This window comes from Phyllostomus hastatus, unplaced genomic scaffold, assembly GCF_019186645.2.
Source record: "Phyllostomus hastatus isolate PE091 unplaced genomic scaffold, TTU_PhHast_1.1 phas_contig_312, whole genome shotgun sequence".
Taxonomy (NCBI): Eukaryota; Metazoa; Chordata; class Mammalia; order Chiroptera; family Phyllostomidae; genus Phyllostomus; species Phyllostomus hastatus.
In genome coordinates, this window is record NW_025333849.1 from 472,015 (window position 1) to 760,372 (window position 288,358).

At 41.3% G+C, this 288,358-nt stretch overlaps 5 protein-coding genes, 1 non-coding gene and 2 pseudogenes across 8 annotated transcripts; 5 read left to right on the forward strand and 3 right to left on the reverse strand.

Annotated features, from left to right (window-relative positions):
- Positions 1 to 5,424: 5,424 nt before the first annotated feature.
- On the reverse strand, positions 5,425 to 46,584 carry HABP4 (hyaluronan binding protein 4). Of its 2 annotated transcripts, XM_045839845.1 has the most exons (8): positions 46,070 to 46,584; positions 40,626 to 40,788; positions 31,208 to 31,369; positions 30,929 to 30,997; positions 25,413 to 25,496; positions 11,558 to 11,729; positions 8,381 to 8,566; positions 5,425 to 6,716 (listed from the first exon to the last, which is right to left on the reverse strand). In XM_045839845.1, the coding sequence occupies exons 1-8, from the start codon at positions 46,434 to 46,436 to the stop codon at positions 6,660 to 6,662; spliced, it is 1,260 nt and encodes a 419-aa protein (XP_045695801.1). In that variant the 5' UTR covers positions 46,437 to 46,584; the 3' UTR covers positions 5,425 to 6,659. The 2 variants fall into 2 exon arrangements, with proteins under 2 accessions (XP_045695801.1, XP_045695802.1); XM_045839846.1 differs by lacking the exons at positions 30,929 to 30,997; positions 31,208 to 31,369.
- Positions 46,585 to 57,696: 11,112 nt separating this feature from the next.
- On the forward strand, positions 57,697 to 57,910 carry LOC123819483. The gene has a single exon (XR_006785813.1). It is a non-coding gene; the product is annotated as a small nucleolar RNA U3 (small nucleolar RNA).
- Positions 57,911 to 86,835: 28,925 nt separating this feature from the next.
- ZNF367 (zinc finger protein 367) lies at positions 86,836 to 105,761 on the forward strand. The gene is made up of 5 exons (XM_045839818.1): positions 86,836 to 87,604; positions 96,817 to 96,967; positions 99,196 to 99,315; positions 100,594 to 100,732; positions 103,257 to 105,761. The coding sequence occupies exons 1-5, from the start codon at positions 87,200 to 87,202 to the stop codon at positions 103,477 to 103,479; spliced, it is 1,038 nt and encodes a 345-aa protein (XP_045695774.1). The 5' UTR covers positions 86,836 to 87,199; the 3' UTR covers positions 103,480 to 105,761.
- Positions 92,398 to 92,873, forward strand: LOC123819429 (annotated as a pseudogene).
- Positions 105,762 to 108,042: 2,281 nt separating the features above from the next.
- On the forward strand, positions 108,043 to 174,539 carry SLC35D2 (solute carrier family 35 member D2). 2 transcript variants are annotated; one of them, XM_045839840.1, is made up of 12 exons: positions 108,043 to 108,317; positions 121,498 to 121,531; positions 124,163 to 124,249; positions 131,755 to 131,822; positions 139,689 to 139,760; positions 140,662 to 140,730; positions 144,876 to 144,978; positions 146,200 to 146,292; positions 153,055 to 153,122; positions 163,362 to 163,440; positions 164,427 to 164,509; positions 173,409 to 174,539. In XM_045839840.1, the coding sequence occupies exons 1-12, from the start codon at positions 108,166 to 108,168 to the stop codon at positions 173,413 to 173,415; spliced, it is 915 nt and encodes a 304-aa protein (XP_045695796.1). In that variant the 5' UTR covers positions 108,043 to 108,165; the 3' UTR covers positions 173,416 to 174,539. The 2 variants fall into 2 exon arrangements, with proteins under 2 accessions (XP_045695796.1, XP_045695794.1); XM_045839838.1 differs by lacking the exon at positions 173,409 to 174,539 and adding an exon at positions 165,153 to 165,803 and having other exon boundaries at positions 108,048 to 108,317.
- On the reverse strand, positions 134,579 to 135,853 carry LOC123819472 (heterogeneous nuclear ribonucleoprotein A1-like). The gene is given in 2 exon segments (XM_045839841.1): positions 134,579 to 135,364; positions 135,367 to 135,853. Coding segments are annotated over 2 exon segments (897 nt in total). The 5' UTR covers positions 135,809 to 135,853; the 3' UTR covers positions 134,579 to 134,909.
- Positions 136,037 to 136,362, reverse strand: LOC123819473 (annotated as a pseudogene).
- Positions 174,540 to 184,954: 10,415 nt separating the features above from the next.
- HSD17B3 (hydroxysteroid 17-beta dehydrogenase 3) lies at positions 184,955 to 268,633 on the forward strand. The gene is made up of 12 exons (XM_045839809.1): positions 184,955 to 185,114; positions 188,245 to 188,291; positions 211,659 to 211,734; positions 213,456 to 213,563; positions 214,891 to 214,958; positions 216,225 to 216,260; positions 219,984 to 220,018; positions 221,114 to 221,195; positions 221,840 to 221,905; positions 223,728 to 223,877; positions 227,860 to 227,974; positions 268,431 to 268,633. The coding sequence occupies exons 1-12, from the start codon at positions 184,961 to 184,963 to the stop codon at positions 268,631 to 268,633; spliced, it is 1,140 nt and encodes a 379-aa protein (XP_045695765.1). The 5' UTR covers positions 184,955 to 184,960.
- Positions 268,634 to 288,358: the final 19,725 nt, after the last annotated feature.

Genomic DNA, 288,358 nt, shown 5'->3' on the forward strand with positions numbered 1-288,358 from the left:
GGGATCATTGTTCAGAGCGTGGATTCTGGTCTGAGACAGTGGGTACAAAGCTTTGCCTCTTAATAGCTGTGTTCTTGGAGCCTGGATGACAATATATAATATGGTTGTGTGAGGATTAAATGAATTAATATTTTGTTAATTACTTAGAACAAGTGCCTGGCACATTATTAAGAGCCATATATATTGTTTAATTAAAAAATTAAAATATCACCATAATGCTCTCCAAAAAGACTTTTGACAGTGTACACTCTCCTGCACACCCCCCAGCAACAGCTGTCGTTGCTGAGCTGGTCAGGTAATAGCAGGACCTTGGCCCCAGTGTCACTCCCTGCTCTGTACAGTCCTATGTTTTTAGCTGCCCCATTGTCCAGCTTTGGGACCTTTTGCCTTTTAAGTGGTTGGCACACTATGTCCCTGTTACAGTTGCACCATTTTCCCCAGCACCCTGACAGGGGATGCTGGCCCAGCCCGTGTGGGAAGAGGTCCTTCTCACTGCCTCTCTCTAACTGTGTCTCATCTCTGCTAGCAAGTCTGCACGGCTTTGACATGTTTCTGGATGACAGGGGCACCATCTACACAGAAATGTCCAGGTAAGGAGGCCTCCTGCCCAGCAGGGCCAGACCTGCACGGGCTGGTGATCACCAGGGCACTGGCCTGGACCCCTCGGATTCTTATAATGGCTATGTGTATCTGTAGGGAGGAAGAGGCCTTGTTTGGGGAAAGAAAGACTGAAGTGGGTGGTATGGTTTGTGCTTTGTTTTACTTGGAGAAAGACAATGCAATGGTTTCTTCTCAGCATGGATATGCTCCTCTAAGGAAAACAAGATGACTTTTCAGGCAGGACAATTCTTCCTTGAATGGGGCTATCTGGAGAATGTAGCCATTTGCCACCCCCCCAGCCCTGCCCCACACATGAATGCCAGTCATGTTTCCAGCCATTGGACAATCCCAACGCCCCCACACATTTGCAACCACCTTCATGTCAGGAACAGCTGATGTGCTTCCAGTATAGCTTACTGGGCAGCATTATGAAAAGAGCAAAAGATGCTTGTGGGACCCCACTGAAGGAATATTGTTCTCCTGTCTTGTGCTGTGGCCCAAGCCCCAGTGGGTAGAGGAGGGCGCAGGGGAAAGGTTTCACTTACAGAGGAGGCAGCAGTGGAGCTAAGCCCTGCAGCAGTGCACCTGACTTGCATGAAACGGGGTCCTCCGAGACTTCAGGTCCGGTCTTGGGTGGGTGAGCAAACTGCCTTCTTGCCTGGCCCTGGCTTATTCCCTGGCAGGGGTGTCCAAACTTGTGGCGTCTCTGGGCCACACTGGAAGAAGAAGAGTTGTCTTGGGCCACACATTAAATACAGAAACACTAATGAAAACAAAAAAATCTCAATGTTGTAAGTTTACAATATTGTGTTGGGCTGAGTGTTGGATAACCCCTTCAGGGCAGAGACACAGGGAGGTCACCAGGCTTTTGTCTCGGCCCCTGAGAGTACAGAGCTGGGTGATACACAGGACAACCGTGGGCAGGGTAGGACAGAGGGTGGGCGGGAGGTGGCCATCCTGGACCACTCTTATTTAGAGTCATTCCACTGTGGCCAACCCCAAATTTGCCTTGCAGTTAACCAAGGAGTTTAGAGCATGCTCTTGGGGATTTTTTCTCCAGCTTGACAAGTTAAACTAGTCCTTGCCATCCCCAGTAACTTCCTAACACCGGTCCAGTGTTGTAAATACAACTTGGTCTACCTCCTCCCTTTTCCAGCGATGGTTGGCTGTCACGGGCTATAAACTTTTTTGACCGTCTGTTAACCTGGCTCGGGCTCCACATGGACTAGACCCTCCAGGGGAGGTCTCTCCCAGGCAGCACAGCGTTCACCAACGGACATTCAAGGTGCAATTTAAACCTGTTTCCTGGGGCCTGTGCCTCAGACTCTTCCACTTGGTATGGAGATTGCAGCCCAGGGCCAGAGTTCTGGTGGGTGACCCAGGGGATTGACTGGGTCAGGGAAGGAACCAGGCAGGTACCTCTCTGGGAGCAATTCAGTCCCAAGTCAGTAGACAGTGTTTCTTGAACTTTCTTACTTTAGGAGCCCCAGTGATTACCTGATGGAAGCTGAAGGCCCTCTATCTCCCCACAAAAGTTTGGGCAAAATCTTTGAGGAGTTCATAAACTGCTTGTGCACTAGCCAAGTCCACGGGTGCTGTACCTACAGATGCAGTGTGATGGGCACCCCCTGGGGGTGTGCTGTAAAGGAACCTATTCACCAGTCTTCCCAAGGAGGCCCCTGGCCTCTGCATTTCTGTGCTTCCTTCCTACCCACCTTACCCTCTCACTGAAAACCTCTCCAGCATCCCTGCTCAGTCTTCCTCTCTCTTGCCTTCACTGCCAAGTTCTGACCATTTTGCATTGCTGAATATTTTAGGTACTACCTCAGATTCTTTAAAACTGTTCCTCCCTGTTGCCCTAATGGTGCCACTAACTTCTGGGAGGGTAGGGAAGTGCAGAGCAGGGCCACCAGTGCTATGTGCCAGTGGTTGGTTGATCGTTATCCATCCTGTGCTGAGGCCCTCTGGGGATGGACAGAGTATCCCTAATCAGGTGGCCTCCCACCCTGGATGTTTTCAGAATGTAGAATGCCTGGAGGAGCTTATGTGTAAATTGATGTCACTCCTTCCCAGCTTACATGATTTTGTGCCCCTAAGCCCTCTGAAACCGAGCCACTTTTTTTTTTTAATTTTACAAAAACTGATTAGAAGGCAGTTGGTTCTCTGCTGCACTGGCTCGAACTGCTCTCCCCACACATGGGACCTGCTTTGCCCATAGTAGAGCAGTGACAGCCACTGTGGTTTGGTTGGGGCGAGTCCTACTTATTGCCTTGAGTCAAGGGAAACTTTGTGGCCAAGAAAAAGGGCCTGGGGAGGTGTCGGAAGCTGCTAGGCCTTTTGGCTGCATGAGGCCCCAGGAGAGCCATGCTTCTGTTCCTGTCTCCACCTTGCTGGTGACTTTGAACTTAATCTCCCAGTCTGTGGCCTCTGAAGTCTTGCCATCTCCACCTGTGCAGACCTAATGAAGCTTTCTAAGAACCCCTGCTAAACCCACCATGCTATGGGGCAAACTCACTGCGGTTGTGGCAGGGCTGCCATGGCTCACCCAGCAGCACACAGCACATAATAGTGGCTCCATGGGTGCCTGCAGTACATGTGCCCTCTGGCCTTTCCCTGTCCCTCTACTAGCAGGTTTGCCCAAGGTACTCGTCTTTTAACTGGAAATTCTAGGAGTCTGTAAAAGACCACTGGGCAGGGGAATTGAATTTTCTCTCTACCTCATCCCATCTCATCCCTGCCCAAGTGTTTGCAAGAAAAATGGATGTCCTCCCCATCCCCTGACTGTAAAGTGGTGAGACAATCACAATACAGTGCCCAGCAGTCCCTTCAAGAAATGCCAGTTTCCTCGTTACCCAGGTTCTGCAGTAAGTGCAGAAGGGGATCATTCCGACTAAAAAGGCATCCAGGTGGAGCACAAAGCAAGACTCACAGTAGCTCCCGTCAGTGGGGATAGTGGCTCCCTTCTGAGGGTAGGTAGGCTTTGGGGGAAATTGGTTTCTCACCTTAGGTGGTGATTACAAAGAAGTTTTGCATTTTGATCTGTATTGTATTTTACAATAAAGAGTTGTTTTAAGAACCTGTTTCTTTCCTTCCTCATTCTTTTTACCACGTAAACACAGGCTCCTCCTCTGGGACAGAGAGCTAGTGCTAAGCCTCACACATGTGGCACGCAGGGAACAGTGGTGCCAGCTGCCAATGGGCCCACCTTCCAGCCACTATCTGGGGAGGAGGGCCAGGCCCAGGTGGCTGTTCATGCAGCATGATCTGAGGGGACAGCAGCTGCAGCTGCAGCAGCAGCAGCAAAAGGAAAATGGGAAAATGGGCCCTGGCCGGTGTGGTTCAGTCAGTTGGAATGTCATCTCATAAACCAAGAGATTGTGGGTTCAATTCCCAGCCAGTACATATGCCTAGGTTCCAACCTGGTAATGCTGTCTTGAGAGGGAGGGCAGGCAGGCCCACAACTAGCAGCACGGCTCTCCATAGAATAGCTTGGAAGAGTGCAGTTCCTGCTTTTATTGAGAGCTGACCTTTCCCAGCTCGGAGTCCAGCTGCTCCACAGGACTTGCCACCATATGGTGTGATTTCAAAGAAAATGCTTTCACCCCTGAAATACCTATGCATTGGGATGGCATAGACGAGCTAGTGAACTGAGGAGGACTTGAACCATTGGAGAACATTAGGGAAGGGGGTGCCTATCACTGCCTCTCCTCACACAAGATGAAAACATTAAGTGCTTATCACCATTGGACTAAAGATGCCCTGGGTTTAGCCTTCCCAAGGCTGAGCCCCTCCCAGCTGGCAGCAGCTTCTGGAGCAAGCCCGCCTCTTCCCAGACCTTATCACATGCAGGGGTGACAGCTGTCAGGTCTTCAGCTGCTGCCCAGGCAGCCTGAGGTCCAGTGCTGAGATCCTGGCTGAGAAGGGACCTGGGTCATGCTGGAGTTGGCACACCTACCCTGGGATTCAAACATGCTTGACCTCAACTGTCCAGGAGCGTGTCACGCTGTTTTTTCTTTTGTGAGGTTAATTGGCCTGGTATAAATAAAGTTACCAGACAGAAACATGCCCTGCCCCATGGTAGCGCATCTACACACAAGCCCCCAAGGAGTAGCCAGGGAACTTTGACCTGGAAGGCCTTGCCTTGTGTTTAGGTCTCAATACAGTGTCCTGCAGTCTTCATGTGCCATTGGACTGCCAGCAGCCTGGTGACAGAAACTCCACGCCCTCTGCCTCACCACATCCATGAGAGGTAGTGCTGGTGCTCAGACAAGGCCTCTGCAGGCTCGGAACTAGCCTGGTCCCCAAGACTGCTCCGGGGCACAGGAATCTTTGGTGTGTCAGGGAAGACCGCAGTGTTTGCCAACATTAAACTTAGCGTTGTGGGCTTTGCATGGGTTATCACAAGACTAAGGGGAATTTCCTTGAAAGGGATCTCCATTTTACTAATTGTCAAAGCCAAGGGAAAAGGACAACATGAGCTTCACGTCTGCTCAGTGATGACGCAGCCTCACATTGCACCAGCAGATTACGATGACTGAACCTGTCAGGCACCCTCACAAGGTTTCTTAACTTAGATAGAGGTGCCCAATTCACTGTGTCTTTTGTAGGGAGGGAATAAAAGGGTCAGCTAAGACACCTCAGCACTTGGGTATCAATGACAAGAGACCAAAAATAGGTTGTTACCCACAGTGAAGGTCCTCAACTGCCTGTCACATGGCTGGGGGTTCAGCTTCGATTTCTCAACAAAATGACTCTACTGGGGCTTTTTCTAACATTCTCTCTTGACCTTGGTGTGACCAAACAATTTAGTTTTCTATACACAAGTTCGGAAGGAATACCAACCTTTATTTACACTTCAGTTCAGTTTAGAGCCATCTTAGACAGTATAGCAGAGGAGGAAAAAGACCTGATTCTAGAACCAAGGCTCAAATTCTAACACCAGCACATGAACTGTGTGACAACAGGCAAATGTTACCCATGGCTGTGCAGTCAGGCGGGGAGAGCATCACCCGAGCTCCCAGCAGCCCTGACAGCTGCCTCTGCCCCAGCCGCCATGCCTGGCACTAAACCTCACAGGGACCCGGGGAGTTACTGAACCTCTGCGGTTGCCCCTAGCCCCAGACATTCACCAAAGGAAAGAAACAGGAACCCGAATTGGCACAAGGACTGAGAAAAACTGTAGGTGTTCAATAAATAATAGTCATTTACAAGTCTTGCCTGGGATAAGGACAGAGGGCCTTTGTACAGAGGTGCTGAATTTGGACTCCAGTTTCGAGGGAGAAAAGCAGCTGGTATGAAGGTGCAACACTCCCACCTGGAACCCTTTTCATTTGGTGGGTCAAATAACGCGATTTTAAAAATCAAATACTTAATACTCATCTAAAATCCGCCCAAACACTAAATATGCACACTTACACCAGACATGTGCTGTGTATGCACACAGAAACTATGAGGCAGTTGAAACTATTAGACCAAAACGTGCCGTAATTGTCTGTCCCAGAGTGGTGACCAGTGGCTGCACAATAGCTGTTTAAAATTGGTGGTTAAATGAAAACCAGAACTCAACAAATCCTGGGAGAGCGTAACATTTACAAGTAAATAGTAAATACAATTGTATTTTAATTTCTTGGTCTCTGAAAACTAAGCTGTGACTGCTTTAAGTTAACGATCCAAGTTATATGTATTTCCTCTAGTACTGAGGGGCACAGCCTTCCAGTGTCTACACAACTTACTGAGTAGACTCAATAGATTCTATTTTACAGTCTCTATGTACAGAGTTCAAACATTATTTTTAAACTTCATTTGGGAGTCCTTCAATAAAAAAATAATCCCCATTCTCCACCTTCTTGGGAAGTGCCAGACTAACCCCTGACTGAAGCTGTAGCTCTGAGTATGTGGAAAAATCCGTCTCCCCCACCCCAGACCACAAAGTGCAACGAATTCACACTGAAGGGGGAGAAGCAGCATCTATTGTGTTAGAGTCTGAGTCTCTTCCCTGTAGCAAGAAAAGTCTCTTCCCAGGTGTGCCAGTGTTCTGAGTTGCCAGGGAAATAGGACTCTCAAGCCAGAGCAGGAAAGTCTTCAGGGTCGTCCGGGTTTGGAGCAACTTCTTGCATCTAAAAAAGAAAAGTTTCGAAACCAATTGTCATTTCTCCCATTCCTTTTTGGGCAGAACACTGTGACACATGGCGCCGTCTGCCACCTAGGGGACAGACAGGGCCCCACTGAAAGAGGAGAGCTTCAGGGTGGCAGGTGAGGTGCTGCCTCTGAGCTGCGGCGTCCAAGGGCACCTCCCCCTTCTCACTCCTTTCCCCTCTGCAACGTGCCAGGCAGTGCCCCCCACCTTCCCCGCTTTTGTATCTGGCACTTCCTTCAATCAGTACACAAGACAGAATGTTCACTATGTGGAACTATAAGGATGGCTCCAGACAACTCCTGCCCTGGAGGGGCTCATGGGGTGAAGGGAGAAACAGACTGGGAAAGTCAGTGGTAACTCCAGAAACAGATGCCCTGTGAAGTAGCCCCATGCTAGGGGTGTCCAAAGCAATTTGGTGGCAAAGTACACATTGCAATCAGGGGAAGTTTTTCAGGAAGAGCAGGTTCTCCTAGAGGTAAGCCACAGTGAATGAGCAAGAGATCATGGATTCTGGAACAGTGCAACTTGACTGTGATGGGGGTGGGGGCCTGATGGCAGTTCTGAGCTAGAAGAGCACAGGTGGGCAGCAGGGGGACAGGAGGAGGGACAGACACATCATCACACTCCACACTAGTGCTGAGGGTGGCTACAGCTCAGCTATTGCAAAGGAGTGAATATATATTTTCTATTCTCAGAACAGAACCCTTTTTCATCTTGCTCAAGTACAACAAACTAGGCACTCCTCCCTGGGGCTGCTTCCGGAAGCCAGGGAATTGGGCAGCAAAAGGAACATTTCCCAGACCAGCCATAGAAAGGGGGCTGCTCCTGTTGGACTCCATAGGGCCACACTGGCCACAGGGCCTTCTGCCCTACTCCCCTGAATAGGTATTTATATGTTCATAAATGTTTACAAAGCAGCTACTACATGTGCACTGTGCTAGGCCCGGGGAAACCGATGATGAGCACGGAAACCGAGGTGGTTGCTCCTGTCCACTGACACAATCGATAATCCAACCAGTGAGAGAACACAGTCACAAATGGAGATGTTGCTTCAAAGAGAAGAAACAAAATTCCCTGCTTAAGGGCTCTGAGCTGGTCTGCAAGGAGATGCAATCAAAGAAGCCTTCTCTGAGTAGACATGGTTACAGGAGCTGTTCAGGTGAGCAGGCAAGGGTCCTGTGGGGTAATGAGCAACTAGTCTACGAACTAGAGGCAGAGCATACTTGCTGAGGAGTGTGGAAGAGTGGGCTGAGCCGTCAAGCATTCTGTCTGTGCCATAAGGGTACAGGGCACACAATTAGGCCATCGTGAGTAGGCAACTGTCACTCGATCTGATTCAGTGAGGCCTGGGGATCTTGTCTGAGGCAGATTACTTTTTCTCTGGTTCGTGGGGAACCTTCAGGGCAGACAGTGGGCCTCCTGGAGACCCTGGAGGCCAGGACTGCAGAGGGGTTGTACCCAACAGATTCCCATGATGTTGACATCCCCATTCCAAACACCCCCACATCAGACCCACACTAGGCAGAGGAAGAGTACATGACAGAAATGGATGGCCCTCTGAAATTAGACTAGGCAGGGCCAGGACATCCTTATCCTCTGAGGTTCTTCAGAAAACCACCCAGGATTTAAAATACAAATACCTACCACCACTTCTGCTCTGGGTCCATAGTTCTCTGCCCTCCTGATCCTTCCCCGGCTGCCCCGTGTGCCACCTCTGGCTCCACGCCCAGGACGAGGGAGGTTACCAAAATTAATCTCCAGCTGGGATGTGATGTCATTGGCTGCTTTCCGGAAAACGTGGGTGTCATCCTCACAGTCATTCTTTACCATCTGAAACACAGTTACAGCATCAAGCACATACACACAGCTATTTCCATGAACACACATTGGGCTCAGGGTCCTAGCGATGGGCCACAAGGAAGCCAGGACAGCCTCATGGCCAGAAGCGGCCCTCCCTGATGTGCCATGGGCACTGGGCTGCAGGGCGGGCAGAGGAAGATGACAGTGCTGCTCTGGATCCAGCACGGTGGGGGTCACATTTCACAGCCACACATTCTTATATTCACAGTCTTAATCCAAACATCTTTGAAATTACTATTACTTCCACTGAGACCAAATTTCTACCAGTTTAGCAGGTTAAGATATAAGATTTGACATGACTAACAACTGAGATAAATGTTTTATATCCAAGTGTTATTTTAATAAGATTAAAACATTTTAATTTTTGCCTTTTATTTGTTCACAGACACCACCTTGATAAATAAGGAAATATTCTCCTTCCTTGAAGAGAACTTGCTGAAGAAACTCCTTTCAGTGTAGGTGCTGACTGTACAAAGACCGTATGTTAAAAACTGCATGATTTGCAGTGAACAATTCTTAGTGAAACTCTATGAAAATAGTAAAACAACAGAGTATGGGTATGTGAGGACTGCTACCAATGCTGCATAAAGAATGCCAACTGCTTTTTAAGAACTGCTCTATAAAATACTTTAAGAAAGTATATTTTATTGTAAGAGGTCAAATAAGTTCTGTCTCTTCTCAAAAGAAAACCATATTAAATAAATCTTCAATTTTGATTTGGCTTCAACTCTTAATAATGGATTTTAAAAACCCTCACATTTAAGTAAAATATAAACCTAAGGAAATAGGCCAATGATCTTGAATGAGAATCCCCATAGTGCTATAAGGTTAAATGTTCCTACAACTTGTCAAGGAAATAAAATCAAATTTCCCTGCCCTTGTCTGATAGCTCAATTGGTTAGAGCATTATCCCTATACGTCAAGGTTGTAGGTTCTATCCCCAGTCAAGGGCACATACAGGAAGCAACTAATGAATGCATAAATAAGTGGAACAACAAATCAATGTTTCTCTTTCTCTCCCTTCCTCTCTCTAAAATCAATCTATCAATACATGTTTTTAAAAAACAATCACATTTCCCTGAGCATATCAACCCCTTTTGACTATATGCTCATTATAGGTTTCAAGTTTGACATTTATGTCCCTTGAACATCCCAGATTAAAGTAAAGCAGAAACCTTAAGTAGATGGACTCTGGAAGCTAAAAAAGGTGAAGGAAAGAACGATTCAGAAGAACTGGCATTCTGGTAAAAAGATACACACCAAACAAATAGTAGACAGCAAAATAGTAAACTAATGCCTCCTGGTTTAGAAAACCACAGGGACCAGGCAGCACCTCCCCAGTAAGAAGGGACAATGTGCAACGGCTGCTGAATGAGCTAACAGAGGCCAAGTGCTTGGAGGGCCCAGCTCTATCTGCAGGCTAGTGTTAGTCTGACCTTTGCAAACAACAGAGCTCCAAGAAATGAGACGCATTATTCAAGTGTTTTTGTCTCTTAGGGTGCCCAGAACAAAGTAAACTGGTGACACCAAGATTTTTGGCTTATGCTACTTTAAGAACAATTCCCAGCTAAAATCTCCAATGTTGTAATATTACCAAGGACCCAAATTGTGTGTATGCTTCTCGCAGACCAAGCTTGATGACTCAGCTAACCCAGTTGCTTCAAATATTCCAGGGGCCCTCTCTCTGGAGCCAGGGAGGATGAATCTGGTATGGATTAAGGAAGAGCAGCTTCTATTTTTACCTAACATGTCAGTTGCACATTTGTTTTAGGCCAGGCTTTATTTACAATTCCCCAGAACAGAAAAGAACAAAGAAAGTGAAGAAGAGAAGAACTAACCCAGCTAACTGATGTACTTGTAAAAAAAAAAAATCCTTCCAGAGATTTCCATGTGTACAAAAAGTCACTGCCAGTGGGACAGCTCAAAACCTACTCGTAAGGCCTCTGAGGGCTTGCACTGACCCCAACAGGAGGATGGGAGAGGAATCTGTATCATAAATGACCCTTTAATGAAGGTATTCGTACAAAGAACACAGCTAACCTATGTGTAAATGGGAACACAGAAATCTACCTAATGCAACATTCCTGAGTGCCATTTCTGTTTGAGTTTCAAACAGAAAATAAATGAATAGCATCCAGCAGAGGAGGAGTCTGCTCATCACCATCGCTGACACAGAGATTGGAATCAAGATAAACAGCTGTGGCTGAATGGTGCAAATTATAAATTTTAAAATTAAAATAATTAACTTCAAAAACTTAAACAGAACACAATTAAATGACTCACTGACCATACTTATCAATATGTACTGATAGATATTTTCAAAGCTGAAGCCTCTGCTAAAGAGCTGAACACAAACCATGAGCACTAAGGCCCTCACAGGAGAGAGGCGTTGGGAGCAATCCCGGCTGGACAACAGGCTGCTGCTGGGCATGTCTAGGCACATCCAGGCGCCTGGTCTGAGTGTCAGCTGTTATGCAAAGGGAGCAAAGCTGCTGCAGGAACACAAGAAAGGCCTTAGAGGGCAAAGCACCCCGATCAGTTTAAAATGGTCAGCTCCTAGTGAAATGCTCCAAGGATTGGAGGTGAGGGTAATTAAATCATGGAATGCAGAATAGTCAGTCACCCTTTGAAATAGCATCATTCATGAAACATGCTGTATATCTCTTTTAAGACAAAAATGAGGTTCAGTTAATATAAAGTATTTGCATAGTCTCAGCACAGTTCTGGGTCCAGAGGAAAATCTACTGTCCTTCTACTGCTTTAAGTGTCAACAGGTCAAGAGTCAATTATTTGACAATAAAGATTCAGTAAATTAGGCACACGTCATCTCAATTACTCTTAGGTAGCAACTAGAATGCCAGCTACTAATGATACATTTTCAAAACATAAGTGCAAAGGCCCCTGTCCTTTCCAGTAAGGTAACAGTGAAAATTACCTCCACATATAAAACATCATGCTTACATCATCTCTATATTTAGACTTGTGGATCACCACTGCTTTGGAAGGGACAGAGGTCTCAGGTTTCCGGATGTTAAATTCAGGCTTTGGTCTGGTCTGTTCTTGAAGAGTTTTCCACTCATCTAGGGTCATCTCTTGAACTTGAGTTTCTTCTTCTACCTCCAATTCAGGAACTCTAGAAAGTACATAATCATAAAGAATAATTTTTGATGGGTCTGAAATGTCTACTTTATCAAAGAAAAAGTCCTAACCATTTGTTGAACATACTTTCACAGTACTACACCTCAAATCTAAATAAGGTAAGAAAATCTTTGAGCCATAAGCTTCCTTATTTTAATGCCATCATTGCCAACTGAAGATACTTCCTGTTTGTGTTCAAAACAGTCTTTGAAAAACAGAAACATTACCACCCCAGTTACATTAACATTGCACTTGACTACCAGGCTCTCCCTTCCAATACCAGGTGGCATTCTGCATAATGAGATAATTGTAGAAGAAAATGGGAGAAGATATTGAGATAAAAAAATAAAGGAAACCATGAACAAATTATAAAATAATGGGCCACAAATGCCTACTTTCATAAATATCCACTTTGAATTTGTAAGTTTTTAAAAGAAAACAAAATAAACATGTAAGTTAATGAAGTCCAGAAATAAACCCTCACATTTATGACCAACTGATTTTTTTTTGACCAGGATGCCAAAGACAGAAGGAGAACAGTCTCTTCAAGAAATGGTGCTGGGAAAACAAGATATCCACAAGCAAAAGAATAAAGTTGGGCCCTTACCTCACACCATAAATACAAGAGCTAGAAGTAAAAAAACTCTAGAAAACATAGGGGTAAACCTTCACAACTTTGGATTAAGCAATGGTTTCTTATATATGACACCATAAACACAAGCAACAAAAGAAAAAGCAAACAAACTGAACATCACCAAAACTGAAAACCTTTGTGCTGCAAAGGATACCATCAAGAAAGTAAAAAGACAACCCACAGAATAGTAGAAAATATTTGATAATCATATATCTGATAATGGACTTACATCTAAGAATATATAAAGGACTCTTACAACAGAAAATAAACAGAAAAGACCCAACTGAAAAATAGGTAAGGCTCTGAACAGATATGATTCCAAAAACAGGTCTATAAATAGCCAATAAGATGCTGCACATCATTAGCCATTGGGAAAATGCAAATCAAAACCACCACAACTTACACTACTCCAAACTCACTGGGGTGTTTAAACCCAAAAGGACATTTAACAAATTGTTGGTGAGGATGTGGAGAAAGTGGAACCTCACACATTGCTGTTGGGAATATGAAATAGTGTGGCCATTTTGGAAAACAGTCTGACAGTTCCTCAAAAACTTAAACACAGAACTGCCATCTGACTTGGCAATGCCACTCCTAGGTATATACCCAAGAGAAACAAAAATGCATGTCCATGTGAAAACTTAAACAAGAATCGTGCAAAAGTTCAATAATGCTGTTTAGAGTAGCTTCATCTATAATAGCCAAATACTAGAAACAGTCTAAATGTCCATCAGCTGATAAATGAATGAACAACATATGGTATACCTATATTATAAAAATTACTTGGCTATAAGAAGAAATGAAGAAGTAACATGTTACAACATGAATAAATCTTGAAAACATTGTTATATAAGATAAATCAGGCAAAAAAGTTTACATACGATTCATTTATATGAGATAATAATATAATGTGATCCATTTATATGAAATATCCAGAAAAGGCAACTTCACAGAGACAGAAAGCAGAGTAGTGGTAGCCAGGGGCTGGGCGGGGGGTGGGGGGTGGGGGTGGGGTGGATAGGAACCGACTGCTTATGGGTATGGGGTAGTGAAAATGTTTTAGAACTAGATAATTAGATAATGGCAATGGTGGCATAACGTTGTGCAATGTACTATATATCACTTAATTATACACTTAAAATGATTAAAATTATAAATTTTATTTTATACTTATTTTACCACCAAAAGAAAAAATATACAAAAAAGAAATGAAATATTAATATATCTTATGATATGGATAAACCCAACAACATATGCTGACTGATGCAAGTGAGACACAAAAGAACAAATACTATATATTCTACTTCTAAGCAGTATCTAAAACAGGCAAATTCACAGAGACAAAGTAGAAGCAGGTGATCAGAGACTGAGGGGCAGGGGGAATGGGAGTTACTATTTCATGGGTACAGATTTCTGTTTACAACAATGAAAAGTTCTGAAGGTAGATGGTGGAAATGGCTACACACAATGTGAATATAATTAATACCACTAAACTGTATACTTGAAAGTGGTTAAAATGGTTATGTTATATATACTTGATCACAATTTTAAAAAACTGATACCAAAAACCACTGAATTGTACAGATTAAACTGATGAAGTATATAATATAGGAATTATATAAGGTCTAAAAGAAAAAATCATTAAGGGTGGGAACAGAAAGGGAATCAAATCTATAACACCATCAGAGTTAAAAAGCAAATGTAATTTAAAGTTCTAGATTACAGGTTAATGATATTAAAAATATAAGTAAAATCAGAAGAGAAACCTAATCACAGAGGAAGCAAAAAGACATAGGAAGTAAAGTGATTTTAAATACCAAGCTGATACTAAACCACCCAAGCGGCAGATGTCTCTGAAGAAGCATGAAGGACCTTTCTGGGATGTTGTGTTACATTCTCTATCTGGATAAGAGTTTGGGTCACCCAAGTATATGCATTTATCAAAACAATGAATGTAAACTTATTTTTTTACATTTCATGTTAAGTTTTGATTCAGTTTAGCTGATGGGTAGAGGTGTTTATTGTAAAAACTTTAAACTTTGCTGTGTTTGAAATTATGAATAACAAGTGTTGGAAAATACTAATATTAAAATATATCCCAAACTAATATTGGAAAAAATATGAAAAGACATTAAAACTTGCAATATTAAAATGCTGGAAAGAACCCAAACTCATCCTGAGAGAAATTTGGTGGAAAAAATTAGATATTAAACAGCAAAATATTAAGCAGTTTAAAATGTAATGAGCCCAGGACTTCTGGCCAAGATGGAGGCATAGGTATAGACACATTGTGCTTCCTCACACAACCAAAAGAACCACCACCAAATTTAAAACCAAAAAACAACCAGAACTGACAGAAAACTGAACTGTATGGAAGTCCACCAGGAGTTAAAGAAGAAACATTCATCCAGACCAGTAGGAGCAGGGGAGACGGGCAGGAGGGCACAGAGGACTAGCAGCAAGGCAGCTGCTGGAGGACTGGGGCAGGCAAGGTGGCGGCTGGTGGGCCCAGGCAGTGTCTTGCAAACTAGGTGGTCCCACATTTGCATGCAGATAAACCAGGAGGAACAACTGGGGAGTGAGACAGACCAAGCAACCCTGGATTCCAGCGCCGGGAAATAAAGCCTCAAACGCCTGATAGATAACACCTGTGGGAATTGAGGCGCCAGGAGAAACTCCCAGCCTCATAGGAGAGTTCGTTGGAGAGACCCACAAGGTCCTAGAACATACACAAACCCACCCACCTGGGAATCAGCACCAGAAGGGCCCAGTTTGCTTGTGTGTAGTGGAGGAAGTGACTGAAAACCGGCAGAGAGAAGAGCAAGTGCCACTGTTCCCTCTTGGACCCCTCCCCCACCTACAGCATCCAACACAGCAACCAGGGTTGCCCCGCCCTGGTGAACACCTAAGGCTCCACCCCTCACTACATAATAGGCATGCTGAGACAAAATAAAACAAACAAAAAAAAAGACCCAAGTGAAAGAACAGATCAAAGCTCCAGAAAAAATACAACTAAGTGACCAAGAGATAGCCAACCTATCAGATGCACAGTTCAAAACACTGGTTATCAGGATGCTCCAGGAACTCACTGGGTACTTCAACAGCATAAAAAAGACCCAGGCAGCAATGAAGGTTGCATTATGTGAAATAAAGAAAAATCTACAGGGAACCAACAATGACAGGAAGGAAACCAGTACTCAAATCAACAGTTTGGAGCAGAAGGAAGAAAGAAACATTCAACCAGAACAGAATGAAGAAACAAGAATTCAAAAAAATGAGGAGAGGCCTAGGAACCTCCAGAACATCTTTAAACATTCCAACATTCAAATCATAGGTGTTCCAGAAGGAGAAGAAGAAGAGCAAGAAACCGAAAACTTATTTGAACAAATAATAAAGGAGAATGTCACTAGTCTGGCAAAGGAAGTAGACTTTTAATAAGTCCAGGAAGCTCAGAGTCCCAAAGAAGTTGGATCCAAGGAGGAACACACCTTGGTGTGTTCACATCATAATTATATTAGCCAAGATGAAGGATAAGCAGAGAATCTTAAAAGCAGAAAGAGAAAAGGAGACAGTTACCTACAAAGGAGTTCCCATTAGACTATCAGCTGATTTCTCAAAAAAAAAAAACTTTGCAGGCAAGAAGGGGCTAAAAACAAGTATTCAAAGTCATGAAAGGCAAAGATCTACATCCAAGATGACTCTACCAGCATTCTATCATTTATAATAGAAAGGCAGATAAAGTGCTTCCCAGATAAGGTCAAGTTAAAGGACTTCATCATCACCAAGCCCTTATTTTATGAAATGTTAAAGGGACTTATCTATGAAAAAGAAGATAAAAAATATGAGCAGTAAAATGACAACAAACTCACAGCTATTAACAACAGAACCTAAAAAAAAAAAAAGCAAAACTAAGCAAACTAGAACGGAACAGAATCACAGAAATGGAGATCACATGGAGGGTTATCAGTGGGGGAGTGGGTGGGGAAGAGAGGGGGAAAAGGTACAGAGAATAAGTAGCATAAATGGTAGGTAGATAATAGACAGAGGGAGGTTAAGAATAGTATAGGAAATGTAGAAGCCAAAGAACTCATATGTATGACCTGTGGACATGAACTAAAGGGAGGGAATGCGGGTGGGAGAGGGTGTGCAGGGTGGAGGGGAATAAAGGGGGGGAACAGGACGACAACTGTAATAGCATAATCAATAAAATATATTTTAAAAAATAAATAATAAAAATTTTAAAAAAGGAAAGGTATCAAAAATAAAAATAATCCCCTAAAAATAAACACACACATCAATAAATAAATAAATAAATAAATAAATAAAATGTAATGAGCCCAGAATAACCCCATGTCTCTGTGGTCAATTAATATTCAACAAATGGGACAGGAGCACAAAATGGAGTAAAAATAACCTCTTCAGCCCTGGCTGGCATAGCTTAGTGGATTGAGCGCGGGCTGCGAACCAAAGCATCGCAGGTTTGATTCCCAGTCAGGGCACATGCCTGGGTTGCAGGCCATGGCCCCCAGCAACTGCACATTGATGTTTCCCTCTCTCTCTTTCTCCCTCCCTTCCCTCTCTAAAAATAAATAAATAAAATCTTTTAAAAAAAATAACCTCTTCAACAAATGGTGTTGGGAGATCTGGACAGCTACATATAAAAAAAATGAAACTCAACCACCAACTTGCACCATACACAAAAATAAACTCAAGATGGATAAAAGACTTAAATATAAGGCATGACACCATAAAAATCCTAGAGAACACAGACAGGAAAATTTGTGTCCCCTAGAGCAAGGGACCTAAAAGAAAGAATAAACAAATGGGACTCCATCATATTAAAAAGCCACTGCATGGCTAAAGAAAACATTAGGAAAATGAAAAAAGAACCAACCATACGGGTAAATATATTTGCCAGTGATACCTTGAACAAAATATATAAAGAACTCACATGACTCCACACTAGGAAGACTCCACACAAACAACACAATTTTGTGACTCCACACAAACAACACAATTAAAAAATGGGCAAAGGGCCTTGGCTGCTGTGGCTCAGTGGATTGAGTGCCAGCCTATAAACCAAAGGGTCACTGGTTCAATTCCCAGTCAGGGAATATGCCTGAATTGTGGGCCAGATCCCCAGTGGGAGGTGCATGAAAGGCAGCCACACAGTGGTATTTCTATCCCTCTCTTTCTCCTTCCTTCCCCTCTCTCTGAAAATAAATAAGTAAAATAAAAATTTTTTTTAATGGGCAAAGGACCTGAACACTTCTCCAAAGAGGACATACAGAGGGCCCAGAGACATATGAAAAGATGTTCAGCATCACTAGCCATCAGAGAGATGCAAATTAAAACCACAATGAGATACCACTTTCACATGGGTCAAAATGGCCATCATAAACAAATCAACAAACAACAAGTGCTAGTGAGGTTGTGGAGAAAAGGGAACCCTAGTGCACTGTTGGTGGGAATGCAGACTGGTATAGCCACTGTGGAAAACAGTATGGAATTTCCTCAGAAAACTAAAAATGAAACTGCCTTTCAACCTGGCAATTCCATTGCTGAGATTATACCCTAAGAATCCTGAAACACCAATTCAAAAGAACCTATGCACCCCAATGTTCATAGCAGCACAATTTACAATAGCCAAGTGCTGGAAGCAACCTAAGTGCCCATCAGTAAATGAATGCATCAAAAAAACTATGGTACATTTACACAGTGGAATTCTACGCAGAAGAAAGAAAGAAGGAGTTCCTACCCTTTTCGACAGCATGGATAGAACTGCAGAGCATTATGCTAAGTGAAATAAGCCAGGCGGTGGAAGACAAGTACCATATAATCACACTTATAAGTGGAACCTAATCAATAAAACAAACAAGGGAGCAAAATAGAACCAGAGACATGGAAATAAAGAACAAACTGACAGTAAGCAGAGGGGAGGGGACAAGAAGATAACAGGGGAAAGAAGGAGAACAGTCATCAAGGAACATGTATAAAGGACACGAGTACAAAGACAATGGGGTGGGGAGGACTGAATGTGGGAGGTGGGAAGAATAGGGCAGGGGAGAGTAATGGGTGGAAAATGGGGACAACTGTAACTGAACAATAAAAAAAAATAAAAATAAGTTTAATAAGTTCCCTAAAAAATAAAAAAAAATAATAAAATAAAATAAAAGTAATAAGAAATACCTCTCTGTATATTGCTATGATGCACCACCTGGATGTATTGATGAAAAAGCAAGGTGGAATGCAATGTATGTTAGTATTCACCTGGAGAGAGATACCAATATATACACATATAGTTTTTTTAAATTGTAGTATAAACCAGGGAAAGACCAGAGATAGAAGTTATATCAGACTGTACTTTTGAAAACAGGTAAATGTTTCATATAGTTATAAAACAGGCTTAAATGAAAATTCAATCTCTAAAATAAAAAAAAAGAAAAAAAAATTAAGCCCTGACAGGTGTGGTTCAGTTGGTCAGGTGTTGTCCTGCAGAGCAAAGGATCACTGGTTTAAAAAAGAAAATTAATGACATTGTTTATGAAGTTGGTTTTTAGAGAGAGGAGAGGGAGAAAGAGAGAAGAGAAGCACTGATGTGTGAGAGAAATATCAATCAGCTGCCTCCCCCATGTGCCCCAACCTGGGACAGGGCAAATGCAGGCCAGTGTTCTGACCAGTCATCCAACTGGCACCTCTTCACTCTACAGGATGATGCCCAACCAACTAAACCACGCCAGTCAGGGCAGAAGAAACTCTTAAAAGTGCCTTTAAAATAGGAATTTACTTATTTCTCTCTATAGCAATCTCTATAACTGTGTAGCAATCATATTATTGGAGGTGGTGTGGGTAATACTACTTGTGACTGCAGTTTGTGTTACAAATGAGTAATAGTATAATGTTACTGACAACTGGGATTTTCAGCATGGAGGAAAAAGAAACAAACACACAAAAAATTTAACCCTGACCAGTGTGGGTTGGGTGTTGTCCCGCAAAGCAAAAGGTCACAGATTTGACTCCCGGTCAGTACACAAGCCTGAGATGCATGTTCAGTCCCTGGTCAGAGTGCATGCAAAAGGCAACCAATGACGTTTCTCTCTCACATTAATGTTTCTCTCCCTCTCTGACTCCCTCCCGTCCCCTCTCTAAAAATAAATAAATAAATAAAATCTTAAAAAATATATTTTAAAAATTTTAGTTAAAACTCTTGTAGTCCTAGCCCTGGCTGGTGTGGCTCAATGGATTGAGTGCTAGCCTGTGGACTGAAAGGTCACCAGTTCAGTTCCCAGTCAAGTCACGTGCCTGGATTCCGGGCCAGGTCTCCAGTTGGGGGCATGTGAGAGGCAACTGATCAATGTATGTCTCACACATTGATGTTTCTCTCCCTCTCTTACTCCCTTCCTGTCTTTCTACAATAAATAAATAAAATCTTAAAAATAAAGAAATAAATAAATCTCTTATAGCCCTAAATTTCAAATGGAAATATTAACTCATAATATATTTTATCTTAAAAATATATGTGTGTGTCTATTTCCCAGCTCTGTCAGTTAAATGTCTTAGCAGTGAGCAACCCCTAGTGCTCAGACTATGGTTTCTAAATACCATGTTCTATTATTAAAAAAACCATGGCTCTTTGAAAAGTGGCTCAGTATGAAGTATAGGATAGGAAGTATAGATGATGAATATGGAACAACATGTCTTACCAGAAAGCAAGGAAGCTACCTAAGACCAGTACATGTGTGTCAAAAGGATCAAGAGTCAACTTCAATATAAGTGGGTCATGATTTTTTTAAATGAGATATAATTGACATATATTACTTTCAGGTGTACAACATGATTTCATATTTATATATAATTGTGAAACAATCACCTCAATAAATCTCATTAATATCCATCACCAAAAAACAAACAAACAAAAAAAACAAACAATCAACCTGAAGAGACTCCTTCTACTCAAATAAATAAGCAGGTTAGTTTAAATAAAAACACACCAAATACGTTTAAGTCTGTAAGTTCATACTGACACTTAAAAAAAGATTTGGCATCTTTGAAGGATGCTAAGGAACCAGTTCATTCTGAAAATGGATAAACAAGGAACTTTTACCTCCGTGCAACCCACTAGTTCTACTGTAGACTTTTCCAGCTAATAAAGAATGACAGAAATTAGATGACCAATTTGCAGCCTCAATGGATAAATGTAATGATAATTGGTAATCTTCTACAACCTATGAAACAACCTTGCCAAAAAGTTGAACCTGAATTTGATCAAACTTTTCTCTCTCAATTATTAATTTTCAGGAAATACACAAACTATGAGGGACAGAGAAATACATTCATGTACTCTACAGGAAATGCTGTGCTGGAACTGGCTTGCATCATAAATTTCCAGGAATTTTGTGAACCAGCTATTAAACACAGTTGTTAAAAATTAAATGATATAAACTCATAATTAACTATATTTAAAAAGTTAAATAATACCCACAAATCACTATTCCCTAATTATTTCAGCACATTTTACCTTTATCTGTGCTCTTAGGGTTACTTATGCCTATTGTATGTGTATAATGGAAATACTACATAATGGTGTGTACTGCATATCTCTCCCCGACTCTGTGTTCAGCGATGTCATGTTGGTAGTTTTAAATCAGCCATGGTAAGAGTGTTTACACTACAGAAACCTGCAAGTGCAACAGATGTGGGATTTTCATCCCAGAGAACCAAACGTTGAATATTCATTGGCACACCACTGCCCGCCCACAGGGATGCCATCAATACAATTCTGACCCTGGGAAACTCTTTGGACATATGACCTAGTTTCTCAAACAAATAAATTGCAAGGGTGGAAAAAAAGAGAAAATTTATTGATTAAAAGTGGCTTAAGGAAAAAAAATGACTTAGGGTAATCAAGATAATGTGATATTAGTATAATAGAGTCAGACCAACAAAATAGAAAGTACAGAAATATACCCACACATACATGGGCAACTGATTTTCAGTAATAGTGCTCAGTGTGCTAAAATGACTGGATATGCAAAAAGAAGGAACTTCTATGAATACCTCAAAACTTACAAAAAATCAACTCAAAAGGGATCAAATATTACTTTTTTAAAAAATGGATCAGAAATGTAAGTATAAAACCCAAAATTATAAGACTGACATATTAAATTCACACTTCAAGAAGTTCTAAACCAAGAGGTGCACTGAATATACACTCTAACTAAATGTCAAAAGCTTGAGTGTTAGGTTAACATTCAGGCAAAGTCCAGATTAGAGAGCATCACCATTTTTTAGTGTATTTCTCACATACAAGCCTAATTTTGAAATTATCAAAAACTTGAAACAGTGCAATTAGAGATTTTAGTAACAATTTTAACACTTGACAACGCAGTGCAGAAACAAGAGCTCGGCATGGTCTGCCCCTAGACTGCCTGTGTGGCCCCTGTGATTCTACTAGATTTCCTGGCTGGCTATTCATTGTAACTTTTAAAATTTTTTTAAAGATTTTATTTTTTTTTATTTTTAGGTAGAGGGGAAGGAAGGAAGAAGGGGAGGGAAACATCAATATGTGGTTGCTTCTAGTGCACCCCCTACTGGAAACCTGGCCCACAATCCAGACTTGTGCCCTGACTGGGAATTGAACTGGCGACTCTTTGGTTTGCAGGCCAATCCACTGAGCCACACCAGCCAGGGATCTTTTTAAAGATTTTACTTAATTATTTTTAGACAGAGGAGAAGGAAGGGAAGAAGACAGGGAGAGAAACATTGATGTGTGGTTGCCTCTTGTGCGCTCCCTACTAGGGACCTGGCCCACAACCACCCAGGCATGTGCCCTGAGTGGGAATTGAACCGATGACCCTTTGGTTCACCGGTCGGCACTCAATCCACTGAGCCACCCAGCCAGGGTTCATTGTAACTGTTAATGTACATCTTTAAACTTATTTCTTAGTTGTTTTGAATGATAAGTTAATAGCTTTCAAAATCATCAATCATTGTAGCAATTTGCTCTTACAGTAAGTAACAATAAAAATAGCAGATATTTTTATATGGCACTAATGACGTGCCAGGTCCTACTCTACATAACACATATATAGTTTCCCCCAACCAACCCTTGTAACAACCCTCTGATGTAGATCCTATTATTACTTCCATTTTACACATGAAGGAAACTGAGACACAGAGAGTAAATAATTTGCTCAAGCCAGTAAGTGGCAGAGCTAGGATTTGAACCCAGCATACTAGCTTAGAGTCCATATTCTTCATCTTTTAAAGATTTTATTCATTTATTTTTAGAAAGGGGAAGGGAGGGAGAGAGGGAGAGAAACATTAATTATTTGTCTCTTGAGCACCCCCTACTGGGGACATGGCCTGCAACCCAGCATTTGCCCTAGACTGGGAATCCAACCGGCAACCCTTTGGTTCATTTGTAGGCCAGCACTCAAACCACTGAGCCACACCGACCAAGGCTGGAGTCCATATTCTTAAACCAATAGAAACCCTGCCCCTTAGAAGCTGAATGACGAATAAAAGTTAAATAAGTGAAGGGTGAAAGAGGATTTGGAACAGAGCTACAAGAAAAAAAAGGAAACAGTTACTTGTAAAAGCCCTATGGCAAGTGAGGGGAAGGGAACATAAAATAAGGGCCACCTGGCAATCCCAGAGAACACACAGTAACTCTGCAGGGTCCATACTACACAGGACCATGAAGGTCAGGACAAGGAATAGAAAAGGGACACGAAACTACAGGGGTCTTACCACAAGGTGTGAGGGCATAACAATCAGATTGCCAGTGTGAAAGCTACTTTGGTGTGGCAACAGGCTGGCAGAAGGTGAGCATGCAGGGAGCCCCATTAGGAGCTATAGTGACAGGTCAGATGGCAATAACTGAGACTATGATGGTGAGTGAAGGTAATGGATATTACAAAAATATACCAATCATCTGGGCAGAGTGACACACTGGATTTGGGGGACGAAGGGCATCAAAAAGGAGGAGGTCTCAAGGATGACCCCTAGGCTCTCATCTCTGCAACTGGTTGAATGGCAATGCTGTCCCCCAAGATGGAACACCTGATGAGAACTGGACATATGTGAACCTCAGTTGTGGACATGCTGTGCAGGAGGAGCACTGGGAATGCTCAAGGGGAAATGTCCAGTAGGAAGGTGGATACACAGGCCTGGAGTCCATGCTAAAGTTCGGAGCCCGGAGCCATGTATCCTAGAGTCAGTGTATAAATGGCAATTCAAATTGCATGGTCTGTGAGTTCCTATAAGACACTACAGAAAGGAAAGAAGATCTAAGGCAGAGCCCTTAAGAACTCAATATTTTAAAAGGTCAGAGAGACAAAGATAAGTCTGCAAAGGAGCTGAGAGGCAGAAGGAAAGCCAGAGAGCTCAGGAATCACAGAAACCAATGGTAGGGTGTGCTTAATAAGATTAATAAAGTCAGATGTTCTGAGAGGTCAAGGGCAGCACAGACCAAAACACTCATTAGGCCTGGAGACAGGTGGTGACTGTTTCAGAAAAGCAATGAGAACAAAGCCAGACCTAGAGTGAAGTGAAGATTAAGTAAGAAGGGAGAAAATGAAGAACACACACCTGAAAAAGGTTATCTGATTGAGAATGTGGGGCAAGAGGAGAAAACAGGAGAAATTGAGCATTTTTACAATGTTAAATTTTTTAAAGATTTTATTTATTTATTTTTTTAGAGAGGGAAGGGAGGGAGGGAGAGAGAAAGAGAGAGAGAAACATCACTGTGGGGTTGCTGAGGGCCATGGCCTGCAACCTAGACATGTGCCCTGACTGGGAATTGAACCTGCGATGCCTGGTTCACCGCCCACTCTCAATCCACTGAGCTACGCCAGCCAGGGCTGTTTACAATGTTAATTTTCAAAATGTTGATCGGAAGACCAGAGTTGGGAGGAAGGACCTGAGTACAACTAAAGAGGGAGAAGATACATGACAGCGTGAGATTTCTGTGAAGTTAGCAACAAAGAGGCTCCAAAGCCTCAAGAGGAGGGAGGAGAGATGGCACGTCCCTTTCACCATGAGGCAAGGACGCTAGAAGGCATACAGGTATAGGCAAGGTCGCACCTTTGGGAGCGGGAAGGTGATGAAGCTCCTATCTGGTGGCTCCTAATTTCTCTGTTATGCAGGGGCAAAGGTGTATCTAGAAAATGAAAGAGAAGGTCTAGGCAAATGGGGGCAGTGACAGAGATTTGAGGAGACAGAAAGGATTAAGCCAGTCATGGTAGTGGGGGACAGAAAGAGTGTACCCAAGAAATGGAGACTGCTGGGCAGTGTTGAGGGCTTACTTCAGAAGGCTGGTGATCAAGAATTTACAGGGGTTCCTGTCAGCCCCACTGTGACGTGTAGTGCTCAGCCTATGGGTGCAGGCAGAGGGAAGGGAGATAGCTAGCAGTCACCCAGAAGGCAGATTCTGCTAGCAAGGTACAACAAAAAATCCAAGGGGCAAAGGAGTATTAAGAATTGGCAAGAATGCTAGAGATGGACCAGAGACCTTAGCTCCATGAAGGAAAAGAGGGAGGAGAGAATAAAGGGACAGGAGAAGGGGTCATGACAAGAGAGAGACTAGTCACACTACAGACTGTTGATGGAAAAGAGGCATAGGCACAGGGCAGAAAGCTTGAATTTAAGCCATTAATTATTATTACTAACCATTCATTAGATTATTTGAATATTAATTAGTTCAATTTATTTTTCATTTTTTATTTTTTTTTAAACATCAATGTGTGGCTGCCTCTCACATGCCCCCACACTGAGGGCCTGCCTGCAAGCCAGGCATGTGCCCTGACTGGGGATCGAACCCGTGACCCTTTGGTTCTCAGGCCAGGGCTCAATCCACTGAGCCATACCAGCCAGGGCTAATTAGTTTAATTTTCTTTAATACATTAAGTAGATAAACCCTCTGTGATATGAGGAAAGGCTAAATAAGCTTTCTGCTCTGTGAAGAGCTCTTAGAAATCAGTAAGAAAAAGACCAACAACCCAATGGGATTGGAACCCAATGGGATGGGAATGAAACACTTACTTGGCTGGAGACCCTTCCTCCAGGGGGTCTGGGGGCTCCTCCACCATGGGGGGCTCCTCTGCAGGTGCAGATGGCTCCACATCACTGAAAAGCAGCAAGACCATTCTAGTCATACGAACTTGTTCACATCAATGCTGATATTCAAAATAGAAAAAAACATTTCAATGTCCTCTTTCCTCTATATACACATACAGGTAAACCACATCAAAATGAAAAAGAGAAAATGCTCTTATCCGCTAATCCATATCAATTATATCCACAAATGTGAAAGGTACTTTAAGAAACAGAAGTTTCTATGAGTGGCCTAAAGTTAAAAACAGATTATAAAGGCTCAGAAGAATTATTCAAAACTCTTAAAACTTAAGAAATTCCCAATGTTTCAGGGGTCATAAAATGACTTATAATAGGTAAGACTATGCGCTATCAGACCTTTTTTTTACTCTTTAGATTTTATTTATTTATTTTTAGAGAGAGGGGAAAGAAGAGGGAATAAGAGCGAGAGAAACACTGATTGACTGTGTCTTGCACGCCCCCAACTGGGGACCTGGCCTGCAATGCAGGCGTGTGCCCTGATGGGGAATCCAACCAGCAGCAGCCTTTTGGTCTGCAGGCTGGTGCTTAATCCACTGAGGCACACCAGCCAGGCCTTCATATCAGACTTCTAAAAAATGGTAAAAAAGTAAAAACATTCCACAAAAATAAGTGTGTAGAGTTACAAACAAGCAGGTAACAACTATACTAGAAATACAAGGCTTGAAACATCAATTTATATACCATCACATCTAAACACACAATCTACATATTCAAAAATTACAACACAATGTAAAACAATGTGAACTTTTCAAAATATGATCTTAATCTTCCTTTTTATGGTAACATTAATGCCATCTGATCATTACTTAAAAACAAAAATGCCCTACCCTGACTGGTGTGGCACACACCTGGGTTGCAGGCCAGGTCTCCTGGTGGGGGCACTCAAGAAGCAACAGATCAATGTTTCTCTCCCTCTCTTTCTCCCTCCCTTCCCCTCTCTCTAAAAAGAAATAAATATTTTTTTAAAAAGCCCCAGCAACAGGAACAAGTATAAAGGACACATGGACAAAAACTAGGGCGGGTGAAAATGGGAGGGAGATGGGGAGCACTGGGGGGTGGGCAGGGATGGGAGTAAAAGGCAGAAAACTGTACTTGAACAACAATTAAAATTTTAAAAATGTATAAATAAATAAATAAATAAAAATAAAAGACCCACAAAAGTAAAAGGCCCCAGCATAAGAAATTTCATTTTCAGGAAAATGCTAAAATTAGTCAATAATTATATTGACTTTGTATATAATGACTTGAGTATATAATGGATATATACTGTCAATATAATGGATATTAGATATCTATTAGAAATATTTTATACTACATACATAACCCAGCTTCATAAAATAAGCTGTTTTTTCAAAAGTAAACATAAATTGAACTATAACAGAATAACAGAATAGACTTTTTAAATATTTTAAAATTCTCAAATCAAAGCTATTGTAATCAACTTTTAATAAAACAACTCAGTTCCTCAACATAAAATTTGAATGACGATATTTTACTTTTATAAAGGATTCTAAATCAAATGCACTTGCATTTATTTTTATTTATTGATTTTTGAGAGAGGAAAGGGAGAGACAGAGAGAGAGGAACATCTATTTGTTACTCCATTTATTTATGTACTCACTAGTTGATTTTTTTTAAATCCTCACCTGAGGATATGTTTATTGATTTCAGAGAGAGAGGAAACAAGGGAGTGGGGCACAGAAAAATATCTATGTGAGAGAGGAAATTCTGAGAGAGAAACATCGAACAGCTGCCTCCCGTACACACCCTAACTAGGGACCAGACCAGCAGTCTAGGTATGTGACCTGACCAGGGATCAAACCCAAAACCTTCTGGTGAACAAGACAACATTCCCCACCAAATGAGTCCCCAGCCAGGGCCCCACTGATTCTTCTACGCACCCTGATCAGGGACTGAACCCACAACCTTGATGTGTTTGGATGATGCTCTAGCGAATGAGCCTATTCTACCAGGTCTAAACACACTCATGTTAGGAAGGACATCCTTGCTGTTCTGCCCAGCAGGGGTCTCATTACAAAGTCTGCCTCTGCACATCTGCCTGACCCTATGGGGTCATGGGAATTTTTAGCATCCAGGAGCCTCAAAGTCCAGCAGCAGCCTCAGCATTAAGTTATTCCAATTTTCTCTTTACTCCCTTGGTCACATAATAAACCAAGGGGATAAAAAACATAGGTGTACTGACAGTTCATAGCTTTCAACAATTAAAATTCATTCAGTGGCTACAAAGACACAGGGAAGGAAAAAAGCAACAGAATACAAAACAAAGATACCTTGTAAAATTCAGTATTTCTAAAACTTGAGCAATTGATTTCAATGAAAAAAATCACAGGTCTCCCCTGTATTGACCTAAATTATTTTTTAATTATTTTATTATGTTATGAATAAACCAAAATGAACACTGTATTTACAGCTCTTATAGAACCATATAACCACAACTACAAAACAATAATGTTTCAAAATTAGGTACAATTTATTCTGGCATATTTTATTATTTTGTTTAAAGTAATCATCAATGTTGGATTAGACGATCTAGTGCCACAGCTCAGTCTACATATTTTTTAATTTTTCCTTTATTTTGTTGAGAGAGAGAAAGAGCATGGGTATACAACATCAATTTGTTGTTCCATTTATTGATGCATTCATTGGTTGCTTCTCGTCATTGTCCTGACCAGGGGTCAAACCTGCAGCCTTGGCATATCTGGATGATGCTCTAGCTACCTGAGCTGCCACTCCAGAGCTCCCAAGTCTATATTTTGACTTCAGTTTTTCTAATATAGCACATACCTGTTTGCACATGCATGTTCCACAAAACAATGTTAAACACCTCAAGGCTTCATTTTCTAGTTCATTCAATCAGACTTCACATTTAACCAAATCTATGACAGTGAACAGATTTTAGCCAAATGTTTCTTGATAACTACATAAACTGTCTTGCTCTTCACAACAGAAGCTGGAAGGCAGAATTATTGAAAACTGCATTAACGGGTGTCTATTTCAATTGGTGACAAGCAAGTAATATCTGATATTATACTTCTTAAATTACTGTTGATGGAACAAATACTATTTTCAGCACAGGTACTCACAATCAAACTGTTCTGAAAACCATAACACTAGAAATGGCTCAGCCACACCATTTTAAAAGCAGCTTGTCCACAAATCTAATTATGTTGCTAGTATCTTCAAATAGAAATACTGGACTACAGCGAAACCCTCACACCTACATTGATCTGTGCAGCATCTGGCCTCGCCAGCTATGGACAGACACATCACTTCCTATGTTAGGCTCACCTCTGCTTTTGTTTATTAATCAAAAGTTGCACATAATTCAACTGTACTACATGGTGTTCTTGATGGCAAATCAAAATTTCAATTTATTAGGTAAGCAATTAAAATCTTACACTTAAGTAGAATCTTTAGATTATAGATTATTACCACCTCAGAGCTCTAACTCACAAATCAATCCAAAATGAGTGCCACAGGGCACCTTTCGTCTTCACATTAGACATGTCAGTCAACCAGAAGCACATGTGGTCACCTCTTAATGCTACAAGTCCAAGGCTGATGCCTTAGTGTAAGTTATCACTTGGAGCCAAAAATAATTTTAAGTCCAAACGCAAACTGAAATGGAGTGGTAGCATTAAAGTAGTAAATCAGATGATTCAAGAGTTGCCTGTATTGCTTTTTAAAAATATATTAACTATCTGTCTATAATCACAGTAAAATAAAACAAAATAAAAAGATTTAGAGTCCAGAGCCTATTACCCTGCCTGGCGTGGCTCAGGGGATTGAGTGCCAGCCTGTGAACCAAAGGGTCACCGGTTGTATTCCCAGTCAGGGCACATGCCTGGGTTGCAGGCCAGGTCCCCAGTGGCGGGGTGAGCGAGACACAACCACACACTGATGTTTCTTTCCATCTCTTTCTCCCTCCCTTCCCATCTATCTAAAAATAAATAAATAAAATCTTCTAAAAAATGCTCTGGAAAGAAAAAGAGATCATATGGAGGCATCTTAGCCATCAACACACCATCCAGACTGAGGAAAGCCCAGAAACTTTGGGGCCATGTGAGCCACAGCCACAGCCGCATCATCAAGCACAGGAAGCAACTGGGAGGCCGAGGTAATGCTGGTGCTGTACATCATCACAGGATCAGCTCCAACAAATACCACCCAGGTTACTTTGGGAAAGCTGGTATGAAGCATGACCATTTAAAGAGGAACCAGAGCTTCTGCCTCACTGTCAACCTTGATAAACTGTGGACCTTGGTCAGTAAGCAGACACGGGTAAATGCTGCTGAAAACAAGACTGGAACTGCTCCCATCATTGTTGTGATGCAATTGGCCTACTACAAACTTCCGGGGCATGGAAGCTCCCAAAGCAGCCTGTCATCCTGAAGGCCAAATTCCTCAGCAGCAAATTCCAAAGCAGCCTGTCATCATGAAGGCCAAATTCCTGAGGACAAGATAAGGAGTCTTGGTGGGGCCTGTGTCCTGGTAGCTTGAAGCTACACAGACAGTAGTTCATTAAATTCTCAAAAAAAAAAAAAATCCTATGGAAGCCCAGATCGAGAATATTTAACAAGTTTTTTTTCCCTTTCAAGGACAACAAATGTGCAATGGTAGTAAATCTGATGTTACACTTGATATTATTGTGTACAATTTGTCTTTAAAGATAACAATTTAAGAAAAATAAATTTATATAAAAAGCTTATATTCAAAAGAAGAAAATTGGAAGTCTGGATCCTCTCAAGAGTTCAAACTTGTAGAAAGCCTGCCCTGCAACATGTCCTAGGGTGACCTATTTGCCACCCTACACTGCCTTGAAGTATTTCCTGTCTATCCCATTGCAGACACCAGGAAGGCATCCTCCCTGCAGCGGTGAAACGACAGACACAGCAGAACCACGTACCTCCTTTAAGGAGCAAAACTGGAACAGATCTGAGACACCACGATGCCTCAGAGAAATGTCAAATTTGAACCTCAGGCAAAACTTGTCACTGAGCTTCAATCTGTAAATGATTTCAGGAAATGAAGATGCAATGTATATAAGAACTTTGGAAAAGTCACAGAAAAATGAAATATAGAATATCCAGGAATTTAAAAAACATTCTGAAGCTTTTGCAAATGTAATGTCATGTGCTTGGTGCATGAGCAAACACACAAATTTGTTTGGCTAAAATAAGACAAAATAAAAGAATTTTAAAAACAGTTTTCAAATCTAATTACGACATAGCAAACCCATTATTTAAAGTTAAACAAAAGCCTAAAACCTATCTCTACTTAAAGGAACACAAGTATAAAGGCACTGCAAGCACAGCAGAGAATATAATTTTCATGAAAGGCCAATTAAGATCAAGACTTCCACTTAGCTGTAGGTTCACAGAATGTACACATTTGCACCATACCTGGTATCTTTACCTGATCCCCAGGTGCGAACTCCACATCCACCCATGTTGTCTTCAGTTCTGATTGCTCTAGAGAAAGAAAGGATATTCCCTTAAACTGGAAGCTGGCCTCTAGTCAATCTCCAACTCAGAGTTGTTGATCTAAAAGTTATCCCAGGATCAGCTCTTTCAGGAATGACAGTATACCAATACAAAGTCAACTAAATATTAACATATAACAGATTCATATTATGATGACTAAGATCTCAAAGTGAAAATAACATTTACAAGGAAACTTACATTTTATCATTCCCACCATATCTCTCAAATTCCCGTTTCCCTCTCTGGTCAAAACGGTCAAAAGGTCTGTTCCCAGGACCACCTCTGCCTCTGCTCCGCAGGCCCCCTCTCGGGCCTCCACGTCCTCTCAGTGGTCTGTCTCGATCAAACCGGTCAACTGGTCTAGGAAAACATGCGTACAATAAAAAGTGGTGAATTAAAGAGCTAAGACTTTTTTTTAATAAAGAAAATTCTAGCAAGACATTATGGCTGTAGTATACTGGAAAGAATGGTGGCTTGAATGATAAATTAATAGTTAACTTTTACTGAACACATACTATCTCTGGCATTGTTCTGAGTGCTTCACATACAGCCATTTAATTCACACAAACAAATCTATAATATGTAACTATTGCCCATGAGGCAACGAGGAAACCAAGGCACAGAGGAAATAGGTAATTTGTCCAAGGCTACTAGGTCAGGGAGCCAGTGGGAAGCAGGTCCTGGGCAGGACTTACACTAATCTGTAGAGGGGTACCCCTTTCCCTCTCTGGATCTGGTTTCTTCATTTATAAAATGAGAAGGTTAGATAAACTAACTCTAAGGTTCATTCCAGTTCTAATACTAAACATTTAAGTTAAATTTGGAATGCTATGCATAATAAGAAAAATAGTTAAACTTCAAATTATGTCTCCTCCCAAATACATAACCAGTCAGTGACATATGCAGCTTTATATATTATCCTAGGACAACCTGACTTCTACCCTCATTGCTCCACATAAACTTCAAAGGACAAAGCCCTGGCCGGGTAGCTCAATTCGTTAGAGTGTTGTCCTGGTATGCCAAGGTTGCAGGTTCAATCCCCAGTCAGGGCACATACAAGAAATCACCAATGAATACATAAGTAAGTGGAACAACAAATCAATGTTTCTCTCTCTCTCAAATCAATAAGAATTAAAAAAATTATAATAGATACACAAACTTCCAAGGACTGCTAAAGACAACCTCTTGGTTGTGAAGTCCAATAGTAACTTTTATCTTTAAGTTATTTGACCCCTATTTACCAGGTGACACGGCCGAACACTAATTTTCCTCTGACCATTCTGGCTTCTCTTTCCCTGTCTGTCCCAAAATGATTATTTTTGTAATATATCATACCCATATATGGTACAAAATGACAAAGTACTTCCTGTGCTCCTCAGCCACTTACTTGCACTTCTCAGAGCCAGGCAGATCCAGAGTCACACAAGAGAAAGTTCTGTACCTTGCCTTTTTCACCTACCATACCTGGGTGCTCTGCACACAGCTGCCTCCTTTGTTCTTCGCGATGCACATCCCACATACATCACCCTCACCCCTATGCTAATGCTACCTGACCCTCGTTCATATGACCTCATGTCTCTCCGTTGGGGGGGGGGTCTCTGATTCCAGGTCATAAAACCAGGTACTTCCCGGACATATCCCTCTTTACATGCCCAGCCCTACATATGACCCACAGTGGGTGGGTCATATGTGACCCAAGTGACCCACCCTGCTCCCTCTGTGGTCCCTAACTCACAACACAAGAGTGCCCAAGCCAAGAACTGGGCCCTTTCTCCAACCCTCCCATTCCTCCTGCCACACCCACTGGACCCAGGGCCTGCCACACCTCTCTCTGCCTCACTGCTGGTTACCATCACTTTCCATGAGTACTTGCCTCTCCTCCACTAGACTCAAAGCTCCTGCAGGAAGGACCACATCTTTTCTCATTGTTAAACCCTAGTTTAGTTAGACAAATTACATTTCTTAATTTGTCAAGGCTTTTAAAAACATTCAAAGCTATAAAAAATCATTTACTGAAATCCAATGGGGCATTATTAATGGCTCTAATGCCAGAACTAGAGGTCTACTTTTATGGCTGAAAATGTTACATTAAATGTAAAATGTTACATTAAAAAGCTACTAGCCCTGGCCAGTGTGGCTCAGTTGGTTAGAGTGTCCATCCTGTGCACCAAAAGCTTCAGGATTCAGAAATTCTAGCCAAGATGGAGGTGTAGGTAGAAACCCTTTGCTTCCTCATATTCCATTGGATACCAACCAATCTAAAATCAATAAACAACTAGAAGTGCCAGAAAATCAAACTACATGGAACTCCAAAAACCAGCTAATTAAGGAAACAGGCAACTGGAACAACCAGGCCAGTTTCACAGTGGACAGGTGAGAACCCAAGACAAGGCGGCAGACTGCATGGGCGGGGCCAGCTGAGAGAAACCTCAGCAAGCCTGTGGACCACATGCACTCAGGACTTAATGAACGGGAAACTAGGACTCAGAGCTGACTGTGGACTACACCAGGGGCTGCTGCAGTGGGAGAAACTCCCAGTCTCACAAGAATTCGTTGGAAAGCAGGCTAGAGACGAGCAGGCAAGCTGCACTATTCCCTCTCTGGCCCCTCCCTAATAGGCAGCCCACAGTGCAGCGAGGAGGGGTGCCCTGCCCTGGTGAATACCTAACGCCCCACCCGCTCCCAACATATCAGCTGTGCCAAGACCAAGAAATATGGCCCAAATGAAAGAAAAGAGCAAAACTCCAGAAAGAGAGCTAAGTGATGAAGAGATAGCCAACCTATGTGATACAGAACTTAAAGCCATGGTAATTAAAATGCTCACAGACCTGATTGAACTTGGATGAAAAATGAAAAAACAAATGAAAGATACCCAAAAGAAATAAAGCAAAATACTTAGGGAACAGTGACAGGAAGGAAACCAGGACTCAAAGCAATGATTTAGAACAAAAGAAGAAAGAAACATCCAACCAGAATAGAATGAAGAAAGAAGAATTCAAAAAACTGAAGAAAGGCTTAGGAATCTCTGGGACAACTTGAAAAGGTCCAATATTCAATTTATAGGTGGACCAGAAAGAGAAGAACAACAGCAAGAAATTGAAAACTTATTTGAACAAATAATGAATGAAATCTTCCCCAATCTGGCAAAGGAAATAGACTTCCAGGAAGTCCAGGAAGCCCAGAGAGTCCCAAAGAAGCTGGACCCAAGGAGGAACACAACAAGGTACATCATCATTAAGTTACCTAAGGTTAAAGATAGAGAATCTTAAAAGCAGCAAGAGGAAAAGAGAGAGTTACCTACAAAAGAGTTCCCATAAGACTTGTCAGCTGATTTCTCAAAAGAAATCTTACAGGCAAGAAGGGGCTAGAAAGAAGTATTCCAAGTCATGAAAGGCAAGGAACTACGTCTAAGATTATTCTATCCAGCAATGCTCTCATTTAGAATGGAAGGGCAGATAAAGTGCTTCCCGGATAAGGCGTTAAAGGAGTTCATCATCACCAAGCCCTTATTATATGAAATGTTAAAGGGACTTATCTAAGAAAAAGAAGATCAAAACTACGAACAGTAAAATGACAACAAACTCACAACTATCAAAAAATGAACTTCAAAAAAAAAAAAAAACTAAGCAAACAACTAGAACAGGAACAGAATCAGAGAAATGGACATCACATAGTTTTCATTGGAGAGGGGGATGGGAGAAATGGCGGGCAAGATACAGGGAAGAAGCAGCATAATTAGTAGGCATTAAATAGATGGCGAGAGGTCAAAAATGGTATAGGAAACAGAGAACTCAAAGAACTTATATGTACAACCCATGGACATGAACTAAAGTGGGGAATGCTGGAGGGTTGTAGGGTGCAGGGCAAAAGGACGGTAAAGAGGGGAAAATTGGGAAACTAATAGCATAATCAATAAAATGTACTTTTTGCAGGTTTGATCCTAGTCATGGAAGCCTACAGGGGGCACCCAATCGATGTTTCTCTGTTATTCCATGTTTCTCTCTCTCCCTCACCCCATTCCTCTCTCTCTAAAAGCAATGAAAAGATGTTCTCAGGTGAGGACTTAAAAAAAAAAAAGCTACTATACCATCATGGGTAAAAAGATGTAAAACTCCTAATTTTCCTTACTCGAAAAGATAGAGCTAGAGGCACATGGATCACTAATTTCATGCCACTCTCTGTAAGAAATCCCATTCTAAATAAACTTTACAAGTTGGCTTTTGTCTCCCACCTCCCTTTATCAAAACTTTTTTTAAAGGGGGTTCATTAATTATTGCTGATCCAAATGTACAAAAAAATTAGAAAACAACCCCCAAACCAAATTTTAAAATAGAGTTTACTGTTTTACAATCTGACTTCCTATTGAAGTACCTAAAGTAGAGTTCTAAAACAATGACAAAAGAAAAGTAAGTTCTTAACCAGGAAGTTGGATAGGACCAGAAAAGAAAAAAAACCTACCTAAAAACTGAGCCCTGGCTGGTATGGCTCAGTGGATTGAGTGCCATCCTGAGAACTGAAAGGCTGCAGGTTTGATTCCCCATCAAGGCACATGCCTGGGTTGCAGGCCAGGTCCCCAGTTGGGGGCGTGCAAGGGGCAACCAATTGATGTTTCTCTCCCCCTCTTTCTCCCTCCCTTGCCCTCTCTCTTAAAATAAATAAATAAATAAATAAATAAATAAATAAATAAAATCTTTTTTAAAAATTAAGAGGAAATAAAGCAAAAAGATACAAGGAAATAATGCCAACAGTCAAAATCAGGTCTAAATGTACATAAAATCTAGATCAGGTACAGACAAAATTACAAATTCATTTAAACTGTAATAGCGATTGAGACTGCCATAAAAATAGCCCTGTGCATTCCGGTGTATTTTTTAATCCCTTAAATCATTTTTTCTCTACTCCATAAGTTTACCCCCAGTCCCAATTAAATATATTCTCAATTGTTTACTTCCTCTTATTATAAAATATTTCTTCTTGGCACAGGCTTCTTGGATATCGAAGAATCCTATACTCCACTTCAGAAGCTTTGTGATGCACTCACAAGCTAAAGGAAGGAAAATAACCTTTGAGCCAAGCATCCCACTTTACATACTTGTCACCCACTCTTACAACAATTCTGACAAGTAGACATGAGTATGTTTTACAGAGGGAACGAAGCACTGGGTAGGGCGTGGGGAGTTGGTGTTTAACGGGTACACCTGGGGAAGATGAAAAGGCTCTGAAGAAGGATGGAGATGATGGTTACACAATAATGTGAATGGACTTCATGCCACTGAACTGTATATTTAAAAGTGGTTAAAATGGTATGTATTATGTATATATAGTTTTTAAAAAATCCTTCCTTATGAGGAGGAAAAAAATTAAACATGTGATTCTTTCAGAACTGGAACTGACTTTAAACAACAAGCAGTAAATTGCAGAAAAGAGCCAAGTGTGTCCAGACAGAGGCAGACTAATTTCCTGATAGTCTATGTTCTCAGAGTTCACCTAAATTCATCATTTGGAGCCTAAAGGAAAATTCCTACTGCGTTAAGAACAGCATTTGTGCTCCCAGAGCATATGCAACAAGTGACGTGGCTGATCCTTGCCCACAGCTACACTGACAGTTACTCCCGGCACCATTTGTGACATTGCTTCTCTGTAAAAACATAGGTTCTGCCTTAGTGGGATAAAAATCCATGTCAGCTGACTGCAACCAGAACCCACATTGTTGAAATTCTGGGTCTTTATTTCTTCATCCATAAATTGAGAGAATCTAGTTAGTTAGACAGTCTGTTAAGGTTATCAAGATTCTATAACTCTGTCCAATAAACATGTTTAGGTGTTATAAGAATGAAGGTGATAACCATCTTCACTATCAAATAAGCAAGGATCAAACATTACCTTATTATATTTAAGTCTGGAGAAAATGCTATGAGAAATGCCTTTATAGATCATTAGTGATAGAGTAAATTGATAGGTTACTAGGATAGTGATTTGTCACTATGCGTCGATAGACAATTTTTGTTTATTTTTACACTTCATGTATCCATGCAATCTGCACTGAAGCACATCAGGGTCCATACTGGGATCCATGAAAAGGACTGCTCTGTGCCCCTAACTAGGACTCCCACTTCCAGAAGAACTCCATCTAGGAAAATCCCTACATATATGAAAAGCTTCTCACTGGGAATTATTTATAAAGCAAACAACTGGAAGCTGAGCGAAGGTCTAACACTACGGAAATGATTACATTATAATACACAGAAACAATAGGTGATAATAAAATGCTTACCAAACATTGTTAATGACATGGAAAAGACTTCCACCATGTCAAATGGAAAAGAATATAAAGTACTTAGTGTATATGCATTATCATCTTAAGCGCTAAGTATTGGGTTGGCCAAAAAGTTCATTTAGTTTTTTCTGTAAAATGAAAGACATTGTCATTTTTACCAGTAACTTTATTGATTTGGATATTTTGAGTAAGTTGGCTATCTCCTGCTATTGGCTTCTAGTGGGTAGAGGCCAAGAGTGCTGCCAAACATCTTCCAATGCCTAAGGCAGCCCCATAGCAAAGAATTATTTGACCAAAATGTCAACAGTACCAAGAAACTTTGCAAACTATTTTGGACACATTTGTTCAGCCACAGCACCTTCTCCATACAACTGCACAAATCTTTTTGTGTGTTTCAGTTGCATTTTATCTTTCTTAAAATAATAAAGTATAATATGCCCAAATGTGCATTTTCTCCCATCTTCAATATTAAAATGGCTGCACAAAAATTCACCAATTTTGATTAAGTTTTTTCTTAATGCACAGTGCTATTGCAGCTATAACAATACAATCTAACAAAATTGTTTCAAATGAAGTTAGACAACTACCGTATTTTTCAGACTATAAGACACACACACCCCAAATCTGGGGCAAGGGGAGGGTGCATTTTATAGTCCGAATGTATCTTACTTGGCTTGCTGTGGGGGGGTGGCGGTGGAGTGGGGTCACAAGTTATTAAATATTTTACCACATGTTTTGCCTCAAAAATTTTTTTTTCCTATTTTCCTCCTCTATAACCTGGGTGCATCTAATGGTCCTAAAAATACAATTAAGTATTCCTATAGCCATCATACAGAAAAAACTAAATGAACTTTTTGGCCAACCCAATATATAGCTATGTATTAAAACAAAATTTTTTTAAAAAGGAAGAAAATAGGCCAATTATTAAAAGTAATCATCTCAGATGGTAAGATAGGTGGTTTTAATTTTCTTTATAATTGTACATGTTTTCCAAATTGTCTGAAGAGACTATAAATTGCTTTTATTAAAGATCTGATGGACGTTTATTACAGAAAAGTACTTTTTCTGATGACATATGACTTATCAAAAAATTTCAAATTTCCTTGAAAGTAAAAATTCCTACATATTCCTAATATGATACAGTGAAGACATGGGACACCACTTCTGTGGTATTCCTGCCAAAATGATAGGGTTGCTCCATGAGGAGACACTGGACAAACTCAATTTTGGGCTATTCTATAAAACAACTGGCCTCTATGTTTCAAAAAAAAAAAAAGTCCAATTCATAAAAGATAAAGGAAGACTATGGAGCTGCTCCCAGTTAAAGACGACCAAATGCCATGCACATTCCTGGACTGAACCCTGAACCAGACTTTTTTTCCTTTGCTGAAAGGACATTGCTAGGACAACTGGTGAAATCAGAATACTCTGTAGATTATGTAATTTAGAGAATCAAATAGGATTGTACTGATGTTAATAAATTTGATAATTGTACCATGTTTTTAGGAAATACATTTAAAGTATTTAAGATAAAGGGATAGTTCTGCACCTTACTCTCATCTCAAATGACAAAGAAAAAAGGTATATGTATGTGAGAGAGAAGAGAAAATGTGTATGGGAAGAGGCTGAGAGAGAAAGAAAAGGAGAGAGAATGGTATAATAAAGCAAATGTGGTAAAATGTTAACTTTTGGGGAATCTGGATGAGGGTGTATGGAAATTCTTTGTATAATTCTTGCAACTTTTTATAAATCTGAAATCATTTTTAAAGAAAAAAGAAAAAATACCTCTACATCCCATATCCCACCCAATCCCTAGTCTTACACACATGTATACTTTCACTTAACAGGGATCTTTTCATGTTAACATGTAAAGACCTATCTTATCCTTTTTAAAGACTCGTAATTTTGCAACCAAAAAATAACTGGAAATATAGGCTTGTGCTTTTGACCTATAATTTTCTTATTTGCACAGAATAAATTCCTGAAGTGAGAAAAAAAACACACACACACAAATGCTTCCTAAAAAATAAGCAGCTCTAATCCAGAAGGCTTTTTGCAAGCATGCAGACTGTGGCCATTACACAGCAAATTTGAAGTAATCACCAAAAAAGGCAGAATTAAGCCTTTCTCTAACCCTCACCTCCAACATGGTGGCAGATGCACCATACCTTGATGTTTTGAGTGTGTAACTGCTAGGGAACAGATCTGCAGAAGTCACCATCTGCTCAGCCCTCTCATACTGAGCATATAGTTTTACAAAACCATATTCTTTGGTTAAAACTTGTAGCCAGGATCCTAAATGGGATTAGTAGTCAAGAAGTTGAGAGACTTGGGAATAAAGGCTCCCTGGAAATTATACTACACACTGCTCTAGTTTCCTTAACCTTTTTTTAAATGTGTTTTTTTTTAATCCTCCCCTGAGGTTATGTCCACTGATTTTAGAGAGAGAAGAAGGGAGAGAAAGAGGAAAAATATTGATCGATTGCCTCCCGTTTGTACCCCAACCAGGGATCGAACCACAACCTAGGTATGTGCTCTGACTGGGTATCGAACCAGAAACCCTTTGGCATATGGCACAATGCCCCAACCAAATGAGCTATTCGATCAAAGCACCTTAAGCCTTTTTTTACTTTATTTACCTTTAAATGTGATTCATAAGTTGTTCCAGTTTAGTCTAAACTCAGCGCTACGTGGGTTTAATAATTAAACAAAAACTTTAGGCAGCAAGCATCCATCCTGTTACTGTCAAGCATAAGACACAAAGAACTGTTACTACTGTGTACAGGTGAGTACAGATGGTCTGCATGATGCCACATCACTCAGGAGTGGTGCCGGACTGCACCAACCCAAGACCATTTCTGGGTCAGAGCACTTGCTAAAGAAGTATGGGAGCCAGAAACTGGTGTTAGACATCACGAGCTCTTCTTCAAATTTCATCATGATAGCCTATGGACCTGACTATGGGGCTAGCAATTTATTTAAATTCATCAGTGATCTACATTAGTAATCCTAAATAAAAAACATAACTATATCCCTAGTCTAAACTTCAGAAGAAAATTTAACCGCTTGAACATACTCCTGTGCAGTTTTTTTATGAGTACTTTTCATAGTTATCAAGAAATAATTCATCATGAAATCACTGCCTAAACCAAGACTTAAGGTCATTTAAGAGATATATGGAAGATCTTTCACATGGCACCTAAAGAAATATGATTTGTTACCTAACTTGACAAGCAATACCCAGGACCAGCACTACAAAAAGGTCACAAAGACTAGTCATTCTCTGAAAACCATTCTGGTTCTCAACCCTCATGGCCAAGATCTGTCTGCAGTACATACTTTTCATCTGTAAACTTCTCGGGTGTAGAGTCCGCCTGCCTCTCAGTCTCACAGGGTGGAAAGTCCCTGTAGGATCTCCGTTCTGCTCGATCCTGTGTCACCTCTGTCCCCCGGCTATCACTCCATCCTTGCTGCTCTCCTCTTCTGGGAGCTCGCTTATGGCCTGCCAATAAAAAAACAAAGGGGAGAGGTGGAACACGAAGTCTATGACAGCATGTTATTTACAGGTACTTTTACACTTCACTTTGCTAGAAATCAACGACATGGGAAAATCAGGAAATTTGGAAGTTTAGAGGAAAACAGTTGATATTACTATAGCCCAAAATCAACTACTTTTTAATAAAAGCTTTAAGTTTTATAAATGTTTTAAGTTACTATTGAATTACATGCCTTCCCTTATGTTTTAGAAAGTATGACTAAGGTAACTATACCAACCAAACTATACCAACTAACCTCTAATGACAGGTATCTCACAACGACTCTGTGACAGCTATGGATATAATTGCTAAACCAACTACATTTTACAAAAGCAGCTTTATCAAAACATGGTAGCTAAACTACATCTAGAAAAATTTAGGATAAAAACCTTGTACTTTAAATTGTATTTTTAGAGCCTCAACTGTGGTTTAGCATCAGCTACTAAGGCTTTTGGTTTTAAATAAAGCTTGTACCACTACTACCTCTTTTATTTAGAAAAAGATTTTCCTGCTACTTGATGGTATTTATGCATTTATGATCATACTTCTGAAATATAAAGCCAAAGTTGTACTGCCAAATCATACAAAGGCCAGTAAGCACCCAAAGAGACATCTCTCATCCATGGGACCAGCACGCAGCTGGGATGGGGATGACCACCCCAGTCCTTCCCTCTCTCCTCTCTCCTCACTTTACTCCCTGCCCCTCCTGTTCGATGCTTTAAAAATGTTACACAGATGTCTGATAAGCATCTAATACTGAAAATCTTTTTCCAATACTTAAATCATCTTCCAAAAATATTTATCTTTTCTTTGTATATATTTAAAAAGTCCCCATCTCAAATATTATGTACAATGTTTGTTACAGTACCTTTGGTTGTTCTATAAATTACCCTTCAGGTGGTTATATGGCTATAAAAATGTTAAATGCATTTGAATTAATGAGTATTTATGAAATTGCTGTTTCCCATTCCTGCTTAGATAAACATGATTCTTAAGGAATAATTGGGTTGGCTAAAAAGTTCATTTGGCTTTTTCTGTAAGATATCTCTAGTAGTGCTTTGTTGTCTTTAACATCATTCAAAACAATTTTGTTAGACTGTATTGTGACAGCTGTCATATTAGTGTGCATTTAAAAAACTGGTAAATTTTTGTATAGCCATTTTAATATTGAAGATAGAAGAAAACACATTTTCAGTACACTACGCTATATTATTTCAAGATAAAAACACAACTGAAACTCAAAAATAGATTTGTGCAGTGCATAGAAAAGGTGCTATGACTGACTGATGGAGCATGTCAAAAGAGGTTTGTGAAGCTTCATGCTGGAGATTTCTCCCTGGACGATGCTCCACAGTTCATAGACCAGTTGAAGTTAAGAGCAAATTGAGACACTATTTGAGAACAATCAATTATATCACATGAGAGATAGCCGACATATTCAAAAAATCCAAATCAATAAAGTTACTGGTGAAAATGAAAAATGCCTTTTATTTTATGGAGTAAATTAAATGGAATTTTTGTGCAACCCAATATTTATACATATTTTTCCATTTTACCACTTAATGTTTTCTATCTAAATTTTATAAACTGGGCACATGTATTAACACAGTTCCAATACTTTAATGATATCATTTTAAAGCAAAAATCATGTGTGTGATACCACTAACATAAAATTCTACAATTTATTAAATGTTAGTCAACATAATTTTTTCAAATGTGAAAAGTTATATGACAGATCTAAGTTCAACCTCAAGTTAACGTCCCATAACCTAGAAATGCTTAAATCCAGTTTACACCTTGTACTGAAGTCACAATCCAAGCTTGTGACATGTCCAGAATATGGGAGAAATGTGACAGAGCACTGTGCTTTTCCTGCAGAAACAAAATGAAGGCTGACACTCCTGCCCAGTGGCCCAGGAACACACCATGCCAGATCCAAGGGTATATACTTTCTAACAGAGATAAGATTTGGAAGATGCATTTGAAATGTAAGATAGAAAATATTATGAAAATTAATTATCTAACAAGTTGAAAATGATAATAGACCATGACAAAAACAGTCATAAGCAAATGTGTCAACAGTAATAATATCTTTCAATACTTTTCTCTCAATGTAAAAGTTATTTTAATACAGCTTCCAATTTCCTATTTATAACCAGTAATATTTTTTTTAATCTTAATATCTACACTCAGTTATAAAATTACTTAGGAGCATATACCACCTTCTTCTTCCTCAAGGTTATTTTTGAGTTGTATAAGTTAAATTTGGAATTGACCATTCAAAACTTAAAATGACATTTACTGCATACTTTGCATTAAAACTTCTTCCAAAGTTTCTGTGTATAAATTGAACACAATTCAACATGACTGGCTACTTATTAGAATAATTATCAATACCCTGCACATTTTTCATTCTATCTCCAAAACCCAAAAAACAGAGATAATAGGGGTACAGTTGTTTTCCCACAATTTAGTACTAAGAGATTAAGATTGCAACTGAACCTCCTTTGTTTTTCTCTACTGGATCAGCAGCTCCAAGGGGATACCCAAACAATGAATTTCAACAGCCCTTTCCAATAAAAGGCTGGCTCATGCAGTTGTTCACTGATTTAAATCCAAGCCCACGGAGGGGCATAATACAATAAAATTTGCAATGAGATTTCCTACAAAAGAAAGTTGACCTTTGACTCAAAAACAATAGTTCTGAAAAGCTAAGAAAAGTAAAGATGAAAAAGCCTCTGAGGACTTGAAGAAAGAATTTACTGAGCAAGGTTCACACAAGGATCAATGTACAGTTGACCCTTGAATTTGGGTCAACTGAAAAATTCACATATAAGTGGAACTGAGAAGTTCAAACCTGTGTTATTCGATGGTCAACTGTATATTGTTAAATAATGAAGGACATCAAAAACCTCTATGGGAAGCTCTTATGATTTCCACATTCTTTTCAGATTAATAAATGTTTCCATTATATGTCAAACATGTTTTGACTATTTCTTGACAACACTAAGCATTCACTCACAATATTCTAACTACTTTAAAATTTTTGAGTGTTAGAAAAGTAGTCCATATCAATTAGGGCTGCAAAACCTCGAGAGAACATCTCTCTAACACTCATTACAGATTAAGTTTAGTACAGCACTCAAGTAAATGGAAATGAATGCGCTGTTGCTCCTGAAATAACACAAACTTGAAAAAGAACTACAATGACAAAATTTCCACTTTAACTACAAAATTAATTACAGATCTTTAATATAGATATCAAAAGCCAGATCACTTGGCTCCTGAAAAATTGACAGAAAAAACAGGTTATCAATATAACAGATTACAATGCTAAGTGAAAGAAGCAAACTATAATCCAGTTTACATCGTTTAAATTTAGAAAAAAAGAAATAGCTTTGTGCATTTATGTCTATATATACAAGATGTTTACAGTAGGAAAGGTAAGAGATTTTCACTTCATACAATTCTAACCTGCTTAAGATTCTTATAACAAAAATGCATGACATTTTTAATTTTGCAAAGGTTACAAAGTGATGTTAGCACTAAATGCAGTTTCACACTATTCTCAAGGATAAAATATACATTTTCATTTGTTAAAAAATGAAGGGAAAGGAAAAGCTTAGCCTTTCCCTATTCTTTTATTACTATATTTAAATAAATTTAAAAGAAAAATAAAACATAATACAAAATGTACATATCTCATGTCTCACTCACTGTTTAAATATGCTCATAAATTTATGGCCTATGAAGGCATCTTGAGATAGTATTTTAAATAATTTCCAACATCTGTATTATAATGACTTGATTTTCTTATTCTCAAGTGATATCGCTGGACTGTACTTTTAAACATAAAGGTAAACATTACCTAGATGCAGGAGTCAAAGTCCCAATAAAACAGCTGTTTTCTTGGGGTTGGAATGCACATTTAATTTTTTTTTAATTTTTCAATTACAGTTGACATTCAGTATTATTTTAGGTTCAGGTGTACAGCATGATGGTTAGAAATCTATGTAACTTAGGGAGTGATCCCTCCCATAACTTTACTACCCACTTGGCACCATATAGTTATACAATATTATTGACTATATTCCCTATACCGTACTTTACATTCCCGTGGCTGTTTTGTAACTGCCAATTTGAGGGGTGCACAATTTTCATCAAGCCAGGAACTAGCCAGTAAAACTGAATTGAATATTGAATACACTGCCAAACACTGGCTGCAGTGATGGAGCTACACATCTTAATCTGAACACTATTAGGCAAATCTTAGGACTACTGCCTTGTTTTAGGAAAATAGTAAACACAGGTGTATTCTTGATGACTACACCACTGATGCAGTTCAGGTGAGAAACGAACTCTTAAACACCCTCTCCCTATATGCAAATAGTAGTACACCAAGCTCTGCGCACCCACTCCGACTAAACAGGGGGTGGGGAACTTTGAATATCCTTGTTGTGAGGTTAAAGAAAGCAGTCTGAGTTAATGACAAGTCACACATCCCATAAACACCACGAGCGGTACTGAAAAATAATGCCGGCTCAATACTGGAAACTACGTTGAGCGGACGAGTTGAAGGCTCCGGGGATCCCGCGGACACCCCTCCGCATTCCGCTTGCGCCGACGTCACATCCCACCCCAGCGGTCACCCAGGCCTTCACTCCATCACAGAGGCCCGCACATCTCACTCTAGCGATTCTTCACAAACCCTGGGCTTTCGCCGCCACTGCCAGGGGCCGGGTGCGCCCAGCCTCCCTAAAGTGGGGCTCCCTTCAGAGCAGGCCTCTCTTTTTGCTTCCCGACCCGGATCTTGCAGAGGGTGGGCTGGAGGATGGAGAAGGTCCCTACTAGCTCTAGACTGGTGAGACCCGGAGTAGCGACCCTAGTTTTTAACCCACACACCAACCCAGCAGTATCCCTTAACTTTGCCCAACTTGTGAAGGGTTAGTTCCAAGGTTTTGAGACCCCTTACTCCAAACCTGCAGCCCCTGTCCCCAGAAGGGACTGGGGAAGGTCGGAAGGAGCATGACACCCACCCCGCGCCCATCCTCTTTTTCAACCTTCTTCTGCCAAAGGACCCTCAGCTCAACGCAACTATTCCCAAAGCCCCCTCCCCTTTTTGGAACAGGTTCTAGTGACCAGTCTCATACTGGGAATACTGGGGCAGCTTTAGAACGGTGACCTCCGTGACCCCATCCCCCTCCCCCCCACTCGGAGGCGCCCAGGTACCCGCCACTGCACGCGTACCAGGTGTCTGCGGGCCGCCTCCGGGGCTGTCTGGCTGCTGCGCGCCAGGAGCCGGGAGGCCTTTGCGTTCCTTCTGGGACTCCCGCCGGCCACCGGCCGCGCCAGGTCTGTGGCCCGAGGCCCCGGCCGGGCTCCTGCCGCCGCGGTTACCAGCCCCGGCCCCGGTCCCGGCCGCCACCACCTCGTCTCGCCTTTTGCGCTGCAGCTGCTGCTGGCGTCTGCGCTCGGCCTCGCGCAGGATGTCGAACGGGTCCGACTCGTCGTCCAGCAGTTGGTGGAAGCGGTTGGCTACGACGCAGCCGAAACTCTCTTGCATCGCGGCGCCTGCGGCCGCCGCGGCCACGGGGCTCCCCAGAGCGCCCTTCATGCCGCCGCAGCCACTGCAGACCGGCCAAGAGCAGCCCACGCGAGAGAGTCTCAGCGAAGCTGGTGGCAGGGGCCCATTACGCCACGCCACCGCTCCCCGACCCGCCGGGTCCCCTCTTTCCCGGCGTCAGCCCCGCGCGGCCACCGCCCCTTGCCCTGCCACCTCAAGAGAGCCAATCAGAGCCCGTGGATACGCCCCTTTTCCTAGCGGGCACCCTGGAAGCCCAATCAAAGGCCGGCTGCTGTCGCATCCTGCAATCTTATGCCCCACCCCTCCACCCAAAAGGAGGGGCCGATCCCAAGAGGCGGGGCTACTGGGAGGGGCTCCAAGTTTTGTAGTCCGTGCAGGTCAACCTGTGTGGGTGGGTCACAGCCGTTAGGTTCTTTCAGGGACTGGATTCACATTCGTTATTCGCTTTTCTTCTCTGAAGCTTATGTATTCATTTTGCCATTGAACAACTATATATTGAACACTTACTATGAACCAGGCATTATGTTGTAGGAGATAGAAGCTCCGTGTTTTCATGGATCTTGCAGTACATAGAAAAATGTCCCGAAGGAAGGACACGGACTTCTCTATGATATTGCAAAGGAATCTGAAGCTTTCCCTAGGAAGTGCTGATTAAGCAGAGATCTGAAAGATGGCAATGAACAGAAGCAAGGGTAAGTGCAGAAATCTTAAGGTGGGGTGAGCACAGCCCTTTCACAAGCTCAGGAAAACCTGTGACCTGTGTTGCAAAGAGTCGGGGAAGGGCTTTATTTGCTCTCTATTCTAGGAGCAGTAGGGAGCAAATTTTAAACATGAGCATATGCTTGAAAAGGCTACTTTGGCTGCAACTTGAAGGACTTGGAGAGAGTTCAACTAAGCAGAAGATGGTTGCAGAGATCCAGGAAAGAACTGATGATAGTGACTTGGACTAGAATTGATGGCAGTGGAGGTAAAGAGAGTAGTAGATTCAGTAGCTATTTGGCAGGTTTTATCAACAAGTCTTGGTGATACATAGATATGGATAGGGAGGAGGAAGAGGAGGTATGATGACTTCTGTTTTTCTCTCTGGTACAGCTGGAATGGTGGTGCTATTCACAAAGAATTAGAGCACTGGTAGAGAACACTTTGATGAGGATCATAAGTTCAGCTTTGGACATGTTGAGGTTTGGGTTTTGTTTATTTTTCTTTTGAGACATTCAGTTGAGGCCTGTAGCTCAGAGAACACAAAGAGCTGGACTTCTTCCAGCAACTCTTGCCTAGGCCCCAGGGCAGACACTCTTGGCTGCCCATCCTACAGCTCGTTTTCCCTCTTACATTTCCCCAGAACCTGTATTTTGTTAGGGTATAGGTGGCTGTATGCTCCAGGGGAAGTGGGGCCCTCTTTCAGCCTCAAAGTTGATTAATCTTAAGTCAGGTATTGTACTTCCATTCCTTTGCTAATGATTAGTGTAGGAATAGGCTTGTGATGCAAATCTGGCAGAATAGACCCAAGGGGAAGTATTCTGGAGGATATCTGGGAGCGTTTTTCTTATACCTAAAAAGGGATTGGGAAGGCATCTGCCATCTTCCCACTTCTGTTCTTTGAGAAGAGTACATGATGCCTTGAGTTGTCATTCCCTATTGTGTCTATGAGGATGGCAGAGCAGAGGCAAGGAGAAAACCTAGTTCCTGAAGTTGAGCTGCTGACTTACCCTGCTCAGGAACCTTACTACTCAGACTTATTATTATATAAGATGATAAATGCCATTATTGTTTAAGCTACCCTTTCTTTAATTTATTTTATTTATTTTTAAAGATTTATTTATTTTTAGAGAGAGAGGAAGGGAGGGAAAAAGAGAGGGAGAGAAACATCAATGTGTGGTTGCCCTTCACATGTCCCCTACTGGGGACCTGGCCCGCAACCCAGGCATGCGCCCTGACTGGGAACCAAACTGGCAACCCTTTGGTTGGCAGCCCATGCTCAATCCACTGAGCTACACCAGCCAGGGCTATTTTATTTTTTTTCAAGATTTTATTTATTTATATTTAGAGAGGGTAAGGGAAGGAGAGAGAGAAACATCAATATGTAGTTGCCTCTTGAACACCCCCTGTTGGGAAGCTGGCCTGCAACTCAGGCATGTGCCCTACACTGGGAATTGACCCAGCAACCCTTTGATTTGCAAGCTGGCACTCAATCCACTGAGCCACACCAGCCAGGACTAAGCTACTCTTAATTGTACTTGTGTGTTGCATCCAGAAGAATCCTGTTAGAGCATCTTGCTCAGGTACATCATTACCCTTTTTTACTTTTCCTTTAATAGCAAATGGAAAAGGAACCCTTAATCCTGACTGCTGCCAGGTCTGTGTTTTACTCGCTTATTTAATTTTCTATCATTCCTCAGGAGGACAGGGATGATGTCTACCTTTTCATTGCAATTTATATACCCAGTGCTTAGCATTCTGTGTGGTTGTACAATAGATTCTCAAAAGATGTTGAGATATTTTGATCATCACCTTAGTAAGCATAGGTTTATGATTAAAAGGCTATAATGTTTTTACCTAAAGAATTGAGAGCGGGTGCTCAAACAAAAACTGCCTGAATGTTTATAGCAGCACTACTCACAGTAGCCAAAAGATGGAAACAACCCAAATGGTCATCAACTGATGAAAAAAATGTGGTACAATGGATAAATATTTGGCTGTAAAAAGGAATAAATTATTGATGCTTGCTACAACATGGTTGAATCATGAAACCATTATGCTAAGTGATGAGATATCATCATAGATATTTCACATAGATATTATATGATGTCATTTATATGAAATGTCCATAGTTGGCAAATCCATAGAGGCAGAAAGCAGATCAGTGGTTGCCAGGGGTTCTGAGGAAAGGGTATGGGGAATCACTGCTTAATGGGCATGAGGTAGTGTGTTGGGGTGAAGAAAACTTTCAGAAACTATATAGTGATGATGGTTACACAAAATGTGAATGTGCTAAATACCACTGAATTACATACTTTAAAGTGGTCATGTTACAGGAGAAATTCCCAGAAACTCAATTATTCTCGCCTACACAGTAAAAAATTACAGATCGGCAAAACTATTAGTGTGCAAGTAGGGTTTATTGGTGATTTGTCATGGAAGACAGTAGCCTAGGTCTTCCTAGATGGGAGGTGAAAAGCATAGGCAAAGCAGAGTAATGGCAGCGAAAGTTAAAAAATGGCCAAAGGCCAGGGTTGCAAGTGCAAGCCCAAGTGCCCTGAGGCTGGGTGGCCTGAGGCCAGGCATCCAGAAAGTCAAGAGAGTCCTTTGTTTTGTTTTATTGTTTTATTTTATTTTATTTTAATTGTTGTTCAAGTACCATTTTCTTTTACTCCCAGCCCTCCTTTGTTTTGAGGACTTACGTAGTTGGTAGGATGGAGTGAAGAAGTACACATTGATTGGCAGGTAAAAGTGGTACCAGCTTTTGGGGAGGGGGGAGGGGGAGGGACATGACTACCCAAACTTAGGTATATGTGGGGGTCTGCTAGCCCAAATCCTTATCTTGCTCCAGAACCTCTTTGTTCATCTTGTTATAAAATAGACACGTGACAGGAGGCAGTTGATTAAAGTTGAGGCAGCTACCCAAAGTTATTTGTGAAAGCATTAGGGACTCCTTTATGAAACAGATAGTGACCAGAGGTAGACAATTAACGAGAGTTGTTTTATGGGCTTTGGCACTCTGGATCTCCTACCATCTTCCAGACCTTAGGATGAATACACAGTTTCAAAGGCTTTCTTTCCCAGATAGTAGAGATGATTCATGGAATTTCAAGGACTGCCCTTCTCCATGTTAGCATGGTGTTTTCTGTGATGTTGGAACACCTGGCAACATTATCAGACCAGGCTCAGGGCTGCTGAGTTAGTGGGTGAGACATGTCTCCTCCCTCCTTCCTGTCTTGATTTTGCTATCCTATCCTACAGTTAAAATAACACATTTTATATATATTTTACCACATTGAAAAAAAAAACCCCAGCCCTGGCTGGTGTGGCTCAGTGGATTGAGTGCAGGCCTGTGAACCAGAGGCTTGAGAGTTTGATTCCCAGTCAGGGCACATGCCTGTACTGCAGGCCAGGTCCTCAGTAGGGGGTGTGTGAGAGGCAACCACACATTGATCTTTTTCTCCTTCCCTTCTCTCTCTAAAAATAAATAAATAAAATCTTTAAAAAACGAAATAAAAAACATGTATTTTGGAGTTAGACCATGATTTAAACCCTGGCTTCGCCACTAACTTTGTGACCTTGGTCATGTTTCTCATTTTTGTGCCTCAGTTTTCTCTTCTGTAAAATGAAGACAACAATGGTACCTACTTCAGAGAGTTATTGTGAGGATGAGGCTAGATAATGTATACAAAGTGTTCAAAAACATGCCTGGCACAGAGTATAAGTCTTCAGTCAAAGTTATGGTCAACATTGCTACTTTCATCATCATCATTTTGAATCAGGCCTAAGACTAGATACAGTTAGAACAATGCCTCATCATTATGAAGTGAGTGAAACTTTCAAAGATTCTTCATGCCACAGAATCACCATATGCACCAGAGACCACACTTTGAGAAGCATTTCTTCAAGCCAAAGTTGTCTCTGGCATTTTTAAGCTGCCCCTCACCAAGCCACAACACCGAAGAATCATAACCACTTGAGAGAAGTGCCTGTCATCTTCCTACTGGACATTTGAAGACATCCCACTCCCCCATTCTCCTTCTGTCATTTCTGAGATAGCCAACCACAGCAAGTTCTTAAGGTATGCCCTGTGAGCACTCTATTCTAATTCCCAAATCATAACTGCCTAAAACACTTATCGTTAGACTAATACTAGTTGCTTCAGGGTTAAGAACACTTTTAGCCCTGGCCTGTGTGGCCCACTTGGTTGAGTGTCATTGGCAGTAAACCTAAAGGTTGTGGGTTCATTCCCAGTCAGTGTGCATGCTTGGGTTGATGGTTCAGCCCTGGTTGAGTGTGCGAGAGGCAACTGATTTATGTTTCTCCCTCACACTGATGTTTCTCTCCCTCTCTCCATCCTTTCCCCTCCCTCTAAAAATCAATACATAAATTAAAAAATATATACCTTTAAAACTACTGAAATAGAGATGAGTAGCCTCTAGCTGGTATTAGCTCTTATGGGGCTATTCATTAATGTAGAACTTACTGATTATAACTTATTAAGCAGCCTCACATTTGTTCCTGACCATTTTTCTGGGAGATTGCATTCATGAATGTATTCCTGAAATATAACTTCACCACATTAGCACAAGTTATGTGCAACATTATATTTAATGTGGTCAGTTGAATAGACTAAACTTTCTAATAATTCCAAGTTATAAAAACTATGTCTAGTAATTATAATATCAAACAGAAAAAAATCAAAACCACACACACACACACACATCCGTACAGTTTAGATAAGACATACCAAAAAAACAGTGAGGTATGGATATTGAATAATCCCACCATCCCTTCACAGCCATTTTTTATTGGCACCAGTGGAAATGCAGTGAAGTTTAACTATATACAAAATGTAAATTACTTTGGGTTATTTAATGTATGAATTCTATTATGAATAATAAAATATACTAACATCTTCAAGATTGACTTAAATTCAGAGAAATCAGTTCAGAATTAAAAAGCATTTAGCTTTATTATTTTAATTATGTTCAGGGACCAACAACTGGGTGAGGGCCAAGGAGGATAGGCCCATAAGGCTGTGAAAGGTGTTGTTATTGATCACCAGAGTTGCATTCCACATACTCTGTTCTACAACTGGATTACTACTATCTCTTTGCTTACTTTGTCTCTTCTATAAAATTAGGATGATTATAATCAGTCCTATGCTCATATATTGATAGGAAGATAAAACCAAAGAAGTAAATTTTAAAAGGTAAAAAGAAATTACATTTCTTTCTGTTGTTTCTACTTGCATAATATACACAAAAACAAAAATATTTTTCTTAACTATGAGAGGATTTCTTCTGTCCTTTATGCCTGCTGAGTCTATTGTGATAAGATCAATGAAACTAAGTTTCTGATTTAGTTGGTACAAGATGGATAAGTAAATTCAAATTCAGTTTCTCACAGCAAATGAATAAAGCAAGTACATAGTCTCAAAGTTAGGGGTTGTAGAACCATAAACCATTAACAACCAAGATGCTATAAGAGAACTTCTAGTAAGCCAAAATCTATTTTAACCAGATATTTTAAATCTGGAAAGGACCTGTACCCAACCTACTAATATTTGTGTTGTTCTTGGTATCATTGAGGTTTTCTCCAGCCCACTTTCTGGTGGCAACTTGATCCTCAGAGCACTGTGCAAATAGAACAGTTTTTCTTTTTATTTGCTTGAAGTTCCTACTATTAAAATTTTGAGATTGGTTATAACTTTATTGCATCAAGGCTGAATAAAATAATTTGGAATTTAGAACATTTGAGTTCTACATTTTTCTGGGTCTTTCCAGTTGTAAGCCACAGAAAACCCACCTGGAATAAGTAAAACAAAGGACATTGGGGGTAAACCATGTTAGACCTGATCGGCTCTGTTACTGCCATTCTCTCTGCTTTATTTTCTTCTGTATTGGCTCCCTTTTTACAAGTTTCTCTCCACACATGGTGCCAGCACTGCAGTGTGTAAAGGTTTATAGCTGTTAACCCAGCCAGAAAAGAAAGGGGACTTTAATGTCAACATCGGCACCAGTGTCCCAGAATTGAACTAATTGCTATAACAAAGGGTATTTATATTGATTCTTTTTACTGAACAAAAGGCCTGTATTGTCCGCATTTATTTTCTTTTTAGTTATTGAAAAATGCCTCAACTTCTCATTTTAAAAACCAAAGCTATTACCTAAGTATTCTTTTTTAAAAATTTAATCTTTATTGTATATTTTTTCCATTACCATTTAGTCCCCTTATACCACGCCTCAGCAATCACCACACTGTTGTCCATGTCCACGAGTCCTTCTTCCTGTTTGCTCAATCCCTCCACCCCCTCACCTCCCTCCAGACTTTCTGTCATCCTGCTCTCTATCTATGAGTCTGTCCCCATTTTCCTTGTTAGTTCTGTTTGTTCATTAGCTTTCACATGTGAGTGATATCATATGGGATTTATCTTCTTTTAATTTGCTTACTTCACTTAGCATAATGTTCTCCAGGTCCATCCATACTGTTGCAAATGATAAAATTTTCTTCTTTTATGGCTGAGTAATATTCCATTGTGTTAATGTCCCATATTTATTTTATCCATTCATCCACTGATGGACATGTGTGCTGCTGCTATATCCTGGCTATTGTAAATAACACTGCAATGAACATAGAAGTACTTATGTTTTTTCAAATTAGTGTTTTGAGTTCCTTTGGATATAGTCCCACGGGTGGGATTGCTGGGTCAAAAGGCAGATCCATTTTTAATTTTTTGAAGTATCACCATACTGCTTTCCACAATGGCTGCACCAATCTGTATTCCCACCAACAGTACAAAAGTTTTCCCCTTTCTCCACATCCTTGCCAGCACTTGTTTGTGGATTTATTGATGATAGCCATTCTGACAGGTGTGAGATGATATTTTATTGTGGTTCTAATTTACATTTCTCTGATGATTAGTGATGTTCAGCATCTTTTCATATGTCTATTGGCCATCTGTATGTCCTCTTTGGAGAAGTGTGTGTTCAGGTCCTTTGCTCAGTTTTTAATTGGGTTGTTTGGTTTTTGTTGCTGAGTTTTGTAAGTTCTTTATAAATTTTGGATATTAACCCCTTATCAGATGTATCAACGAATATGTTCTCCCATTCTGTGGGTTGTCTTTTTATTTTGTTGATTTCCTTTGCTGTGCAAAAACTTTTCAGTTTGTGTAGTCTCATTATTTATTTTTTCTTTTGATTCCCTTGCCTGGGGAGATAAATCCAATAAAATAATCTACGAGCAATGTCTGAGACTTTGCTGCCTATGTTTTCTTCAAGGATTTTTATGGTTTCAGGTCCAACACTTATGTTTTTGATCCATTTTGAATTTATCCTCATGTGTGGTATAAGAAAGTGGTCTAGTTTCATTTTTCTGCACTTATCTATCCAATTTTGCCAACACCATTTATTGAATAAACTATCCTTAGCCCATTGTATATGCTTGCTTCTTCTGTCAAATATTAATTGACTATAAAGGTGTGAGTTTATTTCTAGGTTCTCTATTCTGTTCCGTTGATATATGTATCTGTTTTTATGCCAGGACCATGCTGTTTTGATTACTATGATCTTGTAGTGTAGTTTGATATTAGGTAGCATGATTCCTTCAATTTTGTTCTTCTTTCTCAGCTGTTGCTATGTGTGGCCTTTTGTGGTTCCATATAAATTTTTGAAATATTTGTTGTAGTTCTGTAAAATATGTCATTGTTATCTTGATAGGAATTGTGTCGAATCTATAGATTGGTTTGGGCAGTATAGACATTTTAATGATGTTAGTTTTTCCTATCTATGAACACAGTATGTGCTTCCACATATTTGTATCTTCTATTTCTTTCTTCAGTGTCTCATAATTTTATGAGTACAGGTCTTTTACATCCTTGGTCAGGTTTATTCCTAGATATTTTATTCTTTTTGAAGCAATTGTGAATAGGATTGTTTTCTTAATTTCCCTTTCTGTTAGTTAATTATTGGCATATAAAAGTTAAATTGATTTCTGGATATTAATTTTGTATTCTGCTACTTTGCTGAATTCATTTATCCGCTCCAGTACTCTCTTGGTGGAACCTTTGGGGTTCTCTATATACAGTATCATGTCATCTACAAATAATGACAGTTGTACCTCTTCCTTTCCAATTATGTGCCTTCTATTTCTTCTTCTCTGATTGTGGTGGCTAGGACCTCCAGTACTATGTTGAATAAGAGAGGTGAAAGTGGACATCCCTATCTTGTTCCCTATCTTAAGGGGAGCACTTGTAGTTCTTGCCCATTGAGTATGATGCTGGCAGTGGGTTTGTCATGTATGGCCTTTATCATGTTTACGTATGTTCCCTCTAATCCCACTTTGGTAAGGGTTTTTTTTTTATCATAAATGGCTGCTGGATTTTATCAAAAGCTTTTTCTGCATCTATTAATATGATCATACTGTTTTTATCCTTCATTTTGTTTATATGGTAAATCACATTTATTGATTTATGAATGTTGTACCAAGCTTGCATTCCCAGAATGAATCCTACTTAATCATGGTGTATGATCTTTGATGCATTGCTGTGTTCAATTTGCTAATATTGTCTTGAGGATTTTAGCATCTATATTCATCAGGATATTGACCTGTAATTTTCTTTCTTTGTAGGGTCTTTATCTGGTTTCAGAATTAGAATAATACTGGCTTCGTAAAATGAGTTTGGGAGCCTTCCCTCCTCATGAATTTTTTGAAATAGTTTTAGAAAGAGAGGTATTAGTTCTTCTCAGAATGTTTGGTAAAATTCACCTGTGAAGCCATCCTGTCCAAAATTTTTGTTTGTTGGGAGTTTTTTGATTACTGCTTCAATTTCACTAGGTATAATCTGTCTATTCAGATTCTCTGATTCTTCCTGATTTAGTTTTGGAAGATTTTGTGTTTCTAGGAATTTATTCATTTTTTCCAGGTTGTCCAGTGTGTTAGCATATAGTTCATAATATTTTCCTACAATCCTTTGTATTTCTTTTGGGTCAGTTGTTATTTCTCCTTTTTCATTTCTGATTTTATTTATATGGGTCTTTTCTCCTTTTTTCTTGATGACAGTGATTAAAGGTTTGTCAATCTTGTTTATCTTTTCAAAGAACCAACCCTTGAATCCATTGATCTTTTGTACTGTTTTATTCAGACTCTATTTGGTTTATTTCTGCTCTGATGTTTAGTATTTCCTTTCTTCTACTCACTTTGGGCTTTGGTTTTCTTTTTCAAGTTCAAGTGTGAAGTTAGATTGCTTATTTGAGCTTTTTCCTTTTTTTGTTTTGAGATAGGCCTCTAATGCTATGAATTTCTCTGTTAGGATTGCTTTCCCAGTGTCCCACAGATTTTGGATTGTTGTGCCCTTCTTTTCATTTCTTTCAAGGTATCATTCAATTTCTTCCCTGATGTCATTGTTGACTCTTTCATTGTTTAATAACATGTTATTTAGCTTCCATGTCTTTGCATGTATTTCAGTGTTCTTCTTGTGATTGATTTCTAGTTTCATAGCATTGTGGTCAGAGAAGATGCTTCATATGATATCAGTGTTCTTAAATTTACTGAGACTTGTTTTGTGTCCTAGTTGTCGTCTCTCCTAGAAAACATACCATGTGCACTTGAAAAGTATGTATATTCTGCTGCTTTGGGGTGAAATGCTCTGAAGATATCAATTAAATCCATTTCATCTAGTGTGTTGTTTAAGGCCGCTGTCTCCTTGTTGATTTCTACCTGGGAGATCTATCCATTGAAGTCATTTGGGTGTTAAAATCCCCAGCTGTGACTGTATTTCTGTCGATTCCTCCTTTTATGTCCATCAAGATTTGCTTCACATATTTAGGTGCTCCTATGTTGGGTGTGTAAATGTTTACTAGGGTTATATCCTCTTGCTGGATTGTTCCCTTTATCATGTAATGCCATTTTTCTCTTAATAGCCTTGGTTTTAAAGTCTATTTTATCAGTGTAAGTACTGCTACCCCAGCTTTTTTTCCTTTTCATTTGCATGAAATATCTTTTCCCATGCATTTACTTTTAGTCTGTGTGTATCTTTAGATCTGAGATGTGTCTCTCGAAGGCAGCATATACATGGAGTGTTTTCTTATCCATTCAGCTTACCTATGTCTTTTGGTTGGAGCATTTAAACCATTTACATTTAGGGTGATTGTTGATAGATACATATTAAGTGCCATTTTATTGTTAGATTCTTTTTTTTCTTTCTGTTCTTCTCCCCCTTCTGTCCCTCTTCCTTCTCCCCCTCCTTTCCATCCACCCTTCCTCTTCCTTCTTCTCCTCTTCTCCTTCCTCTTATTCTTCTTCCTCTTCCTTTTCCTTCTTCTTCTTCTTTCCTTCTTCTTCTTCTTCTCCTCTAGCAAGCTCTTTAATATTTGTTGCAGTACTCATTTGGTGTTAATAAGCTCCTTTAGCTTTTTCTTCTCTGGGAAGCTCCTTATTTCTCAATCAATTTTAAATGCTAGCCTTGAGATGACCAACTGAAAGAAAAATGACTTTGAGAGGGTAGAAGGAGAAGCAATAATAAGAGCAGGGAATCAGGGCAAGGCAACAGGAGAAAGAAAGTAAAACTTATATTGTAAATAAAAAATGGAAAATTATACTTTCAAGGATCATTTCTATAGTTTGTTACTAGAGAAGTTTCTCTGAATGTGTAGAGCACCTGAAACCATGAGGAGGAGGTGCAGTGTTCTCACCTGAGCGTGAAGCTGACTTTTGGTGTTGCTTTTGCAACTGCCAATAGCCATTGATGATCATTCTTCTCTTCCTTTGGAATAGTAAGAAGGAGAGAACACAGTCTAAGTGGGAAAAAAGGGAATAAAGGAGGCAGAATGGAGCAAGAGAAGAGAAGTGTATAGTATTACGTTTAAACAGAAATTTAAAAAATACATAGTGAAAAAGATAATGAAAAAGGAAAAAATAAATAAATTAAAAAATAGGAACCAAACTGTAGAAAAAGATCCACCACAGCACTATCAACAACAAATGAACTAACTCATTCATTCATGGGAATAAGAGGGGAAAAAGAAAGAAAAGCTTAAGAGGACATGGAAGTGACTTTGAAAGGCCAGACGGAGAAGGAATACTAAGAGTGAGGAATGAAAACTAGGCTAAGTCAGGGAAAAATTAAAATCTAAAATAAAAAAAGAAAGGGCAAGAAGAAGGCAAAATAGAGTAGGAAAGGGACATGGTAAAATTTGAGATTGAAATAAATAGTGAAGATCTAGAAGTAAATTGAAGAAATGCAACAACAAGTATCATATTCAGAACCAATGAGCAAGGATTGATAAAGGTGGAGAGAGAATAAGGATATTTTAAGATCAGGAAAAAGAATGTGAGATGACTAATGACAAGAAAAATGGTTTTAAGAGGCTGGAGGAGGGAGAAAGAATAAGAGTGTGGAATGGAAACAAATCATAGCAAGAGAGAAAATAAAATTTAAATGGAAAATAAGAAAAGGAAAGAAGGTAAAATGGAGTAAGAGAAAGGAGGAGCAAAATATGAGATTTGAAATAAATTGTAATATAAAAACTAGTGACCTAGTAAGCACAAACTTGAAGGACAAGAAAGGAATGTTCAAATGTTACGCGGGAGAGAAAAATAACACAAATCATGAAGAAAGATGTGGTGTAATTCATCTCAGTAGATTCTAGTGTTTACCACTGTCTTCAAGAGTACCAGTGATCCACAGTTTGTGGCTGTCTCCTTCAGCTGTTAATCTCATCAGCCTGTAATCAGCAGTCAGGCCTAAGCACCACAGGGTGGGACAGAGTAATTCCTTTGGGTGGGGCTATTGCTTCCCCTCAGGCAGCAGCCACTCAGAGGTGAATGGTCTACCTGAGCAAGATGGCTCCTGCGGTATGGGAGATGACAACACCAGGATCCTGGTGGCTACTCTCTCAGTCCTCTCCCCAAAGCCACCAACCCCAGACTCTCTTCAAGCATCTCTAGTCCACTCTGTCCCCACCTTTGCCAGAGCCCAGGGCAAATGGCTACAAGTAAAAATTTATGCATTGACCCTTTAAATGGTTCCCTGTGACTTTAGCCATCTGTGACTAGCAGAGAGAAACCCTGTTGCTTTTCAAAGCTGGATGTTATCTGGGTTCTTTTTGGGCTTTGGTGCCATAGGCTGGGGAGTTTAGCTTAGGATTTAGCCCCGACACCTCTCAGAGGAAACCCCTCAGCCCCTGAAATAACCCTCAGGTCCTTCAGTTGCCACCCATGGGAGTACAGCTGGCCCTCTCATGCCTTCCCTGGACTCCCAGTCTCATTGTGGTGAAGCTGTTTCTTCTGTCTGTCCATAGTTATAAGGCTTCTCTCCTGCTACTGTTAAGGTGTTTATTCTGGATGATTTCCTCCAATTTAGCTAATTTCAGATTGGTCCTGGGAGGAGGTTAGGGTAGCTACCACTCGCTCCTCTGCCATCTTGATTCTTCAACATGCTTATTGTTACTAGAAAGAGGGCAAAGGAGGGAGGGACAGAGGGAGAGAAACATCGATGTAAGATAGAAACATCAATTGGTTGTTTCTTGTACGCTGGGGATAAATCTCATCCCAGGCATGTGCACCAACCAGATATTGATCCTGTAACTTGTCAGCTACAGGACAGTACTCCAACCAACTGAGTCACACTGGCCAGGACAGAAAGCTTATTTCAAATATCGACAATCATGTGAATACAAGACACTGTGCAAATCATTCTTGAATCTTGGAAGAGATGTTGATCAGCTGCTGTCCTCTGTGGAAGAGAGAACTTGCTTTCTCTTCTACACTTTTCTGAATGACCAAATTTTCTTTCCTGCCCCAGGACTTTTCTATCTGTCATTCCTTCTGCTTGGAGCTAGCTTTCCCCAGTATGGCTCACTCCTTAAATTCTTTTACATCCCTGTTCAGATGTCTACTTATCAGAGAGACCTCACCTGACCAGCTTAATTAAAGCCCCATTTCCCACTTTATATTCCTCTCTAGAATTTTCCACTGAATACATTCATTTGTTTGTTATTTGTCTCCCTCCACTGGAGTGAGAGTTCCAGAGGATATCACTACCATATCTTCAGTGCTGAGGACCATGATGGGCACATACTTGGCATTTAATAAATATTTGTTGAATGAATGGGAGTGGGATGACTAAGAACTTTTGAATACTTTCAGCTAAATAGAAATGCTAAGCAATATAATGTATTTAATTCTTTTGCTTAGCATCACAGATCATTTCTGTCATTATAGTAAGTCTTTTAAAGTGGCTGGAATTCCTAAGTCATTACATAATTATCCTCTTAAGGCTGAGTGAGCATTTAAAAGCACAATATCTAAACTGTTTTGCAGATGTGACATCTCTGCTACTGACATTATTTTTGTGCAAATATTGTGATGGAGCACTAAACCATGGCCTGGGAAAAGTCAGGCTGTGATGAGCACTGCAGCACAAGGGGAAGAAGAGCTGACTTGGTGCCAGTCCTAACGCCACCCTATGTGAGCCAGATGTCCTGCGCAAAGGCATTGAATCTCTTTGAGATTTTTTTTCAGCTGTGAAATGCAGATACCCTTCCAAATCTACCTAATAGAGATACTTAATATATGGAGGTGCTTTGCATCATTATAAGGTGTTATGTCAAAGCAATAATCAACATTTGAGTACCTGGTGTAACCAGGGGACTCTGCTACTACTATGAAAGAAGTCTTCATCTAAGTTCACAAAGAGGCTTTCCATTTAGGTTGAGAAGAGGGGCAGCATATACATTAAGAATGTGCTCATTTAACTAATAATGTCATCATTTTAAAAATGTGCTCCTGATACAATGTAATTGTTAACACAATGGGCTGACTCATGTATCTTGACAAGTTAATTTGTAGAGCAGTATTTTGAGCCATAGGCCCTATATAGCAGACACTTAGCAGTTAGAGGCCATTCCTCTGCGTATACGTATGTCCTCTTGGGCCTTATTCTTTTGCCCATATGGCTTTTAAAAAATTTACATGACAACCTAGATGCCTATCAGTAAATGAATGGATCAAAAAACCATGGTACATTTACACAATGGAATTCTATGCAGCAGAAGGAAAGAAGGAGCTCCTACCCTTTGCAACAGCTTGGATGGAGCTGGAAAGCATTATGCTAAGCAAAATAAGCCAGGCAGTGAAAGACAAATACCATATGATCTCACCATTAACAGGAACCTAATCAACAAAACAAAGAAACAAGCAAAATATAACCAAAGACACTGAAACAGAGGACAGGCCGACAGTGACCCGAGGAGAGAGAAGAGGGAATTTCAGGGGAGAATGGGAAGGGTTTACAGGAACAAATTTAAAGGACACGAGGACAAAAACTAGGGGGAGGGTGGTAATGGGAGGGAAGTGGGGAGGGTTGGGTGGGTGGGCTGGAATGGGAGTAAAAGGGAGAAAACTGTACTTGAACAATGATTAAAATGAAAAAAAATTTACATGAGTAATATATGAATATGTCCACTGGAAAATGTAATATAGAAATGTACCAAGAAAAAGAAGAAATTCTCTTTGCATACTATCACATATCATATTAGGGTTCTCAACACACACTATAAATGACTATCTGTTGTATTTCAGATACTTTCATATATCTCTGATGGAGAGATAACCGTTGAGGCAAGAAAAAAAATATGAAATGAAACTGCTTTGCAGACATTAATGCAAATACATTTGAAAACCTAGAGCAAATTACCTGGCTGGTGTAGCTCAGTGGATTGAGTGTGGGCTGCAAACCAGGCATCACAGGTTTGATTCCCAGTCAGGGCACATGCCTAGGTTGCAGGCCATGGCCCCCAGCAACTGCACATTGATGTTTCTCTCTCTTTCTCCTTCCCTTCCCTCTCTAAAAATAAATAAAATCTTTTAAAAAATAACAATTAAAAAAGAGAAAGAAACATTAATATCAAACTATTATTTTAAAAAAAGAAAACCTAGAGCAAATTAATAATTCCCTACAAGAGTTAAAGAGCTCAGCCCTGGCTGGCATAGCTCAGTGGATTGAGCGTGGGCTGCGAACCAAAGCATCGCAGGTTCAATTCCCAGTCAGGGCACATGCCTGGGTTGCAGGCCATGGCCCCCAGCAACCGCACATTGATGTTTCTCTGTCTCTCTCTCTTTCTCCCTCCCTTCCCTCTCTAAAAATAAATAAATAAAATCTTAAAAAAAAGAGTTAAAGAGCTCAAAGAAACTAACATCTATAGAAGAAACAGAAAAAAGTATTAAGTATCTACACTAAGAAAAAGCACAAGACCCATATGATTTCACAGGGGAATCTACTAAACCATTAACCTAGAACATTAAAAAGGAAGGAAACTTCCTAATTTCTCTTATGAAGCAAATATAACAGATATCTAAATTAGATACAGTATAAAGAAAGAAAACTATTTTCCAATATCACTCATGAATATTGATACAAAAATTCTAAACAAAATATTAGCAAAAAGAATTCAACATCACATTAAGAAAATAATACACCATGGCCAAGTGGGATTTATTCCAGGAATGTAAATCTGGCTTGAAATCAATTAATATCATAGCCAATATTAATAAATTTAATAGAAATATCATTTTTCCATAGAAGCTGAAAAAGCCTTTGAATAAGTGAACACCTATATATCATAAAACACTCAAGAATGTAGTAATTAAAGAATATCTTCTTGACATGATATAAAAAATGTGTAAATATACTTTACTCCTAAAGCTAGTTTCTCATTTAATGGAAAAATACTACAGGTAATCCTTCTAGGATTTGAAAGAAGACAAGGATGTGCACTGTTTACTACTATTCACCATTGTACTAGAGGTATTAACCAATACAGTTAGACAAGAGTAATCAATTAGAGGCATCAGAATGGGTAGAGAAGTAAAAATATCTGTTGTGCAGATGATACTTGGAAACTTCCAGAAAAATCAGTAATAAAGTTAATTTAAACAATAAAAGAATTCAGTGAAATAGCAGGATATAACATTAACATACAAACATCAATAGCTTTTATATACACAAACAATAAACAGAAGACATAATGTTAGAGAAAATATGATTTACTACAGCAACAAACAAGATTAAGTATGTGAAATTACATTTTTTTAAAGATTTTATTTATTTTTAGAGAGTGGGAGGGAGGGAGAGAAACATCGAAGTGTGAGAGAAACATCAATCAGTTGCTTCTCACACACTCCCAACCGGGGATCTGGCTGACTCCAGGCATGTGCCCTGACTGGAATCAAACTGGTGACCTTTCATTTTGCAAAATTATGCCCAGCCCAATGAACCACTCCAGCCAGAGTTGTAAGATTAAATTTAAAAAGGAGGAGAAGAAGAGCTAAAACACTACTGAAAGGTATGAAAATAGACTTGAAAAAATAAAGACTTCCTCTGTTGTTGGATGTAGTGACTGAACATTATAAAGATATAAATTCTTTCCAATTTGTAAATTTAATGCAACCCCAACAAAAATACCAACAAGCCATTTTAGAGAGTCAGAAAAGTTGACACTAAAGTTAATATAGAAAAATAACCATGCAAGTATGACCAAGAAAACACTGAAAAAGAAAAACTGTGTGGGAACTAGTATTGCTAGATATTAACATACATAAATCACTATAATTAAAACATTAAGTCACTGGTGAATGAATAGGCAAATAGTGAAATAGAACATAAAGTTAAAATTAGACCCAAATACATAGGAAACAGTATATGACAAAGATGGAGTCTTAAGTTACTAAGGTAAAGATGAAATATCTAATAAATTTGTGTGACAATCTTTTTCAAAACCCTCATCCAAGGATATGTTTATTGATGAGAGAGAGAGAGAGAAAGAGAGAGAGAGAAACTTCAATCAGTTGCCTCTCCACATACCTCTACTAGGAATCCAACCTACAGCTTTCTGATGTACTGGATGATGTTTCAACCATCTGCACTCCCCTACCAGAGCATGACAAAAACTTCTTGAATCTAGTCAAAAAACAACTGACAACCTGGGAGAAAGTGTTTAGAGCACATGTGCCATAAGCAAAAGGCCAATATTATATAATATAAAAAGCTCTTAAAAATTAAGGTTTATCCCACTCATGAGGATGGCTGTAATAAAAAAGACAGATAATAGCAAGCGTTGGTGAGGATGTGAAGAAACTGGAACCCTTATAGACTCCTGGTGGAAGTGTAAAATAATGCAGTTGCTTTGAAAACAATTAGGCAGTACTTTTTTTTATCTCAACATTTCTAACATTTATTTTGATTATTTTTAGAATGGTGAAAATAAATACATCATTGAGTTGAAATAAAGATCTAAAAAATATAAAATGCATCATAAATGTACAAAGCTATCATTGAATATTTTTTAATTACTTTATTGTTGTTCAAGTACAGTTGTCCTCCCACCACCCCAACCATCCGCACCTCCCTTCCCTGATTCCACCCCCCTTGGTTTTGTCCATGTGTCCTTTATAGTAGTTCCTGAAAACCCTTCCCTCCTTTCCCCCCATTATCCCCTCCACCTCCCCTCTGGTTACTGTCAAATTGTCCTTAATTTCAGTGTCTCTGGTTATATTTTGCTTGCTTTTTCCTTTTGTTGATTAGGTTCCACTTAAAGGTGAGATCACGTGGTATTTGTCTTTCACCAACAATTAGGCAGTTCTTCAAAAAGTGGAACATATAGTTGTCATATGACCCAGCAATTCTACTTCTATGTATTACTCAAGAGAAATAAAAACATACACCCACATAAAAACTTGTACATGAATGTTCATACCACCACTTTTCATAATAACCAAAAAGTAGAAACAATCCAAATATCCACAAACTGATAAATGGATAAACAACATGCAGTATTTATCCAGGCAATGAAATACTTTCCAGCCATAAAGAAGAATGAAATATTTATGTATACCTCAACATGGTAAGCCTTTAAAACATGCTTAGTGAAAGAAACCAGTCACAAATGCAAGTTGAAGGGTGTTCAATGGTGTAATTGATTGATTCTCTTCAAAGGTGTCAGGATCATGAAAGACAAGGAAACACTGTAAAATTGTTATCGACTAGAGGGTAGTAAAGCCAAAGGATATCCTGTTCTCTGTGAGATTCTACACAGATTGTGCAAGAAGAAGAAAGTGGAAAAATTGGTGAAACTTGAATAAGGATTGTAGTTTACTTAATAATCCTAATGTTAATTTCCTGATTTTGATCATTGGCTATGGTGGTAGTATTAGAGGAAGCTGAGTGAGGGATATTTGGAAACTCTTTACTATTTTTGCAAACTCTCCTATAAATCCAAAGTCAGTTATGAATGAAAAATTTTAAAAATATATATATCAGCAATAAATGTACCAACACCATTCTCCAAAGTTAATCTCTGACCTCTGACACAAAGAAGAGGAATAGGACTTAAAAATGTATTTGTCCTTACTTACCTTAATTAAATGGCAATAATTAAGATAAAATGCCACAGCAGAAAGCTTCCATAGATACATAATGTACTGACTACCTCTGAGAAAAGCTTACAACTAGGGCATCCAAATATGGTCAGTGTGATAAAAATCCCAAGTCACTTCGATGACCTCTTTCAAGACTTAAGGGCTTGTTAAAAGTATTAATCAGCTGTCTCATTAAACTGCTTCATTTAAATCTGTTTTGGATTTTATTCTAACGTGCCAAATTAGTAATATTTAGTCAGTTATTTTAAACTTGATTCTAAATCCATCTGATAATTCATCACTGTAGGTCTAAAGTAATGAAGCTAATGTCTTTTGTGGAGCATAAGAGAATAAATATTAGTACCTCACAGTCATTAGGTTGCAGTCAAGGCTATGTGGAAGGGTAAAACTGCCCATCTCCTAATGCTGCCGACAGTGGGGGTGTAGAGATATGCTGAGAAGATGGGGTTAGCATGCCCTAATCACCACCTGTGTCAACAAAAACAATTGAGGGGGTAATGATACCAAAATCTATTTGTATGAATAATTGAAACTGCCTCAATCTTGTGTAAATTTTGCAAAAGTGTTTGCTATTTTGTGTTGTTATGTAACACACCCTAAGTAAAAACATCCTGTTTGCTATGAAAAGTAGTATCAGAGTAAGTCCCTTGAGGCTGCCTTCCATAAAGACTACAACTGTCAACACTCTCCTGTGAGAATTCTGGATCCCTCTTGTCCCTATATTACCATGAATGTGGCAGTCACAAGCTGAGGAGGTTTATCAGGTTATGCCTAGTGTCATTAAACTAACAATGATTTGTATCTGATTATTCAAGTTACACAGCCAAGAAAAATTTTACTGTGCTCCCATAAGGGTAAGACTGAGTAAGATGATTATTTTCTATGTGGTTTACATGGGCCCAAAATTTACAAGTGAAATTTACCATTGTGTTTGTATGAAATTATAGTCTTCTTGTTACAAAATGTCTTTTGTAAGGGTATGTGTGTGTTTGGGTTCACAAACAGAAATTTAATTCTCACAATTCTGGAGGCTGAAAGTCTAAGATCAATTTGCCAGCACCATCAGCTGAAGGCCATTTTGCAGGTCACAGGCTTCTGGCCGCATCCTCTCAGGGCAAAAGAGGCTATGAAGCTCTATTGGGTCTCTTATGAGAGTATTAACCCCATTCATAAGTTCTTCACCCTCATGAAATAATTACTTTCCAAAGGCTCTGCCTGCTAATAACATTACCTTTGGGAGTGAGGATTTCAAAATATAAATTTTGGGGGGACACAAACACTTAAACCAGAGCACAGTGGTTTTCTACGTAAAAGTCTAGAATTCTTCTCATTGATTAAAACCAAACAAGTCCTCCTGACTCCTTTTTTTCTGCAACCACATTATATAGCCCCTATATTCTCTCCAGACTCTTTGGCTCCCATTCCCTCAGCTCCAATCTCTTCCCCATGCCCTCACCACCATGGTAGTCAGCTTCTGGCCTGGAGATTATTTCAACCAAGCTGAGCTCTGGTCTGGATCGAGTTTCTGAGGACCATATTGGGGCAGTTTTTTTTGGAGGTTTGAGTCACATATCATGGCCTGTGTAGGTATAAAGTTGCAACTGTGCAGTGCAGAACATTTGCATCAGCATCTTTTCAACATGTAGTACTGGAGTTAATAGCCTGGGCACCACAGGAAGGCACTTACACATCCAGACTGTGATGACAGTAGAGGCTGACTCTTTACCCTTGCCTGGGAAGGGTCTTGGCTGGAGGAAACCTAGAGCACGAGCCTATAAAGCTGGGGGCCTAGGGCAGACCCAAGTATCCAGGTGTACAGGTGGTACTAGTCCAACAAAAATTGAATTTAAAAAAAGGAGACAGAACGTAGGACACAATAAACAAACAAGGAATCGATAAATATATCATGGAATAGAATAGGCTCATGCTTAATGGGATTTAACACATAATTATAACAACCTTGAGAACAACTAACATTTATTGAGAGCTCACTACGTACCACATTCCCACTGAACCCATTTTACTTAGGAGGGAACAGGCTTAGAGGTACGTACAGTGCTTAAGTTGAAAAAACAGTGCCATGGCTATTCTCTTACCCAATTAACTATTGTATGATAAAGGTAAAAGGATCTCAATTCAGTGGGGAAGGGATGAACTTTTCCATAAATATTGTTGGAAAAATGGGCTCTTATATTAGTTAAGGTAACACTAGCTGCTATAACTATAATGTTTAACAACCTAAAATATTACTTCTCTCTCACTTAAAGTCGAAAATGGGTGTTCGTCCTCTAAATATGATTCAAGGATCAAGACTTCTGCCATCTTAGGATATTAGCACTTTCTTTTTTTTTTTTTTTGTAAAGTAGCCTTCTTTATTTTTTTTTAAATTTTAATCATTGTTCAAATACAGTTTTCTCCTTTTTACTCGCAATCCAGTCCCCCCTTCCATCCCTCCCCACTTCCCTCACATTACCACCCTCCCCTTAGTTTATGACCATGTGTCCTTTAAGTTCGTTCCCGTGAACCCTTCCCACTGTCCCCTGAAATTCCCTCTACTCTCTTCTGTGAGCAATGTCAGCCTGACCTCTATTTCAGTGTCTTTGGTTATATTTTGCTTGTTTCTTTGTTTTGTTGTTTAGGTTCCTGTTAATGGTGAGATCATATGGTATTTGTCTTTCACTGCCTGGTTTATTTTCTTAGCATAATGTTTTCCAGCTCCATCCACGCTGTTGCAAAGGGTAGGAGCTCCTTCTTTCCTTCTGCTGCATAGAATTCCATTGTGTAAATGTACCATAGTTTTTTGATCCATTCATTTACTAAAGGGCACCTTGGTTACTTCCAGCACCTAGCTATTGTAAATTGTGCTGCTATGAACACTGGGATGCATAGGTTCTTTTGAATTGGTGTTTTAGTATTCTTAGAATAGAGTCCCAGCAGTGGAATCGCAGGGTCAAAAGGCAGATCCATTTTTAGTTTTCTGAGGAAGTTCCATACTGCTTTCCATAGTGGTTGTCCCAGTCTGCAGTCCCACCAACAGTGCACTAGGGATCCCTTTTCTCCACAACCTCTCCAACACTTGTTGTTTGTTGCTTTGTTTATGATGGCCATTCTGTCTGGTGTGAAGTGGTATCTCATTGTGGTTTTAATTTGCATCTCTCTGATAGCTAGCGATATTGAACATCGTTTCATGTGTCTTTGGATTTTCTGTATGTCCTCCTTGGAGAAGTGTCTGTTCAAGTCCTTTGCCCACTTTTTTAATTGGATTCCTTGTCTTCTTAGAGTGCAGTCTTGTAAGTTCTTTATATATTTTGGAGATTAAACCCTTGTCTGAGGTGTCATTGGCAAATATGTTTTCCCATACAGTTGGTTCTCTTTTAATTTTGATACTGTTTTCTTTAGCTGTGCAGAAGCTTTTAATTTTGATGAGGTCCCATTTGTTTATTCTTTCCTTTATGTCCCTTGCTCTAGGGGACAAGTCAGTAAAAAAGTTTCTGCGTGAAATATCTGAGATTTTCCTACCTACGTTCTCCTCTAGGACTTTAATGGTGTCATGTTTTATATTTAAGTCTGTTATCCACCTTGAATTTATTTTTGTATATGGTGTAAGTTGGTGCTCAAGTTTCATTTTTTTGCACGTGGCTGTCCAGTTCTCCCAACACCATTTGTTGAAGAGGCTATTTTTACTCCATTTGATGTTGCTGCCTCCTTTGTCAAATATTAATTGACCATAGAGACTTGGGTTTATTTCTGGGGTCTCTGTTCTGTTCCATTGGTCTATGTGCCTGTTTTTATGCCAGTACCAGGCTGTTTTGATTACAGTGGCCTCGTAGTATAGTTTAGTGTCAGGTATTGTGATCCCTCCTACTTTACTCTTCTTTCTCAAAAATTGCAGCAGCTATTCGGGGTCGTTTATAATTCCATATAAATTTTTGAAGTGTTTGTTCTATGTCTGTGAAATATGCCATTGGTACTTTAATGGGAATTGCACTGAATGTGTAAATTGCTTTGGGTAGTATGGACATTTTGATGATATTAATTTTTCCAATCCATGAACACTATATATGTTTCCATTTGTTTGTGTCTTCCTTGATTTCTTTCCTGAGTGTTATATAGTTTTCTGAATACAGGTCTTTTACCTCTTTGGTTAGGTTTATTCCTAGATATTTTATTTTTCTTTTTGCTATTTCAAATGGGATTTTTTCCTTGATCTCCGCTTCTGCTGTTTCATTGTTGGTGTACAGAAATGCCTTTGATTTCTAGATGTTGACTTTGTATCCTGCTGTTTTGCCAAATTCATTTATTAGGTCAAGCAGTTTTTTGGTAGAGTCTATAGGATTTTCTATGTATACTATCATGTCATCTGCAGACAGTGACAGTTTTGTTTCCTCCTTTCTGATTTGGATGCCTTTTATTTCTTTTTTCTTGTCTGATTGCTGTGGCTAAAACTTCCAGTACTATATTGAATAGAAGTGGTGAAAGTGGACAGCCTTGTCTTGTTCCTGATCTTAGTGGAAAAGATTTTAATTTTTGCCCATTGAGTATGATGTTGGCTGTTGGTCTCTCATATATGGCCTTTATTATGTTGCGGAATGCTCCCTCTATTCCCATTTTGCCAAGTGTTTTAGCACTTTCAAAACATGGTTTCCAAGGCTGTGTGCTCAACTGCATCGGCCAGAAGAGGAGAAAGAGTGTGGAAGGTGCAAAAAGGAAGTATTTATGGGCCGGGCCTAAATGAAGGGTAATAATTTCTACTGACATTTCCTCCCTACAGCTTAGTCACATGGTCACACTTCACTGCAAAGAAGGCTAAGAAAGGCAAAATGCTTTATGCCCAGGAAGAAGAAGTAATGTTTTGATGAGCATCTAACTGTCTCTGCTACAGTTATCCACTATGATTTTCAAAATAAGCTAGATTTGTACTTTATATCATATTCATGAAAACAAATTTAAGATGAGTTAATAAGCTAATACCAAAATCAACTATGAAAGTATCAGAACTAAATATTTTTTTTGTAATTAGGGTTGGAAAGGCCCTTAACAAATCACAGAACCCAAAAGCTATTAAGGAAAAGATTGTCAGATTTAAATGTATGAAAACTAAAAATATTTGAACAATAAAAGATACTGTAAACATTATAAAGAAAGTAACAAATAAGCCCTGGCTGGTGTGATTCACTGGACTGAGTATTGGCCTATGAACTGATAGGTTGCTGGTTTGATTCCCAGTCAGGGTACATGCCTAGGTTGTAGGCTAGGTTCCCGATTGGGAGCATGCAAGAGGTAACTGATCGATGTTTCCCCCCCTCTCTTTCTCTCTCCCTTCCACTCTCTCTAAAAATATTTTTTAAATCTGAAAAAATAACTTAAAAATAACAGATAAGAAAATATTTACATCATATATAATTGACATTAGATAAATATGTAGAATATACAAATACTTATACAATCATTGAGAAAAAGACAACTCAGTGGATAAATACACCAATGACATGAACAGAAAATTTTGTGAAGGAAAAAAATCAATAACCAGCAAACATATAAAACGTGTATAATATGAAATACAACATAATCAAGGAAACACAAATATACATGATTTTTGCCCATTAGTTTTCCAACAATAAAAAATATGTATAATGCTCAAGATTAAAATAAGTGTGAGGAAATAGGAACACTTTTATACTATTGGCAGGAATATAAATATAAAACCACAACATTTTAGAAAGGCAATTTGGTAATATCAGTAAAATTTCTATAGCTTTGGAGACTTCAAGCCAAGATGAAGGTGTAGGTAGATAAATGTTGCCTCCTTGCACAACCAAAAGAAGGATAACAACAAACTTAAAAACAAAAAAATGACCAGAATTTCCAGAAAAATTGAACTGTATGGAAGTCCGACAACCAAGAAGTTAAAGAAGAAACATTCATCCAGACCAGTAAAAGGGACAGAGATGGGCAACCAGAGTGGGGAGGACATGTGGCAAGGAGGACCAAAGCAGGCAAGACAACAGCTGGTGGAGCAGGTGGTCCCACATTTGCATGTGAATGAACTGGGAGGAACAACTGGGGAGCTAGACACTCTGTGCAACCCAGGGTAGCATCGCAGGGAAATAAAGCCTCAAACCTCTGACTGAAAATACCTGTAGGGGTTGAGGTGGCAGGAAAAACTCCCAGTCTCACAGGAGAGTTCACTGGAGAGACTCACAGGGTCCTAGAAAGTACACAAACCCACCCAACTAGGATCAGCACCAGAAGGGCCCAATTTGCTTGTGGGTAGCTTGGAAGCTTGCCAAGAGCTGAGAAAGTGGCATTGTTCCCTCTTGGACCACTGCCCCACATACAGAGCCACAACCCAGCGATGTAGGTTGCTCTCCCCTGGTGAATACCTTAGAACTTAAGTTCTAACAGGCTGTCCTAGAAAGAAAAATATGGCCCAAATGAAAGAACAAATCAAAGCTCAAAAAATAGAACTGAGCATTGAAGAGATAGCCAACCTATCAGATGCCAAGTTCAAAATACTGGTAATCAGGTTGCTCACAGAAATGGTTGAGTATGGTTACAAAGTAGAGGAAAAAGTGAAGGCTGTGCAAACTGAAATAAAGGAAAATGTACAGGGAGCCAATAGGGAAGGAAAGGAAACCGGGACTCAAATCAATGATTTGGAACAAAAGTAAGCAATAAACATTCAACTAGAATAGAATGAGGAAACAAGAATTCAAAAAAAAAATGAAGAGAGACTGAGGAACCTCCAGGACAACTTTAAGTGTTCCAGCATCAAAATCATAGGGGCACCAGAAGAAGAAGGGGAAGAGTAAGACATTGAAGATTTATTTGAACACATAATGAAGGAGAACTCCCCCAATCTGGCAAAGGAAATAGACTTCCAGGAAGTCCAGAAAGCTCAGAGAGTCCCAAAGAAGTTGGACCCAAGGGAGCACACACCAAGACACATCATAATTACAATACATAAGATTAAAAATAAGAAGAGAATCTTAATAGCAGCAAGAGAAAAGGAGAGAGTTACATACAAAGGAATTCCCGTTAGACTATCAGCTGATTTCTCAAAAGAAACCTTGCAGGCAAGAAGGAGGTGGAGAGAAGTATTCAAAGTCATGAAAGGCAAGGACCTACATCCAAGATTACTCTATTCAGCCAAGCTATCATTTCGAATGGAAGGGCAGATCAAGTGCTTCTCAGATATGATCAAGTTAAAGGAGCTCATCATCACCAAGCCCTTATTTTATGAAATGTTAAAGGGACTTATTTAGGAAAAAGAAGATAAAAAGCTTGTACAGTAAAATGACAGGGAACTCACAATTATTAACAACCATACCTAAAACAAAAACAAACTAAGCAAACAACTAGAAGAGGAACAGAATCATAGAAATGGAGATCACATGGAGGGTTATCAGCTTGGAGGGGAAGGGGGAGAATGGGGCAAAGGTAAAGGGAATAAGAAGCATAATTGGTGCATACAAAATAGACAGGGGGAAGTTAAGAATAGTATGAGAAATGTAGAAGCCAAAGAACTTATATGTATGACCCACAGATATGAACTAAGGTTTGGGAATGCTGGTGGGAGTGGGGTACAGGGTGAGGGGAATAAAGGGAAGAAGAAAATTGGGACAACTGTAATAGCATAGTCAATAAAATATATTTTAAAAAATTCTAAAGGTTTCAATGTAGTAATTTTCCAACCCAGCATCATTTTGTACATGCCTCTAATGTGACATAACTAAGAATGTTAGTTGGATTAATGTTTAAAATATTGGAAAAAAAACATTCTAAATGTCCATCAATAGGAAAACAATATGGAATAATATTATCAAATAAGTTGTACATATCATGGAATACTATATAGTGAATATAAAGAATGAGGTAAATCTCAGTGTATAATATAGAGAGATCTCCACCATGAAAAAGCAAGTCAGAGCAAAAGGAAAAGTTTAATCTCTATGTTTTTAAGAAAAGCCACAAAATATACCATACATATATGCATGTTTAAAAGTACAGTTTAAAAGGTCTGGAAAAGTACTAAACGAACAATAAACGTTATGTGTGGGGATGGGCATAGGAACAGAATTGAAAGGAAACCACTAGATTTTGCTATTGGGACATCATTGACTTTTGAAGGTAAAAAAGTCTCTTAGGAGTTATGAACACCGCCCCCCCCCCCAAAAAAAAAAACCCGAGGATGTGAATGAAGGAGGTGGGAAGGAGAAATGAACATATAAAGAAGCAAGACTCAAAGTTCCAGAGAAAATGGAATAGAAATGTACAATGAACACAAGGCACAGAAAGGAAGTGCTTGGTGAGGACAAGCTCAGCAGACCAGTTGGTGATGTCTGGAGATAAAGGGACTGGCTCCCAAATTCCACAGCAGTCAGAATTCATGTGAGATGGCTTTAAAGATCTGATTGGCTTTATCTCTTTCCCAAGGAATGAAAAAAATCATCATGATAATAATAGTCTATTCCAGAGGAATTTTAACAACATATTCTTAATTTCCTCTCTGACTGAAGACCAGGCAGCACTTAGGATACATGTTCCTATGAGAGTTTCTTCAATAGTATGAAGGTTCTAGTTTTTAAGTGTATTTTTAAAAATATATTTTATTGATTATGCCATTACATTTGCCCCATTTTCCCCCCTTTACTCCCCTCCGCCCTACACTCCCCCTCCCACCCACTTTCCCCCCTTTAGTTCATGTCCATGTGTCATAAGTTCTTTAGCTTGTACATTTCCTATACTATTCTTACTCTATCCCTTTCTATTTTCTGCCCACCATCTATGCTACTTTTTCTCTACACCTTTTGCCCCTCTCTCCCCCTCCCAATCGCCTGTGGCTAACCCTCCCTGTGATCTCCGTTTCTGTGTTTCTGTTCCTGTTCTAGTTGTTTGCTTAGTTTGCTTTTGTTTTTGTTGTTAGGGGTGGTTGTTAATGATTTGCTGTCATTTTACTGTTCATATTTTTTATCTTCTTTTTCTTAGATAAATCCCTTTAACATTTCATATTATAAGGGCTTGGTGATGATGAACTCCTTTAACTTGACCTTATCTGAGAAGCATTTTATCTGCCCTTCCCTTCTAAATGAAAATTTTGCTGAATAGAGTATTCTTGGATATAGGTCCTTGCCTTTCATGACTTGGAATACTTCTTTCCAGCCCATTCTTGCCTGCAAGGTCTTTTTTGAGAAATCAGCTGACAGTCTGATGGGAACTCCTTTGTAGGTAACTGCCTCATTTTCTCTTGTTGCTTCTAGGATTCTCTCCTTAATTTTAATCTTGGCTGATGTAATTATGATGTGCCTTGGTGTGTTTCTCCTTGGGTCCAACTTCTTTGGGACACTCTGAGCTTCCTGGACTTCCTGGAAGTCTATTTTCTTTGCCAGATTGGGGAAGTTCTCCTTCATTATTTGTTCGAATAAGTTTTCCACTTGTTGCTCTTCCTCTTCTCCTTCTGGTACCCCTATAATTCGGATATTGGAACATTTAAAGATGTCCCAGAGGTTCCTAAGCTTCACATTTTTTTTTTGAATTCTTGTTTCTTCATTCTTTTCTGGTTGGATATTTCTTTCTTCCTTCTGGTCCACACCGTTGATTTGAGCCCTAGTTTCCTTCCCATCACTCTTGGTGTACATTCCCATCACTCTTCCCTGTACATTTTCTTTTATTTCACTTTTCAGAGCCTTAATTTTTTCCTCTAATTTGCATCCATATTCAAGCAATTCTGTGAGTGTTCTGATTACCAATGTTTTGAACTATGCAAGTGATAAGTTGGCTATCTGTCCGTCGCTTAGTTTTAGGTTTCTGGAGCTTTGATTTGTTCTTTCATTTGGACCTTTTTTTTTTTTGTTTTTTTGTTTTGTCTCGGGACTCCTGTTACATAGAAAGAGACAGAAGAACACCTTTTCATTAGGTGTTCACCAGGGTGGGGCAACCCACATCACTGCATTGTGACACTGTATGTGGAGGAGGGGTCAGAGAGGGAACAGTGCCCCCTTGCTCAGCTCTCTGCTGGTTTTCAGTCACTTCCCCTGTTACCCACAATCATATTGGGCCCTTCTGCTGCTGATTCCTGGGTGGGTGGTTTTGTGTACATTCTAGGACATTATGGTTCTCTCCAACAAGCTCTCCTGTGAGGCTGGGAGTTTCTCCTGCTGCCACCTCAACCTCCACAGGTATTTTCAGTCAGAGGCTTTGAGGCTTTATTTCCCCATACTGGAACCCTGGGTTGTGTGGTCTATCTCACTCCACAATTGTTCCTCCTGGTTTATCTGCAGGCGAATGTGGGACTGCTCAGTCCACAAGCTGCCACCTTGCTCGGTCTGAAAGCTGCTACCCTGCCCACTCCTGTCCTCCTGCCACTGCATTGCTGTGAGTCCTGTCCACCCAGCTGTCCATCTCCACCCCTCCTATGGGTCTGGATGAATGTTTCTTCTTTAACTCCTTGATTGTCGAACTTCCAAACAGTTCGATTTTATGGCATTTCTGGTTGGTTTTTGTTTTTAAATTTGTTTTTGTCCTCCTTTTTGTTGTGTGAGGAGGCACAGTGTGTCTACCTACACTCCATCTTGGCCAGAAATCAGTATGAAGGTTTTAAATAAGTACTTTTCAACCAAAAGAGAAACTGTGGGTTTTTTTTTTTAAGTTTTATTGAAGTATAACTTACATATAACAAGCTTACCTTGTTTTTTATTTATTATTATTATTATTCCTCACCTGAGGACATGTTTATTGATTTTAGAGAGGGGGGAAGGGAGTGGGGCAGGAGAGAAACATCAGTGTGAGAGAGAAACATTGATAGGTTGGTTGCTTGTATCAAACCTGTAACCTAGGCATGTACCCTTGCAAAGGATCAAACCTGAGACCTTTCAGTTTACAAGGATGCTCCAACCAACCGAGCCACACTGACCAGAGTAAACTTACCTTTTTTTAAGTGCACAATTCATTTTAATAAACTTACAGTGTTGCGCGCCCATCTGTACAATCCAATTTTAGAGCTTTTCTTTCACCCCAGAAGGCCCCTATGCTGAATTACAGTCAATCCTTTTTCAACCTCTAGCCCAATTGACAACCACCAATTTATTATCTGTCTCTATAGACTTGTAAAAAGGGCAATTTTAATGCATCAAAATTTTTATAGCATTGTGGAGCCCTCACAATGTCTTCATCTGCAAATAATGTTCATTTTCATGAAACTGAACCCCACAGAAGAGAGCCTGGACAATAAGAGCTCTTGGTTCTCCAAGTCTGACAGAAATGTTGGGCCTGTGAGTGAGGGAACTTCAGTTCTCCAAATTTTAAGAAGAGTTTCGAGTAGCTGTGGATCACTTAAATCTTGGTTCTTTTGCTATTTATCCACTAGTAGGAGTTGACATATTCTCAGGACTTTCCAGGCTAACTACTGAATAAAACACACAAATACATAGCCAGGTTTATCTTCCAAGGGCAACTTTTAATTCTCAGTAGTGCCATAATCACTTGAAGAGGAATAGAAATGTTTTCCTGCAGACTCATAATTTATAAGCCACTTCTGAATCAGTGGAATCTGTCCTGTACATCCCTTACTGGATGTTATAATATTAGTATTGTCTTTTTCCCTCCTCACCCTCTTCTCCACTCTGCTTTCAAATTATAACCTCTCAGGTCTTCTATGAAAACAAAGCAATACTATTGTTATTACACGAACCATACCTTTCACTGGAAGCTCCCTTGACCTAGCAAATGCTATAAAAGCAGTACTTGTAAGTTCTTTTTTTATCCTCACCCAAGGACATTTTATTTTTTGAGAAAGAAAAAAAACAACATGAGAGAAAAGCATTGATTGGTTGCCTTCATACGCAAACCTGCAGCCTAGGTATGTGTCTTGACTGGGGGTTGAACCTGAAACCTTTTGGTTTATGGAACCATGGGTCAACCAACTGAGCCACCTGGCCAGGGCAGTACTTGTAAGTTCTTGATTAAATTCTTGGCCAAGGTCATACTCTGTCTACAGAGGATGGGAGGTTGTAGTAATTACTTCTAGTTATGAGCACATATACACAAAGTCTGTCCAGAAAAAGTCCAGCCATTGTTAATATGGACATTGTGATTCTAGGACATTGACAAGAACAGTGTGCATGACATCAATGTAACCTGGAAGCCAAGGAGAGTGGACTGGAATGCACATGCATAAACAGTGATGACTTCACTGTACTAGTTAGTGGGGGTGGTATGTGACATTGAGTGAGCCTGTGTGCGGTGTGGTCATTGTATTCAAAATGACTGAATGAGTAGAGCAGCAAATCTGTATCAAATTTTACATTAAGCTTGAACATTCCTTCATGGAAACTATTCCAATGATTCAGAAGGCCGCAGCTATGGGCAACTGGTGATTGGCAGGTTCATCATGACAACATGCCCATTCATGCATCCCATCTCCTGCAGAGTTTTTTTGTGAAAACCACCCAGATGACTCAGTTCCTCAATGGCCCATATTTGGCACCCCATGACTTTAGGCTTTTCCTGAAACTGAAATCACATATGAAAAGGAAGAGGTTTCAGTCTATCAATGAGATTAAGGAAAATATGACTGGACCGCTGATGGTGACTGGAAGAACTGTGTGAGGTCCCAAGGTGCCTATTTTAAAGAGGACTGAGGGATCGGTATCCTGTGTAGTTAGTTCCTTATATTTTGTATCTTCTTCAATATATGTCTCTAATTTTCATATTACGTGAGTAGATACCTCCTTGATAGACTTTGTATTATTATATACTCTCAGGCTACATTAAAAAATTATGTATATTTCATTGATTATGCTGCTACAGTTGTCATGATTTTTTCCCTCTGCTCCCCTCTGCCCTCTTGCCCCATTCCCTCCAGCAATATCCCCCACTTTAGCTCATGTCCATGGGTCATGCATGTAAGTTCTTTGGCTTCTCCCTTTCTTATACTATTCTTGATATCCCCCTGTCTATTTCGTTTCTACCAATTATGCTTCTTGATCCCTGCACCATTTCCCCCTCCCCGCTCCCAGCTAATAACCCTCCAAATGATCCCCATACATATCATTCTGTTCCTGTTCTGGTTGTTCACTTAGTTTTTAATTTTGTTTTCATTTTTTTTAGGTTCAATTGTTGATAGTTGTGTTTGTTTTCATTTTAATGTTCATAGTTTTTACCTTATTTTTCTTAAATAAGTCCCTTTAACATTTTGTGTAATATGGCTTGGTGATGATGAATTTCTTTAGCTTTACTTTGTCTGGGAAGCCCTTCATCTGCCCTTCCATTCTAAATGACAGCTTTGGACTTCCGGCCAAGATGGAGGCATAGGTAGATATACTTTGCTTCATCACAAAACCAAAAGAAGGACAACAACAAATTGAAAAACAAAAAATAACCAGAACTGCCAGAAAATCAAACTGTATGGAAGTCTGACAACCAAGGAGTGAAAGAAAAAATATTCATGCAGACTGGTAAGAGGGGCAGATAGGGGAAGCCAGGGCAGAGAGGATGCACAGCAAGGTGGCACCCGGTTGACCATGTGGTCCCACAGTCAAGTGTGGATAAACTGGGAGAAAAAACTGAGGAGCTAGACAGACTCCTCAACCCAGGGCTCCAGCATGGAGAAATAAAGCCTCAAAACCTTTGGCTGTAAAAGCTTATGAGGACTGCAATGGCAGGAGAAACTCCCAGCCTCATGGAAGAGTTAGTTGGAGAGACCCACAGGGACCTGGAATGTACACAAGCCCACACACCCGGGAATCAGCACCAGAAGGGCTTAGTTTGCTTGTGGGAAGTGGGGGAAGTGACTGAAAGCCTGCAGATAGCCAAGCAGGCAGCATTATTCCCTTTCGGATCCCTCCCCCACATACAGGCCACAACCCAGTGATGTGGGTACCTTGCCTTCTTGAATACCTAAGGCTCCACCCTTTAGAATGTAACAGGCAGCCGAGGCAGAAAAAAAAATGGCCCAAATGAAAGAACAAATCAAAGCTCCAAAAATAGAACTGAACATTGAAGAGATAGCCAACCTATCAGATGCAGAGTTCAAAATACTGTTAAGCAGGATGCTCACAGAAATGGTTGAATATGGTCACAAAATAGAGGAAAAAGTGAAGGCTATGAAAAGTGAAATAAAGAAAAATATACAGGGAATCAATATGGGAGGGAGGGAAGCTGGGACTCAAATCAATGGTTTGGAACAAAAGTAAGCAATAAACATTCAACCAGAACAGAATGAAGAAACAAGAATTAAAAAAAATGAGGAGAGGCTAAGGAACCTCCAGGACAACTTTAAATGTTCCAACATCAGAATCATACAGGTGCCAGATGGAGAAGAGGAGAAACAAGAAATTGAAACTTATTTGAAAATATAATGAAGGAGAACTCCCCCAATCTGGCAAAGGAAATAGACTTCCAGGAAGTCCAGGAAGCTCAGAGAGTCCCAAAGAAGTTGGACCCAAGGGAGCACACACCAAGACACATCATAATTACAATACATAAGATTAAAAATAAGGAGAGAATCTTAATAGCAGCAAGAGAAAAGGAGAGAATTACATACAAAGGAATTCCTGTTAGACTATCAGCTGATTTCTCAAAAGAAACCTTGCAGGCAAGAAGGAGGTGGAGAGAAGTATTCGAAGTCATGAAAGGCAAGGACCTACATCCAAGATTAGCCTATCCAGCCAAGCTATCATTTAGAATGGAAGGGCAGATCAAGAGCTTCCCAGATAAGGTCAAGTTAAAGGAGTTCATCATCACCAAGTCCTTATTATATGTAATGTTAAAAGGACTTATCTATGAAAAAGAAGATACAAAATATGAACAGTAAAATGATAAAAAAACTCGAAGCTATCAACATCTGAACCTGAAAAATAAAAACTAAACAACCAGAACAGGAACAGAATCACAGGAATGTAGCTCACAAGGAGCATTATCAGTGGGATGTGGGAGAAGGGAGAATGGGGGAACAGGTACAGGGAATAAGAAGCATAAACTGTAGATACAATATAGACATGGGCAGTTAGGAATAGTATAGGAAATGGAGAAGCCAAAGAACTTATATGTATGACCCATGGACATGAACTCAGGGTGGGGGGAATGCTGGTGGGAGAGGGGTTTCAGGGAGTAGGGTGATAAAGGGAGAAAAAATGGGATGACTGTAACAGCATAATAAAATATATTTAAAAAGATAAAAATAAATACTGAAATTAAAAAAATGATAGCTTTACTGGATACACTAAAATGGTTGTATGTCCTTTCTTTTAATCACTTTTATTATTTCTTGCCAGCAAAGTTTCTTTTGAGAAATAAGCTGATAGTCTTATGGAAATTCCTTTGTAGGTAACTCTGCTTTTTCTTGCTGCTTGTAAGATTGTGTCTGTATCTTTAATCCTTGGTATTTTAATTCTCATGTGTCTTGGAGTGGTCCTTTTTGGGTCCAACTTGATTTGGACTCTCTGTACTTCCTGGTCTTGCATGTCTAATTCCTTTGCAAAATTAGAAAAATTTTCTGTCATTATTTTGTCAAAGAGATTTCCAATTTCTTGCTCTTTCTCTTCTTTTGACACCCCTATGATGTGAATGTCAGACATCTTGATGTTGTCCCAGAGGTGACTTATCTTACCCTCATTTCTTTGGATTCTTTTTCTTGTTGTTTTGATTGGTTCTTTTTTGCTTCCTTATATCCAAATCATTGATTTGTTTCTCAGTTCATCCATTCTATTGTTGCTTCTTTGTAAATTGTTCTTTATTTTAATTAGTGAATCCTTTGTTTCTGATTGGATCTTTTTTATGCTCTGGAGATCCTCACAAAGTTCCTTCACCATCGTCATAACCTGTGTTTTGAACTCAGCATCTGACAGATTGCTTATCTCCATTTCATTGAGCTCTTTTTCTGGAGTTTTGATCTGTTCTCATTTGGACCATGTTTGTTGTCTCCTCATTTTGGCAGCCTCCCTATGTTTGTTTCAATGTATTAGGCAGAGCTTCTCTGACTTCGTGTCTTGGTAGTGTGGCCTAACATAGGAGGTGTCCTGTAGGGTCCAGTGGCATAGCCTCCCTTATCACTTAAGCTGGGTATTCGAGGTGCACCCTGTGTGGGTTGAGTACACCTTCTTCTTATAGTTGAGCCTTGGTTGCTGTTGGCAGATCAATGGGAGGGATTTTCCCAGGCAGTCAGCTGTAAGGACTGGTGGTGAGCACTGACCACCAACTTCTGCCGTCCATGGAGGATCAGCTGTTTTTAGGGACAGGGTGGAAGTGCTCCAATGTGGTCTGCAGCTGCCCACTGGATGCATTGGAACTGGGGTTTCCAGGGTGGTATAGGCCTCGTTCAGCCCCCACCTGTGTTTTGCCCTGGGCTGCCGTTCCTGAGCTATAAATATAAAGCAATCTGAGAAGGCTGCTGCTACTTGTGCTGGGCTTGGAGATTACCAGAAGCCAAACTGTGAAATTAATCTGGCTGCTGCTAGTGCACAGCCTAGAACTCACTGAGCCCAGCTGTTGCTTGTTTGATATGATTTAGGAAGTTATGTAGCATGAACAAAGTCCAGTCATTCATATGGAAAAGCAGCGTGGGGGGTGGGTGGGTGCAAGTTGGGTGGGGTTGAGTCTCTGGGGGCCTCCAAGGTGGATCAATAGTGTTAGACAGGTTGATGGAATCTCAAATATGGCACTAGCCTGCTGGCTCCTTGACTCTGCAGGGGAAGGGCTCAGAAAACGGACAATAGCCTCTCCTTGCTCTGATGCTAGACACCAGCCTCTCCTAGTATGTCACTGGTGCTCATCAAACTGCAACTCTGGCACTGGAGTTCATAGAGTGATTCTGAGTAGGTGAGTCCATTGGTGGGTTCTTTAAGAGAAACTGCTTGGGGCTCCAGAAGTTCTTTCACTGACTCAATCCCCACTGTTTTTTTTTTGCAGTAGAGGTTGTAGGGACCTATCTTCCTGGCACTGGAACCCTGGGCTGGGATCCTGGTGTGGGCCTGGGCCTATTCACCCCTGAGACATCCCTCCTGGTATTTTATCTACCACATGTGGGTGAGAGACAGCCTATTCTGTGCCTGTGCCCCTCCTACCATTCTGGATGTATGTGGTTTCTTTAATTCTGTAGTTGTCAGGCTTCCATTCAACTTGATATATGACAGTTTTGAGTGATAGTTGTTCTATATGTTAGTTGTAATTTTGTGTGGTTGTATGAAAAGGCTAGCCATGTCTGTCTATGCCACCATCTTGGCTGGAAGCCACTACTTGCCCTATTTACTAAAAGCAACTCATGGTTAGGGTGCTATTTTGTTCACCCTTTCAATTATGTATGACTCCCAAATATCACCAACAATCTGTTGCTAAGACAAAGCTGTGTTTATTGTTTACTTTGGTCAAAGAGAAACACAGCTTTTCAGAGTTTTGTCAGTCTCTTAAAGAGTGAAAGTCCTGTGAAAACTTATTAAGAATTTGAAGTTAGGCTTATGAAGGTCTTTCAATGCAGACTTGATTAGAATTGGGTAAGGGTCAGATAAATGGTTGATCAGATAGAGAGAGGAACTGAGGTTAGAAACCATGTGTCTCCTCAGGGTTCTGAAGACCAGTTCCAGGTTCTAATCCTGGCTTTGAATTTATTAGACACTCCTGTTTCCTTTTAGTAATTCTGTCTTTGTTCTCTAACCTATTCTGACCAGCATACTTTTGCTTGCAACCCAAGTTAGATCTCCTATTTGAAACTAAAAGAACTAGATCTAAGAAAAGTAGCCATACCACCATTGCTCATTAAAAGATATTTGGGCATTTGTGATAGTAGATATGGCAAATTGATGCTAAAAATTGTTTCTTTATTCTCTTGAATTGATGAAACTCCCATGGGCAAGGTTCTTGGGAAATATTTTGGAGAAGGCTCTTTTGGATGAAAAATGTACTTGGTCTGTGCAAGTATTTTCCTGTTGTCAGAGTTTAAATATCCCATTGAAATAATATGGGAAACCATTTCCCCCTAGATCTCTGTCTTTCTTGATGGATTTTCAGAACAACTCAGTTTTGAGTCTCTTGCAAAACAGAGCATTGAGAAAATTATTTTGGAGAGTTTTTATGGTAAAATATCTTCCTGTTAATCTCAAAACAAGTGTTTGGACATTTTATTCTACTTCATCTACATCTATTTGCAAAGCTTTTTTATCTGCACTTTATCTGTGGAGACAAATTATTGAAAAGGATTTATGTTATGCTCAGTCTCCTTTGCTAGCTAGGTTAAAAGATTTTATCCAAGCAGCTTCAAGTGCTCTTATTAATATTGTATTTCCAAAGTGAAAAAATTTTGTTTTGTTTTTTGGATGTTATCTTGAAATATTAAAGTATAATTAAAAAAGAGGGCTTGAGGTATATAGCTTTCTCAAAAGAGGCCCACATTTTTTACAACACAAAAGACTACTGTAATAATATATAAAGTGTTCTGAGATGGGTTTTACTATTCTTCAGAGTTGATATACACTGTAGGCTGTTGACCACTTTTGGGGCAGAACAAAGACAGCAGGAATATGATGATCCACTTACTTCAGACAGCTTTCTAGTTGCATTAAAATTGAGCCAAACAAGTAGACCTTGCAAGACTTCAGCTTTGCTCTTGGAATCACCCTCTGCCTACTTCACATGTTCCTGGCATGTTTTTTAGTCTCTTGTGGTAGAGAGAATGTGGAGTTGCCAGGTTACTGTCAATGAAGAATAATTTTTAGAAATAGAAAGTCAGTGTCCTGGCTCTGAATGATTCATATTGCACTCTGGGCCATGTTATGAATGTTAAACAGTTAACTATCAGTTGGTGCTTAATCTGTTAGATCTTCCTTGATCCATAATTTGAGTGTGCACTTTTTGTTTTTGCTTTAAGTATAAAATAGATGGTTTATATTTTCCTTCCAGCTGATTCAGAAGTAAAATGGTACACTCATTTGGCATTAAAGTGTAAAAACAAAATGTTTACTAAATTAAGTGAAATAAGGTGAACTTTCGGCTTTCCACATCAATTATTTATTAAATTATCAAATTGGATTTGCTCTAAAACCTGACAGTTTTGGAATATGAGAAATGTGATTCAGAAACATGAAGGCCCTATTTTTTAGCCTCTTCCTCCTTTTGCTCAGGAAATTTGAGGTATAATCCATGGGCACTTTTCAGAGACATCCTTTCAAAGGATTTATTTATCAAGTTATGTGATGTTGGATAAGTCTCAAGTCTTTTCATCTGTGAAATGAGAATAATAATATTTGCCTCACAAAATTGTTGATAGCAGAATGTAAGGCATCCATTCATTTTATTGTATATGTATATTTGTAGATATTATTATAATAGGCCTCCAGGAAATGTTAGCTATATACTAGTTTATTTATTGAAAAGATACTGTTGCTTGGTTCAATGTTCAAAAGATATGAGTTTTACGTTGTATCTTTTGAAATCTTTCCACTTACTTCCCAGCAACATAATTCTCCTCCCTGGAGTCAACAGATGCATCGTCTTCTTGGATATCTTGCTTGAGATATTCTGTATATCTGAAAGCAAAAATATGTTGTCTTTCCCTGACTTAAAAATTTTTTTGTAATTATTTATTTTTAGAGAGGGGAAGGGAGGGATAAAGAGAGGAAGAGAAACATCAGTGTGTGCTTGCCTCTCGCGTGCCCACAACTGGGGACCTGGCCAGCAACCCAGGCATATGCCCTGAATGGGAATGGAACCAGTGACTCTTTGGTTTGCAGGTCCACACCCAATCCATTGAGCCACACCAGCCAGGGCTTTAAAAAAACGTTTTTTTAAAATTTATCTTTCCCTGCCTTTTTAAAAAACATGAATAAAATCTTACTATTTTACGTCTTCCTTTTTGTCACTTAAAAATGAATCTTAGAAGTTGTTCATATCAGTAGAATGATTTTAAACAACTGTGACTAAATTAAAGTAGGCATAGCTGTATATTTGTGTGTGTGTGTGAGGGTGAGTGTGAAGGAAAGACTGAGAGAGCTAGAGCAAGCTGGCCTGTTCTAATTTAATTATCAATTCTAACCCCTAACTACTGGATATTCATTCATACATTCACTTCATTCATTCATTCAACAACATTTTTTGAAGGCCTACCATGATTCAGGCAAGGCTCTGGCAATACAGCCAAGAACAAACCAGTCACTTCTTTCCCATTGTAGTGAACATGAGGCTGGACATTGCATTTTTGCCTCATCTGCTGTGTGGTGCTTCAGAGCCCCATGCCGGCCCTCCACGGCTGAGTCTCAGGCTCAAACTCCCAAGATTGTCCGCATCCCTCTGGTTTGGGTTGGGGTCCTAAAGCGAGAGATGGCAAAGAGGGGAGTCTGAATCTACGGGAACATGGTGGGGAGCCCGGAGCTTCACGGGAATCTGGACACGGGGATGAAGAGGCCCCAGAATTCGGGGGGTACCCCTGGCGGGGCGTAGACCCTCGGTGCGACTTTGGGGTATCAATCCTGGGTGTGAGAGAGGACATATGCCTGAGTCCGTGTCTCCTCCTCGCCTTGAGAAGCACACGGGACCTCGGAGACTACTTCTTTAGCTATCCCATTTTACAAAGATGGAACACCAAGGCCCAGGATGGCAATGGTCCGTACAGTTGCCCACCTACACCTGGGATTGGAGGGAATCCGGAGACCCGAGAGCGGACAGGGTCAATTCACAGCGAGTTCAACGGTTGGGCTGACGGAAACCGATTAAGAAACTGGACACCTCTAGGCGTCTATTGAAAACTCGTGCAGTGGGAAGGATTTCGGACCTGCAGAGTGGTAGCAGGTTCGAAGAGCCAGGCGTGCAGTCTTCAGCCCTTTAAACTGCCAGTGCGCGGGAACCGCAGACCAACAGCCACAGGCTGACTAGGCGGGCGCGCACTCTCAGCAGCCTACATTTGCCCCAGCTCCGCCCCCTCGCCAATTGTTGTCCAATCAGCAACTTTCTTTCCTCCGGTCCCAGTTCCTCCCATCTCTTCGCGCCTCCGCCCCTACAACCCAGAACCTAGAAACGGAGGGGGCAGGGGGCGGGGCTCCCTATCGGGTGCCTGGGCAACTGGCACAGTCGCGCGCTCCCTCTGATTTTTCGAACGCAGTTGGCCCTCTAAGCAGAAAAAAATACAAGAGCGGCGGCCAATGGCTCTCCAGAAAGAACCCGCGCGCTGCCCCGGCCCCGCCTCACTCTGCTAAGAAAGAAGTGCAGGCCTGGCCATTGGTTCGAGTGATCTGTCACTCGCTGCTGCGGCCAGCGGGCTGGGGCCTTGTGGTGATTGGTTCCGCCCAGGCGCGAAATGTAACGCGGGAAAAGTCGGAGTGGGGACCGCAGAGGCAGGTTGTTATTTTCGGGGGGTCAGAGGCGTGAGCTCTGCTTTCCTGTCACCTCAAGCCAGGTCGCCCGCTGCTTCCCGTTGCTGAAGCCTACGTTGGAGCGTACAAAGAGCAGAGGACGGCTTGACCCAGGGTTGGAGTCCAGCACTGACCACCCGGTGGCCGCCTAGCTGCTCTGCTCCTTCGCTGGCCGCTGTACAGGAGGATTCCAGGAAACGTACGCTTGCCATGAGCCGGCGGGACTGAGAGCCAGCGACTCAGAGCAGAGCAGGCAAGCGGAGCAAAGGGCCAGATCCAGGCTCAGGGAGTGCGGCCGGCGGAGCTGCGGATCAGGGCAGGACGATGATTCGGGGCATGGAAGCGTCGATGGCGGAAAACCCGCCGCAGCCGCAGCCGCCGCCGCCGGTCATCTTCTGCCACGACTCTCCGAAGCGGGTGCTGGTGTCGGTCATCAGAACGACCCCGATCAAGGCCACGTGCGGGGGTGGAGGGGAGCCGGAGCCGCCCCCACCACTTATCCCCACTAGTCCTGGCTTCAGTGACTTTATGGTGTACCCGTGGCGCTGGGGAGAGAATGCGCATAATGTGACGCTAAGCCCCGGGGCTGCGGGGGCCATCGCCTCGGCCACCTTGCCCACCGCCGTCCCTCAAAACCCGGGGCTTCGGGGCCGGGGTGTGCCCCCTCCCACTGCCTCCGGGGGTGAGGACGAGGAGGAAGCCAGCAGCCCAGACAGCGGCCACCTTAAGGTGAGCGGGGTGGGGCGCGGGGCAGCTGGACGGTTAACGGCACAGCCCGGAGTCGGCAGCGCCCGGGGACACAGCAGGCGGGGCGGGGCCGAGTTTAAAACGCAAAGTAGCTGGGGCCAAGGCGGGGCGGGGGCCGGTGACAGGGCCCTGACGTCACTGCCGCGCGCCAAAAAACGGGCCTTGTGTGGGGGCGGGGCGAGGCGGTGGCCACGTGATGCGGGTTTGCAGCAGGGCGTGCGGACCCAAGGCGGGGCAGTCCTGTGGTGCTGTGGAAGGGATCGCGGTCTGGGGTAGCGGAGGAGGCCGTCAATCCTCCTTGCAAGGCGCTGGGCAAACCGCTGGGTCTTCGCTGGCCCGGGAGGGAGGGAAGTGTCTGTCTCTTTGAGTTGTTTACTTTGGGTGCTGGAAGAGGGTGACTGCGCAGTTTGTGCCCCATCTCTGTAGATATCTGGCCCGGCTAAAGATGCCTTGCAGAGATAGCCGAACAGTGAGAAGGGAGGTCGGGGAAACTTCAGGAGTAGGGAGTTAGGCCTTCCCTGCCTTTCACTCATCCAGCGTACTTTTTTGCTTGGTGCTGAAAGAACACTGTGGCATGGGTCTCTAACCTTTAATTGATCTTACTCTCAGACTGTTCAGAGCTGGGAAGGATGCGGTTACCTGGTTGAAACCTACAATTTTATGGATTAGGCAGTTAAGGCTTAGATAGAGGTTGGTGAAAGGACCTCTCCAAGGTCACACAACTAGGTAGTGGGAGAGCTGGAACTGTGGTTGAGTTTCTGTGGCTCCTAGTCCTGAAGCATGTGTTCGGGGTGCTTCTCCGCAGACATAAAGACTATTCGACTTGAATACCTTACACACTGTAAATGTTGAATAAAGGTGCTCAGTAAATAGTTATGTAATGAATGAATGGTGCTAATATACGGTTACTGTTCAGGTTCTATTTGTTAACTGGCTATATAAAATAGTTTGCCAAAGGTAAAACAAGTAAATCACCTAGTGTGTAAGTGCATCCGTATTGGCAAATACTGTATTTATAAATTGAAATAAGTTTGATCGTTTTACATGCAGTAGCAAAGACGTTGAAACTGTTGTTGGAGCCTGGAGGAAATTGATACACTTGCTGTTACTAATGTTATTGTTATTAAAGAGCTATCAAGTTAATAAAACTATGTGCTTTGACACACTTCATCTCTTGAAGCTGCACTTCAGTAAAAGTTTGAACGATTTATCAGTAGAAATGTTCATAATAGTGCTGATCTCTAGGTAGCCTTTAGTAAGATGGATAGGTATCCTAGGTATTTTTCTTTGTTTAGGCCTTTTTTAAAAAACACGTATATTAGAACCCTGGCTGGTGTGGCTCAGTGGATTGAAGCAGGGCCTGTGAACCAAAGGGTTGCCGGTTCAAGTCCCAGTCAGGGCAGATGGGCCAGGTCCCCAGTAGGGGGCATGTTTCTTCCTCTCTCCCCCCTCTAAAAAAAGTAAAATAAATAAAACACATATTAGATTATATAGTTGAATAACATAAAGGCATACATGCACAAATATTTGTGGAAGATGTTGGGTTTATTATTAAATTATAACTAATTTGGGGTTATCTAAGACAATATTATCATAGCTAAATGAAATCTGCAGGTATGTCCTTTTTATCCTGACAGACTTATTTTCATATAAGCCTTTTATAAAAGTTGCTTGCACAATGTGTAGGTTTGAATTTTATTTCCATGTTGTTCACCTCTTTTCAGGGGTAAGATATACCAGAAATTATGAAGACCATGTGAAAGTGAAAAGGCTGTTTTATATTTCACTTTTTTCCTCCTCACAATTTTTCATATTGTAACTTCGGTAAATTATCAGAGGAATTGGTTCTAACTTACCATCTTATCAATGAAGCAATCCAAATACAGCTCCAAAAATTCATTCATTTAGCTTGACAATCTTTCAGGGTTGGGAGGAGGCGGGGCCCAGGCGAATTTAGAATATGCCTTTATTTAAGGAAGTTAGCTAGTTGGATTTGTGATTAGTTCCCTCTAGACTAAAAGCAGGGAGTCCTAGTTCCCTATGTTTGCCTCCTGAAAGTGCTTGTGATTCTTTACCTCCAGGTGCAGCATGGGTTAATCATACTGACTGAATCTGCTCACTTTTTGGGAAGATGGGAGACAATTTTGCATTAAAGCTGATGCCAGTAACGTGCACCCCTCTACCCTCTTCTCAGTATGTAGGTTAGAGGCAACAACAGCTGTGGATTTGAGAACAACATTTGTGTTCATTTGCTATTTGCTGCTGCTGCTCCCGAGGGAGGTGTCTGAGTCCTGCACATTGGTTATCAGCTTCTGGTTGCTCTCTTGTTTGTTCCTGTCCAACACTGTCTCTCCTGCCTGTTGGGAGAACATCATCAACCTACTTATTCTGGGTTCTCATTGCAAGATTACTTAGCACTTTTGTGGGTATAATTACATATTAGCATTAGATCTTTTCCTGTAGAATTTGCGGAAGTAAGGGAAAGATCTAATTTTCCCCTTTCTATCACACGAACAATTCAACCATCTAGACTGCACATAGTTTTACAAATAGCTGATTATTACAGAGTAATTACCATGTAAACATAACATGTTAACATAGGAGTCACCATTTATTGCCTGGCACAACGACCTGCCAGGCTATGTGTTGAGTGTTTTTAATTCCTTTCCTAATTTATCTCATTTACCTGATGAAGGAGGAATTAGAGAGAAGAGTCCCCAAAATTAAGTGTAGTTATCATCATGGTAAGTGGCAGAACTGATTGGAATCTTCTAGAGCCCTTGCTCTTAAACCCTACATGAGATTGGTCTTGTGTATATCATGTGTGAATTGCCTTTAGGTGTTTATTATGTTTTTAATATTAAGCTAATGCAAGTAGACTTAACACATATTATTTACACCTACCTGTGTCTCAATGGAGGTGCTTTATGAGGGTACAGGCAATAATTCAAATTAAGACTTGGAAAGTTTGTCAGATAGGTCAAGTTGGGGTACAGCTATGGGAGTCATAGGAAGTTTAGATCTAAATCTGACTTCAAAACAGGAAATATGATACATTATATTTTCTCAATTACTTACCAACGTACATATGCCTCCCACTGAGTCCTATTTTTCTTTTCCTTCTAGTTTATGTCTGAGTAGTTTATTTGAATTTTACGTTGTATAAAAATGTGTTGAGGACTTAGTTTTTTTAGTAATCACATGAATAACAAGCTTGAGTATAACTTTTTCTAAAGCCTAGGTAAATGTGTACATTATACCAAGTGGTTTGAGAATAGCCCCAATTTGAAAACAAAAAAAATCCTCACCTGAAGATATTTTTACTGATGTTAGAGACAGAGGGAGAGGGAGAGAGAGGGAAGGAGTAAGGGAGGGAAGGCAGAAGAAGGAAGATCAGTTGCCTCTGGTACCTGCCCTAAATGGGAATCAAGCCTGCGACCTTTTGGTGCACTGGACAATGCTCCAACCAACTGACCCATCTGACTGGGGTAAGAAATAACCCAAATTTTATTAAAGAATTTTATCCCTGGCCAGTGTGGCTCAGTCATTTGGAGTGTCATCCCATACACCAAAAGGTTGCAGGTTTGATTCCCAGTTAGGGCACAAAATACCTAAGGTGTGGATTCAATTTTTGGTCCAGGCGCATAGGTGAAACAACCAATTGATGTTTCTTACAGCTATGTTTCTTTTCTTTCTCTGCCCGCTTTTCCCCGCAACCCACCCCCTGCCCTATCCCTCACCCCAAGCACTGGAAAAAAATGTCTTCTGATGAGGATTAAAAAACAAAATTTTAAAAAAGATTCTACTTATTTATTTTTACAGAGAGGGGAAAAAGAAGGAGAGAAACATTGGTCAGTTGCCTCTTGCATGCCCCCAACCAGGGACCTGGCTCACAACTGAGGCATGTGCCCTGACCTGGAATCAAACTGGTGACCTTTCAGTTGGCAGGATGATGCCCAGTTCACTGAGCTACCCAGTCAGGGCAAAAAATAATTTTAAAGTTAGTTATTGACATTGAGAACTCAAAACATTTATCATGAAATAGTTTAGAAAACATTTTCAAAATCACTAAGCTACTTCTAGAGATATTGAAATTCTATTAAAAAATGCTGAAATATGCATACAGTTTGGGTAGTTTAATCATTTAGCTTTATAGTAGCATATATTGCAGCAGTTGCCACATAATACCAGTGGAGTGTATTAGAATTTGTTAAATTTTTCTTGCAAATCAAGCAGTCTCAACAAGATTTCTCTCTTTTGCTACAGATATACTTGGTTGCTGGTGAGACTGTATTGTTGTCAAAATGTACCTTCTTATTGTTAAGGCCAAAATGAGAATAGTCCTTTTTAAGTCTACTTATTTTTTATATGTCAGTTAAAAGATGCTATTTATTCATTGATTTAGGGCATTAGATGAATACTTACTTGCCTTGCATAATTTTCTTAGTTCAAAGAATGCATTTAGTGAAGCCTTACCTGTATATGGCTAGGATGTTGTATTGTTTAGCTTTCCATTTCTCATCTGGTAAATGTAAATGTATGGCTTGTACCTGAAACAAGAGCTTAGAATTGCTCTGAAGCAGCCAAATGGTTAACTTTTTAAATATATCTTCCTCCCTACTAAACATGCTTATTTTTTTTACCAGAAACAGACAATGAGTAATCTTAAATTTTTGATATTAATTAATTAATCATTATTTAAAATTGTAGTAGTCGGCAGCATATCCCAGCTAGCCTAGTGATCCTGCTGTGCCTCTGGCCAAGACCTCACCGAGATGCCATCTCAAATGGAACACGCCATGGAAACCATGATTGAAAAGTTTTACAAACTTGTTGGGGATAAAGGCTCTTTAACAAAGGAGGATCTGAGAATACTCATGAAAAAGTTATTCCCTGGATTTTGGAAAATCAGAAAGACCCTGTGGTCTTGGACAAAATAATGAAGGACCTGGACCCGTGCAGAGATGGCAGAGTGAGCTTCCAGAGCTTCTTTTCACTAATTGCTGGGCTCACCATCATGTGCAGTGACTATTTTGTGGTACACATGGCGCAAATGGGAAAGAAGGTGGAAGCACTAAGCTCTTCTTCGGCCCTGATAAGAGTTTTCCCAATGTGTCACTTAAGGACTGTCTGCCCTACAGATTCCCTCTGTGTAAAGATCTCATGAGCAGATTGGGACCCTTAGAAAATGTACATATAAAATTCCACCCCCATTTGACAAGAGAAAGGAAACCCAATTAAAGTTAGATTAGTGGAGGGTATAGGGGACTAAATGGTAATGGAAAAAATATAATAAAGATTAAATTTTTTTAAAGCCAGATAAGCTTTTGATTTTTATATTGCTTGCATCCTCTTGCCCTCAATAAACACATTTTATTTTTAGTTCTTAAAAAAATAAATTAAGGAAGATTGTAATAATCAACAATATGTTTTTATGTATTTAAAATATTAATATTAGGAAAAGGATCCTTTCATGGCAGAGGAGTTGTATATCACTAAGGTTTCTAATTAACCTGATTTCATTAACAGAATCACCTATTTTTTATGGATCATAGATGCTGTATTTGCTTAGCATTTTAAAAACTATTAAAAAATTATTCATGATATGACCAAAGCCAGCAGCAATCTATACAATTATTGTTGCTCAATAAATGATGGCAGTGGATGGTATAATTTTACTCATGGTCAGGTCCCTCTTTGCTGATGCTGGGTGAACAATTTTATCAAGAAAGAGTAGAGCTAAATGTAGCTCCTGAGGATCACAGCCAAGGAATAAAGGAGGTGAAAACAAAAATGTCTGATAACCAGCAATAATTGCCAAATTGATTTGCTAATTTGACCTTAAACATAAATAAGTCAAGTTCCACTCAGGATCTTGCCTATTCTGAACTTCATTATAAATGGAAACTCAAGAAACCCAAAAAATGGAAACCCAATTTTTGGCTCATGTGGTAGCCTTCTGAAGCTTTTGCTCAGAAGTCAGACATGTAATTTCCACTCACATTTTAGTGGCCAAAGCAAGTTATGTGGCCAAGTTGGACTTATGGGTGCCCACAGCGAGAGAGGGGCGGTAAATATTTTTTACAATAATATAACCTTCCACAATGCCTTTGCACATTCCTTTTTTTTTTTTGTCAGTTGTGACAAAAGACAACATAAAATTTACCTTCTTAACCATTTTTTTAGTGTTAACTACGTGTATTGTTGTACAAGAGATCTCTTGGACTTACTCATCTTGCACAACTAAAACTCTATACTCACTGAACTCCTTCCTCTTTTCTCTTTGCCCACAACTCCTGGAAACCACCTTTTTACTTTATGTTTGTAAGAATTTGACTACTTTAACTACTTCATATAAGTGGAATCATGTAGTATTTGTCTTTTGTGACTGGCTTGTTTCTCTGAGCATAATGTCAGTCAAGGCTCATCCATGTAACATACGGCAGGATTGCCTTTTTTAAGGCTGATTATTCCATGTATTGTATGTGCCATATTTTCTTTACCCATTCATTTGATCATGGACATTTAGACTGCTTCCACCTGTTGGCCGCTGTAGAAATAGATTCTAATATCTAAGAAATTTTTTGGCCCTGGACAGGTAGCCCAGTTGGTTAGAGCATCATCCCAATATGCCAACGTTGCAGATTCCATCCAAAACCACAATAATTCTGAGTTATTTAGTTACCTTTACTGGTGTTCTTTATTTCTTTGTCTAGTTTTGAGTTATTGTCTAGTGTCCTTTCATTTCTGTCTGAAGAACCTTAGATTTATTATAAGGCAGGCCTCCTAGCAATGAACACTTCCAGCATTTGTTTGTGCAGGAATGCTTCTTTTCTTTATTTTTTATTCTTATTGGTTTTTTTTTTATCCTCACCCAAGGACATTCTTTCATCGCTTTTATAGAGAAAGGAAGGGAGAGAGAAAGACAGAGACAAACACTGGTGTGAAAGAAAAATATCGATTGGTTTGCAGACTTGGGATCATATGCCCTGGCCAGGAATTGAACCAGCAACCCTTTGGTTATGGTTCAATGCTCCCACCAACTGAGCCACACCAGCCAGGACTAATTTCTTTGTTCTGAGGGATAGTTTTGTTGAATATAGTATTGGTTGACTTCTGTTTTTTCATCCCACTGCTTTCTGTGGTTTCTCCTGGGAAATCAGCTATTAATCTTATCTGTGGACTTCATGTATATGATGAACTGCTTCACTCATGCTGCTTTCAAGAATCTCTGTATGTCTGTTGATAGTTTGATTTAATGTGTCTTAGTGTGTATCTCTCTGTTTATTCTTAATAAAGTTCATTAGGTTTCTTAGATGTTTAGAGTTTTGTCTTAGAAATTTGGGAAGGTTATAGCCATTGTATCTTCGAATATTCTTTCTGCCCCTTTCTTTCTTGCCTCTGGGTCTCCAATTATGTGTATGTTGGTATACTTGGTCTCAGTGTTTGTGTCCCCTCCCCCACAAATTTGTGTGTTCAGATTCTGACCTGCAAAGATGATGGTATAAGGAGGTGCTTTGGGAGATACTTAGGTCATGAGAACTCTTGTCGGAGAGGTTCTGGAGAAATCCCTTTCCCCTTCTACCACTGAGGACACAGTGAGAAGGCACTGGCTATGAACCAGGAAGAGGGCCCTTTCATGATTGTGCTGGCACCTTGATATTGGACTTCCCAGATTCCAGAACTGTGAGAAATAAATTTGTTGTTTATAACTTACCCAGCCTATGGTATTTTGTTATGGCCTGAAGACTAAAACACACAATGTTCTACAGGTGTCTTAAGCTATGTTAATTATTTTCTCCAACTGGGTAATTTAAGTTGGCTTATCTTTAAATTTATTGATTCTTTCTTGCCCTTTCAAATTTGCCATTAAAACTCTGTGGAGAAAAATTTCATTTTAGCTATTGTTTGTTTTAGCTCCAGTATTTCTTTTTATTTAAATCAGTTTTTTATTGACATGCTCTGTTGAAACCAAGTTCTCCTGATTTCCTGTTATTCTTTGTCCGTTTAAAGTGTTTTAGTAACACCATTGTCTGTTTCTATTAAATTTTCGTTTGTATGGACCATAATTTTGTTTTTTTGCATGTTTTATATTTTCTTGAAAACTGGATGTTCTGAATATTATAATGTGGTAACTTTGGAAATCAGGTTCTTTTCTTTCCTCTTTCTGTGTGCTGTGGATTGTAATTGTTTGACAACTTTTCTAGACTATTTTTTGTAAACTCTATTTTGTTGTCTAAAATCTGCTTCTTTAGCTAAAGTCTGGTCAGCTCATATTTTGAGAGAGATCTCCTTGAATGCCTGGTGCCAAAAAAGAAAGGGGAAAAAAACTTCTAATTTTTGCAGAATGGCTCTGTACTGTATCTCTCTCTCTCTCTCTCTTTTTACTGCTTAGCCCCACTATTTATAACTCTGCCTTAGCCTTAATTTCCTACTTGTGTGGAGTCTGATCAGCCAAAGGTGAAAGCCTAGTGTCCTTTCAGGTCTTTTCTGAGCATGATTCCTGACCTGGTCAAGTGTGTGGCTTTCTAAATATCTGTCTTTAGGATTCATGGGCACTTTTCAATGCTGTAATTTCCCAAAGAAACTCTCGTCCAGTTTTTCCTTCCAGGCTCTTGGCATATTTCTTTGCCTCAGTTGAATTCTTTTTTCCCAGGCAAGTTGTCATTTGCTTCACAGGGTTTTGAACAGTGAGCTCTGTGTAGCAGCTTTTCCACCCTGAGAGTTCTAAGTTAGGCAAAACAAAGACAAGCTCCTTGCCTCAGCCCTTCAGGTAGCCCCAAGTCAGGTCAAACGGACACAGTTCTTTCATAATAAGATGTGCTCTGTTCTCTCAGGAACCAGGGACTAGGTTCCCACGCTGAGAATGAAAGCTGCTGTCTCTAAGACCACCTTGTAGTAAGGAAGAGGGGATGGGCAAATAAAACCTCTGCAAAGCTTTCCTGCCATTTTCAGTTGCCTTTTTCTTAATTCATTGTTCACTGAGTTACTGTGAATCTCCATTTTCTGGAGTTGTGATAAAGTTGATTGTGACAGCTTGATTTTTTGGTGATCTATGGAGGGATGGGTCCTGGAAACTACCATTTTTTTGGTGATGTCACTCAAGAAAGATTTAAAAAATTATTTATTATGATATTTTGCTTTAATGAGTGGAGTCCAAGAAATATATTAATGTTTATACATACTGTTAACAGGATGGTATTCGACGTGGTAGACCCAGAGCAGATACTGTCCGAGATTTAATAAATGAAGGAGAGCATTCGTCCAGCAGAATTCGTTGTAACATCTGTAATAGGGTGTTTCCACGGGAGAAATCACTTCAGGCTCACAAAAGGACTCATACAGGTAAGTTATGCTCTCTAAAAATTTTAGAGAATGTCAAAAATAATACCTAACAGAAAGCTGATTTGATGTTTGGGATTATAAATTAATTTTTTAATTGCCTTATACTTATTGTATTTTTTTAAAGTAGGCACTGTGTATGTTATAGGACCCATGTTCTGTGCTTGCCACTTCTAAAGAAAGGCCAATATTCAACAGATGAGAATTTCAGAGTAAGGAAAGGTTTACTGATCGAGAAGGCCAGCTTGAGATGGGAGAATTCTCAAATACATTTTTTTCTTTATTGTATGTTTTTCCACTACCATTTATCCTCCTTAGACCCTCTTCCACCTCCACCCCAAATCACCACACTGTTTTCTGTGCTTATGAGTCCTTTTTCTTTATTGCTTTATCTCTCCACCCCAACCCCCAAACAATCTAGAGTTGGAAGGCAGGAGGGGCAAGGCAAGGGTGGGCATGTGCTCTAGACAGGTAGGTCTTGAAAGGGAGCCAAACAAGAGTGAATTTTCTCAATCCCTTCCTTCCTGGTTGGTTCATGGATCCTCCGGATCCTCACCCTCACCCCTGCTGATCTGAGCCCAGTTTTGGAGACTTCTGTGAATCTTTGGGAAATAATCATTACTTTGTGCATATTTCCCAACCTTCAGGGTTAGGGGAAGCACCCTCTATGGCAGAGGGCTGCTCTTGCAAAAACCTCAAGTAGAATTCCTCTAGTTAATTATATCTGTAGCAGGAACTATTAGCCGAAGGGCAACAGAGAGAGGAAGCATTTCACTGAGTTACAAGTAAGTCAGTTTCTTTATTGGAAAGGGATAGCTTTCTGAACCATATGACTTCTAAAGTTACAGGGTAATTAATCTACTAATCATAGGAATCTTATTACTAAATTTAGTTCTATCTTTCTACCTATTGAATATTACTTGATATGCCCTTGTCTGTATAATTGTTTAAACTGATCCGTCGGTCATATACTAAAATAGTAATTGTCAAGTTTTTAATAAAATTTCCAGAGCCCTCAGTGTGCCATGAGAGTGTTTTACTTAGCCACTAAGGCTAGCCACTAAGGCTAAGGTGAAGTATAACTTTTCAGAATTAAATGTATTTGAAGGTAGCTATTTCAAGACGATCATACATCTGTATTTGTGTAGAGAAATTAGACTTGTTTTTAAAATACCATATAGAAAGTGAACAAATAAATAATACAGAGAGAGTCCTTGTTCTTCCACAGAGAAGGTTGGCCTCAGGAAGAGGCTTATGGTTTGGTATTCTTTTATTCATATTGGAAGAACCAGAATATAACTATTGATCAAAAAATATTTTTTCAAGAAATAATTAATTATGATTGAGCAACATTTTTGAGCACTTTGTCCAGCCAAGCACTGTGTTGAATATAGGAATTGAAATGGAGTACAAGGTATTATGCATCTTTGTGTAAAGAGAATACCATGATACATGAACAACAAACAATACCAAGTTAGTGAGAGGATACAGAGCTCCATTATTTGGAGGTAGAGGGAGTTTCATTTGAGCCTATAGGATTGGGAAGATTTGAATGGGCAGAGAAGATAGGATTTGCAAGGAGTAGAGCAAGATGAGGAACTGTCTCTTGTCTGCAATAAATCTCAGGGGTGAAGTAAAGATAAACCCTGCCCCTAAACCCAGTAGTTACATTGCAGATTGTAGAGGATTATTTAGAAGTCAGCAGATAATTTTTATTTGCCTAAGGAGTGTAGTTAGAGTTTAGGTGATTTAGGGGGTAGTTGCTATGACAAAAGCAAGAGTTATGTGCCAGCTACTTGTGAAGTGTTGTGCAGGTGGATTGACTAGAGGGTTACCCAGGGTTTGTTCTAGGTGGAGGAGCTTCCTCCAGTCAACAGGGGAAGTTGCAGTGGGAAGTAGGAATGGGAGACACTTTAAAGAATCAGCAAGAGTTTGTGATTTGGATTATGGGGAGAAAAAATATGGGATCAGCTGAAGATGATAACTTCAAGGATTTCAACCTGGGTACCTAAAAGTTCAAGGCCTGAAGAAAATACTGTGGTTCCAGGTGGATAGCTGCTTGATATTAGGGAAGGACTGTCTTTGGCATGTTCACTTGCAGCTCTGTAGAGGTTAATGTGTTTTGTTGCTGTTTGGAATCATGATCTATATAAAGGTTGATAATCTCTACCTGGCCCTTCTTCTTCTCACCTTATTGTCTCAGAAATAATGTGTAACATCTGCCTGCTTAGGTGAGAGACCCTACCTGTGTGACTATCCAGACTGTGGCAAAGCCTTTGTTCAAAGTGGACAGCTCAAAACGCATCAGCGTCTTCACACCGGAGAGAAACCTTTTGTTTGTTCAGAAAATGGTATGATGTTAGAAGTTAAGTTTATATAATAACTAGTTGTGAGTTAGTTAAAATATCTTTTGCTTGAATTTGGGGGGAGGGTTTTTTGATAAAGATTTTAGAAAACAGCCCTAACTATTGTGGCTCAGTGGGTTGGGCATTGTCTTGCAAACCAAAAGGTTGCTTGTTGGCTTCCCCGTGAGGGCACATGCCTGGTTTGCAGGCTGGACCCCCAGCTGGGGGCGTGCGAGAGAGAGACAACAATTGATGTCTCTTTCATACATCTGTGTTTCTCTTCCTTTCTTTCTCCCTCCCTTCCCCTTTCTCTAAAAATAAATAAATAAAATCTTTAAAAAAAAAAGATTTTAGAAAACATGCTCAATTTCTGGGAACAGATTGATTTTTTAAAATAAGTATTCTTTTTAGGTAAAAAACTTAAAAGGTAATTTAAAATACTATATCCAGTTGTAGGCAGTAGAAAAATCTACAGCCTTTAGAAATAGGCTTTTAGTTTGGATTTAAACCTTTTAACTATTAAACTGAAGTAAGCATATTATTGTCTACATTTTCAGTGAAGGGGAAAATTTTACCATCTTAACACTGCCACTATTAGTAATTTCTTATTACTTAAGCAATTTTCTTAATCTCTTATCACAGTTTCTTAGGATATTTTTCTTGTGCACATTTTTATGGAGTTATAATTGAAATTAAATATTTTGTTCTGTAGCTCTATGGTTTTCTTGATTATTGTCAGTTGTTACAAATGTTTACAGGCTTTTTCATCTAGTGAATTTGTTTAAGCATATACTAGTTATATCTGGATATTTGTCCCTAATCCCCACGTTGTTCAGGGGGCAGCTGTATACAGTGATTGCCTCATTGTTGAATTTGATTTAATTTGTTTTAAAAATGTGTTTGTTACTAACAAAGCTGAGGGTCATGTTTTCCTACTGAAAGCTTTGTTTATCTTTTGGGATGTTATCTTCTGATAGATTCAAGAATAGAATTCCAGGGTCAGAGGGTTTGAACATTTTTTTGACTCACGCCAATGAATCACTTCCAGTGGGGTTGACTGCATTTATAATGTGATGACCAAGAGGTAAAAGAACCAGCATCCCATCCCCTTCACTAGCATTGATAAAATACTGTGCTTAGAGGTTTTTTCCCCCCTCCTCTAATTTATAGAATGCTAAATCTCATCATCTTAATATATTTTTCTTGGTTATCAGCAAAACTGAACATTTTCCATGTGTGCTGGATGTCCAGATTCTGATGAGTGTTTCCTTCTGTGTTTTGAAGGCTGCCTTAGCAGATTCACCCATGCAAACCGCCACTGTCCGAAGCACCCTTATGCCAGGCTGAAGCGGGAGGAGCCCACTGATGCTCTCAGTAAGCACCAGACTGTGGACAACCAGGCTGCTGCCGAGTGGTTGGCAAAGTAAGGCTCTTCCTAGAGTCCACTGCAGAATACCACCCAGTATATGGGCTGATGCCGGGGACTTTACAGTTCTCTCTTTTAAAATAAGTAGCTTTTACAGACATTTTATAAAGTAAAATAACTTGAAATGGTGCTTTATTTTCTTAAGCCACAGAATTGTTAGGAGTATTACCAGGATCTGTGTGTGATAAAAAACTTCTATATGATAGTCTTGAGTGCCCAGACCACAATTTATTTTAAAAGCAAGTTTTCCCCATTTTAAAAGAATGTTTTATATATATTTCATTTGTTGTTAGTTCCACCCCTCTTTATTTTCTAATACTAGAATTAAATATGTGCTGATTATTATAGGGATATCTATCTCCATATAGCCTCATGTATCTGTACATATAGATATGTATGGATATATACATATATATTCAAAGATGTTCTTCTGAAGTTCCAAAAAGCACCCAGTTTAATTTTTTTAAAAGGCAACAAGGTGGGAGGAGGCAGCATTAAAAAACTCTAAGGATATTTTGATTTAAAGAGTCATCTCTCTTAAACAAACCACCAACTGCTAATTGTGCCACTCTCGAGCTTCATCAGCTTCTTCTGCACTTGGCGATAAGGTCTGGAACCCCTGAGTGTGCTGGTGGAGCTCTGCCTTTCTCTGGCAATGCAACTGTCTCCAGCCATCTGGACTCCTGGTTCCTTAGTACCATTTCCTTTATGGTTTCTGGGCCTTTGTGCTCCTTGTGCCTCTGCAGAATATGTTTGCTTCCCTCTTCATTTAGCCCCTTGGCTCATTCTTCATTTCTTACTCAGGGTAAACATCACTTCAGGAGGTTCTTCCCTAACCTGCTCACCAACACCCAAAACAAATAAGGTTAAACTCAATTAACAGATACTTTTATAACATTGTATTTTCCCTTTCAAAACCTTTGTCATATAGTTATTCATTCATTCAGTGTCTGTCTTCCCTGCTAGACTGTAAGATCTACAAGGGCAGGGATTATGTCTGTCTTGCTTACCATAACACTTTGTACCTCTTTCTTCCTCCTCCTGGCTGGCCTCCACTGCCCAATTATTATCTCTAATTTTGTCCAAGCCAGAAACTTTTGGTCATCCTTGTCTCTATCCTTCCTATCAACTCAGTGACTAACTTTTGGAATGTACCTCAACAACTCTCAGATTCAGCTACTTTATCTCTCTCAATCCATTCTCCATGCTGCTGCCAGAGGGATCTTTCTAAAATGCTAATTTGATCTTCAGCATGAAGCCTAAACCCTATATTATAGTATTCAAGGATCTTCATTACTGGGTCCCTGCGGACCTGGCTAAACTTACCTTTTGCCAGTCCCCTTTTCTAGCTGTCCTTCAAGTCAAAATGAACTATTTATATTTCTTTCTTATACCTCTGAGTATTGCCAAAACTTTTCTAGTATGAGTAGTGTGAAGTTCCTGAAATCTAGTATTTGTACTTTTTTTGTATCTAATTTTAAAATAGCTTTACAGATATAATTGACATACAATAAATTGTACCCATTTAACATGTACAATTTGATACATTTGGACATATGTGCATATCTGTGAAATCATCACCATCATCAAGATAGTGAACATATCTATCACTTCCAACAGCTTCCTCAGACCCCTTTGTAATTCCTCATTCCCAGTCCTTCTTTCCCGCCTCCTCCCCAAACAACTGGTCTGCTTTCTGTCAGTATAAACTAGTTTGCATTTTTTAGAGTTTTATGCAAGTGAAGCCATACAGTATGTACCCCCTGGTTGTCTGGCTTTTTTCACTCAATGTAATTATTTTGAGATTAATCCATGTTGTTGACTTTATCAATAGTTCATTCCTTTCTATCCCTGAGTAGTAATCTGTTGTATGGATATACCTCAACTTGTTTTTTATTCATTCATCTGTTGGTGGGAATTGGGTTATTTTTGGCTATTACAAAGGAAGCTACGATGAACATTAATATGCAAGTCTTTGGGCAGTTTTGGATATAATGATACTGTCTTTAAATATGCATTTCTTTAGTTACCAAAAAAGGTGGAACATTTGCATTTTCTCTTATGAATTACCAGTTGGCCATGAAATAGAATAATGGTGCTCTTAAATTTTTGACTAAGCTGTGTTACAGATTAATCTGTAAGGCATATTTTGTGGATTTAAAGTTTCTCATAGTTAACTCTGGATAGGATAAATAGGTTTGTAATGGATATTTGTTCTCTTATTTCTATACTTTAGTGCATTTTACATATGACCTTTAAGGCCACTATATTTTAATGGCAGAAGGGTTGAGTATGAGACCCAGCACTGCCAGTTTTTGATTTTGGAAATCTGAGAAAATCTCTCTTGAGCTTGAATTTTTTCCTCTGTAATGAGAAAGATATGTAATATATATGTGAAATCACTTTATAAGCTTTTAAACCGAAGTATATTTAATACTGTGGTAAAGAATCTTTTTTAAAAAAGTAAACATTTGAAAATGTCAGGTATACCATTTAACTAATGCAGATGCATTTCCCATAGGTATTGGGAAACAAGGGAGCAGCGTACCCCAACCCTGAAAGGAAAGCTCGCCCAAAAGGCTGATCAGGAGCAGCAGGACCCTCTGGAATACCTTCAATCTGACGAGGAAGACGATGAGAAGAGCGGTGCCCAGCGCCGGCTGCAGGAGCAGCGGGAGCGCCTACATGGAGCCCTCGCTCTCATAGAGCTCGCCAACCTGACGGGGGCGCCACTGCGCCAGTAGCCTGCACACTTGACTTTTCCACTGTACAAAAGTACCGCCCAGAGTACCAAACGTAGATCCCTGGGCATAAGCTAAGCACCTTATTTGCTTATCATAGGCTGCTATTCTGTAGAAATTCATGAAGAATGTCATTGCCCCGGAATATGGGGTGAGAGAGAATTGCACTTTTTAAAATATGGTAATGGGTTGTTGTAAAGTTTAAAATATTTTTGTAAATATGGGACCTCTAGTACAGGGTAGGAAACTACATATTGTGGGAAGCTAGATTTTGCAAGTTTAATGCATTCATTGGAAGCAGTTCTCACAGGAAGCACTTTTTGAATAAGACACTTTTATTAAAAAAAAAAAACCAGAATAGAACATGTAGCCAAAGAAGGTTAAGATAGGTTATTTATAAGATCATTTTTAACAATGTATATTAGTACATTTAACAATACTGTAAACACTGAAGTAAGCAAGAAAATGTAAGGTCTATGTGAGATGTATATTTTTAAATTGCAAAATAGTGTGACTAACAATACTAGAGAAGTGGAGAACTGACTATTTTGGAAGATGTCCTAAGTTACAGACTTTGGAGGGAAAATAGATATCTGAGGATCTTGGTAGGTTGCATAATGGTTCAGGATTTTCAAAATTGGAGTAAAATCAGTCTTCTATCTTTATGAGGCTTTATATATACTATGATGTTTAGGTTTGAAAAGCACTTGTCATCTCTTGTTAACTAGGGAACTTTTGCACATTTCATATTTCTCATTTGCTGAAATTGAGTGATTAATCTTGCAAAGTCTAGGTAAACCTGGTAATTGCTTTCTTTCTTTTTTTTAAATATGAGCCCTGTAATGAGATTTGGCACTTGGATTGTTATTAATAAAATGGACATCTACAGGGTTGTTTTGTAGTGACCTGTTTTAAATCTTTTGTTAACAAACACTAAGTTTTAATTGTACTGCTTGTTTAGAATTACTAGCAAATGAAAGCCTCCTATTTATATTTTCAGTGCATAAAGCTACCTTGCTTTTCAGAATAACATGCCAAGCTATTTTGTGCTCACTAAATTTAGCTATCAGTTAAACACTGCAGAAAGTATTAGCTACTCAAATAAGTAGGTTCTGGAATAGTTTTAATTAACTGCACGTGTGTTAACTTGCGTGGTGGTTTTAAACCATTTTTTACAAATAGATGAAGTTTTTAAACACCACTTTATGTACTGAAGCATGATCATAAAAATCAAGAGCTAAGCAGTTCACCTCCTTTATGTAGGTATAAATATCCATCATTTTAGCTTTTGTTTAGGCAGGAACTAAATAATATACATAACATGGTAATTTTTTATGAATTGCTTAATTGGAGTAAACCTCAGAATAATAGAGGGAAACATGGGCTCTTCAGCGCCTTTATTTTTCTATTTTGAATTGAAGTAGTAGCCTACATATATAGTTTAAACATTATCTAAAACATAGGCTTCTTTCTCCCCAAATCCCAATGAGTTACAGTCACACAGTTTCACATATGTAGCAATGGGGAAGGGGAGGCATGTAAATGTCTTGAAAAGGAGCAAAAGTTTGAAAGATGATAGTAACAAATAATGTGCATGATGAGGACATACTTTACAAATGTAATCCTCAATACAGTGAATTACAAATCTTGAAAGATGTTTTTGTAATAAGAAAATTTATATTTGTAATGGTCTAAGAATTTTGTTTGTAATCTGATATATAGAATTTTAACTTGGAGCACTTAAAAGCACAGTGAGAGACTATAGCATTGAATTTTCCTGGTTTAGGTTTCAACATTTTCTCTAGATTTTCCCTCTCAAGTATGACTTAAATGAACTATAAGAGGCAACACTTACTAGTCTTAGGAAATTAAACATTTAATGAAATTACATAAAGAAGGAAAGGCAGTAAAAATTTAAAAAATACAAATACTTGTCAATTAAAAATAATAAAATTTAAGACCTTCAAAGGTATGGTTTTAATTTCTCTGGTCAGCTTTTGTCAACTTTAATAGTTATATTCACAGACATTTTTTACTTGTATAATTGAAAATTTTAAGAAATTAATACAACTATTTACTATAGAAATATTTAAAATGTTCTTTTTGATATAAGCTATGTACTTGGACAAAATACATTGGCATTTAAAATTTAAGGTGCATGAAGACTGCTTTTTGTTTTTAAAATGTGGTTTACATTCAGATTTTGAAGTGTTTTATGCTTCATATGGCTAAGTTGTAGTTTGGCAGAGTTAACAGCATAAAAATAAATATGCTGTAATCTTAAAAGATGCTTTGAATAAAATTTTATTTTAATTTACAGTTTAAAGTACATGTTCCTTATTGAACCATTTATTATTTGTTTTCCTATCAAAAATATAACAACCATGATATAAAAATTAAAAAGATTTAGAGAGAAATGTCTCCTATGGTCCTACATTCATCATTATTATTTTGATACATTTTATATTTCACTCCAGTTGTATATATATAGTTTTTAATCCTTACTCCAGGATTTTTTTAATTGATTTTAGAGACAGGGAGTGAGAGAGAGAGAGAAACATCGATTGGTTGCCTCTCTTATGCTCCCAGACTTGTGATCGAACCGCAACTTTTTAGGTATAGGGACCACGATCCAACCAACTGTCTCACCTGGCCAGGGCCCAGTCATCTTTTAAGCATAACTGGAGCCATAGTATGAATTGCTTTGTCTTACTTTAAAATAATGGCCTTTTATATCATAGATATTCATTTAACTTTCTCATCTGGTTGATTATTACAGTGTAAAAATACACTTGTGTAGATAAGTATTGCAAACCTATCGCATTAGGACAATCAGGAATGGGATTTAATTTTACTTATTCAGGATATATGGGATCTAGGGTCACCTCCTCAAGAATCTACCCAGAGCCTGTTTACTTTTTATCTGTGCAATTTTTTCATTCATTTTTTGTTAGTATATATTTGGTCTTGTACTTGAAATGACAAGGTTCAGCCAGGGGCTTTACAAAAGAATTTCACAAGCAACTCTTTAGTTGTGAGTTGTGATTTTAACAGTGGTTTAAGGTCTTGGAGTGTGGATGTATAGATGCACCCACCTAGATGCAAATTAAATGCAAAGTGATTAAGGATGTCAATTCAAAGTGACTACTGTTTGGCAATCAAAACTTACTTGGAGATTCACTGGAAACTATCTTTTTCAGGAAATTAATGTAATTTCAAGTTCAGGTTTTTTTATTCAACTTGCCTATGAATTTTTTTCTGTTTTAAAAAGGTCTTATGTATGTTTTCTTTCTTGCAGTGTGGACTCCTCCTTTCTATGTTTTTTAATGCTAGTTACTTGCCAAAAGTTATGCTTTAGTTCTTAGTGTTGAAAATGTTCTTGGTTGTTCAGTGCCTACAATAGAAAATTGTATGGCATGGATATAATTAGCACAAAGCTAAGATTTCAGATTTTTAAAGTTAATTATTTAGAATGAAAATATGGGACATTTGAAAAATTGCTCGAGCGGTGAACTGGTCAGAGTAGGCAGTTCTGGGACGATCTTCGGTTAACGCCAGTAACAGACACTTGCTTAGTTGCTATACCGCTGGATAGGAAGTGGACCCTTAGGTAAGGAGAGAACTTGCCAGAAAGCACCCAGTGGCAAGGGAAGCCTTGAGACTTTGTACCTACCTTACCCAGCCATTTCACTCTGAGGTACTTATGTAACAGAAATGAAAACACGCACACGAATGTTTATGGAAGCATTTTTTATATTAGCCCTAAACTGGAAACAACATGCCCTTCAATTGGTGAATGAATAAACAAATTGTGGTACTATTCAACAATGAGAAAACAACAACAACAAAACGGGCTAGTGGCAAAAATACAAAGGAAGTGGAAAAAGCCGGAGTCCTGACTTGGGAGTGTGGCTCGGTTGGGCGTTGACCTGTAGAGAGAGGCAAAGGTTGCAGGTTCCTCCCGATTGGGCCTAGATCTACAGAGAGAAAGGCCCCTGGTTCCTCCGAGTTGGGGTGCGTGTGAGAGGCAATCGCGGATCAATGTTTCTCACATCCATGTTTCCTTCTGTCTCCCCCTTCCTCTCAAAAAGAGAAAGCCCTAAGAGAACATACTCATGAATTTACAGAAAAGGCAAATCTAACCTATAGCAATAGAATCAGAATAACTCCTGATAAACTTCGGTGGGGCAAAAAGGGCACTTTTGGGGGTGATGGAAATGTTTTAATTTTAGTGGTTGCATAGGTGTATGTGTCAAAACCATTACACTGTGGGACTCGTGAAATCTGCATTTCATTCTATGTAAATTATACGTTTAAAAAAGTAGGGGAAAAGCAAAAATCATCCCTAAAACTGAAGCATTGCTCCACAAGAGCAGTCTGGAAGGAGGTAGGGCATTTGAACTCTTCCAAATCCATTTTTGATCTCCTTTTAGACTGCGAGTGCTCACACGCACTGTATTTCTAAGGACGAACTCGGCTGCTGCGGCTCCTCCCCCGCGGGCAGCTTTGGGGCGTCCGCAGGGCCTTGCAGACCGTGGGGTTCGCGCTGGGGCCCTTCCTGGTTAGGCAGCACTCGGTGGGACGACCGGAGGAGGAGCGGGAGGGGACGGAACTGGGGCGGGGCGGACCGCAGCACGGCAGCGGCGGGTGTCTAACAGGGTGCCGGTGGCCGGCGGCCGGCAGCGGGCCATGACTCGCCAGGCAGACGGCGCTAGTGCGGGCTCGGACCCCACCTCCAGCCGGCTACCCTCTGGGGTGGCCCAGCTGCTGTCGGCGCTCTTCTACGGGACCTGCTCCTTCCTCATCGTCCTGGTCAACAAGGCGCTGCTGACAACCTACGGGTCAGGCGGGCGCCTGGGGTCCGGGCGGGGTCCGAGGAGGGGGGCGTTCAGCTGCTCGGCGGCGACCTGGCACAGCACCTTTCCCGCACTCCTCCACACCGGAGCCGCGCTGGGACTGGTGGAACTCTCGAGGTCCCCGCTTGGGGGCACAGGGTGGGGGGAGGTGCGGAGCACCGCGGGGATGCCCTGCCCTCAGTGCACTAAGGCCGGGTCAGCAGGTGGGTGGGATGCAGAGTGCCAAAGTGGGTGGCTGTGTGCTCCGCACCTTGAGCGCATTTCACAGGGCCGGGAGCTTCGCAGCATTGTAAACACCCAACCACAAACCAACAAAAATCATTCTACCCGCAATGACCGCGGGCACACCTCAATACTACTTACTCCGCAGGACTCTCAGTACTTTCGAATGCACCCATGAGCTGAAACAAGTGAACATTCCTTTATGTGAAGCTAGATGTTCAGTAATCAGATCAGTCCTGAGGGATAAATTTATTTGTATTGTGTAATTATTCATTCTTAAATTACCAGCAGGTTTATAGAGACTGGGGAAAACAATGGGAAGTTCCCATGATGTAGGTTTTTGGATGACTGTACAGTAAACCAGCAAATTTGTGGTTCCTTGAATCTATTTGTAAGGACTAAAGAAATGTGTTTAACTCTATTATCACAGTAGCAGTATTGAAAGAGCTGTGAATTTAGACCCAGCTTCACTATTTAATAGCTGTGCCTCTTGGGCCAGTCCCATGGTCAGCAGTTTTCTCAGATGTAAAGCTGGGTAATTACAGGCCTGTTAATTGCCCCCCAGAGCTTTGCAGGAGCTGTCATAAGTGAGGACTCTTTGTAAGCTATACTCGCTACAAGATTTTAGCATTTTATGAAGAACACAAAGAGATGTCAGAGTATCTATCTTCATTTTGCCTTCTTATTTGATACTTGAGAAAGTGGAGACCTGCAGGAGCTTGGCTGGTTACTCTAACAACATACTCACTATGTGTCAAACCCATGGCAGGCACTTTGTGAACTGTTGTTCACAAAGCCTGTGTCCCAGAGATCCTTGGTCAATGGTGAGGACAGCAAATAAACAAATGGGTTCATGAATAAGTGAGGTGATTTCAGGTATGAAATGAGAGTGCCTGGGATGGACTGGTTGATGCTACAGCATTCCCAGCAGAAGGGAAGGTGTGGAAGGGGGCATGAGCTGGGCCAGCTGGAGGAACAGAGAGGGCACTGTGACTGGAACTGAGTGAGCAAGTGGGAGAAGGTAGGAGAGATGTCAGGGAGGTCAGCAGGGAAGGCAGGATCAGATCCTTCACTCAATAATACTTCTTAAGAACCTATCATGTGCCCGACACTCTTGTAGGCACTGGGATACAGAAGTGAATAAAGCAGATCAAAATCACAAGTGTCATGAGCATCCATCTATTCTTCTGGAGCTTGCATGGAGCTTTCTAATGAATTAAGAAATAAACTGCTAGAATTTATATTATGGCAGATGCAGCTGTGCAGTCAAGAGAAAAAAATAAGCAGGAAAGGGAGTAAGGAATGGAGTATGGGCATGGGAAAGAATTTCATCTTAGTATGGTCAGTGTCACCGTGGAGGTAACATTTGAGCTAAAATGTAAATGAGATGAGGGAGATGGGGGAAGAACATTCCAGGGATGGAAGAGTAAGTAGCTTGGATGGGAATGATACTAGATGAGTCCCAGGTAATGGACTGGTAGATTGTGTAGGGCCTTTGTGGCCACCAGAAGGAGCAGAGGAATACCACTGTTGATGGGAAAGACCTGGTTCTTCTTGCTGATGCATGAAAGAATTACAGATCAGCAAATCTATTAGCATGTAATCAGTTTATTAGTGACCTGTTCCCATGGAAGAGAATGGGACTAGGTAGAGTAGGGGGTGAAAGGCAAAGTTTCAGGGCAAAGCAGGACAGCAAAAGTAAGAGCTGGTGAAGACCAGGGTGGCAAGCTCCCAGGTCACCTGAGGCCAGGTGGCCAGAGGCCCGAGAGCCAAGAGCACCAAAAGCACCAAGAGCAGAGAGAGAGAGAGAGAGAGAGAGAGAGAGAAAGAGAGAGAACAAACTTTGTTCTGAGGACTTACATAGTTGCTGGGATAGGAAAAAAAGTCACATATTGATTAATGGGTAAATGTGTTGCCAGCTTTCCTGGGGGAATGTGACTACCCAAACTTAGGTATGTGTGGGGGCCTGTTAGCCCAAATCCTTATCTTGCTCCACACTCCATTTGTTCATCTTTCTGTAAAATAAATACGTACCAGGAGGCAGTTAATTAAAATTGGGGCACTTTCAAAAGTTATTTATGGGCTCTTTCTGTAAGCATCAGGGACTCCCTCCTAAAACAGATAGTGACCAGAGGTAAACAGTTAACCAAAGTTGTTTATGGGCTCCTTCTTAGGGCACCGTGGACTCTCTCCCGCATTCTAGGCCTTGGGATAAAAGCACAGCTTCAAGGCCTCCTTTCCCAGATAGTGGAAAGCTACAAAGAATTTCAAGGACTTCCCTTCTTTCTTGCTAACACAGTGTTTCTTGTGATGTTGGAACACCTGGCAATATTATCAAACCAGGCTCATGACTGCTGAGTTAGCTTGTGGAACATGTCTCTTTCCTCCTCTCTGCCTCTGTTTACTATTTATTTGACCTAAGTGGTAAAATATGTTGCCTGGCAACCAGGATGCTAGACACTGGTCAGTAATAGCAGTGCAGTCTCAGAATTCTTCTTATGCTGTCTCCTGCCTCATCATGATCTAAATCACTCTGGCTGCTGTGTTGAGAGCAGATATTGGGGGACCAGGGTGGAAGCAGGGAGACCATTAAACCAAACAAATCATTTTAATTTTAATCTAAGTGCAATAGGAAATTCCTTGGAAGGTTTTACAATGGGAATGACATGCCATAATCTGTGCAATTAAAAAGATTTCTTTGCCTGGCTGGTGTAGTTCAGTGGATTGAGCATGGGCTGCGAACCAAAGGGTCGCCAGTTCAGTTCCCAGTCAGGGCACATGCCTGGGTTGCAGGTCAGGTCCCCAGTGGGGGCCACATGAGAGGCAACCACACATTGATGTTTCTCTCCTCTTTCTTCCTCCCTTCCTCTCTCTCTAAAAATAAATAAATAAAAAGATTATAAAAAATCATTAAAAAAGATTTTTTTGGCTTGTGGGTGGGTAGAGAAGTGATGATTGGAAGCAGGGAGAAGAGCTCGGAAGCAATTGCAGTATTCTAGATTCTAAGAGATAGCTCTGATTGGGGTGGGGATAGCAGTGGATATAGAGGGAATCAATAGATTTAGGATTTTTTTTTGTTGGTTCTATGGCTGTTGACATTGTTTACAAGGTCTCTACTAGTGTGTTGCAGCTTGATTGCTGGTGTCCATGGGAAACGCAAACCCTGTTTTAAAGAAATTAGAATGACCATATGCTTAAACCTGGATCATTTAATACATACAATGGAAACTAATGAAAGAAAAAGAAAACATGAACACCTATGATAAAAAACAAGAGAATGCTACTAATAGGCTTGTTTGGGAGTGGTTGGAAGTTGTGTCAAAAGTGTGCTAATTTCCCAAGTTTTGAACTTGAGTGAGCAGGTGTGCTCTCTGGCCATGGTAGTTAGTGCCTCCAAGACACGTTTCCTTGTTGGAAGCAGGGAGCAGTAAACATTGGTTAGTGCTTTGAAAATGAAGGGTAGTGTTGTGGGGGGGCTCTGCCCACAGGCATCCCCTGCCCCCCAGCCACCACAGATGAGAATAAGTCTACTGAGACATGATCTGCTTGGTGAGGAAAGGTGGCCAATCTCTCAAAGGAGAAGGGTCAAGAGCCTTTTCCTCAATGGCCTTTCATTGGGTTCATTTGCACAGGAATGTAGATAAAGTTCATTAACCATTGTCAGGCAGTAAGGATCAAACAATAGGTAACAAAGAACTCTGAGGGCCTATTTTGAGTCTGGGTCAGATAGCTCAAGAGCTATAAAACTTTGAGGAACAAACTTACTTCTTGCTTGGACCCTTATCATTTAATTGAGAGCATTCTAAACAAAGCAGGTTTCACAGGATTTTGCATATTCTTTCTTAGGCCCGATTGCCCAGGGAGCCTGCCCTCTCCAGCACAGGGCTGCACCACCCTCTGTCATTATTTCAGGCTTAGGTGGAGCAAGGGAAGTAAGGCAGCCAGGAGATTAGGAGATTTCTGCAAACAGAATGAGGACTCAGGCTTTGTCAAAGCTGAGGGGCAAGGGTCCATTACCTCCTTTTGCTGTAGCCCCCTAAGTCCTTTCTTGGGGGCCTCCCATGTGATCGTGCCTGTCTTAGATCATTCCCCCCTTGGGGAATTTTACCCATCATTGGCTAACCCGCCAAGCATTGGCGGCCAGTTATGGATGAAGTAAAAGGAGCAGAAGCGGTGCTCCTGCCAGGGAGATAAGCTTTTGTCTCCTTGGTGGCTTATGGTCCAAGGTCGCTCCCTCAGCCTTAGCCTTGGCGGGGGTTACAGCTTCTGAAACCAGGCAGGGCGGTTCCCAACATAGTGTCCAACCAAGAAAAATATTATATGAGACATTTCATGCTGTAGCTTCTTCATCTTTCAAATTTTGAGGTCCATGATTAAAGGAGAAAGTCAAGTTTTTGTCTTAGCAAGACAAAGCCCTTATAACCCTTATTAGTAAATGGTTCACATTTCTGTAATGTAATATGTCATACAATTGGAGAACCCTATTGAAATAACATTGTTCTCTTCTTAAATGCTTTAGGAGCAGTTTTGAAAGAAGGAGGGTTGGTGTGATTTGGTTACAACAATAAACCATAGAAATCTGGTCCGAGCATTACCTGTTTGAGGATAATGTGTTGCAGGCTGGAAGGAAGGACCTTAATAATCACCTCATTCATGGGGTCATGGGAATGTAACTCAATAGATGTTTTTTCTTGTTAATTTTGAGCAGATTGTTTGTGATTGGGGTACAAGACTGATGGGTGGCCTTAGTTACTTGTGCTAGTGATTTTATTTGGTTTTAGTTCAACATAATGCTCTGTTTTCCTGGTTGGACAGAGAGATCACTGAAGTACTTGAACTGTCAGATGTCCTGGGAGGACAGGGAAAAGCAAGGTATTCAGATTCATGATGGTTGTGTAGGTAGTCACTTGTTCTTTGGTTGCTATTTTAATGCTATTCCTTATGATGTACAAGAATTTACAAATGATGCTTAAAAGATATAGAACTTAATTGTATTCAGTTCACAAGTATTTGCTGTGTGCCTACTTCTTTCTGCATTCCAGAGCTTTGGGATCACTTAACAGTGGTTTCCAAATCTGCCTGGGTCGTGTGAATCCTTTGCAAAGGTTTTTATAAAAGCTATTGAATCAGAATCTGGAAAACTACATTAAAAAAATGAAGCCAATTTTTAATTTCTCAAAACTTTGATGAAAATGTGCTGTAGCAGGGTGCAGCCAGGGGCCCCTCAAAGAGGGATTTGTAATGGGGTCCAGCACCCAGGGTGTCCAGAAAATATTAAAAATATGGGATGTTCTCACCCCCACAAGTCTGAACTGCAGGATGGGACACGTGGAGCAGGGCCATTGAGAGCTATTTTGCATAGCAACAGTTTTGCAGCTAACCTGTGGCATGGTCATTCAACATATCTATAACTATTCATGGCTATGTTAAATAGCTGCAGCTATGCTTTGAGCTAGGGAGATGGGAGTGAATTCCACATGGGAGGTAACTGGGAGGCAGCTCCTTGTTGTTACAGCACCTGTGTGAGAACTTGGAGTAAGGTTGGGACCACACTGTTTTGGTGAAAACAAGAGGGGACCATGCTTTTGGGGGCTCCCTTTGCCACACAGCTTAGGAAGCTGGGAAGCAAGATGTAGCAGTAATGCAGAACTCTCTCTTAACAGTTTGGAAGAATGCAGGAGAAACACTGTGGGAAGCAAAGGGGTAAAAGGACTCTTGCTGGTGAGACAGGAGAGGGTGCCATGTGGGTTTTATACTGAAAACTGGAGATCCTGGCGATATAGCTGATGGTGCTGGGAACTGTGGGGGGCCTGCCAGCCAAACACGGATTACTGGGAAGAATCGGGGGCTGCCCGAGCCAGGGACTTTTATTTCTTTTCCTGAGATATGATACCCCAGACTGGGCAAAGGGGAGAAGGAAGGACTGTGTGTGTGTTTGTGGTTTTTTTAAGGGACTTTGGGATCTTAATGAAGATATTAAGTCATTACTCTAAGTCTGTGTAACATTTGAATAAATAATTCCTTTCCTTTTCACCAGTCTCTGGCACTGAGAGATGTAATTCCCTGGCAGTAGGCAAGGCAAACCTAGTACAGGGGGACCCCAGGAGAAGTGGGGGTTCATTTGGTAACATTGTGTGACACCCTTCTCCAGTGGCCAATCAAGGAAAATCATGGGAGACCACATGTGTGGTAGCTTTAAAGTAATACAACTACTTGTACATGCATAGTAAAAAGCCCACCAAAACTAGCCAGGAAGGATCTACCCTATAAGAACAGAGTCCCTCCAGCCTATGAGGTCAATCTCTGGAGTTGGCCTGCTCCCATGTTCTCTGCTATAAACTCTGTGTGTTCAGTTCCATTCTTTGTCCTGATCACCAAGTACCTGGTTACCTGTGCCCACCTGTGACAGTGCCTCTCCAGAAGATGCTGCTCCCTTCTGCACCCAAGGTGGAGCTGGATTCTGATCTCACCCTGGGTGTGGCCAGGAGCCAGGGTAGCAGGCAGGGTCTGGTGGCTTCCACTGCACATGCTCCTTGCAAACTCCATCCTCACAGCACCTATTTGGAGTTCTTTGTGATGGCTCCAAGGTTCCTGCCACTCATTTGGTGAAGAGACCTGATCTTCTCAACTGGGACTGGCATCAGCCATCAGAGCTTCCAGCATGTCCGTGCTGAATCACCGGAGCTGATCTCATTCCACTTGCTGTGGTCACTCCCGCCTCCGCAGGGATGGCCGCCACCTCAGGCTCTGGGTAGCCCTTCCCTCCGATTCGGCCCTCCCACAGAGAGCAGCGCCAGCAGCCACCTGCTCCTTTCTGGCTGCCTTGACTGTCACTCGTCCAGTGCAGCCTCCTTCTTTCAACTGCCTCGGTCCTTCAGTGCTTGAGCAGCTCTGACTGTCCCGTCAGAGAAACCATTCTGGGCTGGCGGGTTTGACTTTAAATTGTTGATCACAAACCTCACACAGCTCTCCTTGTCCCAGAAATTACTCTTTCAGGCTTTGCCCTTTGACGTGAAACCACCTACACCCTCATTTTCCACCCTCCTTCTGTGATACTTCATTGAGAAAATATGAGAAAACAGAAACCATCACAGGAGGCCCGTCCCTGTTGTTCCTGCTGACATTGAAGGAGCATTTTGTTTTCCTGTGGAAGGGCCACCTCCCCACTTCTAGGCTGCCTGCATTTGAAGACTTAATTAAGGTGGAGATTGCAAGTAGCATGTATGTAGGAAATTATTTCTAACTGATTTGAATGGAAGACAGAGAAAGTTCAACAAAAAGAATTGTTGACTTTCAGATATATATATTTCTCCACTTGTAGTGAAGAGTTAATATTTCTTAAAAGATCCCGTTAAGATTAAGAGGTCATGAAAAACGTTCAGTTGAAGTCATTATGTTTATTTTATAAACACATTTCAATTTTGGATAGTATGTATGACCTCTGTGCTATGAAAGATGAGGACTCTTGCATACTTTTTCCCCTCTCCCCTCCCCTCCATAACTTCTTTTATAATTTAGCATCCTGTTCTATAATTATAATCCCACAGTTGTCTCCATTCCAGAGTTTATTGTTTTGATTTGACTCCTAATTGGTGGATTCCATTGTCAGTCAGTTTTTTCATGAAGAGTTCATGGCTGCTGTATTAATCATGTTGAGCATTCTTAACAGATTTTTCTGTAATAAGTGTGCTTTTAGATTTGAAAATTCAGCTTATTTTCTTCATATAATGGAAATGAATCCGTCTTTTATCTTTAAATCATTTTCTCTTTTTACTGAGTTCTTCACACCTGACTCAACAATTAACCCTGCATGGGGCATTTGTCTTCCGTATCTGTTTATTTTTGAATAGATACTTCAAAGTCTTCTGCATTTACCCTACTTCCAGGGTTGGTAATTCAATTTTCAGCAGTAGCCATTTAGTTTTGTGTTGTTTTTAAGTTACTCCTGTAGCAGATATGTTGTTTTGGTCCTCAGTTTGTTTCCATAGATCTATCTGTATACGCCCTCTTCATCTGACTGTTTTATCCTCTCAATTTTGAACACTTGTTTTATTGACCTCACCTTCTTACTAAAGTGTTCTGTAACCAGAAGCGATTATGAAGAGTTCCTTCTCTCCACATATTTTTTTTAGGCAGGGCTCTTTGTCTACCTTCTGTAAGTTTTTTTGTTGTTGTACTCTTTGTTTATATTGTCTTATTATTTTGTTTGATGTTCCAAATTGTATTCTCTGGGAAGCAGACTCTGAGATTTGGGGAAGTATTTGAGGAGCACTCTTGGGATTCATTTCTTTAGTGACGGGTGGGAAGCAGGGTTAGGCAGAGGGAGAGATTGGGCTATGTTGTGCTCACAACAAAGCCTGATCCCAGAGTCTCTTGACAGAGTTGTTCTGAGTTGGGGTGAGAGGTCTTAGCCCTTCTACCCCAGCAGAGACCAGCATTTGGAAAGCAAGTTGCTCTCAGAGAGGGAGTATGCTATTGGCAAGGCAGCTCTCTTCAGCTGAGGATGCTTTTGGGCACCTGGGGAATGAGTGCTCAGTCCAGAAGCGGGTATCTGGGTGGCACAACCCAGCATCCATCACTAGAGTTAATTTTATTCTCACAGTGTTCATGTGTTTATTCTGTTTTCTCTGTTAAGATAAGCTGATTTTTCATTTTTTTCTTGCCTGTCTGAAATAGGTGTCTCCATAGGACAGGCAGGTCAAGGGCTGAGGTGTTTTTTTAAAATTTCCCCCCTTTTTTAGTAGCCTTGAGAGAATGACTGGGAGCCAGTAGAAGGTTAGACAGTGAGTGAGCCCAGTGAGATGTTGATCTACCTTCTTAAGGATAGTATGAAATAGGGGCCAGGAATTATCCAGATTACCCAGTGCCATTTGTGAAATGGCATCTCTTTCCCCATTGCTCTGCACTGTCACTTTTGTCACAAATCAGGTATCTGTATATATGTGTATCTGTCCCCATCTCTGGTCTCTTCCATTACCCTATTGTCCAAATACCATACTACCTCATTTATTTTAAGTTTACAATGATGCTGACATCCAGTAGAGTAATTTCTCTGGCTTCATTGTTCTTAGAGATTATCTTGGGTAATCGTAGGAGACTGTTCTGTGTGGCGTGGGCCCAGCTCCCACTCAGAGATCTACAGGACCCAGGCCCACAGATAGGTTCTCTCATGGGGAATCAGGCCTGCAATGTGCCCAGGCCACTTTGAGTTTTGCTCTTGCTAAAAAACTCCCTCACCCTGAATTGAGGACATTTACTGCAAAGTAACTTCCTAAAATCCATGCTAAACTTTCCTAGGATGAGTGTAACCGGTTCAACCACTTTTGCCTTTTCATTTGCAAATATTCCTCTTCTGTGATGTGATTAGCGGCATTGGCTCCTTTGTTTTCTGTCAAAGGTAACCACCTAAAGCGAACCTGTGTATAGTAAATGAGGACCATCATGTAAGGTGCTGGGAGATAGAAATAAAGGCCTGTCATGGCGGAGGCCACGGCTTTTGCTCCTCTTGAGAGAAAAGCCATGCTGTCCCTTTTCCTCCACCGGACTCGGTAGTCTGTGTGAATGTCTCATTTCACCCATAATGATGTGGACAATACGGGCCAGTGTCTGCATCAGGTAATTTTTGTTCGTTGCCTTCTATTCAGTTTTAGGATCAGCTTGTCAGTTTCCACAAAACACCTGCTGATGTTTTTACAGAGATTGCATTGATTTTATAGCTCCATTTGAGTATAATGGACAATATTGGGTTTCCAATCTATAAACTTTATTTAGGGCTTCTTTAATTTTTTAAATATTGACTTATAGTTTTCTTTGTAGATGTGTTTCTTGGAAATCTCTTACTGGATTTGTACTTGGTTATAGTATTAATAACAAAATGAAACAAACAATAAATGAATCACTATGTAGCCATCACCCAGTTTCAACCACTTTGTTACATTTATGTCCCTCTGTTACTTAATCCCACCATATTCCCCCAAAGTATTTTGAAGCAAATTTAAAATATGTCACTATAGGCATTTCACTATGTAATGCTAAAAGATAAGAAGGACTATTTAGTTTAAAAAAAATAAACATGACCCAGCCCTGGCTGGTGTGGTTCAGTGGATTTAACACTGGCCTGTGAACCAAAGTGTTGAGGGTTTGATTCCCAGTCAGGGGACATGCCTGGGTTTTGGGCCAGGTCCCCAGTAGGGGGCTCGTGAAAGGCAATCACACATTGATGTTTCTCTTTCTTTCTCCCTCCAGTCTCCTCTCTCTGAAAATAAATAAATAAGTAAAATCTTTTAAAAAATAAACATGACCCAGAGTGACAAGGTGATGGCTCCTGAGCACAGCCCTGAAGCCGTGGGACCTAACATTGTCCCGTTCCCCCCACTATGGATGGCCGAGAGCAACTCAGACACCCGGACAGTGCTGTGAAAGAAGGGACCCCGGTCGCGCAGGCCCAGTCCAAGCAGACCATCTTAGCAGCTCACACATGAGATGTGGAGAATTCCAAGAAGTGGGCTGCTGGCCAGAACAAGCAGCATTCATGTTACAGAACAGACTGAGGGGAAGGGGCAATTATTGGCCCACCCAGGGATGCCAAAAACTGTTACAGAACAGAGGGACCAAGGGGGGTACACTGATATACTATTACTGAAAGGAACCCCCCAGGTTCGTTATGTCCACCGCCTTATAGGAGAGACATCTCTCAATGCCAGAGATTTGTGAAAAGGAAAGGAAATGTTTATTTAAAGCTATACAGACTTAAAGTAGTGTCCTAATGTCATCATTAAAATAGCAAAGTCCTTTTTGGATATCCACAGATGCCCACAGTGCTTCCTTCTCCCCCTGCCCTAATTTGGGGTACCATATCTCAGGAAAAGAATCAAATGTCCATGTTTCAGGTCGCTGGCACCATCAGCTGTGTCACCGTCCAGGCAGGACCTCCAATTAACCCAAGGCCATGTGGCACCTTCTCGTGGCCTACTGGCAAGAGTTCTTTCACCCTTCTTCCAGGCAAGGTCTCTCCTGCTTCCCAGGCCACATGGTCAAAGGCAGCAACCCAAAGCCTCGTGGTCCTCTTCTACCAGAGCTGCAGGGGTCTACACTCTGGCAAAACCATGTGGATCTCTCCGCAAAGCTGTGGGAAGGGGGCTTACCACTCTGACCAAAGCTGAGTGGTGGTTCTCTGCTAAAGCCGCATGGGGGTTTCCCCTACTAAAGCTGTGGGGGTCCCCACTGTGGTTCTCCCATGGAACTACATGGCTCTCCCTCTAATGGCTGCCGCGTCTGGGTTTAAATCCCCACGCCATTCCTCCTCTGCAGCCCCATTTCTGACTCCTCCCACACTTGCCAGCTACACTTGCCAGCACTCTCATATCCTTCCAGCTTTCCTGGGCTGCCATAGTGGGTCTGGGCAGGTGTGGCCCCATGGCATGGAGCCAATCTTCTCCAAGCTTTCACGCAGGCGCTGTAGCTTAGAAGACCTGCCCCTGAGTGGGTGGAAATCACTCCCTTCTCCCTGGCTCAAAGCATGGCCACAGCTATTTAACATATCTATGTAACCAGTTAAAGGTTATAGATATGCTAAATGACCATGCCAGAGGTTGGCTGCAAAGCTGTTGCTATGCAAAACAGCCCTGCATGTTCCTGCTCCATGTGTCCCTTCCCCCAACTCAAACCTGCGGGGGGGGGTGGGGGGTGGGGGGGGAGTGGTGGGGGAGGGAAGGGGTGAGAACATCCTAATATTTCCTGGACACCTTGAGTTCTGGACCCCATTCCAAATCCCTATTTGGGGCCCTTCTCTTGGCTGCACCCTGTTATATTCAGTCACCAAGAACACAGCCGAGCTGGACCGGGGAAATGCTGAAGATGGGCAAAGTGATCCAGTAGGCTCAGACCGGCAGAGCAAGGGACTGACGCAGAACACCTGGTGACAGAAATCAACACAAATTCACAGGTCATTGTAGACTACGAGAGTGGACAGGCCAGTCCTATCAGGTTCTGGGCAGAATTGAGAGCCATCAGCCTCAAGCTCTGGGAGGACATTGGGATGCTGATGAAAAGGGGCCAAGGGCAAAATAAGTACGAAGCCTTGAAATCAGGGCATTCCAGCTGGTCTGGCCTGCCTGGCTACCCTAGACCACTGGCGCCATCGTGGGTCTCTTTACATGGCCGAGTGTGATACTGGGTGTCAGCTCTGCCTGCCAACCCCCCTCCACCCAAACCTGCTTTCAAACATAACTTTGCATACTGTTTGCTTCTGCTGATTGTTTTTCATCCCTACCCCCATCCTCAAATTAGGGTGCAAAACATCATCCTCTTCCACAGTGTCAGCCCACTTGTGGGTGTGGCTCCTGGGGGAGCTACCTGCTAGCCCCTCACAGGGGGGAGAGAGAGAGAGATGATGGTGCTTCCAGTCCAGGGTGTTTGCTGCCCTTCAAACAAAACAAAAAAAAAAAACAGAACAAAACACTACCCAATATCATTTTATACCTAAAAATGTAAAAATAATTCCTTTTACCATAAAATGTCCAGTTAGTGTTTGTTGGTTTTTTGGTGCTAGTGTAAATGTCTTTAAAATTTTCTTTTCCCTTATGTCTTTCTGGTATATAGATATTTTTATATGTTTGTCTTGTATCCAGTATTTTGCTAAAGTTATTTATTCTAGTAATTTATCCCCAGATTATTTTGGCTTCCTATATACACAGTCATGTTTATCGATATGACAGTCCATCTCTGAGGACAATAAAATTTCCCAGGTTTAGCAACCATCCGTTTAAAAAGTGAAAGAAATAAACAGATGAAAAATGAACAAGTTTGATGTTAAGATGTCATCATCTAAGATGAAAAAAATTGGAGACTTTTTAGTAACTGTGTCACTACGTATTATACTATAGACTGTCTTCAAATTTTTAGGAATTGCTAAAATTATTTATTATTCTATGTTTTTTTGTAGTTTCCCATCACCAATTGTTCTTGGAGTTGGTCAGGTAAGTGAAAAAAAAATCAACCTCTTAATTAGTCAGTATGCATGAAATTTTAAGTGCTTTTGTTTAAGATTGTGGTTTACAAACTTATTCATGTAGTCTTGGTACTCTTGATGAAACAATGAAATAACACATTTTATTTAATTTTACAATTTAGGAAGAGTGTGTATTTGTAGGGAAAACAAGTACTTATTTTAATTTCTTTAATGGAATTTAATTACCCTAAGCTAAGCGGCTAGAAGACTGAAAGCCTCCATGGTCTGTTGGACGACAGAGGAATGGGTTGGGGGCTGGGGTGGGGCCCAAGAGCATAGCTGCCCCTTTTAGGTGTGCACTTGCGACTCCACTTAAGCCACTGTGCTGGAGAGGAAAAGGGTAGGGGAGATGAGGGAAGGCCCAGTAGGCCCTTATTATCAGAACTCCAGAGGTTTTTTTAAGAGAAGCAAGGAATTTAAAAATTTTACATCAGATTTCCCAATTTGTTTTTCTTTTTTGATGAGCAGGTTTATTTGGAAATTTAGTCAACATACATAACTGACCTAGAAACTTCAATAGAAGGATAAATTTAAAACACTTGGAAGGCCATCTCTATAAAGTGATTTTCCCAGGACCATACCATAGGTAACCTAACTGAACACCATGTTAACCAGCAGAGGATCAGTAAGCTGCAGCCACATGCCCCACCCCCACAGCAAGTTTACACTGAGGGTTGTAACACAAACTCCACGGGGAAAGGACTCAGGTGTTGTTTCCTCTTGGTAGAGGGAGAAGAACTCAATCTAGTTATGAAACCAACCACAAAACAAAAAAGCTGAACTAGTTCAATGTTAGTAACAGATGATGCTGGTGTGAATAATTTGTACTATATTCTAGAGCTCTTATAAATAAAATCCCTCTGATAGTTTGCATTATCAGCTAGAGGTTTAGTTAACATGTGGTAGAATGAGGACTTATGCAAGGCATTGATCTGCAAAGCATTTTACTGCTATGAAACAAGTGCAGCGTAGTCAGAGGAGAAAACCAACTGGACCCTAAATTACATATGCCTAATGACAAGACTCCCCACATGTGAATGTAAAATATTTAATTTAAAAATATTGACAGTACAGTATATAAAATAGATTTCCCAGTTTGTAAATGCTGGCAATGGATTCCAGTTTTTATAAAACTCTGTGGGCCAGATGGAAAATGTTTGTTTCCTGTGGTTTGTGGTTTTTGTTCTCAGGTATAAAGTTGAGCTTGGAAAAACTTTCAGACTAATCTGTTTGGCTGTTTCCCATTAATGTGAATTTGTGGCTTGTTTATATTTTTTGGTTACATGCTGGTGATTTCTAGTTGACAAGTGGTAACAGGTATTAGATTTTTTTTCCTGATTTGCTTTAATTTATAGGGAAAAAATTAAAGTTATGAAAATCATATCTTAACAAAATGTCTAATTGTGAATCTAGAAAAAGCTGTCATTTATATGATTATACAGTCTGGTTAAATGTTTTGCTAAAAGGGTACTCTTTGCAACATCATGTTAGGGAGAAAAAATAACAAGGAAACAATATATTTCCCTAAGTCAAAAAAATATGTTATCTTTATGTTTTAATGTGAAATATGTGGAAAAAAGTCATTTTAAAAAGTCAGTGAATATGTGATAATATGCCCTTTGTACAACCTAAGACAAATAAAATCCCAGGCTGTACTCAGCAAAGGTAAACTCTTTTTGATTTGTAATTTGTTGGTGGAAGGAGCCAGCAGACCTAATTTTAAAAGTTTGAATTGCAGAATATTTTAAGTAAGTGTTAGTATATTTCTGTAAGAACTATAAAGTAAGTTATAAATATAAACCATAATTATAATTCAGCATGGGTTGGTTTAGTTGTATAAATCTATTATGGGTATTATTAAGTTTATAAACTCAAGGATCAAGGTTTAGGATTATAATCGTATTGAAGGAGTGTTAAATTTTTGCATCCTAATATGAAGAAAATTGAGAAAGTTCTAAAATTTGCATAAGAAAATGATATTAAAATTTATATTTGATAACAATAATCTGGAGTATTACTAATATACCTGGTGTGCTCCAGGATAATAGGATTTGAATGAGACATTTTTGCAAATACTGGAGACATTGGAGAAAATATAAATCCCTTTTAAAATTTATTTTTTTCTTAATTTGCCTTCTGTATTATAGAAGTACTGGACTTTACCCTAAAGTGGTTTATGTGTGGAGTGTGTCCCCCTTCTCCGATCCCCATACTCACTTTATGGGAGAAGGTGACCACATGCTTAGTACATGGAGAATGAGGTCCAGGATTGAGGGTCCTCACTGACTGTAGTTACTCTGGTCAGTTTTGGGGACACCGTTCCTGTTTCCCCTTTGTCACCATTTCTTAGGTCCCTCAAGATAAAGGGTATGTGTGAGTCTATTTGATGTTATACTTTTTTGCCTGTATGTCAGCTGAAATTCATACAGTGGCAAGAAAATAAATTTTAATATTATAAGAAATAGTTAATTTTTCTTGTAATCTAGAAAATGATTTTTTGGTATATATTTCTTTTTTATGAATCTGTTTTCTTCTGATGTCTTTGTACCTCAAACAGTCCAGATATTTTGCTGAAGTTTCTTTTCCCCCTTTCCTTTAGATGGCAGCTACCATAATGATACTGTATGTGTCCAAGCTAAATAAAATAATTCACTTCCCTGATTTTGACAAGAAAATTCCTGTAAAGGTATGTGATAACAAGTGCATACGGCTATAATGGAAGATGTGAAAATGTTATGGAATTTACAAATTGATCTTACAGTACAGGTCCATTTCTGTATACACTGTGATTCCTGCCTGCACTGGGTAGAAACATTATAAATAGTTAAAAATTATGAATATGATCATACATAGGGAAGAAGGCATCATGTGTGAATGTATAGTTGAATAAGTAATCATTACCTAGGTCATAAAATGGGATCACAAAACCCTCCTCACCAAATTCTTTTGTAATAATAATTTCCTTGCTTTTCCATAATTTTTTGAAGTTTTTATGAATCCCTGATTTTTTGCAGTTTAGTTTTGCTTAGTTTTGAACATTATGTAAATGGAATTAAACTGTGTATTCTTTTGTATCTGCTACTTTCACTTAATATTATAACAGTAAGATTCATCTATGTTGTATGTAGGTGTATTCTTTTATTATCTGCTTTACTATGTAAGGTAATTTGGTTTCTAGTTTGGCAGCTAGAAAAATTAAAAGCACTGTTTTGAACATACTTACAGTTGGATCTTGTCCAGCATTCCCATAACAAAATACCACAGACTAGGTGGCTTCAACAGCAGAAATTTTTCTCACAGTTCTGGAGGCAGGAAGCTCAAGGTCAAGGTGTGAGCAGAGTTGGTTTCTGGTGAGAGTTCTGTCCTTGGCTTGTAGGTAGCTGCCATCGTGCTGTGTCCTCACACGGCCTTTACTCTGTGTGCCTCTACTCCTGGTGTCTTCCTTTTATAAGGACCCTGGTCCTTTTGGATTAGGGGTGCACTCTTATGACCTCATTTAACCTCACTTACCTCCTTTTAATGTCCTATCTTCAAGTACAATGATCTGGGAATTAGGGATTCAAAATGTGAAGTTTGAAGGCACACAATTTAGTCCAAAACAGCACATGCGTATAAATTTCTCTTGGGGGGTGTATCAAGACATGGAGCTGCTGACTCCTATGTATGTCTTCACCTTGAGTGGGTACTGTCAAATTGTCCTCCAAAGTGGTTGTTACCAGTTCACTCATGACAGAAGTACACTCCTGTTGCTCCTTATTCTTGCCTCCATCATTTTAAAATGTGCTAATATGGTAGGTGTATAATAACATCTTCTTAGCTTTTATTTGCATTTCTCTATTTATTAATTTATTTCATTTATTTCTCTAGTTACTTATTTTTAATCCTCACCTGAGGATATTTTTATTGATTTGAGAAAGAGAGGAAGAGAGAAAGAGAGAGAAACATAGATGTGGAAGAGAAACATATATTAGTTGCCACCTGCATGCACACTGACCAGGAATCAAACCCACAACCTAGGTATGTCCTCTGGCTGAGAATTGAACCTGCAACCCTTTGGTGCATGAGACGGTGCCCCAACCAACTGAGCCACCCATCCAGGGCCCTTTTCACTCTTTTAAAAAATATTTTATTTATTTTTAGAGAAAAAGAAAGAGAGGAAGAGAGGGAGAGAAACATTGATGTGCGAGAGAAACATTGAACCGTTGCCTCTGGCACACGTTCCCATTCAGGGACCTGGCCCACAACCAGGCATATGCCCTTACTGGGAATCGAACCAGTGTCCTTTCTGTTTGTGGGACAATGCCCATCCCACTGAGCCACAACAGCCGGGGGCCCTTTTCATTTTTTAATGTCCATTTGGATATCCTTTTTTGTGAAGTGCTTGTTCAAGACTTTTGCCCATTTTTCTATTGAGTTGAAGTCTTTTTCTTACTGATTTGTGTAGGAGTTGTAAAAAAATATTTTAATGATAGTCCTTTTGTTACTTATGTACAGTATTACAAGTACATTTTTTCTCTTTGTGGCGTATCTTATTTTCATTATGATGTATTCCTTATTGTGTAAAGGAATCTTAATTTTAAAATCGCTAATTTTATCAGTGTTTTCCTTTATTATTAATCTCTTTTTTCTTATTTAGATAATTCTACTGTGAGGCAGTAAAGATATTTTTCTAGATAAATAGTATATAGATTTTCAGAATTAGGTTTTTAATCTGATTGGAGCTGAGTTTTGTGGATGGTGTGAGGTAATAGTCCAATTTTATTTTTTTCCTAAGTGGGCACTCAGTTGTCACAGACTCAACTGAAAAATCTGTCCTTAATATTGTGCCATTGTCATCCACATGCACGAGTCTGTTTCTGGGCTCTGTCTGCTTTTTCATTTGTCTATTTGTGTTTTCTGCACCATCACCATACAATCTTAATTTCTATAGTTGTAGGAAATGTCTTGTTATCTGATAGTGTTGCAGAATGGACCTGTGGTGGGGGGGACAAGATACTGTTACTGAATGGGACCCCTCCCCTGGGGTCCCTCTGCACTAGGTTCTCCTTGCCCATCACCCTTAGGAACTATGACTCTCAATGCCAGAATTTGGTAAAAAGGAAAGTAACTATTTATTCAAAAGTCATACAGGTTTAGGATAATGACAGAATGTCACTGTTAAAAATCCCAAAGTCCCTTAAAACACCCACAAATACACATAATCCTTCCTTCCCCCCTTTACCCAACCAGGCCAGTAAGGGCTTCCATTTCTCAGTAAAAAATAGAAGTCCATGGCTCAGCTAGACTCTTCGTCCTTCCCAGTAATCCGTGCTCGGCTGCCAGGCCTCCCTCGTTTCCCAGCACCATCAGCTGTGTTTCCACGATCTCCAGTTCTTCCTCCAAAACCACATGGCACCTTCTCATGGCCCACCAGCAAGAGTCCTTTCACCCCTTTCCTTCCCTCATTGTCTCTTCTGCATTCTTCCAAATTACTAAGGGAGAGCTCTGCATGGCTGCTATACCTTGCTTTTCTCCTTCCTAAACCTCGTGGTAAAGAGAGCCCCAAAACCACATAGTTAGAAGCCACATGGCTGCCACGCCTGGGTTTAAATCCCAGAGTGAATCTTCATCTGCATCCCTGTTTCTGAGTCCTCCCACAGTCGGCTACACCTGCCAGCACTCCCACAGTTTTCAGCCTTTCTGGGCTATCAGCCTTTCTGGGCTATCGAAGTTAATCTGGGCAGGTGCGGCCCCAGTGGTGAGAGAGAACCATCTCCAAGCCCTGATGCAGGTGCTGTAAGGGGGAACTGCCTCCCAATTACATCCTGGATCCAAGTCATGCCCATCTCCCTGGGTCAAAGCTGCACCACAGCTACTTAACATGTCTGTGAAGCTAGCCAGCCATTATAGATATACAAAATAACCATTTTTGCATATCAGTTGTGAAGTTGGCCAACTGTTGATATGGAAAATAACTCTCAAAGGCCACGCTCCATGTGTCCCATCCCCCAGTCAAGACTTGTGGGGGTGGGGATATCATATATTTTCATAATTTCATGGACACCTGAGTTCTGGACCTGTTACAAACCCCTCTTTTTGGGGGGGCCCTGGCTGCACCCCATTACAGTAGAACAAGTCTTTCCTTCCTTGTTCTTAGTCTTTCACATTTCTATATAAATATTGGAAGCAGCTTGTCAGGCTTCAGAAAAATAGCCTTTTGGGATTTTGATTGGGATTGCATAGAAGTTATAAGTCAGTTTGGAATGCATTGACATTTTTAAAGTATTGAATCTTTCAGTGCATGAACATAATATATATACACCTTCTTAGTAAAATTTAATAGTTTTCTTTGTAGAGTTCTAATGTTTTTGTTAGATTTATTCTAGAGGTACTTCATTTTATCTCATTTTTTTGCTATGAATATATCTTTTAAGAATACATTATTTGGGAAATATTAGAGGGCATGTTTTTATATCACTTTTATATTGCAAAAGTGCAACCTATTAATCACAATTTATTTGTAGTTTCTTTTGGAAATTTCTACATTCATAATCAAGTAATCTGTAAAAAGTGACAATTTTGTTTCATTGTTTTCAACATTCTCACTTTTATTTCTTTTATTTGCTTTATCTATAACATAAGACCTCTAATGCAGGGTTGATAGAAATGGTAATACCGGGCATCTTTGATGTCAGAGGAAAAGCTTTTAACAGTTCACCATTTACTAAGGTTTTTGGGGTTTGTTTTTTTAAAGGTTTATTTATTTTTAGAGAGAGGGGAAGTGAGGGAGAAAGAAAGGGAGGGACCATTGATATGTGAGAGAAACATCAGTGGGTTGCCTGTTGCAACCCCCAACAGGGGTCCTGACTGGAATTGAACCTGCAGCCTTTTGGTTTGTGGGATGATGCCCAGCCCACTGAGCCACACTTGTCAGGGTTGCTGTTGGTTTTTTGTAGACACCTTTTATCTGTGATATCTTTTGCTGCATAACTTAACTTAGTGACTGAAAACAATAATCATTAACTGACTGGTATGGCTCAGGTGGTTGGGCGTCCTTCCGCAAAGCTCTGGATCGCTGGTTCCATTCCTGGTTGGGGCACATGCCTAGGTATTGGGTTCCGTCCCCAGTCATCTGGGGTGTGAACAGGAGGCTGCTGATCGATGTTTCTCTCCCTCTCTTGCCTTCTCTTTCAAAATATGTAAATGGAAAAAAACAACAACAACCCAGTAATCATTTAATTATTTCTCAGTTACTGTGGTTAAGGAATTCAGGAAGGTCTCAAGTGGGCAGTTCTGGCTAGAGTCCCTTATCGTTGCAGACAGATGATGTCAGAGCTGAAATAATGATGGGGGTGGGGTTGGTTACTGCAGCTGGGGGCTGGTTGTATATCTCCCTCTTCTGATAAGCTCAGGCCTCTCCATGTGGTCACCCATCTAGACTAGTTTGGGCATTTTTACAGATGGCAAGCTCAGGTAGTCATCATAATTGTTACATGCTGGCTGAAGTCTTCAAGGGTGAGAGTATTCCAGCAAGGAGGTGCCAAACTGCGTTGCTCTTTATGACCTAGCCTTAGAGGTCACATAGCATCATTGCATTTGTACATTATTTGTTAAATAGCCCTGCCCAATTTTAAGAGGAAGGGATGTAGACCCTCCCTCTGGATGGTGGGAAGTGTCAAAGTCACATTTTAAGAGCATGTGGAAAGGGAGATATTGTTACAATCATCATCTCTGTTTGTAGATTTGTTTATTTCTCTCAGTATTTCTGCCAGGCGTTTTGTTTTGTTTTTATTTTGAGGCTGTATCTTTACGTGCCAAAAAATTTACCTAGTTAAATGTTTCTGGTGATGTAAAGTGTTTAATTACATGAGCTGGATCACTTCTGTTTCAGTGCTTTTAGTGTTACCCTGGAAATTACAACAGGCATAACTAACTTATCATACTAAAGGTGATTAATACATGTACCCTGCCCCTCAACAGTACCAGGCCTTTCACCCATTTATCTCTCCTCACAGTTTACGTGCTTTTGTCAGCAGATACTTTAATATATACTCTACCTTTATTTATATTTCACAATATACTTTATTTTCTTTTTAAAAAATCTACCAATGTTTATTCATATTGTCAGCATAACAGTCAAACCTTTAGAGAATTTTTGTGAGTTTATTTGAGTCAAAGTGATGACAGTTGCTGGGAAGCAGAACCTCAGGAGAATGGCAGTCTTGCACTTTATTTTTTACATTACAAGTAAAAGAGGAGGTATAAGTGGGTTACCTGAAATCTACCGGTGATTAGGGAGGAGGGAGGAAGCAAAGTGGGGAAACCCCTGGGATTGGATAAAAAGTAAAATGATAGACACATCTTTTACACAGGTGGGTACAGGATAGTTAATAGTCAACAATTAACATGATAACAGTAACAATGAGGGGATCTGTGGTCTCCCCCTGGTGCAGTGCCTGTGCTTTGAGGGGTCCAGAAAAAGGAAACTTGACATTGCAAATGTATGCTATCATAGCTATAAAACGACAACAGACAGGCTCAGCTAAGGTAAAGATTGATTCTGTTAGTGGAAAAATACCAACCTAGCACATGACGACCTGCCATGAACTGTTTTTAGTTAATAAGTTTTCATTTCAGACCATCTTTTGTGGTTACTTTAGGTCTCTGTGTTTGTAAGGTCACCACGCAGGCCTCCCCTGAGGTCATTGCCTTTAGCGTGTGGCCCCCTTTCTTCCACAGTATTTACCCAGGTATTTATTTACTGCTTCCTTTGCTTTTCTTTCCCATTTTATCTCACACTTCACATTTGCTTCCTGATTGAAGCACCTACTTCAGAATTTACAGCTAGAGATGAAGTCCCCTAGTTTTCATTGGTCTGAAAAAGTCTAAATTTTTCTTTTGTGGTTGAAAGAAGTCTTTTTGGCAGAATTTTGAAGATAAAATTCTGCTCTCCTCTGGCTTCTATTGTTTCTCTCTGGGTTTCTGTTTTCTCTTTAAGTTTTGCCCTGGGAATTCCTATTTTTCCTGTTCTTTTGTGCTTTTATGAAGGTTTTATATGCTATTTTATCTAGCATTTTAAATTGTTTTCAGCAGCGGGATTAGCATAAATAATTTAGCCCACTGTTACCAGAAATTACAAGTCAGTATTGTTTTTATTTTGAATTATTTATGGAAATGAAGGTAACTGATCCTTTTCAATGCCTAAGACCCTCTAAAGTTGTATTATCACCAGCTGTGTTATTGTTGAGTCAGCTGTAGGCGGTTAACCTGAATAGCTGTTGATGACTAAAGGGGAGGATCTATTAGCCTCTCTTAAATCTTTCTTGTGCAAATCTCCTCATAATAGAGTTCTATAATGTTTTTAGCACGGTATTTTATTATTTCAAAACCCTTCAAAGGGTACCTTATCTGACTTGCATGCTTAATACCTTTTTAGAGGAAAAAGAAATATTAAACTCAACTTGATTGCTATGGACTATTATGTCAGTTAAAAAGTTCTTAAAAGTTATCATATGGGAAAGGATATATATTTTTCACTTAAGGAAGACTAGGTCTTACATTTTGTTTCTTCAGTATGTTCTGAACTGTATACCTCTTGACAATCTGAATATAATTCAAAGCTCAGAGCTCAGTAAACCTAATTCAAGGACAGAATGAGGGTGTGCATTGCTTGACTTATGTAGATAATTATTTTGGCTTTTAAGACAAAGTAACTTGAAAGTAATGTGGCTGGTATTCACATCTTTTTTGAATGGGTCACCAGTCTTGTGACATTCCAGTGAGATGTGAACCAACTTTGCCTTCATCCAGAAGAGTGCAGTGCATATATGCGTGGAATACAGAAGTTTGCACAACTTTCTACAGCCTTTTGAACTTCATGCATGAAATGTAAACACCCATCCTTAACTCACCAAGAGAGGTCCTTGTCCAGAGGCTTCCTTTAGGAACAGAGTCTATTTTTGTGGGCAAGGTCAAGATTTCTGTTTCTGTCCAGCTCCCCCATGAATAAGGATATCAATGCTCACCTAGCTATTTTGATCACGTGGAGAAATGTGTGAATGTGTTTTGGATTCTGCACAATTCACATTCATTGCAGAGAGAAGAACTCAGAAGCATTTGCTTACTGCTGGGGAGTGAATGTCACCATTTTTATATATGAAGGAAAATATGTTATTGGAATTCTAACCAAATATTCTTTCTTTTTTATTGAAGCTGTTTCCCCTGCCTCTCCTCTACATTGGAAACCACATAAGTGGATTATCAAGCACAAGTAGATTAAGGTAGAGTGCCAGAGAATGATTGACTGGAGACCCTTCGCTTGTTTGCTTCTGATGGTACAAAGGCTACATTTGATTTTTTAAGATATTGCTTGGGCTACATATAGAATACAATAATATTTAATAATTTGTAAAATAAGATAGAGTTTTGGGTTTAATTTGTTAGTGCTTTTAGAAATGTTAAAAAACTGTTTCTCTCTCTCTGTCTCTTTTTTGTTTATGTTCAAAGTCTGCCCCCAAAAAGTGAACTCTCTTGGAATCAAGATAGAGAGAGGGTGATTTATTCAAGAAGAACTGTGTATATAAGTATGGTTGTGTGTAACTTTTGGTTTCATCACAGTTTTATAAAAGCAGAAACATTCTGTCAGATTTGGTATAGGTCAGGTTTGGTACAGGGTAAAAGAAATAACAGACATTATTTTCAAGTGTGTGCTATATATTTCTGAAATTTGCCTTTAAACTTATTTCAGGGTCCTTTCATTGACTATGTTTGTTAAAAGTAACTGTAAAATATAAAAATGAAAGTGTAGGAAGACCCAGTCATCCTATAAATCAGGAAACTTGGTATGAAATATGTAGCCTAATGAACATACACTAGTCACTAATCTGTGACAAAGATATAAATAATAAAGTTTGTACAAATGGTGACACCTGCTTGTATAGTGAATGGAAAAGAGCAGGTAGAAGGTAGACCAGAAGGAGAAGGACATATAAAATGGAGAAGTGTGAAATTTGGCCAATGGCCTTTCTCTTGTTTAGAACGTAAAGGACAGGTGTGGTTATGAAAAAAAAAGTGAAATACTGTTTTCAGTTACATATTTTAGTTGATTTGTTGTTGTCTGCTGAGATCAGGGTAGTCATTTTTCCTTAATTACCTCAAATGTGTTTTGAGGCTTCCTGTGGTAGATGTTATTGCTGTGCTACCATGTACCCTCTTCAGTTCTGAGTTCTCCTGTGGACGGTACCCTTGGTCAGCAATGACGGCTGGCCACCTCTCACATTGGGGGTCTCTGCCTCCCATATGATGGTTTCTTTTTTTTTAGTGACCCTAGTAGAAACATCTTTTTGAAAAACCTTTAATTTGTTGGGGTAACATTGGTTAATAACTATATAAATTTCGTATGTACAACTTTATAATACAACATCTATGTACTCTATTGTGCACTTACCAGCTGGTGTCTAGTTCCCACCCCTCACCATGTATTTGACCACCTTTACCCTCCCCTTAGTCCCCTCCCCCTCTGGTCACCACCATTCTGTTGTCTGTATCTGTGAGTTGTTTTCTTTTTTAGATTTTATTTATTAAATTTAGAGAGAGGGGAAGGGAGGGAGACAGAGAGGGAGAGAAACATCAATCGGTTGCCTTTCACATGTTCCCAACTGGGGACCTGGCCCACAACCCTGGCATGTGCTCTGACCTGGAATCGAACTGGCAACCTAAAGCTTTGCAGGATTGTTGACGGGAGAGATCTGGTTCTTTTTGCTGATGCATGTAAAGAATTACATATCAGCAAATCTAGTAGTATGTAATCAGTTTATTAGTGGCTCCCTTCCATGAAAGAGAACAGGACTGGGTGGAGTAGGGGTGAAAGGCAAAGTTTCAGGGCAAAGCAGGGTGAGAAAAGCAAAAGAGGTTGGACACCAGAGTAGCAAGCCCCTGGGCAGCCTGAGGCCAGGTGGCCAGAGGCCCTGTGGCCTGAGAGCTAAGAGCACCCTGAGCCCGAGAGAGAGAGAGAGAGAGAGAGAGAGAGAGAGAGAGAGAGAGAGAGAGAGAGGGAGGGAGGGAGGGAGGGAGGGAGGGAGGGAGGGAGGGAGGGAGGGAGGGAGGGAGGGAGAGACCTTTGTTCTCAGGACTTATATAGTTGGTGGGATAGGAGGGGAAAAAATTACATATTGATTAATGGGTAAATGTGGCGCCAGTTTTCCTGGGGGTTTGCTAGCCCGAATTATTATCTTGCTCCAGACCCCATTTAGTCATCTTGTTGTAAAACAAATATCTGACAGTTAATTAAAATTGGGGCACTTTCCAAAGTTATTTATGGGCTGTTTTTGTAAGCATTAGGGACTCCCTCCTAAAACAGATAGTGACCAGAGGTAGGCAATTACCCAAAGTTGTGTTATGGGCTCTTTCTTTGGGCACTGGGGACCCTCTCCCACATTCAGGCCTTGGGATGAAAGCACAGTTTCAAGGCTTTCTTTCCCAGATAGTGGAAATGCTACACAGAATTTCAAGGACTTTCTTTCTTGTTAACACAGTGTTTCTTGTGATATTGAAACACCTGGAAATATTATCAGAACAGGCTTAGGACTGCTGAGTTAGCATATGAGACTTGTCTCCTTCCTCCTCCCTGCTCCGGTTTACTATTTATTCTACCTAATTGGTAAAGGGTGTTTCCTGGCAACCAGGGTGATAAATGCTGGCCAGTGACAGTATTGCAATCTCAGAGTTCTTCCTATGCTGTCTCTTGCTTCAGGATGATGCCCAACCAACTGAGCCACACTGGTCAGGGCTATATCTAGGAGTTTTTTGTTTGTTTGTTTTGTTTCTCCATTTGTTGCTTTTTTGTTTTATATTGTACATATGAGTGAAACCATATGGTTCTTGTCCTTTTCCATCTGACTTATTTCACTTAAGATTTCTCCATGTTGTTGCAAGTGGCAGTGTTTTATCTTTATTTATTTTTTTAAAGACACATTTATTCAGCGTCATGATCAGACTATTACATTTAGCAATCAACAGCATGGGTGCAAAAAAGGAAAAAAAAACTACATTAAAAACCCTTTGTTGGAATGCTTTACACTTTCCATAGAACAGAAACTAAAATAACCTGTTATACAATTGGTCACAAATACAGTCCTCGAGTTTTTTTGCCCATTCACATGAGTATTGACTAAAACATGTCTTCTTTGTAGCAGCTAGGCCCTGCCACCACTGTGCTTGGTTGAGTTCACAAATCTGTTGTAACCTGTAGCTTCCCTGTCACTTCTCTGGCTCTCCTCTCCTGCTAAGCTTTGTTTCCTGGCATAATTAAAACCTTCTGCCACTGCCATAGCTACTGCTGCTGCTGGACCACCATAGCCACCTTGGTTTCATGGTTTGGCAAAGTACTGGCCTCCACCACCATAGGGGCCAGAGCTTTTGCCTCCAAAGTTTCCTCCTTTCATGGGCCCAAAATTTGAAGATTGATTGTTGTAATTGCCAAAATCATTGTAGCTTCCACCACCTCCAAAGTTGCTTCCATCATTACCAAATCCATTATAGCCATCCCCACTGCCACCATATCCACCACCACCACAGCTACCACCAAAGCCACCTCGACCGCTGAAGTTTCCTCCACGACCAAAGTTGTCATTCCCACCAAATCCACCTCCACGACCACCTCCGAAGTTTCCAGAACCACTTCGACCTCTTTGGCTGGATGACGCACTAGCCATCTCTTGCTTAGATAGGGCTTTCCTTACTTCACAGTTGTGGCCATTTACAGTATGGTATTTCTGAATGACAATTTTGTCGACAGAGTCATGGTCATCAAAGGTTAAAAAGCAAAGCCTCTCTTTTTGCCACTGCCTTGGTCAGTCATGATTTCAATCACTTCAATTTTCCCATACTGTTCAAAATAATCTCTTAGGTGATGTTCTTCAGTGTCTTCTTTAATACCACCAATGAAAATCTTTTTCACAGTTAAGTGGGCAGCCAGTCTTTGAGAATCTTCTCTTGAGACAGCCCTGTTTGGTTCCACAACTCTTCCATCTACCTTGTGTGGCCTTGCATTCATGGCTGCATCCACCTCCTCCACAGTGGCATATGTGACAAACCCAAAGCCTCTGGAGCACTTGCTGTTTGGATCTCTCATCACCACACAGTCTGTGAGCATTCTCCATTGCTCAAAATGGCTCCTCAGACTCTCATCTGTTGTTTCAAAGCTCAAACCTCCGATAAAGAGCTTCCGTAGCTGTTCCGGCTCTTTGGGAGACTCTGACTTAGACATGACGACTGCAGAAGAGAGAACTTCAACGATGCTTACTCAGCGGCGTCCACCAGCAGAAAGCTTATCTTTTTTTTTTTTTAAGGTTTAGTATTATTTCATTGTGTGTATGTACCACATATTCTTTTTTTTTTAATATCTTTTTTTTTATTCAAATACCATTCTGATCACTCATGGTCCAAGGACATTGAAGTAATAAACCAAAAGGAAATAGATGTTAAAGATTGATCTTCAAACATTATAGCCAATGATGCCATGCTTGCCCATGATCTCGCTGACATAAAACCACATCCACACCTCAGTCGCCACCAAACCAGTCAGCACAGCTTCCTTAAATGGTAGCTGTTTGAAACTACCAGTTTGAGCACTATTGACTATAGACGACTGAGCACTTTTTTCAAGCTCTGAATAGCTGTTAGGATCTCAGCAGGGGCTGGAGGAATCAGCTCAACCTTGGCATAGTGCCAAAATGCGGCCAGTCGAGGTTTCGAGCAAATTGCAGCAGCATTTACCAGCACTGGGCCCTTCTCTGTGAGGTTACAGACAAATTGAGCCATGATTGCAGGATGGAAATTCTGTGGCCCTGCTGGCCAGCTGAATGTCACCCCTTGAAAGCTGTACCACATATTCTTATCCAGTCTTCTGTCAAAGGACATTTAGATTACATTCATGTTTTGGCTATTATAAATAATGTTGCAATAAATGCAGGAGCATATATAGACAAATATTTATGAATAAGTGTTATCAGTTTTTTCAGTGGATATCCAGAAGAGGGGTCACATGGTAGCTCTATTGTTAATTTTTTGAGGAACCTCCATACTGTACCATAGAGGTGGCAAACACAAGGCCGGAGGGCCAAATCCAGCCCTCCTCTGTTTTATCTGGCCCCGCGCCTTGTTTCTACCCTGCGGCAGCACTGAGCTCCTTGCCCCTAGTTAAGGAGTAGTTACATTTATACAGTCCTAAAATTACATTTGGCCCTTTGAAGGCAACCGCGAGGCTGATGTGACCCCCCGGTGAAAATGAGCTTGACAGCCCTGCTATAGCAGTTTACATTCCCACCAGCAGAAAAGAATCTTTCCAACAAATGGTGCTCAAACAGTTGGACATCACATAAAAAACTGAACCTAGGCATGGGCCTTACTTCTTTCACAAAAATTAACTTTAAAAAGATCATACACCTAAATGTAAAATGTAAAATAAAAAGCTTCTGGAAAAAAAACATAGGAGAAAATCTAGATGACCTTGGGTTTGACAATGAGTTTTTAGATACAACACCAAAAGCACAACCCATGAAAGAAAAAAATGAAAGCAGAACTTCATTAAAATTTAAAGCATCTGTTCCTAAAGACTATGTTAAGAGAATGAAAAGACAAGCCACAGACTGAGAGAAAATATTTGCAAATACATATCTGATAAAAGACTTGCATCAAGCAAATGAAAATTCATGAATTCATGAGAGCAAAAAAACAAACAGAAACAACTCTCATTGGTTACCAATGAAGATGACAGAACACTGTTATTTCTCTGAACATTTATAAATGATTCTCTTATCCTGCCTTTCCTATGTGAAATGGTGAAAATTTATACTTATTGAAGAAGTTTATACAATAAATACAGAAGGGGTAATATAGTTAGAAAACCATCATTTTACACTTTGTAGTGAAATAATGGGTCTAGATAATCATCATCAATGGATACTAAACCCATTAGGTGAAAAATTGATGTTTACTTGTCCCAGCATCATGTGTTCAAAAGACTGTCCTTTCCCTGTTGTATTGTCTTGGCACCCTTGTTGAAAATAATTGACCGTTATTGTAAGGATTTCTTTCTTTCTTTTTTAGATTTTATTTATTTTTAGAGAGAGTAGAAGGGAGGCAGAAAGGGAGGGAGAAAAACATCAATGTGTAGTTGCCTCTTGCAGGCCCCCCCACCACAGACCTGGCCAGACCTGGCTGGACCTGGCCTGCAACCCAGGCACATGCCCTGACTGGGAATCAAACCAGTAACCCTTTGCTTTGCAGGCCAGCACTCAGTCCATTGAGCTACTCCAGCTAGGGTGAACTTTGTTGTTTTTGATGCTATCATAAGTGGAATTGTTTTAGTTTCCTTTTGGATTGCTTATTGCTAATGAATATAAATACAACTATTTTTTTAATATTCATTTGTTTCCTGCATACTTCCTTAATTCTCATTAATTGTAGTAATTTGTAGTAATTTATTCATTTATTTATTTGAGAGAGGGGAAGGTAGGGAGAAAGAATGGGAGAGAAGCATTGATGTGGGTGACAAATATCAAAGTGACAGAGAAACACTGATCAGTTGCCTCTTGCACATGACCTTCCGGGACTGAACCCAAAACTCAGGCATGTGCCCTGACTGGGAATTGAACCAGCATCTTTCACTTTGAGGGATGATGCCCAACCAACTGAGACACACTGGTCAGGGCTATAATAATTTTTAAATGAGTTCCTTAGGCTTTTCTATATATGTCATCTGCAAATAAAGGTGACTTTATTTCTTCCTTTCCAAACTGTATGTTTTCTTTCCCACCTTGCTTAATTGCCTTGTCTAGACCCTCCAGTACAATGGTGAATACACTTAGTGGTGAGCGAGAACCTCCTGGTCCTATTCTTGGTCTTAGGAGGGAAAAATCAAACCTTTGATCACTAAGTATATCTTACCTGCTTTTAAAAGGCATTATCTAAAAATATTTTTTGAAGTTAATTGAAAGTAACAACACTTTTAGTTGACTGCTTTGACAAAGACAATTCAAACCAGTCTCATATCTTTTTTTTATTTTAAGCTGTTTATTAAGAAACAAAAGACTCAGAAAGAACCTTTGACCCTCTCCCCTTTCCTGCCCAAGAGATTAAGCTCTTATAAGAAATTTTAAAGTGTGAACATAAAGTTCACACTTGGTCTCTGGTTGTAGTGCCACTGTTAACATTAAATCTCTCCTCAGGTCTCAGGTCTGGTCCAGAGGAGCTGGCCACTCCCACTCTGGGTTGTGATTCTGACTTTCCTTTCCAAAGCCACCACCTTCTGAGGGTCCCATCTGGAAGCAGGTGGAGGTGGGCTGTCCCGACCCTGACAGTCTGTTGGCTGTGCACTGAGCTGTGTCCTAGAATCTCTGGGTTTTAAGAGTTGGTGGAAGTGTTTTTTTAAAGCATTGAATGTAACCTCATTACTTAAAGTTTTGGAGGAAAAATGACTGGCAATTCCACCTGCTAGCACACTATTTTAAATATTCATTTTTAGTCTTTTTAAAAAACATACAGAATGTACTTTGTTATAGTTGTAGGCTCTACATAATTCCTTGTTTCTTCCTTGTTTTATTTAATATTTTCTAATAGTGGTAAAGTTATCGCATACAATGTTTCCTCAGTGTATTTATCATAATTTATTTAATCATTGCTTTGTTGTCTGACATTTTGTTGTTTCTGATGTTTTTCCCAAAGATACTACTGCAGTGAACACTTTTGTACACATGTTTTGTTCTTTTCTTTGGTTGATTACCTAAGATAAGTCTCCCAACAAGAAGTAATTAGGTCCAGGGTTAGGCCCATTTAATGACTCTTGATGTATGTAGCCCCAATGTGTTTTGCCAAAGGGTGTATTGGTTCACCTTGTGGACTAGTTTAGCACAATTTTGTAGTAGTTGGATATTATGTTGTTTTAAATAGTTAATAGATGAAAGTGACTAAAGTTATTTAATTTCCCATTTTTAAATTATTTAACATGATTTGTTAGTAGTATACATGAGAATTAGGTCAATTCCTCATATTTAATTTGGAAAATTAGTGCCTTAATTAAAAATGTGAAACATGTTAAAATTTCTTTTGGTGCCTGATGTTATTCTTCTTAAATCTTTTCCTGACAGCTTGCCGATGTTCACTGTGCTCAGGAAATTTACCATTCCACTCACTTTACTCTTGGAAACCATCATACTTGGGTGATTTTTGTTTTTTCCTCCGTTCCTCTGATGTCCTGTTTCCCCTTCCCTGCAGTATTTTTACCTAGAAAATTCTCAATATCTAGTCTTCTTTCCAAATAGTTGATTTGAATCGCTAGTAGCAATAACTTTAGGACAAATAGTTTATTATCTTAAAAATAGTCTCCTATTTCCATAATACCCTATGAACTTAATGAATGATTTTTAATGATAATTTTATATTAGACAAATAATACATGTTTGTGGTAGAAGTTTATTTAAAAAAACCAGTAACCCCCAAACAGATGTAAATCTGTTTCCTGAGCGAGGTGGAATATACACTGATTTTGAAATACCGAGGAAAAATTGTGTGTATATATAGGCTAGGAGGGGAGACACTCAGGGAAATCCATTCTGATGCAGTGATTATGATGTCACATTAGAATAAGTTTGTTTTTGTAATGTTGGGTTAGAAATTTTTCATAAGGATATTGAGGCTGCCATTCATAAAGGTAATACCTGATTTTGCTGTGAAGGTTATTTAGGAGTGAAGTTTGGATGATGCCCCAGTTTTATCTTAATCTTTGGATGCTTGATATAAGTACATACCAACTAGACCAGCAGCAGGAGGTGTTCTGCATTTTGTCCCAGCATCTCTCTAGTGAGAACAGAGAAATGCATTTATAATTAGATTAAGGTGGTTCTTAAGAAATGCAGTAAATTTGGTCAGACTTACTGATCTACTTACAAATACTTTCAATGCTTTCTCTAGGTAAAGCATTATTCATTCAGTTTTAGCTATAAAACTGTTAACAGTGTTTATATTCAGTTTGTTTTAAAAATATGTTCTATATATTTTTTTACTCTCCTTCTTTCTTTGGACTGTCTGTCTCTCATCTGCCCATCTGTGTATTTATTACAGGAAACAGTATTCCTTGAACATCATTGTCAGTGTCTTTGCCATCGTTCTTGGTGCTGTCATAGCAGCTGGGTAAGACTTTGGACAGTTTCTGCTCAATAACTTCTTTGTGTGTTTGACAACAGTCCCAGCCTCATTCTCATTTTTTATTTTCCATCTGGCTGCCATTGAATTGAGCAGCCAAGGGACAATCTGGTGTTTAGGAACCTCTCTCGTGTTCCTGTGAAAGTCAAACTGGATTCCGTGTTGGCCGGAATGTTTCTAAGAATATATAAAGAGAGCATTATAAGATATTAATACAGCATTTCTTCATAGAAAAGGAATGAACTGTTTACTTTTATTACTGAATATTCGTCTTCAGTATAAAAATTTTGCTTGAAAACTTCTTAGGCATTTGATTAAGAAGAGTAACAGATTTATTAAGTACATACCAACTAGAATGCTGATTTGTTTTGTCATCCTGTGATGCCTTAGAAGTCAGTATTTCCAAGGCAGAATACTCTCATGAAATGTCTTGTAAAGTTTGGGACAGGAGCCAACAATACCAGTGCATGACTGCTACTTTACTGGCTAATGTGCAGGAGCAGGAATGAGAACTTGGAGACTGCATTTTAAAGCAGGCACTCAGATTCCTATGTTTTATAGCATGGTGGTTACAGCATGTGGGCAGTTACAGTACCTGGGTTTAAAACTTAGTCCTGCCTCTGTCAGCTCTTTCTCAGCCCACCTGTGCCTCAGTTTCCTCACCTATAAAGTAAAGATTATAATAGAAAAGAAAAAGCTACTTGACTGAAGGGAAGAAAGAAACTAGTGACCTTAACCCATTTAGAAATGAGAGTTCTGGATCATTACTTGCGAATTAAATAAGGGTGTGGGCTGCACTGCCAGGATATCTGGGATCTTAATTCCAGCTACCTCACCTACTAGCTACATAAGCCAGGACAAACTATTCAACCTCCCTGGGCCCAGTTATTTCAGCAGTACAGTAGAAATTAGAATAGCATCCACCTAATAGGTTCCTTGTGAGAAGTAAATGAAGTAATAATAAACTAGGGTTTACACTAGTGCATGACCAAAGTCAACAAAAATGTACTGAGTGTTTGCTGTGTGCCAGGCATCATTCTGGGTGCTGGGGAATCCAGCAGTTAACAAAACAAACAAGAATCCTTGCCTTCATAGAACTTCCATTCTAGTTGGTGGACAGAGAATAACCTAAAGAAATATACTAAAAAATATAGCACACCAAATGGTGACAAAGACCACAGTTTATTATTTATGTTTTCATGTATATCTCGCTCCTCCCCAGTCCTGGCGGAAGTGGAGGTCAGCCCCTTGGAAGCTGGGCCCTGGTGTCAGCCCTGTATTCCCTCCCTGTGGCATGTGCCAGTACAGACAGCAAGCAGCAGCACTCAGAGCCTGTTTTAGTCATGAAGACGTTTGCTCAAACAAAATCAGATGAATAAAATAGCTAAAAAAGGGAGGTGTTCTGTTGTAAGTTCTCTGCCCTCACAGCACCCTGGGGATCTCTCCTGGGTAGCCTCTCTCTTCTATGTTTCTTCGAGCTCAATTTGAAAACCATTGACTTAGAGCCAGTTGAAGACTTTTACAAAAAAATGGTTTATAAACAAGTCTGGAAGTCTTTGGTGAAGAATAGCACTTCAGGAGCTGTGTGTGTATAAGCACATTCCAGAACCAGTTAGTAGAAATTCATCTTATTTAATACATGTGATACTCTAATGAGCTAGAAGGGTAGCTGGTTTTACCTAAGAGCCAGCTTGGAATAGTAATTCTCAGCTTTCCCCTTTGTCAGCACCCACAGAATGGAGAACAACCTGGTGGGTAACAAGTACAGTTTTTAGCTGTAGGTCAGCTGAAACCCCACCCTTCTCTCCTCTCACAAAAATTAACTCATCCAAATGTCAGTAATCCTAGAATGGACTCAGTTGGATCAGCCAGTTAATGCTGCTGTAACAAACAGCTCCCACATTTCATATCAGTTGTTTAACATGTCAAATGTATTCTGCTCACACCTCTTATGCAAACCAATACCAGTTAATGCTGTGTGTGTGCCCTGCTCAGTGTAGCTGCTCAGGGATCCAGTTAGATGGGACCCTGCCTCAAAGGGGGCTTCTTACATATTCACGCTGGAAGAGGGCATGTGGAGAACTGTGCACTCACTCTGCAAGCTTTGGCCTTGGAGTGAGGTGTTAATTCCTCTTACATTTTATTTGCCAAAGCAAGTCAGAAAAAGTTGAAATAGAATGTCTGAACAGCCCTAAATGACAACCACAAGGCTTAACCACGAATCTGCTCATTTATAAACAAGTAAATTCCTCTCAGCCCTGGCTGACGTGGCTCAGCGGACTCAGTGCAGACCTGTGAACCAAAGGTTTGCTGGTTAAATTCCCAGTCAGGGCACATGCCTGGGTTGTGGGCTAGGTCCCCCGTAGGGGGCATGCAAGAGGCAACCACACATTGATGTTTCTTCTCTCTTCCTTAACCTCTCTGAAAATAAATAAATTAATTAATTAAAAAAATTCTTCTCAAACTTCTGTGCTTTCACTACTGGCCTAAATAAATGATGTTTGGAACTTCCCTGGCCCCTACTCCCCCAATCCCCAGAGAAAGAACTGAGAACTCTGGGAATTTCCCTCAGGCTCTCTGAGGAAGTAAGCAGCACCTCCCTTCATTCCTCTAGAAACCTGGCTGTTTTGCCCATTCTGCTCTTTGTTAGTTAAGGAAATGGCCAACTTTCAATCATTGAGCCTAATGTGAGTAGGCAGGAGGTTCGAATCCTCATTTTGAGAGATTCTATTTCTGTGAGAGAGCCAAAGAATTCTGATAGTGATGATCTAAAATTAACTTACATTTTCAAAAATATATATAGATAATAATGCCAGTGGAAGCTTCAAGCAAAATCTGGTTTAAATTGTGTACAGATCTTGATGCGGTTTTTGCCTCTCTCTACTTTCTTCTCTTTGGTTAGAAATAATCTTATTTTCATATTGAAGGGGATCAGGATATGCTGTTTCAAAATATGCCACTTTGGCATAAACATTGTTTTGAGCTGAAGGTAATTGAGAATCCACAAATGTAGCAATCTCTGCCCTCCCTTTTCTGCCTAAAAGCAGATCATAAGTTTCTTTTTGTGAAGGTGTCCCCTTTCCTGGACCTGGAGACAGGAAAGCAGTTCTTGTCACTGGAGGTGAGAGTCAGCATAAACAGACCTAACTAAAATAACACTTATCTTCTGTTAGTTTCCCCCATATAATCCCTAGTCCCTTTCCCATAATTTGTTCCTCAAAACCTAAACCCTCTTTGTTAAAATGGCATATCAGCCCCAGAATTGAACAGCTTCTTTGAGTTTCACTTCTCTGTGAACTCCTGTATGCATAAAATATTCACTATAATTTGTATACTTTTTTTTTTTTTTTTTACTGTTCATGTATCTTTTGTCAGTTAGATCCACAGGCCTCCAGTCACTGAACCTGTGGGGGCAGAGGACACCTCCTTGGCAATGTATATTTATGAATTATGACATTGGTCTTATAATGTCTGCAAGGTCATGTGCAGGTGGATGAATCACATCTTGGCTAAGCTGTTGTTCTGTTTCCTCCCTATGTCACATCCCCCCCAAATATTTTTATACTAGTATTATTTATTTAAAGTAAAAATTGAAGAGATGTTTCACAAGGATGGGAAGGAGGGAGCCTTAGAGGAGGCTCAGAGAAGGACAATGTGACTGTTTGGGTGCCAGATGTAGGTGTCAGTTTCTCAAATGACCCCTCTTGCCCCAGTCACTGCCCAGCTGTCTCCACAGGGCTGCACCCTGGGGATGGCCCTATTTACTACAATAAGCAACTGCTGCTCGGTGTGTTGTGTAAGTCATTCCCCTTAGAAAAGCAGAGCTCAGCGATTACTGTTGATTTATCAGTTAGCAAACGAAAGGACTTTGCAGTAAAAAGAAGATGCTTAATGTCCTCTGGTTCTAAGCCATTGGTGATTAAGTGGAAGCCACATGATGGCCTGGTTCTGTTTTTGTCTGGAGGCCAAGCAGAGGAATTAACCATTCACCACTGCTGAGGGGGAAGCTATACCAGAGGAAGGTAGTTACTAGCATCACCATTGGCTATGACTGGGGGAAGATGAAACAGGCAGACTTTTGAGGCCAACATGTGAGTTTCTGAATAGTCTTCCTTTTGTGTTCTCTCTCTCAGTTCTGACCTTGCCTTTAACCTGGAAGGCTATATTTTTGTATTCCTGAATGATATCTTTACGGCAGCGAATGGAGTTTATACCAAACAGAAAATGGACCCAAAGGTACCACATCTTCACTCATATGTCTTTTAGGCTTTGCCATCTGGCCCCTGAAATTACAAGAAAAAATAAAATGAATTTGTAAAGTTGGCATGTAATTTAATTTACATAATGTCACTAATTTATTTTCAGTGACCTTGTCTATAGAGTTTCTTGTTACCCCTTGTCTTGCAAATTTTTTGGTGGAAAATTAGAGAGGATGGGAAAAGATGCCACTGTTGTTGATGCAAAATCAGAATATATAAAAGGGATTATTATGAAAGGCAAATTAATAACAGTTTTTTATACCACCATCATCAGTGACCAGGTTGAAGTCTGAGAGCAACTCCAGCTTGAGAGTCTGGAAATAAGGGTTCCAGTTCCAAATTTTGTTGCTTACTGGTGGTCATTGTAACTTTGAACTTGAACTTCTTCGAACCTCAGTTTCTCCATCTGTGGATGAGTTGATTGGAGTGGGTAATTTATAAGGTCCTGTCCAGCAGTAACCACCTCTCACAGTCCTGAGGGGTGGTGGGCAGATGAGCTTTTCTGCTGAGGTGCCCGCCCCCAGCCCTCACCCCATCCCCAGCTGTTCTGGAAGTGCAGGAGAATGAGCCAGACATACGGTTCTTTGTACCAAGTCCTTTGTGTCAAGCGAGGGGTTTCCTCTGATGGATAGATAGGCTTATTTCTAGGAGCTGTTTTTATATTCTGCTCAGCCATTTGTTTTTTAATGGTGGCACTTTTACAAAAACAGTTTTGTTGCCTTTTGGGAATCACAATATGTCACCCTTTATGAAAAGTGGTGTAGCTCTTTTAATGAAAAGTAACTTTATGGAAGATTGGAAATGAGGTATCTAGTGTTTTAACCCTGCTGTTCTTTAATAGAAAGCACAGATGTTTTTAAGGAGTTCTATTCATATTAACATTTTTAGTTGCTTTTTATTTTGTTTTAGGTTTTCTATTTTGAATATCATGCTTTAAAAAATTAGAATATCAAGAGAAGGGTGGAACCTTGGAGGCCACCCATCTCCAACCATTTTATTGGTCATTTTTGTGTGAACCAAATATTTATTCTGAGATTACAGTATACCTGAAAGGAAGCATTTTGCACAAGAGAGTTGCTGAAAATAGTCCAATACAGAGTTGGTCAAGATGCATTTTGTAACTGCCTAAATGGTTTATAAATGGGAAGTTGATGCTTCACATTTCTAAAATCAAGTGGGGTTTTCTTTGTTTTCGCAGGAGCTAGGGAAGTATGGAGTACTGTTTTACAATGCCTGTTTCATGATTATCCCAACCCTCATCCTTAGCATCTCCACAGGAGACCTCCAACAGGTAAGCTGATGGCAGGCACTACATTCTTACTCAACATTCTTTTACATCTTTGAATTTAACCCTCAGTACTCACTGAGATACAGTGTGTAAAGGTTACTAGGATTCATTGAAAGCAAGATATCTGATATCCCATGAATACTTTTGGCACTGTCCTTTCATTGGCATTTACCTTTAGACACCTGGGAAGTGGTGGCAAGAGGTCCCAAGAACTCTGGACTGGAAGATTTTTGGAAAACAACCGTAAAAATCTGAGCTTGAGTCTCAGTACCCTTTATTGATGTGGGGAGCCTGGGAAAGCTACGTAATTTTAGAAGGGGATTTTGACATTAAATATGTTATTTATTTATTACCTTGATTATGGACATTTTATTTTATTTTTTAAATATACTTTATTGATTATGCTATTACATTTGTCCCATTTTCCCCCTTTACTCCCCTCCACCCTGCACATTCTCTCACTCCCATGGACATTCCCCCCCCTTTAGTTCATGTCCATGTGTCATACTTATTTTAGCTTCTATGTTTCCCATACTATTCTTATCCTCCCCCTGTCTATTTTCTACCTACCATCTATGCTACTTATTCTCTACACCTTTAACCCCTCTCCTCTTCTCCCACTCCCCTGTTGCTAACCTTCCATGTGATCTCCGTTTCTGTGGTTCTGTTCCTGTTCTAGTTGTTTGCTTAGTTTGTTTTTGTTTTTGTTTTAGGTGTGGTTGTTAATAATTGTGAGTTTGCTGTCATTTTACTGTATGTGTTTTTTGTCTTCTTTTTTTTTAGATAAGTCCTTTTAACATTTCATAAAATAAGGGCTTGGTGATGATGAACTCCTTGAACTTGACCTTATCTGGGAAGCACTTTATCTGCCCTTCCATTCTAAATGAAAGCTTTGCTGGATAGAGCAATCTTGGATGCAGGTCCTTGCCTTTCATGACTTGGAATACTTCTTTGCAGCCTCTTCTTGCCTGCAGGGTGTCTTTTGAGAGATCAGCTGAAAGTCTGATGGAAACTCCTTTGTAGGTAACTGTCTCCTTATCTCTTGCTGCTTCTAGGATTCTCTCCTTCATTTTTACCTTGGCTAATGTAATTATGATGTGTCTTGGTGTGTTCCTCCTTGGGTCCAACTTCTTGGGGACTCTCTGAGCTTTCTGGACTGCCTGGCAGTCTATTTCCTTTTCCAGATTGGGGAAGTTCTCCTTCATTATTCGTTCAAATAAACTTTCCACTTGTTGCTCTTCCTCTTCTCCTTCTGGTACCCCTATAATTTGGATGTTGGAATGTTTAAAGATGTCCTGGAGGTTCCTAAGCCTCTCCTCATTTTTTTGAATTCTTATTTCTCCATTCTTTTCTGTTTGGTTGTTTCTTTCTTCCTTCTGGTCCACTCCATTGATTTGAGTCCCAGTTTCCTTCCCATCACTATTGGTTCCCTGTACATTTTCCTTTATTTCACTTAGCATGGCCTTCATTTTTTCATGTAATTTGCAACCATATTCAACCAATTCTGTGAGCATCTTGATCACCAGTGTTTTGAACTGTGCATCTGATAGGTTGGCTATCTCTTCATCGCTTAGTTGTATTTTTTCTGGAGCTTTGATCTGTTCTTTCGTTTGGGTCATTTTTTTTTGTCTTGATGCTCCTGTTACGTAGTGAGGGGTGGAGCCTTAGGTGTTCACTGGGGCAGGGTAACCTACATTGCTGGATTGTGATGCTGTATGTGGGGGAGGGGTCCAAGAGGGAACAATGGCGCTTGCTCTGCTCTTTGCTGTATTTCAGTCCCTTTCCGCTGCTTCCCCCAAGGAAACTGGGCCCTTCTGGTGCTAATTCCTGGGTGGGTGGGTTTGTGTACTTTCTAGGACTCTGTGGGTCTCGCCAATGAACTCTCCTGTGAGGCTGGGAGTCTCACCCAGCAACCCCCAGAGGTGTTTTTAGTCAGTATTTTGAAGCCTTATTTCCCTGCACTGGGACCCTGGGTTGCGTGGTCTGTCTTGCTCCCCAGTTTTGCCTGGTTTATCTCCATGGGAATGTGGGACCACCCAGGGTCCACCAGCCACTGCTTTCTTTTTTTTGCCCTGACCCCTCTCTGCCCAGCCATCAGACTCCGCCCCTCCTTCCGGTCTGGATGAATGTGTCTACTTTAACTCCTTGGTTGTCGGACTTTCATACAATTCAGTTTTCTGTCAGTATTGGTTGTTATTTTGTTTCTAAATTTTTGTTGTCCTTATTTTGGTTATGGGAGGACGCACAGTGTCTCTACCTATGCCTCTATCTTGGCCAGAAGTCTGATTATGGACATTTTAAAACATGCAAAGTAGAGAGAATAATTTAATGAATTCATGTACTACCCCCCCCCCCACCCCCACTTCCACACATTTTGGTATGTTGCCATTGATATTTCATCTCTCCCCTCTACTCTTACTTTCCCCCACTGGAATATTTTAAAGCAACTTCCAGACAGCATGTCACTTTGTCTCTAAATATCCCAGTATTTATGTTTGGATTTTGAGAAGGTATTTTTTTTTCTGGTATCTGCCCCATTCCTTTATGTGGGCACACCAGCGAGGGACAAATAAAGTGGTGGACTAGTAGAAATATAGGTGGCCCAGCTGGAGAGAGTGGGGCCTGTCTCCTGGGAGGGCCAAGTGTGTTTTCCAGGACACCGACAGTGGCCACCTTGCAGTGTGCTGGCACTGCCTGCCCTGCTTCTTCAGAAAGTTGCTGGCCACACCACTTCTAGGAATGTTGCCTGTGTCTTGAGATGTTTAAAGTCAAGTGAAATGCTAGGATGTGGCCTCAGCCCACAGAACCAAACCTTGCTGGCCCGGGGTGGGGGGTGGTCAGAGAGTCCCTGTGCAGCAGCTGTTCTTCTCCCACAGGACAGCATTTCTGTGTCTAACAATCAGCGGGGTGGCGGGGGTGTGTGTGCAGGCTGAGTCAGTCTTATTTGTAGCACTTTAACAGATTTGAAGGCTGCAGGTTTCTGGGGGTGGGTGTCAGGGCTGATCGTCCTTTCTCAAAACTGTACTTTCTCACGTGTACATTTCCTCTCCAAGAAGCAGGGGGCAGCAGAAGGGTTTAGCAGCGGCATCCCTGGGTAAACAGCCATTTCCACGTGTTTCTATTGAAAACCTCCCAGAAACAGCAGTTTTGGTAAAGGGCTCTCATTGTGTGAGCTGAGGCCTCCTGTAGTTCAGGGTGTTGGAAGGTAGAGCAGGCACCCACCCCTCTCTAGTAATAATTTACAGGGCAGGATATCTGAAAGTACGATATTTACTTTTCAGGTACCATCAATTGATTTTAAAATGCATTTGGGGCTTTTAATTTTATTTTTTATTTATTTTTAATCCTCACCCAAGGATATGTATTGATTTTAGAGTGAGAGGAAGGGAGAGAGCAAGAGACAGAAACATCGAAGTGCGAAACACCAATTGGTTGCTTCCTCTGCATGCCCCAACCATGAATTGAACCTGCCACCTAGATATGTGCCCTGAATGGGGATCAGAAGAGAAGTTTTAAACCCTCAGTGAGGTAGCCCTAATAGCTTGTCTTATTTCATTATCATAGAGAAGAGGTTTTCTTTTAAAGTCACTGGAATGTATCTATTTTGAAATCCTGGTGCTTTAGAGCTGTTTCAGATATATTTTTATTTCTAGAATAGAAATCTAGAAATTCCTAGCAACCTTTAAACACCTGATTGGAACTAAAAGCATATTTCCCCATAGGAACAATGTTATGAATGGCATGATGACCAGAGACTTAATTTTAGGTGTTATGAGCAAAATAGACTACATAGTATATATGTATTAAATGTGGTTGTTTTCTCTTGTTAATCTGTGTCCTGTCTATTTGATTATTAGGCCAGCCAAAAGAACCTTGAAGGTAAAGGAAAAGTTGTTCCCCACACTCCCTACAACTGATTCAGGACAAACTTCTTCCAATCACTTTTGAACATGGCTGCCTCTGTGTTAGATTGTTAAATAGATACAATAAAGGAGCAAATAATATGCCAAGTGAAATAAGCCAGGTGGTGAAAGACAAATACCATATGATCTCACCTTTAACAGGAACCTAAACAACAAAACAAATAAACAAGCAAAATATAACCAAAGACACTGAAATAGAGAACAGGCTGACAGTGAGCAGAGGGGAGAAGAAAGGGAATTTCAGGGGAGAATGGGAAGGGTTTATAGGAACAAGTATAAAGGACACATGGACAAAAAGTGGGGGGTGGTGGAAATGGGAGGGACGTGGGGAGGGATGGGTAGGTGGGGAGGGATGGGAGTAAAGGACAGAAAACTGTACTTGAACAATGATTAAAATAAAATTAAAACAAAAAAAGAAGCAAATAATTTTACATAGGTGTGTTAGTCTGCAATATAAAATTGCATTTTACTTGCCAAGTTTGGTTTGATTTTACCAGAAGTTGATTGATGAATTAAATGAAATGTTCACTTCTCTTATTTGTGGAAGGAGCACTTTGATGAGTTGGTTTTCCTGGTTGACAGCAGAGGGTCAGAGATTGTGTTGGGAGTTGGTGCAAGTCACTGCACTGGGGTGTCCACTCCTGGACCTTGGACTTATACAGTTAGTTGGTAGGTCAGATAGCACTTTGATTCTATCTCTGATTGAGTTAGTGATTGCTGACAAATTAGGCCCCTGGAAACCATTCAGTAGGTGAACTAAAGTCATTTGAATCATAAAATTATTGAATCAAAGTACATTTATTTTTTAATAAGAATTTATTTAAAACTTCAATTATAGTTGCCATACACGTTGTATTAGTTTCAGGTGTACAAGATACTGATTAGATGTTTGTATAACTTAAGAAGTGATCACCTTGACAAGTCTAGTTTCATCCACCTAATACCATACATAGTTATTATGATACCATTGACTGTATCCCCTGTGCTGTACTTTACATTCTTGTGACTGTTTTTATAACTGACAATTTGTCAAAGTACATTTAGTGCATTACAGTTGATGAATAGGGGTAAATATGACTTTTTTCTGATTAAAAATCTATAAATGCAGAATGACAATGATTCACATGCCAATGTATGTTTATAGCAATAATAAGTCTAAAGGAAGAAGTACTTTTATTGTTATTCATCTTGAATTATTTTGTTTTAAAATAAATGTCATGCTGCATTATTTTTTAAAATGTTGCCCATACAGCCTCATCATTATTAGAGAAACAAAATAAAGCTGAAATCTGTCAAACTTTAGGTTGGCTAAGAATCCAGATGTTTTTATGAAAATTACTCCATTGCCCTCTATTCCTCATTAGGAATGTATGACTGTGATTTACTGTTGACTTGGTTTCAGTTTGCAGTGGATGGTCCTTCTAGTCCCAATTCCATTTGACTTTCAGACACAGAGTGTTTTCATGGTTTGTGTTTGGTTTTGCCCTTTGGCCCTGGCGTCAACCACTCCCAATACTTGCTGTCCCTTTGGCACAGGGCTTGCCAGTATGTCAGACTTATACTCATATTTTTCCTTTCACAAGTAAGCATTTTTAAGAATTGCTTTAAGATGGAAATTTTCAAACCTGTGCAGAAGGAGAGGGAATAGTATACAAACCCCATGTACCCAGCAGTCAGCTTCAGCAGTTGTTACCTTTTAAAGTGTATCACCTTTTTGGTAAGGGAGGCAGGCAGAGTATCACTAATGAAACAATGACAGTGAAGTGTGACAAGGTTATAGTAATCAGACAAGAGAACTCCATTTTAATTGGTTTAAACAATTTGAATTGTAAACTTAAGAAGAATTTAAATAATTTTAAACATACGAAGTTATTAGAACTTGGCCAGCAAAATATTGCTTAACAGGAAGTAAATAGAACTTTTATTCATGATATTCAGCAGTACTTGGGCATACTCTTTTTTAAAATGATTTTCTTTATTTTTAGAGATAGAGGAAGAGAGGGAGGAGGAGAGGGAAAGAAACATCCATGATCAGTTGCCTCTCACACGCTCCCCCACCAGGGATTGAACCCACAGCCCAGGCCTGTGCTGTGGTCAGGAATTGACCCAGTGACCTTTTGCTTTGCAGGATGATGCCCAACGTACTGAGCCACCCTGGTCAGGGCAAATCTTGAGTCCTCTTAAAATCATTTTTTGGAGGCAGGCAAGGGACAAATCATGAATAAAATACTTCTTTTTATTGTCACCTGTCATTTCAGGGTGGTTAATTTTACTTTCTCAGCTAGCGACTAAGAGCAGAAACTGAGTCTTAAACTTTTCTGTCTACCAGCACCTCCACCAAATTACTTTATTACTTTTTAAATAGCATATAATTGTGTATTTCTTCATGATATCTGCTAAGCATTTGCAAATTCTAGAAAACAGTAATGCCAACATTATTAATTTTATAATAAGCTTTGTTCTCAGGTTATTTTTATAGAAAGTAAACCTAACCTGATCATGTGACTACAATTTTAGTAAAGATTTAGTGATAGCCATAGTAACAATAGCTCTCATTTTGTTCTTGCCACCTGCAAGGTCCTAAACAATTTCATTAAATCCTTATGTTGATCTTTTGAGGAAATTAAAAAAAAAATCCCCATTTTGTAAATGGACCTCGGGTTTAGGGAAGAAAAGTAATTTGCCCAACATCACATAATTGGTACTATCTAGGGTTTTTAAAATAATGTTTTCTCTTTGGGAAATTGGTTCCTGTACTAAATAAAATGCACAATGTGGTAAAAGTAGATTTAAACTGTAATTTTATTGATCTAATCATTAGTTTTCTTTCTTTTGATACTAGGCGACTGAATTCAACCAATGGAAGAATGTTGTATTTATCTTACAGTTTCTTCTTTCCTGTTTTTTGGGGTAAGAAACCATAGGTAAATAAATACACGCTTTGGTCTATGGTATCTCTTGACAAGTCAAATCAAAATATGCATTCTGTCAAAATTCCTTTGTTTGTCCTTCAGTTTTCTCTGGGAAATACCCATGCAGCAGAAGAGTGGATTGGGACCCATGTTACATGCCACATTCTACAGATAGAATGTTGCCTATTGATTTTTTCTTCTTTTTTGTATGTGTGATAAAGGAAATAATTCTTTATTTTTTAAAACCATCTTAAATATATTTTATCGATTATGCTATTACAATTGTCCCATTTTCCCTCCTTTATTCCCCTCTGCCCTGCACATGCCCTCCCACCACATTCCCCCCGCCCCATTTAGTTCATGTCCATGGGTTGTACATATACGTTCTTTGGCTTCTCCATTTCCTGTACTATTCTTAACCTCCCCCTGTCTATTTTCTACCTACCATCTATGCTTCTTTTTCCCTGTACCATTTTCCCCTTTCTTCCCCTCCCCATTCCCTGCCCCCAGTGATAACGCTTTATGTGATCTCCATTTCTGTGATTCTGTTCCTGTTCTATTTGTTTGCTTAGTTTGTTTTTGTTTTGTTTTGTTTTAGGTTTGATTGTTGATAGTTGTGAGTTTGTTGTCATTTTACTGTTCGTATTTTTCATCTTCTTTTTCTTAGATAAATCCCCTTAACATTTCATATAGTAAGGGCTTGCTGTGATGATGAACTCCTTTAACTTGACCTTATCTGGGAAGCACTTTATTTGCCCTTCCATTCTAAATGAAAGCTTTGCTGGATAGAGTAATCTTGGATGTAGGTCCTTGCCTTTCATGACTTGGAATACTTCTTTCCAGCCCCTTCTTGCCTGAAAGGTTTCTTTTGAGAAATCAGCTGATAGTCTTATGCTAACTCCTTTGTAAGTAACTCTCCTTTTCTCTTGCTGCTGTTAAGATTCTCTCCTTATCTTTCATCTTGAGTAATGTAATTATGATGTGCCTTTGTGTGTGCTTCCCTGGGTCCAACTTCTTAGGGACTCTCTGAACTTCCTGGCAGTCTATTTCCTTTGCCAGATTGGGGAAGTTCTCCTTTATTATGTTTTCAAATAAGCTTTCAATTTCTTGCTCTTCCTCTTCTCCTTCTGGCACCCCTATGATTCTGATGTTGAATGTTTAAAGATGTCCCAGAAGTTCCTAAGCCTCTCCTCATTTTTTTGAATTCCTATTTCTTCATTCTTTTCTGGTTGAATGTTTCTTTCTTCCTTCTGCTCCAAACTGTTGATTTGAGTCCCAGTTTCCTTCCCGTCACTGTTGGTTCCCTGTGTATTTTCCTTTATTTTATTTTTCATAGCCTTCACTTTTTCCTCTATTTTGCAACCATACTCAACCAATTTTGTGAGCATCCTGATTACCAGTGTTTTGAACTCTGCATCTGATAGGTTAGCTATCTCTTCATCGTTTAGTTGTATTTTTTCTGAAGCTTTGATCTTTTCTTTCATTTGAGCCATTTTTTAAAATCTCTGCAGCCTTGTCATGTAGTAAGGGGCAGAGCCTTAGGTATTCACCAGGGCAGAGCAACGCACTGTGGAGCTGTCTGTGGGGGAGGGGTCCTAGAGGGAACAGTGCCACTTGATCTACTCTCCGCTGGCTTTCAGTCACTTCTTCCCCTACCCACAGTCAAATTGGGCCCTTCTGGTGCTGATTCCCAGGTGGGTGGGTTTGTGTACATTCTAGGACCACATGGGTCTCTCTAGTGAACTTGCCTGTGAGGTGTGAGTTTCTCCCACCACCTCAACCCTCCCATGTTTTTTCAGTCAGAGGTTTTGAGGCTTTACTTCCCCACACTGGAACCCTGGGTTGTGTGGTCTGTATCATTCCCCAGTTGTTCCTCTGGGTTTATCTGCACGTAAATGTGGGACTGCCCAATCTGCCAGCCTCCGAGTTGCTCCCCACCATCCTCCAATGGCTGCCTTGCCTCCAGTCCTCTCAGCCCCGCTGCCTGTCTCAGCCCCTCCTACCTACCAGTCTGGATGAATGTTTCTTCTTTAACTCCTTGGTTATCAGAGTTCCATACAGTTTGATTTTCTTTCAGTTATGGTGGTTTTTTGTTTTTAAATTTGTTGTTCTCCTTCTTTTGATTGTGTGAGGAGGCACAGTGTGTCTAGTTAAGCCTCCATCTTGGCCAGAAATCCCAGGAAATAATTCTTTATTCAAAAGCTTCACAATTTTAGAATAACAGCTTCCCACATGCATTAGTCTCATAAGCCTATCAATTAAGGCTAAACACTCCTTAGTTACAGCTTTAATCACTTAAGCCTATCAGTTAGGGCTAAACTTTTAAACAACTGAGTTCTCCAATCTGCCTCTTTAGTTTTAATTATATTATTTCTACAGGGTTAGTTTACAAACTAAAACAACAGAAGATACGAAAGTCACACAATTATGAATCAATGGCAGGTTTCTGCCTCAGAGCTCATCCTCTCTAGAACACCCAAAGAATAACCCTGCCACGCCCTGCCAGGCCAGCCTGATCCTAAGCTGTGCCAGGAGTTCCTTCCTATCCAAAACACCGTCCATTGGGAAACGCAGGCAGTGCAGCACCATCACGCTGGCATGCTCCAGGAAGAAAGAGCCAGCAAGCAAGCCCCAGAGCCAGAGCTAGCCACTGATTTCTGAAAGTCAATTTGACATGAAGCTAGCTGACATGTCCAATTCAGTACTGCGTTTGCCTTTGTCACAATGTGCCATGTTTTCTAAGTTACCCATTTTCTGTAGTGCTGTGCCTACTATAGTCAGGGAAATTTCTGAGCGATGTTGACCATTATGTTGTCCAATAATTTTAGGCTTTTGTTTTTCAAATTTCCCTTAGATCTGACTTCCTATCAGAAGCCATGCAGTTGTGTCTTTTTTCTTATGTTCCAGACTTAAAAATTTTCATGACTAGATAATAATGCAACTAGCAAATCATCCAAAAGCTGAAAAGGAATGCACAGGGGCACAAGCTACCCTCCCTCCCTCATTCTCATTCATTCACTTTCCCTTTGTCCCTGCCCGGTAGCACTGTAGTTTTCTTCTCCAGAGGCAGGCAGTGTTTGAAAGCTTGGGAGTAGCCTCCCTGGGCTGGGCTCCATGTGTATACAAGCCCCTGTGTCTTTTTGCATATTAAGGGGTCTTTGAATGTGTCTAAGGGAATTGCTTATTAAAAGGCTTTTTCTGTGAAGTAAAATGAATTTCCCTCTTATTTTTTAAACTGTGAATACCACAATTTTAATTATGTGTAAATGAACTAAGACAACTCTTGATCTCTTTGATCAACACTCAGTTATCAAACTGGGTTTTAATTGCATACTGTAGTCACATTCAGTAAAAATATTTATGTGTACATTCTCCAGTTCAGTAATCCTTTGTTTAGCTGTGTCTGATTTAATGTTTAACCTGATGGAGTTTTTGATTTTAATGTTTTATATTTTATTTGTCAACATCTCACAGCTTTTTTCCCTAACTTACTGCCTATTTTTAACATTCTTTCATTGGTGAACTTTGTGACTATACCTTTTATTTCTTTTTTTTTTTTAATTTTTAAAAGATTTTATTTATTTCTAGGGAGGGAAGGGAGGGGGAGAGAGAGAGAGAGAGAGAGAGAGAGAGAAACATCAATGTGCGGTTGCTGGGGGTTATGGCCTGCAACCCAGGAATGTACCCTGGCTGGGAATGGAACCTGGGACACTTTGGTTCCCAGCCCACGCTCAATCCACAGAGCTACGCCAGCCAGGGCTGTTTCTTTAAATGTTACGTGCATAGCTAGTCTGTATTCTGTATCTGATGATTCCAACACCTGCAGTTGTTAAGAATCTAAACATGCACTTTGTTGACTGATTATGTAGTTTGAGACTGTCTTCATGGTTTGCTTTCCAGTGTGTTTGGTGACTTGTGATTGTGAGCATGTTGCTTAATGTCAGTCAGTCCTATTGGCTGAAATTGGGAATTTGAGAAAACTTCCTGCAGGGACAAATGGATTTTGCTCCAGCTTGTTGCCAGGTGTTGCCCCTTACCTAGACCACTTCAGTCCTTTTTGAGGGCCTAGCTTCAGTGGGTTACAGTGGCCCATCCTCCCCACCTAGAGTCTGGCCGGGGCTCAGTTTCCAGACTGTGCTGTTGTGCTACGCCTCTGCTCTGAGGTGACTGGATCCTGTGCCGCTGTCTGTTGCTCTGACTGTTGCCTGGCCCTAATTCCTTACTACTGTGTACCCAGTTCCCCCTCTTTCACAGGGGTGATTTTGAATGATCTCTTGTGCCTCTTTCAAGACCAACAGTCTCTCAAGTAATGTGTCCTTTCCATTTATTTGTTATTCTGCAGTGGGAGAATACTAAGTACTTTAAGTACATAGATAGCCATTTTTGGAAGCATAAGTTTAGTAAGATATTTGTATTTTTCCCAGTTGTTGACTGAGAACTTCGAACTTTGGAAAAATATCCACTAAGCTGTGTTGTGAGTTATCCTTTGTCAAATCATCTTTTTTTCTCTTTACAATTAAAAAATAATCAACCCATATCACACAAATTCAGACCACTACCTTTCCCTGGTTCAGCCCATTCACCTATGAAGAAAAAAGCCAAGTTTCAAAGCCTTTTTCTCAGGTTATTATAAACTTGATGAGATACTCGTGCTTTATTATATAACCATTTCATGAGTGATATGATTGGCAGTGCCCGAATGTGAGCTGTCAGTCTGGGGCTTGTCTATGAGAGGCTTGATTTACTCTATCTGTGGACAATTCCATACAGTTTTTTCCCATTTAAAAATATACTTCTCAGAAAATTAATACTCTCTCATTCAAAGTTCTTAATATAGTATCAGTGTTCACTTTGCAAATGAAAATGTCCTAAAGGCATAGTAATTATAAATAAATCAATAAAAATGATGGAATCATTAACATTTCAGATTTCACCCACTTTTAAGGATGAAACAGGTAGGTCTCAGTTTTTTAAGTGGGTCTTTTGAGGCCACTATAATTGTCACACCTTTCCAACAGAGAAGTGCCTGGGCTCTGGAATCAGATGGTCTGGGTTTCAGTCCTGGCTTTGCCATTTACTAGCTCTGGGTCCTTGGGTAAGTTCTCTAACTTTGCTGACCCTCACTTTCCTTACCTTTAAAAGGAGAACAGTGAGCTAAAATGTCTGATTTATAAGGTGGGGTTCTGTGAATCGAATGAGTAAAGAGCACTTAGAACAGTGTGAGACATAGAAAATGCTCAGTAAATATTAAATATTATTGTTGTCAATAATTCTGTTTCTTACTCATAGAGAGCAGAATGACAGCTATGGCGGGGGTGAGGGGGTGGAGGGATTGAGCAAAAAGGAAAAAGGACTCATGGACAAGAATGGGGTGGTTGCAGGGGAGAGGAGAAATAAGGAGGATAAATGGAAATGGAAAAAATAAAAAATATTTCTGTTTTTTGAGGGCAGCCTGTTCAGTTTGGCTGTCTTTTTTTTTTTTTCACCATAGATACATTTCGTTCTCCCTATAGCCATGGATTCAGGAGTGTTCCTTCTGTTATGTGTTCTTTACCTTCAGCAGTTGTTTTAATTCTGAAACTGCTCTAGAAGGAGACTTCAATTTTGGTGTGGTAGATTTTTCAGAATCCTGCTTTCTCCTTAAAAGACACCATATGATGGGGTCATTTGCCTCTTTGAAGTAGTAGAGACCATTGTGAACTTCTGGGAATATCCTTGGTTTTCAGGACAACTGGCACTGGGTTCAGGCTGTCCCTTCTCTTAGGTCCCTGCTCAAGGAGCTTCTAATCCTAGACACCAGAGGGCCCTGATGTCCAGCTTCTTACTTACAGTCACTGCTTTCAAGTTTGCATTTCAGCCTTACTTTTTCCAACCACTCAACCTCTATTCCAAGTTGAAAATAAATTTAAGAAAATTATAGTACTTTAAAAATATACTTATACCTCAGTGGAATGGTGAAGAGGAGAGACTTTTCTGTTGAGTTATGATGAAGGACCCAGCTTTAAGAAATGCTACTGGTAATCAGGAGTTTGTACATAAATCATAACATAACAGTGAAATTATGTCAGAAAGATAAATTGGATTCTGGAAGCTAAGATAGTAAAATATAGACTATAATTTAAGTTGACCGGCTGGATTTCAAAAAGCTAGTTCTGCAGCTCTTTTTAATCTTGCTGAGAAGTGACAGGTTCATCCACAGCAGCCGCTGGCACCAGGCCCCAGGCTCGGAGGTGATTGTCCTAATCTGTTTCTGCCCCAGTAACAGGCCCTTTAGTCCTACTGAAACAGCAATGGATTCCTTAATAAAAACACCAATGCATCCAAGTTCCCGACTTATGGAATAGAAAATGTTGTGTTCTTTGAACTTTCATTGATAATACCGAGATGTAGCATACACAAGAAAACACAATTTTGTGGATTGCTGGGCACAGGAACCGCAGGAGCTTTAAAGATGGCAGATACCCCCATTGTTTCCCAGTGAACCGAATCTTAGTGAGAAATCCATGCTCCATGAAGGTGGGCTGTATTCATCCCATGACTTCAGCATCCTTGCCCATCGTGGAGGGCTGGGGTTGAAGTGAACTCCTCTAGAGGTGAGCAAGATGAGGCTTCTTGAAATTCTTTGAAACCTAGTATTATGAAAAAGTAATGTTCCAGGGCACCATTGTGGTCAGTGCAAGGAGTGTTAAAGTGGCCTTTTATTATTTGAACATTTGTTTGAATTTCTACATATGTTTGTGCATGGAATGGTGACTTGCAATAGGTTGTAAATGAGGTTGTAAATGAGATCATTTCAGTTCTGTTGTGACTGGCATGAGTGTGCCAGACAGGCTTAGGTAAATGTTAAACATATGTATGAGAGATTTCTTACAGGAAAGTCCCTCAAACCCTCACACATTCTTCTGTTGTTGTTGTTGTTTTTTTTTTTAGATTTTTTAATATTTTATTTATTTATTTTTAGAGAGGGAAGGGAGGGAGATAGAGATAGAGAGAGAGAGAGAAACATCAATGAGTGGTTGCTGGGGGTTATAGCCTGCAACCCAGACATGTACCCTGGCTGGGAATCGAACCTGGGACACTTTGGTTCCTGGCCCGCGCTCAATCCACTGAGCTACGCCAGCCAGGGCTTAATGTTTTTTTTCTTTTTGTGGTGGGTATGTCATTTACAGAAACAGGAGGAAACCTTGGGCAGGGGTGTGGGCCCAGGGTGGTCCACATGTCTACATGGGCACCTTTCTCCCTTGGGCCCTATCAGCCAAAACATGGATCTGGCATCTGCTATCTGAATAAATATGTATCACATATATGTGCTTTTATTTTTCAAATGTACACAGAAGATATATGATTTTAAAAATGCAGAAGTCCAAAGCTGCTGAGCAATTGCAGTGCTTTTAAGTATCTTTGCATTTTATTCATCTTCAGGTGCTAAAATAAAAATTACTGTCATGTGAAGGTTGACTTTTTAGTGTTAAAAGTGATGTGGTTTCCTTTGGACTGAAGTTCATAGATGTTCTTTTAGTTTAGAACCTTTGTCTTCACCAAAGGTCTGCATAGGTACTTATTTACATATAGAAATACGTTATGTTTCTCAGAAAAAAATTAGTACACTGCTCTGATCTTAGTGGTTTTACATTCATCCTCTTTGGGGACACCTAGTGGTTACACTATAAAGTGCAGCTGTTCTGTCTAGACACCGTCTGTTGCCCAGAACTACTCGCTAATTCAAACTCCACCTGAATGTTAGAGAGGGGTGCTCTTCCCCTGCTTATTCCAGCTGGTGAGTTTCTTAGATGCCCACACTTGTGGTAGATGGGTATTGGAACCTTAGATCCAAGGTGTCTGTGATTCTGAATGCAGGCCAAGATGGTTTCCCTAAAGTGTAGTATGGAAAAAATGCTGCATGATTGGAACACTGGAATAGGAATTTTTAAGCAAAAATAAAAATAAAGAACATCCATGCTTGTCGGGATTTAAGGCTACATTGCAGTTGAGGAAGCCTGCTGGGAGCTTTTCTGTGTTCCCAGAATTGGGTTGGTGCCCTTCCCTGAGTTGTAATCTCTATGATTTTAGTAGCCTCCAGGCTCCTCCAGAGTAGGTGCTGTGGCACTGTTCTCTTACTGCCCCGGCCCAGCGGGGCAGGCACTCATTAACATCAGGCTGAGTTTTTAAATCTTTATTTTGTGCATGAGTAGGATTATTTATAGTTCTGCAGAGCTGTAAATTAATGTTGAATTTATTAAGAATGTGAAAATTTTTTAAACTTAGATTTCTTTAAGCCTTTAATATTTAAATGCTGTTGCTCTATTTATAAAGCTAATAATTTAGTATAAATATAATAATTTTACTTTCATTATTTGATTAATGATTTGTTATTTCAAGTTTAACTGATTAAAATCTCCTAAACAATGTACTGTAGATTAGTCTCATTTACAACTTAATGAATTAAAATATTTTTAACCTTTTAAAACTGCATTTACAAACATGATTTACTTGTGTTTTTTTTTTCTCCCAGTAATTTCTAGCCCTAACAAGACCATAGCAAAGCTAATGAACCCGGTGCTTTACACACCCAAGCAACTCTTTGAAATCTAGTACACCAAAGTTGAAAATGTAGTAAATCACTTCTTTTCAACATTCAAGTCCTCTGCATCGATTTACTTTGGCTCTTTTACTCCTTTCAAATGAAAATGAAATGGGCAAGTCTAACATCAATTGCACATTTCAAATTAAAACCACAAAGACTGAGATGTTGGCTTCTCTAACTTGTCAAATTGTTGTGATTATCTTCATAATAAAGACACATTTTTCTGAGAATTACAAAATTTAAAACTGTAATTGAGTTTATTTTTCAACTTTATGTTAAAGCTTGGCATATTGTACTTTATCTCTAATTTTTTCTTTACTGCACCTGGTAATACACATCTTAGGCCAAAAGTGGTTACTGTGTTGATTTATGATTCTGATTCTGTTACCAACAATGAGAGATTTGGGCCTGGATCGGAGACCGAGTGCTAAAATTCCTGCAGGATTTACTTACCAGGTGCATAGGACGATCCTTTCTGAGAGCCTGGTTCTCTCTGTCAGTGGCAGATCCAAGTTCCTGCCTTCTATCTGGGATTTAGGTTTAAAATCCAACACGTCATCTGTGCTCTCTCTGTTTTTTCAGTTTCATTCTCAACCAGTTTTGATTATAATCCCTTTCACCATTTAATCACCTGAATCAGGTGGGCGGTATTTTGCACCCCACTTAGGGTGAAGCTAATTTTCTTCACTGCTTGATTGAAATGAATCTGACTGTAGATTCATTTCAATCAATTTTCTGGGTATGTATATATTCTTGTCTGGAACTTAGTCACAATTCTGCCATCATTTTGTTAACAAATTTAAGTGTCAGAATACTGGAGAGTGTCGAATGCCTGTTGAATTAACTTTGGTAATGGGTACAGGATTATCACTAAATGGAGAATCCATTTATTTCAGTCTCCTTTGTCTAAAGCTAGCGACTGCTTAGCCAATTTTCCTTTGTAAAGAATTTATTTATTTATTTATTTATTTATTTTTAGAGAGAGGGCAAGGGAGGGAGACAGAGAGAGAGAAACATTGTTGTGTGAGAGATCACTTGCCTCTCATATGCCCTCAGCCCAGGACCTGCCCCACAACCCAGGCCTGTGCCCTGACTGGGAATCGAACCAGTGAGCTTTCAGTTCGCAAGCCAATGCTCAATCCACTCAGCCACACCAGCCAGGGCTGATTTTTCTAACACCTGTAGTTCTTTGGCTGGCTGCACACGAGGGTCATCCGTGGGGCTGTGAGACTGCATGCGGGGCCCACCTCAAACCACTCGAAAGAGAACCTCTGCCTGCCATTATTGAGTGTTCCAAGCGCACCAGGTGATTCTGGTGCACAGAGAAGGTTAAAAACCAGTGTTATAATGTAGCTGTCAAGTGAAAGATTTCAGATCATTTTAAAAATCTCATTGTTCTTACCTCATTTTCAAAGAAACATGAATGGGAAAGACAGACAAAATGAAAAGGACACAAGGTAGAAGGTTTGGTGCATGTACAACTAGACCAATTTCCTGTAAAAGGTCAGAGTTAAGAATGTTTTAAGATGTAGGCCATAAAACTTTTTGGTATTAAAGTACCTGAGTGGGGGGCACTCGCTGGCTCTTCTTAAGCGATCTGTTGTTACTACCAGCACTGTCAGGCCCACACTCAGGGTTTGCCCCTTTGCCCAGGTTTCTGTTGATGTACTCCACGGTGCTGTGCAGCTACTACAACTCCGCCCTGACGACAGCGGTGGTTGGAGCCGTCAAGGTAACTGGGTGAAGCCTTGGGATGTATAATCGAATTGAGAACTTGACTGTAAACCCAATCTTTGCAGTAGAAGCTAAATTTGATTTTATTATTTATATGGTAGTCAGAATGGAGGTTTGTGACATATTCACCTGTGCCGGGGTGATCGTTTCTTCCGTCTTCCAACCTCCTTAGTGCATAAAACAGAGGGAGGACTCGCTAATTTAAAAAGGAGAGACAAATTATGATTTTCAATTGGGAGGAGAGAATGATCTGGGAGTGTAAAATGAAAAAAACAAAAAAAAACGCCAAATCTCTGCACTCACCAAGATATCTTGTCATCTATACTTTGGTTTTCTGGGAGGATCTGCTGACCAAGAAAGGGAATTCTTGTGAAAAACAGTTTCAGTCTCTATATATGCTCAATTACAGGGTGATAAACTCGAAGATTGGTGTGGGTATTTGCATGTGTGTGCCTCTGCATTTGAGTACACTCACGAATGATGGAGGGGAGGGGTGTTCCAAGTTTTCTCCTACAGGTGCTTTGTTTTTCTCTTCACATGACTCCTCGAGTGAGGAAACCTGCCTGCTTCCACAGCAGGCTGGTCTATTGGCTGCCCAAAGGCCTCTTAGAATACACTGGACAGAGAAGTGCTTGGAATTTATGAAATGTCTCTAATCTGTTAAGTTTAGGATCAATATAATTAAAATTTACTGTCCAGTAATGGTGAAGAGCTGGGATCTGGAACACTGGTTACAGCCCAGCTCGTGCGTCTTCTTCCTGTGCACGAGCGCAGGGGCACGAGTGATGCGGTGTGCTTGTGTGTATCATGCGCAGTTCACTTCACTTTCCAGTGAGGCCCATGCAGTGGTTTGTGTTCCTTCATCTAACATTCTGTGATCACCTACTATGTGCAGAGTAACTGAAATACTTAGTTTCCGATTTCATCATATTTTTCTCCTAAATTCTTTACTTTTAAAGTGACCAGTCCTGTCTTTTCCTGCAGAATGTATCCATTGCCTACATTGGGATGGTAGTCGGTGGAGATTACATTTTCTCTGTGTCAAACTTCATAGGCTTAAATATTTGGTAAGTGGGATTTTTTAAATGAATTTGTTTTAGCAAAATATGAATTTTTAAAAGTCTGATAAGTATAAGTGAAAGAATAGGTGTTTTGACATGACAGTTTTTAAGATAATTGTACCTAAACTACTCAGTTCATCTGTTTTTGTGACATACTCCCTCCTGTAGAGCATGGGGTCATGAGTAGTTAACATTCTGGGGGCTGAGATCTAAATTTAATTCATGTGTCTTCCTCACAGAAAAGTCCCCTGCATTCTCTGTCTTCCTCTTGTGAAGTGGGCCTCAGTAAACCTGAGCTCTGTCAGAGCCCCACGTGCTGAGGGCGCCGAGAGGAGTGACTGAGTTACTTGTGAAAGGCCATTCGGGGTTCCAGACATGGGATGCTTTTTAGGATAGTAATGTATAGTTTCTTCAGTAATAACCAAGTGTTTATTTTCTCAATAAGGTTCTGTATTAGATTTGACCTACTCTTTTTTTTTCTGCCCCAGAAGATTTTTAAAGTAAGAGGGGTAATTCCAATCAAGTAATCTACAGATGAGGAAAACCAGGGGGCTCATAATTCCCTCAAGTTAGGCTGACTCTGTTTGTGAAGGTGGCGGTGATTGCTGGGGATTTTCTTTATTTTCACTTTTTTTTTTCTTCCTTTCAGCATGGCAGGGGGCTTGAGATACTCCTTTTTAACTCTGAGCAGTCAGTTAAAACCTAAACAACCTGTGGACGAAGAAAACATCCCTCCAGATTTGAAGAGTTAGACACTGGGGCAGGATTGCAGGCGGACCTGCGGTCTGGTGGCTATGAGGGCAGTCCTTCCTGGATGTGGGAAAGTGACACCAGACCTTTGAGGTGTGGGACACCCTCTGGTGAAAGCAAGAAAAGAAATGTCTGAGAGAATCTACCTCACACGCATTGCACAATGAGCCATCATTGCCCTGAGAAATGTGTTCGGGCAAAGCCTTACCAGCCAAAAGTGAATCTTCTCAAAATAAGCCACTGTTTAAAGGGATTGTTTCCAGGGGTCCTGTGCGGTTGACCACTCCCCTGCTGTTCACCGCTACTGCCTGTGCTTACGAGGAGGTACAAGGTCGACTCTGTGAAAGAGATTACTTTCTTACCAGCACCTTCGCCTTAACTTCAAAGGCCCCAGCCAAAGCAAAGTGACAGTGAGAGCATTTTTTCAGTTTAAACAGACATATTTTTATTTTCATTAAATTACCTGATTAACTGCCAGTAGTTATCCGTTAGCTTTGATTTGACCTTATATTTTTCCCAATCATCAAAGTAAAATAAAAAATAATTTATATGCATGCCTCCTACTGTGTGTGATATTATGGCAGACAGGCAGAAAAACAGTAAGTCAGTTCTTCAGTCTGCCTTCAAGAGTGATACTCCTTTTAAGGTTGTATTGAGAAAAATTACAAAATAACTCAATGGAACATATTACAAGACTTACTATGCCCTGTCAACATTTAAGTAGGTCATATTTCTCTCCTCATCTCCCTCCAAGTTTGCTCCGGGGGCTATGAAATTCAGATCACGTGGACTTTAACCAAAGTTATGTATTCTTCTAGGCCTGCCTGACCTCCCAGATCCGTGATCTTTGGGAATGAGCCTTGAGTGGGTGAGAGTCGTCATTACTCTCCCCATCAAGAAATATGCCATCCCCACGGGGTTGTGGTGAAGCTAGGGTGCCCGTCTGGGAGACAAGAGCCCTTTCTAATACCCGAGCTAACTGGGGCCTGTGCACATGGCACCTTGGTGCACAACCCAACAATTACTATTGAGGGAAACAGATTTTTATTCACGGGATTCCGGCCTTGGAGCTCGGAGTGCTCCTGCTTGGAGCCCAGCTCTCCCACGAGACCGTGCACTGCCTTTGCTCCTCACCAGGCTATAAGCCAAAAATAAGCCCAGTAGTTCCCCATCTCCTTATCTGTTGTTAAGCTGGCTGCACAAACAGTTCTCTATCCCCTCTGGAAGGTACACTCATAGGTTTCAGAATTGCCGTCCTTTTGCAGCAGCCCTCTCCTTCAGGATCTGGGGTACTTCTCCTCAGCCTCCATGTGGTTGGCCAGAAAAATGTGTCATGTTACACTGGATCATGGTGAAGTCTGGGAAAGCACAAGTCCCAAGAAAGTGGCTTCTCTGTACATCCTTCACGGAAGCAAAAGTCTCTAGTCTCAGCATTCCCAGGCACAGTACAGCATTCCAGTCATCTCCTACTAATCCGTGTTTGGTTAGGCAGGTCCTTGCAATTCCCAGCACCATCAGCTGTGCCCTTCTCCAGGCAGGTTTCCTAGCAGGTCTCTTTCTTACTCCAGCTCCTTCCTTACTACACCAGGCCACATGGCAAAACCTGACTACAAACTGCTCAGCTGCTTGCTGCTTTCTCTCTCAGACCTCATGGCTCCTTCCTTGTGGCTGCCTGTTCAGAGGAGCAGATGTAGCTCCTCCCTCACCACAAGCAGCATGGCTGAAATTCTCTCACAGGCTGCCCTCTTCACTGTAGATCACAGCTGCTACTTACTCTCTCAGCCCTCAAGGCAGACCAGCCTCTCTCTCTGTGCCTGCCTTAGTTTAAATCACGACCCAGAGCTTCCTACCTGACCTCATCTCTGGCTCCTCCTACAATGAGTTATATTGGTCAGTTTCCGGTGCCTTTTAGCTTCCCTTGGCTGCCATCTTTAGTCAGGGCAAGAGTTCCTGTGATGCAGGGGCTTCCGGGGAGGACAGTCACCTCCCAGGGCTTTATTAGGAGTCACTAATTGCTAAGTCACTCGGACACCTTTTGCCTGGAGTGGTAGAACAGCTTCCCTTCAGAAAAGATGTGGCTACCCACTTGCCATTGTAACACAAAGTATCTTAAATGACTGTCAACTTATCTCCCCCCATCCCCCAAAAATGGGCTGTGGGGGATATTCCTACATTTTTGAGGACCCTTGCTTTGTTCCCCATTTCACTTCCTTTTAGTCTTCACTGCTAACCCACCAAGACCTTCACAGGTCACCTTACATTGTGACCTCCATTATTTTAACCTGTGAAGTTGAGCTGGATTTTTAAATCCCCACCAGCTCTAACTTTCTAAGTTTCTAGAAGCTGAACCAGGTGTGGGCAGGGCAGCAAATGAAGGAATGATTGTACTGATGTGTTGTTTCAATTTACTTAAAAATTTTAAAAAAATTAATTGTAAAATACACATAAAATTTACTATCTTAACTATCTTTACTATCTTTTGAGTGTACAGATCAGTAGTGCTAAATATATTCACATTTTTGAACAACCAAGCTCCAGAACATTTTCGTCTTGCAAACCGAAACTCTGTATCCATCAAACAGTAACTCCTCATCTGCCCTGGCAACCATCGTTCTACTTGTCTGTATGAATTGGACTATTCCTGGTAACTCATTTAAGTGGTGTCACACAGTGCTTGCTCTTTGTGTCTGGCTGACTTCAGTTAGGACAATGTCCTCAAGGTTCATCTGTGTTATGACGTGTGTCAGAATTTCCTTCCCTCTCAAGGCTAATACTACGCCATCACAGGGACACACCACACTGTGTCGACCCATTCAGAGGGCGCCCTGTCAGTGGGTGTTTGGATTGCTCCCCCTCATCGCCGTGCACAAGTGACGCTGCCATAAACATGGGTGTACACATGCGTCGTTGAGACAGTGCTCTGACCATATGTTGCCATGTATAATGCACATCCATGTTTTTGGCTCAGACTTTCAGGAAAAAAAATCTTTTGCTTTAACTTTTAATTCAATTTTTATTCATATTTAGAAACAAAACCTATTATCATATTCCAAGGTATAATTTTGCATATGTGTATTGTTATTACTCTCTAGAGTTACACTTTTAACACATAAGCATAAATAAAAAAACATTTATATAGATACAGAATTAGTACTACCCATGTGTAATGCACATCATTTTATTTTTCCCTCAAAAATTTGGGCAAAAAATTGCTCATTTTACACGGAAAAATATTAAAATAAAATGTGTTTCCTATGCACAGAGCACTTCTGACAGCAAATATGTGAGGTCTTTTTTTTTTTTTTTCATATTAAGCAGTTCTCCAACTCTCTGGACACCAACTGGGTATCCTACAGTTGAATTCTGGTACTACCTGCAGTTACCACACACACCCTGCATGTTAAGACTCAGACTGCCTCCCCAGCACAGATGGCAATCCCAAGTCCCAGGCTATGACTGGTGCTCTGACTAACCAGCCATAAATCAGGGATTTCCCCTTCCTTGGGTTCAGTAATTTGTTAGAATGGCTCACAGAACTCAGAGAAGTGTTCTATTTTGTTACCAATTTATTATAAAGGATACAACTGGAACAGTGAAAGGGAAGAGATGCAGAGGACAAGTATGAGGGAAATGGTTTGGAGCTTCTAGGCGCTCTCCCAGCCAGCTGCTCTCCCAGCACATCCTTGTATTTGCCCACCGGATGCTCTCCAAACTCCCTCTCTAGGCTTCATTACTCTCAGCCAGAGTAACACGGACCAGAGCTGCATGATTTTGCTTTCCTTGTACAGCAGCACACAAGATTTCCAATTTCTTCACATCCTGTCTGACACTTGCTATTTTTTTTGGTAGTATCCATCCTAATGGTTGTGAGGTGATATCTCACTGTGGTTTTCATTTGCATTTCCCTGATGATTAGTGATGTTGAGCATCTTTTTAAGTGCTAATTAACAACTTGTATGTCTTTTTCGGAGAAATGTCTGTTCAAATCCTTTGCTCATTTTTGAATTGGATTGTTTGGTTTCTGTTGTTGAGTTGTAGGAATTCTTTATTATTTCAGTTTATTTTTCACTTTTTAAAAGGCTTGTGGAATGTGACCTTGAGGCTCCCAAGCTGTGTAGCCACCATCTCTTACACCATCAACATCACTTCTGAAACCCAGAGACCAGACTGCTAAGATTTGGAAAATGTAAATATAAATTTCTTATTTTTCTCAGTGACAGAAAACAAAAAGAGTCTTTTGCTTTCTTCCCATTTTTTTTCTAATTTTATCCTTAGAAATCTTAAAGGAAATCATTTTTGTGTTTTTATAAAGTTTTAATATGGTCAGTATTTTGTTTTCATAACTAGAATGCCGGGGGTGGGAGTTCTTATTGGAAATTTTTCTTTGGCAATCACCCAAATATTGTCACCTTTTCTTCTTCTTCTTCTTCTTTTTTTTTACAAGCATATATCAAAGTGTTATTTTAAATGTGTTTCCAAGCAGGCTGATAAAGGTCCCTCTTTTCCAAGGCATTTTGTAGGGAAAAAGCATGCCAGGATCCTTGTTGTTAGTTTGGATACAAAGTAAAGACTGTCTTCAATCATTACTTATTTTCTAAGACTGGTCATTTAATGGTCATTGTTCTCTGTCAAGACTGATGGCCTTCTAGATGAAATTTCTGGATGGTATGCCCATTAATCTCTATCACAAATGATAACTTTCCCAAATGAACAGCTAATAACGTCAGACTACAAAGCTCAGGTTTGAAGCATTTTCTTTCTCAGTACAAAAGGACGTACAGAAAGAGCTCCTATTCTTGCTGGTGGCTCTCTAGTGAGATGCCTAGGAGCAACAATGTTACCAGTCTCTTGAAATATGCTCAACCTGGAGATCCACCTCCATCAGCAGTGAACTATGACCCTAAACTATACAAATATTCCAAAGGATGGGGGGCGGGGAGTGTCTAGCTCATAACCTGAAATGATTTTTTTTCCTTGTTTATCTTTAAAGATCAGAGTAAAATCCACTACCCTCACCTGGCTTAACATAAATGTCCTCCCATAAGGCCGTCATCTCCCACTGTATAAACCCTTTCTTAAATTGCCTTGAGAAACTATTTTTTTAAAAAGATTTTATTTATTTATTTTCAGAGAGAGGGGAAGGGAGGGAGGAAGAGAAGGACAGAAACACTGATCAGTAGCCTCTCATGTGCCCCTAACTGGGGACCTGGCCTGCAACCCAGGCATGTGCTCTGACTGGGAATCAAACCAGCGACCTTTTGGTTAGAGGGATGATGCTCGGTCCACTGCGCCACACGAGCTAGAGTGAGAAGTTTGTTTCGACATTCCCTGTAGCCCTTCACATTACTTTCAATTGTCCTCTAAGATCAGGACAAGTGTGGGCATTTCTTTTTATTTTTGGAATAGACTCAATTGATAAGTAAATACTAAATAGATATAGTCTGGGTGGGGGTAAATGTGAGGATAAAAAATAAAGACTGTTTACAAAATATTAAGAAATACTTTCAAAACTATAATGTTATCTCATTTGATCCCCAGCTGAACCCTAGAGGAAGATATTCTTATTACAATGCTGCCTGCCTCTCAACTCATTATTTTTTAAGTATATTTTATTGATTATGCTATCACAGTTGTTCCATTTCTTTCCTCCTCTTTATCCCCCTCCACCCTGCACCACCCCTCCCACCAGCATTCCCCCAGTCTCCCCGACTTAGTTCATGTCCATGGGTCATATATATAAGTGCTTTGGCTTCTCCATTTTCTATACTATTCTTAACCTCCAGCTGTTTATTTTGTACCTACCATTTATGCTTCTTATTCCCTGTACTTTTCCCCCTATTCTTCCTCCACTCTCTCCCCACTGATAACCCTCCATGTGATCTCCATTTCTGTGATGCTGTTCCTATTCTAGTTGTTTCCTTAGTTTGTTTTCATTTTTGTTTTTTTTTTAGGTTCAGTTGTTGATATTTGTGAGTTTGTTGTCATTTTACTGTTCATAGTTTTGATCTTCTTTTTCTTAGACAAGTCACTTTAACATTTCATATAATAAGGGCTTGGTGATGATGAACTCCTTGAACTTGACCCTATCTGGGAAGCTTTTTATCTGCCCTTCCATTCTAAATGAGAACTTTGTTGAATAGGGCAGTCTTGGATGTAGGTCCTTGCTTTTCATGGCTTCAAATACTTCTTTCCAGCCCCTTCTTGTCTGCAAGATTGCTTTTGAGAAATCAGGTGATAGCTTTATGGACACTCCTTTGTAGGTAACTCTTTTCTTTCCTCTTGCTGCTTTTAAAATTCTCTCCTTATCTTTCATCTTGGGTAATGTAATTATGATGTGTCTTGGTGTGTGCTTCCTTCTGTCCAACTTCTTTGGGACTCTCTGAGCTTCCTGGACTCCCTGGAAGCCTATTTCCTTCACCAGATTATGGAGTTCTCCTTCATTATGTTTTCAAATAAGTTTTCAATTTGTTGCTCTTCCTCTTCTCCTTCTGGTACCCCTATGATTTGGATGTTGGAACATTTAAAGTTGTCCTAGAGGTTCCTAAGCCCCCCCCTCATTTTTTTGAATTCCTGTTTCTTCATTCTGTTCTGGTCGAATGTTTCTTTCTTCCTTCTCCAAATCATTGATTTGAGTCCCGGTTTCCTTACCTTCCCTATTGGCTCCCTGTACATTTTCCTTTATTTCAGTTTGCATAGCCTTCACTTTTTCCTCAATTTTGCAACCATACTCAACCAATTCTGTGAGCATCCTGATTACCAGTATTTTGAACTGTGCATCTGATAGGTTGGCTATCTCCTTGTCACTTAGTTCCTTTTCCGGAGTTTTGATCTGTTCTTTCATTTGGGTCATATTTCTTTGTCTCAGTGCATCAGTCTGGATGAATGTTTGGTTGTCGGACTTCCATACAGTTTGATTTCTAGAAGTTCTGGTTGTTTTTTTGTTTCTAAATTTGTTGTCTTTCTTTTGGTTGTGCAAGGAAACAAAGTGTATCAACCTAGGCCTCCATCTTGGCAGGATCCCCTCAATTTTTCTTAAATGACTCTTTTTACCTGTGTGGAGATTTCTACTCCTGTTTCCATCTGTGGCCAGCAGAGGGCACCCTAAAAGCAGCCCAGCAGCCCTTGTAGCTGGGTTGAAATTTGGCAATTTCTGCTATTTCACTAAAGAACCAGAATCTGGAGGTGTGGGGTTGATGGCAGTTCCAATCTGGCTTTTGAATTAAGGTTCGTTGAAGGTGCTGGATGCAGAGAGGTGGTACAGAAAGGGTACCACCTAAAGAGGCTGAAGAAATGTAACCCAATGTTTTAGGTCTCCAGATTTCTTTTTTCTTAGTAAAAATTACTCTGGATAGGACAAATAAAACTATCCTTCCTTGATATTTTGCTTACTTCTGGCTATTGTACTGCTAATAATAGCAATTTATTTGTTAATTTGGATTTTTTTCCCTTGTTTAAAAATATTTTTTTTCTAAAGCCTCACCGGAGGATATGTTTGTTGCTTTTAGAGAGAGGAAGAAAGAGGGAGGAAGAAAGAAACATTGATGTGAGAGAATCATCCATTGGTTGCCTGCCCGCAGGTGCTCCCTGACAGGGGTTGGAACCTGCAACTTTTGGGGTGCATCAGATGATGCTCCAACTAACTGAGTCACTTGGTCAGGGCTTTTCTGATCTTTTAGTATTTTTTTTCTGTATATTAAATACATCTCAAGTACAAGGACACTGGAGTTTTGTGACAGCTGATTTTGCATCAATAAAAGAACCAAGTTTAGAGACTAAGTTTATATATATTATGTATTTTATATACATGTGTTATTGTATAATGCATGTTATATATTATATATAATTATATATTATATATTTGATTTATGTGCATTTTCTGTGCCTTCAGGAAAATAATGAAGGTACATATGTCAGTAACTTAAGAATCTTTAGTGACTTTATTTCCTTTTCCATGACCATCTCAACTTTTAAGTCCTGGTGAACCCTTTTATCCTTGCGAGTCACTTCTGTGCTCTCCAGATGGATGTGAGCACTCGTGCTGAGGTGGACCAAGGGTTGGCAACTTAGCTGACCATCAGCTCTTACTCCTGGTAGTTTTCTGAAAAGGGAGGGTGTCTAGCAACTCAAAATCTCCACTTTTCTTTTTTGTCATCAGGTACTGAAGCACATGGAAAAAGACAGCATGCCCCTGTAGGATGAAGCCAGGTGAAGTCCCCAAGCCATTCCTGGGGACTTCCTGTTGAAGAAATGCCATCTCTGTGGTTTCTGACTCTCACCTCCATGCAGGTTGAATTCTCCCACGATAAACCTCGGACCTTTCTGTCCTCACTGTGTGCTCCTTGGGCTGGAATTCGGGCATTAGCTGGTGGCTTGTTAGAAATGCAGAATGTTAGGGTGCACACACCAGTTAGCATCTGCATTTAAACTGGGTAATCTGAGAAGTGTACCCCAGTCCAGTGTTTTAGACCTAATTTCAATACCAGGGGTTCTTATCCTGGGTTCACAGAATTTGGGGGTGCTGGTTAACTTGGGTAGGGAAACAGTACATCTTGATTTTCCCTGCCAAAATTTAGCATTTATTTTCATTTGAATGTATGCAAAACCACAGTTGTATTAGCTGTACTTAAGTGTGACTTTGTTATTAATAGAAGTTGGGATATTTTCATATCACCTTATAGTTTTTGCTGAAAAATCACTTATGCCCTGATCAGTATTTTGGTAGTTATTAGAGCCTCCACTAGTTCTTGTTATAATATTTCCAGGATTCTTTCTTCTTACTAAAAGCAGTATATTTTAGTACATCATATTTAGAATATATTAGAATAACATTTTCTTTGTAATGGTTTCTTTTATAGTTTTATGTATTTTATTTTATGATTTGAAAGTTATTCAGCTCTGGCTGGTGTGGGTCAGTGAACTGAGGCATCAGCCTGTGAACTGAAAGGTCACTGGTTCAATTCCCAGTCAGGGCACATGCCTGGGTTGCGGGCCAGGTCCCTGGTTGTGGGCATGTGAGGGACAACCAGTCGATGGTTTCTCTTGCACATGGATTTTTCTGTCCCTCTCTTTCTCCCCTGCTCCCCTATCTAAAAATGTATGAATAAATAAAATCTTTAAATTTACACCAATGTCTAAAAATTCTTTTTCAGAGAAGGAGGCAATAACCATCTCTAGACTGCCAGTGTGGCCTGCAACCTGTGTCAGAAGAAAAGAGAAAATTCCAGATTAATATAGTTTTTTTTCAGTAATTGTTTCGTTTTTGGCCTCAGTACCAGTGGAGATTTACTGCCTGAATGTAGATGAGCCCTGGGCATTTTTTTTGCATCTGACATGGTGGGAGGGGGTCGTCCTCAAGCCAGTGGTGGTCAGCTGTCTGCCGCTGGAGGGGGGGATGGGGAAAGAGACCGAGGGGTAGGGGAGAGAATGAGACAGGGCCGCCAGGCTGCACTGCCATATCCTCCTCATTCAAAGATGTGGCTCCTCCATGTTACTGTACAGAACTTTATTCTTCAAATTCTGTGACTGCTCACTTGGAGTATGATGTTAAAAGACTGAAAGGGGGATGGCAGCGGGAGGAGCTCTGTGAACCCACTTCCCAGGGAAACAAGGAAACTTGGTATAAATGGTATGCACATGTGGTAGGTAGCTTCTAAAACGGCTCTCAGGGATCTCCACCCCTTATATTTGCATCCTGTTTAAGGTGGGCTTGCTTCTCCTACAGAGAATGCAGCAAAAGTGATGGGAGTTTCCTTCCAAGATTAGGTTACAAAGCAGTGTGTCTTCCCCCGTTCTTGTCTCTCTGACTCTTCCTACTTGCCCAGTGTGATGAAGCGAGCAAGAGTCCATGTTTTGAGCTGCTTTGTGAAGAGGCCTGTGTGGTGGAGCAGCTGTGTGTGGAAGAACCCATCCCGGCAACAAGCGTGGGCGGGCTTGGAATGTCTCTTTGCTCAGCTGAGCCTTGAGATGATACTTAGGGTTTTTAGTTACCAAAGTAATACATGTTCATTGTGAAAATTTAAAAATATTAAAAAGCACAAATACGTAAGTTAAAAAATTTTTGGTTCATATCCTTATAAACTTTTTTGTATAATCATCACATTTGAGCAACAATTGGGACTACACTATCTGGTCACCTGCATTGTTATAGATGTAATTTATAACCCTCACAATAGTCCTTCCCGTACAGTAAGAGTGATTCTAAATCTCATTTTGTAAGAATGACTCGAGGGACACACAGTTAGCTTGTGCGACTCACCTGACAGAATGGCAGAGCCACATATATGTCAGGCTGTTTTTCTCCAGAGCCTGTGCTCACCCGCATCCCAGGTGCTTCCAGGTGAGCTGGACCACGGAGAGGACAGAACATGAAAAGGAAAAACATCACTGAGAGGAATTGTTTTTAATGTTGATTTTGGTGACTGCTTCTATCTAGGAAAAATTTAAAAATGACTCTTATTTTTCCAGCCTGGGTAGCTGGGAGCAGGATGATCCCACAAATGATACCAATTTCATGATCTGTTCAATAATACAGGTAGCTTCTACAAGGCAACAAGTATTGCCTCATTCAGACTTGCCTCTAACTCAGACAGGACTTCACACACTGTGTGGTCCAACGAGGACTTATTGTAACTGCAGTCCAGTCACTCTGCACCAAGGAGACCTGGCCTTGTGGGAGCCAGGGTGGGGACTGGGCACCTGGTGTTTGCCAGCATGGCCTACCCACACCGTGTTTCCCACAGTGGCCCCACCGTACCCAGAGGGGCACCTGGAACAGAGGGGCACCTGCAATACAGTGCAGTCAGGCAGAATGGTCCCTCCCCAACTCCACACCAAGTGGACTCCATTTCTGCCCCAACAGGGATGGGAACAATAAGTTTTTGCCAAAAGAAAGGAAGAAATCAAAACATAAAATGTACTTTTTCCCTGGGCTGCATGTCCCTGGCTTGACCTATATAACTTGTGTAATAGTGATATTATTTGTTAGAACAGCCCAGATTGTTTCAGAAAAGGCCAGAAGTCCCGCCTGGGATTTGGTCCCGAGAGTTCCCATCTTGGAATGTGTAATGTTGGAATGTGTTATGTTGATGCTGGGTCATCTGCCAACCTCAAGAACATTTCTGTGCAACGAGGTGCGCTGTGAAACACCAGGCAGTTCCCACTGAGGCCTCATCCCTGTGGTAGACCTCATCACCAGGGGCTCCCAGCCCCCATGCCAGCCCCTGCTGCCAATCCGGAAGCCTAATGGGCAAGGGTGGCAGCTTGTCCAGGGCTTAAGAGCTTTCGTGAGGGAGCCGTTCCCCATTCCCAGTTGTTCCGAACCCAACGCCTTTCAGTCACAGTTTCCACCAGACTGAGGGTGGGTCCCTGCTGCAGACCCCTGTCAGGCGTTCTCAGGACCCCTGTAGGCCCCAACGGCCAGCGACTCTGTGCTGCCACAGTCTGTGCCGCAAACAGTGCTGCTGCCAACCACAAGCCAGGCGAGGGGTTGCTGTCCAATAAGATTCTGATGACACCATTGACTGTCGGATGTCACAGCACAAGGCATGTCTCACTGCTTGTGGTGACGCTGGTGTGACCCAAGTGACTGTGCTGTGCCGTGTAAAGTCCAGCACATTCACTCTGGTACAGTATACAATAGTGTGCTTGATAATGATAATAAATGACTGTCCGTGGTTTATGTGATTACTATATTTTTCATCATTATTTTGGAGTGTTCTCTTTCTAAATATAAAAAGAGTTCTCTGCAAACCAGTTACTGGGCTACACTGCAGCAGCCTCACACATCTCTCAGTTGGGTCATTTTCCCCTGTGCTTGATTTAATCTCAAGTGGTTTTGTACCGTAACAGGCTGCTGGGCTTGTAGCCTGGCAGCAGCGGGCTTTCCTGTGCAGCCTGGGTGTGCAGTAGGCTGCACTCTCTGGGTCCATGTGAGTGCACACTATGACGTTCGTACAGGGAGGAAATCGCCTAGTGGTGAATTTCTCAGAACATGTCCCCATTGTGAGGCAGCACCTGACTGTGTGTGGAACAATTGGCAATATATCGGGACAGTCATGCCCCAGGGGTTCGAGAGGCTCCTTCTTGTTTCTCCCAAGTACTCTTCCTGGATGTAAACTTCCTTCAGTTCCCTGGGAAACACACCCTTTTACAGTTGGTGGACAATCTCTGGCTGAGCTCAGTTACCAAAGTGGTGTCTGTCGAGGATTCCATTTATTTGCTACAACGGCTACCTGAAAGAGACACAACATCTCTAAAGAGAAATCACAATTATTCTAGGCACTGCTCATTTCCTAGATCATAATCTAAGCATTGAAAGTAGATACTCAACTACCTCCAAAAAGAAGCTAATCTAAGAATTTCCTAGGCTCACAACTAAGCAATAGCTTGGAGTCATGGATTGTTAGGTCTAGCTGGCTCTTGTAGACGATGGTTTCTAGTTTTTCTCATTGGCTTCCCTACTCTACGAATTCACTAAAATTTCAGCGAACATGAGCCCTTCCTGGGGCAGATAAACCTGAGCAAACCTTTGTAAGACTGCAACGAGTGCTGTCCGAACCAGGTGGCACTGGGCTATGGTGACCTAGCTCTCTAGGACTTTTCACCATATTTGTGCATGAAAGAGATGACCGGCCCCTGGGAGTGCTCACATGAGAACATGGCAACGAACATGGGCCTAATGCCTGCCATAGTGCCTATCCTAGCAGATGGCTGGATTCAGGTGGCTGGTGCCCATCCCAACTGCCTATGGGCACAGCTGCAGCTGCAAAGTGAGTAGAAACCTCTGGGGATTTCACTCTCGGAACTAACATTTTTTTCACACATTCCACAGGCTGCCTAATGTCTTCTTAACCCTGAATTGACTCAGCATTTCTCTGAATGCAGACTAACCTCCTATGAGATCCTTCTGCCATCATCACCTAACCTACATCTTGCATGTTGCAATGTTTTTATTCCTGCTACATTACTATTCCTGACTAAGGTGAGCCCCATGATTGGGAAGTAATAATGTCCCATTTTGTGACACTGTGCCGTGATTTACAATATACCCCTTTACTCATCTGAATCTAATTTTGTTTGTTGATGGTTCGTACTGTAAAAATGAAAAAGGGGATTTCCAAGCTGTTACTACCCAACAGGAGCCACTTGGATGGGGAAATGCCCACAAGCCCAGTTGGCCCAATATTCAGAGGCCCGTGCTCTCACCAGAGCATGCCCGTTACCAAAAGGGTGCATTGCTGAGACCGGTGTGCCTTTGAGGTCATCCATGATGTTGGGCTGTTATGGAAATAAAGGGGTCTTCTTATTTTACAAGGACCCCAATAAAAATGGGCAACAAGTAAACAAACTTCTTACTGCTATTCTATTACCCTCTGAAGTTACTGTCACCAAAACAGAGTCATACTAACAGGACTGAGCCTGAGTGTCAGGGAAATGCCCTCGCTGACTTTCACACAAAGGCAGCAGCAACTGAATGTAGAAAGGTCGTGACACATGTGCATAAAGTCTACGCTACTTCTGCAAAAATAGACATGGACTTTTGCCATGATGAGGTCCTTGCAACACGAATCAGAGAAGTCGGGATGAGCAAACAATGGCTGTAAATTAAATGAACAGTCTAGACTATGGGAAATCCAGATGGCTGCTTGGATCTTTCAGGGTCCCTGGCAAACCCCATTTTTAAAAAATTTTTGCACTCCTTCACTCACCACGGTGCAATTAAGATGACTCAAATTATAAAGAAACATTGGCGGGGAGTCTTCTACAAAATTGCAAAGACAGTTTTCCACCAATGTCTGACTTGCCAGGTTCGTAATCCTGGAAAAACTATTTTTGTACCCAGAAGTCTCAAACCTCTTCCCTCTGGACACTTAGAACACCTGCAACTGGACTGCCACTCAGTATAGGTCACCAATATGTCTTTGTTACTGAATGTATGTTTTCCCTATGGGTGGAAGCTCCCCTTTCTGCAAGGTTGATGCCCTCACAATGGCCCAGAAACTGGTGGAAAATGTGCTTCCCACTTGGGATATACTTTCAATGACCTCCAGAGACAGAGACACCCACTTCACTGGGAAAACTGTATGAACCTAGTAAAAACATTACAAACTTTGGAATTATTGCTGTCTCTATCACCCTCAATCACCAGGCAAGGTTGAGAAAACTGATGGGATCCTCAGACTTAAAATCTCTAAACTTACTAAAACTGCTGGACTCACTTAGCTTAAGATAGGGGTGTCAAACTCATTTTCACCGGGGGGCCACATCAGCCTCGCAATTGCCTTCAAAGGGCCCAATGTAATTTTAGGACTGTATAAATGCAACTACTCCTTAACAGTTAAGTGCGAGCTCGGTGCTGCCACCTGGTAGAAGCCAGGTGGAGGGCCAGATTTGGCCGGTGGGCCTTGTGTTTGCCACCTATGGCCCAAGGTGTTGCCTCTGGTCTTGCTGACTTGACTGTTCACAGCAACCCATTTGGGAAACTAAGTTACTCCACATGAGATGGTCACTAGTAGACCAGTGTATACTGGTCTACACTTGCTGCTGATCCCTTGTTATCTCATACCAGTAAGTCTTTAAAGTGTTATACTAAAGCTTATCATCAACAGGTTAAAAAGCTTTTCCAGATTTCAGTTCAGAGGGTCCCGTTGGTCATGGTCTGGGACCTGGTGACTGGGTATTCTGGAAATATCACCAGAGGAAGACAGCCCTGGACCCCACTGGAGGGGACCTTACTGAGTGCTCCTGACCACTGATGCTGCTGCACAGTTAAAACGCATTTAGCCTTGGGTCTACATCTCACAGCTAAAGGAGGCTCCATCTGACAGCTGGCCCTGTGCGGGTGCTGGAGACCTTCGAATCAAATTGACAAGGAAGAGAGTAGCTGGCATCAACTTGAGACACTGGATCAAGGCTTCATAGTATAACTAACCACGGAACACTTTACTTTTCTTTCTTTCCTTTACTCTGGCATTGCCTGGAGATAGCATCCTCATTCGTACCTCCCAGGCTGTTGCTAAGGGGGGTAACCTTTCAGACTGCTAGGCTTGTCCTTAGAGATTCTGCTCTATCCATGATGCTAAAGACACCTGTTACTCCCTGTGACCCAGTTCACTTCTATCTCAATGTCGCCACAACCTATGTATGATTGACCCCTCCCCCCACCCCACAAGTCTCTTAGCAAGTTCAATTTTTATGGCCAGAGCATCCAGTGCCTTGTTTTCACCTTTCTCTAATCACAACTGTACTTGCCGAATTAGACATAAATACCCATGTAACTCTCAGTACATTTGCACCCCAGTGTTTGCATGGTTATCTAAATCAGATTTATCCCCAATTACGAGAAGATCTCACCAGCACCACTCATCTTTGCAAGGGATTTAGAACAGCTCTTTTTAAAAAATATTTTATTGATTATGCTATTACAGCTGTCCCATTACTCCCCTCATCACCCTCCACCCTGCACAACCTCTCCCACACACATTCCCCCCCTTTAGTTCATGTCCATGTGTCATAAGTTCTTTAGCTTCTACATTTCCCATACTATTCTTACCTTCCCCCTGTCTATTTTCTGCCTACCATCTATGCTACTTATTCTCTGTACCTTTTCCCCTCTCTCCTCCTCCCACTCCCCTGTTGCTAACCCTCCATGTGATCTCCATTTCTGTGGTTCTGTTCCTGTTCTAGTTGTTTGCTTAGTTTGTTTTTGTTTTAGGTGTGGTTGTTAATAATTGTGAGTTCCCTGTCATTTTACTATACATATTTTTTATCTTCTTTTTCTTAGATAAGTCCCTTTAACATTTCATAAAATGAGGGCTTGGTGATGATGAAGTCCTTGAACTTGACCTTATCTGAGAAGCACTTTATCTGCCCTTCCATTCTAAATGAAAGCTTTGCTGGTTAGAGCAATCTTAGATGTAGGTCCTTGCCTTTCATGACTTGGAATACTTCTTTCCAGCCCCTTCTTGCCTGCAAGGTGTCTTTTGAGAAATCAGTTGACAGTCTGATGGGAACTCCTTTGTAGGTTACTGTTCCCTTATCTCTTGCTGCTTCTAGGATTCTCTCCTTCATTTTTACCTTGGCTAATGCAATTATGATGCGCCTTGGTGTGTTCCTTCTTGGGTCCAACTTCTTTGGGACTCTCTGAGCTTCCTAGACTTCCTGGAAGTCTATTTCCTTTGCCAGATTGGGGGAGTTCTCCTTTATTATTTGTTCAAATAACTTTTCCACTTGTTGCTCTTCCTCTTCTCCTTTTGGTACCCCTATAATTCGGATGTTGGAATGTTTAAAGATGTCCTGGAGGTTCCTAAGCCTCTCCTCATTTTTTTTGAATTATTTCTCCATTCTTTTCTGTATGGTCGTTTCTTCCTTCTGCTCTACTCCATTGGTTTGAGTCCCAGTTTCCTTTCCATCACTATTGGTTCCCTGTGTATTTTCCTTCATTTCACTTATTGTAGCCTTCATTTTTTCTTCTAATTTGCAACCAAATTCAACCAATTCTGTGAGCATCCTGATCACCAGTGCTTTGAACTATGCATCTGATAGGTTGCTATTTGTTGGTTGCTTAGTTGTATTTGCTGTGGAGCTTTGATCTGTTCTTTCGTTTGGGCCATTTTTTTTTCTTGTTGCGTCTATTTCGTATGAGGGGTGGAGCCTTAGGTGTTCACCAGGGCGGGGCAACCCAGTTGCTGGGTTGTGACGTTGTATATGGGGGTGGGGTCCGAGAGAAAACAATGGTGTTTGCTCTGCTTTCTGCCAGATTTCAGTCCCTTCCATCACTTCCCCCAAGCAAACTGGGCCCTTCTGGTGCTAATTCTCGTGTTGGTGGGCTTGTGCACATTCTAGGACCCTGTGGGTCTGTCCAATGCACTCTCCTGTGAGGCTGGGAATCTCTCCTTATGTGTTAACCCCCACAGGTGTTTTCAGTCAGTGTCTGGAGGCTCTATTTCCCGGCGCTGAGATTCTGGGTTGTGTGGTCTGTCTCACTGCCCAATTTCATCTGGTTTAACTGCGCTCAAATGTGGGATCGTCTGGACAGCCAGGCACTTTGCGCGCAGTGCCTCGCTTCATAGTTGCCGCCTCGCTAGGTCTGCCAGCCGCCTGAGTGCCCAGGGTCCGACCGCTGCTGTCTCGTGCCCGGGATGCCTTATGTGCCTGGTGTCACTGCTCTTTGTGCCACGACCCCTCTCCACCTGGCCGCCCAACTCTGCCCTTCCTACCAGTCTGGGTGAATGTGTCTATTTTAACTCCTTGGTTGTCCAACTTCCATACAGTTCAATTTTCTGTCAGATCTGGTTGTTATCTTGTTTCTAAATTGTTGCTGACCTTATTTTGGTTGTGTGAGGAGGCACAGTATGTCTACCTACACCTCCATCTTGGCCAGAAGTCCTTGCAAAAATTTTTGAAGAAATTATAAAAATTTATTGAGCCACATTAAGAAGAACTAAAAGGAGAGATATGCCATGTTTATAGGTTTAATGACTCAAAAGTATAAAAATAAATGTTAGTTTTTCCCCAACTGTGCCCCAGTAGAGCTCTCCCCTGTGATTTCAGCAGTGCCCTGCTGACTACATCCTCACAGGTTTTGTCAGCACCCCAGTGGGGTCCCTGTCCCAGGCAGTTGCTCCTGGGAACCAGCCTTGTCCTCCTGACTGTAAGCAGCTGTCTCATTGCAGCCCAGAGAACTTCACCATTGCTTGGCTGCAACCACTCTCTTTCCAGTGAGGTCTGAACTCCAGCCTTGGGTCCAGGGCCTCCTTGCAAATTTATCTGTTCCTTAGACAATCTCCAGCCCTTGAGCATTCTTTTGAGTTCTCTTTTATGCCCTTTTAGTTGCCAAATTCCTTATACATAATTAGTTTTTTTATATTGCATAGCCCTTGTTCAAATGCTGTGTTGTTTGTGTCTCTTAAGTGGATCTGACTGATACACTAGTAAGAGTAAAGTTGAAGTTGCACATATGTAATATGTGTGATCAGAAATTGTGTGTGTGTGTGTGTGTGAGAGAGAGAGAGAGAGAGAGAGAGAAACTTGCACATGTACGGCCAAGAGCAAATACGAGACTATCCATAGCAGTGTTGTTCAGCATAATCTGGAACTGAAAATGAATCCACCAGGAGATAAACTGGCTGTGGGATGTGAAAGGAAGAGATGAGTTAAAGATATCACCAAGGTTTTTAACATGAACAACTGGAAGATAAGAGTTGCCATTTCCTGAGATTGGGGAGTCTGCAAGAGGATGGAGGTTTTGATGTTGGAAGGGAATATCAGAAGACAGTTTTAGACATCTTAAACTTGAGATGAGGCATTCAAATGGAGGTGTCAACAGGCAGTTGGATATGCCAGTCTGGATAGTGAGCCTGGATTATCATTGAAGTTGTACATTTGAGGGTCCTTGGCATACTGAGGGTCCTTAAAGTCAAGAGTTTGCATAATGTCACCAAACATATGTGACACTGGGACACTCTTCTTGGATGACTGTCATAATCTCACCCCTCCCACTAGTTCAGTGGTTGTGTCCACCCCCCATCTCTACCCCAAAAAGGTCATCTTCCTTTGGCACCCAGAGTGACCATCTAAAAGTGTAAATCAGATTATATAACTTCATTGTCTGAGTCTCTCCAGTGGCTTCCTGCTGCCTGTAGACTATGGTCCAAACTCCTCACCAAGAGAATCTGGCTGTTCCTCACACCTGCATCTCACTTTATTCTTCTTCCTCTGTTCTCTCCAGACCAGTCCCCGTACTGGGCTACGTTGTTTATTCTTCAAATTCACAGAGTGTTCTCATTCCAGGGCAGTTGTACCAGCAGCTCCTTCAGCCTGGAGGGGAACCTCATCTTTCCTGCTCCTCCTTCTCACTCAAATTTCAGCTCAATGTGCCACATCTTTACACAATCCCTTCCTGGACACTCTGGCTAGAATATTTGCTCACTAGTCTCTTTAACAGGACACTCAGTAGCACTTTCTCATGGCACTGATATGCACCATTGTGTCAGCTCTTTGCATATCATCCATCTCCCCTTCTGGAAGCTCAGCTCCCCCAGTCTTGCCTATGACTGTGTACTCATATTCCCAGTGCCTTGAACAGCGATGCCACCTGGTAGACAGTCAATAAATGCTTGCTGAATAAATGACTTACAGGATACTGCATCCTTTTTAGCTTCTAAATCAGGGACAGTCCTCACTAGCGTGGCTCAGTTGATCAGAGTGTCATCTTGCAAACTGAAAGGTCACAGGTTGAATTTAGGGTCAGTGCACATACCCAGGTTGCAGGTTCAGTTCCCAGTCAGGGTGTGCATGAGAAGGAAACAGCTCATGTTTCTCTCTCTCTCTCCTTTCCACTCTCTCTAAAACCAATGCAAAATATGTCATAGGGTGAGGATTAAAAAAAAATCAGGGAAGAACCTTGGGCTGCCATTTTAATTTTGTCCAAGCATTATCTTTCTTCGTGTTAGCCTTTTAGTCCTTCACCAGCTCCCCCGCAGGCACAAAAGCCCAACAGTGTTATAAAGATATTAGAAAGAACACTTTATTCCGAAGTCTGTGAATCAGAGGATTGTGTAAAGAAGTTACTCTAATCTGAAGGTCTGTACGCAGTGGATCACACTGGATGACTCCAAAAGGTGACGGTCAGCCTCCCCAGCAGCCACTCCCCAGAGGGTCTGTGGAGGCTCCAGCCAGATCTGCAACTGCGGCTGCTGTGGTGCCATCATGGGGGAGGCTCTGGAGCACTTCTTTGTCTTCGTAGGATTGCTGGTGTGCCTGGTCTACCTGGTAAAATGGGTGAGATTCTCCAAATGCGTTTTCCTGCACTTCCGGAATGTTTTGCCAAGGTCTTTCTTGAAGTCAATGGGACAGTGGGCAGGTAAAGAAAGCATTCCATCTTTTGGTTTCTGTTGTCCTTGCTTATTATTATTTGTCTCAAAAGACACATTGCATCTTTTCCCTTTGAGAGCAAAGATGTAATTCCTTTGCATGATTTTAAGTTGGAGGGTTCTGGAAAGCATGAGCAAAGTTTGAATTGTTGGAAAACAAAGGCTGGGCCTGAGGGGGTGAACAGGGAGGACTGTACCTGTCTGCCTGTCCTCACCAGCTGCGCTTTCTTCCCCGTGCGGCTTCTGATGGTACAAGTAGTAACTGCTTCAGAAACTGCTGTATCCTGTTCTCCACATTTTCAGAAGCCTGGAGTGTTTTGTTAGTGTGTTTCAAAATTTTGAAACCTGAATCATTTCAATTCACTTTATTAAAAAAATTTTGCCAAGTCCTTTTGGAAAGTGAGTGCATTACGAAATCAAGGCAGGAAAGATCTCTATGGAGACACCTTTATAAGATAGTTAGACAGAAACTCAGTCTGGTGGGTGTCCTAAGTGGGTTTGTTGCTGCCTCCCAAAGGGACTTATCTCCTAGAACCGCCACGTGGAATTCCAGCCCATGGCTGGGTTTAAGGTGAAGGGCATGAGACTGGCTTCAGCATTTCCTCAAATAAAGTACTAAGGTTACATTTCCAAGTTGGGCACCAAGAAATCCAATGACTGAAAAACAACTTAAGCAGCTTTAGAAATACCATGCCAGGAGACATTGTAAACAACCCTATAGAGCTGCCAGATAAAATACAGTTAAATTTGAATTTCAGATAAACAAAGAATAATTTTTTAGTATATGACAACCCAAACACTGCATGAGACTTGCTTATACAAAAAAAAATTATTCACTGTTTACCAGAAAAATCAAATTCAACTGGCATCTTACATCCTTATTTGCTAAATCTGGCAATCTTATAACTTTAGCAATGGAAATAAAAAATTTTAACATATGAAAATTGTTTGAAATGGAAAATAGGTTTGTAACTGTGGCATGCTCCACTTGCAGAGTGTGAGTGTTTGCTCCCTCCCAGGGCAATGTGCTCTGGATTCACATCCAGTACTCGCCGGTGAACTCGCCAGGTGCTGGAACTCAGTGGTCTGGATTCACACGCTCTGCTCTACACAGATGTGAAAGCCCATACTGGGGGGCTTGGAACTCTGTGCATGTGCTGCCCATCCGTGCAGGGAAGAGCCCCTTTAAGAACATACATTGCAGAAAAAGTTCGCAGGAGGCTAGAGGCCAGAGCATTTGTTGACTCAGAAAACATAATCTCAACCTGCCTTTTGAGTCAGTATGAATAATGTTATCATTAGCAGGAATGCAATGTCTTTGAGCATAAGCAGGTATTGAGGAGATAAGTGGAGGGGGTTGGAGAAAATCTAATTATTAGAAACTAAAATTTTAACCCCCCTAGAGCTCTGTGGTTGATTTGCTAATTATGCCATTGGTATATCTTAAAAGACTTGTAGCTGCAAAGTCAGACAGTTTGGGTTCAAAACCCATCGTCATAACTTTTAGCAGTGTGACCTTGATAGAGTTAAGAATGTCCCCTCTTGGCTTCTGATCTGTAAATTAAAAATAATGATAGTCCCTACATTAGAGTCTTATTCTGAATAGTAAGTGAGATGATGCATCTATAACACTTGAAACTGTGCATGGCGGAAAGGAAGCACTCAATACATACCAGACATTGATTGATATCATTATTTTAACTATAGTACAGGCCTTGTGCCGGGTGATTTTGAATGTCCCTGTAATAGAGGCAAAGGCGAGGCAGAAGATAACTCTGAGCATATGTCGCACAGGAGCTCCAAACTCAAACCAGGGAGCTGCTTAAGTATTGGTAATGTTATAAAAAAACAACACAAAAAACACCAAGTGGATTAGCTGATATGGACAAGCCATTTATTCCTCACATTACAGGGGAGTGTGCCAACCACGGACAATCGGTGCAAGAGAGACAGCCCCTCCTGCTGTCTGAGGCTCTGTTTATAAGGGGTCCCAGACAAAGGGGGCACATGTCCTAAGAGGACTCTAAATTACATTACTTCAGTGGGTAAAAGGTCTCAAGAAGCAGTCACAGGACAAGAAGCTGCTCCCAAAGGAGATAAGGAGGGAATTACAATTGTTTTGGGAGTGGTCCCAAAACAATACACATTCCTTCTGACCAGCCTTCAGTCATGGGAGGGAAAGGGCCATGTCCACTGACCCCACAGCATAACAAGCCCTTCTACTAAGATGAACAGGTAATGTGCATAGATCCACTTAAAGTACCTAATTAAACGCATAACCACTAGCAATTACTGAAATCAGGGTGCTTCTGCCAGTGTGCTGCTGGAAGCTCATACAACTTCATGTGCTCTTACTCTCAAATAAGCTAAATGTATATGTATGTTTTGTTCACACTTTTAGAAAGCACAACTTTTAATTGTTGGTGCAAAGGTAAATTGCAGGTATGTGTTTATTGAATTGTAGCACATTTTGATATTATGACTGAATGAGGTCTATCCTAGAGCTCAGCCATTAAATATGTATGCAGTATTGAATATAAAAAAATTAGAAGGCCAATCGATTGTTCTATATGAAACAATAGCATCATTGAATGCAGGCTCTTCAGGTCCCTTCAGTTTATTTCATCCTCCTTTTGCATTTCTGTATTTTCATCTTTGTTAAGTTCCCTACCTTTCCTGGGCTTTGATTGTCATAGATCTGTAGGAGTGGAGAGGGGAAGGAAGAGGACTCAATTTTTAGAAGGAACCTTGAAATGTCCTTACAGTACAGTTGGATGTGTGGATGGAGATAACAAGGTGCACTGCTTGCCCTTGATGAATCAAGGCTTATGGGATCTGAATGAAATGTGCCCTGGCTGAAGTTTTTTATTTCATTTTGTAGTGTGTTTTCTCTAGCCTCACCAACCCCTGTGCAGGGGGAACAGGTCATTTTGAATGTTCAGTGAGGGAATTTGAGGGCTGCAAACTTCCCAGTTGGGTGGGGTGGGCTAGGAAGCAGAAGGGCGCTGCTTTGGAATACAGTTTTGTGTCTCAGAGAGCAGGCCTGTGAGGAGACATAGCCAGTGAGCAAGGGGACTTACAGGTTAACTCTGTGCTCTAAACCGTGTCTGCTTTTCGCAGTGATCACTGGAGCGGGAGATGGCATTGGGAAAGCTTACTCATTTGAGGTGAGTTGGGTTCTTGGAGGCGGTTCTCTGCCTCTCGTGCTGAATGCGTCGTGGTCCTGTGACGCCCACCCTGAGCACTAGTATCTGAAAAAATACAATGATATGCAAAGGTGGCAGCCTCTCCCCTCAGGACTTGTTTTAAAATTTAGGGGCCACTGTTATTTTCTAGTGTAATTGTACCACAAGCATTTATATACTTGAACACAATTTTTAAAAATTATAAACTACTTTTATTTAAACTTTACATTATAGTTAGAGCATATATTGATTAAAAATTATTTGTGTAGGCAGAACATATTATCTATGACTATAATTTCAAGAAGATTAATGGGCATTACCAAATATTACATAAAGAAATGATTTGATAGGGCTGAGAGTCACCGGAATGTGATGAGCATCTTTTAGTATTTCTTCCCAGGCTTCCTATTTCTCTGCAGATAGATAGATAGGTAGATAAGTAATAGATGAGTACCTTTAAAAATACATTTATAGCATATGTAGTTTTATATGCTGTTTTTATTATTATTACAAATTCCATGAAGGAAATATTGTTTCCTAGAATTCCTACATAGTTTATTTCTTCCTAGAGTCATCACACTGACCTCTACAACCAGGTAAAACACAAAAGAAATAGAAAGGGCCTTAGAAATTATGAGGATGGCTGTCAAAAAAATCAGTAACACCTTAAAAATATGAAATGCACGTCAATGATGAAAACTACACTGAACACCAGCGCAGCACCCACGTGTCGCCTTGTCCCCAAAAGCCTTCATTGTGATAGATGCTAAACCACCTGGGGTGAAATGGACAGTGTAAGGTGGAAACACCTGGGGGCACATGGTGGAAACTTCTGGGACCTTAAAAAGCCTAAACCACCTCAGCTAAAGAAGCTCCTAGTACTGGTCTCTTGGGTCTGCCCTCCCATTCTTCGTCCTCTGATAGTTTCCTCGGTGCCGACATTCTCCTTCTGTTCTTGCTCTTACCCCAGTCCATGTACAACACCTTTCTGATGGTGAGTGGTGCCCAGCGCTCAGCGGGTGAGTGCTCATATGTGTGTTGAGGTTGGGGAGACCACTCAGCAACCATTTTCTGAAACCTCGTGTCTTCCATATCCAAATACGAGGAGGAAAGCTTTTCTAGCTGTGTGCATTAAAACTGTATCATCTTTTATGTAACCATTTCCTACCTTAGACCAGGTTCCTGGAGAAGGCCTAATCCCTCATTCAAAAGACCCCTGGCCTTACCTCTCAGTTCTGCGGAGTGGTGAGAACTTTAGGTCCTTTGCAATTTTCCTTAAACTCATGCTGGCTTGACCTACTTGTGGTCCTCTCGATATCTTAAGACTCAGGCCCATGTGGAAGTTCCCCTCAGTCATTCGTTTCTCCACTGTTTCCAAAAGCAAACAGACTGGGGTTTGGGAGCTGGGGGTGGCAGTCCTCACTCTGACACTAACTGGAGATTTTGGACAAGTTGCACATCCTTTCTGGGCTTCCAGTCTTCACCAGCACAAAAGATGCCTCCCAAGAACTTTCAAGTTCTAAATTCTGTTTCTGCTCTAGATTAATTCTTGTTTTGTTCTTCTTGTATAATCTTTTTCTTTGTTTCTTTTTGTTCTTTTCTAAGGCAACATGGTAGGCAGTTTTCTGGGCTCCTTACCTCTCCATCATGCAGGCTTTTCTCCCTTCCAGGGAGCCTGCTCTTGTATCTCTGGTGCATGTCATCCCAAGGGGAAGCAGTGTGGAGCCTGGGAGACTGTGGACTTAATGGCTGAGCCCAAGTTTGGGAACTGATTAGACATGTTTGTGTTCAAACCCTGGCTGTGATGCTCACTGCAGAGTTTACCCATCAATAAGCTGGATGTGAAGACCATCCCGCCTGGGCGACTGCAAAGGTTAAGTGGCACGAGGAGGGCAAAATGCTTTCTTTGCACAGAGTAAGCTCTTCAAGCTCAAGCTAGTGACTATTATTATTGGATGTTTAAACTGTGCTTCCTTTCCCATGTAATCCTTTTGTGCTTACCCATATTTTTACTCTTCCCATTTTCTTCCTTCCTTCCTGATGTTCCCAAGATTCTGTCTTTTGTTATTTTCTTCCTATTCAGAGAACTCGTTTAGCTATTCTTTTAAGGTAAGTCTGCTGGTGACTAATTCTCTTTATTTCCTTCATCAGCAACGTCTTGACTTCCCCTTTACACCTGAAGGATAACTGCTGGATAGTTCATGGTTGACAGTCCTTTCTTTCAGCTCTTGAAAAATGTGCCACTCGCTTCTGGTCTCACAGTTTCTGATGAGCCTAATGTCATTCAAATTGTTTTTCCCTTTTAAGGAGGGCGTTGTTTTTCTCTCCCACTGTTTTCAAGGATTTTTTTTCTTTATCTTTAGTTTTCATTTTAATTATGATGCTTCTTGGTGTGCATTTCTTTGGGTTTACCTTGTGTGAGGGTCACACTGCCTCTTGAATTTGTAAGTTTATGTCTTTTCACAAATTTGGAAAATTTTCGCTCATTCTTTCTTCACGTACGTTTCCCTCCAACCCTCATCTCTCCTTCTGGACTCTAGTGACAGAGCTGTCAGCCCTTTCTTACAGCCCAACGAGCGTTCAAGAGGCTTCCTGCTTTTTTTTTTTTTCAGTGTATTTTTCTTTGTTGTTTGGGCAATTTCTACTGTTTTATCTTTGAGCTCACTAATTCTTTCCTTGGTCCCCTCCTTTTTACTGTTGAGCCCATCCAACTGGTTTTTAATTCTGGGTATTGCATTTTTTGTTCTAAAATTTCCATTTTGTTATTTTTTTATATCCTCTATTTCAGGGGTGTCAAACTATTTCCACCGGGAGCCACATCAGTCTCGAAGTTGCCTTCAAAGGGCCAGATGTAGATCTTCTTGCCCCTAGTTAAGGAGTAGTTACATTTATACAGTCCTAAAACTACATTTGGCCCTTTGAAGGCAACTGCGAGGCTGATGTTGACCCCAGTGAAGATGAGTTTGGCACTCGTGCTCTATTTCTTTGCTAAAACTTTCTATTTTTCATTTGGTTTAACTGTGTTCATCATTGCTTATAAAAGCATTTTTATGATGGCTGCTCTAAAATCCTAGTCATATAAATCTGACATCTGTGCCATCTTAATGCTGGCATCTGCTGATTGCTTTTATTTCACTCAAATTGAGATCTTCCTAGTTCTTGGTGCGAAGAGTAATTTTTGAATGAATTTTGGACAGTTTGGTTTTATGTTAGAGACTTTGGATCTCATTTAAGTCCTTTTTAGGGCTACACCAGCACTGCTTCGGCAGGGGAGTAGGACTGACTTTTCCCTACAATGTGAGGTAGAAGCCCAGATTCCTGCTTGTTTTCATGGCAGTGCGTTGCCTCCTTGTTACTGTGGGGAGGGGTGAGAGCACTGGCTCCCCCTTCGGCCGCTCTGGGTGGGGAAGGTGAGAGTGTCTCCTCACTGCTCCCCAGGAGGCCACCAGAGGTGCCTGGGGAAGACAACAGGGTGAGGGGGAAAGTCCTGGCTGTCCTCGATGACTTTCCTGCCACCATACCAGGAGAAGGGAGGGAGGGGAAGGGGTGCTTGGCAATAGAAGTTCAGGTTTCTTTTGACATGGTGGGTGGGTGGGATGAAAGTCCCAGGTCTGTACTTGGCCTTCTCTGAGACCAGCCAGCCTGGCTGGGGGATGGGGTCATTGTTACAGCAGTCTCACCCAGATGAAAGTCTCAGCTCATCATGCAGCATTTATAGGCAGTGGTGGCTGTAGGACCATAAAATGTTTGTGAATTGTTTACCTGGAGTAAAGCAGTTTTTGTTTAAAGTCTTCTGCCTTGCTGGTCCTTCGGTCAAGAGAAGAGGCTTCTGTTGGGGCTTATGTCTGCACTTGCTGGTGTTTCTGAAGTTGGGGATATGTGAGCCCTCTAGTTAGCTGATCTTCTCTCCACCTTTTGGAGTTCCTTTCCTGTATTATGCCCAGGTTGCCCTTTGTAGTTGCATTCAGTGGCAGGAATGGGGAAAAGTACTTCTACTTCATCTTTCTGGAAGCCTATTCTATATTGCATTTTAACTTAATCTGCAGTTATATTTAGAGTGGCAAAAGAGGCTTCACCTCCTGCTAAAGGGATTTCAAACATTACTGGGAGCAAGTGGGAAAACATTGTGGGAAGGGATGGGCCTGGGAGAAAGGACCAAAGAGGGCCTGCCTTCTGTGCCCCTGAGGCTGCTGCGCTGCCCTGTCTCTCACACCATTTCTCCTCCTTTAGCACCTGAATCCAAGCCTCTGCTTTATTCACTGTCACACAGAGGGAGCTCTGTCTTTCCTGGCAGTCCCACCACCTGTTATAGATTAGTAGTGACAAGCACCTTCCTTGACCAAGGCCCTAACATGCAGTAGAAGGAGAAAGGCCCATTCATCAGCGTGGCAGCCATTCTTCAGGCTGGTACCCTGCAGTGAATTCTGGGAAACAGAGAAAGTGCTTCTGTGGCTTAACTCCCGGGAAAAGGGGGACAGCAAAACCCGCATATGGAGCCTGTCATCCTGGACATTCTGGAAATGGATTGAGCTCTGCTCAAGTGGACAAAGGGGACAATGCTGGCCCAGACAATTGAGCGCTCTCTGCACCCCCTCCTGGCCCAGACCACTTCACATGGAACTTAAAAATGTTGATGGCTCTTGAGAGGATGGAAAGCCCACCAGACAGAGAGCATCCTTTGTGCCGAAAATGCAAATTGTTTCCCATTTAATGGACAATCTCCCCTTCAGGAGGCCAGTGAAGTGAACTGAGACAAAGGTGCTACATTTTTAGCCATCCTAGGATGGATCCCAGGACTCAAAGATGAGGGTGGGGGGGGGGGAATTTCCCATGTAGAAAAGAGAGGGAAGACTCTAGGGTACCATTGGCAGGGTCCCCCTGGAAACGGGACAGTCCTTGGTTTTTATTTTTTAATAAAATTTAAAACTTTAAATTTTCTACTTATTTTTAAGCTTGTTATTAAACTTTATTTCTCAGAGAAGTTTTAGGCTGACTGTAAAATGGAGTGGAAGTTACAGAGATTTTCTGTTTGCGCCCTGCCCCCACACACCCATAACTGCCCCGTTGTCAACACCCCAGCCCCGTCAGAGTGGGGCGTTTGTTACAATCAGCGAACATACGCTGGCACGTCATTATCACCCAGAATCCACGGTTGACCTTAGTGTTCACTCTTTTTGGTTAGTTTTCCTGTGGTGGTTGTTTTTCAGAGGAAACAGTCACACAGGCACGACTGAAGATGCGTTTCTTTGAGGGAATCTGTCTCCTGCCTCCCGCTCCTTTGCTTAGTCTGGCCAAAATGGAGCCTTATCTAGGGTCCATCGAAACTGACATCAAATCTTTGGCAGATTTTTCTGTGGTTTATTTTTCATTTAAACCAGAGCTGTGTTCCAGTTTTCATTTTTGAATAAACTTTTTTGTATGTCACATTTAAGTACACTAGGAAATTGACTATTGAAAGGGAACAACAGATGCAGAGAATCACCTCTAATTATCTTTTAAAAAAGATTTTATTCACTTATTTTTAGAGAGAGAGAAAGGGATGGAGAAAAAGAGGGAGAGAAAAGTCAATGTGTGGCTACCTCTTGAGTGCCTCCTACTGAACCTGGCCTGCAACCCAGGCATGTGCCCTAACTGGGAATCCAACCGGCAGCCCTTTGGTTCACAGGCCAGAGTTCAATCTACTGAGCCATACCAGCCAGGGCTAATTATCTTTTTTTAAATGTCTAGATATTGATTGATTTTTAAAAAACTTTATTGTACATATTCCAGGTCAAGGACTTTATGGCTGAGGATCGTCTGTTAGATTGAATGTAATTTACTTTAAAAACTTCAGCATAGATGATATGATATGCATGTGGGTCAGTTAATTTTTATATTTTAAACAGTTTCTTGAGATATAATTTACAAAGAAAAAAATTTACGTAAGTGCACAATTCAGTGATTTTCCTAAATTAACCAAGTTGTCCACCATCATCACCATCCAGTTTTAGAACATTTCCATCACTCAATACAATCGTAATAAGTTTCCTCACGCCTGGTCACAGTAAATCCTTCATTCGCATCCCTACCCCTAGGCCGCCGCTAAGCCTTTCTGGTTACTTCATGCAAAAGCCACCACACAGTATGCAGTCTTTTGCGACTGGTTCTTTCACTTAGCACAGTGTTTTCGAGGTTCATCCATATTGTAGCATGTGTTAGTGGTTCCTTCATTTTTATTGCAGAATAATATTCCATGGTCTGGATATACCATAGTGTGTTTATTCGTTTACCAGTTGAATGTTTGGATGTTCCCATTTTTTGACAATATGATAACATCACTGTTAACATTCATATGTGAGTCTTTGTGTGGACATATGTTTCCATTTCTCCTGGGTAGATTACTCAGGAGTGGAATCACTGGACTATCTGGTAAATTTATGTTTAAGGTCCATGAGTTTTAGCCCCCATTTCTGCAGCACTTGGTTCATAGCTGAGGTTAACACCCACAGGTGATGTCTGCTGGGTTTCTCTACTTGCCTCTCCAGACCCACTCTCTGTCCTTCCTCACTCTGCTCTGTGCCCCACGAGGCTGACTTGCACCAGCAAACTCAGGTGGACTCTGGTTTCAGCTGGGTTTGGCCAGTGGGGAACCCTGGCAACAGGTGAGAGGGAGGGTGGAGAGTGAGGTCGGGTTCTTTTCTGTTCTCTCTGTGGGTCACGCAGCGTTGGCTGTGACCCACTGCTGAAGATAGCAGCGCTGCTGGGCAGCCCTCTTCACATAGTTCTTACTCTGGTTCTGCTAACAGTTCATTCCTCAAACTTTTCAGGCCCACAAGTGATGACAGGCCTATTGTCATTAGCCTCAGAGTATCGTGGTTTCTCTACACCCTACACACACCTTGTTAATTGTCCTTTTATTAAACTCTCTTCAAGTTACCCAACTTGAGTATGCTGTTTCTGTCAGGACCCTGCTACCTCCAGTGGTTAGTTAATTTTTTTAATCCTCATCCAAGGACATACTTACTGATTTTAGAGAGAGGGGCAGAGAGGGGGAGAAAGGGAGAGAAACATGGATGTGAGGGAGAAACTTCGATTGATTGCCTCTTGTATGTGACCCAACCAGGGACCGAACCCTCAACCTGGGCATCTGCCCTGACCTGGGAATCTAACCTGCAATCTTTTGGCCTACTGGACCACACTCCCAACTCACTGAGCCATAACAGCCAGGGCCAGTTTTTAGTTAATTTTTAAAGATACTAAATTGAAGTTCATCAACATGTATGCGTCAGCAAATTGGACTTTCATTAGAGGGTTTGCCAGTTAGCCAAGAGATGTTATGAATGATTTCCCTCAGAAAATGCAGTCCAAGAAAATGTGGATTAGCTAGAAATATTGTACAGGCACTTTTGTTGTCCTCATTAAAAAAAAAAAAAGACGTGATATCTTGTTTGGCCATGCATCTTGACACTTAGTGAAGGATTCTGTCACCCAAACCACAAGAAGGCTGACTGCATCCTGCCCCAGGACCATATCTACCCATCTGGAATGAACCTTCATCAAGGTCCTCACAGAATGCCTAAGGGGCAGAGGGCTAGGAGTCTGCTGAGCTGTAAGAACAGGTTTGTGATGGTTTTTGGTGCCAGTTTACTGGCAGATGTTGGTGTGGTAGGATTTGGTTTGAGGCTTGCTTGCATTTTGAAGCACGCCATCTGCTGGCTGGGGTGTGGGGAGAAGACATGAAGCCCTCATCTACTCATTACTGGAGGATACAAGAAAGGCCCAATGATTATGAACAACCGAAGCATTTAGAACAGATAAAGACATCAGATTTACTGCCTGATGTCTAGGGTTCCGGCCATCCAGGGCTCCCGTTAGCTGTGCCCAGGTATAGGACCCCCGAGGCAGCACGTGCAACTGCTCTGGCCTGTACAAAAGCAACCTACTGTCCTGAAGCAGGGCCATGACTGCTGTTCTCCCAGGTCTCCTTGGCCCCAGCTGAGCCCCATGTGGGAACCACCCAGTCCACATCTCTTGCTCTCTTAAAAACCACTGTGACCTGCTTTTCATGTACTTGTTTTGTTCTCCTTTAAAAAAAAAATTAAAGGTTTTATTTTGAGATCATTGGAGACTCATATGCAGTTGTAAGAAACACAGAGTTCCCACATACCCTTTCCCCAGTTTCTCCACAAAGTTACCGAACAGTATCAAGTCAGGGTGTCGGCACAGAGACAGTCAAGCATAGAATAGTTTCATCACCCCAAGGATCGTTTATGTTGCTCTTTTACAAACACCCCACTCCCTCCTACTCCCACTCCCTCCTTAATCCCTGGCAAGTACTAATCTGGTCCCCATTTCTATAATTTGGTCATTTCAAGCATGTTACATGAATGGAATCATATGCTTTTGTAACATTTTTGGATTGACTTTTTTTCACTCAGCATAATTTTCTGGAGATTTATCTAGGTTGTGTCAATAGTTTGTTCCTTTTTGGTGCTGAGTAGGATTTATGTTACAGCTGTTTCAGCTTGCTCTAACCTTTCACCTACTGAAGGACATCTAGGTTGTTCCCAGTTTTTGGCAATACAAATAAAGCTGCTATAAACATTTGTCTCTAAGTAATTGTGAGAGCGGAAGTCTCTATTTTTCTGGGATAAATGCTTAGGAGTGCCACTGCTGGGTGCTATGGTAGTTGCATGTTTAGTTTTAAAGAAAACTGCTGAACTATTTCCCAGGACGTCTGTACCATTCCCACCAGCAATGGCTGAGTCACCCAGATTCCTCATATCCTTGTCACACTTAGTGTCATCACCTTCTTTTAATCTTATTTTATCCATTCTGCCTGATAGCTGCATAGTGAGATCTAATTGTGGTTTTAATTTGCATTTTCCTGATGTCTAATGATGTTTATGATTATATTTTTAATTCAAAGAGGCATAAAGAAGAGAACAGCAAAGGTCATCATCTCTTTGCCTAGATAATCCCTGTTAAAGATAAAATAATGCATGCACAAAATGAGAAAACTTAAGTACCACAGGAAGTCATAAAAAGAAATAGAGGCCTTTCATCATCCCTGCCCATATCCTGCCCTTCTCTGTCAAGGTCTCTGTGTTCAGAATGTTTTGAGATTTTTTTCCAGAAAGTGTAAATAAAACCCATGCTTATGCCCACACTTCCATGTGGATAAGGATGTTGATAGAGTGGTGGAGGATGGCTGCAGTGACAGACGGAACAGCAGTCCAGATTTTCCTGATTGGCAGGTGGCTTTGTCCAGGCTCCTTCTGTCTTGTCTTGTGGGCCTTTGCTCCACTCTTCAAAGCTGGAGCTGGGTCATGAGGCTGCACGTGGGTGTCCTGCAAGCCCACTGACAGTCCTGTGGCCAAACCTGGGGCAAGAACAGCCAGGTGTCATTTAGTCTCATGCCCACGAAGACGTGGCAAACAGGTTTCAGTAGGCCACCAGCAGCCTCCCTCAGATGCATGCCTGCATGTTAGTTTTTGCTGTGTCAGCACCATGGGATCCTACTTTACACAGCCATGAACCCTGCTCTTATCTTTGTGCGGTCCGTTGAATAATCTAGGGTGGAGATCTTGCCACAACAAAGGCATACGGGTAGATGGCCTACATTCTTTTTAATGATCTCAGGGATATTCCTCTCCAGGGATGTACCGTGTCTCTTTTATCAGCTTCTTAGGTGTTGGCACTAAGGTTGAGTTTCATTTTTGTTTTTACAAATAATGCTTCAAGACACACCCTTGAACATATACACGTTCAAATATACATCCCTATCAGTAAGATAACTGGCTCATGGGTATGTACATTTAAATATTGGATACTATTGCCAAATTGTTTTCTATATGACGGAACCAATTTTAACCCATCCTATATTATTATACATTTTAATATTTATATAACATGAGTTTAATATATTTAAAATATTATGCATTTTACTTTTTGTCAGTCTGATATATGTAGGTAAACCTGTATTCTTGGCTATTAATGTCCAGAGAGTGCTAGAAGCAAAATACACAACTAAACATTGTCTGGTTTTATTCCTCCACATCTGGGCAGCTCTAGTGCCACCCCCAAAACCTGGGATGGTATGGATACAGGCACTGCTCCCAGCTCCTATGTGACAGACAGAGCAGTCAGAATCCTTCTCAAGACAGTTCTCCAGGAAGCTACAGGGAATGGCACAGAGCTGGCCCTTGGAGTCTATTCACTTGCCTAGCTCTGCCTCAGACCAGCCCAAGATATCCCCACTGTGACCTATTCTTGACTGTCATCTTACTTGGCAATGTATGATGGTACTTTATGTTGTTTCGGCAAGAAAATTCTTCTTCCTAATGTCCAAATTACTCAAGTTTAAGTTATTCCAGCTGCACTTTCAGCTTATTCTCTTTCATCTTGCCTTAAATGAAAATAGTAGCTTTTAATTATTTTTGCATTCCCCTGGATTTATTGCTTTGTTCTTGTGTGGCTTGACTTCAACCCTATAATTTCTGATTTAGGCTTTGACTGTCCTAGGTTCATTGTAGTATGCCATGAATGTGCATGTGCGTGTGTGTGAGAGAGAGAAAGAGAAGGGGGGAGAGAGAGAGAGAGAGAGAGAGAGAGGAGAGAGAGGACAGAGAGGAGAGAGAGAAAAATGTATTAAACAAGAGTGTATATAATGCATAGATGTGTTTTAAAAAATAGTGACATGAGTACTGTGTCCTTTATCATCCAGCTTAAGAAATATAATATGACCCAAGTCCTTGAAGCATGCCATACAGTCACATGTCATGCCTTTGTGTTTCCTCTCCCTCACCCTACAGATGTAAGCACTATTATGAGCATTGTATTAATAATTTTCTTACTCAAAAATTCTATTACATATGCATGTATCCTTAAACATGTCGGTTGCATCGCTTGTTTTGAATTTCACGTAAATTGGTTCATATATTGATATTTTTTTTGTTTTTTTTTAAGGTGTGGTTGTTAATAACTGTGAGTTTGCTGTCACTTTACTATTCATATTTTTTATCTTCTTTTTCTTAGATAAGTCCCTTTAACATTTCACATAATAAGGGCTTGGTGATGATGAACTCCTTTAACTTGACCTTATCTGAGAAGCACTTTTCCTGCCCTTCCATTGTAAATGAAAGCTTTGCTGGATAGAGTAGTCTTTGATGTAGGTCCTTGCCTTTCATGACTATGAATACTTCTTTTCAGCCCCTTCTTGCCTGCAAGATCTCTTTCGAGAAATCAGCTGACAGTCTGATGGGAACTCCTTTGTAGGTGACTGTCTCCTTTTCTCTTGCTGCTTCTAAGAATCTCTCCTTGCCTGTAATCTTGGGTAATGTAATTATGATGTGCCTTGGTGTGTTCCTCCTTGGGTCCAACTTCTTGGGGACTCTGAGCTTTCTGGACTTCCTGGAAGTCTATTTCCTTTGCCAGATTGGGGAAGTTCTCTTTAATTATTTGTTCAAATAAGTTTTCAATTTCTTGCTCTCCCTCTTCTCCTTCTGGTACCCTTACTATTTGGATGTTTGAGCATTTAAAGATGTCTTAGAGGTTCCTAAGCCTCTCCTCATTTTTCTGAATTCTTGTTTCTTTATTCTTTTCTGGTCAAATGTTTCTTTCTTCTTTCTGGTCCACACTGTTGATTTGAGTCCCAGTTTCTTTCCTGTCACTGTTGGTTCCCTGTGCATTTTCCTTTATTTCACTTAGCATAGCCTTCATTTTTTTCATCTAATTTGTGACCGTATTCAACCAATTCTGTGAGTGTCCTGATTACCAGTGTTTTGAACTGTGCATCTGTTAGGTTGGCCATCTCTTCATGGCTTAGTTGTATTTTTTCTGGAGCTTTGATCTGTTCTTTCATCTGGGCCATTTTTTTTTGTCTTGGCCCATATATTGATATTATCTGCAGCCAGCTTCTTGTCAATCAATATTATGCTTTTGAAATTCATCCATGCTGATGTATGTGGAACACAGTTCATTCATTTTCAGAATTGTTTAGTAGTTCTTTATGTAATATATACCAATTTAGGCTTCCAATCAAGAGGGAGGTGTAGGTAGACATGCTTCACCTCCTTGTACAACCAGAAGAAGGATCACAACTAACCTCAAAACAAAAAACACCCAGAGCTGCCAGAAAATCAAATTGTGTAGAAGTCTGACAACCAAGGATTTAAAGAAGCCATATTCATCCAGATGGGTAGGAGGGGCAGAGAAGGGGAGCTGGGGCAGAGAGGAAGTGGTGTTGTGGCTGTGAAGAGGTGGTGGTGGTGGCTGGTAGAATGGGTGGTCCCACATTCATGTGTGGTGGATAAAAATCAGGAGGAACACATTGGCAGCAAGCGATCCCAGCCCCAGGCTAGATTGCACAGCCCATGGTTCCAGTGTCAGGAAAATAAAGCCTCATAACTGCTGGCTGTAAAAAACAGTGGGGGTTGGGGCAGCAGAAGAAATTGCTGGTCTCTTGGGAGAGCCTATTTAAAGGGATAGTACAGCCCCAAAATGTATGCAAATTACCTACTCTGGGAATCATCACCAAGGCAGCAGCTAGAAGGGTGCCAGTCGCACACGGGAAGGGGGTGAAATGACTAGAAACAGGACATGTGCCAAGCAAGCCTCCAGCAGCCAGACAGCAGCATTGTCCCCTCTCCAAGCCCTCCCTTACATACACAGCCATGAAGTGATGAAGGAGGTTGCCCCACCTTGGTGAATACCTAGGGCTTTGCCCCATACTTTAACAGGTACACTAAGACAGGGAATAAAAGCAGCTCTACCTAATGTATAGAAACAAACACAGGAAGGCTGCCAAATTGAGGAGACAAAGAAGTATGGTCCAAATGAAAGAACAGGACAAAATCCCAGAGAAAGAACTAAGCAAAACAGAGATAGGCAATCTATCAGATGCAGAATTCCAAATTCCAGTGATAAGGATGCTTGGAGAACTCACTGAATATGGCAAAAACATAAGGGAAGAAATGAAGTGAAATAAATTGAACACTAAGTGTATATACACTAAATGAAATAAAGAAAAATCCACAGGGATCCAACAGTGAAGGGAAGTAAGTCAGGTTTAAATCAATGATTTGGAAAACAAGGAAGAAATAAACATTCAACCAGTACAGAATAAAGAAATGAGAATTCAAAAAAAATGAGGAGACTATAAGAAGACTCTGGGACATCTGCAAATGTGCCAACATCCAAATCATAAGTGTCCCAGAAGGAGAATAGGAAGAGCAAGAAATTGAAAGCTTATTTGAAAAAACAATGAAAGAAAACTTCCCTAATTTGACCAAGGAAATAGGCATACTAGTCCAGGAAGCACAGAGAGTCCCAAACAAGATGGACCCAAAGAGTATCACACCAAGACACATCATAATTAAACTGCCAAAGTTAAAGATAAAGAGATAATCTTGAAAGCAGCAAGAGAAAAGCAGAGAGTTACTTTCAAGGGTGTTCCCATAAGACTGTCAGCTGATTTCAAAAGAAACTTTGCAGGCTAGAAGGGAGTGGCAAGAAGTATTCAAAGTTATGAAAAGCAAGGACCTACATCCAAGATTACTCTATCCAGCAAAGCTGTCATTTAGAATGGAAGGGCAGATAAAGTGCTTCTCATACAAGGTAAAACTAAAGGAGTTCATCACCACCAAGCCCTTATTATATGAAATGTTAAAGGGAATTATTTAAGAATAAAATCAGAACTATGAACATTAAAATGACAATCAACTCACAGCTATCAACAACTGAATCTAAAAAACAATAACAAAAACAAAATCAAACTAAGCAAACAACTAGAACAGGAACAGAATCATAGATATGGAGATCATTTAGAAGGTTATCAGCGGGGAGAGGGAAAGAAAGAATAGAGAAAAGGCTACAGGGATTAAGAAACATAATTGGAAAGGTATGAAACAGACAGAGGGAAGTTACAAATAATACAGGAAATGGAGAAGCCAAAGAACTTACATGCATGACCCATGAACGTGAACTAAGGCGGATGGGGATTGCTGGAGGGAAGTGGCATACCAGTTTAAGGCAGGCAAAGGGGGAAAAATTTAGACAACTATAATGGCATAATCAATAAAATATAATGAAAATATATATCCCAATTTAGTTATCTTTTCCTCTGTTGACAAACATTTCTGTAGTTTCTCTTTTGCTGATCTGAACACATTGTCCGCGTCTCCTAAAGGACTTGTGTGAGAGCTCAGAACATGCCTGGGAGCAGAATTGCTGGCTTATAAATTGTTCAGAGCCTACATTACTAGATAATGTTTCTTCCAATTAGTTTCTAAAGTTTTGGTGTTGAGGTTATATCAGCCTCATAAACTGAGAAGGAAAATTTTACCTCTTTTTACTTTTTAGGAATTATTGCTTTTTTTAATGTTTAATAGAGTTTGTCTGTAAAACCACCTTTGTTTTAAACTACTTATTTATATCACTATCATTATCACTGCATTATTGTTATTATATTTTAGTGGTTATTGAGCTATTTTTGTTAATATTTTTAAATAAGTCTTAGATTTATATTTTCTAGAAATATATCCATTTCACCTTAAGTTTTCAAATTTATTGACTTTTTTTGGTAACATTTTTTTACTATGCTTAAAAAACTTCAGCAGGAAATGTGTTTATCCAAGGCTATGAACTAATTCACAAAATTACTGGTCAACAGCTTTGTTCTGAAAGTGAGCCTAGATATCGAGAGGCAAGTAACGAGAGACATTCATCCCCCTGCATTTCCTCTCCTTTTTCTAGGACTGCAGTCACTCAGATGTTGGGCAATATTATTTCTGAAAGTCCTATTGTGAAGATCCTGAATTCATCCTCTATTTTTCTTTTTTTCTCATAATTTCTGTTTCTTTGCCTCTTTGCTTTCTTGTTTGCAAAAGGATTTCATCAATTTTGTCCTCCAACTCTTCTACTACATTTTTCATTTTTTGCTCTATTTTCTTTAAAAATTTTACATTTCTAAAAACATTAAAAATGAAAACTTTTAAAATAAATTAAAAATTCTTCACCAATTCTGATGGGTATTTTTCAACTATCTTTGCAGTTCTATGTGAAGATATTTTATTAGGTAATCCAGAATTAGAATTGCTCTATCTTTCTGATGAATTGCACCTTTTACTAATCTTTATTTCTGGTAATACTTATTTTCTTTAATACTTGTCTTGGCTGATATTAATAAAGCTGTGCCTTTTGTCTTTTGATTGGTATTCACCTTGTATATATATATTTTTTTTCTCATTTTAGTTTCAACCTTTTTGTGACCTTGTGTTCTAGAGGTGTTTCTTGAAAATATCCTAAAGCCTGATTTTAATTCAACTCCTCTCTGGTGTTCTTTGTCTTTTACTAGGGCTTGGTAGTACATTAATTTCTGAAATCTTGCAGATATTATGGTTATAGTATAACTATTGTGTTCATTTAGTCAAATGACTCAAAGGATTGCTAATATTTTATCTTCAGTATTTTAGAAGCACAAAGATACATGCTAAAACTTGTCAATCTTTTATTTAACTTAGTAAGGAAGGATACAGCAGGAAGACAAATGAGCTGATTGAGAACATTTGAGAAACGAGGTCATATGTAATCAGTCAGGAAAGGAATGTGAAATAACATTGCCAAGTTAGATACCAGATGAGCTAACTTTCTACAGGGTGATAATCATGTCATCTTTGGGTTAGCTTCTCTGCCAGGCTATGAAGTCCCCCAGACTGTTCTCTTTCAAACCTTGTTGGCTATGAGTTCTCTGTACCTTTGTCAGCTGAGGGTTGTTAAACAAAGATTCTGTAACAGTGCAATAACCTGCCCCAAGTGTCAGATGAGGTCAAGCAGGTTTATTAGAAAACATTCTAGGGTGATATTAATAAAAAAGTCAAGCAATTATCATTTTACCAGTGAGACAATGCATGGTGCTGTGGTCTGTTTTCTCTCTTTCCTGACTTAGCATCTCTCCTTCCCTGGTTGCTGAGGTGCCTGCACCTTCCAGGGATGGAGGAGCAGGAGAATCAGAGAGGATGGGCAGAGAGGAGAAGGGAGATCCTACAGGTCTTATGCACTTGGTACCCTCCCTCATGAGAGAGCACCTAGCTCACTGGTCTTGGTGACTGACACCAAGTGTCTGAAGTGCCAGGTGACTGAAAATTACTTACTGAGTAATTTTCTGAGTTATGCACCACAGTGAGTATCCCTCCCCTTGGCCCTGGTGAACCACCCTCATCCTGCATTCTGCCTCACACTCTTCATCCAGCTGTGCTTCTGTGGAGGTCTCTTTGCTTTGAGATAATTGGTGTGGAAAGAATGTAGTCCTATACCAGTTCTCTCCCACATATGGTCAAGGAGAAAGCTCAAACAACTCTGGGTGGTGGCAGCAGAATGTGCCACTATCAGAGCACCAATAAGCTCCAGTCTCTGCTCATAAGCTTGGGAGTTGGCCTTTGTCAGTAAGTCTACAGTTCAAGCACAGTGAATAAGAAATAAGCCTTCTTACGTTACTACACTGCTGAGATTTTAGTGTTAACTTGTTACAACAGCACTGCCTATGTTACATTAACCAATTCAGGCAAAAAAGGGGGGCAGAGATAAAGAACAGGAAAGTACAATGTATGGAAAACATACAATAAGATGGGATGCTACTCCTCTCTGTTGACTCAAGGTGAGAGGCAGGTAATGCTCCTTCCTCACGCTGCCCTTGGGGATGGGAGTCACAGTTAGGAAGCAGGAAGAACCAAAGCAATCCTCTTGACAAATCCTTCCTCATTGCCACTCTGTTATATATTTATATGAATGTGGGGTCCATCAGGGAAGGGCTCAAGAATGATATTACTTTATATTTTTTCCTTGGTTTTCTCTTTGAAATCACTTTGTGATCTGATTATCTTTTGAGTCTTAGTACTTCTGCTGAAATTTCTAATTTAACATCTTATTACATAAATCAAAAAAATTTAAGGGTATAAGAAATTTAAATAGCCTCTCATACTGGTTTAATTAATATTTGGTAAGCCATTGTAGTGTATTGAGGTAAACCTCAAGTTTTGTTTAAGAGACAACAGTATATAAAACCGAGTAGCCAAAAAGATCAAATACACACTCCTTAAGGACATTTATGGAACAATCATAAAAGTTGTCTGCTTATTAGGCTACAAAGAAAACTGTGATAAGTTACAATAGCAAAAAACATACCTTTACATTCACTGAATACTATGCACTAAAATTAAGGATAATCTTGGAAAATGATATCCATATCCTTATCTATATTGAAAAATTATTCTTCAGTGTAGCTTTAAGACTAAAGAAAAAATAAAAATGGACACCCTTGTGTATCAAAGTATTATGCAGATGAAAAGTTTTAGTTTTGAATGCACTTAGTAGAAAATAAAAAAGACTGTAGTTGTCTTAACTGTCAAGAAATTGTAAAAAAATAATAAAATAAATCAAAAAGAAATAGAAGGAGTAATTAATAAAGGGAAAAACAAAAATTGATGACATAGGAAACACAGGAATAAATTAAATCGATCAGTTTAAACTGAAGTAACTGATCAGCCAAGCTGATTCTTGAAAAAGACCAAAAAAGAAAACAAATCTTTAGAAAAACTTAAGCTAAGGGGAAAAAAAAGAAAACTGAAAGAGAAATAACAACATTAGGAACCTAGCTATAGACAACATTTTTAAAAACAAAGAAGAGAAGCCCTGACTGGCTTAGCTCGTCGGTTGGAGTGTGTCCCATAAACCAAAAGGTTGTGGGTTCAGTCCCCAGTTGGGACACATACAGGAGGCAACTGACTCTCTCTCTCTCTGTCTCTCTCTCTTTCCCTTCCTCTCTTTCTAAAAGCAATGAAAAAGTGTCCTTGGGTAAGGATTTAAAAAAAGAGAGAAGGAAGAAAATATCATTTAAAACTTTGTATCAATAAATTGAAAATTTAAATGAAAGAAATGATTTTCTTCCTATGGAAATGTAATCAAAGTTGACTCGAGAGGAAGTAGGAAAACAATAAGAGACAAGTACTCAAAGAAGAAACGTGAAAGGTTATACTTAAATAAAACACCTAAACATTTCCATAAGTAAATATTAGTAAATTCTCAAGGAATAGGTAAAACAAAATTTAAGATGACTAACCATCTTGATTTGCCTGGATCCGAGGCAGTTTCTGGGATGTGGGGATTTTAGTTTTAAAATTAGGAAAATCCTGGGACAAGTTGGTTACCTACATGTTTCATGAATTGAATAGACAGATTAACATGAATCATACTGAAATGGGATAAAGATAGCATAAGAGTATTAGAATCCAAGTTAAATACTAGCAAATGGAAGTTTTAAAAAGAAGTATTTAGAAAAAAAAAGAATGCATGAAGATATTCTGAAATCGATAAATGTTATCTTCCAGAAATACTGGAAACATTGTGCATCGTATTGAGAAATTTGTTCTCAGTATAGTAGGAAACAGACAGTAATGTTTGCTTAACATTGTTCAGGAGGTGTTAATCAAGATAATAAGAACAAAGTATTCAAATCTTGTAAAGGAAGGGATGAATGATACTTTGTAGAGTATATTATTGTCCATGATAAAAAGTCAAATGTTGATGAACAAGTTATTAGAATGCATTTTTTTTTACCTAGGTAGCTGGGCAGAGTTTCTAATGACAAATAATAACAAATTAGAATATATAGAAAAAAAGGTCGTGGCTGGGTAGCTCAGTTGTTGAGAACATTGTCTCAGTATGCCAAGGTTGCAAGTTTGATCCCTGGTCAAAGCACCAATGAACGCATTAGTGCATGAAATAACAAATCAATGTCTCTGTCTTTCTGTCTCTCTCACTCTCTCCTTTCTTCTCTCTAAAATCAACTTAAAATATATAGAAAAAAGAGCTAATACTATTTGAGGGTTTCAATATGACAGGTTCTATGCCATAAACTTTTAAATGCATTTTCTAATTTAATCTCAGAACAAGTGTATAAAGTAGGTCTATTGATGTCCTTGTTTTGCAGACGAGGAAACCAAAGGACCAGGTTGTGCACACAGGTGCAAGTGAGGAAAACAGGAATTGAATCTAGGTATTTAATTCTAGCCTTTCTTCTTCTTTCTATAGTAATTTAATTCACAAAACCAACAAGTAAACTTCAGATTATTGGACTCAAGGACAACTACATGTCCTCCATATCCTTACTCTTCCTTCTGTTGGTATAGAGTTGCAGCTGATAAGTGGTTGCCCGGCCAGGAAATTTCCCAGCCTCCCTAACATCTGGGTGGGGCCATGTGACTAATTGTGCTAATGAAATCAAGCAGAAATAATGTGTGCCACTTCTTAGCCAAGGTGGCAAGGGCAGGGCATCTTCTCCACCCTCTTGGAATTGTTGCACTGGCTGCCTGTCAATGCCCTGGGCAATCTTCAACCCAGTGCTGTGTGGTAAATAAAGTCTTTCTTAGCTGTGGACTATTTACAATAGAGTCTGTTATATAAGACAAAAAGCCAAACTTCGTTGTATTAAGCCACTGAAATTTGGAGTTATTTGTTACAGCAGCTAATATTATCCTAACTAATGCAAATTAACAAGAAATGTTCCAAATTTACATGAAGAAACTTCTAAAAGTGTTTAGAAGAATTACAAAATCTGAATAAATGGAGATCATATTTATGGCTGAGATGACTGATCACTGCCAAGGAGTAACTTCCCTCCTGAATATCTCTAATTTCAATATAATACTTTCTAAAAAGACATAATTTTACCTGGAAAATTACATTAAGAAGATAAAACAAAAATGTTTTGAAAGAGCATAATAAATGGTGGGGATTTCCTCTATCAGACATCAGATACCAAAGCTTATTATAAGATTATGATTAGATTGTAAGTGGCAGTGGTATATAAATTAACAAATAGGTCAATGAAACAGAACAGGCAGAATGGAAGCAGACCCATGTACCACTGAAAATTTTGCATATGACTAAGTTAGCATTTTAAATCAGGAAAGAAAGGACAAAGAGAAAAATATTGTTGAGATAATTAGCCACCCATTTTGGAAAAAATAATGCTAGATGATTTCAATCTCACCTTATTTTCAAAAATAAACAAGAACAAGAACAACAACAAAACAAACTATGGAGAGTTATAGGAAAATCTATTTATATTCTTGGAGTTAGGGAAAATCCTAAAGAAAATTTTTTTAAACCTTAAGGAAAATATTCACAAACTTGATGACATTAAAATTAATATATCATGTATGCTAACGTTGCAAAACAGACCTAAGGGGGGTGTACGATATACTATTACTGAAAGGACCCCCCACTAGTTTCCCTATGCCCACCACCAGAGGAAAGACATCTCTCAATGCCAGAGATTTGTGAAAAGAAAAGGAAATATTTATTTAAAGCTATACAGACTTACAGTAGTAACTTAATGTCTTCATTAAAATGTTAAAATCCTTTAGGATACCCACAGATGCACACAGTCCTTCCTTCTCCCTCTGCTCTAGTCCAGGGTACCGTATCTCAGGAAAAGAAGCAGAAGTCCGTGATTTGGGTTCCCAGCACGATCAGCAGTGTTGTCGCCAGTGATCTCCAGTTAATCCAAAGCCGTGTGGCACCTTCTCATGGCCCACCAGCAAGAGTCCTTTCACCCCTTTTCTTCCAGGCAAAGTTTCTCCTGCTTCCTAAGCCACGTGGCAAAAGGGAGCATCCCAGAGCCACATGGTCCTCACTCTCACCAAAGCTGCAGGGTCCCTACTCTGCCAAAGCCACATGGTTCTCCTCTCACATGGCTGCCAAGTCTGGGTTTAAATCCCCACGCCAATCTTCCCCTGCACCCCCATTTCCAACTCCTCCTACAATCAGTTACACCTGTCAGCATTCCTGTATTCTTCCAGCTTTACTGGGCTGCCATTGTAAGTCTGGGCAGGTGTGACCCCATGGCGTGGAGCCAATCTTCTCCAAGCTCTCACGAGGGTGCTGTAACTAGGGGGGAGCTGCCTCCCAGTTACATCTTGGGTGGAAGTCACTTCCATTCCCCTGGTTCAAAGCATGGCCACAGCTATTTAACGTACCTATGAAATGAGTTAAAGGTTATAGATATGTTAAATGACCATGCCAGAGGTTAGCTGTGAAGCTGTTGCCATACAAAATAGCTCTGCATGGTTCTGCTCCATGTGTCCCTTCCCCCAACTCAAACCTGTGGCAGGGGAGGGGTGAGGATATCCTATATATTTTTCTAATATTTCTTGGACACCTTGAGTTCTGGACCCCATTCCAAATCCCTGTTTGGGACGCCCTTCTTGGCTGCATCCTGTTACACCAAGACACCATAAATAAAGGAGAAAATGCTATGTACATAGTAGGCAAAAAATTAATACACAGAACATATAAAAAACTCCCACAAATAAAAAAATAAAAAAATTATTAAAAAATGACAACCCAGTAGAGGAATGAACAAAAGGTACATACTGATGTTTCATCCATAAATATACAAAAAGGTACTTAGCCCCACTGTTAATTGGAGAAATGCAAATTAAAACAAGAAAGGGATTATAATTTATTGACCATTAGGTTGGAAAAAGTCGAAAAGTTTATTAGTATAAAATATTGGTCAGAGAAATAGCTGTAATTGTATTTTTAATGGTACAGTTTTAAAGGAGGGCATTTGGGCAATACTGTTAAAATTTAAGAAACACATACCCTTTGACACAACAATTCTGCTGCTTGTCTATTTACTCTAGGGATTAATTCACTTGTATATACAAAGAGCTATTTAAGGTTTTTTCGTGTAGCAGTATTGGTAATGAGAGAACTTGACAATCTCAATGCGCACCGAAAAGTGAACTATGAACACCCTGGAGCAATAAGAAGAAGCAAGGGGCTCAACACGGGCGGATGTAGAAATGGGTACCGTACTTAGCAATAAGATAAAACAGTAAGTCAAAAAGACAATACTCACAATGCTATTTTTAAAGTATGAAAAGAGAGAAAACCCACAAAGTAAACATTTGTTTCTGCATGTATTTATACAATACGTGAATGCATGTATATGCTGAGATGAAGTTAGGAAGTCGGAGCACCAAACCGGAGATAGCAAGAGCCTGTGGTGAGTGAGGGTGTGGACTGGTGGCACCAGGGACACCTTGAGAATGCATTTCACAATGAGAATGCATTTGTGTATTTAATAGTATAATTTAATAAATTAAATTAGAGAATATGTAAATGCTGAGGCTTCAACCCCAGAGATGTTTATTTGGACGGTTTGATAAGAATTGGTGTTTTTTGACATCTTCCTAGGTGATTCTGAGACCACTGGCTTGAAGATCGAATGAGTGGTTCTTGTAGACCCTATGTTACAGTCTTTCATTTGGCATCTTCTGTATTTTCTAAAATACATAATCCTTTATGAAAATACTGGTGTAGTGCTTGCTTTGGCAGCATACTATATGTACTAAAATGGGAATGACATAGAGAAGTGAGCATGGGCCCTGTGCAAGGTAATGTGCAAAGTCATGAAATATCCCATATATTCATTAACATTGAAGATTTCCTGTCATGTGTAATTTACCACAATTAAAGCAGTATAAATCATTTAATTAAAGCCATAAATATTTTTTATTAATTGGGTCCTTTGTCACAAACTCAAATGTCATCAGTCTCTGTTTACATGAACATCGGTTTTCCCTCTTATCTTCAGGAAAACCTGTAATTTTCTTCATGAGTAGCATTTTTAGGTGTGATGCCCAGCACAGAGTTTCCATGTCCCCTGTGCCATGTTATGCATACCACTTCCGCACTATGTCACTTGGCCCCCATGGGTCTCAGTCATATACATTCCAAAGAGAATGCCTTGCTGATCTCATGGAAGCATCCACTTATCCTGTACTTCCCTATTTCATTTTCTGCCCTGTTGGAAGCCAGAGAACAGCGAGAAAGGGCTCCAGTCCATGATCATGGCTATATAAAGTGAACCACAAGAAGAATGTCCATGTGAATAAGAAGCAGCTCAGAAGTTGCTGCAGAAATATGTTTTTTTATTAAGGAGTGCTGCCCTGGAGCCTGACACATGAATTATAATACCCTCCAAGTTCTGATTTCCAGCACACATCCCATCCCAGGAGGTTCAGATGAGAGGGCATTCAGAAGGTAGGAATCTGCACAAAAGGAAAGGTGAAATAGTTCCTGGCACATCATAAACGCACACACATGAACTACTATGGTTATGTCACATTTAGCCTGACCTGATGTGGCTCATAAACCAGAAACTTTTGCCACATTCTGCACATGTAAATCCAGGAGAAGCAAGCACATTCCCTTGCGACCAGTGGGTGATATTCCAGTTCGCCCTTAAATCAAGCCTTCCGGTCTACTGATAAGCTTTGTCTTTTTTGGTTTTCCCACCCCCAGCTAGCAAGACAAGGGCTCAACGTTGTTCTGATCAGCAGGACGCTGGAAAAACTACAAACTCTTGCCATGGAGATTGGTGAGTGACCCCAAGGAATAAGGAAGATGTCTGTGGGGCCCACTGGTCAGGTCTGCTCTGGTTCTTTCCTCAGCATCCCTTCATCTGCTCTCTTAGCCTGGGTTCCTGGTGCTTCTGCGGGAGCTCAGTTTACAAAGTTAAGCACTGACTGATAAGTGAGGGGCTTCAATTCACCAGTGAGTCTTTGGGCTCGATGAAGCAGGATCAGATTCACGCACGAATAGGTCTACTCTCTTCATCTCTAGCTCCGGTGTCTTCATCTCTGGAATCCGACCTCCTTATCCAGAGGCCTAAGCTTCCTGGCTACATCTGCCACTCCCTTCAAAAGCAGATCTGTGTTTCCCTATGTCTGTGCTCTGCTTCATGCAGGAGGGTGAGGGGTGATGCTTAGCGGTGGTTGTCAGGTTTTAAAAAAAGATTTGATTCAGGGCTGCTCTGTATAGCTGTGAAGGTTGCATACTGTACAATACTGTCCTAGGGGGCAGCATTCATGTTACAAAGTTTTATTATTATGATCCTCTCTGAAGTATTCTTAGTTAATAATGATCATAATATCCCTTTTTGGGTATTTGCATTTTAATCATTAATTATTTATTTAGTGATTAATAAACTCCTTAAGTTAAAGGAACCGTCTTCAATTATACAAAGACCATGAAGACCGTGGCAGGCTGTCTGGGAGACGCCTTTGTGCTCCTCGGGCGGTTTGGGTTCGGAGAGTGTGGGAAGCCCAGGCTGAGCAATCGCACCAGGAGGCTCCGTGCCATTGGACCAATGAATTCTGCTTTTGTTTTATGTCTGGATATCAGAAGTAACTTTGACCAAGATTAGGACATTCTTCAGTGTTCCTCTCACAATGTTAAAATGTGCTTTTTATCATCCTCTTGAAAAGCAAGCGGTGCCTTTAGTATGAAATCACTCCCCCACCCCCAAATTATGCCTCAAGATCACTTGCCCTTGAAACACTGGGTCTGAATCCAATGCTGAGCAGGCAGCAGCTGGTGAAATCTGTCTATTGCTTTCAGATCTGACTGAAGGCTCCTGCACAAGGCAAATCTGGGGGAAGGACCGGAAGAGCCCTGGCTGGGTGGGAACAGGGTGTGTGTGCCCTTGGGCGAGGTAGATAGCCTCTCAGAGCCTAGTTTTCTCCCCTGAAAAGCGGGGGATAATACTTGCTTTACAAGGCTGTAGAGAGGATTAAAATGTATTGTGTAGGTAAATGCTTTATGAATCCTAAAGTGTTGGACAAATGCAGAGCGTTGCTGTCTCTGTGGAGGGGACTGATACAGCACAGGCAGTGTCACTGTTTGCTGTCACAGCTCTTGGTCTATGTGTTTCAAAGTTGAGTGTGCAACAGTCACCTGGAGTGTGTGTGCAAAGGGATCCCTGGGCCCACTCCCAGGTTTTTCTGGATCTGTAGGTCTGGGTGGAGCCTGAGATTTTGTGTTTCTAGTAAGTGCTCATGCTGAGAATCATGGCATTAAATCATTGTAATGCATATACCTGTTACTGTAGTAACTCTTAGACTCACAGAGAAACCACCATTCACAAATCTTTAGCCCATCCCAGCATTTATCCAGGGCTATTTCTTGTTTCTTACGGGGAGTTGGGCTTGTGCTCTTTATAGTCTGCTCAGGTTGTGTGGGAGTGCCAGGGAAACTCCCTCGGGAAGAAGGGCATTTGGGCTCCTGTTCATTCAAGAGTAACCGCTGTTTCTAATGCAGAGCGGACTACAGGGAGTAGTGTGAAAATTATACAAGCAGATTTTACCAAGGACGACATCTATGAATATATTAAAGAAAAACTTGAAGGCTTAGAAATTGGGATTTTAGGTAAGTTGATTGCAAAGTTTGTTGTAATACATCAGTGAAATAATTATCTTAGTGACATTTGATTATTCCATGGTGGCTTAAACTTAACTCATAACTGTATTTTAAGCTGTAGCATTAAATGAATATTAAATCTCAATTCTTCAAGAGGCATTACTGGATTAATAAATTTATATATAGCTTTAGCATGTATCAGATTTACACATTTCTACTTACCCAACCATATTTCCTAATATTGAAATGAATTTTCTTTCACTGAACTGATATTGGCACTCTACAGGAAGAGGGATTCTCAGAAACAGCAGCCTAAAGGAGTTCATTTAGCAAACAAACATTGCGTGGATGATCCATGAAAGTGGCAAGTCAATGTGATTATTTGAGACTTGACTACCTTATTCAGGAAACAAGATAATATTTTTTCTGTGCTGATTTATAAATGAGCTATTTTATAACTAAATACACCTTCTGGGGACAGTGTTTGTATTGTTCATAGAAGGAAGGTTTGATTCTGAACTTCCTGCTGAATTTTAAAAATATGTCCTGGCTGCTGTGGCTCAATTGGTTAGGCATCATCCCACAAAGCAAAAGGTCACAGGTTCGATTTCCCATCAGGGCACATGCCTGGGTTGTGGGCTTGGTGCTTGGCTGGGGCAAATGTGAGAGCCAACCAATCCAAGTTTCTGTCTCTCACTTTGATGTTCTTCTCTCTCTCCTTCTCCCTATCTTCCCCTCTCTATAAATAAATAAATAAATAAATAAATAAAATCATAAAAACATAATTACTAATTCTTTTTACTAATAAAAATGTAAAACATCATTGCAGAAAAACTGGAAAGAGTAGAGAAGCACATAAAAGAATTATAAATTTCTCAAAATCCTGACAGCCTGAGATAGCATTTTGGTGCATATCCTTCTAGATACATAGTTTTATATATTTACATAAATTTTACATATTTACACATATTTTCAAAACAGGATTTAATTTACTGTTTCGTAACATTTTCAAAAACGGTACAGCACAGACCTCTCCCGCGTCTCTCAGGGGGCGGCAGCGGGACAGACTGCTCATGCTCCAGACCAGGCTGCATGCACCCCAGTGCGCTCAGGGACTTCCTGTTGTCAGACCACAGCGTGTCCCTCAGACTTCCTCGCTGTCATCAAATCATGCTGCAGTGAACAACGTCATAGAAAAACCTTTTTGTACATTATTTCTTTAGAAACACTTTCCAAGAGAAGAATTTCTGGGTTGAATGTGATTCTTTTTAAGGCTTTCAGTAAACGTTTGCCACTAGCTCTTTTGACGTCTCTCTGCTTTGCCTCTCCTTGTCAGTCAACAATGTTGGAATGCTTCCAAGCCTTCTCCCGACACATTTCCTGAATACACCAGATGAAATCCAGGTATATCTGTGCTTTCTGGGGATAGTGTCCTCTCACCGGGTACTGGGCTCCCTGGCTGGATCATTGCCAGGACCTGGGAAGGGTGTTCTGGAAAAATTCTGAATTCCAGGTGGATATCTGGGGGTTTCCCTTTCCTTTCATCTTAGTGCTTGACAGACAGTCAAGGGTACCACTGTTCACAGCTACCTCTAGGGTAAGGTCATCTCCCCCCTTCTCTGCACATCAAAACTTACTTGCTTACTGTCTCAGTCTTTTGGGGGCTCTGTGCTCTGCCTTATAAGGGATCGTACTGCCTGAAAAATTTACAATTGTGTATGCAAGTGGGAGGCCAGCTTTTTTTTTAAATTGTCATACTAGGTAATAACATTTGTTCAATTTTCAGTGTGAGGGAAGTCAGTAACACAAACTCTGTGGTTGAGGGTATTGTAAGTTCAGCAAGCTCGGTTCAGAACCATGGCCACCCTTGTTGGTCATGAGTAAATTTGATATGCATTTAGCAGTCTTTGAAGGTACTATTTGTTAAGTTTTTCCCAGGCCTGACCTTTGACATCATGGGGTTATACCAATTCTGAGGAGGCTGTCATGTTTCTGCAGGTATTCCTATGTTCCTGTGGAAGCCCTGAGCCTACTGAATGGGAATAGAATGCCAGACTGTGTGGACGTCATTGTACATCCTTGCCAAACGCTGCTTCACCATTCCTCTAGCCCTGTGGTCATTGCTTCTGGCATAAATATGTGTCTTTTCATTAAGCAGATTCCATTCTTGCTTCTCTTTCTCTATGTACGCCTGTATTTGTGCTTGTTTCTGTGTCTGTCCCCCTTTACCTCTGTCTTGGGCAATTCTAGTAGCTTCTTATCTGGCCTCTGTAGCCCAGAGTCTCTATCTAGAATTACACAATCATCTGCCTTTCTGTTCTCTATCTTGTTGTCTTCTAGACCCACACATGCTAACCTCTCTCCCTGCAGCTAGAAATTAACTATCTCCCTTTGAAAAACCGAGTCCATATTCCTCTTTAAATTTTTGAGGATACTCTTAACTTCTATTCAAGATCACATTTTATAGAAGCACACAGTGTGGATGTCAGATGTGCCCCAGTTCTAGGGCATACTTGCTGAACTTCAGTTAGGAGTCTGAAATGAGTGAGCAAGCAAGGAACAGCTCACACATATGCGTTTGCCCACTTTATGGTTCTTTAGCACTGACTGCATCTCAAGAGAATTTCTGAAATGATCTGGATGATTTGTGGTTATGATTATTTATTACAGAGCCTCATCCACTGTAACATCACCTCGGTAGTAAAGGTATGTGGTCCATGTATGTGCTAAGTGCATAAAATGAAGCAGCTATTAGAACGTGACAACTCGGGAGAATTGGCCCCTTCCTTGTAGAAGGAGAATTCTCTGAAATTGAACTGCACTTGACTGAGAGGTAACATAGCGTTACCTCTCAGTCAAGTCTTTTAATGTCTTATTCTGTTTTCATCAAGTACAATGATGAGTTTATTCTCCCTAGTGTTTAAAGCCTATTTCTGCATTGTTTTGTCACCTATCAGAGCATGTTAGACCTGATGATGCTGAAACTGATTCTGGATTCCAAGGTGACTTTTAAAAAATATTCAGTACTGTCCTCTGATTTTGTTCTTGTAAACAGAGGAAAACTCACTCTGTTTGGAGAAAAGACAGAGGGTGTGGTGTGGATTTTATAGACTCTTGTTGTTCAATAAATATACACACACAAAAACAAAACCCCACCCAAACTGGAATTGTTTTCTGGAGGGCAGGCCCTTTGTAGTACAGGCTTTTCCCACTAGGTGAGTGTTGTAGGAATCCATCTGTATCAGTGTACCAGCTGGCATTATTGTGAGAGGCTGCATTCTTCTGCAGTGAATTTTTTTTGAAGACTCTTTCAATGCCCATTTCATGATGAGTGATTTATGAGTACTCACTGTGCTTGAGTGTTCAGCAGTGTTTGACCCAAAACGGCATGACACCCATGCCCCACACTCTCTATTTACCTGATCTTGCCCCAAATGGCTTTTCAGTTTGTTAGTTTCTCCGATGAAAAAAGTCCTCAAAGGGAAATGTTTTGCCAAAATGGAAGAGGTAAAACAAAAATGGCAGAAGCACTAAAAGGCATCAAAATTGACAAGTTCAAAACTGTTTTGAGCAGTAGAAAAAGTGTCTCGATAGGTGTATTACATCAAATGGAGAGTACTTTGAAGGTGACTGAAATTTAGACATGTAAGAATAAATACACAATTTTTAATAAATAAATTCTTGGGGGGTTTGGTTCCCCCTTGTGTTTGTTGAACTGAAGTTCACATTCAAGTGTATTTCTGACCCCAGCTCAGCTACTAGTTAGTCAGACAGTGTTGGGATGCATTTAACTTCCTTGAATTTCAGATTCTTCATCTGCATTAAAAGTGTTGGGCTAAACCCTGGTCAATGGGGCTCAGTTGGTTAGAGTACCGTCTTATAAACTGGGAAGTCATGGGGTCAATTCCCAGTTAGGGCACATAGCCAGGTTTTGGGTTAAGTGTCTGGTCAGGGTGCATAGGAGAGGCAATGGATCAATGTTTCTTTCCCTCCCTTTCCCTCTCTCTAAACTCAATAAGCCTGTCCTTGGGTGAGGATTATTAAAAAAAAAAAAAAAAGAAGGATTGGACTAAGTGTTGTGTCTGGTGCCATTCAGCATAAGAACTTATAAATATGACTACCACAAGGCTGTCCTATACTGTACCCTTGATTGAATTAAAAAAATCACCCTTTTTGGGCAGTTTGGCAAAAGGTGCTACTTGAGAATGGACACAACCCGCTGCTTGGTGAGTAGATGGTACTTTTGTGTGAACACAATGTTTTCCTTTCCTCTGAATGGCGAGAGCCCTTTAAATGGCTTGTGAGTGAACCCTGGGCTTTCAGCCCCCCTTAGCCCACAGCTGGGCACCTGGCTCAGCACACAGAAATCTCAACTGCATGTGGCAGCCCTTGTGACCATTCCATTCTGCAGCAGTGAATCAGGTATGATCCCTGATTTCATGGATCTAGATTGTGGCGGGGGAGCAGCAGGAGACTCAGTCTCATCTTGAAAACATGGCTGTGGGGCTGAAAACATGGATGGGGCTGGCTGTGGAGGGCTGCTTTCCCAAAGGAAAATCAGTTGCTCTCAACCTAAGAGAGGGGATGGATGCTGAGAAGACAAAAAAAAAAATTCCAGGGGAGTAAGTTGGGCTGAGAATTCTTTTCTTCTTCTCCTCCTCCCCTCCTCCTTTTTCTTCTTCCTCTTCTTCTTTTTTTTTAATCATTGGTTGTTTTTCTGTAAGCACATTGGTATTTTATAGTTTCCTGCTCAGTTTTTATTGATATGCACATTCTTTTTTGCTGAGCAATCAATGGCTTTTTAAAACTCCCAGTTGATATAATTGTAAGTTTTATATGTCCAACTGTTGGCAGACTTACCACTAAAATCTTCCACATTATTTTACATGTTGATCTTTCGGTTTTGGTTGATTTGATCACAGGGCTTCCCAAATGCATTTGATAACCTCTGATTCCTATAGCAGAGAAATTTGATTTGTTAAAAAAATAGTTTACATATTGCTAGACACCAGTTTCCCTAAAAACAGAGAAAACGCATTGCAGGTTAGGTTGTAAGTATGCCATCTCCAGTTGTCCATGCTGGTTGGAGGCATGACAAGTATCACTTAATCATTTCAAAGGAGCCATCTGGAAATAGCAGAGATCTCTGTCAAGGGCAGAGATGGGAGATGAGTTTGAGGGCAAAGGAAGGTGCAATCAGAGAATAAATGCTGGGAGCGTTGTGACAGAGACGCACAAAGTCTGATGTTCCCTCTCTAATTGGTATTCCCTGCCCAATGAGGCTGGAGAATTCATGTGGGACACTCTGAGGATGTGCTCCATGGACACCCTCAGTGAAGCTGGAAAAGCCCAGGAATGGTAGTGACACAATCTGGCCCTTGTCCTTCTTTCACCTCCATTAAAATCCAGGACTTCAGGAGGCAGTCCCATGGGTTCCAGGGAGCCTCCTCCCCACTACTCCCACCCCTCCAGCTGACCCTGCGCAGTGAAACCATCGCTCTGGAGGCCCCTGCAGTTGGGCGTAAGGGCCTGGCCTGTGAGGTGGGAGCAGTGGCAGGACTCCCAGACAACACAAAGAAATAGGCAAAACTTGTCTTCTGGTCCCGAGTCTTTTTTATTTCTCTGCCTCTCTGCATCCATTTGGTTCCTCTCTGTCTCAAACTTGCTCTCCAGACAGGACCCGAGTCCACAGAAGTGCACTTTTGAGAACATTTTAGACACACAGTCGCCTCCTCCTCAATTCTTAAAATGTGGGCCTTATAATCATGGCATGCAAACCTCTTTTCATGGGACATTTAAGCTCCAGAAGTGGCAGAGAAGACATCTTTGACAGCAGAAGGTTGGGAGGGGGAAGGGACTTCTTAATATTGTTGCAATTCTGACAGACAGATAGACAGACATGTTCTGTTTAGGGAGATATTTCACAGACAACTTGCAGGTTGCTTATGTGGCTGATGCTGAATTGACAGATGTCCTTCTCCACCTCTTCCTATGAACTTGAGATGCTTGTGGATGCTTGCATGGTTTCCTGATGGTCCCCCAGTCCTAACTCATGGCCAAGGTTTATGCTGGCCAGCCTACTTTTCCCTCTCTCCCAAAGTAAAGAGTATCTGGGGACCTCAGTGTTGGTCCCACAACAAGAAGCCAGTTGCCATAATTTGTCACTGACCTCATTTTGCAGGAAGACTTTAGCTTTATGGAGGAGAAACCAGAGGCCTCTGAGCAGTTTGCCATTTGTCTGGCTGCCTCTGTGGGTTCCAGCCAGGCTCTGGTGTTGCCAGAACGACCTCCAATAAGTGTCAGCAGAGTTTCAAGCCCATCTGAGGTTGAGCAGTTCTCCAGCTTCCTCCCACACCCGCTTCCCCAAGTCACGCTGTCCACTGCTGTTTTCTTACTTTGTCCAGGCTTAACTTTGGTCTTCTCTTATAGATGACACAGCTGGTTCTGAAACACATGGAATCAAGGTAAGGCCTTTCTTTGAAAAAGAGTAGAGTGGCAAGGTCTTCCAGGTCTGGCAGTCAGACTTGGAGATTGGGGGGATGGAGTTCATCTGGCTGCTACTTTAACAAATGATAAAACTATGATGAAAGGACATGGAGATTACAGAAGAAGAAAAAAAACCCACATTCTGAGCCTGGCCAACTTTGCAAACAGATAAGCATGTTGGAAGGTCAAATGTAACATATACTGGAGGGAAGAGAACAGCAGATTCAGCATACATTGTATTAAAAAGATTAACTTATGTTGAGCATAAAAGAAACTTCAGAAGTTGGCCTGAGACCACAACCATCTCTTTGTTATTATGAATTTCAGCTCTTGTCAGAATGAATATTCCAATTTAGTGGTAAAAATCACCACCCCATCAGTGCCTCCATTTATTCCATGTTTTTATCACCCTATTACAACACCCATTTGGGAACTGTTTTTTTTTTTTTTTCAGATGGTATTTATTAAAAGCAAATGGTCGATAGTTTTATCTTCCCTAGAGGAAGAAAGGGCTTGGCTATGGATTCTGAAGTGCAGTTTCTTGGTTTTTCTGAATTGAACTCATCTTATTGGGATGGATTAAAGAGATTAAATTTCAAAAGGAAAAATAAGGACCCCAGAGACTTGTGTGGGGTGCCTGTGCAAGCAGATGATGGACTGTCAAATTCCACCCAAGACACATGGCATCTGTCTTGTCATGGGTTGTGTCTATGAGTCAAAAGGGAACTTGAGTTCCTGTAGCCACATTTGAGAGAGAAGGATCTCTTCCCCCGATCTTGTCTGAGCTCAGCTGGTTTCCTGAATTTCGGTGGGGGAAGCTTTGTTACAGCAGAGCCCATTTCCAGTCACAAGCCCTGATGTCAACTGACTGACGGGTGATGTCATTGTGTAGTGTCATAGTCCATGACGAAGGGAAGCTCCACTCCAAGTCCTTGGAAGCAGAGCAGTTAGTGCACGTGCAAGCCTAAAGAGGGTGGAGTTTCTCCAGCGTTCACAAGAGTCCCTTTGTTCCCTTCCTTCTCAAGGTGTGACAGGCAGCAAAGCAACCAAAACTTTGCTTCTTTGCCTTTTAGGCAGAAAGGGCTCATCTTGAACATTTCTTCTGGGGTGGCCCTCTTTCCCTGGCCTCTATACTCCATGTATTCAGCTTCCAAGGTGAGTGATAGCATGTAGTTTGAGTTCCCTTCCCCTTCTTCCTCTTGTTTCTCCTAATCGGCATTTTCTTTTGGATTATCTGACCAGTAGATGGACAGATCTGCCAGGAGGCACTCTTCTGTGCAGAGGGTGGAGCTTTAGTCAGCAGGCATGTGGGTGCACACTGGGAGAAGGCACTGCTGCCAAGCCGACTAAGGCCTGCATGCCCTGCAAGCTGGGCATGAACAGCCCCTGGGGCCTCCAGCCCTCACTCACTTCCTTGCCTGGGAGCCCTGTTGCCTTCCTGTCAGCAAGTAACACTGTGCTTTCCTTCCTGCCCTGGAGGTCTAGCCAGGTATCCTCAGGCCTTAGTCTTAAAAACAAACTCTCAGAGGAGGGGTTAATCTACACAAGGGACTGTTCCCCCTGGTTTAGGTCACTTATGTGCAGTGATTGGAGGTATGCATCTGTCCCCAGATGTATGTTCCCACTGATTGAAGGAGCTCGTCTCAGACTGAGAAATGAAGTCCTAACTGTCATTAAGAAAAGCTGCTATATTTTAAGATAAGCAAAGGCTCCTGTGGCACCCTTTAAAATCTGAGTAAGTGGGTTCTGATGGAGAACCCAAGTTCTGGGTCCTGAGGTGTTTCTCCTTCTTGCTCCAGGCTTTTGTGTGCACATTTTCCAAGGCACTGCAAGCAGAATACAAAGCAAAAGGAATCATTATCCAGGTGAGGGTAACAGTTCTGAGTCCATGGAAATAAGAACTCCAGATCCTCATTGAGCTGGGGCCACTGCCCCCTGCAGGGCTGGTGGTGCAAGTGCAGCCGGGAGGAAGGTGGTTTGAATGACGTTCCCACAACCATTGCAATGGCCACTGTGCCACCTTGGTACCACCTTCTGTGGCCCTCCCCCATGCCCTGGGTGCTGGTGCAGGAACTGGACAAGGTGAGTGAGTGCTCATGATGCTGTCGATCCTCTTGCTACCTTTACTCTCTGATAGAGGTACAGAGGACAGGCTTACATGGGAGGAATTGGGGAGAGAGAACAGAAGAACACTGGGCACTCGGCCCATGTTGGGAGGAGTGGGGCCTCCCTTGCAGGCCTTCCACTTGTGGTGGTCCACAGAGAGCCTCCCACTTGGGGTCCTGAGCAGTCGGGGAAGAGGAGCTCTGCTTCCCCTTTCACCAGCAATGACAAGACTCTCATGGAGATGACCTTGTCCTTAGTGCAAAGTGTTTGGGTTGTCACTGCTGTCTGCAGGCTGAGCAATATGGCACCTTGAGGTGTCAATGATACACATGTGGTTGGCTCAGCAACACAGTCTACTGGTTTCTAGAACCTGGAACAAAAAGTTTACAGAGGGTTTTGTTGTTGCTTGGGCAGCTGTGTGACATACTATTAGAAATGTGTGATATACTATTAGCAATACCTGCTTACCTCTCTAGGTTATTATAAAGATTTAATGAATAAACAAGTATGCAAGTTTCATCACTATTTTCTACAATAAGGTGTTTTGTCAACCAAATCTCACTGCAGGAATGAAAATACTTATTATTTCCATGTCTGGAAATGGGTTGGGAATACATGCTCCTATATCTCTTGCTTGAGAGTAATGCTTTGAGATCTTTGGAAGAAAAGTGTTATGCAAATTAATAACTGCATTCATTTCCATGAGAACAAATTCAATTGGATTGATTCATAATTATATTCAGTTATATACAATGTTATTTCAAGTGTGATGTGAAGAAAATGTGATATGACAAAAATTACAAATGTGATTTGAAGAAAAAACAAACCAAGCATGGATCTTTTTTTCTCTCTAAAGATGCTGCTAAGGTCTTTATGTTTGGGAAAAAAGTAAGAAACCCCTTGTGAAACCTCATGCCAGACCACATGGTGGTGCGACCATGGGCAGAAACAGTGTCAGATTTGGGGGTACAATATGTAGTTGGTTTCTTTTCCTTATCAAGACACGACAGATTATGAGATCTGTGCCACTCCTGGCTCCTAACTGAAGTGTGAAAGTGGGAACCCAGAGTGCTTTAAAGTGCTCCAACTTTGGCCATATAGGTTACAAATGAACTTCTGAGGTAGCGTTGCCAGATAAAATACAGGAGATCCACTTAAATTTGAGTTTCAGATAAATAACAAATAAAATTTTAAATGTAAGTATAGCCCATGGAATACTTAGGGCATAATTATACTGAATTATTTTGTTATTTGCTTGGATTCAGTTTAACCAAGTGTCCTGTGCTTTTATTTTCAAAGTCTGGCAACCGTATTCTGAGAGATTTCCCCGTGACCTCAGTCCCCTGTCTGAACCCCCTGGTGGTGTGTGGCTAAAACCTCCCCTTGAGTCAGTGGCAGAGTGAAGCTTGAAACCCGATTGCCCACTCTGGGCCAGTTCCATGCCTTTTTTGGTGCTCCCTTATCGTTTTGGATCCTGAAACTTGTTATGGGAAGGGCAGAGTTGTAAAATGAAGGGATGGGGGTTCATTTTTCAGGGTTGGGCAGACTACTGCTGTGTTATGGCTTTATTTCCCATTGTAGGTGCTGACCCCATACTCTGTTTCGACCCCAATGACAAAGTGTCTCAATACCAGCCTGATAACCAAGACCGCCAATGAGTTTGTTAAAGAATCACTAAATTATGTCATGATTGGAGATGAAACTTGCGGCTGCCTCGTCCATGAAATCTTGGTAATTCATAACTAACTTCTCCTTTCTTGAAGCAATGAGGACAGGTGTGCAGGTGGCCCTCGCAGGGTTGGGCTAGCTTTTCCTTGCTATTGGAGGCCTGGGTGCTCAGCCCACAAAAAATCTCCAAGCTGGCAAAACCTCTGGCTGCCTCCCCTCTTGCCTCAGAAAGTAAGGTGGCTTCCAGAGGTCCTGGGAAAAGTCGACCAAGACACAGGGAGCTTCTCTGAGGGGGTCTTGTCATCTCTGACCCTCTATATTCACAAATAATTAATTCTCTGGCTCTCCAGAAAAAAGTAAAACAAAACACCTCAATTTGTAGCATTTGCTGATTTTCATCATTTAACTCCTCCCTCACAGTTGATTTTAAGCTTCCAGTGTGTTGTCCGTGCAGAGGAATTTAGGAGCGTGCACGGCCGGCTCTTGTGAGCAGCACAAGCTGGCGCCTGTGCTCCACGGACTCTATCGAAGGTGGAAATGGGCTTCACTGGCATGTGTCTCCAGTTCTCGCCATTCCCTGGCCACTTTTAGCAACAAAAACAAACATGAAACAAAAGTAAATGCGAATATTGCATGGTAATAGTGAAAACAAAACAAAACAAAACAGTTTCCACATAGTGCTGTTTCGAGAATCACCAAAGAATTTTAAACAGATCTTTTCTTGCAATCTCATTTTAATGGAGCCTTGGTAGGAAAGACATGCAGAAGCTGGGAGATGGAACGCCAGGGAAAGAAAGTGCTCACAAAGAGAAAGAATGGAGGGAGGGTGCTTTACCATGGACACAGTCCTCTTAATTTAGAGTGTACTCAGGGCTGTTCCTGTAAGTGGCTGTTTTAGTCTCGAGAAAACCTTGTTTGCTGAGAAAGTGTCACAAAACCTTCATATTTTAGCAACTGTAGTCATGCACTGTATAACAACTACGTATCTGTCAACAACAGACCACGTATGTGATGTAGTCTCATGGATTACAATGAAGCAAAGGTTAAAATTGGCATTGCCTAGTGACCAGGAGCTATCATAGTGTCGTAGCACAATGCAGCACACATTTATGGTGATGCTGGTGTGAACAAACCCACTGTGCTGCCAGTTGTATACAAGTGTAGGACATATAATTATCTGAAGTGTGTATTACTTGACATGATAATAAGTGACTATATTACCAGTTTATGATATATTGTATTATGCTTGTTGTTATTTTTTTAATGCATACCCTTTCTATTTATGAAAAGTCTGCTGTAAAACAGTATGCCGTGTTACAAGGGCATCCACCTTGTACATGTTGTGTCTGCCATGACTCTTGAGTACATTTTCTCTAGTGCTTGTGTTAACCTTGTGTTGTTTTGTTTGCTGTGGCCCCTAAGCACACAAAGCCCACTGTTAATGTTGCCACTTTGAGTGATTGACCTGGCAATGAAATTAACTGTGATTAAGGACTACAAAAGTGGAAAATTGGTGATGGCTATTGCTCACCAGTCAAGCATGCCCCAATCCACCATGGCTATGATCTTGAATAACAAGAACAACGTGATGGAAACTGTTAAGGATCTGCCTTATTGAAGGCAACAAGACGACAAGTTGTGAAGGGACTACACTACACAGAGAGAAACTTCTACTGACCTGGGTAAAGACTGGACACAGAAGTGTATCCCTCCCAGAACCACAATGATCACAGCCAAGGCAAAATGTTTGTGATCTTGAAGGAAGAGGCTGCACCTCACTATGATGTCAAATTTGCTGCTAGCTCTGGGCATTTTAAATAATTCAAGGACCATTCATTATTCATTCCATAATGTGAAAGTGAGTGGTGAGTCTGCAAGTATTGCTCTGAAGGCAGCTGAAGAACTTTTGGAAACTCTAGATAAGCTGATTGTGGAGGAAAATTACTTGCCAGAGCAACTATTCAGTATGGATGAATGTCTCTGTTTTGGAATGGATGCCCAAAAGGACTTTCATCCATAAGGAGGTCAAGTCATTGCCAGGCTTCAAGAATTTAAGGACAGAATGACAGTCTTGCTTGTGGGCAATGTCACACAGGCTACAGACTGAAACACTGTTTGGTCTGTCAAGGTGAGAACCCCAAGGCCCTTGAGCACATCAGAAAGCACACACTGCCAGTGTACTGCAGGAGCAATGAGAAGTCCTGGGTGATCTGGCTTCTCTTCCAAGATGCCCTCCTCAATGGCTATCCAGCAAAATGGAGAAGTACTGTTTGGAGAATAACATACCTTTCAACATTTTGCTTATTGTTGACAATGTCCCCAGATATACTCCTTTTACTGGTGATTTTTATCCCAATATCAAAGTGGTGTCTCTCCTTTCAAACACAACCTCTTTGGTTCATCTAATGAATGAAGGAGTCATAGCAGCTTTTAAAGCCTCCTACATGAGGAGGGCCTTTGCCCAGGCTATTGCTGCAACTGAGGAAGACACAGATGCAATTTTGGAAAAATTACATCTATGGCTGCATCAAGAACCTTGCTTGGGCTTGGTCAAAGGGTGAATGACATCTAGAAGAAGACACTCAAGAAGATCCCCCCATGACTTCAAAAGATTTGCCAAGAATGAGGAGGTTGCAAAACCAGCAAGGCTGTGGTTGAGGGGACAAACGCCTTTCACCTGGGTGTGAGTGTGGATGACCATGAGGAGCTCCTAGTGGTGGTTCATAAAGAATGGACTAATAAGGAGTTGCTGGAACTGGAACAGGAACACATAGCTTAAGATGACACAAGGGAAAAGGAAACTGCAGGAGAAGAAAAACAACCTTCAAGAAAATTCCCAGTGTGGAGGTTAGCAGAAGTTTTGCAGACTTCAGCAAGATCCTTATAAAGTTTTTAATTAAAAAAAACACCAAAAGGTTTTTATTTATAGAGAGGAATATTTGGATTGCATTATCTGCTTACAAACGTATCTATAATGAAAAAAAGAAACAAATTAAATAAATCACCATGGACCTACTTCTGAAAAGAGTGACACCTCCTCAAGAAGAACCTAGGCAGGTCCTTCAGAAGTTACTCTAGAAGAAGGCATTGTTTTCATAGGAGATGACAACTCCATGCATGTTATTGCCCCCCAAGACCTTCTAGTGGGATGAGATGTGGAAGGGAAGACAGTGGTATTAAGGATTCTGAGCCTGTGTAGGCTTGGGCTAATGTGTGTGTTTGTATCGTAGTTTTTAACAAAAAAATTTAAAAAGCAAAAAAAACTTTTAAATTTAAAAATATGAAAAAGTGTACAGAATAAGGATTAAAGAAAGAAAACATTTTTGTACAGCTGTAAAATGTGTTTGTGTTTTAAGCTAAGTGTTATTGCAAAAGAATTGAAAGATAAAACAACTAAAAATTTGATAAAGTAAAAAAGTTACAGTAAGCTAAGTTTAATTTATTATTGAAGAATGAAAATTAAAAAATTAATTCAGTGTAGCTTAAGGAAATAGTGTTTATAAAGTCTACAGTGGAATGCAGTATTGTCCTGGGCCTTCTAATTCACTCACCACTCACTGATTCACCCAGAGCAACTTCTGTTCTGGTGAGTGCCCTATGTAAATGTAGCATTTTTATCTTTTACACTGTATTCTACCCTATTTTAAATGTACTTTTGTACATGTACTTCTGTACATGTTTAGATATACAGATGCCATCATGTTATAGTAACCTACAGCATTCAGTACAGTAATATGCTGTACAGGTTAGTTGCCTAGGTGAATAGGCTGTACCACACAGCCTAGGTGTGTAGTAGGAGATACTATCTAGGTTTGTGCAATGTTCGCACAATGACGCACAATGACAGCATCATCTAATGGTGCTTTTCTTAGCACATGTCCTCCTACTTAAGTGACATATGACTGAACTAGAAGATTTTGGGGCTTAACTTCAGTAGTCAGAAAAAACATTTTAAAAGTGATGAACATAAAAGTGATGAGATGTTTTAGTTATAACTTCCTTGCTCTTTTTCTCACCCAGACACTCATGTTTTTGTCTATTTAAGGCGAGATTTCTGAGCCTGATTCCATCCTGGGTCATCTACAGCAGCATGTTCAAGAAGCTACTCCTGACTCATTACACCAACTACCTTGAGCAGAACACCAACATCAGTAATCTAGGTGGGCTGATGGGCCATCCAGCGTCATTTTCTTCACCAAGTTCTTCACTGGCTGCTGAAAATAAAGAAGCAGACCATCACTCATCACCCTCTGAAGCTGGAGGGCCACGCCACAGACACAGTACCTAGAATACAGTTTTTGTGTCATTTTGCTCATGTTAAAATTGAGGACAAATGGAGACCAGTCTTGAAAATTCCCTGAGCAGATAAAGCCAGTTTACTCATACAAACAAAACTTACTTTAGCTTATTATGTAAGACTAATGATGGGATTCAGGGTAGGCTGCCCCAAAGTATGTTGCTTTGGTATATTGATTATTTTGAATTAAAGTTACTTTAGGAACAGCAAGAACACTTTGACCCTTCTTTGCCCCTCGTGTAATAGGAAATATTGTTGTGACCATCTTTGGGAAATACAATGAGCCACACTAATTAATCTTACTGCAAGTGTTTGTCCTGGCATATATCAATTATGAGGAATTACTTGACATTTCAACTACCGGTGGAGTAACTTATAAAAAGTGTAAGCATGGTGTTTCTAAACCTTTACATCAAACCCTGGTAAATTAGCCTTTAGGGAAGAACTTCCACAACCAGCAGCTTAAGTGAGAAAGGAAATATACTTTAGCTTATATAGCCTGGGGCAGATTTTAGAAATAATCTTTAGTTGGTTAATAGGGGTTTTCCTAATGCATTATCCTGGCTTGATTCGAGTGATTGTCTACAACCTTTTTAAGGGTCTTTAAAGTAAGAAAGAACTTCCTCAAAATAAAGGCCCCAAGATGTTGGACTGGCTTATGAAACAAAGATAGAAAAGCTCTATAGTTTAAGATTTTTATACCCATCACCACTAGCACTAGATAATAGCTAACATTTGTTGTACACTAATCATGTGTCAGGGGCTGTGTAAATTCTTATAACTTAGAAAGTAGAAACTATTACTATTATTGCCTTCATTTTTACAGATGAGGAAACTGAGGCACAGAAAAACTGAGTAACTTGCACAGATTCACCTGACCAGTGAGTGGCAGAGCTGGGATTTGAACTTGGGTCATCTTCCAGCATACATAGTCTAAAGCACTACAATAGAGCCCTACCTGTCTGAGATTAGGTTCTTTAATTGGACTTAATGCAAATGGGTGAGCCCAATTTCCTCCAACTTGTATTTTTTACTTTCGTATTTTGTGAAGAGAGGTGAGGAATTGGGTTCTGCAGCCAGGCCCACGTGTCTCCACTCAACACTGACCACTTTCCCAATTTACCATTGTCTGGGAATCATTTCAGAATAGGGAGGCTTGCCAAACTTCACTGAACTTTTGTTTCCATTGAGGAGTACTGAGCTCTTGTTTATTGCTTGATTCTTTTCTTTTTGTTTGGGGGGTGTGGGACCCCAAGGAGCAGCATCAGCAGCTGGTCATTTTTATGGAAGCATTCACTCTCTGTTCCTCCAGCCTTCCATCTGTGCTGCCTCCCAGCATGCCAAAAGCCAGAGGTTCCTTCTGACAGTACTTGGAGCAGGGAAGTAAGGTGATTATGGGCTGCTCCTCTGAAAAAAAGTTGGAAGCTGTTGCTGGGGCTGTTTCCTGGTGTGTCATTCATTTCTTGTTCTTGCAGGATGGGAACCAGAATGCCCTACTTCAAAAAGACTCCTTTAGCTAATGCTTGCCAGAAAAAGCTGAAGACGGTCATCCCAGGGTCAGCATGATTTTAATCATGTTTGTTTGCTTCTGATGCCAAAAAAAGATGATTATTCTCACTGTAGTTTATCCACTGTGCTTGGGACTTAGCCTGGCTTGACTTGCTAGTGCCCTCTAAAGGTGTGGGAGAGAGACTGTTGGGTCTTTTGGTCTAATCTTGCAGGAATTTTAGAACAGAATCCAATTTGGGGAAAGAAATCCCTCAAAAAAATTTAGTTCTTTTTAAATAAGTTGAGATGTAATTGACACATAACATTATATTAGTTCCAGGTGTTCAGGTATATAACATAGTGATTCGATGTCAGATTTTGCAAGACAATCACCATGAGTCTAGATAACATCCATCACCACACCAGGTTACATTTTTTTGTTCTTGCGATGAAAGCTTTTAAGATCTGCTCTCAGCAAGTTTCAAATATACAATAGAGTATTATTAACTATAATCACCATGCTGTATATTATATCCCCAGGACTTATTTATTTTGTACTGGATGTTTGTACATTTTGACCATCTTCACACATTTCGCTCACTCTCTACCCCATCCTGCCCTCTGGTAACAACCAATCTGTTCTCTGTCTCATTGTCGTCGTTGTGTTTAGTTTTCACAGACAGGTAAGATCATATGGCATTTGTCTTTCTTCTTTCTGACTTACTGTACTTTTTGGACCATAAGACACACCTATAGAGGTTTTAGAGGAAAATAGGTAAAAAAAAATTGAAGCAAAAAATGTGGTAAAATATTTAATAACATAATATTTCACCAATGTAAATGTAAACAGAACTCAAAAGCAGCATTAACAACCATTATTTCTCCCAAATTTTTTGGGGGGGGGGTGCGTCTTATAGTCCAAAAAATACATTACTTGTCTTAGCATAATGCCCCCAATGTCCACTCCTCAATTTTTTTTAGCTATGCTTTGAGTGTGTGTAGGGGAGTCATCAGAAAGAAAGACAAGGGGCAGAGAAGAGGAATGGAATTGTCTGAGTTTCGCGTACTCGACCGAGATGGCTGACAACCACCAGGACACAGCCTTTTTGGACCCTGGTTACTTCATCAGTAAAACTAAAGTTTGACTACATAGTCTATAATTTTCTATTCAGCTCTTATAGTCTATACATTTCAAGTACATTTTGGAAATAAACTCTCTCAATCTTTAAAAAATAATTTCATTGTTTATATATTCAGTAGGAAATATAATAATTATAGAAGAAAGGGAAGAAAATAAAAATTACTATTTATTTCACCAGCCAATATTAAGCATTCTTCATTGATTACAGATTTTCTTTTATAAATTTCTTGTGTGTGTGTGTGTGTCTAAATGCAGATGTTACATTTTGTCTTTTCCCTTAATATTACAGTATAAGGTATCTTGGTGTTGAAAAGTATTCGACAGATGAATTACAATGGTTACTTAATATTTATTCACATGACTGAATGTAATAAATTTTACCATCTCTTTCACTTTTCATTTAGGCATTTTCTGATTTTTACAATCTTATAAATAGCATACAATCTATACCCTTACATGTGCATTGTCTTCTTGTTTTGAGTATTTTTTAAAAGATTTTATTTATTTATTTTTAGAGAGGGAAGGGAGGGAGAGAGAGAGAGAGAGAGAGAGAGAGAGAGAGAGAGAGAGAGAGAAACATCAATGTGCGGTTGCTGGGGGCCATGGCCTGCAACCCAGGCATGTGCCCTGGCTGGGAATTGAACCTGCGATGCCTGGTTCTCAGCCCATGCTCAATCCACTGAGCTATGCCAGCCAGGGCATTTTGAGTATTTTTATGGTGGTTTTATTAATTCCCATATTATACAATTCACCCACTTAATATATACTGTTGATTATTTTTATTATATTCATGGAGTTGTGTAAACATTACCATGATCAATTTTAGAACATTTCATCACCCTGTACAGAAACCTCTTATCCATTGGCAGTCAATCCTCACTGCACATCCCCCTTCCCAAGCTCCAGGTGACCGCTTATCTAGTTTATGTTTCCGTGGATTTTCCTATTCTGGGCTTTCAATATAACTGGAATCATATAATATGTGGATTTTTGTTATTGGCTCCTTTCACTTAGTGTAATGTTTTCAAGGGTCATCCATGTTGTAGAATGTATAAGTACTTCTATTTTATTGCTGAATAATATTCTGTTGTATGGACAGGCCATCTATATCAGTTCATTAGCTGATGGACATTTAGGTTGTTTCCATTTTTTGGCTATTATGAATTATGCTGCTATGAGCATCCATATACAAGTTTTGTGTGTGTATATGTTCTCATTTTTCTTGGGTATATACTTAGGAATGGGATTGCTTCATTGTATGGTAACTTTATCTCTAAACTTTTGAGGAACTGTCAAGCTATCTTCCAGAGTGGTTATACTGCCCTGGCTGGTGTGGCTTAGTTGGTTGGAGTATTGTCCTGTAACCAAAAGGTTGCAGGTTCAATTCCCAGTCTGGGCACATGCCTAGGTTGCAGGTTTGATTCCCCACCTGGGTGTGTGATACTCAGTCTGAAAGCCTATAGGAGGCAACAAATCAATGCTTCTCTCTTGTACCCATGTTTCTCTTTCTCCCTTCCTCTCCCTCTATAAGCAATGAAAAAAATGACCACAGGTGAGGATAAAAAAAATTAAAATAAACCAAAGTGTCTGTACCATATAGGTAATAAACACAAGGCCTGTGGGCTGAATCTGACCCTCCACTTTGTTTTATAGGCTTGGTACCTTGTTTCTACCCGGCAGCAGTGCTGAGCCCCTGCTTAACTCTTAAGGAGCAGTTACATTTATACAGTCCTAAAATTACATTCGGCCCTTTGAAGGCAACTGCAAAGCTGATGTGACCCCTGGTGAAAGTGAGTTTGACACCCCTGGTATATACCATTTTTACATTACCTCCAGCAGTGTATGAGGGTTCCATTTTCTCCACATGCTCACCAACACTTGTTCTTATCTGTCTTTTTGATTATAGCGATCCTGGTGAATATGAAGTGATATCTCATTATGATTTTGACTTCTGTTTCCCTGATGGCCAATGATGTGGAACATCTTTTCAGGCACTCATTGGCCATTCCTCTGTCTTCTTTGGAGAAATGAATACTCCAATTGTTTACCCTTTTTTAAAGGAGGTTGTTATTTTTATTGATGTGTACATCTTTAAAGATGTGTGTACACCTTTAACTTTCTGTTTTGTTCCCTTGAAGTAGGATTTCTGGATGAAACATCTAAACATTTTTTTAGAGTTCCTAATACTTATTACCAAGTTGTTTCTAGAAAAGATGTATAAATGTATACCTCCATCTTTAGCAGTGGTTCTCAATGAAGGTGTGATTTTGCCCCTGAAGGGATATTTTGTAATGTCTGAAGACATTTTTGACTTTCCCAACTCAGGGAAGGAGGATGCAACTGACATCTCCCACTCTCTCTCTTTTTCAATCTCCACCCAAGGACATGTTTCATTGCTTTTTAGAGAGAGAGGAAGTGTGAGAGAGAAACACTGATGCAAAAGAGAAACATTGATCGGTTGCCCCCTGTAAGCACCCGGACTGGGGAAGGAACCCGAAACCCAGGTATCTGCCCTGTCTGGTAATTGAACTCACAACCTTTTGATTACCAGACAATGCTCCAACCAACTAAGCCACACTAGCCAGTATATGACTGGTATCTTTTATAGGCAGAGGCCAGGGATGCTTCTCAACATCCTACACTGAACAGCACAGCTCCCTTCCTTCTACCTAAGATGGAATTATCTGGCCCAAAATATCAATAGTACTAATGTTGAGAAAATTTGATCTTTGTTTTATGAAGGTGTTTGTCTCAATATTCCACTATTTACACCCAGCAAGTCTTGGTTTTAGAATTATGTTAAATCCTGCCTGTTGAAATGATTAAACATTATACTTTTTAATTATTCCCCTTTGGATCAGTATGTCTTCTGTTAAGAAAACTGGAGTGTGATACATTTAATTTACTCCCAGTAGCATTTGTTGAGGCCTACAGCATGTTACTTATTGCTAGACCCACAGTGGTTTACAGAAAACCAACAAGACATTAACTATTACTAAGGGTGTAATGATAACAATTATTTACTGTTTTTGATACCTAATATGTTTTATAACATGTACATTTTCACTCATCATGATACACTATGAAGTACATATTGTACTAGTTAGGTTTAAGTTCACTTGTGAACTTGTAATTGTGTCATAGAGACTTGGACAGTGGCTTAAAAAAATGAAGACATTTATTTTTTTGTTGCACCACAGTCTGTAGATAGGCAGTCCAGAGCAGGAATGGCAGCTCTGCTGGATGACGTTTTAAACATCCAAGTCCCTGTAGTTTAACCTCTATTCCAGGGGTATCCAAGGTGGTGGCTGGAACTCCAGCTATCACATCCACATCCAGGCAGCAATGTGGAAGAAAAGGATGTCAAAAAAGGAGCAAAGAGTGAATGCCAAGTTCACTTTAAGGAAGATGCCTAGGAGTTGTTGCATAACATATTCTTTTACGTCTCATAGGCAGAACTTAGTGGTGCAGCCACACCTAGCTGCAAGGAAGGCTGGTGTTCTGCAACACCATATGCACAACTCGAGACTTCTATTACTGTGAAAAAAAAGATATGGGGAGACAACAGCAGTCTATGCACGGTTTTCCCCTCCTTTTACAGGTAAAGACATGGAAGTTCAGGGACATTTAACAGTCATAAGTTACATGGATTAAAAGTGCCAAACCTGGGATTTGACCCTAGCTCTGTCTGATAATAAAAAAATCAAGTCTTTGCCCTGGCTGGATAGCTAAGTTGGTTACCCAGAGCATCAATCTGATATGCCTAGTGTGCAGGTTCAAGAAGCAACCAATGAATGCATAATAGGTGGAACAACAAATTGATGTCTCTCTCCCTTTCTCTCTCCCTCTTTCTCTAAAGTCAGTAAATATAAATTTTAAAAAATTCATATTTTTTGTTATATCACATCATGTTTCACTTAAAATTTTAATGAGGTTCCAAGACATGAATTGATTATAAAACAAAAAATATTTTTACTTTTTTATTTTTTAAATTATACTTTATTGATTATGCTATTACAGTTGTCCCAATGTTTTCCCCTTTGCCCCCCTCCATCCAGCACCCCAAACACCTCAGGCAAACCCCACACCTTTGTTCATGTCCGTGGATCATGCGTATAAGTTCTTTGGCTGCTCCATTTCCTACATGGTACTTTACATCCCCATGGCTATTCTGTAACTACCTATTTGTACTTCTTAATCCCCTCACCTCTCACCCATTCTCCCACACTTCACTCCAATCTGGTAACTATCAAACCCTCTCTGTATCCATAATTCCATCTCTGTTCTTGTTTTCTTAGTTTGTTTTTTAGATTCAATTGTTGATAGATATGTATTTATTGCCATTTTATTGTTCATAGTTTAGATCTTCTTTTTCTTAAGTAAGTCCCTTTAAAATTTCATATAATAATGGTTTGGTGATGATGAAACTCCTTATCTGCCCTTTGATTTTAAATGATACCTTTGCTGGGTAGAGCCATCTTGGCTGTAGGTCCCTGATTTTCATATCATTGAATATTTCTTGCAAATCCCTTCTAGACCGCAAAGTTTCTTTTGAGAAATCAGCTGACAGTCTTATGGGAACTCCTCTGTAGGTAACTAACTGCTTTTCTCTTGTTGCTTTTAAGATTCTCTCTTTATCCTTATTTACCTTTGGCATTTTAATCATAATGTGTCCTGGAGTGGGCCTCTTTTCATCCATATTGTTTGGGACTCTCTGTACTTCCTGGACTTGCATGTCTATTTCCTTTGCCAAATTAGAAAACTTTTCTTTCAATATTTTTTTCACATAGATTTCCAATTTTTTGCTCTTTCTCTTCTCCTTCCAGAGCTCCTATGATGTGAATGTTGGACCTTTGAAGTTGTCACAGAGACTGCTTATCCTATCCTCATTTAAAATTTTTTTTTCTTGTTGTTCTGATGGTTGTTTTTTGCTTCCTTATGTTCCAAATCATTGATTTGATGTTCAGCTTCATCTATTTTATTTTTGTTTCCCTGTAAATTGTTCTTTATTTCATTTAGTGAATCCTTTGTTTCTGCTTGGGTCTCTTCTATGCTGTTGAGGTTCTCACTAAGTTTCTTGAGCATCCTTCTAACCAGTGGTTTGAACTCTGCATCTGATAGATTGCTTGTCTCCATTTTGTTTACTTCTTTTTCTGAAGTTTTGATCTGTTCTTTCATTTGAGCCATGTTTCTTTGTCTTCTTACTTTGTCAGCTTCCCTGTGTTTGTTTTTATGTATTAGGTAGAATTGCTATGACTCCTGACTTGGAAGCCTGGCTTAATGTAGTAGGTGTCTTATAGGGTCCCATGGCACAGCCTCCTCTATCACCCAAGCTGGGTACTTGTGGTATACCCTTTGTGTGGGCTGAGTAAACTCTCCTCTTGTTTTTGAGCCTTGGTTGCTGTTGGCAGATCAATGGGAGGGATTTACCTAAGTCAGTCAGCTGCAAGGACTGACTGTGACCACTGGCCATCAACCTCCACTCTCCTTGAAGGATCAGCTGTGCAGGGGCAGGCTGGTGGTGCTTTGATGTGGTTCTTAGCTGTCCACTGTGTGTGTAGGCTCTGGACTTTCCTGGGTGGTACAGGCTAAGGTCAGCCCCCACCTGTGTTCTGCTCAGGGCACCCTGCATGAGCTACAGAGCAACTTGAGGTGGCTGCTACTTGTGCTGGGCTTGGAGATTCCAAGGCGAAGTCAAGCTGTGAATCTAGGCTGGTTTCCACTAGTGCTTTTCCTGGGGCCACTTAGCAAGTGGTAGGGAGGCTAGGGGCTCACTGAGGCCATCTGTTACCTGTTTGAGAGGATTTAGGAAGTTGTAAAGCATGAGCCAAAATCAGCTACTCATATAGAAATGTCACTGAGGTGGGGCCATAAGTTGGGTGGAATGGAATCTTAGGGGGTCTCCAGAACAAGGCAAACAGTGTTAGCCAGGTTGATGCAGTCTCAGATATGGCAACCACCTGCTGGCTCTGTGGCACGGTGTGGGGAGGGCCCAGAAAAGAGACAGTGGCCTCCACCCACATTTCTTCCTGTGAGAAATATGTTCCCCTGCTCTTGCCTTGATGCCAGACACTTCAGTTCTATGTATGCCACTGTTGCCTTTCAAGCTGCTACCCCAGTGCTGAAGTTAGAGGGATTGTATCTGAGTAAGTCAGTGTGTGGGTTCTTTAAGAACTGCCTGGAACTCCAGCAGTTTCTTCCACCAATTCAATCCCCACTGGTTTTTGCAGCCAGAAGTTATGGGAACTTACTGTATTTTACCATGTATAATATGCACCCATGGCTTAGTGCTACCCATGTGTAATGTGTACCCTTATTTTTCCCTCAAAAATTTGGGCAAAAGGATGCACATTATTCTTGGCAAAATATGGTATCTTCCTGGCAATGGCACCCTGAGCTGGGGGACCTTTTGTGGGGCTGGAACTCCTGTCTCCCAAGATATAACTCCTGAATTTTACCCACTGCACACAGAACCAGTCCGTTCTGCATCTCCACCCCTCCTACCAGTCTAGATGGATGTGATTTCTTTAATTCTGTAGTTGTCGGACTTCCATTCAACTCGATTTCTGATGGTTCTCAGTGATGACTGTTGTATTGTTTAGTTGTAATTTTGATGTGGTTGTGTGAGGAGGTGAGCTGTGTTTACCTATGCCCTATCTTGACTTGAAGTCCTTAGATATTTTTAAAGTGTTAGACTATGTGGTAGAGAGCTATCCTGGCTGTGGTTTTAAAAGCTCCCATGTGCTAACCTCAGACTATAGCTGTGAGTCAGCCTGCTAGAGAGAGTATGCAGTACCCTGAGTGGCAGAGGCCCCTTACTGGGGCAGAGAGTTAGTCAGCTCATCAAAAAGGCTGGTTAAACAGCAGAAACAGAAATCAGGAAAAAAATCTCATTTGACATAGCAAAAAGAAAAATAAAATACCTAGGAATAAATCTAACCAAGGAAGTAAAAGACCTGTATAAAGAAAACTACACAACACTGAAGAGAGAAATTAAGCAAGACACAAACAAATGGAAACATATAGCATATTCATGGATTGGAAGAATTAACATCATCAAAATGTCCATACTACCCAAAGCAATTTACAGATTCAATGCAATACCTATTAAAGTACCAATGGCATATTTCACAGACTTAGAACAAACACTTCAAAAATTTATATGGAACCATAAATGACCTGAATAGCTGCTGCAATTTTGAGAAAGAAAAGACAAGTAGGAGGGATCACAATACCTGATACCAAACTGTATTACAAGGCCACTGTAATCAAAACAGCCTGGTACTGGCATAAAAACAGGCACATGGACCAATGGAACAGAACAGAGAGCTCAGAAATAAACCCAAGTCTCTATGGTCAATTAATATTTGACAAAGGGGGCAGCAACATCAAATGGAGTAAAAATAGCCTCTTCAACAAATGGTGTTGGGAGAACTGGACAGCTACATGCAAAAAAATGAAACTTGAGCACCAACTTACACCATACACAAAAATAAATTCAAGGTGGATAAAAGACTTAAATATAAGCCATGTCACCATTAAAGTCCTAGAGGAAAACATAGGTAAGAAAATCTCAGATATTTCACACAGAAGCATTTTTTACTGACATGTCCCTTAGAGCAAGGGACATAAAGGAAAGAATAAACAAATGGGATCTTATCAAAATAAAAAGCTTCTGCATGGCTAAATAAAACAGTATTAAAATAAAAAGAGAACCAACTGTCTGGAAAAACATATTAGCCAATGATACCTGAGACAAGGGTTTAATCTCCAAAGTATATAAAGAACTTACAAGACTCCACTCTAAGAAGACAAGCAACCCAATTAAAAAATGGGCAAAGGAGTTGAACAGACACTTCCCCAAGGAGGACATACAGAGGATCCAGAAATACATGAAAAGATGCTCAATATCGCTAGCTATCAGAGAGATGCAAATTAAAACCACAATGAGATACCACTTCACACCAGACAGAATGGCCATCATAAACAAAGCAACAAACAACAAGTGTTGGAGAGGTTGTGGAGAAAAGGGGACCCTAGTGCTCTGTTGGTGGGACTGCAGACTGGTACAATCACTATGAAAACAGTATGGAATTTTCTCAGAAAACTCAAAATGGATCTGCCTTTTGACCCTGCAATTCCACTGCTAGGATTATATCCTAAGAACCCTAAAATACCAATCCAAAAGAACCTATGCACCCCAATGTTCATAGCAGCACAATTTACAATAGCCAAGTGCTGGAAGCAACCTAGATGCCCTCAGTAAATGAATGGATCAAAAAACCATGGTACATTTACACAATGGAATTCTATGAAGCAGAAAGAAAGAAGGAGCTCCTACCCTTTGCAACAGCATGGATGCAACTGAAAAACATTATGCTAAGCGAAATAAGCCAGACAGTGAAAGACAAATACCATATGATCTCACCTTTAACAGGAACCTAAACAACAAAACAAAGAAACAAGCAAAATATAACCAAAGACACTGAAATAAAGAACAGGCTGACATAGTTCAGAGGGGAGAGGAGAGGGAATTTGGGGGGAATTTCAGGGGAAAAGGGGAAGGGTTTACAGGAACGAGTATAAGGACACATGGATAAAAACTAGGGGTGGGTGGAAATGGGAGGGAAGAGGGGAGGGTTGGGTGGGTGGGTTGGGATGGGAGTAAAAGATAGAAAATTGCACTGCAACAACAATTTAAATAAAATTTTTTAAAAATTCACCAATTAAAAAAAAGGCTGGTTAAATAATAACAACAAAATATTGGTTAAATCTGGGGAAAATAGAGGGTCACACATACCTTAATATTTTTACTTAAATTATTGTTTAAGTAAAATTCCAAACACAAAGCAATCAGAATAGAATAAAGTATCCTCATGATACTATTCAACAATGATCAACACTTGCCATTCTTCCTTTATCTCTAACTTCATCTTCTCCCCATCCCCACTCATGTTTTTAAATTCCGTTTTCTTTAGGTAAAATTTACATACATTAAAATACAGTAATCTGGAACTGTACAATTTTGACAAATGGAGACAATGTATGCTCCATAATCTTATCAAGATATTGAACATTTCCTGAGTCCTATCACTGTAGATCAGTTTTGCCTGTGATAGAATTTTATATTAATGAAATCATGTAGTATGGGTTCTTTTATGTCTGGCTTCTTCCTCAGTGTCATGTCTGTGAGAGTCACCCTTGTTGCTACATGCATTACTTTTTTGCTGCTGAATATTATTTCATGTAAGAAAATATCACAGTTTGTTCATTCATTCTTCTCTTAACGGATATTTGGTTTTCCATTTTGGATTATCATGACAAATGCTGCTACGAATATCTTTGCCTAGGGATTTTTGTGGATGTATGTTTTCATTTCTTTAGGTTTATATCCAGGAGTGAATTTCCTGGGTCAGAGGGTAGGTGTATTAAACATTTTATTTTAACTTAAAGCACATAAAAGTATAGTCCTTTTCCAACCTTTTGATGTGGGGCTAAGTCTTTCCTTTTAAGAATGGGTCCACTGATTGGAACTGCAGCTTGTCTATCTTACATAAATCACATCATCAACTACAAGATGTAGTTTTTATTTCTTTAAAAATAAGTGAGAACTTAAAGACATTTAAAAGCAATCTGAATGCAGAATCTTTTTGAATTTTCAAAATCCTCCTATAATTTCTTACAGTTATCTTGTCCACATGTAATTCTACTATAATATTTTTTATCAATCTGCCCTTATTGATTCTTTCCAAAGCATTCACTTTAGTTTTTATAATAGTAACAACTCTCTTTTCATACAAGATTTTATTGGTTTATATCATTTTTAGTTCAATTGAGTAAGCATACTAATAAATACAACTGACATAAACAAGGTTCGGAACAATACAATGCTTCTTCATAACCACAGAATGCAACTGGCAGGAAGAAACACAGGGTACATAATAGAGGGGAGGAACTTTATATTTGGTAGTAGATATTTAGTAAGCATACTCACTGATTTGTAGACAGTTTGTTTTGCAAAGAACACAAAAAATGCCAGTTTGCTCTGGTTACTGTTACTAGATAGTGAGTATTCCCACATTTAACAGCTTAATGTAATTATTTTATTACGCTCATGGGTTCTGAGGGTTATAAATTTGGACAGGGTTTGGTAAAAAAAGACTTATATATGCTTCTCTCAGCTGGGAAGCCTTGATGGATGAGGGTGACAATGACTAAAGACTGGAGTCATCTGAAGGTCTCTTTATTTCACATCTGGCAACTGATGTGAGCTACTGGCTGGGACCTCAGATGGGGCTGTGAATTGAAGCCTCTCCACATGGCTTGGACTTCCTCACAGTACAGAGGTCTTCTTACTTGATGACTCAGGGCCTCAACAGAGTGTCCCAGTGAATTTGTAGAAGATAATTGGTTTTTTGTTTGTTTATTTTACCTAGTGTAGAGTTACTTCTTTTCATTAAAAATAAATGATATTGAGCATCTTCTTATGAATATATATTTTTTGCCATCCATGTATCTTTTTTGGTGGAATGCCTGTTCCAATCTTTTACCAATTTTATAAATGGATACCTTGCTTTCTTATTGTAGAGACTAGAAAGTTACCAATGTATTCTGTATAAAAGTGCTTTGATTTTTGCTGATTTGATTTGCAACTTCCCTCCCAGCCTGTAGCTTGTGCTCTTTTGCCCAACAAACATTTTAATTTTGGTGAAGCTCAATTGAGCTCTATTTTCTTTTATGGATTGTGCCTTTGGTATCATATTTAAATTTGCTTTTTTTGCCTAATCATAGACCACAAACATTTTTTCCTGTTTTCCTCTGAAAATTTTATATTTAGATCTATGATGCATTTTCAGTTCATTTTTTAAAAGATTTTATTTATTTTTAGAGAGGGAAGGGAAGGAGATAGAGAGAGAAAAAGAGAAACATCAATGTGCGGTTGCTGGGGGCTGTGGCCTGCAACCCAGGCATGTACCCTGACTAGAATCGAACCTGCGACACTCAGTTAATTTTTATATAATGTGTAAATTTAGGTTGAAGTTCATGTGTTTGTGTATGAATGTCCAATTGTTCAAATACCATTTGTTGAAAGAAATGATCTCTTTCCTATTGAATTGCTACTGCATGTTTGCCAAAAATCAACTTGCCATCCTTGTGTTACTGAACCTTCTATTCTGTTTCATTGATTTATGTGTTTATGCCTCTGCCAAAGCACATTAATTATCTTTACTTCTATTGCTATAGTAAGTTTTAAAATCAGGTTATACTCTTAGAACATCATCTAGTGATTTAGTTACTTTACCTTTTCATATAAATATTAGATATAGCTTGTCTGTGTCTACAAAGAATTCTGCTAGGATTTTTCATAGGAATTGTGGTAAACCTATAGATTAGTTTGAACAGAATTGTCATTTTTACTCTGTTGAGTCTTAACAATCCACAAAGATGATATGCCTGTCCATTTATTTAGATCTTTGATTTCTTTCATTCAGGTTTTGTAGTTTTTAGCATACAAATCCTGTCATGTTTTGTTAGATTTATACCTAACCTTTTCTGTCTTTCTTCTCTTTTCTCCCCAGCAATTATTATTGTATTGTGTTTTACTTTCACTTTCCAAGTGTCCATTGCTAGTATAAAAAACACAGTTAATGTGTGTGTGCTGATTGTACATCCCATGGCTGCACTAAAACCACTTATCAGCTCTAAGAATTTTGTTTTCTGTAGATTTCTTGGGATTTTCTACATTGGCAGTTATCCATCTAAAAAAAAAAGAGGACAGTTTTATTTCTTTTTCTTTTTTTTTCTAACCTGTGTCCCTTTTATTTCCTTTTTTCGCCTTATGGCACTGGCTAAGACCTCTGACACTACACTGAATAGGCATTATGAGAACAATAATCTTTGCCTTATTCCCAGTCTTAGGTCTTTACCACTCATTAAAGTGTTAGTTGTAGGTATACAATGTCACTTTTTGTGGCTGCATAATGTCCTGGGATATTTAGCCAATACTTCTATTAGGCATTTAGCTTGTTTCTTATTTTTTTGCTATTATAAACAATGTTTCAATGAATGTTCTTACAGCAAAAGCTTTATGCACATCATAATTGCCAAATATGTCAAATATTATCTACACTCTCTACTTCCCTCCCTTTACTGTAGATGAAAGGTCCTTGTTCCCTTGCAAGGCCACTAGTCCTCTGGCTTCCATCTCATCTTGCATGTTATTATCTCCTTTCTTTTTTTATCACCAGTTTCCCTCTCACTCCTGGATCCTTCTCATCAGCATACAAACAAACTCTAGTATGTGCCATTAAAAAACCTTCCTTCTTTGTTTCTTTGTTTTTCTCCAACTTCTGCATCCTCTCTCTGTGCCTTTCATGGAGCTTCTTGAAAGAGTTTTCCTTTATCACTTTCTCTACTTCCTCACTTCACATGCTTTTGTCAACCCGTTCCAATCAGCCTCTGTTCTCACCTGTCCACTGAGACTGTTTGCCAAGGTTAGCAATGACCCTTATGCTGCCAAACCAGTGGTCACTTTCTGGTTCTTATTTTGATGGTCACCCGTTGACTCTTCTTGGAACACCTTCTTTATGTGACTCATAACACTACACCCTTATTTCCTTCTACTTCACTGGCTGCTGCAGAACACATCTGCTAATTGATCTCCCTACCAGCCACGGCATCAGGATTGTGTTACTTTAGTAAAATCAACCTCTTTATAAATTACAGAACAGTTTATATAACAAAGACATTTTATGATTCCTAAAAGGTTTTAAAGAACTTGTCTCTAAAATTACATGGATCAGCATATTTTTTGGAGGTGATTATTAATTGATATAGTCAGTTTAATATATACCTATTAACCTATCAATATTTTCCTATTTCTCTTTTGCCTGATTCTTCTCTCCTTGTTGGACATTGACTTAAAGCATGGATTAATAGATGGTTTAATTTATTTATTTTGCATTTAATAGACCCTATTGTTTTCATTCTAATCTATTTTATTTCGGTCAGTCTATAGGATGTTGTTCTATAAGATGAATGAGAAGGGCTGCAATGCTAAGCAGTGAATCTTTCCCACACAGACTGTAGGATTAAGGGAAATAAAGGAAAGTATAAGATCTCTGGGGTTTTTCCATACTCCTTTTCCATCTGGCACCAGTTGCAGAATTGTTTGAAATGACCCTGGGACTTTGGAGATGAGACCTTTAAAGAAGAGATTAAATTAAAATGAGGCCTTTAGGGTAAATCCTAATCCAATCTGACTGGTGTCCTTATAAGAGGGAATTTGGACACACAGAGATGCCGGGGTGCTCACACAAAGGGAAAGACCATGTAAGGACCCTAAGAGAAGGAAGCTATCTGCAAGCCAAGGAGACAGGCCTCAGAAGAAACAAAACATGCTAACATCTTGATCTTAGACTTCTAGCCACTTGAACTATGAGAAATACAATCCTGTTGTTTAAGCCTCCCTGTTCGAGGTATTTTGTTATGGCAACCAAGACACCAAGTAAAGCCTGTTCCTTAGCTCATGATATGCGATGTGTGGAGTTTACTCGAAGCCTAGTGGTGGACAAGTAGGTGGTGTTTGGAATGGGCCTCATATGCATGATCTGAACCTAAACTCCTGCCAACTCCCACAGTAAAAAAATAAAACAAAACAAAACTCATGCATATCAAGAAATGTCAATAGAAGTTGTCAATAGTGTAACGGTAATAGGAGTAGCTGAGGGAGAGGAGCTGCTATACTAACAGCATCAGCGCTTTATGGCAGCCAGTCCCAAAGATCTCATTATGTTAAATGTATAGGTAAGAAAACTGAAGCTCAGGGAAGTTAAGTGGACTGCCTAAGTTCTACCCTAAGTGTTAGAAGCAAGACCAGTACCATTACAACATGGTCTTGAATATGAAACTACTTTACTGATCACCCCGACCAGGAAAGATACCACAATGCATGCTGGGAACTTTTCTGTAGCTGAGAGGGAACTATAAAGATCCAGCCACTACTCCCCCCTGGTGGCCAATGGGTGCATGTACAGCAACAGAAAGATAGTGAGTGGGATGGCAATATGAACCAGGTAAGGATGTTTTAGTTCCCTGAAGATTTTTATGGTCATGAATCACTGTGTAATGAGTAGTGGTAGTAGTGTCAATGATCAAAGCATAAATTAATTCCTAAAGAGAAGAAAGAGCTTTATGGCTGAGAATTTTTATTTAAGAAGAGTTTTAGGAGCAGTCATCTGGATGGGAGTTGCGGCTGGATGCACAATTTTACTTAGATTATATGTGTTACTGGGGTGGCTTAGGATGTGGGGAGATTTTGTCCTTGCCAGGTTTACTTTCCCAAACTGCCTCTGCAGTGTTTCCCCTGCTTGGTGTTGCTTGCCCGGACTCCAAGCAATTGACTCTCTGCAGACATTTCTGAGAATGCCTATGGAGGGTGATGCTGGGTGTGGACTTGGGGCTGCGGCTCTCTCCTCTTTGGTCCACCTAATCCATTGGTTCCCAAACCTGACTGTTCACTGGAGTCATTAGGACAACTTGGAAACAGGTTTTCAGGCTCTATTCCAGACCGCCTGAATCAGCCTATCTCTGAAGGGTGTGGCCATGGATATGATGTTTATTATTGTTTCTTTAAACAGCTTTATTGAGGTGACATTCACATACAATAAACTTGTACATAATCTGATAGGTTTCAAAACTATCACCACAATTTCTATTGCTGCCTGTTAAATTGTTGTTTAGGATACCCAGTCTGTGGTATTTTGTTATGGCCACTCTAGCAAATGAGGCCGCCCAAACTTCCTTGTACCCCATGCCAACCTACCTCAGAAACTCAGTGATCTGACTTCTGCCATTATAGATTGATTTTCACTTTCTACAAATTTATATAAATGGAATCATTCAGTATGTATGTACTCCTTTTCAGTCTGGCTTCTTTTATTCCACATAATAATTCTGAAATGCTGTTGTGTGTATAGATCATTACTTTTTACTGCTGAGTAGTATTCTGTAGATTGGCTACAGAACAATTTATTCATCCATTCACCTGTTGATGGACATTTGGGTGTTCCTAATTTGGGGCTATTCCAAATGAAGCTGTTATGAACATTCATGTTTAAGTCTCCATATGGACATATGTTTTCATTTCTCATGGGTAAATTACTTAGGAGTGTGCGGGAGCTTTGCCCGCAGAGTCCCCCCATCTGCCACAGATGAGAATAAGTCTACCAAGACATGATCTGCTTGGGGAAGAAAGGTGGCTGATCTCTCACAGGAAAAGGACCAAGAGCCTTTTCCTCAACGGCTTTTATTGGGTTCATTTACACAGGAATTCAGGTAAAGTTCATTACTTATTGCTGGGAAGTAAGGATCAAAAAACAAGGAACTCTGAGGGCCTATTTTGAGTCAGGGTCAGATAGGTAAAGAGCTGTAAAAAACTTTAAGGAAGAAACTTACTTCTTCCTTGGACCCTTATCAGTTAATTGAAAGCATTCTAAACAAAGCAGGTTTCACAGGATTTTACATATTCTTTCTTAGGTCTGATCACCAGGGGAACCCGCCCTTTCCAGCACAGTGCTGCACCACCCTCTGTCATTGTTTCAGGCTTAGGTGGAACAAGGGAAGTAAGGCAGCCAAGAGATTAGGAGATTTTTCTCACAGACAGTGAGGACTCAGGCTTTGTCAAAGCTGAGGGGCGAGGGTCCATCACCCCCTTTTGCTGTAACCCCCAAAGTCCTTCCTTGGGGGCCTCTCATGTGATCGTGCCTGTCTTAGGTTGTCCCCCCCTTGGGGAATCTTACCTGTCATTGGCTAACCAACCAAGCATTGGGGGCCAGGCAGGGTAAAGTAAAAGGAGCAGAAGCGGTGCTCCTGCCAGGGAGATAAGCTTTTGTCTCCTTGGTGGTTTATGGTCCAAGGTCATTCCCTCAGCCTTAGCCTTGGTGGGGTTACAGCTTCTGATACCAGGCAGGGAAGTTCCCAACATAGGAGTAGAGTGGCTGGATCATATAATAGTTGTATGTTTATATATTTGTTAAGTAACAAACAGACTGTTTTCCAAAGCAGTTAATACCATTTTATATTCCCACCAACAGTGTGTGAGGATCCCATAGCTGCTTCACATTCTTGTGGGATTGGAGTTTTTAAATAACTCCCTGGTGATTGTGAAGCAGCAGGCCCTGTACTGGTCTGAGACTGTTCTTGGGCCACCACAGATGAAGGCCTAGTGCTTCCAGGGACTGCAGTCAGCTGTATGGAGGCAGGTGGGCATAGAGAAGGTTTGGAATGCAGTGCCTCCAGCTGAGACATGATGAAACATCCCATATACCTGAGCTGTGAACTGCTCCAAGATCCTGTAACTTTCCCCTTCTAGAACATCCATAGCATCCCTGCCAGTTGAAATCCTAATATCGAGGCCTATCCCAAACTCTCATCTTGTCCCTCAGAACCTAATTCTCACTTGGCACCTCTTTAACGTGATGCTACAAAAAGAATATAGAGTTTAGAGTTAGGCACATGTGAATTTTAAATATTTAATCTCTTATGCTTAGTTTCTTTTTTAAAGTGTATTTTATTGATTACGCTATTACAGTTCCAATTTTTTCTCCCCCTTATCCCCCACCCCCCACCTCTCTACCCTCCAGCATCCCCCCACTTAGTTCATGTCCATGGGTCATACATATAAGTTCTTTGGCTTCTCTATTTCCTGTCCTATTCTTATCTTTGCCCTGTCTATTTTGTGCCTACAAATTATGCTTCTTATTCTCTGTACCTTTTCCCCCTCTCTTCCCCACCCACTCCCCACTGATAACCCTCCATGTGATCTCCATTTCTGTGATTCTGTTCCTGTTCTGGTTGTTTGCTTAGTTAGGTTTTTTTGTTTTTTTGTTTGTTTTTTAGGTTCAGTTGTTGATAGTTATGAGTTTGTTGTCAGTTTACTGTTCATAGTTTTTGACCTTCTTTTTCTTAGATAAGTCCCTTTAACATTTCATGTAATAAGGGCTTGGTGATGATGAACTCTTTTAACTTGACCTTCTCTGGAAAGCACTTTATCTGCCTTTCCATTCTAAATGATAGCTTTGCTAGGTAGAATAATCTTGGATGTAGGTCTCTGCCTTTCATGAGTTTGAATACTTCTTTCCAGCCCCTTCTTGCCTGTAAGATTTTTTTTGAGAAATCAGCTGAGAGTGTTATGGGAGCTCCTTTGTAGGTAACTCTCTCCTTTTCTCTTGCTGATTTTAAGATTCTCTTTTTATCTTCAATCTTGAGTAATTTAATTATGATGTGTCTTGGTGTGTTCCTCCTTGGATCCAATTTCTTTGGGACTCTTTGGGCTTCCTGGACTTCCTGGGAGTCTATCTCCTTCACCAGATTGGGGAATTTTTCCTTCATTATTTGTTCAAATAAGTTTTTTATTTCGTGCTCTTCTTCTTCTCCTTCTGGCCCCCCTATTATTTGGATGTTGGAGCACTTAGAATGGTCCTATAGGTTCCTAAGACTCTCCTCATTTTTTTGAATTCTTGTTTCTTCATTCTGTTCTGGTTGGATGCTTATTTCTTCCTTTTGTTCCAACTCATTGATTTGAGTCTCGATTTCCTTCCCTTCAGTGTTGGTTCCCTGTATATTTTGCTTTATTTCACATTGGGTAGCCTTCGTTCCTTCCTTCATTTTGCTACCGAGCTCAATCAATTCTGTGAGCATCCTGATTACCAGTGTTTTGAATTCTGCATCTGATAGGTTGTCTGCCTCCTCATTACTTAGCTCTTTTTCTGGAGTTGTGATCTGTTCTTTCATTTGGGCCATACTTCTTTGCCTTGGCACACCTGTTTTGTTGTAAGGGGAAGGAGCATAAGTACTTGCCAGGGTAGGGCAACCCTCTTTGCTGCACTGTGGGGCTGTCTGTGGGGGAGGGGTTAGAGAGGGAACAATGTTGCTCACTTGTTCCACTCTAGTCCCACTTTCCAACCAACTCTTCTGTGAGACTGGGAGTTTCTCCCACCATGGCAACCCCCACAGTATTTTACAGCTAGAGGTTTTGAGTCTTTAGTTTCCCTGTCAGCCAGACCCTCCTTGCCTGTGTGGTCCAAAGCCTTACTGCAGGTCCTCTCTGCCCACCTGGCTGCCCGTCTCCACCCCTCCTACCAGTCTGGATGAATGTTTCTTTAACTCCTTGGTTGTCAGAGTTCTATGCAGTTAGCTATTCTGGTAGTTCTGGTTGTTTGTTGTTTTTAAATTGGTTGTTGTCCTTCTTTTGGTTGTGTGAAGAAGTAAAATGTTTCTACCTATGCCTCCATCTTGGCCAGAACTCTATGCTTAGTTTCTTAGCTGCAGAATGGAGTGAAGAAGATGTGGCATTTTGGGCTCTTGTGAAATAACACAGACAGGTAAAGTCTCTGGAACCTGGCTCACAAGAGGCACCCAACAAATGCCATCTCTCTCCCCTTACAACCTGCTCAATGTAGTTAGACATTGATGTGCTTGGCTTGTTTTCCCTCAAGGGCAGGAACTAAGCACCCCCCCCCCCCCCCGCAACTTTATTACCTACATTGACTTTGTGTACCTATACCACATGATGGATAAAGGTGTGCAGGGTAGAGGAATATATCTGAGGAAACTGCCAGATCTTCCCTCTGGGCTAGGACATTTTGGATGACATCATTTGGAGGCTGTTAGAATCCTCTGCCCTCCTGGGATTCCCATTCTCATGACTCTGACCCTACTCCAGAGGTTTTGTCATCTTACTGAGTTCTGCCCCCTCCCCAGTCAATCAACACATATTTTATTGTGTATCTAACGTACACCTGACAGTGTGCAAGGCACTGAAGATCTGATGAAGCTCCTGGAGCTGGTGGTCCAGTTGGGGAGACACAACCAATTCACCACAGAAACAAAGGTAGAATTACAGCTGCAATGAGCACGATCGAGAAGAGGTGCCAGTGTTAACTTGTCTACTGACGATCTGTGTTCTTGAAGGAGGTTCAGAAACAGGGCTGGGACTAAAGCGAGTCTGGTGAGGTTCCCCGAGTGTGTAATTTAAGGAGTACTCACTCTCAAGTTCATGGACTTAGTGGCCTCAACTCTAGGTGTTACTTTTACATGGGATTGGAAATAAAGGTCAGCCACTGTTTGGGCACAGAAGAACTTGTTCTTATTTTGCTGTGAGCAAAAAAAGTTATGGGAAGAATAAGATATAGGAAAAGTAGTTTTTGATAATCGGAATCTTTTTAATCTTGGCTGAAGACATACAAAGTGCAAGAAGCCCAGGGCTCAGGTCTGCTTCAGGGAGGCTGAGAAGAGACCGTCTTTTCTCTTTCTTACCTTGCTGGCAGGTTTCAGAACACATCCGCCAACGTGCTCAGAGGCGCTGCTCCGCTAGGGGGCGCTGGAAGACAGGCCAGCTGGCTCCCAGCTACCAAGACTACCGCTGTAATGGGACGCCATCTACCCTCAGGAAAGTCTATCAGTCCCAGAGGCTTATAGAACTTTGGCGAGGTGCAGTTGGGCCCCACTTTCATAGTCACGAAGCTCTGCTGCCTGCTTCAGAGTACCTTTATAGTTCCTGGAGCTCAAGGAAAATCAAAGAAAAAGCATGCATGGTTAGCATCCAAGAAGGGGGTGCGGCCTTCACTGACCCCACTTCCACCGTGGTCTTTAGCCCAAGCCACCCCACTATTTGGCTCATGGCCCTGTAGAAAGACACAAGCATTTTTATGTGAAATCACACTGTTTCCTGGCACCTAAGTAAGGTCCATCCAGTGACCGCAGTAGCCTGGCTCTATGAGTTGACTAGGGCTGATTAGATTTCCAGTTCAGGAGCCTGGGGATGGGAAATGGAGAGTCTGAGGCTGGTGGCAGGTTTTGTGAATGCGCAAGTGTGAGCGGCAGGGTGTTTTAAACTAGGGCACAGCCTCTCCAAAGTAAAAGTCATGAACACAGCACAGCTGTGGGTCAGGTGCAGGAAGGCCACTTACAAGAGCCGTGATGTGGCACAGGTCCCAATGACACGGGCACCCTGACGCTAGTTGCATGGCAGTTGAAGGACTGGCTCTGTCCTGGGATTTCGCCAGGCCACATTTCGGAAACTCTCAGTGGACACCCTTCCCCATCTTTGAGCCTTGTGGATCCCTGTTCCTTACAGCCAAAGACCCAGGGATAGCTGGACTGGGCCGTGCAGGAGGGGCGTTAGAAAGGACAGTGTTTTTTGTTCATAATTCCTTTGAAACGGGACAGTAACTATCTTGCTATGTGCGCATGTGTGTAGGGAATGGTCAAGCCTATATCACACGCATCACTTCATGTAATCTTTATAACAACCCTGTGATGAAAGCAACACAACTTATTTTTTTTTCCCTTCCCTTTGCAGAGGGGAACAGAGATTTCCTGCACCTTACCTAGAGTTCCAAAGCCAGACCTTAAACCTGCGGTTTTAATTCCCCATTTGGAATGTTCTCCTTCCCAGCCTCAGATCCACCAGATGCCCATGCACTAGTCTTTAGTTATAATGCAGATGAGTCATACTGTAGTTTAACTGTCATACCTCGGGAAGACCCGGGTAATGAGTGAGGGGCCCCACTGGAAAAGCCCGCCCTGCCTGGCGTTTCCCGAGCCCCCGCACGAGGGCAGTGTGCCTCCGTGCTAGTGCTCCAGACGCCAGATAGTTGTCTTCAGCCTCTTGGTTTACCCAATTCCCCTTTCACAATATGATTGTGAGGCAGGAACGGGTTTGTTTCATGGATACATGTCCCAGAAGTTAAAAGCAGGGGGCTGGAGAAAGGTGGCCCCCCAATTAAAGTGGAGGAGAGGAGCCTCTTGCATCTGTTGTAAGCATGGCCTCTGTTTTGGTTGATTCAGCTGGGGCCAGTCTGTCCAGGGTCCCACCAAGATGCCTAGCTCCAGCTATTTAATTGGGGACCAGGCACAGACCTGGACAGGACAGTGTTTCCAAGTAACACTTCCTTGGGACAGCTACTCGATATGGTCGGGAAAAACTTTCTGGGTTGTTAGGGAGAGTTTGGTCCCCAGGGAATTGGTCTATTGACCTATAAGGAGCAGTGTCCAAGGTCAGTGGCTACTAAACGGGCTGCAGCCTCTCCCCAGGCCTGGTGGGCATTGCCAAAGGCAAGCGAAGGACATATTTTTCTAGGTCTACTCTGCACTAGGTTTGATGAGAGAGACACAGTTTAAGTCATTCATTGCTTTTGTAGCTTATCTTTTTAATGAGTAATTGTTTTTTATTTAAAATTTTTAAAATTACAGTTGACATTCAATATTATATTAGCTTTAGGTGTGCAGTGGTTAGACACATATATAACTTATGAAGTGATCCCCCTGATAAGCCAAGTACCTCCCTACCCCCACCCCAACACACACACACACACACACCATTTCTGGTTTCCTGAACTGATCCAAACAGAGTGCTCTCCCTGTAAATCTGAAGGAGATGTTGGCTGTGACCTTCCTGGCTTCCCTGGGAAGGGGCCCAGCAGTGTCCCCATTCTGGCAGGCACCCCGCCCAGGGGCTGCTCAGACCCTGGGGGGAGCACCAGCTGCTGCTTTCTGCTCTGGCTTCTGTCGGATGGAGCTCTGGAAGGGCTGGCTTCCGCTCAGCCAGCTGGGGGGCCGAGGCTGCTGGAGACAACCTGCAGGCCTTATCAGCACTTATCTTTCAGCAAAGCCCCTCAGAGGCCTAGCTTTGTGTGTGTCTGGCACTCTGACAGCTCGAGGGCAGGACAGAGCTTTTGTTCCTTGTTCTTCCTGGCTGTTGGGAACTTTGCTGACAGCAAAAATCTATCCCGTGAGTTTGTGGTGCAGGCTATGAATATAGACACATTTTCCTTCTGAAAAGTTTTTTTAATTATAAAGTTAATACACATTTTATTTTTTAAAACTTACTCTTTTAAAATAATTTTGGGCTTATAAAAATGTGGGAAAGTCGTGCAAAGACTTCCCGTATGCTGTTCCCCCAGAGCCCCTCAAGAGCAGCATTTGAGAGTGAGTCGCAGACATGGTGCTCCTCTAGCTTTCAGTGCCTCAGTCTGTGTTTCCTAACGCCCTGACCACAGGCTGATGATCCAGCCAGGAAGTTAACACGGACACACGGTTTCATCTACCTATTCGTGTTTTCCCGTTGCCCCACGGATGTCCTTTTCTGGACTATACTCTGGGTTGTTGCTGGGTCTCGAGTCTCTAATCTGGAACTGCTCCCTTCTGGCTTTCTCTGTTATGACTTAGACATTTTTGAAGAGTCTAGGCCAGTTATTTTTTAGAACGTCCCTGAATTTGGGCTTGTCTGACCTTCTTTCAGGATTAGTCTGGGCAGAATCCCACAGGACATCCTGTCAGGAGGCCCATAATGTCCTCACTTGATTAAGTGGTGTCTGCCAGTTTTCTCCAAAGTCAAGTTACAGTTTTCCCTTCATGATCAGTAAATATCTTGTGAATATCCTATTTTTCATGCACCTTGTACATTTTAGATAACTTCACAAGTACAGTCCAGGAGGAGGGAAAAACACCATTCATAGACAATATCCGCCCCCCTCCCCCATCATCACTATTTTCACAGTGAGTATTCACTCTTCTTGCTTTCACTAGAGGCTCTGTTCTCTTTTACTGCTAATCCTCTAACAGCAGAGATAGTGCTTTCCTGCACTGATGTGCTCACATGGCCCTTTCCGCCCTGGGTCCCATTCCTGGTGGAGAGGGGGCAGAGGGGGGAGTGCTGTGGGGACTGCCTGAAGCAGAGGTGTGACTCTAATCTAATTTTTAGGTCTGGCCCAGGGAGGAGGGAGATGTTTTAAGTAGGTGGAGCCTTTTCATTTCTCAGAACTCAGCACCCTGGGGCCTCCCTTCAGGTGGAGAAGAGGAGAATGGAGGCAGCCACTCAGAAAACCTGGGTCCTCATCTCTTGAGGACTGCAGAAGGGCCTCTGCCAACCTTGTGTCCGTGAATGCCACCAGGGAGTTTGGTACTTCCTGCCTATCCTCCTGGAGGGACCTGACAGGAAAGAGGGCAAGGTGGCCAATAACAGGTGAGCACTGAGCTGGCTAATGCAGTGGAAGATCAGAGCACTATTCCATGGGAAAATTTAGGGAAACTCATGTCTCCAAGTTAGCCCACCCAAGGTGCAAGGCAACCAGGCGATTGACGCATCAAGCTTGAGAGCCACTGACTCAGGGCTATTAGTGAGGGTGACTGGGGTGTGGTAGCTCCCCAGGCCTTCCTGCCTGCTACAGGCACGTGGCAGATTGCCTTCTGAGGTTCAGGGGATGGAGTGACTTCTGAGAGGTAGGGGTGGGGTGGGTGGGACTATGAGATGTACACGGTTCATCAGCAAGTCCAGTGAGCTCTACATCCAAAGTATGACCTGTCCACTAATTTCCCTCCAGTTCACCTGCTGCCAGGGCCACTATCCTGGCCTGAGCCAATTCCCTGCCCACTGTCCTGAGGCAGGAGCCTTCTATTGCATCTCAGTCTGATGATGAATTTGCCACAGCCAAAATGATTTTTTAAAAATATGATTTAGACTAGCCATTCCCTTGCTTGAAACCCTGCCCCAGCTATCAGGGGTAGGGTGACATCCGGGCTTTGCCCTTGCCTGGTGGCATGGCATGATCAGGCCACATCCGACTTTACTTGCAATGCAAGAAGTCGGGGAGCATGTGGATGCTCCTGGACAGAGAAGGAAAGGGAAAACAATTTTACCGAACAGATGCTGGTGCCAGTCCCCAAGCTATGTTGTCACGCACGTACGTTTATTTAGTATTGCATCCTGTTCTCCTGCCATACCTCACTCATTCACCCCATCCAGGGCACTGGCCTCCTTTCTGTTTCTGGGATCTGCTAAGCTGGCCCCCACCGCAGGACCTGTGTACCTGCTTCCCATTCTGCCTGGAAGGCTCCTGCCTCCAATTATGCACAGCTGCTGCCACTTGGCATTCAGGTCTCAGGTCAGAGGTTAGAGAACTGAGCACAGATGCCCCCGGTAGGGCCAGGAAGTCCAGCTGGAGGGAGTCAGTATAAAGAGCGATGGGGAGTCCAAAGCAAGTGGAGCCCAGGGCAGTGGAGGGGTGGGCAGGCCCTGCTGTAGAGCATGGCTGGAGGAGAATGACCCTACAGCCCGCTTGGTTCTGGGAGCCTTGGGGTGGTGGTGCTGTGGGCAGTTGACTCGAGTGCTTATAAAATTTGCAGGAGTCAAGAAAATAGATTCAGAGCTGGACCTCATGGGGTTACGGATACTGTTATTGAAGTGGGAAATGGTTATTCAGAACAGAGTGCAGAGATCTTCATGCAGATAAAAATGATCTTGGATCACCTTTTGCCAAACTGGTTGGCATAGCAGAAAAGTCATTAGTTTCCATGGAATGAGCTTTGACTAGATTAATTTTTTTAAGATTTTATTTATTTATTTTGACAGGAAGAGAGGGAGAGAAACATCAGTGTGTGGTTGCCTCTCTCGTGCCCCCAACTGAGGACCTGGCCTGAGACCCAGGAATGTGCCCTGACTGCTAATTGAACTGGTGACCCTTTGGTTCGCAGGCCGGTGCTCAGGTGCATTGAGCCACACCAGCAAGGGCCGGCCAGATTAATTTTGAGGGTATCATGAATTAGGGGAGCCCTCCAGGTCTTGGGGCACTAAGAGCAGGTCCTGGTGGGCTCCTTAATGAAGGAAAGTGGGCTGATTATTCAGGGAGCAGCAGAGGGCCCCAATCGTTGGAAATATAAGCAGTGCAGTAGCTTCTCTTGTGATTCAAGTGTGAGTGAAAACAATGTGGGAACAAGGAAAGGGACAGAAAAGCCACCCCATTGCATCTTTAATTTTCTAGCCACTTTCAATGTCAGGGAATTAAGCTACTGGTCCGCTAGTGTGCACCTGTATGTTGGGAGACAGTCCCCCTATTCTAATACTCTGTCTTTTTTTGCTAAAATGTTCTTACGCCTTGGTGTGGTCAGATGTGGTCCCTGGTGGTTCTCCTGTAATAGGCCCCGTAAGCTTTAAATGAAAGCCTGGCACCTTAACCCTGTTTCTGCTGCTTCTCACTCATGATGCCCTTTTGTGGTATGCTTGATTATTTTTCACTGGGTCACTTGTTGCTTATTTGTAGGGATTCTCCCCTCTCTCTCTCTCTCTCTCTCTCTCTCTCTCTCTCTCCCTTTTTAAATCCTTATGAAAGATATGTTTATTGAGGGGAGAGGGAGAGAGAAAGAGAGAAAGAGAGAGAGAGAGAGAGAGAGAGAGAGAGAGAGAGAGAGAAACACTGATGTGAGAGAGAAACATTGGTTGGTTGCCTCCCATATGCGCTCCGATTGGGGGTTGAACCCATGACCTAGGAATGTGCCCTGATTGGGAATGGACCCCGTAACCTTTCAGTGTATGGGATGATGCTCCAACCAACTGAAGTGCCAGGCCAGGGCTTGTAGGGATTCTTTGAGGCTTAAAATGAGGGAATGTTTTCAGGTAGCACCTGTAGTTTCCTCTGCCACCCAAGGCCTCTGTCCATCTAGAACACTTTTAACTAAATTCACAGTTTGAGGTTTTGTATTTTTGGCTGCAAACCCCAGCGAGAGCAAGCCTGTGAGTATAACTTTTCAGGGAAGATTTTCCCTCCTGCTCAGCACGAAGACAGCTTTTCTTTGCAGCTTCTGGAGGAGGGAGGGGTGGGGTGGCCCCACCAGTCCCACTTGCATATTAGACTCCCCGCCTTGGGTGGTCCTTAGGTGTCGTCTTTTCCCCTCAAGAGCCCCACAAGGCTTTAAAAATTGGAGCTCAAATGTGCCAAGTTCAGCAAAACCCTGGGGAAAAAGAGCTTCAAATCACAGCTATCCCTTTGGGTTTGTGATTTCATTTAGATTTGGTGTGATAATGATCAAATCTTTGATGCTTTTAAAAAGTTAAAAGAAAAGAAAACATTATCAGCATTTTTGGTGTTCTCAGTGGGAGGTGGGGTTAAGTATTAGCCAACCACAGCACCGGAATTCTTAGCAACTCCTCATTGGGGCCTTCATGCCGGTCACCTTTCCCTTGGGTGTCATACCTTATCAGCCACATGGGCAGTGGCCAGGAGGTAAAACTGTGTGGCCTCTCCTGGATTTTGCCCCCTCTGCTCCTCGTCGGTGCCTTGCATGGTGGCTCACGGGCTGAGTGATTCCTGAGTACTTAGCAGTCGGGTCAAGCAGCGAGCTGTTGGTGGTTGTGGGGAAGCAGCTTTCTTCCCCTTGCCCCTCCCATTCTAACATGTTTCAAGAGGCCTGCTTGGAACAGAGTGGCTTCTACTCTAGAGATCTGAGACAATGCCAGAGAAAGACAATGTTCTTTTGCTGGAGGCAGGAGACAGAGTCCAACAAAGGACTTTATACTCCAAGGTTTTCAACCAAGATCCCAAAGACAGCATTTCCCCTTCATCTGGCTTTAAACAGATTTAAATAACTTGCCCATGCCATTCCCAGAAAGGAGGACTTCATTTTATTATTAAGGATTGTGCCTGTCACAATCATTCCTAGAGCCACTGGCCTATCATGAGTCCTTTATAGTTTCTGTGTGCTTGTGTGCATGCACAGGTGTGTCTGCTACAGGTAATGGAAGACTCAGAATTCCCCTGTCCATCAGAATTCTCACCATAGTCCCAGTTAAGAAAAACTCTTTAGACTGGTAGTTGGTAAACAAAGTTCAGGACTCAGAAATGCCCTGCAACTTACTAAGTGGTTTTTAAGTAATTTATTTAACTTTTCCATTAGTTTAAAGTGGTGACAACACATCCCTCATTGGGTGGTTGTAGGTGTCTGACTAGATGGAGTGTGTGGACAGGCTCTGGAGCCAGCCACCGGGCTCTGCTGCCGTCTTGACTAACCACACTTCTGCCTGTGCTGAGCATCTCCTGGGTTAGGTTCTCTGTTCTAAATGCAGGGCATCCAGAGCTGAGTGGGAGGTGGCTTTGTGTTTCTGGTCAGCCCGACTCATTGTGAAGCCTTGTAGCGTGTCTTCAGTATGGCACTTTCAAACCACGAAGAATGATTTCAAGAATGATTGTGAGTTTAAAAGTACAGCTTCTCACAACAGTAATTAGACTTCAAGAAAAATCATAGACAATATGAAGATAATAATACTTTGAATTTTTAAATTTTCACAGTATTTGAATGTTAACTCAATTGAACCTAAAATTAGTTGTGAGTAGTGGGTAAAGTAAGTGTATCTCCATTTTACAGCTGAAATCAGAGAAAACCAGGTTTTCATGTGAGAGTGACCTGCCAGGCCTGTAGGTCGGGGCCTAAGTGTGGCCAAGCGGCACTGCTGGTGCTCCGAGCAAAAACCGCCCTGGGCTGGCCTGGCAGTCCGGTGTCTTGTCAGAAACAACGGTGTCAGGAATTCTTTGGTGGAGGAATATGGTCGTTTTCTTCTGCCATGTTAGCTATGAAAGCTGACTGACCCTTCCACAATAATCCCTCGGAGTCCATCTTCAGGTCTTCTGAGATGACATAGTTGAGTACACTCTCAAGGTGAACTTTGTCATGCTGGGAACTCATATTAAAATTAATGATCAAGTTTCCCTGTTCACATGGACTGTCAGAAAAGCCAGTTTTGAGGTGGCTCCTTCGAGAGGGTTGGTAGGACTCGATACATGATAGTACGTGGTTTTTTTTTTTTCGTTTTATGTCTTTGCTCTGGCTTTTCCTTGTCCTTGCATACTCTTCTCATGTGTGTCAGTTATACGGGGTGCTTTATGGTCCCTACTGAACTGGCTAAAGATTTTTAGAAACAAGTTCTCCAATGATAAGAAAAGAAATTAATGTATGCATGCATGCATGAATGGATGAATAAATAAATAAATAGGGTTGAATACATGGTACAAGCAGTAGAGGTTCAAAGAACTTGAGAACCAAATGTTATGTGGGCTAAACTAGTCATCGAATGCTTAATGGAAGCAAGCAATATTTGAGGTGAGATGAGTTCAAAATAAATATGGAAGTGATACCAAGTGCAGAAAAAGCAATCTGAACAAAAGAATGAAATTGGGAGTGGGTGTGGCATTTGCTTAGATTTAAAGGCCTGTATGAATACATAGTGGGAGGCAAGAGTGGTATGTAAGTGCAGCCAGTTGGTGGATAAAAGCTGGATAGAGAACTTGAATTTGATTAAAAAAACAAAGAAGTCTTCTTATTAGACATGGTGGATTAGACACATGTATTTATCTCCTGTCCCTTCAAAGAAACTCACTAAGATGACAATAAAGGAAACACAAGGGCCAACATTTCAGTGGGAGAGAGATTGGAGAAGTCTAGGAAAGACAGAGAGCTGCTAGGGAGGTAGTGACAGACAGAGTGGGCCCCAAATGTCTCTTCTAAGTGTTGGAAAAGGGGAGAGAGGTGAGAAAAAGACTCATTTGTCGCTCAGAGCCTGTCAGTTCTCAAGGGCACCAGGTGCCATGAAAGGTGGAACCAAAAATCAAGGGTCGATATAGGTCTGGGTCAAGCTGCCTATTTACCCCAGCAACTACCTCCCTCCCCTAGGGAGGCTGGAGGCTTATCTGTGAGACATTGAGCAGAGGACACCCAGCCCTGCAGAAAGAAGAAGGGTCAGACACTGAGCAGGTAGTGGGAAAGTCTTCATAGTGAGTGGTAGGAGCTCCAGCTTTCTCTTAAACTTTGCTCTCAGAGCATCGGAAGACAAACACATCACGCTCTATCACAGGCAAAAGTGCCCTGTCACCACCGCTGCCTGTGGGCTGTGTCCTGGGAAGGCAGGTGTCTTTGATTTGAGCTTTGACCCATTGCAATTTTCCCTATTGCAGCAATTAAGTGCATGGTAAAAACTAGAAGCCCCAAAGGAATGATCCTTCTCCATGACTGAATGTCAAGAGTAACAGGTCTAGATGATTTTAAGGGAAGGTTTTCTAGCATTGCCCCAAGACAGCCCACAGTCACACTTAATCCAGGTGACTCCCCAAACCAGGCCCCATTCATTATAGGGGTGCCTTCTGCTGGCCCCCACTCATGGCTCTGTCCCTTAGCAAAGCGACTGAAGGCTCTGAGGGAGGGTGGAGGTGGAGGGGAGAAGTGATGACTCTTGCCTTGAACTCAAGAAACCTCACTGCTTCCACTGCTGGGTGGTGCAGAGGGAGGAATTCAGAGCTGAGACCCCTTTCAATAAAAACTACAAAGGAGGCCCCAGCTGCAGTATCTAACTTAAGATACGCAAGCCTGTGGGAGGCTTTAACGTCTCAAAACCTGCCTGCAGGCTGCTACCCTGCTTGCCCCAAGTTTCAGAAGTTACTTCCTTTTCTATCCTTTTGTTTATTTGTGCTTCAGTCTAAGGTACTTCAAAGTGTGGCCATAGTGCTCACTTTCTCTTTACAACTTGCTCCTTTTCATATTGCTATTAACTAATTTCAAAGACAGTATTAGATTTTGATACTAGTACTTTTTTTTGGCTATGAGATTGAAGTTTATTCACAGGCAAAAATAACGGGGCATGGGTGGCTCCGAGTTGAGGAGGCAGGAGGGCATGTGAGGTGCATGTCAGAGGTAAGGATGGGACGGGAGGGCACAAAAAGGCCTCAGACACTGCCATGGGGAGGAAGAAAGAGAAAGAAAGAAAAAGTAGAAAAGTGCTGCCAGATGATTCTTTTGTGGCAAGGCAAACGTTTCCTCATTCCAGAGCCACTTGCCACTCACAGGGGCCACCCTTGCTTGGCCACATAACACTGCTGCTGGGGGGACAGATGTCCCTGATACCCAGTCTGAACCACACCGGAAGGGCCCCGCCCTTGTGGCAGAAGGAGTGTACCCATGTTTGTTTGTGTGCACAGTGCGTGAGCCGCCAGTCCACAAGACTTGAACCTGCTAGGAGTGCTGAGTTGTTAACTAAACCCGAAATCATGCGCAGGGTTTTCAGGGTCTCGTTTCAATAGGGTAAGCCCACTCTCAGTAACTGACCGCACAAAGGGAAACATGAAGTTCAGTTCTGAGAGCCTATTGGGGGCCTCCGGGGAACAGCTTGGGAGGAAGATATCTGACTTTTCATGGCCAAACTGGAAATGCCCTGATAACTGACTGGGAACCTTTTTGGCTGCAGGCAAGTCCCACTGTTCTCTGCCAGGGCCTGGAGGCAGAGGTGAGCAGTAGTTCTCCCTCTTGAAAGACTCACTGATAAGCTTGGCAGTTGATTCAGAGGAGCAGAAGCCTTTTTCATTAACCAAAGTAGGCACTGTTGTAAGAGTTTGATTTTTACCAATCTACCTCCAGCGAGATTAGATCAGACACCAGGATGAAAGTGTTTGAGATGTTATCCGATGTCAAGAGAGCCCACAGATGTGTAAAGCAGAGAGATGTGTCATAACCCACAAGTACATTCTGCCCAACCCCCTCTCTTTGCTCTAAATCGGGACCCTTACCCTCTGACATCAGTGGTGGGGAAGTTTGAGGCTTTTTTTGGTCTGGATTCCCAGATTTTATTTATTTTTGTTACTGACACAATGCCTCTTAAGCAGCTTTTTTTGTGGTTTCAGGCCTGATGCTGTTCTTAGTTACCCATTAGGTAAAAACCTAATGGGTGACAGACTTTCATTAAATCTCCTCCAGTTTTCCCTCTGCATTTTGTTGCTGCAAAGACATTTTGACACCTCCCAATGGAAACTTCTAACACCTTGCAGGGTGTGTGAAGGGCATGGTAGTGGTGTGGGCCAGTGGCATATATGTAAGGATATGCTAGGATTTGCTACAAAAACAATCAAGCCCCAAATCTCAGTGGTTCAAAAAGAAAGGCTTATTTCTCATTCACATCATAGCATTGTTACAGGTTGGCCACTGCTCTGCTCCACGTGTGCTCTGGGATCCAGCCTTAAGGAGGCCCTCTGGCTGGAACTTGCTGGGGTAACAGAGGGAAGAGAGATGCAGCCAGCCACATGCTTTGAATGCTTCTGCCTGGAGAGGGCACATCTGACTTCTGCCTGCATTACAGTGACCAATGTGGGTTACTTGACTAGTCCCAGCTTCCATGGGAAGGGAGTACCAAATCCTCCCTGAAGGAGGGCACTGTAAGGAGGGCAAGCCCGGTAGTCCATGGAGCCAGCAGGACGAACACTGAAGAGGGTCCTTCTGTCCACTCTTGGTCTCTGGCCTGAAATTAATGGACAACACTTATCTAAATATACAAGTTCTTAGGAAAAGCCTAAAGATGATTATTCTATTGTGGGAGGCACCCTTCAAGCCTGGCATTACTACTCCCCAGAGGAGCATACAGAGTGAAGAATATTTTCTTTCAGTCCCACCCTGTCTTTGAAGATGAGCCACACATAAAAGTCCCAGCTCAGGCCTAGGCCTGCCTGGCCCTGGCCAAGCCACACTCGCCTCCCAGGCCCGGGAGAGCCTGCCTGTGTAGCCTGGGTGGCCCAGCCCTCTGGAGGCATCTTCCTTAGGAGAGCGGAGGCCCCTCCATCCCATCTGGACCCCAGAGTCCAACCATCTTGGCCAAGGCTGCCCAGGGTGTCAGTCAAACTCAAGAATATTCTTTTAGTACTGAATAACCATGTAGGGCTGGCAGGGCTCCCTCCGCCTGACAGATGGCGAACACATGCCTCAGGCAGCCCAGCTCTGCACATCAATCTCTCTCTGCTGGCTTTCAGCACATCCTTTCAGCCAAGGGCCCTCTCTAGCTAGAGCTCGTGATTGTAACGCAGGGTCTCTTCTGAGGCCTGGGGCGTGTGGAGAGATTTTGGGGAGGAGGGGCAGGAAGTTCGGTGTTGCTATCAGATGTTGTTAGGTAGATAATCAGATTTTCCCCTGGCTGGAGCTGGCTGGCCCTCTGCTGATTGGCCACCATAGCGGCTCCTACTGTGTGGGCAGAGGGGCCTAGAAATCATGCCAACAACTGGGAACCATTTTGGGTTTGTAAGATCGGACTCTTCCCATTATAACCAGGCTTTTCTTGTACTTTGGGTTTCATAATCAATCTTCTTTCACATCCTCTTACGAGGCTGGAGCATGTTGGAGAAGACAGCTTGTACAATTTCTCGGTGATTGTTGGGGGGGGGGCGGTTCTGTGAGCCCAGGTGGCACCTGGAGACACAGGCATGCAGCACAGGCAAACAGCCTACTCAGTTGTGGGCCACGCACCTGGTGAAGGTCTCAGCACCGAAGCCACCCCAACTGCTTGGCTCATCGTCATGGCCTGAAAGACCATTCACACATTCAACAGAGTCCAGACACTTTTCCCCAGAGCTCCAGCTCTACTTCTGGACATCCATCTGTCTTCTGGATGTTCCCATTTGGGTATTTTGCAAGCATCTTAAACTTCCCATGTCCAAAACCAAACTCATGATTTATAATCCAAAGCTTGCTTTTCCTCCAGTTTTCACAATCTCAGTAAAAGTTGCCACCCTCTCCCTTTGCTCAAGGCAGAAAGCTGAAAGTCAATCTTGGTTTTCTCCATCTCACTCCTCCATCCACCCTACCTTTCACACATCTGTTTCACCAGCAAATCCTTTCCAATCTGCCTCCGACCTGTATCTTGAGTCTGTAAACTGCTCTTTGCCTTCAGAGTCACCTGTCCTACGTCACTTCACCTGTGAAGTGAAGCCTGTGTCACTTCACCCCAGATGTTACAATAGGATCACTTCCACCCTTGTTCCATCCCCAAACCGTCCTGATCCATTCTCCTGGCAGTTGCCACTGGGATCTTCTGACTTAAACGGGACTCTGTCAGCATTAGGTCAGGAGCCCTACAGTGATGAGAGCTAACCTCTTCTTTGTGACGTGCTCAGGCTTGCAATCCCGCCCCAGGGTGAGCTGCTGTGCTCCCTTTCTTCCAGAAACACAGGTCCCCTGCAGTTCTTTGATTTTACCCAAAGTCTTTCCAGTCTCAGGGACTCTTCACATGCTTTAGCCACTATATGGATTGTGCTTGCTGCCTCTCCACATAACTGACTCTTTTTGGTCATTGAGGTATCAGCTCAGAAGTCTGTAGCTTGAGAGAGATGCATAGCTGACCCAGGAAGGGTGATTGGAGGCTCAGTGCCAGGCAAGGATTTGTAGGAAGGCTGAATATCTGGGGTGGACGGGCTAAAGCTGCCCTGTAAGGCAGGGGTGTCAAACTCATTTTAACTGGGGGCCACATCAGCCTTGAGGTTGCCTTCAAAGGGCCGAATGTAATTTTAGGACCGTATAAATGTAACTACTCCTTAACAGTTAAGTGAGAGCTCAGTGCTGCTGCCAGGTAGAAACTTGGTGCCAGGCTGGATAAGACAAGGTGGAGAGCCGGATTCAGCCCCCAAGCCTTGTGTTTGCCCCCTGTGGTGTAAGGCATTAGTGGGGCATGTTGGAATACAGACTTGCTCAAGGCAGTGGACCAGATAGAAAGGTGATACAATAAGCCAAGTGAGAGTTTTAGAAAGGGCCTGAACTGGGCAGGTGGTCTAACTTCAGCAAAGTAATACGGGGCCCATAGCGGGTAGGTGGTAGAAATGGGTCCACCTGTAATTGCTGAACTATCATCTGAGAACAACCTGTGTCTGAGGTGGAGGAAAACTGTACCAGCTGCTTTTCTCCTTTCCTCCCTCTCACTGGCTCTCCCCCAGGGGCTGGCATTTCCAGTTTAGTTGATTCTAAGGGATCATTATACAGCTATGGTTTGGGGTGGTTACATCTATGGTTTGGTCTTCCTTGCCTGAGATTTGGGGTAAATTACCAATGCTTAAGTTAACTGACTCTGGTGTCTTGCACTTATGCTGGAAGAAAAGAAAGCAAGGGCAGAAAGTGGCCAAGTCCTTCCAGAGGAAGAGCTACAAGATTCCCAAGAGTCCTGTTTGCCCCTCACACAGCCCCTGAGGGAAAGCCTATGATCTCAGGAGTACTCTCTGCTGGAACACCCTGCGGCCATCTATCCAACACCCCAGTCAAGTAAAAACCTTCCAGAAAGCGACGTGAATCACAGCTTACCAAATATAGTATGGTGTGTATGTGTGGGGGGGGAGGGGAGGGTCCAAAGTCAGGACCAGCCCTCCATGTACCTGAAGTCTGTTTTCACATTGTTCATTGACACTGAATTTTGCTTTCCTGTATTTCCTCCTTAATGGCTCATCTTCCAACTTGATGCATCGCTTGTCTTTTATGTCCTTGGCTTGTCTACCTCCTGGATGAGTGGTGAGCTATCTAAGATAGCACCAAGGCAAAGGTCTTATTTTTCCCCCCTTAGTTTGAATTGATCTGCTGACGAGAAGGTTTCATTATTTTATAATTCTTTATTCATTATGGAACATGCAAAGGCATATTTATTGGGGAATAAAAAGAAAATGCTAATTTCGAGAAATAGCCCAGAAGCTCTAACAAGACATAGAGAGGTAGGGATGGACTGGGAGAAACAAGGAGTCACTGGTCACTGTCTGGGTCACATTCCACTTAAACAGCTATGCAAATGCAGGGCTTAGGGAATTTAAATATTTATGATGCTTGAGACAAAACCATCATTAGATATTTTGAAAAAAAAAAAAAAAAAACAACATGCATAGCGGTACTCTGTTCTACAGGTACTTTTTATAGACCGTGAATGATTTCTTATTCTGTAGGACATGCTCAAACCCTAAGTAAATTCACATTTGAGCAGATCATTTTATTTTAGGTAATTTATCTACTAACCAAGATTTGCCCCCAGAGGAGCAAAAGGCAGGAAGCTGGGATTGGTCCATTGTGGTACCGTATTTCTCCTCGCCTGGCTCATTCAGAGGTGATACGGGGAGACATGGGTTTCACCGAGAGTTACATCGCAGATTCCCCTAGTGCTTATCCTTGTATGAAGCTCAGAAAATATACATGAATTTTTTCAGGGGCCTAAAATTGTATCTATTTCCCCCCTCCATTTCTGTTTTTAATAGGTAAAATGTACAATATTTAAAAAGCATATACAATATTGAAAAAGGCACACAACGAACAATAAGTTATTTTTCTCCTCCTGCCTGCCCACTAATCTCTGTTGCCAGTTGCTCTTCTCTCAGACCAGAGACGACCACATGTGTGTGTGTGCATGAATGACACACGTCTATGATACACTAAAGAAACCAGCTGGTAGCATGCTACATCCACTGCTCTGTGCCCTTCATAGTTTACTTAAATGTTTCCTTTTGGGATTGAAATTCCCTAGTAAGTAAGTGAGCCCAACTAGGGAACACTTCTGTGAGCTACTAGTAGTAGCAGCTAGTATGAGCTTGGTTTGCACCACGTGTTTCATATCTCAGTTGCTGAAGGAAAAGAATCACGATGAATTTATTAATAACTAAGTAAGCTGACTGACTTTCTTTCAGCTTCTTTAGTTTATTAACTTCCATTTTCTCATGACTATTCAGTGTCTCTCGTTTTTCCTTCTCTTTTCTCCCACAGCTTCTGCCCTTCTCTCTCTTATATGCTCTCTATTTCAGCTTGACCTCCTAAGAGCTGTTCCTGCTCCTTCTGACATGTTCTCATTTCATTCTGGCAACTTTTCTTCTCCCTAATGAGCTAGCCGAGCTTTGCGTGAGGCAGCCTCTTCAAGACAGTGATTGACACAAGATGCTCTTTTTGGCAATGGAAAATCTATCTTTTTGGTAAAATAGAATAGTACAGAGGGTTCTACTTGGAGCTGATGCTATTGCTGCTCTGTAGGGAGGGGTTGCTCATCCTCTGGCTTTTCAGGGGTGGGGTGGACAGAAGGAGGTAGGAGTGACTTTTCTAGCATGTCAGAAAAGGTGTCAGCCACTAGGTGAAATGAAGGTTTGTTGTCACCTTGTCCCCCTTATCCAACAGTAAGCAGTTGTCTATGAGACACAGAGAGAAGGAAGAAAAGAGAAGCAGCTGGTCATGGGAGAAAAAATAAAGGAACATGGGAGACACTGAATAACCTTGAGAAAATGGAAGGTAGTTACAGACGGAAGCTTCTGCAGGAAGGAGATGACTCAGTGCACCTTTAGTCCTCCTACAGGGGTGTCCAACCCACATCTACAGGCTATGTGTGGCCCAGGATGGCCATGAATTCGGCCCAACACAAAATCATAAGTTTACTTAAAACCTTTTTTTTTTTGCTCATCAGTTTTCGTTAGTGTTTGTGCATTTAATGTGTGGCCCAAGACAATGCTTATTCTTCTGGTATGGCCCAGAGATGCCAAAAGGTTGGACACCCCTCCAGGATTTCCTGTCTCTATCCTTGCATAGACCCTGTATTTAGATATCAGTTATGAGTGTGGCCTTTGTGCACCCAGAGGTCAAAAGCAGTGTAAACAAGTGGAGAAGGGGTCAGCTGGTAGAAAAGAGCCAGGGGGGAGAAGCAGAGCCCTGAGGCAGGGAGAGAAGTCTGAGGAAATGAATCTGTAATATAGAAAACAGGGCATTGCGTTTGCTGCTAAGCTAGGTCTTGGTTCAGAGGCCAGAGGTGCTGGGTGCATGGGCACTTCTTCCTCCTGTCAGGCTGCAGCGGGAGAGAAACCAAGATGCTCTGCAAACATAGTTTGGGCACAATGGACATGTCCTTCAGGCGTGGCCCCAAGAGCTTTCCCTCACCGAAGGCTTCCCTGAGCATCCTGTCCGCCCCCATATTTCTGATCCCCCGAGCTGTGTTTTTCTCCCCAGTAGTGGTCACCTGCTAACATGCTCGTTTCCTTGCTATTTTATTGTATTTATTGTATTATTTTACTTTGTAGTGCTTTCTACCTTCCTCCATTAGAATGTAAACTCTACCAGGGAAGAGATTTTAGTCTGATTTTTTTTCTCCCTATTTTGTTCTCTGCAGTATCCCCAGTGCAGAGGGAAGGGCCTGGAAACGTAGTAGGTGCTCAGTAAGCATTTGTTGAATGAGTGAGTGATTGAGTGAGTGAATGAACAGACAGTTAATATGACGACACTTTGTGATATAACCAGGGCAGGGAGGCAATGGGTACTTCCTTAGCAAGATCTTGTCAGGCTTATTATTCCGTAAGAAATATGGCCAACATTACATGAATTGAAAGAATATGAGCCTCTCGTAGAGATAAGAGCATCTTAGGAATGAAATCAGTCCTTGCTGAAGCATGACATATTTGCTTTTGGATGTTTTCAGAGCAAATCAGCTGCAGTAGAATGGAAGCTGCTCACCATCGCTGCACTCACCCGCCCCCTCCCTCCCAGAGCCCACCACTAAGGACCTACAAGGCCTGGGCCTTCCTCATCTGAAGGGTGGGATGGCTCTTCTCAGGGAAGAAAAGAGAATGGGGCAGGGAGAAGGTGACAGTTTAGGAGTTCTTCCCTCCTCCCAGGAGTGAGGTCTGAGGGGTCTCCCACCCTACTGCACCACTTCTACAGAGCCTAGAGAAAATGCAGAGGTCCTCAGAGAAAACATTCAGGGCTGCAGGTCTGATTTTCTCATCTCCCTCCCAGACTCACAATGGGCCTCATATTCCTGTTCACCTCAGGAACCTTGGCCCCCCCAGTCATTCTCAACTTCCTCAGCTTCTGGCCTTGTCTTCCTCACTCTCCCATGCTGTGATGGGCTGATCCCTCACTTTCCCAGTCTTCTTTGAGCATCATCATGGTGTCCAGCCTTTATGGGAGCTGGCTTCCTCTGAACTGAGTGCAAAGCACCCCACTTGCTGTTGTAAAGGCAGATTTTTCTCTTACACTCTGGCCCTGAGGGTGGGAGGTGGAGCTTAGTGGCTTCCTCACTCTGTTTTTGCTTCTTAACGTCTGTGTCCCTCTTCTTATGCAGAGTCCTGCTCCTTTGAAGATCAAGATATGCAGCTATGCCCCTTCTGGCCTCTTATGGGGACAGTGGGACTCCTAGTCCTGTCCTCCTGGTTGCGACTGTGTACAGACTTGGGCCTGCAGTCTGCCCCTCCACCCCAGTGCAGGCCCATTCTCAGGGACTTCAATATCCCTGTAGATGACCTGTACAACCCTTTGCCTATTTGAACTTGACATTTTTCCATGAATGACCCTTTCTTTTCCTTCATTTTAAGTAGCCACTCCCAAGGTCACACCCTGGATCTTGTCATTCAGAAGTAGTTTTATTCAAATCTCTTTTTAAAACCTCCCATTCTCTGGCAAGCCCTCCCTATTGTTCTGGTTTTCTAACTGCTAAATACTCTATCTCACTGAGACTTCTAATCCTTGTATATTCCACCTATCAGGAAGTCTGCTCAGAGGTCCACTTAACTCCTTACTCACTTGAATTTCCTGGTCATGTGAGGAACCATATCCTTGCTCTCCCTCTGGAATGCTCTGTGAGGAAGACTGCATTTCCCAATCCATGTGGCCCTTCCACAGGCTCATCTGTGCCTTTGTCACTGTCTGTTGAGAGCTGCAGTCTAACTCTCTGTCCTTGAATATGAACTGGCTATGACTCAATTATAAGTAAAAGAATGCAGTGGAAGTAGCAGTGAGTGAATTATAAAGCTGGCTTAGAGATGGCCATGCAGCTCTCCTCTCATTCTTTTGGGTTCCTCACTCTGGGGAAGCCAGCCAACCAAATAAGGAGTGCATTGCACTAAAATGTCCATGCTCCTCCTACAGTGATGGAGGACCATGTATATGTTACAGGGTGCAGCCAAGAGGAGGGACCCCAAACAGGGATTTTGAATGGGGTCCAGAGCTCAAGGTGTCCAGGAGATTTTAAGATGTCTTCACCCCTTCCCCCACAGGTGTGAGTGGGGGGAAGGGACACATGGAGCAAGAACATGCAGGGCTGTTTTGTACAGCAACAGCTTTGCAGGTAATCCATGGCATGGTCATTTAACATACCTATAGCCTTTGGCTGGTCGCTTAGATATGCTAAATAGCTATGGCTATGCTCTGGGCTAGGGGGATGGAAAGGGAACCCCCCCCCCACACCCAAGATGTGACTGGGGGCAGGTCCCCTGAGTTATAGCACCTGTGTGGGAGCTTGGAGAAGATTGGCTCCATGACATGGGGCCACGCCTGCCCAGAACTACGATGGCAGCCAGAAAAGCTGGAAAGGATGGGAGACTGAGGGCAAGTGTGGCCAAGTGTGGGAGGAGTCGGAAATGGGGCTGCAGAGGAAGATTGGTGCAGGGATTTAAACCCAGACACGGCAGCCATTGGGGAGAGAACCACGCGGTTTTGGCTGAGTGGGGACTCCTGTGGCCCTGGGAGAGAGGACCATGTGCCTTTGCCAGAGTGGGGACCCCCGCAGCTTTAGAAGGGGAAACCACCACCCAGCTTTAGTAGAGATCCCAGCGACACAGCTGATGGTGCCGGGAACCCAGGGAGGCCTCCCAGCCGAGCATGGATTACTGGGAAGAACTGGGGGCTGCCTGAACCATGGACTTCTATTTCTTTTCCTGTGACATGGTACCCCAGACTGGGCAAAGGGGGGAAGGAAGTCCTTTGAGGAAGGACTGTGTGTGTTTGTGGATGTTTTAAGGGACTTTGGGATTTTGATGAAGATATTAGGTCACTACTTTAAGTCTGTATAGCATTAAATAAACATTTCCTTTCCTTTTCACGAATCTCTGGCATTGAGAGACAGCTTTCCTATAGGTGGCAGACATAACGAACCTGGGGCTTCCTTTTGGTAATAATATATTGCCTAGGCCCCACCTTGTTGTTCTGTAACATATAGGCTCCTGGATCAGCAGTCTTGGTGGACCCAGCCTTCCAGCCACCCCCACCTAGGTGCCAGATGTGCAAGTGAAGCTGACTTTGATGCTCCAGACCAGCCTATTTGCCAGCTGAGTACCACTGAGTGACTTCTGTCATGTCATGAGGAGCAGAAGAATCACACAGCTGAGCCCTGCCTGAATTCCCAACCTGTGAAACAAAATAAAAAAAAAATATATAGCCCTAGCTGGTGTGGCTCAGTGGTTTGAGCACTAGCCTGGGAACCAAAGAGTCACTGGTTTGATTTCTAGTCTAGGGCACATGCCTGGGTTGCAGGCCAGGTCCCCAGTAGGGGGCATGTGAGAAGCAACCACACTTTGATGTTTCTTTCCCTCTCTTCTCCCTCCCTCCCCCTTCCTAAAATAAAGAAATAAAATCTTTAAAAAATTATATACATTTTTTTAAGTCACTAGGCTTTGGAAGATTTTTCATGCCATAATCATAGCAGTAATACTCTACTTGAAAACTTTAGCTTGGTTGAATACAATCTGTGTTCCTATGCCTGAACAGCTAGAGAAAATTACAAAGTAGGGATGACTGACCTTACTTTAAACATTAGATGGACATCAAACCTAACCATCCTGCTGTGCTTATCTGTGAGCTTACCCCTTCCAGAGTCATCTATTTCATATAGTATCCCTGCCTCAAATCTCCTCTATTTCCTTTCCCAAGTCATCCAAGGAGAGATGTCAAACAGGCAGCTGGATCTCTTATGAGTCTGGAGTTCAGGAGAAAGGTTGAGGATAGAGATAAAAATTTTAGAGTCACCAGGATATAAATCGCATTTAAAATGGCGAAACTGGATGATATCACTAGACAAAGGTGTGAATGGGGAAGAGAAAAAATTCAAGAAGTAGCCCTCAAGCTCTTCAAGGTTTAGAGTCCAGTGGAGAAAGCCACAAAGTGCACTGAGAAAGATGCCCATGGTTAGAAGACAGGGAGGAGAGCATATTCCAAAGACTGACAATAGAATGTTTTTCAAGGGCAAGTTCCTTAACAGGTGCAAGGAGATAAAGGGAAAAATGGAAGTGGAGGGATCAGTCTTTGAAACCTGAAACTTTCTTCGTGTCAATAGGAAGTGGCAGCCAGAAAGTGTGCACAGGTGCTTCTGGATTCTAGACTAGATGGTGGGAAGATGAAGGAGCTCCCAATTGACATTGTCTATTTTCTCTGTGAAATATACATGTTTAATAAGCATCTCAGCCTTTATATGTCTACAACACAACTCCTTCCTCACCTCCAATCCTACTTTTTCCTCAGCCTTTCCCAGCTCAGTTAGTGGTTTGCCCACCCACCTGCTGCTTTGACCAGAAACACCTGGTTCCTTACTTTCTCTCACACTCCACATCCAATCCAACAGTAAGTGTTTCTAGTTCTACCACAAAAGTGTGCCTCAAAAATCTGATCCAGGCCTGGCGGGTATGGCTCAGTTGGTTGGAGTGTAGCCCCATAATGAAAGGATTATGGGTTTGATTCCCAGTTAAGGCATGCACCTGAGTTGTGGGTTAGATCCCTGGTTTGCATGTATATGGGAGGCAACAAATTGATCATTCTCTCTCTCTCTTTATCTTCTTCTCTCTCTAAAAGCAGTGAAAAAATGTCCTTGGGTGAGGATTAAAAAAAACTCTGATTCCTTCCCACTGATTCTGTCACCTTCTTTGAGGTACCCTGTCCATTACCTGATTACTGCTCTTGCTTATCTCTCTCCCTTTTCCCAAATCCATTACCCACAGTGCTGTAAAAGGAGAGAAACTTAAAAACCACAAATCAAATTTGACACTCTCCTCACATACCTAGAACTCTGCACTGGTTTCCATCATACTTAAAATCTCAATGCTATGGGGATGAATAGGCATTGATTTTGGATTTGGTAAATGTTGGATTTGGTGAAACAGAGGACTCAGCTGGAGAAATAGAAAACTGAGACTCTGACAATGGCCTCACCAAAGTGGACAGGTCCTAAAATCAAGGTCACAATTAGAATTATTTTTGCAGTTGTGGCTGTCATTTAAGGCTATTCCAGCCACATGAATGAGGTCTTATAAGACAGTGGGGCAGGCTCATCATGAGAAAATAGTGGCCTGGTAAGGGTATCCTCTATTGTCTCCCATCCTCAGGCCCAGGCTTACAAGCTGGGGCCACAGAGTCTCTTGCAGAATAAACAATATTTAAATTTCAAAATGTAAGCTCCCCACTAGCCTTCCCTGATACCATTCTGGCTGGGATGGGGTGGGTTTCCTTGATGCTGCTCCCCACACAGCCTCCATGACCATGTGGATGTGGCCTTATTACTGCTGCATGGTGGTGAAGGCCCTGACTCTGCAGGGGGCCTCCTGTTGCTACCCTAGTGAGGAAGGGGATCTACCTTGTTATTGCATGTGATGGGTGGGAGGATATCCAAACTCCTGGCATGGTCTCCACTGACACTGTATGGGACGTGGGGGCTGGGGTCAGGGAGAGGCTTGTGGTCCCATTGGGTTGAAAGTTCTGGCTCCCCACTTGGCCTTCTCTGACCCATCCTGGTGAGAGGGTTGGGTGCCTTGTTACAAGTTAGTGAGAATGGAAGTCTAGGCTGCTCAGCCTTTGCTAGCAGAAGAGTTTGCAGTCTCCGTTTTGTTCTGTGTGTTTGCTGGAGGAGAGCTGTTGTTATCTGAATGTTTTCAGCCTTCACAAGCTGCCCCTTTTCTGTTCCTTGGCTAGAGAGAGCAGACTTTCCTTGCAGACGGCTGTTATCTGTGCCCACTGGTATTTTTGGATTGGCAAAAGAGCATATGTCTACCGCAGAGCCGCAGCTTGCTGATGGTGCAGGCAAGGGCACAGATGCTGGGGCTCACTTCCAGAGTGGTTCTCCTTCACCTAAAAGTACTGAAGAGAAGTACGATACACTAGAGGCCCCAGAAGATATGTAAGTATAAGAGCAGAAGACTTTCCTAGTTAGCTGTGATTATTCAGAAAGGTTTGATGAATCCTAGTCTGCAGGATGTCTGCAATACAGGCTCCTGGCTTGTGATCATAGCCCACTCAGTGGCATTCTGACCATGATTAATTTTGAGAATCTTCTAGGGGTGGCTTAGCGTGAGTTGCTGTGATGCTGGGCAAACAATGCTCAAACAAAGATGGCACTGAGTTTAGTTGCCGTTACAAAAATTTTCAAACACATCTGAAAAAAAAATACCCCAAATAAAACCAGTTATATCCAGAGGCAATTGCTCCAGTTCCACCAGCCACATTTTGCCTCAGAACAGCCAACATCACTCCTGTTACCTATTAAACCTTTTTTCCTCAGAGAAGGAGCTTCCTTTAGTGGAGCAGCTATGAATGGCTGTAGACCCAGTAAGCTCCCTGAGGTTGACACTTCTTTCTTGAGTTGTCAGCTGCCAGTCCGGCTGTTAGATTCTCCACTTGGGATCATCAGTATTTCTTTTTATAGAGTCAGACTGTTGGATGCTATGATCTGTTTGCTTCACTCAATCATATGAACCTATTTAGCTTTAATTTTTAAAATCAGATAAGTGTAAGTCCTAGAGTCAGGAAATTACTGTGGAATATAACACATTTCCCCCCACTCTTCTCTGAGGATGAATTTTAGAGAGGGGCTGACTATTTAAGATAGACTATTGGGGTCTTTGGAGCTGTCCACAGGAAACTGTTATTTAAAGATAATCTCTTCTGATTGGACCTGGAAGCTTTAATGGACCCTAAATTTTACTAAGGCTATTTGTCCAGTTTTGTCTAAAACTTACTAGGTGAATCCCAGGTAGCAATCATGGCAATTCCGGGAGAATGACCCAAGTGCCGCTCTGCGGAAGGCCCAGTTGTGATGCTCTCAAGGAGACTTAGTCTAGCCAAGCAGGTAGGATCTCAAATGCAAAAATGTGAACAGCAATAACAGATTTAAATAATTTGAAACCAATGAGTGTCATGTGGTTGATTGATCAATGGCTTGTATCTGTTATGCTTTGCAGGAAGGAGAGTATGCTTTCTATTCTGGAGGGGTTGGTATTTGAGCTGGTTCAGGGAAGAAAAGAAGGTGAGATTTGGGAATGTGGAGTGACCAGAGGTGTCAGCCCAGATATACAGGAAGCATATTCCTAGAGTGGCCGGAAGCTAATAGGTTCTCAGCAAAGGCCAGGTTTACTGTTAGCTTATGGTGAATACTTACTTTGGAGTGCTATTCGACACTCAGACTTTTCCTGAGATTGCATCTGGATCTTGTTCCTTGGGGACCACAGAAAAGCATTACCAAGTGTCCCAGATATCTGAGTTCAGGCACAGCAATAAGGGTGAGATGTGGTGACTATAACTCCCTCCAAGAGGTTTTGGGGGTGGAGGGCTCTGATCCAGTTGTGTGGAACTTCCTACTGAGCCCAAAGGAGCTGGTGTCCTGCCAGTGGGGTTGAGAAGCCAGGGGAATAACATTCACTTATTTTTTATTCATTCACACAACCTGTGTTAGAGAGTGCTGTCCGTGTGTCAGGAGCTGAGCTGGGTGCAAAGAATACAGGCAAACTGCTCTTATGTAAGTTAACATTAATTATTGACATCGTTTTAGATGCCTGTGTGAATAGAGTAATGTGACAAGGAGTAACTAGGTGGTGGGGAGAGATCTGAATTCATGACAGGTGGGATGAAACTAAAGATTCAAAAGAGATGCACAGGTGAGGAAGAGGGCGGACATTCTTGTGTACCAAGAAAGTGCAATGGCCCTGAGGTGAGGATAAGCCTGGTGAGTTGGAGAAAAGAAAAGCCAGTGTGGCTGTCGAGGACGAGTGTAACAGAGAAACAAGAAATGAAGTCTTAGAGAGGTGGTAGAGTCAGGCCAGCTAAGGTTGGTTAGTTTGCAGTAAGGACTTTGGGTTTTAGTCTCTGTGTGATGGGAAGCCATTTAGGTTTTTAATGTGGGGAATAGAGGAGACTGATTTCATTAACATGTGTCTAGAGGAGTTTAAATAAGTTTTGTCAAACTGCCCTTCTGTGAAAGAGTATGGTACAAGTAACTGGTGACACATATCTGCTGTTATAGGTAGTGGCTGGGTGACAGGTGGGTGTACTTCCATGAAGCATCCTTTAAGGTGGGACAGGGGATAGGTAACCTTGGACTCTTCAGTCACTGGGAGGACCAGGGAGCCAAGGTTCTGAGGGAGCAGTTCTTGAGAATGGTGGAGGCTTTTTGTCCTCCCTCCCTCCCTCCCTCCCTCCCTCCCTCCCTCCCTCCCTCCCTCCCTCCCTTCCCCTCCCTCCCTCCCTCCCTCCCTCCCTCCCTCCCTCCTTCCTTCCTTCCTTCCTTCCTTCCTTCCTTCCTTCCTTCCTTCCTTCCTTCCTTCCTGATGTACTTCACATGGGCAGGTGGGATCCATGTCCCCATCCCTTGAATCTGGGCATGTTTGTGACTGTTTAGGCCAATAGAGTGTGGTGGAGTGATGCTTCAAGAATTCTGAGGCTGAGTCATAAAAAAAAACCACGTGTCTGGGAGAGGTACTCTGGAGCCCTGAACTGCCAGGAGAGGAGTTCAGATCTCCTGAGTTGGCCAGGCCATATTGGCCACATGGGCCACATGGGCGACAGACCCAGGTGAGCCCAACTTTGCAACCATTCTGGCCAAGGTGCCGGACATGACTGTCAGGCTGTCTTCCCACTCAGTTACCATGGAGTGACCTCTTGTCTGCCTCAGGAGACCCAGGAATTGCTCTGCTGAGCTCTGCCCAAATTCTTGGCAATAAAAATCTCACCCATGTAATCATGAGATATAAAAAAGATGGTTGCTATTTCAAGTCACTAAGTTTGGGGGTAGTTTGCTAAGGTGTGATATTAACTGGAACAAGGTTGTCTTATTACCAACCCTTCCTCCCTTCTTTGCACCACCCTTAAGGGAGAAGTAGATCTCCTGAGAAAGCCTGGAGAATGTAATCCTCTGTGAGAGTCCACACCAAGGAAATTGACCCTCCCACCTGTTACCTGGAAACAGACTGTGCTGGAGGCAGGGATTGGCTCCAATGAGACCTAAAATGGTAGAGTTACCTGAAGATCTCAACTTGCAGGTACATCCAAGACAGGGAGAGGGCTGCACTTAAGATAAACTCAGGGAGGATCTATCTTTGAGTCCCACAGTGTCCTACATAAACACTTAGATATAGTGAAGGAGTGGCAAATTAAGGTTAGATGAGGAGACTTCAGTGATCTGTATTTCCTCTCAGGTTGCATCATACAAGGATGCTGGGAGGAAAAGGAAGGGCAGTTACACAGGGACAGGAAGACTGCAGGGTCCCTGGGGCTTCTTACTATAGACTTCCGTACTCCAGAGTACGCCCCAGGCAGTCTCTCTGCAGAAGGCCGGGCTCTTCAACCATGGCTGGCAGGGGGGTTATAACCAGTGCTCCAGAGGAGGGCAGGGAAGGCCCTGTGGCTCCAGCTAGTCAGAAGGGCCCTTGGGCATGTGTTTCTTAGGATCATTTCCTCAGGGACTTTCCATGAAAACACAACTCAGTGTTCAAAAGACCCTTTGCACTACCTTTGGAGGCTACTGCTCCAGGCCACAGTACACAGCAGAATCCTAAGTGGGACTGCTGCAAGATCTAATGGGTTATGGCTTTTGTGTAATCTTGGTTTGAGAAGTGATTCCATTCTGAGACAAAAAAATATGAGTGGTGCTTCCAAATAAGACAAATCAGAACTCACAGTTTTTCTTCATAGGGAATGTTTGTGAAAAGAAAAAGCTGTGTCGGTCTCAGGCCGCTGGGTTGGCAGGGTGCGCTCAGGCTTGACTGCCTCTGTGTGTCACAAAATGAGTTTATAAATGCATGCTTAAGAAAGCCCCTGGAACAAAAGAGAAAACCTCTTTGGCAAGATGATCGTGAGAATGGAGCTATCTTGCTTCGGGACAAATTTCTTATAAGGGTTCAGTGTGGCTATTCCTAGTGGCAGTATGAGTTGGGTTCCCTTTATTTCATTTATGTTTTATAACTGGTTCTTAAATTGGCCAAGGACCTTATCTTTTTTTCCAAAGGAGGAAAGTCTCAGGACAAAGGCAGGTGGCCTATGAGAGTCAGACATGAATAGAGTATCCCTCTGTAACTGGATAGTCCCTGCAGGGCACTCCACTACATCCCTGATGAGAACAAGGTTGTGCCAACAGGTAGAAACTAATAACCAGTATGGAGATTTCCACTTTCCAGCATTTGTTGACTGCACTTTGGTCTTTTTATCTTTAATCTCTCTTATATTCTATTACTTATTATTAAATACTTTTGGGAGCATATTTCAGTTATGTCTATAAAAATAGTTTTTCAAGAATATTCATATACATACACACATGTGCATGTATTTTCTTTTTAAAGATTTTATTTATTTATTTTTAGAGATGGGAAGGGAGGGAGAAAGACAGGGAGAGAAACATCAATGGTTGCCTCTCAAGTGCCCCCTCCTGGGGAACCTGGCTGGCAATCCAGGCATGTGCCCTGACTGGGAATTGAAGTGGCAACCCTTTGGTTTGCAAGTTGGCACTCAATCCACTGAGCCACAGCAGCCAGGGCACATGTGCATGTATTTCTATTAGTTTTCTCTCAATGTTCCATTGTTCACTGATTCCAAGTTGGCATATTTATTTCTATAATAGCTGGTAAGTGTTGAGGCATGGGGGTTTTATGGAATTAGAAATATTTGAAACCATAACATGGTTTTCCCATTTCTCGAGTCCATACCTAATATGCCCTGATGGCATTACACATTGTTATTAGCCACAAGTGGATGCAGATAGTTTTAACATAGGCAGAACATCTTAGTAATAGTAGAGGAATAATTTTGGACTCTGAAAAATATCAGCTGATTGCTGGTTATTCTTAGGTACTAAGTCCTTCAATTGTTGTTAATCTTTTTCTGATTTATGTAATTCCACTGAAACCCAGAGATGGGAATCTAAATGACAAAATGGTCTTCTCAAAGGATACTGTAAAAGGAGATTAATGGGTCTTTCTCTTCCCTGCAAAAACTTAGTGAAACACATTCTTAAAATATACTAATAACCAAGTTTCTGACAATCAGTTTGCTGAGGACAGTTGTACTGTGAATTAACAGATCCCAAATAGTTGGCTTTCGATTTCATCTGTTCTAATAGTTTGGTTCACTGGGTTATGATGTTCAGAATCCATCCTGTTTCATTTGCCTTTCATTTCTCATGCTCGACCAGGATGCCACAAACCTGTGCACAGTCTCACCATGAACACAGTGTTGATGGACTTTTGTCTGAGGTCGCCTGGAGGCCGTGTTAGAGGGCACGTCGTCCTTCCCTTCCCTGGACAGGGGAGGCTGCTGTACAGAATGGTTAGGTGCCTGTGCAGATTTGGCAGGGCAGCTGTCCCCTGAGCTCTACATGCTGTTTCGTTTATTATTTCTGTTTATTGCCTCTGTGTTGGCAATAAAGTCGGGACCATAAAATTAGAGTGCGGTCACCACGTCCAGTTTCCCAGATTTCCATGTCATGTTGGGAAGCCCGAAAGTTCCTGATTGGTGCCACTGGGTATTTTCAACTGTCTTAGTTGAGGGTTGTGGAGATTGACAGAGTATAATTTTTAAAAAGGGGAGTAAAGCCAAGGTTGACATTTTGGAGCAAACATATACCATATATGGAAGAAAGGTTAGTTACTTAAGGCAAATTTGCCATCTTGACAGCCCTTCCCTTGCATGAGGACAGTGTAGGCCGCAGGCAGCCCCAGGACCCTGCAGCTGGGACCACACAGGGAGAACCCTCGACCAGCAGGGTGATCACAGGCAGAACCAAACGGAGTGCAGGCCCGGGCGGCTGCCCCCAGACTGTGCACTGAGGCCTGCATGGGCGGCCACCCTGGCCTGTCACCGAGCAGGCTCCCAAGCCCTCAGCTAACCAGCATGTTGCCTGACTTTTGTCTCCACTAGCCACGCCTTTCTAAGGGACAAGGAGAGGCTGTCTTTGAAGGGGGAAAAGTTGAGGAGGTCTAGCCACAAAAATAGTTTTCAGAGAAGTTTTCTTTGTTGTTCTTCCAAAAGCAGGGCTCTGATTTAAAAAGAAAAAGACAAAGAAAAACAAACAATCGAACACTCCCCGACACCCTGCTCTTGCAAAGCACATTCTCCTGAAACACACAATTTAAAACTGTCTCTTTTTGTTACAGTGCCAGAAAAATAGCTAATGGTATTGATAACCACCTTGGGGTGAGGGCTGTGTATATGTGATTTCATGTAATTTTTCAACCACCAGGTGAGGTACAGATGAAAGGAGGTAGACCTACTTGTCCAAAGTCACACAGCTGCTAAGTTCACCTACAGCTCATGCTTCTGAATCCCATGTGCTATTTTCATCCTTGAACCTAATGCTGCTGCTGGGTGGCAATGGCTGACTCCAGAGTCAGCCCTGCAAAGCAGTGGTTCTTAACGTTTTTGATTGCCACAGCTTGCACCTGGCCAGGGCTGCCACTAAACACTTCTCAGGATAATCCCCACGACAAAAAATTATCTGGCTAAAAATGTCAATAGTGCTTTTATTTTGTGACATTTAATATGATTTGCCATGTTGTGAATAATTAGAAAAAGTAGAAACTGGAAGGCAAAAGGGAAACAGGTCCCCAGAGCTGTTAGCCAATGCAATGCCAACACATATCCTTATGCACAAAATGCTTTGGAAACCAAATGAGACCCACAATATCTCCTTAAACTTGGGTGAGATGTGCATACTATGGGGCTCAGTGTCGTGGACAAATGGCTGTTGCCTTCCTACTATTGTTGTGTCCACTCTCTCCTCCTCTTCCTCCTCTGGATCTCCAGGAGATTCCAGGTGAGCTGATGTCACCCTAGATCCTGGGGCAAAGAATATTGACCTAAGCAAAGGGAACATATGGGTATTTTCTGGGAATGCTGGGACAGCAGTTCTCCTCCTAAGGTGGGTGGGAGTGAGGTCAGAGGTCAGGAGCAGCTCTGGTCATTTTTCAGCTGTGAGGGGAGCCCTAGTGCTGGTCATAGCACTGCGTGCTAGCCTGCTGCCAGCACCTGTCACCTGTGGTATTGTTCCGTCTGCATCCTGCTTCCTCCAGCACCTGCAAGCCTTATCTTAAGCAGTTCCCTCTGCCTGAAACAGCCTTCCAGGGCTAATATCCCGATCTCCTTCAAGACTCAGCCCCATGCCCTTTCCTCCAGGAAACCTTTCTTTATTACTCTGAATTTTTAGTCTGTTTATTGACAGTAAGGACTGAGGTATATGGTGTACTTTCATTACCTACCCAAGTAGATTTTAAGCCTCTGGAAGGCAGGCTTGTGTCTTGTATTTCTTTGTATTCTGTGCAGTATGTACCAATATGTGTTGTCTGACAGGTCAGAGGGCTGCTGCAAGCACAGAGCCAGCCACACAGGGCGGTGTGACTGGGTCCCACTTTGCATGGCTTTGTTTGGGAGCAGAGGACAGATGGGTGGTAGGGAAGACAGGCTTTGTGATGCTACACTTCCAAGTCCCTCTCTTCCACCCAAGGGACCCAATTATCTGTGTAACATTCATGGGCTCAGATGGCTGTAGCGTCTCAGCCTACTTACTGCACCTGTCTTCTTTTCTGCTCCTTTGTTTGTGATCATTTCTTACTGCTTCATGTAGCCTCCCTACTTCTCAACAAGGGAACCTCTAGCAAGGTCTTCACTTCCCAGGTCTCCTTTCTTCATCAGGATCTGGCTTGTCAGGTTGTTATGAAGCTTAAATGTGCCATTCCATATACTGTGGATGCTCATTGGAAGCTGTCATGAAGAGCAGTAGGGCAGGTGAATGCACAAGAAAAAAAGGGAAACAAGCAATTCTGGCTACTAACCTGCAGTTATTCCAGGTTGGGGCTGGCTCACTCGTAGTCACTCAGTAGACCTCTGCTGTCCAGTGCCGCAGCCACCAGACACATGTAGCTACTAGAGCTCAAGACGTGGAAGGTGCAAACTGACAGGAGCTACAAATGCAAAACCTGCACTGGGTTTCAAAGGCTTAGTATGAAAAAAGAAATGGACAATATATTATTAATATTTCTTTTTATACCAATCACATGTTGAAGTAATATTTTTGGATATATTTGGTTTAACAAAATATATTATTAAAATGAATTTTATCTGCTCTGTTTTTTCCTTTTTATTTATTTTTATTTTTTAAGTATATTTTATTGATTATGCTATTACAGTTGTTCCATTTCCCCCCTTAACTCCCCTCCCCCCTGCATACCCTCTCCCACCCATATTCCCCCCCTTCGGTTCATGTCCATGTGTCATAAGTTCTTTAGCTTCTACATTTTCCATACTATTCTTGCCCTCCACCTGTCTATTTTCTACCTACCATCTATGCTACTTATTCTCTGTACCTTTTCCCCCTCTCTCCTCCTCCCACTACCCTGCTGCTAACCCTCCATGTGATCTCCATTTCTGTGGTTCTATTCCTGTTCTAGTTGTTTGCTTAGTTTCTTTTTGTTTTTGTTTTAGGTGTGGTTGTTAATAATTGTGAGTTTGCTGTCATTTTACTGTACATGTTTTTTGTCTTCTTTTTCTTAGAAAAGTCCCTTTAACATTTCATAAAATAAGGGCTTGATGATGATGAACTCCTTTACCTTGAGCTTATTTGAGAAGCACTTGATCTGCCCTCCCATTCTAAATGAAAGCTTTGCTGGATAGAGCAATTTTGGGTGTAGGTCCTTGCCTTTCATGACTTGGAATACTTCTTTCCAGCCCCTTCTTGCCTGCAAAGTCTCTTTAGAGAAATCAGCTGACAGTCTGATGGGAACTCCTTTGTAGGTTACTGTCTCCTTATCTCTTGCTGCTTCTAGGATTCTCTCCTTCATTTTTATATTGGCTAATGCAATTATGATGTGCCTTGGTGTGTTCCTCCTTGGGTCCAACTTCTCTGGGACTCTCTGAGCTTCCTAGACTTCCTGGAAGTCTATTTCCTTTACCAGATTGGGGAAGTTCTCCTTTATTATTTCTTCAAATAACTTTTCCACTTGTTGCCCTTCCTCTTCCCTTTCTTGTACCCCTATAATTCAGATGTTGGAATATTTAAGCCTCTCCTCAGTTGTTTGAATTCTTGTTTCTTCATTCTTTTCTGTTTGGTTGTTTCTTTCTTCCTTCTGGTCTGCTCCATTGATTTGAGTCCTAGTTTTCTTCCCTTCACTATTGGTTCCCTGTACATTTTCTTTCATCTCACTTAGTGTAGCTTTCATTTTTTCATCTAATTTGTGACCAAAATCAACCAGTTCTGTGAGCTTCCTGATCACCAGTGCTTTGAATTGTGCATCTGATAGGTTGGCTATATTTTGGTCATTTAGTTGTATTTGCTGTGGAGCTTTGATCTGTTCTTCTGTTTGGGCCTTTGGTCTGGTCTCACCTGTTACCTATGAGGGGTGGAGCCTTAGGTGTTCACCAGGGCAGGGCAGCCCAGTCGCTGGGCTGTGACGCTGTATGTGGGAGTGGGGTCCAAAAGGGAACAATGACATTTGCTCCTCTCTCCATTGGATTTCAGTCCCTTCTGCTGCTGCTTCCCCCAAGCAACCTGGGACTTTCTGGTGCTGACTCCTGTGTGGGTGGGCATGTGCATGTTCTAGGACCCTGTGGGTCTCTCCAACACACTCTCCTTTGATGCTGGGAGTCTCTCCCTGTACCTCAGCCATCACAGGTGTTTTTAATCAGTGTCCTGAGGTTCTATTTCCCAGCACTGGGACCCCAGGTTGCACAGTCTGTCTTACTGCCCAATTTCACGTGGTTTAACCGCACACAAATGTGGGATCACCTGGACAGCCAGGTGCCTTGCATGCAGTGCCTTGCTTCACAGTCACCACCTCACTGGGTCTGCCAGCTGCCTGGAGACCAGGGTCTGCCCGCTGTGGTCTTGTGCCAGGGATGCCTTATGTGCCCGGGGCCACTGCCCTTTGTGTGGTGACCTCTCTCTTCCTGGCTGCCCGACCTCGCCCTTCCTACTGGTCTGGATGAATGTGTATATTTTAACTCCTTGGTTGTCTGACTTCCATACAGTTCAATTTTCTGTCAGATCTGGTTGTTATCTTGTTTCTAAATTGTTGCTGACTTTATTTTGGTTGTGGGAGGAGGCACAGTGTGTCTACCTACACCTCCATCTTGGCCGGAAGTCTGCTTCTCTTTGTTTAATGTGACTATTAGAAAATTTAAAATTAAATTTTACATTAGTGATTCCATTGTATTTCTATTAAACAGCATTGGTCTCAGCAGAGCCTTTAATAGTGTGACTTTTGGGTGTTGAATGGAGTTTGTGGCTCTCAAAATGTCTCTTGCGTTGGACTGTGATGGCTAGAATCCCATCTTAGCAGCTTCATGCCTTAAAGGCTTGAGTCCTGGGAAAATTTCAGTCTCCTGGGGGAATTTAAACTGCTACCAGCAATTTATACCCTAATATGAATGAGTCTGTGGTGTTTTTCCTCCCTTCTTTCCTTTCTCTCTTCCTCCCTCCTTTCCTTTTTTCCCTTCTTTCTTTCGTGGAAAGAAGACTTGGTTTAAGGAAGTAGAGCTGGAGGGAGGTAGAGGTGAACAGGAACCATGTGAAGGATGAGTGGGTAATGGTGAGACAAGGGTCCCCACACAAGTGGGTGAGGGGATGCTGATGAGGCAATGGTGGAATTGACCCACAAACATTTCCTGTACAGGTTGGTGTCCTTATTCCTTTTGTACTTCTCACAGTACTGTCACAATGGTCTGCACATGCAGGGGAGCCCACAGTAACAGTATAGACTTGGTGACCAAAAGTAAGATTTGAAAGAAGAATCTGCTGTATAGGATAATTTCTCATTTGACAAGATTCGGCCTTGAGCCTGCAAACCATGACTGGATGAGTAGGTGTCATTCTTCTTTGGGGAAGGAGATGTATTGAGAGTTTTCCTTCTTATCTATTTTCACAGAATATTGAGATGGGGTCAGGAACCTGAGAATCAGACAGTAGTGAGTGACCCACTTTTAATCACATAGGATCTAAGACCAAAATTTTGGTTTCTGTTATTGAACCACACAATGGATGGGACATTTGTTTCTTACAGATTTTCAAGGGAGGTGAGTGCTAACAGACTCCCTCATTCAGAATTTTAGGGAAGCACCTAGTTGGAGGGATGGGTCATTTCTAAACTGGTCACTTCTTGAGATAGCAAGGCTTCCTTGAGCCTCAGTTTTTGTTTGGTGCCACTGAAGTGACTTCAGTTTCCTGGTATAAAGGATTGGGTTATTAAATTCTGAGGACAATACTACTGGTTTTTCCAATTGTTTTTTAAAAAGAACTTAAGTGAGGAAAATAACTAGTTCCCCCAACGAGAGATATGGAAAAGCTAACAAGTCCATGACATATGGTAAGCCCCTTAGAATTGCCTGTGCTTGCAAGGCCTGAGTCTTGGGAAGAACAGGCTTACACAAGATTCGGCGCTTTAAATGCAATTCCAATCTCTCTTCCCCCTCTCTTTAAAAATGTCCTCAAGTAAGCTAACTCAGCTAACTCCTTCTCCTCCTAAACACGAAAGATGATGAGAAAACACTTTAGAACAGAGAAACAGTGAACTCAGTTCACCAACTTCCTTAGGAAACCTTGAAGGAAACTTTCCTCATTAAATTCTTCTTATTAAAAAGCTGTGAAGTCATAAAGTTACTGAACAATAGCTCACACAAAGGGGCACTTCTCTCAGCCCTTCCCCCTGAGCTTTAAGGGACCTTCCCCTCAGGGACCAGCGGGGAGCTGAAGGCTTTGTGTGAGTCCCCTCTGTCCTCTATGACTTTCTTTGCATTTGGTTTCATCACCATTTTCTCCCCCTTGTTCTTTTCCTTCTCTGTCCATTAGAAAGGCTATGAGAAATGTGGCTTTTAAAATTTTTAGTCAAGACATCTGTTTTGAGCCACATGGTTGTTAGGGCTGTGACTGGAGTTTTTTCTAAAGTCCGACACTTGACTGGAGAATATTGTCTGAAATCTACATCAGAAATATATTTGTACAGGTGATTTGCCATCTAGTAAAATGGTTTTGCTTTCTTTTGTTTCATTTATTTATTTTTAGAACACTGCCAGGAAATCATGAAATGAAATAAAAGATTTTCCGTATTTAGAACTTGAAAGGAATAGATCCCTGTTGGTAGGAAGTTTTTGGTGGCTTCCCTTCCTCCCTTTCTTTCCTCCCTCCCTCCCTCCCTGTGGTGACTCATGGCCTCTAGCAAGGGTGAATAGTTTGCCTATCTGGACCATTTGGCAACCCTAGGTACACTTGCAAAGTCAAAGGTGACAAAGATCTAGTCCCTGCCCTCAAGAAGCATTCAGCTGTTATTTTGGCAGGCTGGGTACCAGGTGTATGAATTTGCTGGTATCTTGTGTACTAAATGCTCTCCCTGTCATGCCCATTTTTCTGGAAACATTTAGTGCATTCTTGCCAACCTCCAACTACTAGTATCTTTACCTGTGTCATTTCCCACCAATCCTGTTCCCTAACTACCACAAAGCACACAGTTCACCTGTGACCCACAAGAAGTACAGAAGAACAATTCATCTTAGGAATGACCCTCAGCAATGACATTAGGGAGCAGCGGGTGGTTCTGGGAAAATCTTTTGAACCTCACAAAAACACTGTGAGGAAGGCCATTGTTTCTCCTGGTTAACCCAGGGAGACAGGGATGCTTGGAGACTTAGGAAAGTTCCTCAGGAGACCCTGACTTTTGAATTTAGGACTGCCTGACCCAGCAATATGAGAGCAGAATGAGTGGCAGCAGAATGAGTGCACGTCCCTTACCAGTTCCAGTTTCAGTGACACAACCCTAGTAGCTTGAAATTGGCCACGGTGAGAGTATTTATACCACAGAAATTGGCAAATACTACAATCAGGGCTTTTTTCTTTTCCTTAGAGAGTCTGCTGTTAAACATTTACCAGCATACCACTGGGCTGACCTGCGCTCATACTTTAACTCAGCCGTGCACGGCCATCTCCCCCAGGGGCCAGGACACGGAGAAGACGAGGTGGGCTGAGTGGGCCCCTGGTGCTCTGGTGAGCCGTGTGCCCTTCTAAGGGAGCAGCTGATACCAAGCTCCAGCTGACGCTTGTTATTCTGTGGGATGTGGACCCAGTGTTAACATCTTCTAAGTTCTTCAAGAGTAGCCACAAAATCCAGAATTTTATGTGAAATCTCAATTTTAAAATGCTGGCAACTAATTCAAAAAATTTTTTAAACATTACTCTGGCCAAACAAAACACATCTGTTGGCTGGCTTTGGCAATGGGCTGCCAGTTTGCGAGTTCCCATTTTAACCAATAAATTCCATTGCTCTGTGCTTGTGTTCCTTTCCCGAGATGCCCTCCTATGTGTCGAGATCCAGCTTAAATGACAGCTTCTCCATGTTTTATCCTTGTGTCTTCCATTGAGAAGTCATTTTCTGAACACTAAGAAGATGGTTCTGAATATATATTTTCCCTCAAAGAAAGTACTTATGTGTTTGATGTTATCTGTACACACATTTCTTTTTCTCCTTTGGTAGGTTGTAATTTTCCTCAAGATCAAGATTTATGTCTTGCCCTGGCTGGTGTGGCTCAGTTAGTTGGAGTGTCATCCCATAACCAAAACATTGTGGGTTCGATTCCTGGTCAGGGCACTTACCTAGGTTGTAGGTTTGATCCCTGGTTTGGGTGTGGACAATCCCAGTGTGATCTCTGGTATAGGTGCAGGTGATCCCCGGTATGGGCACATATGGGAGGAAACCAAGTGATGCTTCTCTCTCTCATCCATGTTTCTCTTTCTCTCTTCCTCTCTCTCTAAAAAGCAATAAGAAAAATGGCCTTGGGGTAGGATTAAAAAAAGATCTCTATTTTGGGCATCTTTGTTTCCCTGGAAATGGTCAGCAAGTCCCCTGTATTTAGTAGACATTCAACAAATATTAGGTAAAACTTAAAATTGGGTACTTAGTAGATGTTTACTTGAATCATATTTTATACTTCCCTTGAGAGCTGTGACTTGTCTACTTGGCCAGGAAGACTAAGAGTTTAGATGGGAAATGTCAAAGCCACATTGACAGCATCAGGGACATTTCTTATCATTCCTACTTTTATGAGACATGCTAAGAGAACGTTTTATTTTCCTGTGTGTTGATGCATGTGAGTGGGGGTTTCTGCACTAAGTTTTGTGCTTCAAAGAAAGACATTTCCTGACCGAGGTGATAGAATATAGAACATTTCCCTACTTAGGTAGGCTTTTCTTTCTAAATCAAAATAACACTTATTAAAACAAAAATCAATGTTTTTAATATTGGCATTTATAAGCATTTTTAAATGCCTTTTAATTTTAAAGAATAATGTCTCAGAGTAAGATACAATCACTTTGGCACAAATCTCAGATTAAAATTTGATACTGATGATTTTTCCTTCTTATTTTCCTATGCTATTTTAAATGAAGACTCTTTAGATCTTTCTCTCACTTTCAATATCATAGATTTCTAGAGCTGGTAGTAGCTCTTTGTCCCTTAAACCTTCAATGTCCTTGGATAGTTTTTTCCTGACTGCTTGCTGCTAATTTCAGGAAAGAATTGATTAGTTATCTCTAAATTCCAGGAATTACAAGCATTCCTTTTTTTCATGGGCTTTGTTTTTTTTTCTTTTTTTTCATTTGTTTGGTTTTTTTTAGTGGTATTTTTCCTAAGCAGGACAATTAGAGCCTTTTGCTCTCAACTGATTTCTGTTTTATGTTAAAGAGCTCAGAATTAGAAAAACCCCAACTTATCAGTACTTTGTGTTAAACATAAGTTGAAACCAAACAGTAAAATAATATTAAATAAAGATTCAAAGATTGTCTTCTCATTTAATCATTAACTTCATTTATTTGCATACTGTGGGACAAGGTGGTAAAAAATTAAAGTGTGGGCTGCTCATTTTTTTCAAACAGACTTACAAGTGTATTTTAAATTTTGACCCACTGCACAATTTTTTAAATTATTAAAATTCATCCAAAAATAGCATAGAAACAACCTGTGTCATTTAAGTTGAATTTTCTTCTCATGGTTCAGA

Excerpts from the sequence above, each read along its gene's own strand:
- HSD17B3 (XM_045839809.1), top strand. The coding sequence starts at position 184,961 with ATGGGGGAGGCTCTGGAGCACTTCTTTGTCTTCGTAGGATTGCTGGTG. Across the intron at positions 185,115-188,244 it reads GTCAATGGGACAGTGGGCAG|TGATCACTGGAGCGGGAGAT; the intron begins GTAAAGAAAGCA and ends TGCTTTTCGCAG. Across the intron at positions 227,975-268,430 it reads CACCAACATCAGTAATCTAG|AGTCCTGCTCCTTTGAAGAT; the intron begins GTGGGCTGATGG and ends CTTCTTATGCAG.
- HABP4 (XM_045839845.1), bottom strand. The coding sequence starts at position 46,436 with ATGAAGGGCGCTCTGGGGAGCCCCGTGGCCGCGGCGGCCGCAGGCGCC. Across the intron at positions 30,998-31,207 it reads TATGGTGGGAATGATAAAAT|AGCAATCAGAACTGAAGACA; the intron begins GTAAGTTTCCTT and ends TTCTTTCTCTAG. Across the intron at positions 6,717-8,380 it reads GACCCAGAGCAGAAGTGGTG|ATGCAAGAAGTTGCTCCAAA; the intron begins GTAGGTATTTGT and ends TTTCTTTTTTAG.
- ZNF367 (XM_045839818.1), top strand. The coding sequence starts at position 87,200 with ATGATTCGGGGCATGGAAGCGTCGATGGCGGAAAACCCGCCGCAGCCG. Across the intron at positions 99,316-100,593 it reads TTTTGTTTGTTCAGAAAATG|GCTGCCTTAGCAGATTCACC; the intron begins GTATGATGTTAG and ends TGTGTTTTGAAG. Across the intron at positions 100,733-103,256 it reads GCTGCCGAGTGGTTGGCAAA|GTATTGGGAAACAAGGGAGC; the intron begins GTAAGGCTCTTC and ends CATTTCCCATAG.
- SLC35D2 (XM_045839838.1), top strand. The coding sequence starts at position 108,166 with ATGACTCGCCAGGCAGACGGCGCTAGTGCGGGCTCGGACCCCACCTCC. Across the intron at positions 146,293-153,054 it reads CCACAGGAGACCTCCAACAG|GCGACTGAATTCAACCAATG; the intron begins GTAAGCTGATGG and ends TTTTGATACTAG. Across the intron at positions 163,441-164,426 it reads CGGTGGTTGGAGCCGTCAAG|AATGTATCCATTGCCTACAT; the intron begins GTAACTGGGTGA and ends CTTTTCCTGCAG.